The 280380-nt window shown below is 34.3% G+C and overlaps 3 protein-coding genes, 1 non-coding gene and 1 pseudogene across 4 annotated transcripts; 4 read left to right on the top strand and 1 right to left on the bottom strand.

Moving 5' to 3' along the window:
* Positions 1-51384: 51384 nt before the first annotated feature.
* PTPRQ (protein tyrosine phosphatase receptor type Q) lies at positions 51385-241349 on the top strand. Its single transcript, XM_045553305.1, has 45 exons — positions 51385-51549; positions 51904-52015; positions 52663-52889; positions 55003-55072; positions 56706-56905; positions 58044-58293; positions 60021-60149; positions 63079-63225; positions 69976-70148; positions 79444-79624; positions 81034-81195; positions 81286-81465; positions 82097-82204; positions 82344-82625; positions 91566-91748; positions 92108-92209; positions 95758-95878; positions 112444-112604; positions 113311-113456; positions 117610-117778; positions 119433-119723; positions 119981-120256; positions 120649-120800; positions 124393-124534; positions 127147-127416; positions 152290-152613; positions 167728-167849; positions 173025-173211; positions 176190-176434; positions 178966-179032; positions 182197-182355; positions 182921-183143; positions 185218-185291; positions 195030-195129; positions 197769-197897; positions 209998-210024; positions 210682-210763; positions 213811-213901; positions 217305-217381; positions 229917-230051; positions 230244-230369; positions 231189-231337; positions 234347-234482; positions 239705-239828; positions 240079-241349. The coding sequence occupies exons 1-45, from the start codon at positions 51493-51495 to the stop codon at positions 240114-240116; spliced, it is 6906 nt and encodes a 2301-aa protein (XP_045409261.1). The 5' UTR covers positions 51385-51492; the 3' UTR covers positions 240117-241349.
* Positions 176840-176958, top strand: LOC123640785. The gene has a single exon (XR_006736050.1). It is a non-coding gene; the product is annotated as a 5S ribosomal RNA (ribosomal RNA).
* Positions 241350-246023: 4674 nt separating the features above from the next.
* LOC123640853 lies at positions 246024-246137 on the bottom strand (annotated as a pseudogene).
* Positions 246138-261391: 15254 nt separating this feature from the next.
* On the top strand, positions 261392-263228 carry MYF6 (myogenic factor 6). Its single transcript, XM_045555222.1, has 3 exons — positions 261392-261996; positions 262280-262370; positions 262603-263228. The coding sequence occupies exons 1-3, from the start codon at positions 261478-261480 to the stop codon at positions 262719-262721; spliced, it is 729 nt and encodes a 242-aa protein (XP_045411178.1). The 5' UTR covers positions 261392-261477; the 3' UTR covers positions 262722-263228.
* A 7539-nt stretch (positions 263229-270767) lies between these two features.
* Positions 270768-273477, top strand: MYF5 (myogenic factor 5). Its single transcript, XM_045555221.1, has 3 exons — positions 270768-271423; positions 272219-272294; positions 272707-273477. Exons 1-3 carry the CDS (start codon positions 270923-270925, stop codon positions 272895-272897), a joined length of 768 nt encoding a protein of 255 aa, XP_045411177.1. The 5' UTR covers positions 270768-270922; the 3' UTR covers positions 272898-273477.
* The last annotated feature ends 6903 nt before the right edge of the window (positions 273478-280380 follow it).

Here is a 280380-nt window from a genome sequence, read left to right as displayed (position 1 = left end):
GCCTGCAGGCGCCGACCCGCTTCCACCCTCGTGGGCGCGTCACCGGGGGCGGACGCAGCTGGGCGGGAGCAGCGCGGCACATGCGCAGCAGGCCCAGGCCCAGCCATTGGCCGGCCCGCCTGTCTCTGGCCGCGTCTCGCCGTTCTGGGGGGCAGGACTCCTTCCCTCCCCAGTGCCTGCCACGGAAGCTCTGGCTTCCCCCGGCACTTCTGGACCTGAAAGAAACACGTGCTCCCATGAATGAGGGAAAGGAGGAATTAATGCCCTGTGAGGTGAACTCTGACCGAGGAGTTATAGGCCCCGGATCCAGCAGGTACGTTGCTCCCTGTCGCTCCTCTCGCCCAGCGACCTTCCACCATGCGGTGGGTCAGCTGGTCTTTCCAGATACGTGTGTGTGAGCTGTGGCCGGCTAACACCCTGACCTGCGTTTGCTTTTTAACTCCCCTGCCTCACCTCACTTCCCTTAAAGCAGTCAACGTGTGTGTGTGGTGCATACATATCCATTTCCTCAGAGGCTCAGAAATACACACCTGTAATCCTCGCGCTCTGGGAGACCGAGGCGGCAGGATCGCTTGAGGTTAGGAGTGCGAGACCAGCCTGAGCAAGAGGGAGACGCCCATTTCCACAAAACATAGAAAAACTAGCTGGTCATGGTGGCTCGACTGTGGTCCCAGCTACTCGGGAGGCTGAGGCAGGAGGATCGCTTGAGCCCAGGAGTTTGAGGTTGCTGTGAGCTATGATGCTGCCACTGCACTCTAGCCAGGGTGACAGAGTGAGACTCTGCCCTCACCCCAAAAAACCCGTACAAGATGCGATCTTATTAAATCAATAAAGTCTTTTAACTGTTTAGTATGTCATGTTGGAAGGGAGAAGAGCAAAAAACAAACTCATATTGTTTGCTGGAGAAAAAAATAATACAAAATGTCCACATAAATAACTTTTGTATTTCTGGTTATTTATTTTGGCTTTTCTCTCTGCCTCCCTGATCTTGAACATATAATTTTATGATTTTTAAATTCTTAAAAATTTTTAATTTTTATAAGTGTTTCTGCAGCAGAGAAAATTGGACTGAGAGAAACTTTAGCTACTTTGGAGAGTTATAGTTGTATAATAATATGGTCACTGACCAGTTTCTGGTAGGTATAGATCTCCAAACTCTGGGCTTAAGAATGAGAAATGTGAGATATGTAAGCTATCTCCTTTTACTATTTCTGGTAGACTTTTCACTATTTTACAGATTTTCTTCTGAATTCAGTTTTATTCTGTTAAACAATTTTACTTTGTGATTTTGTTTTATTTTTCAAGCTTTCTATTTCTTCAATGTTTAGAGAAACATTAGTCAAGTATACCTTAAGGAGTGTTGGTGATGTACAATTTTAAATTTGAAGACCCATTTAAACATTTTTATGGTATCAAAAATTTGGAAACAAATATTCTATAATTCTATTGCGTGGTTATTATATAAACTGGGAAATTTATAACTTGGATTATTATGCATAATTCAAAACTGTATTTTCAAAGATTCTCTACTGACACAAAATGTGTGAAAAAACAAGATATAAAACTATATTATTCCAATCTTGTTTTAAAAAGGTATATGTACATTGCACAGAAAATATCGTGGTAAGAAATACATAAATCTGTTCAACACTGGCTGTCTTGGGCTGATGGGATTATGGGTGAATTTCTCTTGTATATATTTTCCAAATTCTCTTCAATAAGGAAATGTTTGTTTTGGAATCTGAAAAAAACGGATTTTGTTTTGTTTTATTTTTAAATAGATAGTGAGGTCCTTAGAATTTTAGGAGATTAAAACTAAAATCACACCAAAGCATAAATTTTACTACTTGCACAATGCATAAACAATTCTACTCATTTAAAAATATTTTTTCTTTAGTATTAGCTATTTTGAATGTTATCAATCTCAAACAAATATTATTAACACTTTATAGAAAACAAGAAACTGATTAGCTTTAGAAAAGGAGGCTGCATTGTAATTTATGTGGAATTTGTGGCCCATATTTGAAGATAATAATGCTTGTTTGTATGTAAAAGAAAAACTCCCACTTGCCTTTTAAAATTTGCCAACTTCGTAATTGTTTCACTTCACTTAAGATTATTAGAAAATATTGAAAAAGATCACTGCTTATATCTGTCATTGTCAAAACTGACCATATTCAGCAGCTTGATTTTGGTTAAAATAACATGCATGTGCTGCTTATCTATGTGGCATACATAGCTGAAATGGAGCACAGTGCTTTCTTCTTACCTGTGATGAACATTGATTTTTTGGCTCTTTATTTGCACGAGAAGAACTTTATAATTAGTAATCTGTATAGTATACTTTTTTGCTCCCTAAGTCTTATTACTTATTTTATGTTGGAAAAGTACAAACTCTGAGATTCAAATATCAACATTGTACAAAAGAACCATAAAATTTTACAACGGAGTTTTCAGGAAATAAGCTGACTATAATATTAGGATAATAAATGCATAATAAAATGTATGAGGATTATTTTATGTTAAGAACAGTACATTAAGTCCACATTTAGAAAAGCATTTCTTAATTTTAGAATAAGTACATGGGCTATAAATATAATAGACTGTATTGTAAAAGTAGTACCTGGATATCTTTAGTTGTATTCATTTCCTTGCTCTAGCAGCAGCTGGTCTAAATTATATCAAAGAAGAGGAAATTAATTATTTAAGTAATTGGTAAGGAGATTTTATAGCTCTTTATGTAATTAATGGTAGGGAGCCCAGAGTCTGACTAGACTGAGTTCAAATCCCAATGATGTTACTTACCCAGGGGAGGTGTTGGCTGCAGCATGAGTGTCACTCCAAGAGATGTCCTTCAAAGAATTTGAGATAAACATTTTCCTCTAATAATAACTGAACTTTGAGATAGGCAGGAGAGAATGAAATTCTGGGACTTGAATGCATTGATCTCTGCTTCATATTAATCTCTGCTTCACTTGCTCTGCCAGCTTTGTTTTCTCTCACATATTGCTGGTTCCTCCATGTGCAACTTTGGCCACTGGAACTTTGCACATGGCCACTGAGGCTTTGAGGCAACAACTTTTAGTACGTTTGTCAACAAAAAAGAAAAGGCATCTATCTCTGGGTGCTGGTTCAAAAATCCTGTACAATGATTGGCCAATCACAGTGACTGTGGGTGTGTATTAGTTTTCTATTGGTTTGAAACCAATTACTACAAATTTGGTCGCTTAAAACAAAGCACATTTATCATATCACAGTTTCACTGGGTCAGGAGTTTGGATACAAGTTAGTGGGTTTTTGCTCAGGGTATCCCAGGCTGAAGTTAGATTGTTAGCTGGGACTGCAGTCTCATCTGAGGTTTCAAGTCCTTGTTCTGGGGGCTCCTTCATGTTGTTGGAAGAATTAAGTTCTTTGTGATTGTAGGACTGAAATCCTCATTTTCTTGCTGGCTGTTGGCTGGGGCACACTCTTAGCTACTAGAGGCCATGTTCATGTCCTAACCACTTGGTCCTCTGACATCATAGCAGCTGACTTCTCCAAAGCCAGGAGAATCCCTCTCTTGTTCTGCTACAGTGAAGTCTTACATAACATAACATAATCATGGAAATGACTATCCTATTATATTCACAGGTCCCACCCACTTTCAAGGGAAGAGAATTATACAGAGTGTGACTACTAGGGGTGGGAATCTTAGGTGTCTTCATTTTAGAATTTTACCTACTATAGGAGTTAGGGTATTATGCTTAGACCAGCCAGGGTCATTTCCCATTCTAGTGAACTCACAGAGCTCAGTTGTCTTCTACTCTCCTCTTCTTTTTCTCTGACATTTCAAAGTCTAAGGATAATGAATCTTCCCCTCTGGATATAAAGCCTTTGCAGTCACACAGGGATTTGCTCTGTCTATTCTTTCCTGTTCTGCATCCAAGATACTTTCATCAGAATTTCTCAGTAAATGTTTACTAAACTGAATTCATTAATTAAGTGTGTTAAATGTGCTGATAATCTCTTAAATAAATAAATTCCTGCCTGTTCTGGCATACTCCTTAACAAATCTATCAAGAAAGCTATAAACTTAATGGACTAGAACTAAATTATTTCATAGCTACCCCCACCCCATACATGAAAATCCTTTTTGTTTAGTCCCAATTCTTAACATGAAATTTGCATTTTAACCCACACCAAGGGATACAGATAAATCCAAGTTTTAATCTTAGATTTTGAAGTGAGGCCAGTAACACTTTACTAAACATACCATATTTACTCAAAGTAAATTAATTTGGATTAATTTGGTTGATTGAATATATTTTCATAAAAGATCTGTTGTAATAACTATTTTATACTGTATAAATGAACATGGTAGAATGATAATAGTATAAATTTTTAGGGAATTTTACATTGTAGAAAGGGCAAGTCTAATTACAGAACAACAACAATAAAACTTTTGGCATCACATTTAGGAACCGAATACTGATAAAAAAATGCTGCTAATCCATCTTTTATTTTCTTTCTCTTATAATTCATGCCAACAAAATAAAGCTTATGAATTTTATAGTAACAACAGTTTTCCCTTAAAAAGTAATAGAAACCTGGCTAACTTTGATTATATATCAGCTTATGAAAATGTTATTTTTATGAGAAAATTTTGAGTAAAATATCTTCTTTGAAAGAGGACATTAATAAATATTTGCAAGAACAGGAAACACAATGAGAAAAGCAAAGACAAAAATCAGTACCATTAATTTTTTCAGGTTTAAGGAAAGATATTCTAATGTTGGTCTTTAATTCATAAGTACAGTTTCATTTTAACCTTAGAACAGTACAGTTTTCCACACTCTGGAATGTGACGGATCTTGGCTTCTTTAAAGGGTAAAACATTAAGAAAGATCCTTATGTATATCAAAAAAGACTCTGAAAAAGACTCTGAGTTCAAAGCAAAACCACTCTTGATAATGGCAGACTACAGGTTACAGTAATCTTATAAATCGTGCTTGAGTTTTTTCAGTGATATGACTCATGTTAAAATTTATATTTGCTCTTTCCAAAAATATTTTTCATAATTTACAATGTTAAGTCACAATTGTCACCTAAAAAAAGGGAGACAGTTGAAAATGTATTCAAGTGGGGGAAAAGCTAGAGATAGGGATACCTGTTTATGGGTCAATTTAATAAGAAGGGATGCCAGGCATCCAGATTAAAGGGAAAGCGGGCCTGGATTTAGGCAGTAACGACAGGAGCAAAGAGGAGTTCAGGTTGTGTACAGTATTAGAGTATATAGCACTCAGTGACCCTCACCAGAATATAAGCTCCATGAAGGCATGGACCCATCACAATTGTTGCTAGATCCTCATGCTTAGCATTGTGCTTGGCACATACTGTGCCCTCAATTAATTTAAACTTATTTGTTTATTTTTTATTATTTCATTTTATTTTTAAATTTTTGAATTAATATCGTTTTTAATTGACAAATCATAATTGTATACATTTATGTGGTACAATGTGATGTTTTCATATATACTTACAATGTGGAGTGATTAAATCAATCTAATTAATTTATGTTTTTGAATGAATAAATGAATGGAAGTTGAAGGTAAGGAAGGAGGTAAATATTGTGCTTACTTGTATATTTGTCTCATTTCTTCTGGGGATGTGGTCTCAAAGATATGTCCACCCAGTATCTGGTGAATATACAGGCTCCATGTCATAACAGATGTATAAATAAGACCCAAAACAACATATTTCATAATAGGGACTTTATGTTACAGGATATTATTTACCTCCATTATTGCCTAAATGGCTTTTCATTTATGTTTCTTCATCTGAAAAGTAAATTATTTTCCTTAAGTATAAACATATTGAAATAATATTAAAGCTATACTTTTCCTTCTCTCATGAGCAAAAGTCCAAAATTTCTTGAATATTTCACTTAATTTCTCTATGCCTACATTATTCAGGCCTAATAAAAGGGTAAGGCAGGAACAAAGCCACATTATTTCAAAGGACATCTTTTTAGGAAGGAGAACATTTTGCTTGTTGGTTAGAGAAGCCTTATCAATTAACTTGCAACCAAGCTTATTGGCCTAGTAGAGAAATTGAGGTAAATCACAGATGATGATTGTGTTATGATGGATGCTTAATTCAAATGACATTGTTTGCCCAAAAAATAGGAGATAAAAAGACTATATTGAAAATATATACCTGATATTCAATTCACTTGGTGGATTTTTAACTTGATCATATTTCTCAAAGCCTACAAGCTAATTCAGTGGTGATAATCATTTTGTGATTGACACCTTCCATTTTTAAAGGCTAAAAAGATATGCCAGACCTCCAGGAATTAAAACAACATAAATATAGTTCACATCTATAACTGTGCTTGAATTAAGACATAGCCCTTGCCACCATGGAGTTCCTAATCTAGCTGAGGACATAAATACATAAAAAGTAAATTTTTATGCTGCAATATAAACAAAGGTCTACAGGAAAACATAGGTGCAAATGTTTATGGCCTGTTCCTTCATTGAGGGTGCAAGTTAGGGTGCCAAGAGGGAGAGGAGAGAGATGAAGTTTGAAATGAATTTGGTGAGAGGTCCATTAGAAACAATAAGAGTCAGCACAGGCTTTTAAGTAATACTGATTGTATTGTATCATGTGTTTATTTCAGAAAGATCACATTGGCTAACTATGTAGGAGAGACTGGGAGTGTCAAACAAGGAGACATAGTCCAAGCATTAGTTTATTGGCAGTAACTGCAGTGAACCAATAATAGTTGTCTCTCTATTAAGTATTTATACTTTACTAAGCACTCTACAAGCTTACTCTTCACCACAACCAACTTTTCAAAGAGATGCTTAGCTAGCAATGGAACTATAGTATCTGAAGTGAGGCACAAGCTCTTAAACATGGCACGTGCTTTCCAGAGAGAGAGAGAAAATTAAGGTTTTCAATTAAGTCTGTGACAATGGTAATAGAGGAGAAGTAATCATTTTAAAAGCTGTTTTGGAAGTAGAATTGAAGGGATTTTGAGGATAAATTGGCATGGGTGGTGAGGAAGAGAATCTGGAGATGATGAGCTGGCGGTGTTTTGGTTGGTTGGCTGGATAAATGAGTCTCTGTTTAGGAAGGGCTCGAAGAAGGCTGATCAGCGATTCAGTTTTGAAAAGATGGTTTTGCATTGCCTGTGGTGGGCATCCAGATGGAGATGCTCATTTCAGAGGTGCATATATTGCTCTGAAGCTCTGGGAAAAAAAATCCAAGATGGAGTGATTGAGAATCTTGATATGGTTGAAATCACAAAGTGAATGAAATAGCCCAGACTCAAGGAAGGCACCATGGGTTAAGTCAATTTTTAAGCTGGAAATGTTCGCAGCAGTCCCCAACCTTTTTGGCACCAGGAACCGGTTTCACGGAAGACAATTTTTCCACAGATGGGGGGCAGAGCTCAGGCAGTGATGCATAGCCCGGTTCCTAACAGGCCACAGACCGGGACCGGTGCGGCCCAGGGTTCGGGACGGCAGTGGTAGAGGACACACTGATGTGGACTAAGAAGATGGAAGAACCAGGAAATAGTAACGTCAGGGAAGCTAACTTAGAGATGTAGGGGTTCAATCAGTACTGTCAAATGCTGCAGAAAATGCACACACAATCTCAAACACGTTAACAATTAAAGAATATGGCTTCAAAGCCACATGGATGAACTTAAGCCCAAACTCTGTTCACAGCCACGTAGTCCACTTTTTTCGTATGCGATGCAAATGTTTCCTGCTCGCGTTCTCCTTCATCGCTCTCCCCTTTCCTCCCTTCCAAATAGAGAGTAATTCGCCTTCACATATCAATGCTGTGGGACTCACCTCCCACTCCTCTGTTTCCTGCCGCTTCCCGTGTCCATGGAGACCTTCATTTAATTAACCCAGGGAAAGGGCATCGCTGACCCGAGCGAAAACCGCCAGAGCAGTAGTGGCAAGAGCTGGAGCACAGCAAGAGGAAGAGGAAGAAGGGAGGCTGGCCGCGAGGTGGGTCACGCGGGAGACTTGGGCAGCCTCGGCCACCCCACCCGGCGCCGTCACTGCACCGCCCCTGTGCCCCCTGCGCCCGCCCCCCGCCCCCCGCCCCGGCCCGGGCGAAGTTGCAAAGCGCAGGGGTCTGGGTCCGGTCCGGTGGGGTGCGGGTGCGTCGCAGCACCTGCACGCTGCTCAGCTGTGCATCCTGCAAGCTCTGTCTTCCGAGTCTCTGCTCTTCTTTCCCCACCAGTCCTCAATCCTTTCCATTATACTATGTTCTTCTCTCTACAGGTCAAAAGTGGGTTTTGGGCTATTTCTAAAACAATGCGACTCTCTATTCTCTATTTCTTCACTCCGGGCGCAAACACTGTGACTGATGGAACCGAATTTGAGCGGGAGTTTGGACTTGAGCAGACAGCCGGGAGGTTTCCACCTTCCCATTCTTATTATAGCACCCGAGCCTTCAGAATTCTAATTTACTCTTAGATTTCAGGGGGCAATTAATGCCATAACCCAGAGGATAGAACACTTACATCAGATTGCTTGGAAAAATGATCAAGGTTAAAGCTTTGCACTTTTGTGCAAGAGTTTGTGGAGTTAATGATTAGGTATTTCTTTTTAAGTGGATTGCATTTTATCTGAAGTAAACACCTGCTTAATAAGAACTAAAGAGGATTTTGTAGGAAGAGACTTGCTTCGGAGTGAGCTTTAAAGAGCTTTAAGATGATCCAGGGTACCTTTTTATTGATAAAATGGTATTTTCAGTTTTACAAATATATATAAAATACAGGGATATTCATTTTTTTCTTTATATCTTAAGTTGAATGTAAAAGTTTTTAGGTCCTTCTAGGGACTCCACATTCCTAAGAAATGCTACACAAGCTTTTTAGATGAAAACGTTTTTATAATGAGTTGAAATGACATTTGAACATTTTTTGTATGTAAGTTTAAATTTCATCGACAGTATTTTGAAATATTTTTCATAATGATGGTGTAATTTTAAAATGTGAGGAATTACTTTCAACGAATAGCAGTGTGTAGGTGTTCTAGATTTCCATCAATTGAGGTTAAATAATTTCACACAATGCAATGTAATTTTGTGTAATTGCCTGATAATTCCTTTTATCTCTAACAACTCCTTTATATTTAATTAATGCAGTTTCTAGAAGCAAATTCATATGTTATTTGTTGGAAAGTAGTTTCCAATTTTATTAGGTGGAGAATACTATGCAGCACCTACTTATTAATGCCTTAATAATTAATTCAGTTGGATGAGCAGTCTAAATTGAAAAGATATGACATTAAAGTGATACACATGCACACATCACCTAAAGAATTTACAATAGTTTAATTTTGAAGCTAAAAATATACATGTTTAACTGAACTGAATAAACTTTACTTTCCAGATGGAGAAATTAATTATTCTGCTCTGGTTACAATATGTTGTTAAGGTAAGACATTTTTGAGTGTGCCCCTTTGAAATAATTTGCTACTGGGCAGGATGAGATTGCATTGAGTCTATCATTCTGGAAAATGAAGGGTATATTAAAGGGAAATAATACTAAATATAAGGTTTGGTACCTAAGAAAATTTTTCTTTGCTAGGTATTGCACACATATGTACATACAGATGGTATCTGCTTTCATTGCCTACAAATTTTATTGGGGATAATCATGGAGAGAGAGATCAGAATTTGGTAAAAGATGTGGTATAGTAAGGCATTTCAAGTTTGGTTTTTGATACTAATTTTGATATGCATATCATTCTCCTGAGAATCGAAGCCTTCTTTGTCATTTAGGGAACATAAGAGGTCTCTGATCTTGTGGTCTGTCTATTTTACCTTGTTTGCTATTTTACTTTCATTTATAAATGAAAAAAGGATCTAAAATGACTCAGAGTCAAACATTTTGTACCCGAATATATTTTGTTTGCAAATGTGTTGTCAAGAATGTCTGTGAATTAATTCAGTTTTGTAGACGTTATCACCAACGTACACAATTGACCCTTCTTTGTTTTTCTTAGCACTTTGAGTCTCGTCCTCCTTTGTGACCCCAGGAACACCATGTTTCCTAGTTAGAGAAACATGGATCTTAAATTTTCTTGCTCTTGTTTTACTTGCCTTTCTTAAGTCGTTTTCAAAATTATATTTATAAATAGAGTAACCGATAAAGTAATTCCTATATAAAACTGATACTGCTGAACTGTTTTAAAATTATAATTTGACATATTTTAGGTGTCATTTTTATAAATTTGCTCATGAAATAAAAACCAAGAATACATTTTTGCTCGTTTTACAGTTGCTTGTCTTTCCTATTTCAGATCTCAAAAAGTTTCCATTATATACCAGTGAATAAACACACAACAGAAATTTTTATTGAATGGGATGAATTTCCTAAGGGAGGAAACCCTGAGTTTTATTTTTTGAATTATCAACTTGTTAATGATCTTGCTCAAAAAGTAAGGAATCTTTTTTTGGTTCTGATAAAAAGTAAACATAGCGTAAATTTGTTTTTACTGAATGCCATGTCATAAATAGGAATTTAATAGTTTTTAGTCTTTCTTATTTTATTAATATATAAAATGTTAACATTTTGGAAATATTTTCCACAAATAGTTGATCAAATTAATATTTAACTTTTTTATAGCAATGACTATGTATTTGCCTTTTAAAAATTTATATACTAAAAGAGATTATTTTAAAAGTGATATCATTTTATGTAAAAATAAATATTTCATCTATATGTTTATATTCTATATTGAAAAACTGCTTCTTATGAAAGAGATATACAAAAGTCAAACTTTTAATTAATGTCCTGACAGAGAGATTAATGTTCAGTAAACATTTCTTAAGCACATAAATCTGATTATTTACAGAATGCAAAAAGTATTCTCACAGACCCACAAAAGCTTCAGAAATCAATAATAACAATAGAGGAAAATAAAGACTATCACATCATTATACAGTCCATAAAATGTGGAAAAATTTTAAGTGAAAAGTCATTTCAAACTCGTAAGTAATATGTATATGTTAATCAACTATATCAATTATATTAGCTAATAATAAAAGGTAAATTTTTATTACTAGATAATTTGAATTTCACAGTGATTAACAGGTATATAACAATACTCCAAAATTACACCATGATAGTAATATTTTTTAATATAATGTAGCTTTCACTATAAACTAAGGTAAGAATATAATTTTCAGTGGAATTTGATATGTACTGATATGAATGGATAGGTATGGTGGAGATTTTAAGGGTAATGAAGATTATGTAAAAAATACAATGTGGATTTGTAATCGAATTCATTCATTCTAGAGTAGAAGAAACTCCTATATAGTCTAGAAAATATTTTATGGGTACATATTAATAATATGTTTTCCCATCATGGTGAATCTTTTATAATTCAGTATCTTTTGTGTTTCATTCAGTTGTGTTTGAATCAGTACTAATTATTCTCCCTGATTTTTTAGGTGGAATCTCAACTAGCAATATTAAAATAATAGCAACAAGTACAAGTGTTTCTTTTAACTGGAGTGTGCTGTCTTCCAAAGATATAGATGTGTCAATATCTCTTAATAATTCTTCACAAATAATGCAAAATAATGTTACAGTTTATGAGTGGGGTAATTTGAAACCTGCAACCTTGTATGCTTTTACGTTTGAATTTAAACAGTTGAATTTGGATTTCATAAATATATTTCAGAGACTGGATGTTCAAGTTGAAACAGGTATATAGATCTTTGGTTTATTCACTAATATATTATATACTTCGTAGATAATTTGGCAGTTGTATTGTTCTTTTTGAAAGTGGTCTAGCCAACTGTTAATCACTGCAAACTGATAATAAATGAATTAGCATAGTCTTCTTTTTCTAGCTATATCATTTGGGTATTTGACTGATTTCAAGCTAGACTTAGCAGGGTAAAGGTAAGAACCAACTTACCAACTTTATTTTCTTCCCAACATTTCATTTAAATTGTATCAAGTAGTAGATTATTTTTTTGCTGTGCTGTTGAATTCAGTTTGCTGGTATTTCATTGAGGCTTTTTACATCTATATTTGTAAGAGATAGTGGTCTGTAGTTTTCTTTTTTTGTTATGTCCTTTCCAGGCTTTGATATCAAGGTGATACTGGCTTTGTTGCATGAGTTGGGGAGGATTCCCTCCTTCTCAATGTTACGAAGTAATTTCTGTAGTATGGGTACAAACTCTTCTTTGTAGGTTTGATAAAATTTGGCTGTGAATCCATCTGGTCTGGGCTTTTTTATTGTTGGAAGATTTTTTTATTGCTGTTTTAATATTGTTGCTCATTATTGATCTGTTCAGGAGTTCTATTTCTTCCTGATTGAATCTTGGGAGGTTGTGTGTTTCCAGAAATTTGTCCATTTCCTCTACATTTTTGAGTTTATCTACATAGAGATTTTCATACTATTCGCAGAAGATATTTTGTATTTCTGTGGTATCAGATGTAATATCACCTTTTTCATTTCTGATTGAGCTTATTTGGATCCTTTCTCTTCTATTCCTAGTTAATCTAGCAAGGGGTCTGTCGATTTTGTTTATCTTTTCAAAGATCCAACTATTTATTTCATTGATCTTTTGTATTATTTTCTTGTTTTTAATTTCATTTACTCATTATTAAATTGGAACTAACTGATGAGCACACATGTTCACAGAGGGAAGTGAAACTCAATGGAAATCAAACAGCAAAGAGGGAGGATGAGGGGATGGATGAAAACCTACCTAATGGGTACAATGAACACTATCTGGGTGATGGGCACACTTTTAACCCTGACTTAAGCATTACAAATGCAATCCATGTAACCAAAACATTTGTACCCCGTAATATTTTGAAAAAATATTGTATCAAGTGGATTGATTCTCTTTTCCTTAACTCTGGCAATGGCTCAGATAGATTGCATAGCTCTTTAGGTGACTAAAGTACCAATGGGGCCAGGTGCAGTGGCTTACACCTATAATCCCAGCACTTTGGGAGGCCAGAGCGAAAGGATCCCTTGAAGCCATGAATTTGAGAGCAGCCTGGGCAACAAAGCAAGACCCCATCTCTAAAAAATAATAATAATAAAGTATCATTGAACAGTCTCATTTTCAGATATTATTCGGTCATTAAATATGAAATGTCTGATTCCAAATCAGAAGTGTAGTTTATTATATTTCAAACAAGAAGACGTATAATTAAAAGTATGTGCCTAAACTGTTTGCCATCTTAACAGTAGCTTGTTTATGCCAGCAGCAAAGAAGCTTGGAGAGCAAGTGGCAATGAAATCGCCAGAGGTGTTTTCCACAGCTTGTTGAGAATTGAATATTTTTTCTTGCAAGAAGTGGTTCAAAGCGTGGAAGAAGTGGTAGTCAGTTGGTGCAGAGTCTGGTGAATGCAGTGGATGACAGAGAGTTTCCAAGCCCAGTTTCTGTAGTTTGAGCAGCATTGTTTGTGTGACACGTGGTCCATCGTAGTCTTGCAACAGGATTGGCCTGTCTCTGCTGACCAATCTGAGCTGCTTAATTGCAAGCATCTTCATCATTTCATCCAATTGGTTGCAAGAGACATCTGCTGTAATGGATTGACCAGGTTTCATGAAGCTGTAGATAATACCAGTGCTGGACCACCAGATACCATTAGCTGTTTTTGATGAATATTCAGTTTTGGACTGTGTTTCAGCACTTCATCTTCATTCAAGCATTGTTTCAAATGCTTGTGATTGTCAAAAAGAATCCATTTTTCATCACATGTAATAATGTGGTGTAGAAGTGGTTCACCTTTATGTAATGACAGCAAAGAAAGGCAAGGTTCGAGAGGATTTCTCTGCCAATGCTCGTTTAATTTATGAGGAACCCATCTGTCCAGCTTCTGTTTTAAATGATCCAATATTGTTGGAATAGTAACGTCAAACCTTGCTGCTAATTCACGCCTACGTGGAGATGGATTCACGTCCACTACAGCTTTCAGCTCATCATTATCCACTTTTGTTTCCCATCTCCCATGTGGCTCATTTTCAAAATTAACATCACCAGAATGGAACTTCTCAAACCATCAGTGTACTGTGTGTTCATTAGCCACATCCTTCCCAAACACTTCGTTGATATTTTGAGCTGTCTGTGCTGCATTGGTTCCATGACAGAACTCATATTCAAAAATAATATGAATTTTTGACTTATCCATGGTTTCACAAAAATTGCTTTACAAAAAAATTTGAAAGATAATCACAAGCCACAATGTGCATTTACAAGACTGAAGATGTATGTACCTTCATGATAAAAATAAAACAAAGTGCCAAAGTGAAATGTCAGAGATAGCAACTGTCAAACTTAGTACTTAAGGAAATCAGACAATTCATACTTAATTACCTAAGGTCCCTTATTGGGGGGGTATATCTCAGTGGTAGAACATTTGACTGCAAAAGGTCCATTATCATCTATTATAAGCATAAATCTTTCATACTATTTAAAGCTTCTCCATTTTTTATCTCTGATCAGACCTGATGAAAGTTTAGAAAATTGGAGGGGGAAAGGAGAATGTTTTCAATTTTTTGGTCTGGTCTTTCTCATTTCATGTCCTTCCCCCACATGATGGAAACAGGTATTAGAGAAGAGAACAGAATCATAGAGGGCTGATGAGGACAGTATACTCTGTGTGATGGCCTAAGCATCCCATTTTAATACCCCCTACAGGGTTTAAATAATCAGTAAACCACAATACATGTATTGTACAAGTGAAGCATAGAAATAAGTAGTAAGAAAAAGACGGTAAGGTAATTAAAGTATTCCTTCCCCCCCCTCTTCCTTCCCCTGTGAAAAAACAAGACCACAATTTCTTCAAAAGATCCTTCTCACATGTTCCTCATATGCTAGGTTGAGGCACTGGTATCAACATAGGTTAATGTGCAATATCTTCTCTGAATCAGCTGATATTTTCTCTAGTCTGTCTGTGGTATGCAATCTTGGAGAATAAAACTAAGAAGCCATTCCAGCTTTTTCTGGAAGTTGAACACTTTTGAAGTCAAGTGACTGAGATCAGAATGCTTAGCAAGAGTTGTTTTTAGTACTCTAAAATTTAAAAAAATCACCCAAAATCTATTAAAAAACTCTCTACCAGTACAAAAGTAAGGAAAAGGAAAGGCAACCTAAGATAAGGTTTCCTTTAGAAATAAAAAACATTTGTGGTTTTTATTTTAATGAAGTTATAATTGGACAATAATTCTACATAACCAATTCTTATACCTATTTTAAAAACGTTTTGATTGGTGGTAATTCATTTACTACTTTTTCAATAATAGCTTTAATATTTTTACTGGTTTGGGAGAAGTATAGGGGAAGTGCACATTTAATACTGTGACGTTTTCACAGTTTACTTCCTTATATGTTAAGGGGTGTAATTTTGAAATGTTATATTACTGAATTCATCTTTAACAAAGCACTTTTCTTTTGCTAGGTTCATGTTCACAAGGATGGGTAGCATTAAAAAATAACTGTTATAGAATTAGCAATGAGAGTAAGCCTTGGATTATAGCCAAGCAGCATTGTGAGTTATCCGTAAGTTCTGCGCATCTTGTGGACATCAAAAATGAAGAGGAAAAACATTTTATATATTCACATCTCAGGTCAAATAATCAAATAATAATATGGACTGGTCTTAGTGATATAAAGGTCAGTAAATATAAAGAAATACATATATTGTGACAAATGAAACTTTATTTTACCTCTGTTCATTTATTTATTCTTTATTCATTGATTCCTTTCTTTCTTCATTAATTCAATAAATATTTATTGAGTACTTCTTATAAGCTAGCCACTATTTCTCTTTCTCTTTCTGCACAAATTCCATTTCAATCCTTTTGTAGGCATCTGTTTCTTTACCTAATTTTGCTTTAATTTTCGTCTTCCCCAGGCCTGTCCTAAGTTCATTTGGGTGATCTCATCCTTTTCTTCACTTAATTTACCACCTAAACTGATTATTCTCAAATCTTTACCTAGATCACTTTCTTCTTATGAATTCCAGACATACATTAATTTTCTTCTGATTATTCCTCTGGCTCTTCCTGCAGACGCTTTAACATTGCCAAGACTGAACTTGTCATCTCCCTCACATCAAACCTGTACCACTTTTTATATTTCTCACCTCTGCAAACAATACAATAATGCAAACCCCAAAACATGGAAATCTCCATTTTATTCCTTTCACTCCACACTTCCAAGCCTGTGAAGCTCAATTTTACTAAAGAGACACAGAAAGATCTGAAAATTTTATTTAATACTAATGAAATAAGGAATGTGCAATATTTTTCTTGAACATTTCTTACACTTTAGAATGTCTCATGAAATTTCATTTTGGCCAGCATTTTATAGAAAAACCCAAGATCTAATAAAGTCATCTTTGTCTGTGTTTTCTTCTGGATGATCCATTTACTTTTATTTCCTGTCACTCAAAGATAAATTTGTTCCCCACAAGATATACTTATCTGTAGTGACCGTGACCCAAGGAAAATCCTACCAAATTTTCTGCAAAACTTTACATAAGCTTGGGAAGAACTCTGGGCAATATTTAATTTCATTTTTATCACTTTCTTATTGAGTTTTCTTTATCTTTTAATAGGCAATGAGTGAAATTCTAATAAAGATTTCTTAAACCACAGTTCATCTTGGATTCCTCCTTCCCACCATGCCAGTCTCTAAGTAGGCCAGTTAGACCAGTTAGTGTATATATAGTTGATTCTTATTGTTAGCATGATTGTAATAAACCATTTAAGTTAGAATGTACTCTTCCAACAGTTATGGTTACTGGTTTCTGTTATAAGGTTCAGGTCATATTGTCATAGCCAAAGTGGGGCTCACAAGGCAGCCTTGTGGTTGCTATGAATTAGACAAGATACAGTCTCTGCCTTCAAGATACTTAAAAATAATTTGGGAGGTAAATGAAACGTCAAAGTAGCTATAAAATATTCCTTTATAATAATAGCCGAGTCCTGTAGTGCCTCCTAAATGCTCACCACCATTCTATGTGCTTTACTTGTATGATATATGAGGAAATTGGGGCACAGGGAGATTAAGTTGCCCATATAGATGTTCACTAGAGTCTATTCTAAACCCTAAACTCTTTGACCTCTACATTAAGCTGGTTTTTTGAGTTTGACATCAAAGTTACCTGCTGTGTCATAATCCCCATAGGAAGTTGAGAAAGTAATCACTCCTTTAAGCAAATCTGTGCTGAATAAGTGTGAACTTGTTACTGGGCTTCAAGGATAAAGACGGTGTCTTATTCATCATTGCATTCCTAGCTTCAAACTGGGGCCTGGTACTCCCCAGGAATGTAGTGAATGAAAGATTAATAGTCTTTTTCTTCCATTTGGGGAGGGATATATAGGTAACCTTCATTTGTTTCTCACAACAACCTTATAGTTTTAGCAGGCACTAACAGTATTTCTATTTTATATAAGGAAAATGGATCCCAGAAAGACAAGGCACATATAGCTAATAAATGGCCATGACAGATATTAAACCTGTATCTGTCTGATCAACTCTCATGCCCTAACCACTTGAAATACTGCCTCTGAACCTACACCTGTTTTCAAAACCACAGCACCACATATGCAATAAGGCAAACTTTTTGAGGAAACGATGGTCTTCCATTCTGTTAGGTGGAACTGGAATGTATTAAAATCTCTTTAGAATATCTAGAATGAGCAGTTCTCATTAATCCCCATCCATGCAACTGAGTTGGTGCTGTGCTTGATTTTGGGATGGTAAACATAATATAGACATAGTGTCTGTTTTCATATTATTCTCTCTATAAGAATTATATTTATTTTTTAAGGAGCTGATATATACTTGGTGTTTTACATACATACTCTCTAAGCCTATTGACAGCCATGCAAAGTAGTCGTGGTTTTCTGCTCTGTACAGGTGGGGAAATTTAGTTTCTAAGAGATGAGAAGTTGCCAAGAATAGATAGTAAGTTGCAGAAATTTGATTAGAATCCAGGTGTATTTTGTCAAAGCTTATACTTTCCCTACTACCGTTTTCAAAGAGAGTAGCCACATAACTATCTAGAGAGATATTCATTACTTGAAAGAATTGGCGTTGGTGGCATTCACCAAGGACATCCCTTAGCAGAAAGGTATCAACAACCTCTCCTGATACATGCAAGTTATTTGATGACTTGAAATGAAATAACTAACATTTAATAAATAATTGCTCTATGCCTTACGGTGTTGAGCCCTTTGAATGCACTGCCTCTTAAATCATCACAACAATCATAAGATGTAGGTTCTATTATTAGACTCATTTTATAGATGAGAACATAGAGGCTTAGTATGAGATTCAGCAATTTGCCTGAAGACATATGGCTAATGAGTGAATGACGTTGAACTCTGTCTCCAGCTTCTTCATTATGAAGGATATCTACATAAAAATATGAAATTGATTGATGATTTAAAAATCTTAGAAAATTTTATAATGAAGGTGTGACTGACTAATCAAAATCTTCAAATATGCATATTTGAAATGCAGTGATTGAAGATGTGACATATTTCTTTTTAATTGGCTTAATTTGCCCATCTTATTACAGAAACAAGGTCATCTCAAATGGACAGATGGATCATCTTTTGGCCTTAAGAAAAATGAAATCTTTTCTTTTTCATTGCCACCCAAGAATGAAACAGATTGCTACATTTTACAGCAAAATGCAACTGGATCACACTATTTCTTTAGAAGATTTTTCTGTTATGTTCCATTGCCATATATTTGTGAATATGAATGTAATTATTTTTAGTAGTAATATTTCTTATATTCATGCATCTTATTCTTTGTTATTTACTTTTAGTTTATTATTTTATTTTATTTTTATTCATTTTTTATTTTTATTATGGAATTATAATTTCTAATAAAAAATAATTCTCTTTTATATTTTTTCAGTACCTTCTCTGCAGGAAAACTTTTTGTTTTATACAAAAAATGTTGGAACAACTGAAGTTGTATTTAGTTGGAATGATTTGAACGTTTGGAATAATTTGAATAAGTGGCTGAAACTGGGATATAAGATTATCATTAAATATTATTTCGATTATGCAGAAGAACAACATTTTGAAAGTGTGCCCCCAAATACTAAAGAAAAAGTCATTACCCAACTGTTTCCTGGTCATATTTATACATTTTTATTCTTTGCAACAAATGAATGGGAAGCAAAAACTATTTTAAGTCCAATGTTCATTGTAGAAACACGTAAGTTACAAGACATCTGAAAATATAATTTTTCAAATATTTAATATTGTCATTTGCAGATATTTTCTGCAGGATCTGGAATTTTCTCATAAAACTCTGGGCATACCTAAATCTTTAATTGTTTTAAATTACAACGAATCTGTTTATGTGTTTGGGTTTTCTGTTAAATTGTAAGTACCATGGGGCAGGAACTATGTCTTATTTGTCTTATAGCACCAGCTAGCCTGGTGTCTACCCTGTAGGAGATGATCAATACATTTTTGTGGAACTAAATTTCTGGTATGTGCTAAGAGCAGGAGATGAACAGCTATGCATCCTTGTCTTTAAAAGGTTCACAGTGAAGGAAACTAGTAAGGAATGAAAATAAAAGCAAGCAAAACTATATAGCAAAATATAATAACCTAAATGCCCAACCAGTGGTGCGTTTAATAAATACTAGAATCCACATGCTGGGTGACAGGAAAACTCGTGGAAAGGAGAGGCTTAGACTCAAACTTGAAGGAAGAAAAGCATGTTGTAAGTAAAAGTGTAGAGATAAGAATTTGTAAAAGAAGAATTGTGCAGACTGACTGGAGAAGAGGATTTCCTTGGGCATGTGAGTAAAATCAGTTTGAGAGGTGGGTAGTGCCAGATTTGGGGACTGCCAGGGGTGTGTCTCAGATGGTTGCATTTGACCTTAGGAGCAATGGAACTCTGTTAAGACTAACACTTGTTTTACATTTTACAAAACAGTTTTAACGCATTATCTCATTCAGTCCTTGCCTCAACCTTGGGAGTAGCTATATAGAAATGAGAAAACAGTTTTGGAAAGGTTAAGTAAACTGACTAGAGTAGCATGCTTTGTTAAGTAGCAATGCCACACAGGAAGCCAGATGGTCCTTATTTTAACCCTTGAGCTGTTGCTCCTAAAGAAAGAATCAAGAAGAATGTATGTGCATGTCTATGTGTTGGGGAGGCAGGGGACAGATATGAGTTTGAGGCTGATATGTACAAGATTGTGTTTTAAGAATATTAATCTGGAAGCATTACTTAGGAAAATCACGGACACTGAGTGAAATGGTTTGGAATGGGGAGATAGTTCTGTAAGAGGATGAGTGCCTGAGTGCAAGTGATATAATGGGAATGAAAGGTGAATAATATGGTCTCTGCCCTTGAGGATGACAAGGCAGAAGAGGTAAAAGACATATGATAATGTCATACTTGCCATTTTGATGGTGAGAATAATAAAAATAATTATGGAACAATAGTGTATGTCAAACACTGTGCTGAGTGCTTTACACCCTTTATTTAATCTTCATGAAAGTTTTATGAGGCAACTACTACTATCATTTCCATTTTACAATCAAGAAAACTGGGGCTCAGAGATAGTAAAAAATTTGCTCAGGGAATTTGCACTAGAAAGTGGAAGAGCCAGGACTCAAACCCAGTTTTCCTTTCCTCTCCAAGCTAAAGTATTTGGAAATACTGAGAAGTGAGAGATTATTCTGCCAAATCGTATCACTAATACAATGTATTTTTTTATGTATATATTTTCTTATCTCTCAGGCCCGTTATCACCCTCAAATTTCAGAGTTACACGTGTCACCCCAATGGAGATATTTTTACAGTGGGATCCTCCAGAGTCTATATTTTTCCATCATTATCTTGTAACTATTTTGGATGTTGAAAACAATAAATCAAAAGAAGTGTTTGTTGAAAAACTTAACACAACAACAACAATTGGAGGCCTCGAGTCTTTTCATCATTATCTGATGTATCTATTTAGTGTAGCAGAAAGAGGAACTTTAAGTTGCTTTGAGAAACCTATTTCAGCTGTTACAGGTAAGCATGGCTGCATGTTGCCTTTTAATAAAAAAAAATATAAACTGCATATTTCAAAATATTATTTTGCTGAAATTTAATTGTGTTGATCCTCCATAGGTACAAAAAATCACAGTTGAAAATGTGTTTGAATGTTAATTATAATTCTAAGCATGGATTATAGATACTAAATTTATTTAGATTTACATGAACTCTTTAAACATTATTCCAATCTGCATTTTTTCCTATCAAAGTTCCTGGGAGACATTTTCCTTATAGCCTTAGTTGGAAAATAAAGTTCTTTATTTACCATAATTAATTCACACGTTTCTTTTTAGTAACACTGGATCCAACAAATAAGTCTGCATATTTTAATCAAGTGTACTTAATTCTTTATTTTCTCAGACAGTGTGATTGAGTTGACCGCTAGGGGGCAGTCTCATCCTAGGATTTTTTTGGCAACTGCATTTCTACTCTCCTCTCACTTCCACGTAGTAGTTTTTGAATCCTTGTCTAGAAAATAATCATTAAACTAATCTATTGTTTAATTAGTAATTCTATTTATCACCTTAAGTATAGTGCAGTATTTTTGAAAGATAAAACACTATCTTACAAACAATGCATAACTGAGCACCTTTTGGTGGTATATCCCTGTGAGTATATAGTGTTTTTATGTGTATATATTTAACATGCTGTGTGCAAAGTTCTTTGATTAGAATTTCAACAGCTAAAATTTAAACACACTAGGGCTGAGGCAGGAGGAAGGGAAAGTCTGCACGTGCACAGCTGTAGATTAGTTAACCTTCCCATATTTATTGTGAATACTTGAGATTCTTTGTAAATAATAACAATTGCAAAAGATACCATTTAATGCTTACTAGGAACAAATGCTTAATGTGTAAGTATTCAGTGTTGCAAATCCTAATGAGAATATTTTTGCAATTGGATACTAGATAGCAAATGTTTTCTCTACCCCAAGCTCAGACAAAGCATCCTTCCATTGGCCAATGCTTCGTTGGGTCCCCTAACATTTTAGGAAGGTGCTTTCATTACCTGACAGGTAGAGTAGGAGGATTTATCACAGAATTTTGAAGCCAACTTAAAAATTTTTCATGATATGTACCTATTTGTTTAATAGACAGGGGAAAGGTACAATCTGAGTCTGCACATTTAATTTTTGAGTCATTTGCTCTGTATATTGGCTATAAGCTGACATACTAGTGCATGTCCAGGATTTAGTAATCCAGCCCTCTTTTACTCTTCTAAGATTGAAATAATATTCTTTTTTCATTCATTATTCACTCAGTAAATTATTTTCAGTATCAGGAGCTGGGATAAGAGGTAGAGATACAAAGATAAGTAAGACTTAGTCTCAGTGGGCTTATATACTAAGGGGATGAGAGAAATAAGTTAACAAACAGTGATAGTGCTGCGTTATAACTGGTATTACACGAGTTATGCTCTGGAGACTATGAGAACATAGAAAGGGATCAACTAACCCAGACTCAGGGTGCAAGAATAGTCACGGATGAGTAATGCGGTCAATCATAAAAGGAGAGCGGAGTTAGCCAGCAGGTGGGAGTAGGGAGGTAGAAGGATGCTGTAAGTGGAGCAAATGCATGTGCATAGCCAGATAATAAAAATACATTTTTCTCCAAACTAGAGTCCTTTTCAAGATAAGGATTGTTAAATTTACTTTAAAAATTAATTAATATTGAATTGTTATATTTTTACTCAATAGCGTAAATAATACCAACTAATAAACTAAGATATGTGTATCTATTTATTTGTTTTTCTGAGGTATTAATCCACTTCACAAAGTTTATGCTAAACCCGAAGATGTGGGAGAAGACAGTATAATTCTTCAGTGGGAACCTTCACAAGGTAGCCACGAGATCTACATTCAAATCAAATCCATATCAGATCCAAGTGAAATCATGAAGGTCTTTATAAAGGATGCTAATAGATTTAAGATTGATAATTTAATCTCTGGAGTGACATATGACATTGGAGTGGCAACAGTGATTAATGGGAACTTGAGTGAGCTGGTAACTATAAAACAAACTCTAAGTGAGAATCAAACGCTTTTCATTTTTATGAGATATTTGTTGATTTGAGGATATTATAAAATATTCCGTGATATATACCCCTCCATTCGTGGGTTGCATCTTTTCAAGCAGATTTTGGGTGTGCTTTATTTAATGTTAATCTTGGAACTTGAAGCAGTGTGCATCTCTTTTTTCCTGAAAATGCTCCATTCTTATCTGAAAGCAGTATTGTTTTGTGATTAAGAACTTGATCTTAGAGCCACAGGGCCTAAGTTTGAGTCTGAGTCTCATGATTTGAGTAACTCTGGGCAATGTACCCAACCTGTCTATGCCTCAGCTTCTGTATTCATAAAATGGGGAAAATATTAGCATGTATTTCATGTGATTATTCTGAGAATAGCTGATTAAATAAATGTAAGGACCTACAGTAGTGCCTGACACATAGTTTATATGTTTGTGTGTGTTACATATAAACACATACACAGTTTATATGTGTTACAATTATTATTGTGTTCACAAAGACATGCCCTTATAGCACATTAGAAGAAAATACTAAAAATAAAAGGTCTGGGACCAAACCAAAAAATGTTTACATGTTGTTTCTCAAATATGATTAATTTGCTCAATAAGTAATCATTGAGCATTTATTAGGGAGGGAAAAATAATATAAATATGTATTTTTGTTTAACCTCTTTATTTTCTGTTTTTATTTATATAAATTTAAGGGGTACAAGTGCCATTTTGTTACATGGACATACTGTGTAGTAGTGAAGTCTGGGCTTTTAGTGTAGCTATTCACTTAATAATGCACATTACACCCCTTAAGTAATTTCTCATCCCTCACCCCCCTCCCACACTTCCAAGTATCCATTGTCTGTTATTCCACACTCTATGTCCATGTGTACACATTACCTAGCTCCCAGTTATAAGTAAGAATATACAATATTTGACTTTCTGTTTCTGAGTAGTTTTACTTAAGATAATGGCCTACAATTCTAATAATGTTTCTGCAAAAGATATGATTTCATTCTTTTTTATGGCTGAATAGTATTCCATTGTGTATATTGTGTGTGTGTTCTTTATCCAATCATCAGTTGATGGATACTTAGGTCGATTCCATATCTTTACTGTTGTGAGTAGTGCTGTTATAAACATATGAGTGCAGGTATCTTTCTTATAAAATGACTTCTTTTCCTTTGGGTAGATACCCAGTAGTGGGATTGATTGCTGGATCAAATGGTAACTCTATTTTTAGTTCTTTGAGAAATCTTTTCTATAAAGATTGTACTAATTTACTTCTCACCAACAGTGTATAAGAGTTCCCTTTTCTCTACATTCTCACCAACATCTGTTATTTTTTGCCTTTTTAGTCATTCTGACTATGTAAAATATCTCATCATGGTTTTAACTTGCAATTTTCTGATGATTAGCGATGTTGAGCATTTTTTCATATGCTTGTTGGCCACATGTATGTCTTCTTTTGAAAAACGTCTATTTATGTCCTTTGCTTTTTAATGGGGTTTTTTGTTTTTGTTGCTTATGCTTTGAGGTCTTAAGTCATGAACTCTTTACCTAGATCAATGTCCAAAGAGTTTTCCCTAGGTTTTCCTCTAGTATTTTTCTAGTTCAGGTCTTACATTTAAGTCTTTGATCCATCTTCAGTTGATTTTTATAAATGATGAGTGAGAGGGGTCTAGTTTTATTCTATGACAATCCAATTTTTGCCAGCACCATTTATTGAAAAGACTGTCCTTTCCCCTGTGTATGTTTTTGTCAACTTTGTCAAAGGTCAGTTGGCTGTAGGTATGTGGCTTTATTTCTGGATTCTCTATTCTGTTTGATTGACTTATGTGTTTATTTTTAAACCAGTACCATGGTAGTTTGGTTACTACGGCCTTGTAATATAATTTGAGGTCAGATAATGTGATGCCTCCAGCTTTGTTCTTTTTGCTTAGGATTGCTTTGGCTATTCAAGCTCTTTTTTTTCATTCGATATGAATTTTAGGATTTTTTTCTAGTTCTGTGAAAAATTACATTGGTATTTTGATAGGGATTGCATTGAATCTCTAGATTCCTTTGGGAACTATGGTCATTTTAATGATATTAATTCTTCCAGTCCATGAGCTTGGGATGTTTTTTCATTTTCTTGTGTCATCTACATTTTCTGTCATCAGTATTTTGTAGTTTTCCTTGTAGAGATCTTTCACCTCCTTGGTAAATATATCCCTAGGTATTTTATCTCCTTCTTTTGTAGCTGTTGTAAATGGGATTCCCTTCTTGATTTGGTTCTCAGTTTGGTTGGTATTTGTGCATAGAAATGATACTGATTTTTGTACATTGATTTTTGTACCTTGAAACTTTAATGAGTTCATCAAATCTAAGAGTTATTTGTAGATTGTGATAAATGCTAGGAGGGAAAAAAGGAAAGTGATGTGACAGAGAGTAATTGAAAATGTATGCCAGGATCTACTGTAAATAGTCTAGAATAGAAGGAAGTTCTGTTTGAATGGAGGCCTAAAGGATAAAAAGGACCCAGCCAGTCTGGGACAGGATGGAAGAAGGCATGAGCACAAGCATAAAGGATGCGAAATAGGAAAAAGCTTGGTGCATTTGAGAACAGAAAGAGCAGTGTGTGTGGTGTGTCTAATTAGGAGGGAGAAAGGTAGCAGGATATTATTTTGGAGAGGTACCCAGGGGTCAGATCACATAGATACAATAGACTATGCTTTTGACTTTTTTTCCTGAGGGAAATGGGCAGCCTATTGAGGATCTTATGGAGGAAAGTGACAATCTGACCTATGTTTTAAAAGTTTCCCTCTTGCTATGTGTATAGAATGAGTTGTGAAGGGGCAAGGCTGAAAGCAGAGGAACTGAGTAGGAGGATGTTGTAGAAACCAAGGCAAAAGGTTACGGTAAACAAGGGTAGAAACAGTGCAGAAGGAAAGTAGTAGATACATTTTATAGTGTGGAAGTAGGAGGTCCGCGATAGAGTGCTTGTAAGGAAGGAAGGAAGGGAGAAACCCAAGGTTTTAACTTGAGCAATTTGGGTGTCTGGTGGTGACACTGAAGAAGAGAAATTATTGGACCTCACAGGCATTATAGCTTACAATAAGGGGAGCCTTATTGAAAAGAAAAGTAATTGACCCAAAAAAGTAAGTACCAACAGTATCCACATTCAACCCGTACCGTATCTTCCTATTTTACCATCCAAAGACTAAAACTAAATTCACATATGGCATTTCCATGCTTAAATTTTTAAGAAAACCTACCTAAACATAATTATAATTGGGAGTAGTTATAAAAGGGAAAACAACCAAGAAAGAGATATTACCAAGAAGAATTATTTCATGCCTATAAAATAACACACTGCATACTTACAGGCAAAACAGAACTAAAATGTAAAAATGGGAAATGATTTATCTGCTTAGATAAATTTTTAGCAGTTATGTGGTTATACAATGCCTCCATATTATCCCAGGCCTAAGTTTTCTCCCTAAAAATTTTAAGATATTTGAATAAATTATTTTCACATTTCTTGCCAGATCAAAAGTCTTATAATTCTTTTACTCTAGGGCACGTAGCATATTTCAATCCATCTGCCATCTAAAATACAAACTCTTTTTTAACCTCTGTTTCTAGACTTCTTTTGAAACCTTGTTCAACTCTTCTATCTCCAGCCTAAGTAGACTTCTTAGTTGTATATAATTCAGTTAGTTTGTCAAACTGCTATCCAACATAGATGCGGAAACATGTATTAATATATACAAATCCTAAGAAGAATAATAGAATTTGGGGGTTTGAAGCAAGGACAGAGATTTTGCTAATTAAATATCATCTGGTATATAATTCCAATCAATGTCTCTGAAATAAATCAGAACTTGTCTGATTTATTTCCAAAATTTCCCCCATCGTAGACCCGAGTCTGCTCTCCAGAGCATCGCAGAGCAAGTCTACTCCTTGGTTCACATTAGAGTCCATTAAATGTTTAGAGACATCCATTAGGTATCCGTGGTGCCTGTATTTTCTTTCCTCCTATGTAATTATCTTTAGTTCCTTCAAACACTCCATCATTTCTTATAACCTACTGAGTGTTCCATTCAGTTCGTAGGCTTGATAATCGCTTTTAGCATCACCAGGTTATTTCAGTCATTTTCTTGTTTCAAATCCTAAAGCAATTATTAACCTGTCCCAAGGTGCATAGACACATGCTTTTTGCATGCATTCATTAAACAAATATTTATTGAAAGATGTAACTTACCATGTTGTATTTCTCTCTATCTTCCATACACTTTGAAACAGGTAAGCACAGACATTTGTTTTTTAATAAACTGTTATAGGCATTTAGAAGAAAGTGTAATTTACACATTTCCCTTTCTGCTTTGAAACTTATCTGTCTTTTCTTCACTCTAATTTGGCCTGAAAATAATTAGCAGAACGTGATCTCCAGTTATGATTGTGCACCTGATCCAAAAAATGTGCCCTTGGGAAGAAGCTGGTGCTTAAGAGCACTAACCTTGGAACTGGATTGCATGGGTTAGAACTCCAGCTCCATGACTTGGCAGCTTACATTTTTTGCAAAGTTACTCAAGCTCTTTGGTCCTCAGCTTCTTTCTCTCTAAAATGGAAATGATAATAACCTTATCTACTTTATGAAGTTAATGTAATTTAAGGACTTTATGGTGCTTGACACTAAGTAAGCACTATGAGAGTGTTTGTTGTTGTGATTTTTATTTCTCCCCAGGATTGGAGTGGTAGCATTTGGGCAGCTATGGCCATGCTTAGTAGGAGGTAGAGCCATTTCAGCTGTCTGTGTGATTTCTCTTTGTTGAAGGAATTAACTAAACCCAGGATTTCTTGAGGGAAGAAGAGCTATAGGAGAGCTGGTGTTTGAGTTTCCTTTTTTCCTCTCAGTGTAGCAGAACAAATTTCATGATATACTGAGCATCCCCGAGACTTCATTCTACCTTGCCTATAATAAAAGCCTTTGAATTTGGCCTAGTTCAGTTCATCTTATGTTGAGAAAACCTGATACAGCCCCTGATGCTATCACTTCTTTTGCTACAGCTTTTTCAGGAAAACATAAGAATAGAGATCATAGTCACAGAGGGGGAACCTGTTCAAAGTCCCAGAATGTGGCAATATGTTTCTTTTCTTTATTTTTAATGAACTCTTTTTCCATGTGATTCTTCCAGATTTTCAGGATATAGTTTTAAAGACAAGGCAGAACTTTGTCCTATTCTATACCTTTCCAGCCTTGATGACTCTCTGCTTTAAATTGTCATGCATTAACACAATTAGCTCCATTCCCTAAATGGAATTGGTTAACCCACTTGAGGGGACAGCACTGACTTTATGTACTTTTGGAAGCTACATTAGACCCTGTCTATTTGAAGTATCTTCTCTTAGAAAATGTCATCAGTACCCAAGAACATGGAGGTGAATTGGTTCTGTGATTATACTGTTCACTCATTTCCCATCCCCAGATCTTTTAATTCCTGCTCAAGGCATATTTAGAAGCTTTCACAGATCATTGCCCACTGATTCAGGTGGGTTATATCCTTGTGGGGATGTCACTCTTACCTTGTAAAATCCAGTTACTCTTAGACCTTTGTAACTAAAGATGGCTGTAGAGAATTAAAGAGAAAACTCACAAAATTGTTAGTGATGACATAAAAGTCAAGGTGATCTAACTCAAGAAAGAAAATCATGGTAAAAATGCCAGGAAATCCAGTAGTACACCATATGAAATTGGCTATGGTTGGTTTATTAAACATTTCCTCATCACCACTGAGAATGGAAAAGGTAAGAGGGCTGATAAGTAAAGCTGGATGAATTGTTGGAGTTATTGCACTGATTTTATGTGCTAGAAAGCTCACTATAGGCATGGGTGGGAATTCTTTCCCAGAGTACTGGCTCTGGGTAAAGTAGCAAATTCACATTATCAGATATTTAACAGTAATTTAGAACAAGTTCCATTGCATCAAACCAGATGTCACAAATAAAACTGAAAAGGAAAGAACATCTAATTATTCTCTGAGGAGGAAAAAATTCTTTTTTAGAATGTATATTTTAGAAGATATCTGCTTGGGAGAAAGGCAGACTTAAAGAAATACTGGATGGTATCCCAACAACCCACAAATAGAATTAAAATCGACCTGAAGGAAAAATAATCTGAATAGAAATTGTCTAGAATTTTAAAATATGCTCTAAATAGCACAGCAGAGAATTGAGGTACGATCAAGCTCTTTAATAGAGGTCAGGGAGAGTGTAAAATGTAAACGAATCCTTCCTCCAAACTATTGCCGGAACTGTGTTTCTAAAAATGAAATAAACATGCCTGCTCAAAATCCCTGTTGCCTCCATAGCATGCCACGCGAAATGCCTTACAGTGTCCAGCCTCAGAGGTAGCCCTTGCTTGCCCAGTTCCTGATCCTCACACATAGACCAGGCTTTAACCACCTGCCAGGAGCCTGGCACTGCCCTAGGCACTTTACACATGAATGCAATCTCCTATTTAACCAGCAATGTACATACTAGTTTCCTTCCTCGTGTAGAGATGAGGAAGCCAAGACACAGTGATTAAGTAACTTAACAAAGAATACTCCATTAGGAAAGAGCTGAAAGTATTTGGTATTCCTTGAACACATAACCATACCCTTTTTGGTTTTCATGTCTTGCTCGTGATTGCCTCTTTGCCTGGAATTCCCTCAATAGTACTTCTTCCCCTTCACACATACTCTTTCTGGTAAACTTGTACTGTCTTTTAAGACCAAGATAAAAATATCTTAAGCTCTGCCAAGCCTTCCCCAGTGTTTGCCGCTGCTAACATTGATGATTTCCTCCTCTGTTCTAAATAACTTCTTGTTCATGTCACTAGCTCAACTCTAGCTATTTGGGATTCTAGTTAGTGATCTGTAAATCTCTTTCCTAAGACTGGGAGCCCTTTGAAAGCAGGAACCTGGCCTTATTTGCTTTATTTGAGCACTCATTTTTGTCCATAGGATCTTAAAAACATTTGCTTAATAAATAATGAGGTAAACAATTGAAAAATCTCAGATTCTTATGTTTCTTGAGACATTATGAAGAATCAGAAGATGAAAATTATTTATGTAATTCCAATATATAGGTATGTATAGTTTGTCAGAATATCCACCTTATTATTTCTCTATCTTTTGGTAACATAGTAAATGTAAGTTTAATGCATAGGCATTTAATATTCTCACAAACTCTAGAACATGCTAGATAAAATTTAGAGAAATTTTAAATACTGATTATGAGTCTCTTTTTTTATCTTTCAGAGCCCAAACCAGTCCAGATTATTATCCTTTATGGAAGTCATAGTACCTCTGTAATCTTATGTGCACAAATGCCCAGTGTTGGAATGTTTGATGGCATACATATTGTAATTGAAGGAGGGCCAAATATAAACATTCTTTTAAAACATGGTAATAAAATATCTGTTGATAATTTAACCCCAGGCACAGAATATAAATTCTTTGTTTTCATCATCAGTGGGACTAAATTAAGTAATATGTATTATGTGCTGCTGTAAAAACATGTATTTTAAGACTTTCATAAACTCTTTCTTGATTTCTATTTTGTATGCCATTTCATATTAGTAAACTACATTCACTTTAATGCAGTCTTTTCGAGGATCTTTTAAAATAATTTTAAATGCTTCACTATTAAGCCAGATCTTTCATTGCCCAAATATACAGGTAGACCTAACTCTATGTAAAATTGAAGTCAAGAATTTTTTTTAAAATCTGTCTATTAACAAAAAATACTTGCATTTTAGCCAGAATTTTAAATCACTTAATCCAAGAGTGAGGTATGTGACTAATTTTTGGCCAATTACGAGAACTAGTTTATATTTTTTGAGTCTAGGGGTCCTGATAATGTCTCAAAGCACGTAATATAAGCCTGTGTTTGCTATTCCCACGTTGCCATTCATCTGGAAAAAATTAGTGCACATTTTCCTTAGATTTTTGAGTATTTAAAATTAACATTTGTTACTATCTCTATCCCATATGTTTGTTCATATCAATAATTGCATTTTGAGATTTGTATTGGTTTATCTTCTTTTTAAAGTCACTTAAAAATTCTACAAATATTAATTTGGAACATTTAGAATACACAAAATTTATTTAAATTATCTGTCCAGTAGATGTAGAAATGAATAGCAAAGGGCAATAAATGCCATATAAAAATCACATGGAGTCCTAAAAGCCTTATAATTCTGACTATAACATGTCCAGTTTCTTCATTATTTTTCCTTTCTCTCTATATACATTTACCTGTGTCATGATGCTATCATGCGTCTTCTTCCCCACAAATTGTAACCTTTCCATTTCTGTTTAAACTCATCTTTTCCATAAAATACTTTCAAACTGATGTCAGAAATCACATTATTTCTATAGCATTTTAGCATATTTATGATCATTTCAATACATGTTTGTATTTTATGTTTGCTTGCTTGCAATTTCTATCTACTTTTTATATCTGTGCTCTCTACCTCTCTTCTCTATATTATAAGAGAAGAGCAGCTTTCTTTCTGTTTGACAATTCTTGTCTTTAAAAATAATCTATTTGAATATGTCAATATTGGCATATCAATCAACAAAATAAATCAGTATAAAAGATGATAGTTTAAAGCTGCCATTTTTCCATTTTACTGAAATAATTATTTCCCTTATGCTAGATGTGATCTTGAAAATGGGAAAAATACACATTAAAACTCATCAGATATAATTTATTTTTAGCTTCAGTGAATATTTGATACAAAGGGGATTCTTTTCCTTCTTTGTCTAGACTTTGTACTTCTTTCTCTGTTGTCTTTTCAACTTATGCTAATAGTATCAAAAAGCATTAATATCTTTTCATTCCTTTGTATATTGTGCATTTGCTCCTGTGAATTTGAAACCATGTAGTTTTTGCTGCAACATCAACATTAACTATGTGTAATGGTATTTATGATGGCTCTCAGTATTGTAACTGATTATCATATTTGATAAACTGTAATTGTATGTGTAAGCAGCTATTTTTAATTAGGATAGAGAGATAGGTTGATTGATAAATTTTGTTGTTCTTTTTTCATATTGTCCTTTTAATTTCCATTGAAGGGATAAATTAAAAGAAAAATCCAGTTAGAAAACATTTGAGAAGAATTTAAGTGTGTTATGTGTTTCAGCAGGTCTGGAAGCACCATCGAATATCCATGAGGACAAAGTTAAAGACTCTTCCGTAGGAATTCTCTGGAATCGAGCTAATGGGAATTTTCAGCATTATGAAATCACATGCATTAGCTGTGCTGCCATTTTCATGGTATGTTATAAGGGGCTCTTGGAGGAATTCAACTTGAGTCTTTCATGCTGAAACCAATATTACTGCATTTACATTAGATAATAGTAAAATTAAATGACTCCAAAGGTGTTTTTTTGTTTTTGTTTTTTGCTAGTATTTGATTGAGGAGTTTTCTTAAATGAACACTTGGTAATTTATTCCTTTGGATTGGTAGGTACAGAAGGTAATTCAAGAAACAGCAACATTCTGTAACCTGGATCCTGCCACAGTACATACCTTTTCAATTCGGACTGGAAAAGAAGGTTTTAAAGACAATACGCTTAACATAAGAGAGATACAGACAGGTACAGCCTGTGTAAGCACCTGCAGCCTTTCTTTAATGTTCAAATATTTATTTGGTTATTTTAGGAAAGATTTAGTAAGTAGTTAATTCTTCCCAGTTTTTTTTTTATGGGCAGCATCTCTTGTTTCTTTTTCTGTTTCCCCTAATATGGGTTATCCCAGCATCCCTTGTGTATGTATTGCGAGATGGTGAACTGCTAACCGCCTGGGGTCTGGCCAGATTCTCCATTTACGATTTATTAATAATTGCTCTATTTTTCAGTTAAGCAGACAATGAAGTGCCACTTTCCCAGTGCAAGCAGCTTACTTTCAATGGTAGATGATGATTTATCCCATGGTAGTTATACAAAATAAAAGATGATTGGCAAAGATGAATGCAAAACCTATAAGTTGTCATATCTAGTAAAGTATAACTGTCAAATATTCCACTAAAATAACTATTTTAGTTATTCTTGACAGTGATGCTATGGGAACATTGATTTATGTATTTATAGCCTGGTCATGTCTGGTATTCTTTTACTGTAATAACAAAAAATGAGACTGAGAAAGAATATGTTGGCAATTTTGTTCCTTTTTTACACATGGAAGAATTTTAAAGAGGAAACAAAATATATGTTATGTACTAATTTAACTTTCTTTCCTCAGGAAAGAAGGAAGACTTTTCATATTTAGATTGCAATTAACTTTCCTAATGGTTAACCTTGTCACTCTTTGGTATTTAATTAGGATGAGTCCTAAAAATAATTAAATGTTTCTGAGATTGGTGGTTGCACAACACCAAGATATTATCTACTTACATTTTAGAGACAAGGGAAATTTTGAGTACAATTCTATTAGGGCACATATTGACCTTATTTCAAAGCTTAAAATAATTTTTTCTTTTTTTGCTTTTAACTTCTCATATCTAACAGGTAGAATAAAAGGAATGTCTTGGCTGCTTTCAGAGTTTTCAGAGAGTCAAATCCTAAGAGTGGTTCAGGGCTGTTTTAAATCAGGTAGTTTGTGCTATAGAAAAATGTTATTTTATTGTCTATGTTTTAAATGATACAGGCCCTAGTGCAGTTGCATTTATGAACCATAGTAGAGACTCAGATGCAATAACTATTGGTTGGCCTTCAGCTAGAAGTCTTCTGGATGGATACATTATTTCAATATCCAGTGAAAGTTTAATGAAAGAAGACATCCTGCCTTCCACTAAAAGGTATGAAAATATTGAAAAGAAATTATGTCAGGTTACATGGAACATAAAATTAGCATTTTATATATTTTTTAGAAGGCTATGTTAGTTGATAAATATAAACAGAAATTAGAAAATTTTGCAAGACAACTTTTTGGGTTATAGTGTGATCAGAATAACTAAATCTTAGATACTGTAATGAATTATTTCTGCAAATGAATAATAATGACTTAATTCGGGATATTTTCATGGTTATATTTATTATATTCATTTTCTGACTTAAAATTTCTCTGTGTAAGAAGCTATGATTTCTAATTAGCCATTTGTGTTTAAGCATAGCAAAGTATTTCCATGTTAGACAATAAAAAAATGAAATGTACATAAAATTTTTTCTGCAGATGGTGTGAGAAAATGGAGTTTTCCAAATGTTTCTGAGCTAAATGTTTTAATATGTGACTTAACTTTAATGTGTAGGACATTCGCATTTAATAGCCTTTCTCCAGGAACTGACTTTTTAATTGGTGTTATGACTGCCGAGGGACTAAAAAGAAGACATCCTACTGTCCTCATGGTTAGCACTTGTAAGTTCATTTTATATTTAGTTAACTTTTCATGGGAAAAAAGAAGAGAAATAGTTTTGTTTAAAGCCAACATCTAATTAAAAATGAGTGATTCTGAAGTGGTTTACGATATGCTTGAAGAGAAGGAGCACTACATTTACATGGAGAATGTCTGAGTTATATTCCTGCCTCTATCACTTACTATGTGACCTTAGGCAAAACAATCAAGTTCTCACTTAGAAAATGGGAATAATTATTCCTGCCAAGATAAAAGAAAGATCTTGTTACTAAAATCAAATGTGAAACTCTTTTTGAAAGTGCAAAGTATTCTAAAACCGTAATATGTTATTGTCATAAAATACTCAATATTTTCTAATACTTTGACTATATCTATTAACATTTTATGAAAATAAAAAAAACCTTGGGGTATGAAAAAAATAGATATCACTCTTTTCTATTGCATTATTTTGGTTCAATTTGCCTCTTCTATCCTTTTAGTGCCTCTTTACCTATATGCTTCCCCTAAACATATGTGGCCATTCCAAAGAGCCCTACATTTACGGGCCCAGTCCCATGAAAGTGTGCTACATTACCAAGTTCCTATTAGTTACGAGAGGAGGCCTAGTTTCAGAAGTTGCAGTGTGAAGGAAGGGAAAACACTTAAAAATGCAACAATAGTCAAATCAATGCCTGGAAAATAAACTAAAAAAATTGAGCAATTATTATATACCACCATCGTATTATATGCTTAAGTCACTGCAATGAATCTCTGTAGGCTACCAAAAATGTGAGTTAAGGCCCAGAGGTATTCATTACTCGGTGTTAAAGATGACATTTTAACCCAGGTGTCTAACTTTAAAGTTCATATGACACTCTGCTGCCTCTCTCATAAAGACCATCCTGAAAAATATCAGAAATAGATGAGTAAAAGGTTGATTTTTTAACATGATAGTTGATTATTTTCTGTCAGTGAAAGCTTAGTTGATGCTTAGATTTGGGCTGTGTCATTCTTAGTGTCACCAGCATCATCATCATCATTGTCATCATTACATTAAAGGTATCACATCAAGTGTCTTTGTCAAACACTCTCCAAAGCATTTTCTGTGCTTTGTATCACTTAACTCCCACTGACAACCTTTATTCTAGCAGTCATAATGAGATGCATATTTTTACATGTTTTACAAATGAGGATCTGAGGCCTAGAGAATTTCAATAGCTTATACACAGTGATACAGATTTGAACTCACATTTCCCTGACATCAGATTCTGACCTTGTAACCGTTGTGCTTCAGTGGAAAGGCCACTGTAATAGGAATGACTAACTGTACCCATTCTGGCTCTGTGACTTTGTAAAAATGATTTTCTATTTGCATCTCAGGCTGCTCATTTCTAACATGGGATTAATAATACTTGCATATTTCATGATGTTGTTGCTTTTTTGACTGTGTTTTCTCAAACAAGGCTGGTAACTTACTTTATTTTTCACCCTTCCCATTTTACAATGTCTTTTGTCTCTATCATAGATTAATGATATTTTGCCTTTTTGTACCTTCCTTTCTTTGCAAGCTACCTCAGATTCATTTGGAAGTAGATGGAATATTAATAAACGTACAAAGTAGAGCTAAAATATGTTATGGAAATAATAAATTAATTCCATTTGGAAAGGAATGTGCATCACAGAAAAATAGAATAAAAAAGTGTATGAATCAGTGAGTCAGGTTTAAATCTACCATTGAACTTAATTCTAATAAACTTAAATCCATATGTAAGCAGGGGCAAAAAACATGCAAAATTTGAATTTTAGAATTGGAATTATATTAATAAATTCTTAATATTATGTTTATTTGTTAAGGAAAACAATATAATATTTTAATTTAAAATATGAATTCAAAATAAAGACATAATACTGATTTGAAAAATAATTTTCTGGAACCTTCTCAGATAAAATGGTTAAAAAGAAAAGGAGTTTGTGAACTTAAGGATGAGGCATATATCTCTTACTTTATGCAATGCATAGAATTGTAAGTAAACGATCCCAATTATAAGAACTTCATATTGAATTCCACTGTGAGAAAAATAAATGTGAAAATCCATAGTTCATAAAATTTTATTGTTGGAAGAGGTTTTCCAGAAAATTATTTTTTTCCCTTTCGTTGCAGAGATGGAGAGGCTAGACTTACGGTAAACTATGCACAAGGTCACATAGTGCTATTAATAAAATTGACTAGAAAAACATAGGTATTCTGCTCCTATCTAGTGTTCTTCAAAGTCAAGATTATCTGTTAAGTATACATAACATGATGGTAGATGTGTCTTTATTTAAGATATTATTCCAGTGTCTTATTGCATTGCTCTAGATCCAGACCCACCTTCAGATTTGCTAATTTTGGAGCAAGAAAAAAACATGATATATTTGTCTTGGAAACTACCACAAGGAGTCTTTGAAAAATTTCAGGTAAAGGAAAGTACTGCTCTCATGAAATCTTGATGTTTGTAGAGGTATTTATTTCACTCCTTTTTGTCCTTCCCATTACATTAATGGTTTTAAAATTATTGTATGACTCCTTTAATGTAAGATTTCTCCCCAAGTAACTTTTTAATTTACTTCTTTAAAAGCACAAAGTTGTCATGGGAGGTGTTCAAATATGTGTAAGAGCTGACAGCTGACTTTCAAGGAGTTTAGTTTTTCAGTGGTCATTAAAGTCTATGTCATAGAGAACAAAAGGACAGACATATCTTAAATTTTCACCAGATTAATATATATTAACTTCAACCAATTTTGTTATCTTTTTCAGAAGAATTAATCTCTTAGTGATATATTTACACACAAAGTTATGGTAATAAATTTTACAAAACAAATTCTTGTTTTGTTTTGCTCGGCTTTCTGGCAGTTCAAAAGATAAGGGACATTTATTAGTATGGACAAACTGTGAAATTCATTTAAACACCAAATATTTGTTCTAGTTAGTAATTCTCTGAAACTATTAGATTGCTGGCTTTCTTTTCATGAACACTGGGCATACAAAGAGATTTATAGCTTTTAAAAGAATCTCAGAACTGTAATGGAACTGAAGGTATTATCTATTCCAAGCATGAAAATAAACACAGGCGTGCATATTTAAGACCTAAAAGAATTCAGTATGAATTTAGAAAAAACTCAAGTGGTTGACATAGAATATTTGTGGATGTTTGCCATTCTCTTTCTTATGCCTTTCAGCTGGTTTTTATGAGCTCCAAGTATATATTTTCATTATAGATAGATCAGCACTGTCCACTAGAAATACAGAATAAAGTGAACCACAAATGAGAGGCATATGTGTAATTTTATTATCTAACAGAAACATTAAAAAAAGTAAAAAACATTAATTTTAGTAATATATTTTATTTACCCCAATATATTCAAAATATTAACATGTAACCAATAAAAAATTATTAATGAGATATTTTATATTATTTTTTCATACTAACTTTGAAAAGTCTGGTATCCATTTTATACTTAGAACACATCTCAATTCAGACTAAACACATTTGAAATACATAATAGACACATGTGGTAAATAGCCATCATATTAGAGAGCATAGAGAGTGACTTTTGTCACCTGGATTTAATGACAAACTAGAAGAATGACAAAAATTGGCCCATCAATGTCCAGCTCAAATCCCACTTCTTCCTTGAAGCCTCTGTGATTGCATCAGTAGGGAATGACATTTTCTTTTACAGAGCTTTTATGAAACTTCCCTTTAACTTTTTCTGTGTTACTTTTAACATGATATCTTGTATTGTTATTATTGATGTACAAGTGCTAACATCCTTATGCAATTTCCTTGAAGAACCTTTTATTTCTCCTTAGGGGTAGAGTTCCAAAGTTACTATGTACTGAATAAAGCAGTACTTTCTTTTAATTGTCCACAGTTTCTTCTTTCCATACCTCATGTGCTAGCCTTCTAATTCCATGCAACTTTGATATATATGTGTACGTTCAGTTTATCTGTAATTTTACAAGGTGTAGTAGGCAGTACGGTGTAATGGAAGGATCATGGCCCTGGAATTCCTTGCTTTAAATTCTGACTTCACTCCCTACTGTGAGCCTTGGGCAAGTTTTTATTCTCTTTTGTTCTATTTCTTCATCTATCAAATGAAGATTATTATTATTATTCTATAGAATTGTTGCAAGAATTCAGTAAGATAATGTGTCTGGCAAATGCTCTGACATGTGAATTCCGTGAGAACATTTTCTCTGCTTTGATCACTGTTTTGTGCTATTACTCAAATCAGTATCTGATGCATAGCAGAAGTCAGTAAATATTTTGGTGAATGAATGATTGAATTATCAGTTTTCCTTTTTTTTTAGTTTTCATGTTTTCCATTTCATAATTAAGAAAGCTTAATTTTATAATGAATTCTTTCTTACCTTCCCCTTTGCCACACAGCAGTCAGAGGGCTCTTTCTTAAAAGTAAAATGAAATATGTCATTCTTGTTCTTAAAAGATTCCTTATCATAGTTTACAAGGTCTTACCTTTCCTTTGGGACCTCACCTCTGCTCCTCTCAAGTCTCTCCCATCTCAGAAAAGGACACTGTTCTGCAATCAGTTGCTCAGCTATCTTTAACTCCTCCTATTCCCTCCTTCCTCAACCCATCAGCTATTTTGGCCATTTCTATCTCTAAAACAGATCCTGAATGTGTTCACTTTTCTCCATCTCCTCTGTACCCCTCAGATCCTAGTCACTATCCTTTCTTACCAAGACCAGCAGCCTGGATGATGGATGATACTATGTCTCCTCCTATTTTCCGTTTCCATTCTTGATTTCCTTACAATTCACATAACATTACTTTAACATCCTCCAGTGAATTTTGATTGCTCTTCAAATAAAATCTATACTTGCTATGTTCTCCAGGATGTCATCTGACTGGATCTTTAAATTTCCTGTCCACTCACTTACTATGTTGCAACCATAGATGTCACTCTTTCTGTTCCTCAAACATGCTAAGCTCATCCCCACTACAGGGTTTTTATGCCTGACGTTCCCTTTGCATAGGCATCCTTCCTCCAGTTTTGGTTGACTTTTATTTTTAATCATTGAGTTCTCAGCTCAAATATCATCTCCTCATATCCTTCCTTGATTACTAAATCTAAGTAAAACTGCTTCTAGTAATCACTCTAATTTAGCTGAGTTATCTCATTCATTTATTTAGTTGCTTTGTGCCACCACTGGAATGTAACTTCCTTATAATGAGAAGCCTTTTCTGTCTTGTTTACCATACTATCCCTAGTATGTAAAATAATACTTGCCCTTTAATAGACATTCAATAAATAATTGATGAATAAGTAAAACTTTACATACCCAGTGTTCCCATATATGCTTGGGGTGATTATGGAGAGAAGATACCAATACTAAATATAGTTATCAGGAAGGGGTAGAACTTAAGATGAGCTTTTAATAACAAGTAGGATTCAAACTCATGGAAAAGAGGAGAGGATATTCTACACTAGCAAGGTCACAAAGTCAGGAATGAGTATTCTATTTGTCATTTGTAAATGTCATTCAATCATAGGGCATCCTGAATAATAAATCATTCATGAAAAACCTATCCGTTCTAGAATGATTGAATTCATTCCTATATTCAGTATAGGTATTCTCTAGTGAAAAGTCTAAGCATTTGTAATATTCATTGTAAAATGTCCACATTCCTTACTCTTGTCTGTCTGTCCTCTTTGAAGGCAAATGACAAATAGAATGATCTTCCATGGGGTTAACTGAGGCCATAAAATTATTTGCTGTCAGATACATCTGTAACCAATGACTTTTTACTATATTTATAAGAACACATTTTTTTCAGAACTATAAATTGTACAGCTATTATTAAGTGACACTGATATTAAGGGAGCATTTTAATGTTTAGGATTCAGATTATTATTATTGACCACATTATATCACTAATGGTTATCTGAGTCTTTCTCAACCATTGAGATTATTTGTTAAATTTTAATGAATTAGGCAACAGTATCCTGGTCACTTAGCAAAGTGCACTTGCATAATTGGGATCATTTCCCTAATCATTTAAAATTAATCATCCCAGGTCTCCAAACTATGCTTTAAAAGTGGCAATAAAGCACAAATTATGTTTCTGTTAGGCATGTGTACTCTGCACATGTTTTGGAACGCATAACCCTGTATATTTTGAGTTGCATCTAAAAAATTAGTTACATAATATTGTTATTGGATCACTACAGCCAAATTTTTTTCCTTCTACCCTTCATTAATGCCTTAATATGATTATGTCTGGGCTTAGCACTCCATTAAGATTATATTCTTCTACTGTTGCATGGCATTTTCTCCTGCCATCCTTTTTCACACCTGAAATTCTCAGCATTTTACTCATTCCTCTTGTCTTTTCATATGACACATGAGCAAGGTTATTGTCAGTGGCACCTTATCAATCAATATTCCTTCAGTAACAAAGCACTTTTCTCACAAGACGGCAATAAATATGTGTGCGTAGGAAATTTGTTTGACTTCTGCCACCTAACAGTTGTTTTTCAAAGCATAATAAAGTTTAAATAATTTATAAAATTGATGTAATTATTTTTATTTATACATACCTTTCTTTTCTACAAACATGAAGTATGGAGTGAAGAAGAATAAAAATTTTTATAGGTAGCCTTAAATGGATTAAAAAAATCTCTAGGGTATTGGAACGATCAGATTACTCCACTGAAAATTTCTAAAGGCAATGCCCCTTCTCAACGCCTTAATGAATAATTGATTAACGTAGCCCAGGTTAGGATGAAAGATGGACTAGCATGAAGTATGAATTTATTATTCATTCATTCATTTATCGAACAAAAAAATTGAAGTGCCTTTTCTATTCCAGGTGTCTATTTTTTGCAGTTCTCTCTATTGTTGGTTTTTACTACTCCACTGACTAATACTGACTGGCTTTCAGTGACATCTTTTAACAGTTCTCCAAATACTGGCTCTCTCCTGAGGCACATACGTGAGTTCTCTGGAGGGCCCTGGGGGTTATTTCTACTGCCCACTTCCTTGATATGACAGAACCAGCTTTGGCTCAGCCTTTTCAATTCCTACCAGCTCTTTTTTTTTTTTTTTTTCTTTCTGGCATTTTATCTCTCTGTTTTTTTGCTGCTGGAGTGTCCTTCCACAGAGGCCGGCCTTCTTGGGTAAAGTGCTGGTAAAATGATTTAAGCCTGACCACTCTCTGTGGTTATACTTGACCCATGGGAGACTCTGGCATCTTTGTCAGGGCAAAGGTGGGTGTGCACATTACTCCACAGCTACCCTTTCTTTGCTCTGTTTTTGCTTTTTCTTTTCTTTTCTTTCTTTTTCTTTCTTTCTTTTTTTTTTTTTTTTTTGAGACAGGGTTTCACTCTGTTACTCAGGCTGGAGTGCAATGGTGCAATCATAGCTTACTACAATCTTGAATTCCTGAGCTCAAGTGATCCTTCCACCTCAACATCCCATATAGCTAGGACTTCAGGTGTGTGCCACCACCCTTGGCTAATTTTTAAAATTTTTTTGTAGAGGTAGGGTCTTGCTATATTGCCCAGGCTGGTCTTGAATTCCTGGCCTCAAGTGATTCACCTGCCTTGGCCTCCCAAAGTGCTGGGTGTGAGCCACTGCACCCAGCTTGCTTTCTAATTTTCTTTTTCAGTGCTCAACAAGGCATTAGGGGCAGAGCAGGAAATCTGCCTAAGTACATGCTCTCTAGTATTTACCCACAAGTCATGGTAATGATACATATGGGACCCTCCCCATTTAGCTGGAGTCAGAGTGTGGGAGGAAGCACCCTATTTTCCATCCCTTGGACAGCCAAGAAAAAGTCATGACATTCTCCACTAGGCCAGAACTTGGAACTTGAATGTAAGGCAGGAAACCATAAGAATTCTAGGAGAAAATGTTGGAAAAACTCTTTTAGATATCAGCCTAGCCAAAGAATTTATGAAGAAGACCCCGACAGTGATCACAGCACCAACAAAAATAAATAAATGGGACTTGATTAAATGAAAAAGCTTTTGCACAGCTAACGAAGTAACCAACAGAAAAAACAGACAACCTACAGAACCAGAGAGAATATCCACAAGCTATACATCCAATAAAGGCCTAATAATCAGAATCTACAAAGAACTCAAGCAGATCAGCAAGGAAAAAAAACAAAACAAAAAAACAACCTCTTTAAAAAGTGGGCAAAAAACATGAACAGAAGCTTTTCAAAAGAAGATAGATAAATACTAATAGATAAATGGGACTGTGTTGCTTCTTGCTTTTTCCTCCTTTAGTCTTCTACTTACGTAGAGTTGGGAGAGTAGATAATAGGTACTGTCCCTAATGGTTAACTGTCTCTAAAATGCATTTTCATGTAATATTTTTTTGTTTTCAGGTGAGCAGCAGAGTAAGTCCTACTCATTATATAGGATGTCTATTATATACATATACACATAAAAATCAGTGTGTGTGTACATATATGAAATTTAAAAACAGTTCAAGACTATTGGTCTTTTAGTATGTAAACTTCTGTGTCAGTCCACAATGCTTATTACTGTGTAAACATCACTATGTTATTCAGCCTCAACTAGAGGTAATTTACCCCTCAGTGAAGATAGGAGGAATCACAACCCCTACCTTGAGGTAGTAATTTATGTAAATATGACTAATACAGTGTTGGTGCTAAGTATTAATAAATCCTTTTTAAATTGTGAAAAACATAAATTTATTTTTGTCTTTCTCTAGATATCCTATTGTATGACATCTAGAAAGGAAAAGCTATTTAAAGTAATTGTTGATGGCAACAAAGTCAAAATAAAAAATTTGACTCCAGGGGTGGACTGTATGTTTCAAGTGGAGACAGTTACAGGCAAAGATTGCAATGTATCTGTAATGAAAAAAGTGACTACAGGTAAGGAATTATCATAAATGAAGTCTTCTTTTATGGCTTTACAACACTTGAAAGTATTTTGCTCAGCATAATTATAGCTATTATAAAACATAAAGGCCTGATAATTAATGAATAATGATGATGATAAGAATATTATCAAGAGAACTAAACAAAGTGAAATTTTAAAAAAGTATTTGTATATCTAAATATATTGGGGATTACATAGAGTTTTTAAAATAATCTGAAATCCAAAGTGTACATATATGTGTGTATGTACATATTGTATATCTCACATACATGGAATATATTAATATATGTGTATGTATGCTATATATTATGCCAAAATAACATAAACATAGTTCATCTATAGTTAGTGATTGGCAAGCAGAGCTTCTATCTTCTTTTTCCTGAAGTTTGTAAATTCATTGTAAATAGGTTTCATAATGTTTTGGGGTGCAGTGGAGTAACAGCATTAGTTATCAATAGTTCTTGTGAAAGTTTGTGAGATCCCCTCTCAGTGGAGACTAAATGATAATGCAAATAGCACTATTAGTTCCATTGATGAGTGAATTAGCCATATAGGAATGCTAAAAACTTTGATCTAACCAGAGAACCACATTTGAAAGTGCCCTTTCTCCTGGCCCTCGCTCCCTCCCTTGCTTATTCCCTTTCATCTTCATTCAGTATCTAGCTATCCACGAGGTGGTAGCTAACAAAACTATGATTATATCATTTAAAGATATTTATGGCTACAAGCACTCAGGAAGCACAAATCTAAAGAAATGACTTTGTTAGGAGTCATTTATGATTGATTAAGGATGTTGTGCCACTTAAATTAAAACCCATAAGTAATGCCCTATGTCTCTATTTGCAGAGCTGAATATGTAGGATGTTATACATGAGTAAAATCAAGGATTATTACATAGATGTTTAAATTATATTATTCATGTTCACTTCATTTTATATATATGTATGTGATTTCTACTTATGTATAATTTACCTTTTTAATAGAACCATCTAGGATTTGTGCCTTAAACTTAAAAGCTGTGAATACTTCTGCAAATTTAATGTGGAATCCGACAGAGACCAACTTCACTCATTACAAGATTTATATAGCAAACAGAACATTTGCAAAAGAATATCTTATTTGGGGAATGATGACTGAGCACACAGTTACAAATATTTCTCCTGGTGAAATATTTAACATCACAGTACTTAGAATAAGAAGCAATGTTCAAGGATCTGACACATTTATCAGGGTTGTTGCAGGTATGCAAATTCTTTTGATCTTTTAAAAATTCACATTTATATTGTATATTGTATTATTCAAGATAAAATATCAATGTTTTTTGAAATTTGAAAACTTACAGTCTGTAGAATATTTCAGAGGGTAAAAATGCTCATTTTACTGGAATATTCTGAGGATTTTTTTGAGATAACATGTGAAATATAAATTGGAGAAAATGTTAATCTGATACATAGTGCTCAATAAATATAGTTTTAGTTTCTTAATTTCCTATTGCTGCTGTAACAAATCATCATAAGATAGTGGCTTAACCCAACTCAAATTTATTATCATGTAGTTCTGTAGGTCATAAGTCCACCATAGTTCTTTCTGATCGAATCCAGATATTGGCAAGGCTGTGTTCCTTTCTGTAGGTTCTAGGATAGAGTGCATTTCCTTGCTCATTCAGGTTGTTTTCAGAATTTAGTTTCTTGTGGTTGTAGAAACCAAGGTCATCGTTTCCATTTTGGCTGTCAGCAGTCGTTCCCAGCTTCTAGATGGTGCCTCATTCCTGGACCTGTGATACTCTTCCTACATCTTCAAAGCCAAAAAAGGAGGGTTGAGTGCCACTCATGCTTCAAATCTCCCCTACTTTTCCCCCATCATATCTGACTCTTCTGCCTTCCTTTTCTACTTTTAAGAGCCTGTATGATTAGATCATGTCTATCTGGATAACTCAGGTTGATCTCTCTGTTTTATGGTTCATGTTCTTAATTCTAACTGCAAAGTCCCTTTTACCAGGTAATGTAACAGTCACAGGTTCCAGGGTCTAGCATGTGAGCATCTTTGGAGGTCCATTATTCTGCCTACCCTATACACGGTTATTCTCCGAAATGTGATATGTATTTGATAATGCAAAACAAACAATTAGTTTAGATTTCTGAATTTGATGCTTATTAGCTGAGTACTATTAGGCAAGTTACCTAATTTCTTTGGGCATCAAGTTTCTGAGAAATTTAAATTAGATGACCTCTGATATTCCTTTTGGCTCTTTTTTTTTTTTTTTTTTTTTTTTTTTTTTTTTTTTGAGACAGAGTGTCACTTTGTTGCCCGGGCTAGAGTGAGTGCCGTGGCATCAGCCTAGCTCACAGCAACCTCAGACTCCTGGGCTTAAGCGATCCTACTGCCTCAGCCTCCCTAGTAGCTGGGACTACAGGCATGAGCCACCATGCCCGGCTAATTTTTTTGTATATATATTTTTAGTTGGCCAGATAATTTCTTTCTGTTTTTAGTAGAGACGGGGTCTCACTCTTGCTCAGGCTGGTCTCGAACTCCTGACCTCGAGCGATCCACCCGCCTCGGCCTCCCAGAGCTAGGATTACAGGCGTGAGCCACCGCGCCCGGCCCCTTTTGGCTCTTAAACATTTTATTAACACCTTGCACATGTTTATGCTGTTTATACAGACAGCCCCTGACTTAGGATGGTTTAACTAATATTTTTATACTTTACAAAAGCAATAAGCATTTAGTATGCTCCTCGACTTATGATGGGTTTATCAGGACATAACTCCATCATAAGTTGAGGAACAACTGTATGTAGGTAGTATACGTTTTTACAATTTCTAAAAAAGCAAATACATTAAATCATGTGTTGATTGTCTTTTTCTCCAGGATGTTGTGATAGGTAAAATATACAATCAAACACATTTAAATGAGACCCATTCTAGAAGTTTTAGTCTGTGGCAGGTTTTCTCAACCTAGTACTACATTTTGGGCTGGGTGATTCTCTGTTGTGGGGATATGTCCTGTGCATTGTAAGATGTTTGGCAGCACCCCTAGCCTCTACCCAGTATCTACCAGTAGGACCATCCCAATTGTGCCAGTTAAAATTTTTGTTACAAAATGATCAGAAGCCCCCTAGGTGGCAAACCACAACTAACGGTAAGCACCAATATATGTGGTTGGATACAAAGATCAAATATACCATTGAACAAAAATTGAGGGAAAAATATAATAAATTGCTTATGCACAGGCAAAGGAGAGGGTTTAATTAGTGTAAGTGACAGGATTTTCTCACTTAGAATTTTGTCAGAGGGAAAAGTGACCAAAGTAATAGCATCAATATCAGGAAAGTTTCATAGAAGATAGAGAATAGTAGTTGTCATTTTAGTTAAAGAAAAGAGCACTTTATGAAACAGTAGGAATTTGATGTTCTAGTTGTGTAGTGTGCCTTAGGTGATGGTCTTGAGAGATTGCAGGTGGGTAATGGAATTCCCTGCTAGAGCAGCATGATCACTTGGGAGGTGAGTGTGATAAGAGGGACCGGGAAGAGACGGTAATCTGGGTTCCCTGATGGAGGTCTCTGGAGCAGAAAGAGAGCCTGCTGCCCTCCTTGTTATAAAGAGAAGAGTGGAGATGATGGAGGAATGCTTGGGGACCCATTCTGAGCAGAGCACTAAGTGAATATGAGGAGGGGGCTAAAGCTCAGAATTGAAGAAGAGATAACATGACGGTTTTATTAAGAGATGACCAGGATTTATAGAGTAATATAGTAGAAACAGCAATAGACATTAATCATAGCTTACGTTTAGGACTAAGCTCCCACAAAGTTCAAGACACTCCTCTAAGCACTTTACATATATAAACTTACTCTCACAGCAATGTGTGGGGAAGGAGTATTATTATCCCCTTATAGATGAGGTCAATGAGGTACAGACAGGTTAAGTATTTTGCATATAGTCTTATTTATAAGGCAGAGTCAGGATTTGAACTTAGTAGTCCAGCTGTAGGGTCTATGTCCAGTTCCTGTATTAAAATTGATTTTTTAGACCCTTGTGGCACCCAATATAATGGTGACTTTTTAGGGGATGTTATTTATTTGTAAATTATACCTAGTCCATTTCTAAAATATGAGGAAGCTATAGGTACTTGATAAATATAGGTTGCCCTGGTTGGAGATCACTTCAAATAATAATCTTAGCTTTGAAAGGAAAATTATTAAAAATCCTATTTTGTACTTGAATCCTCTCCAAAATGTTAATTCATTCAGGATTTTTTTTATTTGCTGTTATTTTAAGCCACTTTGTGAAAGTTAGAGAGGCACACAGTTATCATAGTGATTGCAACTTGAAGACTTTGCTGCTGGGTCTAAGTCCTGGCTCCACCATTCACCTGTCAGCTCTGAGACTTCATGAAGTTACCCAAGTTTTTTTTCTTCAATTTTCTCAATTTTAAATGGCAATAATAGTACTTACTTTATAGTATTGTTAAAAGCGTTACATAAAACAATCTGTGAAAGTGCTTAGCACAGTGCATAGTGTTTCATAAACTTGGTGAAAGTTCTTTTTAATTTGCATGTCTTATGCTTGAGTATCTCATTATCAATCATGGCATATATTATGTCCAACCTATGATTTGATCATAGAAGAATTTAAGTGTGATATTCGAGGCTTATCAGATACAGTGTTGGTGCAGTGAAAATATAGCTAAAATTAATGATAATGAAACTTCTTAAGTCTTAGCATTTTATTTTGAAATATCTGTCATTATAGTCTTTTACTTAATACTGTTTGATAGGTCTGTGTGACTCTTTTGTGGATATTCTGAGGTATGTAACATTTTGGTCTCACTTTGTACATATCTTTTTAAGAGTCAGAATTTACCGAGGAGCTCCTTAGGTAGCCATGTTGTTTGAATTTCTCTTTCTCAAAGGCTAAGGTACCGTAGTGTATAACAGAATTTTGTTGGTCCTTCCAACTCTTTTGACTTGTTTTCCTTCATAGGCACTGACTATGGGATCATATTTCTGTTATTTCTCAGCTTCTCAAAATGCAGTTTAGGTGAATTCACTGAAAAGGGAAGGGGAAAAGTTAAGAGATGCTGCCCTGTGCAATATGTAGTGATTAAAAGTATGTGACTATTGAACCTTGAAATTTGGCTAGTCCAAATTCAGATGTGCTGGAAATGTAAAATACAGGTAGGATTGCAGAGACTTAGTATGAAAAAATTAATGTAACTGTCTCAATAATTTTATAATGATTATATGTAATGTTTTTGATACATTAAATAAAATATAATATTAAAATTAATTTTACATATTTTTTAAATGTGGCTACTAGAAAATTTAAAATTACATTCATGACTCATGTTGTAGATTTATTGGGTAGTGGTACTTTAGAGAATCACAAGATATAGTAGCATATTTAAGGCTCTAAAATATCCTGCAACAAAGAAAACTACTTAACTTAAAAAGGACTTATTTGACAAAGTAGTTTGATCACAGAACATCTATGAAACTCTAGTGATATAGGGTTCTGAGGGTTAATTTTTAGGAAATTATAGTCAAAAATAAACATCTACTAGGGCTAGAATTCCTTTTGCTAGCCCTAATTAAATTGAATATGTGATTTTTTTCTCTTAAAACTCCAAACATCTCTATTTCACTATGTGATTTTTATTGGTTAATGTTAAATTCAGAGTAGTATTTTTGCTTTATATTTTCCTACCTTTTTAGAGTTAAATTCCATGAAGAGCAAATCATATATTTATTATAGTCTATTTTCAGTTAATCGAATCTTCCAGCTCATAACCAGAAAGCTGCACTCTCCCACAATGATTTAAGCATTGCTCCCTCTCCTCTACCTTTTTCTGAGGGCAAGCCTTCCCCTTGTCTGCCCAGACTACCACTATTTCCTATTAATTAACTTCCCACTGCTATTTTTAACTCTCTGCTATTCATACACCATATTCCAGAGTGATATTTTTATACAAAAAAAAAGTCAGATTGCTTTCTTGCTTAAAATTCTTCAATGGCTTCCTATTGCATTTAGGGAAAAAAAAATCTAAAATCTCTGATATGGCCTACATGATCATCAGACTATTCCTCTTTCTTACTTGGTCCCAGAAACCCAGGCTGGCTTTCCTCAGTTCCTCCAAATTCTTTCCATTTTCAGGAATCCCATCCATCCTGCTATTTGGAAAAGTCTTTACCAAACTCTCATGAGGATTCCAGGCCTTCCCTCTTGATCAGACTGGCAAATTTCCAGACCAATATATTCTTCCTCTTCTTGGTGAGACACATTTCACTCCCAGGCAAGCGTCGCTCAAGGTGCAATCTTAATTCACAGCCTAGGAAACCTCATCCCATATTACCACCATCCGTCCAATCAGCCCTTCACTTCTCACATCTTCTTTTTCCTTCCAAAGTCTCATCTCAGGTCTTCTAGGAGTTTCTTGCCTAAGACTTCACAGATACTAGTTACTTTCTGGGGTCCCTGAAGAAATAGTATTACCCCTCACATAAAATCAATAAATATGAGTAGTAGTTGGTTGAACTTTCAAAGGAGATAAAGAAAAAATATTTTAAAAAATTCTCTCCCTAATATTGACAAATTGACTTATTATATTAAGATTTCTATTTTATGCAATGTGCCCTGTCAGTTTTGTTAGAAAATATACATTGTATTTTTTATTATATCCATTGTCAAATCATCTCTGGTAGTGAGGTTTTAACACGATAAATAGAGTTCAATGATTAATTCCGGACTCCTTTTTTTTGGAAATGGTGTTAGACTGGGTCTGTATCAGGTATGTTTTTTACATGCTTGGCTTCATAATCTCTCTTCCTCCCCTATATTGTTTGTCTGGAATTTGCTCTAAAGATAAGGCAGAGTGCAAACCTGACTCATTGGCAACCAATCAGAAGAACTTTATGTGGAAAACTCCCTTCAAGGAAGTACAGTCAGCATAAACAAAATTTTGGAAAAAATGGAAGCAAAGGTAGAAAAATACAGTTGAAAGGGCCAGGAACAGTTGCTGCTTATTTTAATACTATCTTATTTCATTTCCAATATAAAAACTTACCTTTTTCTTTTAGAGAAACACCTAACCAAATATTTATCATGAATGCTTATCCTTTAAAAATTTGTTGATTTTGGTTATACTTTCTTCCAATATCTTCTCTTTGGTAAATATCTAGGTAATTAGATACATATTTTATACTTACTTTGTTTTAACATGATTCAATTTTTTAAATTAGAGCATAAGTTTCAAAAACAATCTCACCAACATACAGATTTTAGTAAATGAGGAATATCCCAGAAATAGATACTTAAATTGATATATGATTTTTGATAATTATACTTAAAAACTAGGTATTGTTAAAGATCTACATGCCTAACACCCAAGTATAGTTAGAGGTCATTTAAAGGACTCAGTGCTTTCTGGCAATATGATTATTTTGAAACTTGGCCCTTAGACTATTGATTTTCATTTTTTTATTTGAAACTTTGTGAGAATAACTGTTTTAAACCTCTATTTTTCAATATCAGAACCAGAAAAACCTGGGAAACTTAAAGCCTTCAATATTTCTGCACATTCCTTCTCTCTGCACTGGAGCCTGTCCTCTGGGCATGTGGAAAGGTATCATGTGGATCTTGTTCCTGACAGTGGCTTTGTTACTATCAAAGATCTTGGAGGTGGAGAATATCAGGTATAGTTTTCATTATCGTACTTGCTGAGCCTGCTTGTATTTATATTTGGTCTTAATAAGAAATTTCTTTATTAAACTCAAACATCATGGAAACTTATTCCTTGGAGGGTTTTTAAGAGCATAAGATGAAGACAAAAAACGTTAATGTCAAATTGATGAGTTTAAGTTTCAGCATCAGTGGACTGTGTTACCTTAGCAACATCTGTGCTTTTTTTTTTTTTTTTAAGTTTACCCTGAACCTACAGCCAGCCACCCAAGGGTTCATGAATAGTTTAACAAAGAAAGGGCAGAGCTATTGAGTAATCCAGGCTCATTAATTGTGTACTTGCCAGGAGGATCTGTCTTTAAATCATTAATGCAGGCAACATTTCTCTCTAGAGCCATCAATGTGATTCTACTGCCTGAAAAATGTAATAATGATGGATTTTCTTATCATTTTTCTTTTACTTTTTATTGGGACTTCAGAGACACAGGTATTTCATATATATTCTTTAAAAACAAGGACTAAGCAATGGGCTGTGGATTTCTTAAGATTCAAATAGTTATTACTTGTGACAGTGAACTAGGATAAATAGAAATACTGATTTAGGCTTTGATAGTGCAGTATGTTTTGTAAATTATTATTTATTTCATAAGTTATTTGGTAGATAGCTATATGATATAACAAAGTTATGTTTTACAATAATAAGGAAACATCATGATATTTTAAACAGTGCAGAGTTATATAGCAAAGTGTTAATTTTTTTTGTTAGTTATAGATTTATGATTTTAGTTTTCTTACTTTCCAGGAAGAAGTTAAATACAATTATTTGTTTTTGGCGTTCTAGGTTGAGGTTTCCAAAGCTGTTCCTGGTACTAGGTACGACGTAACCATCTCTTCAATTTCTGCTGAAACATACAGCTCACCTGTTAGTAGAACAGTGACAACGAATGTAACCAGTAAGTATATATTTTAAATTACTTTTTAAATAAGGTATTTGGAGTCATTATGATTCTGTTGGATGGAAATAGTTATACTGGCAATATGTACATTATATGCATGAGAACAGTGTAGAATAATTAAAACAAAATGGAAACTTGAGAAAGTGATCTGTTTAGAACTTGAGTTTTACTGGTTCTTTAGCTTCTTTTACTTTCAAAGTGCAAAGATAATTATATTTGTTTTTAAAATGGATCAGAGAGACTGTTAATGGTAATATTTAATACAGAACCATGAAAATAAATTCACTACATTTGCTCAGGAAGGATTATTCAGCTTGTAAGACTGTTTCTTGTTTTCTTAGTTTTTGTAAGTCTTGCATTAAGTAAGTTTCTCTTAAAAATGACTTGGCGTCAAAAGTATATTTGGCATGTAGTATGTAGTAGCATTTCATATTTTACATTCTTATAAAAGAATGTTTTTGGTATTCCCTAAAGTATTTAATCTTTTTTTGTGTGTGTGGTAGCAGAGCTCTAGGGAGTATAAACTCATTAGTCTTTGAGAACTTGAAAAGTTTATATTTGTAAATACTTTTGTTACATGTTTTTGTGAAAATACAATAACTGACCTTTTAAAAAAATGATTTTTTTTTTTTTTTTTTAAATAGACCCAGGACCTCCAGTCTTCCTAGCAGGGGAAAGAGTTGGATCTGCTGGGATTCTTCTCTCTTGGAATACACCACCTAATCCAAATGGAAGAATTATATCCTACATTGTTAAATATAAGGAAGTTTGCCCATGGATGCAAACAATATATACACAAGTTAGAACAAAGCCAGACAGTCTGGAAGTTCTTCTTACTAATCTTAATCCTGGAACAACATATGAAATTAAGGTAATTATTTTTTAAATAACTACTTAGTATTAAAATATTTCATTCATTTTGAAAGTGAAAATGGTTTTTGTCTATTTTAAAAAGCTTTAGCATCATGACTTTTTGGAAAATACATCAGGTTTAAATTAAAGAATAAGGCTTTCCAAGTGAAAATACTCTACTTTTTGGTTAAAGTTAGCTTTGTTATTTTTCTCCCAACCCTGCTGTATTTGCATGTCTGCTACTAAAATTTTGGATAATGGTTTGAACATTTTTAAAGAGCCAGTTTTGCTAAGAATAATGAACTCAATTTAGTTTTATTCAACAAATATTGCTTGAGCATTTACTATGTCTTTTGTGTTTCTAAAAATTTCTAGTCCTTTGCAATGTTAAATATGCAAAATTTAACATTTTCTTTGAATACTAAACAAATAAGATCTTATAAAATACAGTCCTAAATTAGCTAAGCCATAGGAAAATGTTTATAAATATTAAGTGATATCTATGACATTTCCAAGGGCTAATAAAGAATGCAGATACCTTGTGGCTCTTCCCAGTTTTCAAAATTATATCAATAAGTTCTTTGAGCCTTGAAGATAATTTAATATAGAGAAGATAATTTAATATAGATCCATAAAATCTGTGTGTGTGTATATATATATATATACATACACATATATATATGTATATATATATGATTATATACAGCTGAGATGCCCTTCCTAGATGAAAAGAAATATTGGAAAAGAGATTTTTGCCAGGAAGTTTTTTGGACTGGAGGTATGCCTATTAGTAGAATTAAAGAGCACCATCAGAGCATATACCAATAATAGGGTTCCCACAGTAGGAAAAGGAAAAAAAAAACAAACAAACTTATGTGTAAGTCAAAATAAAAGATTTATGATGGCTATTTCATGAAGAAACATAGGTTAAAGAGTAGGCAACCTTCTTCTGACATTTGAAAATTTACATAATATAGATATTTTCTATCAACATGCATATATTCAAGTTAATTTATATGTTAAAGCATGCTATTAGGGATAATAAGTACAGATTAAGTTTTAATATGATATAAGAAACTATTGCTGGTAGGAAGGTGATTTAGTCAACCTAGTTCTGCTTAGATCTATTTTTGCAGAGTTTGAATTTTTTTTCCTTTGAAATCTCTTACTTCAGGCCTATTGGGAAGCCCTGTTCTACGTTTCATCTCACACTTTGTAAATAATTGTTGTGACCTTTGTAAATAATTGTTGTGTACTCTGTTCAAATAAATGTTAGCCATTGCAGAATTCTAAAGGGTATTTGGTATAGTAGATTTGATATCTTCAGAATAAGTAACACCATGGGGGAAATCCTGTTAAGTATTTTACATGTGTTATTTCATTTAGTCCTCAGAACAATCCTATAACATAGATGCATTATTATTATTCCCATTTTAAAGACAAGAAAAATGTGACTTATACCAATTAAATACATTGCTCAAAAATATTCACTGGGAACTGGTAAAGCTACAATTAAACCAAGGTTGTCTGATTTCAGTTATGGCATTTGCCAAAGTTTGAGAGTTTTATTCTCATTATGACCTATTCTCTTTCTATTATACTCTGTTTGACTAGATTATTGAAGTCAAAAATAATTTTATATCTTTTAAATTCTAAAATTCTTAGTCTACATTATTAATTAAACCTACCTTTAAAAAATAGTTTTACTGAGTATTTATTTACCTGATTAGATTGCAAACTCTAAAGTTAGATACCATGTATATGGTCTCTTGCATTTGTTATGGAAATAATCCTAGTGTTTGCATATAGTGTATACGGTGGATTGCTGGAGCTTTGGAAATAAATACATTTCAACTGAATTCTTGTTCTACCATTTATTCCTGTGTGACCTTGGGTAAGATATTTGACCTCTCTCAACCAGTTTTGTCATCTATAAAATGCTGACAATAATACCTTATATTTTGATTAGATAAATAGCTCTATATTTGCCTTCTTCCTTGGAAACATTGTAAGAATTAAAGGAAAAAGTGTCTTTGGCATTTACCTTATGGACAAGTCAATGTTTTATTATTTCAGATTATGTTTAATTAGGGAGTAAAATGTTTGAGCATAATCCTTTTGGTCTATTCTAGGTTGCTGCTGAAAACAGTGCTGGCATTGGAGTGTTTAGTGACCCATTTCTTTTCCAAACTGCAGAAAGTGGTAATTTTCCTAAGTCATTTATTCTATATTAATTTACTCATGAGTTTTTGTCATTAAAATAAATAAGGATATAAACAAAATCTGATACTAAAATATAATGCATAAAATTCTCAGCCGAATGGCCACTCAATTATTTTTAGAGTCCTTTGGGGTAGTTATTCATTAAAATATATATTGTCCTTTCTGATTATAAAAGTAGTAAGTGAATAAGAAATACATAATGAAAATTATCCATGGCTCTGTCATGTAAAAATCTTTGTTACCATTTTGTTGCATTTCTGGCTGGTCTGTTTCCCCTCTATGAATGTATGCCTATGTAACTATATATTAAATATTAATGAAAATAAGCTTGTACTATGTGTGGAGGTTTATATCCTGAATTTTCCTTTTAACGTCAAGTCATAAGCATTTTATGACATTAGAGTCTTGGAAATATGAATTTTAATGATTATTGTACTGTTCCATAACATGGAATCATTACCAAAAACTAATACCTCCCTTCTCCCTTTCTTCAGAGGAAAAATTTTGATGTCATCTTTGACTCTTTTCTTTCATAGTACACATCTAATCTATCAGCAAATCCTGCCAGAATTATCATCAAAATATATTCTGAATCTCATCCCCATTGCTAATTACCCTATCTATCATCATTACCAATAATTGTTGTATTTATTTTTTTCCATTACAATGTAGCTATCCTGAAGTTTCTTAATTCCTACCTCATATCATTCATACATAGCTCTCCTTCCCAGGAGCTAACTTTCTTATAGAATTTATAAAACTTTCATGTACAATTTGTATTTTGGTGTTCTCCTGTACAATGTAAGCCCAAACTCTAGTTATTTGACATTTTAATACCTGTAATCACTTATTTTGTTTTATCTCAAACATTTTATTTTGTCTTGGGTTCTTTCAAAAGTGGCTTGTCATGTTTGTTTTATATTCTGGAGGATATTGATTATTTACCTGTCAGTTTTCCATATCTTACTGTGAAATTAATGGGTATAATTTTTCTTCATTCTGGATTAATATTAATCTCATATCAACTAAAATAACACTCAGATGATTATTATTATAGATGATTAATGATTGATAGCAAAGTATAGTGAAATTCTGAAGAAAGTTGATTTTGAGGGTGTATAAAACTCAAAATACAATAATTGCAACCTATCGGGTGGGTATCCACTTGATATTAGGCACTAGAATACTTATATACATTCCAGAAATGTGCTTTTTGGTGCAAGTGGTTAGATAATTGTTTTAATTTGCTACTTTGTTCATATCTCATGAAACCACGTAATTCTAAAATATTTAAGGAAGAAATTTATCCCAATTTGTTTTTATATTCACAAACAACTATTGATTATCTTTTCATACTTATATGAAGTGTTTGATCAATACATATATTGGCCCAGTTATCCTAAAGTAAAGCTGATTCATCTTAACCCCAGTTTTTTATTTTTAAGTGAAGGTCAATTAAATATACTTTTAAAGTTTCACACAAATAGACTTTATGCAACGTATTGTACATTTAATTTCATGTATCATGGAAAATTTAACATCTCAAAATTATATAAATGTCATTCTAAATTTGATAATAGCATGTTTTCCTCTCCAATCCTTTTTTCCCCAGCTCCAGGAAAAGTGGTGAATCTCACAGTCGAGGCCTTCAACTATTCCGCAGTAAACCTGATTTGGTACTTACCTCAGCAACCAAATGGCAAAATTACCAGCTTCAAGATTAGTGTCAAGCATGCCAGAAGTGGACTAGTAGTGAAAGATGTCTCAATCAAAGTGGAGGACATTTTGACTGGAAAATTGCCAGAATGTAATGTAAGTATCATGGAAGACTTTCTACGTCTCAAAAATTTTATGTAAACTAATATTTTTAAGTTTCTAGCATCTAGATAGTGTATATTTTATCAAAGTGATTATTAGTTATTTGATTACTTGTAGTATTGGGTTATAGTATCATGTTATACACAATTGGCTTTATTGAGGTAGAATACGGGAGGATTTTGGGATTTCAAGAGTGAGAGTGAGCTTCAATTAGGGAGCTCTGGAAAGACTCCATAAAAGGAATAGTGTTTGCGATAGAGCAGAGGAAGGATGGCTGGAGATCGAGTGAGGGCAGCATTTGGGGTGGAGGATACTTTATAAAGCCCTGAGGTAGAAAAGTGTAAGGTGTAACTGGAGAAAAAATAGTAATTCCAAGTGATAGGAAGGGAGAGTAAATGCAAGTTGAATAGTCAAAGTTAAATTTGCAGAGATAGATTTTTTTTGCGTACATATCTTTGGTAAAGAACTTGTTGTTACTCTAGTCATTGATGAGAAACTCTGGAAGTACTATAAATACTTTTCCTAAAATAATTTTGGCAATCTATGTGTTATTATTGATGGAAAAACAGTCAAACAATTATTTTTGTTTTAAATGCTTTAATTTATAGTGGTCTCAAAATATTCTTTTTCAAATTAGGATTTCTAATACATTCATACACGTGCACATACACTCACACCTATCACATGTGCTAGTGGCCTTATCCTTTGAGTACTGATAGAGAAAAAAAATGATGGTAATAGTAAGAAAGTGGCCTATGCTTGAAATTTCATAAAAGTAAAATTATTTTAGTTCTTTGGCTCTTGCACCGTTAACATGAATTTTAAAAATTCTAACTAATGATTTTTCTGTAGTCATGCCTTTATTTTAAGCCTCTTGAAATCCTACTCATAAAGATATCAAGAATACAATAAATATATTCTGTTCTAAAACTATAGCGTCTATGGGTATAATTAAAATCTAGGAACTTTGTCCATAATTTATTCTGTTATAATATTATAGTGCTAACACACACACGCACATACACAATTGAAGAATAATATTTATAGCATAAAGGAAAAAGAAATGAACCACACTTCTCATGTTCACCAAGACATACATTATTTTTCCATTTATATTTATTTTATTTACTAGGAGAATAATGAATCTTTTTTATGGAGTACAACCAGCCCTTCTCCAACTCTTGGTAGAGTTACACCTCCATCGCGTACCACATATTCGTCCAGCACGTTGGCACGGAGTAAGATCAGCTCTGTGTGGAAAGAGCCTATCAGTTTTGTAGTGACACATTTGAGACCTTATACGACATATCTTTTCGAAGTTTCAGCTGTTACAACTGAAGCAGGTTATATTGATAGTACCATTGTCAGAACACCAGAATCAGGTATGGGTTCATTTTTGGTAGATAAAAAGATTTAAATTATTTATAGAATAATCTTTCATTATATTCATATACATCGTTTTATTATCTTCCTTATCTTTCAATAACTTCCCTCCCCCTTGTAATACAAAACAGGCATCCCATCTGGGGTATCTTCAGAGTGCTATACTTTTCTTATATTATAGTGCTAAAATAAGCATCTAAAAGGAGAAAGAAGATTTGGAAAAAAGGATTCTTAAGCTATAAACCATGATCCTAAAATCAGCTTTTTTTTAATTTTATAATCTCAGCAATTTTTTAATAATTATCTTTGCCCTTTTAAATCATCTATAACCCGTACACCCTTCTCTCACTGCTATTGCTATTACCAAATGTGCAGGTAACCTCTGCAATAGCAGAACTAGCATGTGATTAACATTTTAGTATTGGATAAAAACAGTAGCTAAAATATACACCTACTTATATCCTCTTTGCACTGCAGTTTTCCTCATATGTAAATTAAAAATAATAATAGTACCTTCCTTATAGTGGTGAGTTAAATTAAATGAGTGTAATTAGATCTTGTTATTACTATCCAATTATAAGAATATATATTTTTAGGTATGGGCATTTTTATATTTATTTCTAGTACTATATAGGTATTCATGCAAATATATATTTATCTATATTTAAATAGATATAAAATTATGTGGGTATTGATATAGTACCATAATATATCAAGCAACTGAATGCTTGATACTATATTATGATATACATAATATATCAGGTACATATTTTATCATAATATAGTATCAAGCATTCAGTTGTGATTGCTAATTTTTTAGGATAATGAAAATTATTGGTATGGTAATTTCACTAAAGCATAGCATTTTTTCCTAGTGACATAGTTGTCAGTTCCTATTGTTTTTATCACATGTAAGTTTGAAGGTTTTTCTCTTGATTTAAATAAGCATTTTTGAATCGTATCATTTCCTTCTTCCAAACTCCTTAACTTCTTATACAATAAAAAAAGAAATAATCTCATGGAGGTCATATAAAGTGAAATTTGGTAGACAGTAATTTTGTTTTGAAAAAATATTTAATTACTAAATATTTAAATACTAAATTAAATTAGTAAATTTAATTAAAATTGCTTCATTTTAATTAAAAGAAAGTAAAATGTAGAAACACATCTATGAAAAACAGGCTACTTTTAAATGTCATTATTATTTTTATATGTTACCAACATCATATTTGAATCTTCTAATTATAGATTATAAATTTCCCCTTAGAGCAAAATGCAAATATTGATACAAAAAGTAAAAGATTTTTGCCAATAAATTATGAGGGTTACTTCCTTGACCCTTCTACCTGTGTTTACAAGAGAGAAGGTGTTTATCAAGCCACATACCCAGACCTTGTTGAATGCAATCTATATACAGGTATAAATGTTTCAGGACCATGTAACATTTACAGTGAATATATTACAGTGAAAATAGGAATAAAACTTGAGCTATGTAATCATATATACCATTAAATAAAATTAGTAATTGTGATGATCCAGTATGTGTTATTCAAATCCTGCAATTATATTCCATTTTTCCTTTTTTTAAATTAAAAAACCCGTTGCTACTAGTATGACATTTTATTTTCTTTCTCTGACTTTGTGTTTTGTTTTGTGTATTTAATAAGATGTTCTTTTTTTTTTAAATATGTATTATGTATTCATTTTTTTTCTATAACCATTTTAGTGCCTGAAGGACCACCACAAAACTGTGTAACAGGCAACATCACAGGAAAATCCTTTTCAATTTCATGGGATCCACCAACTATAATAACAGGGAAATTTAGTTATAGAGTTGAATTATATGGACCATTAGGTAAGTCTTAACTGGTTTTGTGTTTGCTTTTTGGAGAAGAATTATAAAATATGTTAGTAATATCAAACTCTTTAAAAATATCAGACTCTTTTTAAAAAAGACTCTAAGACTGGAAGCAAATAAAATAAAAGTAATAAGGAAGGTGAATTTTTTTTTAATTTTTTTGTTTAAAAGCATAAATGAGTAAAAGGATGACAAAACATTATCCATGTTCCATATTCCATGTGGAGCACATGAAAGAATCAGAGATAACCCCTCAAGAAAAGAAGTGTTAGGGAAGATACAATTCTTCAAATATTTGAACAAGAGGACTTTGACTTATAATCATGAAGAACAATGGCTTAGATTATTAAATCAGATTTCCATTTAGAATAAGGAACTTATTTCTAATAATTTGAGAGGACTCTCTAAAAATAAGATGGAAAAATCTCTGTATCTTCTGCTCTATTTTTCTGTGAAACTGAAACTGCTCTAAAAAAATAAGGTCTATTAAAGAAGGTAATATGGGCGGCTTTAGAAAGTGAAAAGTCCTCCATCCTTGAAAATAGGCAGGACCTGAGCATCCACTTGTCAGAGAAATTTTGAAGGGTTCAAATAGTATATTGTTTGAAGTGAATTAAGTAAACTCTACAATGTTTTCCTGAGCTGAGTTCCTGTTATTTCAATGAAAGAAGTTGAATTCAAATAATTATCAAATAACATAAATCCACATACTGTCATTTTGGGGGAAGATTTGAAAAAGATACAAAGTTCTAATTCATTTCATTTTGAAATTTCTATGGTATGAATCACATCAGTAACTTTTATCTCTCAGCCCTAAGTGATTTATGCTCCTAAAATTCTGAAATATTTTCACTGCCCCCCCAAAAATGATAGTTTTCTCAACTCAGGCATCCAATACACAGAAACAGACATGGATACACAGATACATCATCTTTCCTGTCTGTTTTTTTTTTCAATATTTGGTTGAAGTACTCTTTTATCTGTGAAGCTGGCTGATAAATCAAGTAAGACATTTAGCAACAATTGCACTTAGCAGCGTGAAAGTGATTAGTGATCTTGAGAAGGACAGTATAGTAGCATATGCAGGGTAAATGTCTGATTGAAATACTTTAAGAGGGAATGGAATAAAAGCATTGGAACAGTGGGTACAGAAAAGTGATGCAGTGAATGGAAGTGGGGAGTAGAGGTGGAGTAAACAGAAGTCACGGGTTTCTTTTCAGAAGGAACATGTAATGCATGTTTATTTGCTGATGAAATGAGGGGGAAAAAGGAACAGTTAATGATATAAAAAAGGTGAGAATCACTGGAAGAGTGTCTAGGTAGGCAGAAGGTAAGATCTTTTGCTCAAATGTAGGGATTGGTTTGAAATAAGAATACAGATAGTAACAAGTTGTAAGGCAGAGTATATGGGTACAGATGCTGGCAAATATCTATTAAATATGTAGTTATGCTAGTAGGAGTCTGTGGTAGATATTTATGATTGATTTAATTTTTCAATGTAATGAGAAGCAAGACCATAAGCTGGGAGTGAAGAAGGGGCAGAAGGTGTTAGATGTCTCAGCAGGGAATAGAAAGTATATAATAATCATCTGGAAGAGTAGAGGATGATTGGACCATTGGACTATGGAAGTTAAGTAAGATGCCAGGCATCATTTAGGGCTCATTTGAGGTGTGATCATGAATAAAGTGATACCAGTCATGGGTTCTATGCTTTTCTGTAGCTCTCTTCCACAAAAGAAGGCAAGACAATTGAAGCCTTATGTAAGGCAGTGATTATAATTGACAATGACATTGAGGTTGGTAAAGAGTGGAAATTAAGTGGTAAGGGACCAAATAAAAGAAAACAAAAGTAAAATAGGTGGTAAAATTAATGGATTGGAGATCCCAGTGGACTTAAAGAATTGTTTGTTTAGGGTTATAGAGTAAGTGAACAGGAGATAGGAAACAGTGGTCAGAGAGAGTTGCATGAAATTGAGATTATGAATGATATGCAGTTATTGGTATTAGTGATGTCTAAGTTATGATTGTGAGGGGGTGGCTGAGACAGGCTGGAGAACTCTAATAGATTATTTAAGAAGAGGTCAGAGTGATTTAAGGATTATCTCTCAGGAGATTAAAATCAGCACAAATTAAGATGGCAGCATTGAATCAAGAGCTAAACCATCCAGAATGAGAGGAAGTGACCCCAGGGCTAGTAGAAGATTCCTGCAACAATGAGAGCTAGTGGATGTCATTGGTGACGTGGAATTTAAAGGTGTGGACTTTTATAAGGAGGCAAGGAGAGTGGTCTAAAGTGGGGCAATGAGGGGCAAGGAGAACACCTACCACACCTGAAGGCCTAGTCACCTGAGAGTGGTGGGAAACAAAAAGACTGCCACCATTTGAGGTGGCTGCAGGGAACAGAAGCAATATTCTTAGGAGAGAGCCAGTTTTCAGTTAGAGCAAGAAGGTGAAAGAAATATTCAAGGCAAAGTAGAAGATTTAAGGAATTTTTCTTATAGACTAAGGAATTTTGTTCAGAAGCTAAACTAGAAATACTTTCTCAATATATCCTCTTATAGGAGAGAATGAGACTAGCATTTTAATTGAATTGAGTGTAAAATACTGTCACTATTTTTATATTGATAAAATCTAATGTTTCCCTTTTAAATATGCCAAAAATAAAATGGTAATTCAGTAGTGCTTTATGATTTAATAAAAATAATTTTAAACACTATATTTTCATGTTCTTTCCATTGTTTTAATTAAATTGATATCAATGTACTATTAAGTCAAATGTTTAAAATATATTCACTTTTGATATTATAATAGATCTTACAGCATAGATTAACCCTTGAATCATTGTCCTTGGCTCTATGCTTAAATATGAAAATAATTACATACTTGATTAAAAAAATAATCCATGGGTGTCTTCTACTTTTTGCAGGACGGATTTTGGATAATAGCACAAAAGACCTTAAGTTTACATTCACTAACCTAACACCATTTACACTGTATAATGTCTTTGTTGCGGCTGAAACTAGTGCAGGGATTGGACCCAAGTCAAATCTTTCAATATTCACTCCACCAGATGGTAAGAACTTCTCCTTTAGAGAGTTAACGAGGTGTTTTTTGATATACTTGTGAATTGTATTGAATTGGTAAAACACAGTATTAGCAGTAATTTGGTTTATATTTACTTAATTCGCTGATACTTCCTTATCAAATTACTACCTAATTCATTATGAACATGTGTTTGTCATGTCATTAAACCTATAGCATGCTTCATAATAAAAGGGACCCAAGATCAAGCAAGATCAGGAAATACCACATGCAGTATCACCCTGATAGAGATTCAAAATAAATTTTAGCAAAACCTCAGGAAGTCATGAGATAAATACATTTAACATTGTTCAACCACATTAACATGAAGTATTTTTTTCTCACAGAACTAGTGTTCAGAGGAAGTCCTATATTCCCAATGCTTATAACAAAATATGTTTATAATCAAAAGGGTATTCTAAGCAAGTGAGAATTCCTGGTGGGCACATGATACAAATTTACCAGCATTTAGTAAATGCTTAGAATTTAGTAATATGAGAACAATATTTCTCCTCAAGAAAATTTCCTATATGTATTTATTAAACATTATTGTTTTAGGTGAACTATACTTTTAAAAAAAAATGTGTCCGTACCATTTCATCACATACTTCCCTGGTCCACACTGAACTTGCTAAATGTCTCAATTTCTATTTAGGGATTATAATTATTGGAAAAAATACAATAATTTCTTACAACACATTAACACTTGAAAAAGTTTTCAGATTTTTCAGATCATACAGTATTTATAAGTTAAATATACACACTTGTGCAGGCACACACACACCCATACACAACTAAAGACTGGGCATATATTTATCAGATAAGTCATTCAAATGTTTGACCATTAGAGGGCAGCAACTATTAGGAAATTTTGTACTTCTACCCCTTCAAAGAAATAACCCTTGATACTATTTTGTTGTAGAAAGAACAAAAAAATTATGTTCTATCTATTTCAAATGAGAATCCTAATGTGTATATAGTTTTAATATATGGGTTAAGAAAGAGATGTATGCTCATAAGGAAAATGTTCTCATTTTTGTATTAAAATTTTACCATTGTGTTTCTATCAGAAGAGTCTTGGCTTTGTGTGGTTTCTCCATTAGACCTTAAGTTTCTCCCTATTTCCACCTACAAAGTACTCTTAGGCATTTATCAGAAAACTAGATAGATTTAGGAATAGCTATCAAATACAGCAAGCCCTGGACTTTGTATTTTCTCAGCCAACCCAATTTACCCACTAATTTCTATTCTTTTTATAGCATTAAATAAATCCTGAACTTTTGTCTTCTTTCATATCCAGCTGATTTTGGTGCTTCTAAACTGAACCCACAATTCAAGGTTATTGTTTATTGTTACCTATATCTTTTGACAAAAATAGGGAAATGATAATACACATGACACATACAATGCCATGTTGTTTGTTTTGAATACCATTTAAGCACTCATTTCCCATTTTTTCTACATTTTTTATTCACAAAATAAGTAGAATTTTAAGGCTTTTGTTAAATACATTTAATATTGTCTATTTCTCACACCCAGTCATTTTGAATAAATGACTCTATTTGCCCTGTATAAAAGGCAATTTGTTCTGAGTTCGTCCTACCATCTTCCTGAGCCCCTCACCATGAAGACCACACCCTGGTGGCTCTTAGAGAAGCCTACTGGCAACAGGTAAGATCCATTAAAGGCAAGAGTGGCATGTTCCTTACATCCTCATGTCAGTCCTCCTCCATGGAGTTCTCTGGGGATGGCTCAGCCTCAGGAGCTGCTTCAATGGAATGCTCTGGCAAATGCAATAAATGTATCTTTCTGCTTCTGATAATGCTAATTAGTCCTGGTCCCACTAATTAAAACTTTGAAATAAAGGAGTCTTTAAAGTATATGAGTACAATCTAATAATTCATTAGAACATTACTTTCAATTAAAAATTGGTATCATAATTTTAGATTATCTTTTTTCATTTATTAATATAACAGGGTTCTTGTACTCTAAGGTTACTCGATTCATTTTCTTCTCCATATTTAAAAGTAGTCTATAGTCTATTCAAAAATAATTAGGACTAGCTTGCTTCTTTTAAATTAATACCATTTAAAACAACTGGGGTTCTAATAAATCTCCAGATATTCATAGAAAAATGTTGTACTGACCTCTTTTATAGAGCATGATATGTGCTATCACATTACAGTAGATTTGATTTCGTTAACATTGAGGATGTCATGGTCAATAGTCTACTTTGATTACCAGAGAAAATGAACACCCTATTGTTACAACAGTTCTCCTATATATTTATTTCCTAAGGTTTCTATATGCCTTAATATTTAACTGAACGGATTTCTACACAGGTATGTAGAAGAGATGATTTTGGAAAAAAATGATAATAATTTCCCAGATTGCAAAATATCATAGAGTTGCCTATTCTAAAATCAAATAGAGCTGAAACAATATTTTATTTGTATGAGAATAAAAAAATAAATAAATTTTATTGCTTCACTATTCCTTAATAACTTTTCTGTCACAGTGTCAAATATCTTATAAGAATTTCTTAAAATTCACAATTTCTTAATAGCAAACAAACTATTAAAATTCTTATTTTCACCCCTCCCCCATAAATAGACTATGGAAATGAAGACTTTTGTCCTTAGTGATTTCAACTTGTTATTTTCTGCAAATGGTAGCAAAATCTTTGCAGGAAAATCACTGAAAACCTGTCAACTTTGTGGTTTTTAAGATTTCAATGGCTTTAGTTTTTAATACATTTAAAAAATGCACTTCTGGTGGGCATTTAATTTGCTAGATAATGGCAAACATGATTTTAATGTATTTTCTTTTACACCAATGCCATTTGTCTCCATTTCATTTCTTCTAATAGCTTTTCATTTGAAAATTTCAAACCGTTTGGAATATTTTTTACCAGTTATGTGTCTACTCAGTTTCTCATTTATTAGTAAAATTTATAAATTTATTAGTAAAATTTATAAAATTTATAAATGTTTCTCATTTATTAGTAGAATTAGTAAAATTCTCAAGTATTGAGTTGAGAATGACTCTTAGGTACTCCCTGTGGACAAACACCTTCAAAAAAAATCATTTTTGTCATTTTCTAGCAAATTTATCATTCAGCATCAATTTTGATGGTAGAGACAAATAGCATTGGGGTAAAGGAAATATGGAATACTTTTTATCAGTCATATGTCTACTCCCTTTACCATTTATTAGAAAAATTTATAAATGTATTGACTTCAGAATGACTTTTAGGTAGTCTGTGTGGATAACACCTTCAAAATTGATGCTGAACCATGAATAATTGCCTTGTGTATTTGATGTTCTTTAGTTAATTTTGTATCAATATTAAAGGAGTTTTATCTAATCCATACTTCTCTGGTTTCCTCATAAGAATTTGTGGTCTAACAGATCAAGTATCTTTCTAAAGACAAGATACAATGCTGTCTACTCCATTTCCTTTATCCCCTAAGCGTTTTATTTTTTTTTAATAGGAAAAAGAGATAGGTTTACAGTCATTATTCTTATGTAAGTTTGCAGTAGATTTTTAGGGTAATGGAGAACCACTTAATCTTTACTTGGTTCATAATTTTAGGCATTAGTGTTATGGGCCAACACTTATTAAGTTATATTAAGAAATATTACAAATTAAAAGATAAACAGTGTCTATTATAACTCTTAGGTTTGGTTAGCAAAATAAGGGACAGTAAAATAATTTTTTTCCTGCTATACTGGGTAATATTTGATATTCTACCACATTAATGTGTTGCATAAAATGGAATTGACCATTTCATTTCATTTTCAACAGGCAGGGTTCAGTTGCCTGATTAATATGATCAAATACAGTGATTAAGCTGGTTTTTCCAGTTGAGATTCTATGTCAGTTCAAATTAAATAGAAAAAAATATCAGATCTTTTCTGTGATTTATGTTATGCAGTACTGGTTAAAGTTTTGTCTACATAGAGACTGCAAACTAAAATTTTAAAGAAAGATGGAATAGGAGCTCTTCTATTTAAATAGTCATGTTAATTTTATATTATACAGTTAATTAGAAAGTTCCACCACCTTTAAAAAATGTACATTGGTAAATATAATGACAGAAACATAAGTGCTAGGTGCAGTATGTTTTAAGGAAATAAAACTTTGTACAAGAGAGGTGACCTTGTGTAAAGGGCTTTGTGTATCTCATTCCTCCTTCTATTCTCAAATGTCTAAAACAGTGATTGTATGATGAGTGCTCAGTGTGTGGAACAATGAATCAATGACTCATGATTGTCACAATATTTAGAGGGTCTTTACTAGTTACTTGATGGAGACAAAGAAAAAGCTCTCAATTTATTGGCTGAAAACTCCATATAGTAATAGTTTATTTTGTGGCTAACTGAAATCATAATTATGTTCACTAGTTATAAATAATACTTATGGGAGTTGTAAAATTATTTTTCAGTTCTTTTCTGTTGTCTTTAAAAGGAATGGGGTCACTCTTCTCTGTTCTGTTTTTTTTAAATTTATTTTTCATTTCAGAATATTACAGGATTCAAACACTTTGGTTATATATATTGCCCTTGCACCACCCAAGTTAGAGCTACAAGTGTGCCCAACTCTCAGACATCACGTATTGTACCCATTAGGTGTGAATTTACCCATCCTCCCCCTCCTCCCCACCCCCACCTGCCTGATGCCCTGTGAATGTTACTTCCATATGTGCACCTAAGTGTTGACCAATTAGTACCAATTTAATGGTGAATACATTGGTGCTTGTTTTTCCATTCTTGTGATACTTCACTTGGAAGAATGGGCTCCACCTCCATCCAGGATAGTACAAGGGGTATTAGGTCATCATTTTTTATGGCTGAGTAGTACTCTCTGTTATACATATATCACATTTTATTAATCCACTCATGTATTGATGGACACTTGGATTGTTTCCACATCTTTGCAATTGTGAATTGTGCTGCTATGAACTTCCAAGTGCAGAATGTCTTTTTTATAGAATGTCTTTTTTTCCTTTGGGTAAATACCCAGTAGTGGAATTGCTAGATCAAATGGTGGTTCTACTTTGAGCTCTTTGAGATATCTCCATATTAATTTCCATAGAGGTTGTACTAGTTTGCAGCCCCACCAGCAGTGTAAGAGTGTTCCCATCTCTCTGCATCCATGCAGACATTTGTTGTTTTGGGACTTTGTGATAAAAGCCATTCTCACTGGAGGTAAAGCAACATGTGTCTCTTCTAACTGGTATTCATTAAACCCATACCCCTGCCAAATATCTAGCTTAGGGAAGGAAATGAATTTAATGTGTGACCAAATCTGGATCATAAGCGATCATATTTTTATGTCATACTTTCTGTTTCTTGAAGATTTTAGAAATTTAAAAAATTCTCTTGAACCATTTGTTTCTTACAGTAACCTTGTATACTAATAGGAAAGCAGTAATTATACCCATTTTCTAAATGAGAAAAGTGAGGGTTTCAAGGAGGAATGGACTATTCATAATTACAAATTGAGCTATAAACAAAAATGTTCAAAAGCCCAGGGCATGTTTATCTGTGTGTTCCATTACTCTTATGAAACTGGGAAGTTTCCTACGTGTCACTCTTGGTGACTTTATTACTAGAACTTGCTTTAAGTACTTTGTGCTTTGTCTTAATCCATTTATTAGTTTGTTCCTATTTTTCTTTACTACTGCCAAGAATGAGGTCACCTGAAATTTGAAACCCACATGACTAATTTAAAAATCATCAGACAAAAATCAATCAACTCTTCAAACAATTTCATGTACTAAATTAAAAGACAGCCTAATTGAATTTACCAACTAAATTTCATTGTATTGAAAGTTTTCTGGATATTATATTTTGGTCTGTTAATATAATTTTTATGAAGCCTTCAAGATTAACTGGGCATTAATCATCCCCAAATAGACTGCTTCTCAGAGAAATTATTTTTATTATTTAATTTGTTCTGAATAAATGTTACGATATTTGGATTTTGGAAAATTATTCTATGTTATTGTTGGGGAGAAGGAACCCTCAGAAGGTTTGCTGAAAGATTGACTCACAAGGCAGCAGATTAATAAGAGAAATTACAAATTTATTTACCGTGCTCATGGGGAGAATCACAGAGTGATTACTCAATATCCCAGTAGGGTCCAGAAGTTTCTATACCCTCATTCAGAGGGGAGGGGAAGGTGAGGAATATAGGTGATTCTGTTTAGGGGCAATAAATGGTTACTAGGGAGGATGAATAGATACTTGGGGGAATGAATGGATGGGGAGAAACAGACTGGCTTGAAAATGTTTCTCTTTGGAAATTAACTTAAACTGAGAGACAGATATCTTTAAAATGCACTGGGCCAGGCCTGGTTCCATTCTTGATCTTCTTTCCTGCAATATATTGCGATACCAGGGAGGGGAAGGAAAAGCAATTGTTCCTTTGGATAGGTCCATCTGGTTTTATGCAGATAGAGGGAAAGTCCTTTCCAAGGCCTGTTGATCTCTAAGGTCCTTTAATTCAAAATACTCTATACCACGGAGTCATATTTTGGGCTGAAATTCACTGAGCTCCTTCATTCTCCTGTTCCTTATTTACATTTTGAGAACAATGTTTAGAAATTTAGACTCTTATATCATATTTAATTTTTAATAGATTAGTAAATTGTTTTAGTCTATTTTTAAATAGAATTTTGAAATGTATTTTAAAATTTCCTCTTTATTCTTTTTTTTCTTTCTTTTCTTTTTTTAGTTCCAGGTGCAATATCTGATTTACAGCTTGCAGAGGTAGAAGCCACACAAGTAAGAATTACTTGGAAGAAACCACGACAACCAAATGGAATTATTAACCAATACCGAGTGAAAGTGCTAGTTTCAGAGACAGGAAAAATTTTGGAAGATACTTTGCTCACAGGGAATAATGAGGTATTGCATTTTCACTTCACTTTTTGGTGAGCTCTTTCTGCTTGGCACTGGCCCTGATAACTTGGAAGACTTACCAGTACTCAAACATAAAATATTTGACAACTTCCTAGTACAAAGTGAAGTAAATCTGGGACATGTTGATAATCCAACTAGATCATATTTTATTTTAGGCCATATATTATTAGTGAGGTGCCATTATTCTTTTAAAATTCATTTTTAGCATATGAAAAATGTTAATTGAGCAATTAAGCATGACTAAAGGTACTTCCATAAATGAATATTATTATGCTAATTTAGTTAATGAATTATTTGGAAACTACTGTTATGATTTAAAACTTCTTCAAAGGCTGTGTTTGCCATTTGGAACAGTTGCCAGTGAAAGGCACAGTAATTTTAGTTGCTGTTGTTAACAAATGTTTATGTCCAATTTGGTCTTGGCAAGCTAAATTTCTCAGAGCTGCCACATGTTTTTTTTAAAAAAACTCATTTGATTAAAGAAATCACATAACTAAATAAAAGAGATTTAAGTCATTTTATAGTGGATTTAAAATAAAAGGACCAGGATCTTTTGACAATGTGTTTGCTTCTATCCACACTGGAAGTTTTCTTTTTTTCCCTGTGTTTCTGTTAGGAAGTACAGACAGCACTGATTTTCCTTCACTGTCTTCATTCACCTCAGCAAGGCAGCTGTTTACCTGTGTGTGAGGACCCTGTAAGCCTCCAGACTAGTCACACGCAGATATTGCCTCCTGGGGCACTCAAAGAGTAAACATACTTAGGATGACTGCAGCAATCACTGAGCCTTAGAGACATACATGACAGTTATTCAGCACCTGGCTTCTGCTGTTTTGCTTCAGAATTACTGCTTCTTCTACCTGTGCTGTTATTTTCCCCTACACATACTGTCACTCTATTTCTAGGCCCAGCTTTCCTCTACTTCTGGCACTTACCTGGACATGAAAATTGACCTTACCATATGCTCAATGCACTCTGGCCACCTTGGACTTACCACTCCAAGGTGTTCACCATTTCCAGCCCAGGGTTAAATTTTTATCCTGTGTTGACACCTTTCCTCTGTGCAAAAGATGTTGAGTTATGCCTCTGATACTCTAGTTGACTGCTCAGGCAAAGAGCAAAAGCTTAATTAACCCTTTGTTCTTGCTGAGAAGGTTTTAAATTAGATAGATTTCTTAGGACTAGGTGACAGGTATCCCACTTCTGCTAATGATATTTATTGAAGGGGCAACTACACCTGTCTATCTCTTGTGCTAAGAGGTTCTAGAATCTTCTTTGCGATTCTGCCTCTATCTGGTCTGCAATTCTTGTGACATAGTAGAAAGAACATGAGCTTTGAAGCCATACAAATCTGGATTCAAATCCCAATTTGGTCCCTTATTGGGCTATACAGGAAATAAGTTAAGAGTACAGAGCCAGGCCGGGCGCGGTGGCTCACGCCTGTAATCCTAGCCCTCTGGGAGGCCGAGGCGGGTGGATGGCTCGAGGTCAGGAGTTCGAGACCAGCCTGAGCAAGAGCGAGACCCTGTCTGTACTAAAAATAGAAAGAAATTATCTGGCCAACTAAAAATATATGTAGAAAAAATTAGCCGGGCATAGTGGCACATGTCTGTAGTCCCAGCTATTCGGGAGGCTGAGGCAGAAGGATCGCTTAAGCCGAGGAGTCTGAGGTTGCTGTGAGCTAGGCTGACGCCACGGCACTCACTCTAGCCTGGGCAACAAAGCGAGACTCTGTCTCAAAAAGCAAAAAAAGAGTACAGAGCCAGAGAACACAATACTTGGGTTTAAACCCTGGTTCTGCCATTACTAAAGAACTAGCCCTGGAGAAGTTGGCCTGATCTGTATGAACTCCAGTTTCTTCTTCTTTGAGATAAGGATTATAACCCTATAACAAAGGGTTAATAATGAAGATTTAATGGGTTAATTTGTGTAAAGAGCTTAGAACTGTACTAACATATAGTAAGTGCTGTACCAAATAATTGTGACTTCTTGTGATTATTAATCTTGGCATTGGACCATTTACCCTAGTTGGTACTCAACATTAGTTCCCCTATCCTCTCTCAATAAAAGGAGACATTATACTTCTCCTTATCTCCTGTGATGGTATCTTTCTTCATAAATTCAGGCCCATTTCTGGTATTTCTGATTCTCCATGTGACTGGTGTTTGGGTTCACCTTTCAGGATGACGTGTGGAGACAGATATGGTAGAAGCTCTAAATCCAAATGGCCCTGGGTTCTTGGGCTGGCTCTGCTATGTTCTAGGTCTATGACCTTGGATAAGTCAACTTTTGGAGGCTTAGTGCCTTCATTTTTTTTTTTTTTTTTTTTGAGACAGAGTCTCACTCTGTTGCCTGGGCTAGAGTGCCATGGCGTCAGCCTAGCTCACAGCAACCTCAAACTCCTGGGCTCGAGCAATCCTCCTGTCTCAGCCTCCCGAGTAGCTGGGACTACAGGCATGTGCCACCATGCCCAGCTAATTTTTTCTATATATATATTTTTAGCTGTCCATATAATTTCTTTCTATTTTTAGTAGAGATGAGGTCTTGCTCTTGCTCAGGCTGGTCTCGAACTCCTGAACTCAAACAATCTGCCTGCCTCGGCCTCCCAGAGTGCTAGGATTACAGGCGTGAGCCACCACGCCCGGCCCCTTCATTTTTATAATAGGGGCTTATATACCCACCTTACATGGTTGGGAGTAAATGACATAACAGAGAGAACCACTAGCTTAGTGTTTTCATTTATCATCCCTTTCCTTGACCTTGCTACCTCTCTCAGGATGAGGACTCTCTCCTTCCATTCACTATTAATTTTCTCAAAGGGTAACCTCCATTCCCTGTCTCAGGAACTCTTTAAACCCTTGAAATCTTTTTAGCAGTCACCAGTGACCTCCTCAGTGTCAAATACAATGACTAAATATTTTTAACCATCCTTGTTTTCCTTATCTCCTCCAAAGTCTATCCCTCTGCCTGCCTCCTTCTCACCCAACTTTCTGGCTTTTGACACTATCTGCTCCTTAATACTTCCTCCACTTTTATATACTGTGACTTCACCACACGTGGCCTTGCACAAGTAAAAATGAAGAAAATAAAGCTAGCTCTTGCAACTATTTTCTATCTTCTTTATAAAGGTATTCCAGAGAGCTTTGTTTCCAGCCATATCATAACATTTCACTTTGAGGACCTCACAGTTTCAGTCGCTGCTTCCTCCTTGTACGTCTCTTTTGCACTGCTTCTGCCCTGAGCTTTCTCTCTTACGCTCTGGATTCCTAACTGCAACCATTTGTTGGAAGGTTCTGCCAGGTGCATTATCTCTAAATTCATTTCCCTCCATGAAACAAAACAAAAATCTTCCCTGAGATAATGGGGCCTGGTTCATGATGGGAAGGAGAAGGTGAAGTTGGGACGAGGAGCAGAGACTAGACAGAGATCTTGGGACAGCGATGGTGACCTGTGAAGGTTCCCACAGTACACACAAGAAGAATATCTTCCTGGGCAATGAATAGTTTCAGTGGCCAAAGAGAGACTGACTTGAAGCCTCAGCACCAAGTGCCAGGGGTAGAATTCCCTAAACCCTTGGACTGGGCATACCACTGATCTCTGACCTGAAGGCATTGAGGGGGAGCATTTATGACACTGCTGTACGTCTGATGTTTCTCTTTTTGTATAATGACATCATTATCCTCTCCATCATGGAGGCTTGAAACCTTGAAATTACCTCTGACTTAGGTTCTGCTTAGCATTTAATAGCCACTTAATATTAAGGCCGATTATTTCTACCTCCAGAGTGTGATTTTCATGTCTCTATTTTATCCTGTGTCCCTACCCCAGCTCAGCGTTACATAGTCTTCTTGGCTGGACTACTGCTTTTAATCTCACTATATTAGTTTTCCATCATCATGTAACAATTCTCAACAAATTTAGCAGCTTAAAGCAATTCACAGTTATTATCTCACAGTTTCTGTGGGTTGGAGTCCAGGCACAGCTTACATGGGTTCTCTGCCTAGGTTCTCATAAGGCTGCAATCAAGGGGCTGGCTGAGCTGTGTTCTCATCGGGAGGCTTAACTGTAGAAGAATCCACTTCCAGGCTCACTCAGGTTTTTGGTAGATTTTATTTCCTTTTGGCTGTAGAACTAATGGCCCTGGCTTCTTGCTGGTTTTTGAGCAGAGACTACCCTCAATTCCTAGAGGACCCCCACAGTTTTTTGCCACATAGGCTTTCCCACAGTGGCCATTTCCTTCATTAAACCAGCAAGCAGGGTCTAACTAATATAATCATGGGCGTGACATGCCAACCCCTTTGCATTATTCTATTGGTTAGATGCAAGTCACAGGTGCTACTCAACTCAAGAGAAGGAGATTATACAAAGGCATGAACAATAGGGATAATGGGTATCTATCTGGGAGACTAATCACCACACTCTCCCAGCCTACTATTTTTTATACTTCACACACCTATTAGAATAATCCTTCCAGATGTAAGTGTATGATTTGCATTATAAAAATATCCTAATAAGAACTGAAAACAGATGGGGAAGGTGTGTATATATCTCCTTAAGTAAGCTAGCTCCTCATTATCATAACAGAAAGTCAATAGGTCCTAAAGTAAATGAGTATTAACAGAGCAGTATTAGCATATTATTTAGTGATTTTAGAAGTAAATACCATAAGAACTGAACACAGGAGTTAACTAAAGTATTATTTCTAGGGTGTGAGGCTTGGAGCAGGAAGAGTATGAACAAGGAATTATTTTCATTATAAATCCATCATCTTTCCCTTGTTTTTTGTAGCCATGTACATATACCATGGTGATGAAACTTTAAAAAATCCTTCTGTGCTAGGCTTGATCTGACCTCATCACCCTTATTGGAATTTTTTTTCTGTGAACCTCTCAGAATTTATTTGTTCCTTAATAAATTGGGATTATTTAAATGAGTTGAAATATATATTAGATTTTACCTTCAGTATTTAGACAGATATTTAAAAAATACATTAGCAAATTGAATCTCAAAGTTTGAGTATTTTTATTTCAACTTCCAAACTTACATATGAATGTCATCTATAGCATTCCTAATAAATGATTGCAAATCTAGGCTCTGCTAAAATATTGATCAATTCTGATTATAGGGTATCTACCACCACAAAAGCAGCTCCTGTTCTATGAGCTTAAAATCATTCTTCTTTATGGTTCCAGAAGCATCTATTTATTAAGTAACTATGAAGTTTTAGGTACTCTCATAGGCTCAGAAATACATAGATAAGGAAGAGCCCACTCTGTTCTTGAACTATTTTGAACAGAAATATTTGCCCTTTAATGTTTAGCAGGTGGTCCCAACTCTCCTCCCTAGACCAATACGGTAGACTATAGTGACTATGAGCCTGGGATTTGAAACCAGGAAAATTTGTTCTACCTCTACTATCACTAGTTTTATGAACTCAAACAGATGACTGTAAAATGGAGATAATAATATCTATCTCTTTGGGGTATAATGAAGTGAGATCACATGGCTAAAAGTGTTTAGCACTCTGTTTGACACATAGTAGCTTAAAAAGTTAGTCTTTGCAGTAATAACAATAATACACAACAATTTAACTTTTTCTCACTGAAGACAATGGTTATAATTTTCCTAAAGCTTAATATCCTCAGTTTTTCATTAGTAATGGTTTCTAGGTCCTTCATATCATGGATTACTCTCAACTGAACACAATTTCTGTATGAAGGCACCATCAAATTGATATTAAATGATCAACACTTATTTGCACATATAGTAGTAACATTCATTAGGTGTCGGGCAGGTGGGAGGCAGGAGGAGGGGATGGATATATTCACATCTAATGGGTGCGGTGTGTACCATCTGGGGGATGGACATGCTTGAAGCCTTGACTCAGGTGGGGCAAAGGCAATATATGTAACCTAAACATTGGTACCCCCATAATACACTGACATAAAAAAATTAAAAAAAAACCCTAAAGCCATCTCTCTATGGACTGCTCTTTAGTTGAATTTCACACTGAGATCTCATCTGCTACTTGTTCTTCTATTAGGAAAATGCCTTTTCTCCAGCAGACATCTTGCTGTCTAGTGTTACAGAATTCTGAGATTCATGCAGATACATCTTTCATCCAACATATTCCTTGAGTATATCAAAATTTCTCACTGGTGAATGTGAGAAAAAAGTCAGCTAAGTACTTGGCCAGTTGATAGGAATGAAGCTGAGGACAGAACCTGATAGTAGTTTAGGAATGCCTTGGGATAAGTTTACTTTATTGAGCATTAGGAATATAAATGGAATCAAGCCTTAAAGATTTCTTCACCCAAATAATGTGTTAAATGATAATGTCCTTTAGGAAGCTTCCAGGCATGTGCTAATTACAAACTTTTCTTTTTACTACTTCTTAATAACAGCATAAATCATGTTATAGCCTATATTAAAATATAGAAGCATTTCTTAGGAATAAGTTAAACATTTCATTAATTCAATTCAGCAGGCCTCCACCTAGTCTAAATTGATAGATATAATTTTTTTTTTAATAAAACCACATATGCTATAATGCTATTATTACATGTAAAATCAAGTTGGTTTATTCAGGTGGATTAGGAATTTAACTCTGAAGACTTCTTATTCTTTCATGTAAATTCCAAGAATTCCCGGGTAGCATATGCAAGGCCTTTCATGTTGATGAATTGTGACATTCCCTAACTCAGTGGTTCTCAGCCAGGGGCTATTTTGTTTTCCAGGAGACATTTGGTAATCTCTGGAGACATTTTCATTGTCACAGGTGGGAGGATACTTCTAGTGGGTAGGACCAGGGTTGCTGCTAAACATCCTACAATGCATGGAACAGCTCCCCAAAACAGAAAATTATGTAACATAGAATGTCAATAGTGCTGAGATTGAGAACTCTGGACTAGCTCAATGAGTCCAAAACAATTAGGCATTATAATGGGCTTTTCCCCCTTCTATTTCCCTCATTTGCATTCCTGCTTCTCTCTGCCCCTTCCCATTACTCTCTTAAATTCTAATTCTTTCCTGTCACTTTTGCTCTTATAATTATTACATTTTTCTCCTTTGAAAACCCTAACATCTAATCTAATGTCTTTTTAAAGAGGCGAAGTGTGAGAAATGTTCATGATATGGAACACTTAGTGACCATTTAGTAACATTCTGGGTTGTTGCAAAACCAATGATTTTCAAATCATTGAGCTAGTTATGGAGGGTTTTTCCAATACCAGAATTTGAGAGAAATTCATAGTCGAAAGTATTCAGGTTGACTCTTATGCTGAAATGACAGTTTGTCAACAGAAATGCTTAACTGAGGTAATTGATGGGATACTATGGTTTAACTCAATAATTTATTTGACACGGGGTAGAATATATTGAGAGATTTAATGCAAAATTTTAGTTCAGGAGGAAATTCTTTGTATTACTTCACTATTCCTTCTACAGCACTTTGTACACTGTAGATTCTCCAAGGGCGACTGATTGATAGTGGAAACAGCTGTGTGGTTTGGGCATAAACTATTGACTGGAATACCAGAGCATTTCTGAATTATGGGTTTGTGATCCATGCCCTCCCTGATTTCCCTGTGGGGGCAGAGCTGAAGTGAGTTGTTGGAAGACAGAAGACCTATACCTTGTTCCACATAGGGTTCCCTACCCAGAGTTCTTTGTCACAGTGTTTGTGAAGTATATCTTATGGGTGTTCTCTTGCTGTTCACCACAACACTTTTCTGACTAAAGTTGTAAGAAGATTTCGATAATTTTATTTTATAAATATTATTTTTGGGGGACTGGAGATTTTTTAAATCATTTATTCTTTTATCTCTCAGAAAAGTTAATATTTAAATAACTTACTTGGAAGATAGTTAAATTAACAGAACTACTCTGAAATTTCTGAGCATCTATGATTGTTTTGTTTGTTTGTTTGTTTGTTTGTTTGTTTTGAGACAGAGTCTCACTTTGTTGCCCAGGCTAGAGTGCCGTGGCATCAGCCTAGCTCACAGCAACCTCAAACTCCTGGGCTCAAGCAATCCTCCTGCCTCAGCCTCCCGAGTAGCTGGGACTACAGGCATGTGGCACCACTTGGATCCAGTAATTATCAGTAGTCGGCCATTCTGGCCCCAGTTGGTTCCTATTGTTGTTGCTGCTGCTGCAGATGTACTTTAAAATAAATTTCACACTTCACCTCATTTTGCTGCTATGTGCCTAAGCATGAGTATCTAAAAAACATGGACATTTCAATACAAACAATAATTCCATGATCACAATTAACAAAATTTCTAATATTGTCTTAGTATCATCTAATACCTAGACCGTATTCAAATTTCCCTGATTATCTCCAAAGCCTATGTTGACAGGTATGTCCTAATTAGAATCCAAAGTCCACATATTGCACTTGGTTGTTAAATCTCTTAAGGCAATATTTTCTTTGATTAATATTTAGCCTTTTTTCCAAAGTTGACATTCTACACAAATATCTAATTATTTGGTAAAAACACCTTTTTCCCATTTTGTTTCAATCAATTATGCTGGGTGGGAATGAGAAGAAGGGAGAGAGTCGTCTTGTTACCTCAATGAAAAGCTCCACTGTATACATCCATAATCTGTTCCTGATGTTCTTACTTCAATATCTGCCACTTTGGTGAACTTGACATGTGTGAATTACATTATGAGATCTAGGAACAATTGCAGTTGCTTAAAATATTCCTTAGTTCCAGAGCCTTGGATAGGTGTACCATGAACCTTCCTTGAATACTATTACTATGCAGTTTTATTCTTGTCTGTAACTTCTCTCTATTGTAGATAAACTACTGTCATTGATATCAATATATATCAAGCAGGCATGGAGGCCTCTCACACCTCATATATAAGTGAGGACACATAAATAGGGAAGCAAAACATGTTTTAATACATCAGTATGCCCAGAATATTTACCTTTTGAGGGTTGAGCAGTTAAAATTTCAGTCATGAAATCTTTGTATTAGAATATCTAATCTTACCATAAAGAGACAAACCAAGTCCAGAAACAAGTAAGTATCTGCTTCTTCCCAAAATATAGTATTGATCTGTTAAGAAACAGAGTGATCACAATGTGTTAAAATGACACAAGGTTTTGGTAGCTTGAAATGAAATCTTGGAATATAAAGAAAACAGGGAAATAATGTATTTTTAAAAAGCATGATTCCAAAGTTGCAAGTTTGTTTTTAAACTAATAGTTGATTTAAGTCATCAAGCATAACTATCACAAGCAGTATTTGTAAATATCTACTTTTAATTACAGTATATAAATGACCCCATGGCTCCAGAAATTGTGAACATACAAGAGCCAATGGCAGGATTATACGAAGGTTCAGCAGAGATGTCTTCTGACCTGTACTCACTTGCTTCATTTATGTACAGTAGCCATCCATATAATATTTTTCCTGCCAGGAATGGAGCTGAAGACCAGAATTCACCAGTTGGTAGGCAAAACTTTAATTTTCTATAAAGTGCATTTGAACAGCCATGCTAGATACCAAAGATATGAACCTTAGCTTAGAGTTCAACCATATTATTAATGGTCCATGAGCTGGAGTCAGATTCTTTAACTGTCGGATAACCTCATGCAGCAAATGGAAATGCCACACAGGCAGAAGCTGGCCCCTCCTAACCCATTTGACCTTCTTCCTAAAGAAAGTAGCACCCTAGAGTCTCTGGCCAAGCTGCATAGACAATCAGTTATTACAGTTGCCAAAGCAGGTGTGATGGGAAGGGATTAACATATCTTCAAATCATTTACAGGCCTCACACTTTCTACAGCTTTTGACTAATAGGTTTTCAAATGTCACTAAAGGTAAATAGGTCAGAAAGTTACAACTCTAGTGCATGGTGTGATAAACAGGTGTAGGTGACCCCAATGACGTGGTGATGTCATTAGTGTATACACTTGCTCTTCAGTGTCAATGGCTCTTATTGTTTCTAAAAGGAGAAAGTCATATATGGCAAATTAAAAATATTTGGCTAGGTGACACAGATCTATATTATCTCTCTGGTTTTTCTAAAATGTTAAGTGAGAAGAATATTGTATTTCACTGCCTTTTTTCTGATTTTGTATTTGTCCCATTCTAAATTAGAAGTGTTATTCTATTTATGGCAGAATTAGTAAAAAATATCACATGACATACAATGTACGTTTATTTCATTTAGTGATTTGTTTTTATTATGCAAGGAAGAGTAGGGGCAACACTAAAAATTAAGAAGCCTATGATTTCTGGTGCAGATGTTTCCCTAAATACTTCAAGTTTGGCCTAATTGCTAATTAACAGTTTTGCAAGCACAAGTTCTAAATAAAGTAAAAATCTAACATTTAAAATGTTCAGGCATATTTATGTGCCAGTTATCCAAGGATGCTTGCTTTCAAAAATTATTGGGTTAGTGAATGCATGGTGAATTTTAAGTCCAAATAAAACTCTCACTTTTTAACTCTTCTGTTAAAAGCTAGTATTGATTCATAATATTTCAATTTTATATTATTATCTAGTCTTTCTTCTCAGAAAAATTCCTAGCCAGTCTCTTTTAGTTATATTTCTTAAAACACTAATCTCATGTTCCAGAATACTGAATAGTATATAGAAACTAGCAGAACTATATTATGAGCACAAAATGTTTATAGATATTATTGGGGGTATTAAGAACTCCTAATAATATTCAATATGATCTTTAAAATTAATGTTTTATATTTACTATTAATTATATACCTACCTTTAGTATAGAGGAGCACATGGAGAGATTAATGAATCATATGAAATGAAGTTTAAGATTTCACTGTGTAAACAAAAATATTTCTATTATGAATCCAAACACTTTTTTTTTTTTTACTTATTTCAAATAGTAGCTACAAGGAATCAGTATATCACTGACATTGATGCTGAACAGCTGTCTTACGTTATCAGGCGACTTACACCTTTCACTGAGCACATGATTAGTGTATCTGCTTTCACCATCATGGGAGAAGGACCACCAACGGTTCTCAATGTTAGAACACATGAGCAAGGTAAGAATGTATTTCCTTTGAAAGAATCACCTGCAAATATTGCTCTTGCATTCTTTTCACTCATATTAATTGTTTACTCTTCTTTTCAAGTTCCAAGCTCCATTCAAATTATAAATTATAAAAATATTAGTTCTTCATCTATTTTGTTATACTGGGATCCTCCAGAATATCCCAATGGAAAAATAACTCATTATACAATTTATGCAATGGAACTGGATACAAACAGAGCATTCCAGATGACTACTATAGATAACAGCTTTCTTATAACAGGTAGAACAAAAAGTTCATTTTTTTACATTCCTATTCTGATGGCAAATATGCATCTCTCTATGTCTTAAACATTTCAGGACAAATACTGTATCATTCCAGATTTTGTTGTTTTATGGTTCCAAAAATATCTTTTAAAATACTTGCAGAAAAACTTGATTAAATGTGTTTTTCTTTAACTATATTTACCTACAAAGAAATAAAAGGCATCCGATCACAGGTTTCATAGAAATTTATTTAACCCAGGCAATATTATATCAAGTAATTATTTCAAGTAATCAAGTAATTTCAAATAATTCATTATTAAAGATTTGAATGAATAAATGTGAAAATAAGGTGAAATAATTCAGCAGACAAGGTATTTGTGCCAAGTCAACTATACCCTTTACAGTGTGCCAAAAATTATTTTTTTCAGATTTAGATTATTGCCTTAATATTTTAGGAAAGAATCCAGAGATCACCAACATGGAAAGGCCCTCAATCCCAAGGAATTTGGGGAGAATGAGATTATATGGAAGTTGACTTAAGTAGTCAGTCCCCCAAATAAATTATTTTCATTAGCCCTATGATAAACGGCACTAATCCAAAAATATTATTTTTAAGAACCTTAAAAATTTGCCTGTTGTCCTTACAGGGTTAAAGAAATACACAAAATACAAAATGCGAGTGGCTGCCTCAACCCATGTTGGAGAAAGTTCTTTGTCTGAAGAAAATGACATCTTTGTGAGAACTCCAGAAGATGGTAAGAATATCAGTTGTGGTTGCAATTTAAAAAAAAGTGCTGTTACATGCTTACTGCCTTTATCTCATGCCACTTGTAGTGTCTGAAGCAACAAACATGAAAAAAATACACGTACTTAAAATTTTGTTTTCTTCCCCAGAACCAGAGTCATCGCCTCAAGATCTTGAAGTAATAGACATTACTGCAAATGAAATAAGGTTGAAGTGGTCACCACCTGAAATACCCAATGGGATCATTATTGCTTATGAAGTGCTATATAAAGACATAGATACTTTATTTATGAAGAACACCTCAACAACAAACATAATTTTAAAGGATTTAAAACCTTACACCCTCTATAACATTTCTGTAAGGTCATATACTAGATTTGGTCATGGCAATCAGTTATCATCTTTACTGTCTGTGAGGACTTCTGAGACTGGTAAGTTGTATTTGTTTGTTTAGTGAGACATAGTGATGTAGTAAACATAGCTGACAATTGCCATATTGTTTATAGTTTACATAACCTAAAACCCTTCATTATGTGGCTTTGTATAATCCAGAAATTCATTTGCTTTTTTTGTCAGAAGTGTGGGAAAATGCTTGCTGTACAAATTTTTAAATTCTGTTTTACATATAAGGGAACTCGTAATAAAATTCAGTGAAATTTTCAAATGAAAGATCTTGAGAAACTAAAGATTCTTTCAATGTACTTGTAAATTCTGGATTGAATAGCTACTTGCTTTCAAATTCGGTAAAAGCAGAGACTACTCATAGGAATAGATTCTTATAGTGTAATGAAGCAAGCATATAGATCATGGTGCAGGGTAGGAGCACAAAAGTGGCATGCCTGGGGAAGCTTTATGGAGGGGGTAGTATTTGGTGTGGATCTTAATGAGGAGGATGGAATGGGCAGGATGATATTATAAACGTTGCTGGGTGGGTGGGGAGGGATATCTCATCTAAAGAAAATAATGCAAGCCAGGAATTACTTGTGTTTCAGTTTTAGTGATGCTAGAGCAAATAGTATAATGCAAGACATTTTGATTGATAATCTTAGTTTATTGTTTGTATTATGTTTACAATCATATATTGCAGGCATAACTGTTAGGCCAATTTTACAATGTATGCTGAGTTTTCATAAATAAATGTAAAGTTACTGTTTTGTACATACATTTAAAGGAATAAATATTAAACTACATGAAATTGCCATTTTTATAGGTCATAGATGGCCAAATATCAGCAATTTCATATAGTTTAGCCAGATATTATATGTGAAGTTCTCTCCCTGACCTTGAGGACCTAGAAATCTAGTAAAGCAGCTTACCTTTCAATGATAGTATCTTGTTGAGACTATTCACAGAAAGGAATAAAATGAGGTGACACAAAATTGCCCATAGAAAATGGCAGTAGTTGAAATTGCAGGATTAAGAGAGTTATAAAAGAAGCATTTTATATTATCGAGACCTTAAAGTGAAACTTAATTGATATTAAACTATATATTGGCATGTTTCATTGCTTTTATAGATATTGTACCTAAAATAAGTATTTTTGAGAAAACTGTACACTCTGTAGTGACTAAGTTTTATTTTACAGTGGGTCAAGGAAAAGAATAAGTATATTTTGGGCACCTGCTAAGTGTCATGGGCTCTGCTAATGGCTTTCACACAACTTGTCTTTTTAAAATTCTTGAGTAAAGCACTAAGTTATTATTATCCTGTTTAATGAAAAACTGGGCCTATGAGAGGTTCATCCATTCAACAACTATTCACAATATGCCAGGTGCTACTGGGGCAAAGCAGTATAGAAGAAAACGATTTCCTGCCCTCTTAAAGTCTGTATTAATTGGTGGGTGTTTAATTGCTTAAGGTCATTCAGCTGGTAAGTGACAAAGCTGGAATTGGAACCTAAACCCATCTGATTATAAAGCCCATTTCCCTATTGATAGGAAATCAATAAAGCTCGTAAATTATAAAATATATCTAGGATCTTTCTGTTCATTGTTGTAGTAATATTTTACCATTTGGGCTCTGCACAGCATGGAGAAGGAAAGTATTAACTTTCAAAGATCCTGTTGTGATATTAAAAAATCACCAAATTTATGAATGCTTATCAAGCACTTTGCTACTCATGTGGTCACAACATCAAGAACACTTTATTTTAATGATAAATTATAAAGCAATTATAATATTTTGTTTGCTGATTATTACAATGTATATAATCTTTTATCTCTTTCACTGTTTGTATAATCTTAGTTCTAAGGCAGGCATAGTAAACAGTAAGTGAATATAAGAATTTAATTTGAGAATTAATTTAAAATGAGAATTTTAGTTTGGAAAATATCTGAGAAGACATATAGAACCCTTTATTTTATAGGCAAGGAGACCTAGAACTATTTAGGTAAAATGACTCAAAAGTCATAGTAGATGAGAAGTAAAGTTGGGGCTTGATGGTAGCCCTCCTGACCTCAATTTCAGGGCTCATTTAATAGGCCCCTGAACTAGCTAGAAAAATTAAGAGAAGGAGGAAACAACTTATCCCATTGCTCAATAGCCCACCAGTTGGGTATGTATGATAGGGTTGTCTTGACACTTAGACTCCTCAGAAAAGAAAGAGGCCTCAAAATAGAGTATAGGGTTCAATGCCCATCCTCTTAATTTCTGGCTTCTGTCCTGAATTAGAATAGTCTCAAAGTCTGTGCATTCTCCACATGGATAGAAATGGTAGACAATGGAATCGACATTAGTAACTTTTCCTAGGTCATGTATGCTACTATTGAGCCATTGACTTTAGCTCCCTGGACAAAGGAAGAAGCTAGAGTTTTAAGTAAAGCCTCGAGGTGTCATTTGAAGCAGGGTGTACTCAAGAGCAATGATCTGTCTGTAACCATCTGTCCGTGCTCATGGCTCAATAATCCTATTAAATATAATAAATATACCTTCTACTCTTAAAAAAAACAAGGGCCCACCCTTTAATATTGTTTCATGGGAAATTGAGTGGTGTGTTAAGTCAGTGATGTATTAATGTTACTAATTATACATAGGAGTAAATTATCTGTTCAAACGTCATATCTTGTTAAGAGAACAAGAGTTTAATAATGCTTGTAAATAAAATACTTGTGTTCAGACAGAAAGATCAATACAAGATTAACTCTCTCTCTCTGTGTGTATGTGTGTATGTATATCTGTTAGTGTGTTTGTCTGTATTTTAATCATAGAATGTACAATTTGCAAACTCGACATTAATTTTTATTTTCTCATTCTTAGGAAGCAAAAATCACAAAAATAACTTTAAGAAGTTCCCATACAAATTACGCTTTCAATGATCTATACATGTTCTCTTTTCTTCTTAAGCCATAACTTTCTTCACAGCAAACCTTTAACCAAACACCTTGAACATGTTTGATTTGGGGCAAAAACCACTAGTGGATAGTAACTTAGATGTTAACCAAAATTCTGTATAGAACTCTACACATTGATTTGTATTAATGAATAGCATTTTAAAGTTTGCCTGCATACATTAAAGCTATGTATGCCAAACAATAGTATTTTGGTATACACAAAGTAACTTCTCTTTTTACTATTATCAGGAACTAAATTATTTTTTTTATCTTTAGATTTTTAATATATTCAGCTTATTTCAACTGATTATAATCATTGGTTTTTATTCATAAGTTATCAACTATACAAAATACTCCTATAATTGGAAACACTGTTTATGCTATTTCAGAAAATTCTGAGTGCATCATCACTCTCCAAAATCAGTAAGTCATCAAGTCTGTTTTGGTTTATCTACCTGAATATCCAGTACTGCTTATTCCCTAAGGATAAATGAATATAAATGTAAAGGATATCAGCCTGGAGTCAGTAATGCATATTTATATACTGACCACTGGTGGTAGGTAGGCAGACAATTCCAGAGGAACAACTTAAATTCCAGTGAGAATTTTTCAAAATCAGAAGTTATATTGAGCTATGAAATTCAAAAATAGCATCACTAATTCCTTTTTTCTTGTGATTGAAGAGTTTTTCAATCTAGTCTTGTATCTTTTCCTTACTTGTGAGTCTCTCTCTCTTTTTTAATGTATTATATATCATATTGAACATATTTATTCATTCACTGAGCAGATTTTTTATGGATTCTATATCATGTGCTACCATTTTACTAGGTAGTATAGATATAGCAGTAGACAAAACAAAATCCCTACCTTCATGGAACTTAACATTCTAGAAGAGTCACAGAAAATTAACCAGTAAACAAATTTGTGATTGTGGGTAGTGGTAACTTCTAGGAAGGAAAAAATATCCGGGAAAGAAAAGAGAAAGTTATAGAGTAATAAGTGGGCTATTTGAGATGGAGGACTGAGAAAAGGCCTCACTGGGAAGGTTATATTTGGTGTGTAAGATTAAATTGTATGAGTACAAGGAAGAAAAGTGTCCCAGAAGGAGGAATAGAAATTGCCTGCCAAGTTCTTGACGAGGAAAGAAACTCTGTGGCGCTGAGAAAGAGCAGGACATTTCTGTCACTCGAGCAGGGTGAGCTGTGGATAGAGAATTAGCAGTTGAGGAGAGAGATATGCATAGGGGGATTGTGCAGATTTCTGGGTGCTATTCTAAGAAGTTTAGAGTTTAGTTTTAATGAGAAGCTATTGGAGAATTAGAAAACAGCAGGATATGATTTGCAATTTTAGAGAACTGCTGAATATGTTGGATATGGGAGTAAAGAAAAAATTCAAGGTGAACTACCAGAGTTTTGGTCTGAGTATCTGGATGAATGGTGGTGCCATTTACTGGGAAGGGGAAGTCCAGGGAAGAGATCAATATGGAGAAAATTCAGAACTTCTGTTTTGAACATGTATCAGATATCCAAGTACCTGCTATGAAGGCAGTTAGATAAATAAATTTGAAACTCAAGGAGAAGATGCAGGGTTAAATATATAATTTGGAAGCCTCACCATGTCTTTGATATTCAAAGTCAAAGGATGAGATAAAGTCACATCAGGATGAGTGTAGCAAGAGATGTCAAGAAGCTTTACAACTATGTCTTGTGTGATATGACGCATAAGACTTGGGGAAGTCAAGGAAGAGTTAATTAAGGAAAAAGCAGAGGTCAACCCTGATGTAGGAAGAAAATGCCAGTTGAATAAAGATGTTCAAGTAGAAAGAATTCATTTCTGAGGTCAAATGATGCTGACAAGTGAAGTAAGATGAGAACATGCAATCAATTAGTGGTTTGGCAAGATGGAGGTCATTGGTGACTTCACAGGAGTAGGTTTCATGAAAAAAAATGGGGGAAAATGCCTAACTGAAGTGGGATTAGAGTGAGTTTTAGGTACGAAAGTGTAGAGAATGAGTAAAGGCAAATTTTGAGGATATAAAGTAAAGGATAGAATTGAGCAATAGCTGAAGATGCAAGTGAAATCAAGAGACTTTTTTTTTACTGTGATATATATTACAACGTGTGTATGATTGTGTGTATATTTGAATAACTTCAAATGTAAAGTTCTTTGAATAGACTGGAGGAATGGAATCTAATGAAGAAATGGAGGGGTAGGCCTTAAAAAGGAGGAAGAAGGAAAGGCAATTAAAGAAAAATTTGTGGTAGGAAGATAATGTAGTTCTCTTCTGAATGTTTTTATTAAATATTTTTTCAATGAAATGAGAAGCAAGAATAGGCTTAGAATAAGGAAGAAAATACATTGGCTGCCAGGCATTGAAAAAGATCCATCTGAGATTGAGGTTATACGTTTAAGTGGGGTTAGTCAGCATGAAGTGGTGTTTTATTCAGCCATTTTCAGCTGTTACATTAAGGTTGTGGAATGAGCACAGACTTTGGTTTAACTCAAGTTGTCATTTTGCCAGGAAACAGAGGAGTTGATGGCGATTGCTAGGAAGTGATTATAATGATTATAGTGACTATGGAGTCTAGCCTGAGTAAGGAAATGAAAACATAAGGGAAGTGACAGTGAAAATTTGTTGAAGGACAAAGAATTGTTGGATTGGGAATATAAGAGTTAATCTGGAAAGATAGGAGGTGTTTGTCAAGGAGAAGAATACTAGAAGTTACCAGTAATGACAAGGTCTTCAGTGTTGCCATGAAAGCCTGCGGTTAAGGCAAGGTGGAGGAAAAGATTATTGGAATTATAGAGATCAAGAAATACAGAGTCCAAGGAATTGGACAGATCATTTGCATGGATGTTGACATCTCTAAGAGTGGTAGAGAGGAAGTTAGTTATTGTTGTGATAAAATCTTTAAAATGTTTGGAGAAGTGGCAGAGCATCTCCAGATGACTGTCTTAAGGAGTGGTAGCACATGGTGGTATGGGTTTCAAAGGCTCTGTGGTTCTTCAGGAAGAAGAAAGGAGAAAAGATACGTATATGGAAAAGTGGAGTGATAAATAAAACTCACAACGAGCAGGCCCTGTGATTATAGGGATTAAAGAAGGAAAACAAACCTGGTACCAAAGAGGCCTAAGCTATAGCAATGTTCTCAACGGGTCCAAGATTTCATTTAGAGCCAGAAGGTTAAGAAAGCATTCAAGGTATTTGTTAAGGATTTTTCTCAATAGGTTAGCTTGGGAAGACACTAGAGAAGATTTAGGGTATTTAGGGTAGAGAAGATAGTAGGATTATATTGCTACATCAAACTACGTAATGCATTATAATCCTTTCCAAGGTTTTAGGAGCATTGACATTCTTAAGTTAGTTTTTTCCTATTATATCTGCCTTAGACACAAAATACCCCATAACTGATAACAATTGGGGAGGGTACTGTATCTCCATTTTCCAGGCTTCTGAATTTTATTTCTCTACTATGTTTATTAGTAGTAATTTTTATATCCATGGTATTTAGAATGCTAACAAAAATGTTTCAATTTCTTTCATTTGAAAGGAAAGAATCTTATAACAGGACTCTTTAATGGCTATGATATTTACATATTTATAGATTATAGTTTATATTAAATAGTTTATATTATTTAACTCTCCAAATTAGTATGTTATTATTCTATGCAGACAATCTTAAACCATTGTCTTACAACTGTGGTCTTTGATCTCTGGTAAATTTTTAATTTTTATTTATTTATTTTACCTAACGTATGTTGTCTACAATTTCATGTATTGAAGGTGTGTTGATGGTATTCTTTTTCAGTTTTTGATTGTCTAAACATATTTTTAGTTTGCTTTGTTTTTTCTAATTTTTCTAGATATAGAATTGTTTTTAATTGTTTTAATTGTTTTTAATTTTTCTAGGTATAGAATTCCAGTTGTTTTTTAATTGATGTCAATTGTCATTTCTGTGTAGATGGTTTCTCTTCTTTCTGGTGCCATTAAGATCTTCTCTTCTTTGGTATTCTACATTTTCATAATGATGTGTCTAGATGTAATTTTTTTTTCAAAGTCCTGTTTGAGATTTATTGAGATTCCTTGATTTGAAGTTTGATATCTTTCAATAATTTTGATAATTCTCAGCCATTATCCCTTTAACTATTTCTTTTTCTTTATTCTTTCTATTATTTTAGCCACTCTTAGTATATTGTCTATGTTTCTTAACTGTCATTTTATATTTTGTATAACTTTTATCTTTGATCCACATTCTTGATAATTTCTTCAATATTATCATCCTTTTCTCTAAAATTCTCTCCATCTCTATCTAATCTGCTCTTTCAGACATCAAGAAAATTTTAATTACATTTTATTTTTGTGTTCTAAAAGGTCTATCTGGTTCTCATTCAAACTTGCATGATTATTTAACATTATTTAAATAATTCATTGTTCATATTTTAAAATGTTTGATTTCCTGAAACAGTAAACATTTATGTTTTTGTTCTCTGATAATTTCAATATCTGAAGTCTCAGAGTCTGAATGCTCTGTGTATGTGTGTGTGTTATATTTTTCTTTTTCTTTGCTGTCTTTCACTGTTGGTATCTGATTTGCTTGTGTGTTTAGTGATTTTATCAGTGAGTTCATATTCCTTGAAACTTTATCTGTGGGAAATTTATGTAGTTTGAGTCAAAGTTGAGTTCCTTCAGAGAGGATTTTTATCATATTTACTTTTTATAGTTGCTTAGGAGTAATAGCAACTCAGGACTACAGTTTCATTTTAATTTGAATTCTAAAGTAAAGATTTTTTTAGGCTACATGTAAGTATGGATTTAGGCCACATATGCTCATGGGGATAGACTTGTAATTCTAAAACAGCATAATTTTTATTTCTTTTCCACCTCTCCACCCAGAGGATTGGCAAAAGAAAACAGTTTCTTTTCTGTGCTCTCTGCAAGCTGGGTTTATTTCTCACTCCCCATTCTCTGATAATGAATGCAACACCTTGCACAAGTCCAGGAGGTAGCACTCACATGGAATTCTATGGCACCTACAGAAGAATTTAAGTTGTCCCCTAGAACATATTTATTCAATATAATGGTCCTGGGTAAAGCTGCATTCTTTTGAGGTTTCAGCTCTTTATTTGGGGGTATCCTTCATCCTTCAGTTGGCCTAAGGCTTTATATTCTTTCTCTGGCACTCTACACAAATGTTAACACAGAAATGCAAAATCACCAGGTTTAACCAGTATGCTCCACGTCAAAGCAGGTTTCTCAGGATTCCTGTTTTTAGGGGTTTTTTTTATTTGTTTTCTGTGGGCTTTTTATGGCTAGTCCCCACTGATTTCTAAATTTCTTGTCAGCCCCAGACAATTTCTTAAAGAAAATTTGTTTTAATATTATACAGAGTTTTAATTATTGTAAGTAAGATTTTCATTCAGTTTAGGGTATCTGTTTCAATATTTTGCCAGAATTGGAATCCCACATTTTTGTGCTTGAATATATATAACCATTTTATGAACATTACGTTCTATGCAAGAATGTTATTAGATACAGAAAATTAGTGTTTTATTTAATGATATCCTGTATCCTTGGGAGATAATTTTGCTGCCAGGTCATACTATGCAGCCTCATATCTGGGAGGGGCTCTTTGCCTTGTCATAGACCTTGTTGACGACCAAAACTAACCTATTGAACTTTTTTTATATTATTATTAATGAAGCAAAGAGTTGATTTTTATGTGTTTTTAATTCTCTTTCTTGCATCTGTGTATTCTACAATGCAAGATAGCTTTTTATGGTATTAAGTCTTTTAATAAATATATCATCCTGTAAGTCTTATTCAGTAGAATTCTAATATGCATTTTCTTTTGAAGGAAATATTTTCTTATATGTTTGTAAGTGGTATAATTTATCTATACCTTACTCCATTAAGGATGTTTATTATAATCACACTCTAGGAAATGTTCACATATAAATAACTTAGCATACTTGTGTGAAATTTTAGCAGAATAGATTTCAGGATGGAATTGTTTTATGCATTTATATTTTTGTTTCTTCCAGTGCCTGATAGTGCACCAGAAAATATTACTTACAAAAATATTTCTTCTGGAGAGATTGAACTATCATTCCTTCCCCCAAGTAGTCCCAATGGAATCATACAAAAATATACAATTTATCTTAAGAGAAGTAATGGAAATGAGGAAAGAACTATAAATACAACTTCTTTAACCCAAAACATTAAAGGTAAAAGAATGAATCTAATGTTGGGCATATACATTTATATTGACAGTGTGGCTACAAAATATTAGCTTAATATTATGTTATAAATGGTTTAAGTGCAATTATTTTCATAGATAGTATGACAATTCTGTCTTTTTGGCTAAATAAGCTAGAAGATGATTGCAGGTCCCATGAAAGAATACTTTCCACATTATCCTATATCATTTTGTCTTCATAATAGGAGTTACAATTGCCAATGAACTACATTTTCATTTAGCTTTTATTTTTGGAAGACTTGAGTTGAGGGCCGTTTTATAGTTTATCTTTTGAATGCTATTAAATGATTTTTTAATTGTCAACTTACTTATTTTATTTCTATTTAGGACTAAAGAAATATACCCAATATCTGATTGAAGTGTCTGCTAGTACACTCAAAGGTGAAGGAGTCCGGAGTGCACCCATCAGTGTACTGACTGAGGAAGATGGTAAACACAGTAGTGGATATTGACATACTTTGATTCCATAACATTTCAAGATACATGTATATAGAATACAACGTAATGTAAAAATTCCCCTGGCCTTGAGTGTCACTTGTGTTTCCTGCCAACATTAGACAGTGATTTCGTTGTCATGGTATAAAAAAAACTAGCAGCATCATATTTACATTCAATAAATTCAAGTATAAAAATGCTTTTCATGTTCTGAAGTCATCAGTACTCTGTAAACAAAAAATCAGTAATATTTTTCCACGGGAATTTTTAAGGCTAAAATTTGGTTTGAATGGTTAGAACATTAACTGATGTATGTCAGTCATGACTGGGTTTTTCAACTTTTACCTTCATAAGAACAGAAATTTATATGAATTTGGAGTATATTCTGTTTATGTCAACTTTCAATTTTTTTATAGTATCAGGATTAGTTTATTAATGAATTTAGGCTATCATCCAGGTTTCTCTACATAGTTGGCCAAGATGCTATTCCCCAATGTTAATAGTTTTTATATTGAATAAATATACCTTTTCCTAATCAACTCTACTAATGAGACCACTTTATATTGGTACCTTACTGGGTTTTAGGCACATATTATGCTACAAAAATGACTTTTGAGGAATATATTTGGGATTAGGATTTGTATTTTATGTTTTCTACATTGTATATTTTGAGACTTTTTTTTTCTGTAAAAGGAATTCCTACTGTCATGAGGAGTGGGCCTGGAAGTATCATAAATGTTTGTGAAGTATCTTTTTTCTTCTTCTCTTTCAAGTTTCCCCATCTTCAAGGTAGGCCGTGTACTGTGGATGTTCAGAGTCTAGAATCATTGACCAGGGCAGAATGTACATTAGAAATGACGAGGAAGGAAGGGTTTTCTCTGCACTGCTCTCCTTAAATTCAAAATAGTAAAGTCTTTGAAGCCTTCTTCTTCCTCTGTGGATCTTTCCATTTTCACTTCCACCAAAGAATTTCACCAAAACAACCTGGTAGGGTGCTCTGAGTTGCCCCAGGTTTTAAGTGTGATGCCTCCATGAGTTAGTCTTACCTAGATATTGCCTCTACTTAATATGCCTGCTTCTCCATTAAACTTACCTGTCTGAAGTTTCATTTTTTCAGATAGATTCTTCTTGCTCTCAAAGTGAGAATTAATAAATGTTTTTCCCAGTGGGTCAATGGTTAAAGGCTAGAGAAGAGAGTTAGCTTTCCTTTTTATCTTAATTTCTAAGACAAGAGGTGTTAAATCATTTTAGAAATGTCTTTCTGGAAATAGTGCCTACTTCTTTATTTATAATCTAATCAAATAGTTCTCATGTTGAGAATCTGAGATCTTATATAAAGGAGTCAGACCAGTAGTGAACATACATTTTGAGCAAGCAGAGCTTTTACCACTCAGGTCAAGAGTTCCAAAGTGTGTTATGCATCTGAATTGCCTGGGCTGTTAAAAATGCAGCATTTCAAGGTAAACGTCTATTTTAAGTTCTTGCCCAAACTATATAATTACTAAGGAACAAGGTAAAGAACAAGATCCTGTTTTGAAAAACTTTTGAAAAATTATGGCAAATTAAGAATGGATAAAGGCCTGAGAGAGTTTGCTTTATTGAGATTGGGAGCTCCTTGCCTTCATGGAGCTTGCAGTTTTGTAGATGAGATCTCAATTTGGCAAATGTATAGACAAAGAATTTTTTTCATTTTACTGACTGATGCAGATGTTCCCCCAAATTATTCACCAGGACAAAAGGGAAACCTAAGCTACTCTAGGGCATCAGGGAACGTGTAGCTGTGGAAGTTATGTCTAAGCTGTGACCTGAAGGAAGATGGGTAAAGAGGGAGAGTGAGAGATAGGAAAGATGGTGCCAGGCAGAGGGAATAGGAGCTTTATGAAGTATTCTCATCTAACCTCAGATCCTCTGACATGAGTTAAAGGGATTGCAAAAGATTCTATGTTTTCTGGTTTCATTTTGTTAGACTGTATTTCAGAATACAAATGCTAAAATGATTAGAACTTAGTCTTCTATGTATGGTAGATATGCAATATTTTGTTTAGGTAGACATGTTAGTTACATTTACTTAGCAATAAAACCTTTTACATTAAAAAGAAAGTACTCAAAAATATACTGAAAATTACAACAATACCAAGAATTATCTGATATTCTGCCAAGCATCTTAAAACATATTATAGAATAAAGTAGAAATGCTTAGTTGCAACATGTCAGTTTCTAAATCAGTGCTATTTTTGATTGAAATCTGTTTTTTAATAATAAAGTTAGATTTTACAAAGATATTAAGAAAAATATTTATAGGTTTTGCTTTGAAAAATGAAAGAGTTTTCAGAGGTAATTCATATCTTGGGAAACAGGCATCTCTAAATGATACATGGATTCTTGTGGTAATCAATATTTGATAGCATTTTTATTGTAGTGCCAATGAAAATACCAACTACAACTGTTACCATTATTCCTTAGAACTTGTCTCATAAACCTTTCTCTGCTCAATAAATTTTTTGGGGAAAACTATTGTTACTAAAATAATGAAAACATACATACATGGGTACACATACAGCCATGGCTGAGATTATTCAGAGAATCAAAAAGAAAGTGAAATAATTCAGGTACCATTTTCTCCACATTATTGGAAATATTGACTTATACATGAGCTATATATAAATTAACATTCTTTAAAGATCTAAACAAATGCCCAGAATTTCTGTTAGCTCCTTATGAGTCCACTTTCCATGCATAACTATAACAATGAACCAAATTTTACTGTTATACTTTTTTATATGCAAAAAGTTGTATTTCAGTATTCTAAGACATTGCTGTACTATTATACAGCAGCTGAGAATGCCATTCTAAATGTTTTATCTAAATGGAAATATAAACATGGCTAACTAGTTTTCAGTAGTTTTTTAAACTTACATTATTATAGCAGAATTACAAGTTGATCCTAAACTATTTTCTTGTCTATGTGTTACATTGGTGTTTCCTTTGTAAACCATTCAATTTTGAAGACTTGGTGAGCAGATTTTGATATTACTTTACAGTTTAATGACACAACTGAAACTGAGGAATGTAGTTTTCATTTGTGAGGTCAGTCATTTTAACTGCTCTCCTAATGTTATGCTTATCACTTTCCCACTTCTTGGATGTGTGATTTTTTTCCCACGTCTTTTTATTGTCTGGGGAGCTCTTTTATTGTCTAGTTATTCACCCCAATAAGTTCTTATTTTTATTACAGGATAACAATTTACCAATATGTACTTGAACAGTAGGTGAGTCACTGTGACATACCCCTTGTTCTATTTTCTCATGAAATATTTTTTTCCATTGAATCACAGAAACAGATGTTCTAACACCACCATGCAAAATCTTCCTTTATCATCTCATTTTGAAAGTAAACAATCAGTCTCTTGTGCCCATGGAGAAAAGCACTGGACCTGATTCCTTTACCAGAAAGTTTATAATAAAAAATTTGCGCATTTTCATTTTAACCTTTTCTTATATGTATTTAATAAAATGTATTATTCTATACCCTAACATTTCAGCTCCTGATTCTCCTCCTCAAGATTTCTCTGTAAAACAGTTGTCTGGTGTCACTGTGAAGTTGTCATGGCAACCACCCCTGGAGCCAAATGGAATTATCCTCTATTACACAGTTTATGTCTGGTAAGAATTTTTTTTTTTTTTTTGGAAATAGTTCTGAGAACAAATATTAATCTGTAACATCATAGGAATGTAGTTTTATTTCAGAATGTTATGCTACATTAAGAACATGATTATTAATAGGCTAGTTAATATGTTTTTATTAAGAAACAAGTTTTTCCCATATTATGTAGTGGTTCAAGCATAGTCAAATAATATAATTTTGCAATTAGAATAAAAACAATTATGTGTTATGCATAATTATACTAAATTTCTACTCAAAAATCATTGATTGATCAATTTTATATGAATTCAAACACATAATTTTAAACTCTTCTAAAGTTTTACACCAATATTCTCATGCACACTATCTTTTTGTTTCCTCGAGCAGAATAATTTTAAGTAAAATTTAACTAAAAGAAACTTTTTTTTTGGAAATCTGTTATTTAAGCTCAATTTTCCATTGAAATGTAAGCAGTGTATTTATCCATTTTTTCTGATCACCTTTACCCTGATTACCTGTTTATCCTTCAATTGTGAAAAAGATGAAATCCTATAGTACATCACATGTCATTAACAATGTGGCCATACAGCTTCATAAAAACATCGAAATCCTTACTTTGATTTAATGTAAGTCCTCTCAAGAGGATTCACCAGTTATGTAATACATTTCCTAGTGGATTTTAAGTATTTCAATTCAGAAAATACAATTTACACTTTATAAAACATAGGCATTTCCTTACTCTTGTATTTCTGACTTGGAAGGGCCAGCATTGAGTGAGAGGCCATGATATTTTAAAGAAGTCTACTCTTATTCTATTTCCTAAATAAGATTTTTCTTTCCCCAATTCCTCCTTAAACCCTTCGCATGCTGCTCTTTAGGACTACAATTTCTCGTGTTCTTCATTGCTTGATTCCTAGTCATTTTGTATAGGCATGATGAAATTAGGAGTGTCATGAGAGATGTTAGTGAAAAAGCAGCAGCAGGAGGAAGGTAACCATTTGCCTCCATTACCCTATCCATTCGTTCATTTATTTATTCATTCATTCAACAGTACTGTTAGAGAACCTATATGCCTGTGAACAAGATACACATAAGACCCTTGCCCTCAAGAAGCTCACATTCTTCAGGGAAGAACTTTCCAGAAGGAAGGAATATCAACTGCACAATGTCTGTGGGGAAACACAAATTGCCATTTTAATGACCAGAGAAGTGGTCAGTGTTGCTAGAGATTATAGAACCAAAGAAGAGTAATATTGGGGGCAGGAGATAGATAAAATTCAGGAGTCAAGCCAAGATCAGGATTTGGTTTTCATTTGAACTCTAATGGACATTAACAGAGAATGTCAAGCACTTTGAATTCTTTACAGAGAATGAATTGTAGGGGACAAAAGTGTTAGCAGGGATACCAGGTAGGAGTCTATTTCAGCAGTCTGGTCAAGAGATGATAGTGCAATGGAGGAGAGAAATAGGCAGCTTTGAACCACGTTTGGGAAGAAGCACTACCAGGACATGGTGATAAATTGGCTATGGGTGTAAGAGAAAGAGATGAATCAAGGGTGACTTGAATTTTGAATTGAGGGTGATTACTCCTAGATTTTTGATGCCATTTGCTAAGTTAGAAAAAAATGTAAGTGAAAAAGGTTAATAAAGTGAGAATCAAGATTTTTCTGGCTGAGGTTTTCAGCCCCACACTGAGAGAACAATTTTGTTCCTCTGTAGAGCGATCATGCTTCCCTTCCTAGGGGCTCGTGGTATTTTCAGCATAATGTGTAGCACACCTAGACAGAAAAACACACAGTTAGGTAGCATTTTAAACAATGCTGTTTACCTGTTTTTTTCTCTTTCTGGGTATGAACCGTTATGGACAATAGGAGCCACCTACTCTAGGAAATTAGCTGCAATTCTAGCTGTCTACTTTTAATTCTGAAATATATAAAAGTAGCAGGATTCATTGGGAATAAGTAAAGGAACCTATGTATATTACACTAAATCTTAAGAGTATAGCAAGGCTGGATTTTTATATGCTACAATTCAGATGTCGTGTAAAACATGACCCTTTATTTTCTGTAACTGGGTCTTTGTGCTTTTTGCAATGATGGTAGATGTTGTGAGGGCACTGATTTGAGGTCACTCATTCATTCCTCATTCCCTCTGGGTTTAATTCGATCTCTTTTGGGTAAATATTCAATCAATTCAAAGTTCAACTCCTCAGTTGTGCTTTTTATGTCATATTTCAAAAGGTATTTCTTATTTATCCCACTTCCCAAGATAGAGTATAGGTATAAGGGAATCCCAGTGAAAGTGGGGTGAGGAAATCTCAACTCTGTGATATTATGACTCATCTCACCTGTATTTTCTTGGAATCATTCTGGCACCAAACTTGTGGTTATAGCATCTGGTTTCAAAGTTCTTATTTTCTGTTTTAGCCTTTGTCCATTCTCAAAGTTTAATCTAGCACCCTGGTTCTCTTAGCATTTCTGTCTCGAACCTCAGGTAACTAGATACCCTCAGTTAATTTCTCTGCACCAGTTTGCCTTGTGTAGGATTTGGGAAGTTTACTTCCACACCCTTTTCTAGCTCTGGATGGTCTGCTAGAGAAGTCCTTGGATCTTTCTGAACATGGTACCATACTGAACACATACTGATTTTATGAAAGCTTGTCATTTTTCTCTTCATCCTGAGAAGAAAGAGCAAGTCCTCTTTATACTGGGATTTCCCTCTCAAATCTAGCTGGGTGTTTTCACCACTCCACCTTCACCCTAACATCTTCAGACACTCCAGTCTGACTGTTTTGTCTGTTTCTTTTTCTCACTTTTTCTTAGTAATGTAAAGTTGTTTCTTATTTTTGACTGATAGAAATTTCCTTGATCCATCTACTCCTTACTTTCTACACCATGACTTAATTATAAAACTCTGTGGTCTCAAATCATCCAGGATTGACTCTTGATGTGTAAATAGAATGTAGAAAACACTTTTCCCTCAATACAACTTGGCTTTGTTTTACACAGACACACATACACAAACAAACATGCACACAGATGCATCCTATCTCCTTCAAGATCTACTTTGTTCATTGCTGTATTTAGAATAGAATATTACCTGGCACATAATTAAACTTAATTAATATTTGCTGAATGGGTGAATAAAAAGTATATTTTAAGTGTTAAAAACTTAATACTGATTTTTTCTGTTTCCATTTCTGTGATAAGAATAGTGATGCTTTTGCAGATAATGGATGTTTCAGTGGAATAGAGTAAGATCACATGAAGAAAGAAACAAAAAATGGAAAAGCACCTTAAACTGTTCAAGAATACTCTGAAATATATATATTATATACATATGTATAAATGATAATGAAATATACACAGAGATATTTTAAAATTTTTATCATCTTCTAACTATGATACTTATTAGAAGGTTTAAGCTTTAGTAACTTACTAAAACTTACTAAGATACTTGGTTGGAATTGCTGTATAAGGTATAGCAAATGTAGCTAAGGGAATGGTCATAACTGTGGGTCCTTTTGTTAGTGATTACTAATCATTTTGGGGGCTTTTGCCATAATCAGTTTTTTTATGGGGATAGGAAGGAGGTATCATACCGAAATGCACATGGGTTTTGAGTCAGTGAAACATGAGTTTAAATCTTGGCTCTGTCATTGAATTATCTGTGGTTTTCCTAAAACATTGAATAAATGGTAGCTAGCATTATTAGCAGGATTCCTGTTTTAGGGGCTCATATTTCTCTCATAATTCTCATTTGCCATTATTTCAGTTGTTCCAATAATTACCAAATTCTTATAAAAACTTTCTTTTTTTGGATATTTTGCTTTTTTCAGTGTGTCTTCAAAATGCATGTTACCTATTATATTTGTTATACTGGGTCCCTTCTCTCTTTGTCATGAATATTTCTTCACAAAATAGTTCATGAAGGTTAGTGTGTAATCATTTCATATCCATTACTGTGTGAGTCACATTTGGTTTGTAGATGCTGTGTTCAGAAATCTGTTTTAATCCATCATATTTTAAAATAATTTTTCCTTCTGAAATTCGCTTTGTGAAATAACTTTTATCATCTATCAAGATAACAAAGTAGCATTTTTCCCCTTGGTTATATTGATAAAGTTTATATATATATATATATGTGTTTTAAAATGATATACAATTCTTGCATTCCTAGGGCAAGAATTTATTTTTATTCTTCATTTATTTTTCATTTATTTTTATTCTTTTAACACATTTTGAATTGAGGCCTAGCATTCTAGTTGACTGATAAAAAGCTTATGTATTTACTATATTCTTGAATTCAACTTGAATTTGTTTAGCAATTTTGCCTCCATATGTGTTAGTAAAATTTAACAATATTTTTCTTCTTTATTTATAAAGAAGTTGCTTATATTCCCTATAATGTGTAGCTAAAAGACATGGACTAAAGGTGATGCTGAAAATTCTAGCTTATATAGGAATCTTGACTTTTAAATGTTTCTCAGTTTTCTTAGCAGTAATTATGAGAAGTAATTCTGAAACAGTCTGACAAATGTTTAAACTCTGTAGGGAGATACAAAATATACAGAACTTTAAAATGATTGGAGACTTATTGGAGATATAATATATCCATGTGAAATAATTAAAAATACTTGCTGAGCAATATATTAGAAAGTCAAAACAATTTGTAGCTCTTTATTAAATGTCACCGGTCAAATAATTTCCTCAGTAACATAAAAGCTTGCCTTTGTAAATGCCCTTCTGTGTGCCAAAAATTGTATGCCTAGTCCTGTTTTTTCCAGGTTTCTAAAAGTTTTTCACCCCGTTAAAAATGACCTAATAGAGCATACAATATACATCGATAATCAGAATGGAAGGGGGCCATTTCAGATTTCCTGAATTTATGACTCCTTTTGGGAGTGAAGATGGTAAAGATAGATTAATGAGCCAGGAGAGCATCTCAGGGGAGGTGGCATATGAAGGATTTGAGGCAACATGAATGGCTGTCAGGAGGTTGACAAGTAGCATAATAGAAATGGAGTCTTGAGGCTAGGTTGGGAAGATGAGAGAAACAAATATAGAAAGATAGAATAGATGAGTACAAGGGTGCTCTTTAGAGTTTAACCTGAGGTTTCTCATGGGATGATCAAATTTCTGTCTCAGCTCTTTCCTGCTAGTCATTTTTATGAATCATTATGAAACTTGGGTGCCAAGGTTACAAACAGGCTACCCGTGAGCCATACATGCTTTGCTGGACCTACAAACGGCTCAGAAACTCTGAATTGATTGTTAGCATTAAAAAATGAGTAGATATCTAGTAAAACTGCAGGTTCCTTTGTTTTTTACAAAAATCAGAAGACTATTACCCTTGGCAAAATTCAGGGGAGTTGAATAGTGGCTGTCTTATTTGTAGCATTTGCTCTGTGGTTTATCACAGTTCCCACCACATCCTCTTTTAAACCAAATGTTTTATCATTTATTTTACCTGTCTAGATCTTGAGTTATTATCCCTTGATTCAGGGGATCTGCTCATCATGTTTTTTTTTTTTTAATGCACAAAACTGGAAGAGATTGTGATTTCTTTGCATTATAGACTTGGGAACAAAATGTCTCAGAAAGCTGAAGAAAAGGGCTAGAGAGGATTAGTATAGTAGTTACCATTTGGGGACAAATGTTTCTTACATACATTTTCTAATTTATCCTTATTTATTTGTTTGCAAAAAATACTACAAAGAAAAGAACATTATCCCCATTTTATAGTTGTGAAAACAGTCTTCATACAGTTAAAAACTTGCTGAAGGTTACAGAGCTAAAGATGACAGAGTCAGAAATCATACCCAGATCTGCCTTACTTCCAAATTATGCTTTTCCTGCACCAGTAAAAATAAGTGTTATAATTGGCCTTTGTTCTAAAAACTAAACAGTGCATCTGTAGGATAGGGAAGTCCTAATTTGATGATAGCATATGTGAAAAAGAGGGAATTATAACAAAATTAAGCTTATTGCATTAACTCATAAGGGATATTTCTACTAAAAACACTCAGGGGCTTGATATTGGTCTGCATTCATTGATGGAGTGTATGTATTATGAGAGAAAATTATAGTGTTTCATGTGTCAAACCAGCTGGATTATTGGTTAATATGGTTTAAGTAGTATATGTACAGAGTAGAGCTTGTTCAGGGAGAAGTGATGAGGATGGTGGAAATACTCAGGATCAAGGCATATGAAGGACTATGGAAAAAATGGGAATAGGTCAAGATTAATAATAGTCAAGATTCTTTTAATTTCAAGTACTGGACCCAACCTAAATTGCTTCAAGCAAAAATGGGATTTATTGGCACATGTAGCTGAAATGTACAAGGAGTATACTAGCTGGATGTGGGAGCTCAAATAATTTTACCAGTTGTGGTTAGCAGCAAGAAGCTTGGTGTGGTCAACAGTGAGATGGTCCTTGTGTCTTGAGTATAATGACACAGGAGACAAGTAGGAGAAGATAAAGTGGAGATAAAGCAGGGAAGATACATAGAGAACAAGGAGTTTGAATTTTATTGCAAGTGTAATGGGTAATGGAAAGTGTTTTCTCCAAGAGTATGATCATGCATCTTTGGGTGCATGGTTTAAATAAAGTTACAAAATACCATATAATATTAAGACTAATTCTCTCTCTCTCTCTCTTTCTCTGTGTGTGTCTGTGTGTGTGTATGCATGCGTTTGTGGCTCTATATTTAAGAAGTTAATTTGTAACTGAATTGGCTGGCTCAGTTGCTCCCTCCCTAAATAATTTGGATACTACAAAAACAATGGGAGTGTACTGCTGGTATTACTATAACAAAGACCTCACCCCCTGAAAAAGCATAGTTCCCTTTCTGTAAATCTCATCATATTTGTATTTTCTTGTTTTATAAGGGTTTTCCTGCTAGATGTAAGCTCTAGGAGTGTAGGGACTGTACCTTACCATTTCTATGCCCCATCCTATTCTGTGCTTTCTCTGATATATGGATCCCTATATAAGAATCAAAATCTATGGAGAGAGGGTATGAAATGGAACCCAGAACTGTGCCATCTCTGGGAAGTAGGTGTTTACAGAAAGGATTGATTATGGAGAGGCCATAATTTGGGTGTTAGAGCTCTGATCGGAGGAAACTAGGTTGGAGAACTAGTTCCATACTTTGGAATTCCAGAAACTTTCATAAGATTCAAATGGACATATTAGTCCAAAGACTAATAGTATAGTTGGTTTGTGGTATTATAAGAATAAAATTGGAAAGTAATAAAAATTTCCCTCCAAAATGTATAGATTTTTTTTCTTGCAACTAAAAGTAGACCTACCATTTGATCCAGCAATCCTGCTAATAGGTATTTACCCAAAGGAAAAAAAGATATTTTATAAAAAAGATACTTGCAGTTGAATGTTTACAGCAGCACAATTTATGATCACAAAGATGTGGAAACAACTCAACTGTCCACCGATACGTGAGTGGATTAATAAAATGTGGTATATGTATACCATGGAGTACTACTCAGCCATTTAAAAAATGGTGATCTAGTATCTTTTGTAACAACTTGGATGGAACTGGAGATCATTCAGTGAAGTATCTCAAGAATGGAAAAACAAACACCATATGTACTCAATACTAAATTGGAACTAATCTATCAACACTTACGTGCACACATGGAAGCAAAACTCAATGGAAATCAAGTAGGTGGGGGAGAGGAGGAGGAAGATGGGTAAATTCACACCTAATGGGTACAACGGGCATTAGCTGGGTGAAGGGCATACTTTTAACTTTGACTCAAACTGTACAAAAGCAAATTACATAACCAAAACACGTGTACCCCCATAATAGTCTGAAATAAAAAAAAAATATATATATATATATAGTTAGGTGAAGGTGACTTCACAGAAAGTAAATATCAAATGTATAATATATATAACTTTCTATAGCTTTTGCTTGCTTAAAGGCCAGGAGAGTAAATTAATTTAGAGGTTTGCCCATCCTTCAGCTCATTTATAACAACACTTTCCACAGCTTTTTATAATAACTGGAGAACAGACAGTTTGAAATTGTGTTCTTTAGTTGAGCACTATGAGTAACAATATTCTAAATTTCAGGTTAAGACGAGATCCAGGTGTTTTAAATTTTTTTTTGAGTAGGGGCTAAGGTTGACATCATTTGGTTAAATTTAAGAGTCCTAATCAGAATTCTCTCCAAGAAACGAAAAGTGATTGGACATTTACATTTTTTGAAGCCCTGTTATGAAAAATGAAGGTGGTTAAAAAAATTGGAACTATTGAAAAAAGAATGAAAGGAAATGGCTTTAATAAAGTGAAGGACGCTAAATTACCTGAAAAAAGTTTTGATTTTAGGTAATTTGTTTTCAGCTTTTCCATCTTTATGATTATAATTTAAAAGTCTTTACAGACAATCCACCACTGATTATATTTTAACACTTGCTACCCCTTAAGCATTTTTGCATCACATTAGCTTTTTAAATAACATTTGTATAACTTCTGCACTTGGCAAATTTAGAGAAGAAAGGCTATATTTCTCATTTCTTAATTAAATATTTAAAATGATACTTTCATTTATAAAATTAATTTTATGATTATATTTATAGACCCTATAACCTTAATTTCCCAGTAGAAAAATGTTTTTGTTTTTTCTCCCTCTTCTTTTACTTTTTTATTTTTTTATTATTTTTTAATTTCAGCTTATTATGGGGGTACAAAAGTTCAGGTTATATATATTGCCCATGCCCCCCCACCCCCCACCCCCGAGTCTGAGCTTCAAGCATATCCAATTCCCAGACAGTGCTCATCGCACTCATCACATAGGTATAATATTTATTCTGTCTAAACTCTGTCAACTAATTGCCAACATTGTATTCATTTGAGCACAATTTAATTTAGGCCAAAGTTTTCAATTCATTATTATACTTTACTGTTATTGTTCACTAAAATTAACTCTTTCCAAGTAAAAATTATGTTCCAGTATTTAGTGCATGATGCTTGAAAGTATCAAATCCTATGTTTTGTTCTCCCTTTGCACAGGGTGGATACATTCTCAAGCAGATGGGGAGGAAAAGACTAATAATGATCCACTTATTATCATGAAATACATATATATATATATATATATATATATATACACACACACACATATATATATATAAAACTTGTAAGCCCCATACTTACAAAAACTGAATTAAAAATTTACAAAAGAGAATAGTAAAACTAACAAATAATTTTAAAAGTGAAGTTAGAAAGGAATTGGGGGAGATTGATTTAGAAAAAAAGAGGAAAAAACAGAGCTTAATGTCAGGACTGAAAAAGAAGACATAACTATAGATACTTAAAAATGAAAAGATAATAGGATATTTTAAACAACTTAATGACAATAAATTTTAAAATGTTTTTGAAATCACAAATTCCTAGTTAGAATTAGCTTATAAACTTTGTAATAGAAAACAGAAAATCTGGGTATCCTATAAGCTTTAAAGGAGAGAAGTGAGTAATTAGTAACTCTGTATTAATCCAATAACCCATTTTCTGAAGTATTTTGCTCAGATTTTTGAGCCCTAATGGGATCATAGCCTTTAACTATATGGCTGTAAACTCCTTAAAGCCAGAGGGCTATGTCTTTTTCATCTTACATCCCCCTCACCACGTACACTAGTTGATATACTGTAGGCTCTCAAAAAAATATTTGCTGGAGTAATAAAGAAAGAATACATTTAAAAGTCTTGCTTTTTCTAACCTCACTGAGCTTGGAGCACCATGAGGCAGTCGCTTTACTTATTTTGGTAAGCTTCCTCTCCTGTTGTCCTCAGAAATTATCCCAAACCATCTTCTCTCACCTCAAGTCCTCTACTAAATCTCACTCAGCTCATTCATAGCAGATAAACTCAGCTCCCAATCTACACTAAAAATTGAGATGACAATCTCAAAAATTTGTCTTATAATAACTTCCTGCTTCCAGAAACTATCAACTGATTTATATCTTTAACCATTGCAACCATTCTCAGGAGATGAAATGTCTCTCTCCCAGCGCAAGTGCAATCCCGCCAACTGTTTTCTTGATTCTAATTCCTTGTGACTGCTCCAAAACTATGGTTTATAAATGTATGCTTCTGCAACTTCAACCTCCTTCTCTTTAAGTGTCTTTTTCCTCTAATCTTATAAAAGTATCTTTCCAGCTAATGACAAACAAACAAAATAAAGCCAAACCAAATCAAACGGAATTAATCAGCCAATCAAATGATGACAATAAGAACTATGACAACAAATGAATACCCTACTGTGATTCAGACTGTCTATGAGATTCTAGAAAAGCTTTATGAATGTGCAAGTATTTATGCCTTTCTAGTCTGGGGTTGTTTAATACACAATTACTAACCTATTGATAGCTGTGTAGATAATTATTCTAGAGTACGGTACAACATGGAAGAGCAGTTTCCTTATACAGTGGAAAAATTAGTGAACATCACTGGTTCATCTAAGGAAGAAACTCATTTGATAAAGAGTCAAATAAATGTTGACATTCTCTATTTTAGGGAATGGTATTTAGTGAGTGAAAGGATTAATCTAGAATGCTTAGATGATAGCAGATTAAAGTTTTAAAACTAAATGTTTAGAAACAAACAGGGATGGATGTATCATCAGGGTAGATTACCCACATGAAACAAAACATCAAATGATGAAGGTCTCAAACCTTATCTAGAAAACCATGCATACTCATATTTAGGGATATGGAGAAATTTAAGTCTTCCCATGTGGTTTTGGTATTCAAGATTCCTTCATAGGCAATTGTTGCTTAGCATATACTTGATGCTATAAGAGATAAACAAAGAAATTAAAAATGCACATTAAAACCACAATGAGATATCATCTTACCCCAGCCAGAATGGCTATTGTTAAAAAGTCAAAAAACAACAGATGTTGACGAGGATGCAGAGAAAAGGGAGCCCATATCCTTTTGTTGTGAATACAAATTAGTATAACCTTTATGGAAAACAGTGTGGAGAGTGATCAAAGAACTAAAAATAGAACTACTATTCGATCTAACAATGCCATTACTGGGTATCTATCCAAAAGAAAATCATTATATCAAAACATACCTGCACTATATGTTTATCATAGCTATGTTGGCAACTGCAAAGATATGGAATCAACCTAAGTATCCATCAACAGATGATTGGACAAAAAAAAATGTAGCATACATATACAATGGAATATTATTCAGCCATCTGGAGGCCATAATTTTAAGTGAAACAAGTCAGACAAGAACAACAAATATCACATTTATATAAGTGGGAGCTCAATAATGTGTACACATGGAAATAAAGTGTGGAGTAATAGACAATGGAGACTCAGAATGGTGAGGGTGTAGAGAGGGGGTAGATGATGAGAAATTACTTAATGGGTACATACATGTACGTTGTTCAAGTAATGGATACCCTAAAATCCCTGACTTCATGAATATGCAGTCTATACATGTAAGAAAATTATACTTGTACCCCATAAATTTATACAAGTAATAAAAATAAAAAGAAATTGGCAAAGCAAAGAAACTGCTCTTAGGCTCTAGAATTTCCTTTATATCCTAGATATCAAAATGTGGTCTGTGTTTTGAAAAAAATATCAATTAATTAGGAAATAACTTCATCTTAACGACTATATTCATGCCAACCCAAGACTTTTTCTTGGTATGAGGCATGAGTGAAGACACAAAAACTGCATCTTTTATTTTTCAGAATAATTCCAATGTAATTTGAATTCTTTTGATTTCCCAAATTAAAAAAAAATATAACCTTTAAAAATGTTCTAATAGGTTTGGGATTAAATCAGTAAAATTATTTCACCAAGGACTTCCCTCAAGTTTTTTCTCAATTTGAAAATATTCACTGATTCATCAGGTTTGGCTGATGTTGAAAAGTTATATATTTTAGATAATAATTATTGTGTAACATTTCTATTCCTTCCGTTTCCACACAGTTTATGACTTTTGATATGTATGTAAGAGTTAGGCTGGCTGTGTCAGGTAGGACTCCTCTCTTGCTCACCCCACCTTAGTCGAGTCCCTATTCTAGAAAGTTTTAACTTTCTAGTGAACAAAATGTCCTGCATCTTGGGGGACTATGCCTTTATCTCCTTTTCTATACTTTGGTCACAACTAATTTCTTTGTTCATCGTTTTCTTGTTTTTCTTTGCTTTTAGCTACTGTGGAAAAAAGGTTATTGTCATTGTCCTTAAGGAAATTACATTGTTATTTAATAAAATGTTTTATGATTAATTACTGCTTTATCTCTCTATTTTAAGGGTTGTGTCCTACTCGTATTTATGCCTAACATAGTACCTGACACAAAGTAGATACTAAGTAAATTTTCTTGGATTTTGTTGAATAAAAACACATAAGAACATATAAGCATAGGTTCTCCTGTATCTTGATTTTTTTCTCTTATCATGTTAATAACAATGATTTATTTATTTTTGTAGCTAAATAATTTGGATGTACCATAGTTATTCAGTCTTCTTATATGTTTATTAGTCATTTGTGGTCCATTTTTTGAATAATTTATTCATGAATTTTCTTTTCTATCTTTTACTTTAGTTTTTTTTTTTTTTTTTTGAGACAGATTCTCACTCTGTTGCCCAGGCTAGAGTGAGTGCCGTGGCCTCAGCCTAGCTCACAGCAACCTCAAACTCCTGGGCTCAAGCAATCCTCCTGCCTCAGCCTCCCGAGTAGCTGGGACTACAGGCATGTACCACCATGCCCGGCTAATTTTTTCTATATATATATGTTTTCAGCTGTCCGTATAATTTCTTTTCTATTTTTAGTAAAGATGGGGTCTCGCTCTTGCTCAGGCTGGTCTCGAACTCCTGAGCTCAAACAATCCGCCCGCCTCGGCCTCCCAGAGTGCTAGGATTACAGGCGTGAGCCACCGCGCCCGGCCTACTTTAGTTTTTTAAATGGAGAATATTATGTCTGAGTTAGGGAGACAGAGTTCTTTAGATAGTGCTCCAAACAAAGATAGATACCTTCCCCATCCCCTTTGAATTTAGAGATGGTCTATATGAAATCAGTATTCAACAAAATCCAAGAAAATTTACTTAGCATCTACTTTGTGTCAGGTACTATGTTAGGCATAAATATGAGTAAGACATATGGTTTTGTTTTGTTTTGTTTTGTTTTGTTTTTTTGAGACAGAGTCTCGCTCTGTTGCCCAGGCTAGAGTGAGTGCTGTGGTGTCAGCCTAGCTCACAGCAACCTCAAACTCCTGGGCTTAAGCGATCCTCCTGCCTCAGCCTCCCGAGTAACTGGGACTACAGGCATGCACCACCATGCCCGGCTAATTTTTTTTCTATATATATATATTTTAGTTGGCCAGCTAATTTCTTTCTATTTTTAGTAGAGACGGGGTCTCGCTCTTGCTGATCTCGAACTCCTGACCTCAAGCGATCCACCCGCCTCAGCCTCCCAGAGTGCTAGGATTACAGGCGTGAGCCACCACGCTCGGCCTAGACATATGCTTTTATAAATGAAAATAAAGCATGGTAATGGGATACATAATAATTCTATTATAATATTTTTAAGCTAATAAGAATACAACAGAAATTTAAAAACTAAATCAGCTAAAACCCAGAGTTACAACTAGAGATTTATGTGTGTTCTCTCCAATGTGACAACAGCTACTAAGAGCAAGAAAGATGAAGGTAGATCCTCAGTGACAGTTTACTTCTCTCTCCTTTCCCTTCCTCTCGATTCTCAGTTTTATAGCAAATCATCTCTTACATACATAAGATACATTTTGAATTGTTTCAATTGAAGTTTATGCTCAGACATTTTTCTACTTTATTCATGAAAACATTAGCTACAATCCTAAATTCCAAAGGAAAAACAAACCAACCCCAACAGACAAAACTTTAGTATCTGAAAGTTTTTGTTAGCACTTTTTTGTCTCTGGAAGTAAACCAGTGTATCTACCAGATGTAGAAACCATATCTGTATATGCTAATTGAAGTGTATTATTAACTTTCTTATTAAGATAATTTATAAAGACTATCTTATTCTTACTGAATTATCTAAACACTTGACAAGAATTTATTTTTGATCTGCATTTTCCAAGTAATTGCCTTGATTTTGTATTATCTATGGAATATAATCTGGAATTTTCTTAGAGTAGGCAGATACTTATCTGTAAGATTTTGCTATAAATATGAGGGCAAGAAGGTAGTGATACAAAGGTGGCAGATCGCATTGAAAAATATGCGTGGATGCGGAGAGACAGGAACACTCATACACTGCTGGTGGGACTGCAAACTAGTGCAACCCCTGTGGAAAGCATTATGGAGATACCTTAAACAGATTCAAGTAGACCTACCATTCGATCCAGCAATCCCATTATTGGGCATCTACCCAGAAGAACAAAAGTCATTCTATAACAAAGACACCTGTACCCGAATGTTTATAGCAGCACTATTCACAATTGCAAAGATGTGGAAACAACCCAAATGCCCATCAATCCACGAATGGATTAGTAAACTGTGGTATATATATACCATGGAGTATTACTCAGCTATAAGAAATAATGGTGATACGACTTCTGTTTGGTTCTCCTGGAGAGAGCTGGAACCCATTATATTAAGTGAAGTATCCAAAGAATGGAAAAACAAGCATCACGTGTACTCACCAGAAAATTGGTTTCCCTGATCATCACCTAAATGCACATCGGGGAAGGATACCAATTGGATATCAGACTGAGATGGGGGGAGGGGGGAGGGGATGGGTGTATGCCTACATGATGAGTACATTGCGCACCGTCTGGGGAATGGTCATGCTTGAAGGTGCTGACTCGGGAAGGTGGGGAGTGGGGGGAGGGGATGGAGGTATGACTACATGGTGAGTGCCAGGCGCACTGTCTGGAGAATGGACACGCTTGAGGCTCTGACTCAGGGGGATGGGCGGGACATGGACAATGTATATAACCTGAGCTTTTGTACCCCCATGATGAGCTGAAATTTAAAAAAAAAAAGTATATTTAAAAACAGATACAATGCAATATGGTTAGCTATTTTCATAACTTTAGAGAGCTGTGTCGGATTGGCTGTTCTGTAGTGTTCTTGTTCTGATGACCTGTGACCAGGAATATGGTATTGGGTAAAGTTTCTATGACAGGCATCTTTTCTGAGACTAATAGCCACAGCATTAAGAGTTTTAAAAGCCCCTCTCCTGTGGTTTCAATGAAGTCAAAGAAAGCTCTCCTGACTGCTTCTGAAAGAGGATGTGTAATGAAACTGTTTCAAATTGCTCAACAGCCTGGCTAATCCCACCTGTCTCCAGTCCCATACTCTGAATCCATATTTTTCTCACTGTGGTAAGCTTTCTACTTTTCAGATAGCAGTACTTACGTTTGGAGTGAATTGGTGCTTCTATAATAGTACAACCATGGCTGAAATGTGTCTCATTATGGATACCCTTAATTCACTTAAAGTCTATTATTCCTTTTAGTGATTCAAAGCTTCAAATATTTCAGTGGCAAAGAAAGAGCATTTCACATTCAGAGGGGATATCCATTTACTTCTTGGGTGCCTTGTGTGTCTAAAGAAGAAAAATATGAGATTACATAAGATGTATACTTTTTCTGTGATATTAATCATATTCCCATATCTAAATTCTTTAATAATTAATTTTATTGTTCTTAAAAATCTGAATTTTTTTTAAAACATGCATATTTTTCAGCACCACATATTCATTATTTGGTTTTAGATACTAGTCTATCCCAAATTCAAAACTGTGGAAACTGAACTAACATGACCAAAATAAAATAGTCCTGTATTTTATATAGTAGTGCTATATTGCTTAGCAACATTTTGTTCTTTAGCCTTTTTTTTTCCCCTCCTGGGAGTTTGGTGCTTATGTGGAGAGTTTACAGTCAATGTTTACTTGACTTGTTGTCTTTTCTAGAGTGACATTGTAAATAATTTTAAGACTTTGATTGAGTGAGAGATGTGAGCTCTGTTTTCTTTTTTCCTGTATGATATACACACGTTATTTTCAATCTCATTTCTATTAAATAAGTACAGGGTAGCCCACAGTCCCCTTATTTTAGATACTACTATTTAGATATTATTTATTTATTTATTTTCTATTTGTCTGGAGTAAATGTTACTTTTGATATATGAAAGATGAGTTTGTTTTATAAATTAATAATGTAAATAAGATTTTTGCCAACAGTTAAAAAGAAAAAATATTTGAATGTCTAAAACACTGGTAAGAAAGGGAATACTGTAATTACTTTAGTACACAGTTTTCCTGGAAATCTATTAAAATTGGTCTAAGCAAACTCTAATTATGAACTTCCGATTAACACTTGATTGAGTTACTGAATATAGTTGAAAGCAAAATAAGTTAATTTAGTAAAGTGTTCTGAAATTTACTATTAACAATATTTCAGGATAAGTTACATCTTTATCCTATAAATATAGATTAATATATTTCTGTACATTAATGTTTATTTTAATGTAAGTGTGCTGAAAAAGTATGTGTTAACTTTTAGTTTAAAAGTTAATTATACAGATAATATTCTTTTGTTCTCTCAGGGATAAATCATCATTAAAAACTATTAATGTAACTGAAACATCATTGGAGTTATCAGATTTGGATTATAATGTTGAATATAATGGCTACGTAACAGCTAGCACCAGATTTGGTGATGGGAAGACAAGAAGCAGTATCATTAATTTTCAAACACCGGAGGGGGGTGAGTTATTAAGGATGTAAGCATTTTAAAAGAATATTCTGCTTATAAAATATATTAATATCAAAATGTATATTAAGCCTAATATCCATAATAAGTTTGATGCAAAATCTCATTTTGATCACTTTCTAGCTTTGTGATGTTGGGAAAATTAATCTTGCTGTGCCTCAATTTCCCATTGGTATGTGGACATAATATTGTATCTACTTCACAGGGTCTTTATGAGGATTAAATAAGTTTATATTTGCAAATACACTCAACACAGAACTTACCTGACACATAGTAAGCATTTAATGCCTTTGTGAATTGAAACAACATAAAATGCATGAAATCAGTTCTCTGCCTATGAGCCTTATTATTTAATATTAAAATTCAAAGTTAAATTAGAATTTCATGTTACATATTCTATATTAGAAATTTTTTATAATGTTGTTTTCAAATCCAGGGCAATGGGTTTGTTTTAGAGCTGGAATAGTATGTTGTGAGTAAGAAATCCATCTGTCCTCTGCTTAAATATTACTATGGCAAAGTGGTAAAGACCCAATGAGTCTCATGGATTTTATTTTTGACATCTAAATTGATGTAATTTCTAGTTTAAAACAATTATCATAACTTTCACTTATAAATGTAGGTAAAATTCAGGACATTTCAAACATCCCTGAAACCACAAGTACAGTTTTTTTGTTCAATTGTTTTGTTCGTTTTATAGCACCAAGTGATCCTCCCAAAGATGTTCATTATGTAAACCTCAGTTCTTCATCAATAATTCTTTTTTGGACACCTCCTTCAAAACCTAATGGGATTATACAATATTATTCTGTTTATTACAGAAATACTTCAGGTACTTTTATGCAGGTAAGAGCTGAGTTTTCTTTCAGTTCTTTATTTACATCCTTTAGTTTTGTTGTTAATACAGAGTTGCCATGGTAGAAGAAATCATTTACCTTACATTGATAATTATGCACAGATATATTTTATAAAACTCATATTGACATAGAAATATGTGATGTAGAAATGTCAGATATATTTTAATCTTTCTCTTTCTCTGTCTCTCTTTCTCTTTCTCTCTCTCCCCACCTACCCTCCCTACACACATATATTTCTATTTCAGCTTCATTTGTATTAATAACAATGAAGCTGCCATCTACTTTAAATTCCGTATATAAAGGTGGTCCTCAATTCTACTTCCTCCAAGAAGTGTTCTCTAAAGTGTTGATCATTCCTCATGGTTATTTATTAGCTTAAAAAAGGCTCATTTTGTTTGAATACATTATAAATAGTTTTAGTGTTTTGATGAGTTTATGTGTTTTTCTTCAATTTTAAAAATGTTTTCGTTAGCAGGAAAGGTTATTGTTATAATAATGATAATAGCTTTTATTATTAGTATCAGATATAATGAAGACCACTATGAAGGTGGTTGTTCAATTTGTGGTATATAAGGTTCAAGGCTTGCACAGTTTGCAGATGGGCATTTTCTGGGATGTGAGTGATGATGGCTATGAAAATAGCTAAAATGCTTTTAATTTAGAGAAATATCTACAATTTTTCAGCAGAATTATATTTCTCCAAATTAAATGTGTTACAGAACTCTAATATATGAAAAGGATAAAATTGGAGTGATTGTGATTGAATCAAATATGGGGAGAGTTGGAACATAATTTGAAAACCAGTAATTTATAAGAAATACTGCAATTTACAGAATACATACCTTCCTGGTAGAAATTATTGACTGCATGTGGATTGTGACTTAGGCAATTCTTATTTCTTTGTATCCTTTTTAGTAAAAGGTAAATAGAGATAAGTCTTAGAAATTTTAAGTTACCTAATCCAATTTGTGACTGAACCCAAGTTTAGTCAGTCACTGGAGTTAGTTCTTGTGAGTGACAGCTTCTGAATAAGTCTTTAGTACAGCTCTAGTGCAATGTAGGCTAATGAATAGGGTAAGAGCAGAACTTTGCAAGCTGTCTCGGGACTAACCCAGCAGAGAGTAAAACAAAGTCCAGAGGTCAATTTAGTGTTTACATTCTGCCCTCTAAATGTTGTATAAGTGCAACAGTTTAAAACTTCATGCCAAAAAGAGAACAACTTTAAAAAAGGCATGTAGATATAGAAATATAAATGTAATTATCAATAAAGATTTTTTTAACAAATGCCTTAAGAGCAGAAGGTAAAAGAAGGATTTAGTTTTCTTTTACTCTGTACATCAAACAGTTTTTTGCCGTTTCTTTTTGTCCTGTTTTGTTCAGGGAAGAGAAATGGGAACTAGTGAGGCAATTTATTTTTTACCAAAATGTTGTTTATAAACTTAACAATATGTTATTATATTAATAGAAGACGTTCAAATTGGAGATTTTTCTTCTTTAATACATTTAACGGAAACATTGCAAAATTATTTCAGTAGTTCAAAATCTTAGCAATAGTTTTACCTCTGTACAATTTAGGTATGGCTTTTACATGATTATATTTTGGTTCTCGTCCACATTCAAATAATAAAATATAAGCATCTAAGTATGATTTCAACATGATCTTCTAAGCCTACTTATTCAAACTTTGGTGTGTAATATGATTCCGTTTGCAATTCATCTGTCTTAGAACATGTTATCTTTTATTAAATAATCTTAAGAATGCTTTTAAGTGTGACAGCTGCAAGAGGGCACGGGCTAATGATGTTAAAACATTTCAAAAGTATAGTCTCATATTGCTTGAAGTTCATCCATCCTTTAATTTATTCCTATAGTTAATGTTAAAAATAGCATCAGTGTCTTCACTACTTAATTTTCTATTTTGGATTGGTAGAATAGAAAAAAATCCTCAAAATGAAAATTATATAGCAGAATAGGTGTGTAGTATTTTTATTATTCCTTCTCTTCCTTCCTCTTCCTTCAGAACTTTGTAGAATAGCTCATTCATGGTATATCATATTGTCTCTTTTCCAGATATCTGCTGCTTGTCTTAGTTTCCTTATGCCATTGCAAACACTTTGAAAAATAGGGTTGTGTGACGTATGTCTCTCTCTCCCCTGTAGTCCCATGGAACTGTATCATACATAGATTTAATGCTCAATAAATATTTTATTTGCAAGAAATTATTGCAATAGACCAACATTGTTTTCAGTATATAGTTATAATTTTGGAGCACTTTAGTATGTAGTAAAGTGATCTTTCTTTCTTCTTATCTTGGGACATTTAATTTTTTTGCTACTACTTGAAAATCCACATTGTTCTTCCTTCAGTTGTTGCATATTGCATTTTGTACAGCATATTAACTTTTCTACAATTTTATTTCTACCCACTCATGTCATATCTCCTCAGTGTGCCTGGCATAATGTCTTATATAAAAACAGTACTAAATGAATACTGGTTCATTAGTCAGATTTGAAAACCTTTTATTAAATACCTTCTGACTGTATTTATATAAACTGAGGAGTAAGCCTTAATTGGCTAATTTTGGCCAAAAGATATTTTGTGCAAAGACAAATAGAGGGATAAAATAATCATCTGGATAACTGATCTAATTTTGTAAATTTGTTACATGTCTATACATGCTAATTCAAACACCCAGCAGGAATTTCTGGTGTGATTCAAATAATGTGTTACTTATTAGTCATCAAGGTCATAGGTAATCACAATAAATTGTATAACAAAAATCAAAATTTACATCGAAAAGCTACACTAATACTTGTAAGTAGTGCTTTATATAAGCCAGTTGTTCCACATGTGAAGTAGATTGGAAGGTATTAAAGTTGATGGATCATATTTTCTGTGAGATTGTTATATTGCTTTAACTTGTCTGTTCTCAGTAAGTCACCACAAAATTGAAGTAAATCTTTTATTGTGCTCACTCTTTGTTTTTCCCAAATACTAGCAAAAGAACCACAAAAATTTCCTGAATTTAATTTGTTGATAAACTTCAGAAGCATGCTAAATATAAATTTAAACAAATTGCTTATCCTGTCTTATTCATTTAAATGAAACAAATTACCATTTATTGTTTTTTATTGTGTGCTGGACATGGTATTAATTGCTTTATGTTCTTCATGTTATCTAATCCTCAAAAGTTGCTTGTGAAGTGGAGATCATTATTTCCATTTTACAGTTGAGGAAAGAGAAGCTTTGAGATTAGATGATTTATCCAGGATCACACTGTCAGAATTTGAATGCAGGGCTATACAACTCAAAAGGCTTCATTTATTTGGTTTGGAATAAGTCAGATTATTCTGTGTAGATTGATATTTTTATAAAATTATACATACTAATTGCCTGCACTTTTTTAAAATCTATTTTTCTTTTATTTTAGTATTCATTTTGTTTGATTTGTGTTTTATTTTTAAAATTTGATGAGAAAGAAAAGGAATTATGATTGCATAAATTCCCTCATAATTCAGAAAATGTCTTGGGATAAATATAATTAGGAAACAGGCAAGAGGATTTAAAACTTTCTCTTACTCTCACCATCAGAGAGTGCATATAACAGCCTTCCCCTTGCTCCCCATAATTGTAGAAAAAAGAGGACCCACAAAAGGGTAAATAATAGCAACTATTTAAGTTCATTGAAAGAGGTAAACATTTTCATAATTCCTTCATCATTAATGGGAAGAAAGAAAATTTTTCTAATACTCCCAAACTTGTTTAAAATTAGCCAATGCTTTGAAAACTGCTTGCATACTTCATTAGGAAAATTGACACTAGTTAGCACAGTTGTAGCATTTCAGTTGGCCACTTGACCTTAATTGTTAGCTTGGAGTTTTTACTCTTGGAGTTTTACTCTTTGCTGTTTTGTGTATTGGCTTTGTAATAAAAACCACTACCATCTATTCCTCTTTTAGTACCAACATATTTCCAGTTTAATTATTGCAATAAAATAATTATGTTCTATGTTGATTTTCCTAAAAAGTGAACATATTAAAATAATGAGACAATCAATTCATGGATAATATTTTTATTAAAAATGTTCATGCATACTAAAAAAATACATTCTGAACAGTTAAAACAATATGTTTATTTTGCAGAATTTTACACTCCATGAAGTAACCAATGACTTTGACAATATGACCATATCTGCAATAATAGATAAACTGGCAATATTCAGCTACTATACATTTTGGTTAACAGCAAGTACTTCAGTTGGAAATGGGAATAAAAGCAGTGACATAGTTCAAGTATACACAGATCAAGACAGTATGTAAACAAAAAGCATTTACTAATCTTTAGTAGGATTAATTTAAAATTTTATAATTATTTAAGAAACTTTTTCTATTTGTATGTATTCTTAGTAAAATATACATTTTATTTAGACACACTTAACTATTCATTACAGGAGTTTGAAAATGCATTTAATATAGTTATAAAACTTGCAATAATAGCAGCCTCTTCTCTTCACGAAAACTGCTACTATCTGTTCATAAAAATTCTGTTGCTTTTATTGCTTTCAAAGATATCACAGCCAGCCAGCTAGTTATGGGCATGAAAAATACTTCTGTATATACGGATGAATTTTTTAATAGTTAATATACTTATCTATTTGCTTTAAGAACTTTTAAAAATTTTCTAGCAACTTGTTTCCTTTTCAGACTTTGAATCCACATAGGACTCTATGCAGCACTTTTATTCTTACTGTGTTTGTGACTAATATATTCAAATTATCTTTTTTTAACTCCAGAATTTTCTTGTACACAGCTTCTGAAGCATCCTGTTTGTGCTGAGTATTCAGAAAACTAATGACTGAAGCTCTTGATGATTTTTAGGTTTCAGCTTTCAGAATACAATAAGTGGATCATTGCCCATTTCTCTTGAAGTTGTTTCTATTGTCTGTTTGTTTATTTTGAAAAAGATTAGTCTCTTATTGAGAAATGGTAGTGACCTAAACTTCTGCTGAGAGTAAAATTTCATGTTTATTATCTGAAGATCATAAACTGACAGACACTCTACGCATGAGAACGAATGTTTTCCTTATTGTTGGAACAATCTTTTGAATCATTGACAAGTTGATCAAAAGAATATGATATGATAAATATGTGGAAATATGTATTTGGAGAGTCTTTAACAAAAAATGTTTTAGTGCAATCTATGGTCAGTATCATTTTGGGCATTCCTAAAATGCAGATCTCTCCCAAGATTTTTGCCAACCTATAACATTGTTATCAGATATATTTAATTATAGCACCATGCATAGTAAGTGCTTACTGTGCACTGCTCCAGGTGGATGTCAAATTTACATTAATAGAGTCTAGTGTTACAATACAACTAATATCTTAGAATTAGAACTTTTATAAGTGATTTCTCTACTTATAAAAATTTGGGTTGGTAGTCTGGTGACTAGAGAGATTTTGAGGTAGATATTGGAAATGCTGTTCCTATTGTCTTCTTCTGACTACCAGCATGACCGTGGGGAAGTCACTTAATGGTTCTGAGCCTCAGTTTCCTCATATGTATAATAAAGATAATCTTTAGAAGAAAGAAACTAGAACTAAAATGAGTGTTTATATAATGTAAATTATCAAAATATTTTAATATCTGAGTATACATACACACATTCGTACATACATACACACACACACACACACAATCTCTATGTAGTGGGAAAGAAAAGCCTAGAGAATATTATTTAAAATAATTCTCACATATATTAAAGATGACAGGGTTTATTCTGATATATTTTAAAAATCATTATTTAGAAGATATTTTATAATAGGTGTTTACCACATCTGCATTTAAATGATATTAAGAGCTGATGATGTAATAGATGTCATTTCAATAATTATACTCAACTTGTGAATTTAAATTTTATTTAGGGTAACTGATAATTTTTTATTTTGCCCATTACCTATCATAGTACCTGAAGGGCTTGTTGGAAACCTGACTTACGAGTCTATTTCATCAACTGCAATAAATGTAAGCTGGGTCCCACCTGCTCAGCCAAACGGTGTGGTCTTCTACTATGTTTCACTGAGCTTACAGCAGACTCCTCGCTACGTGAGACCACCTCTAGTTACATATGAGAGAAGCATATATTTTGATAATCTGGAAAAATACACTGATTATATATTAAAAATCACTCCATCAACAGAAAAGGGATTCTCTGATACCTACACTGCCCAACTACGCATCAAAACTGAAGAAGATGGTAGGCTAGACCCTTTTATTGCCTATTAAGCAGATTGTTGTTCTTTTCTTTTATATTACTTTCTCACTGGAAACATTACTTTCATAATTACATAGATTCTGTGTGTTCTAAAGTAATTATTCTTTCAATAAACACAATAAACTCACTTAAAATTAGAATAATCTACTGATAAAATTAATTCCCACTATGATTGAAGCCTCTTCTTTTTAATGCTAATTCGCTTTTGTTTCATTTAATATTCTTTTTTTCTTTTATAGTCCCAGAAACTTCGCCAATAATCAACACTTTTAAAAACCTTTCCTCTACCTCAGTTCTCTTATCATGGGATCCCCCAGTAAAGCCAAATGGTGCGATAATAAGTTATGATTTAACTTTACAAGGACCAAATGAAAATTATTCTTTCATTACCTCTGATAACTATATAATATTGGAAGAGCTTTCACCATTTACATTATATAGTTTTTTTGCTGCTGCAAGAACTATAAAAGGACTCGGTCCTTCCAGTATTCTTTTCTTTTACACAGATGAGTCAGGTAAGCGGAAATCCACATTTCTTCAAATAATTTCACTGTTGCAGCACTTGCTCTCTCTTTTTAAGGAACAGCATGGAAAATGAAAAGATGTTTGCTTATCTGTTTGTAACAGCAAATGATTATTCATCTACTTTTCTGAACCTTTTCTTTTTGTTTAAAAGAACTTCAGAATTGATATTTCGAGTTTCAGAATTACATGTCCTGTTTAAAGATTCTTTAGAATTACTCTGTTCCAAGTACAAAAACATAATTACTTATTATATTTGTTTCTGAAATTAAAATATGATTTTATAAATCTTTCTTAATGAGTGACTTCAAGAAACTAGAATCACGGTGCTATTTTTATGCTGAAAGTTTTATGAATGTAAGTTTTATAATGTGTTTTCCTGCAGTGCCTTTAGCACCTCCTCAAAATTTGACTTTAATCAACTACACTTCAGACTTTGTATGGTTGAAATGGAGCCCAAGTCCTCTTCCAGGCGGTATTGTTAAAGTGTATAGTTTTAAAATTCATGAACATGAAACTGATACTATATTTTATAAGGTAGGTTGATATGACAGTATGTTTATTTCAAAAACTCAGAAATCAGATTAAAATCTTTTGACACGTAGGGAGAAAATGGACTGCTTTAAATTAAACAAGGACAATCTTTTAAAAATTGTTTTATTTCCTACAATTTAAGGATGCTTATAGAGAACACGAGCAAACAATGGCCAGATAGGTAAGCTGAATACTTCATAGAATAATTTACTGAAATTCGTAACTTCTAGATAACTACAATTTAAGAAAAAATTGCATCATTTTGTTAATGCTGAAAAGTATACAGTATTTTTCTGGCTTATTTAAAACCTGTTGTAAAATGTAATATATTTTTCTATCTATTGCTAATGGAAGTACTAAGCAGATCTTTTTAACCTTTTCAGAAAAGTATTTATACTGGACTTCTGGTAATTGTTCCTGATAGCATGTGATCCTATACTAATTGGTCTTTTAAGATAGATCCTTATTCTTTTACTTTCAATACTAATTTGCTTGCAATACTAAACACCCTTTCCTTCCTTTGTTTTTAGAATCCAGAATCAGTGAAAAATACCCAAAGAACTGATGTAACAAAGAGTCTCAAATGTACATCTATGATTTCCGGCCTTTAATTGCCAAAATATGTTATAATTAACTAGTATTTGTGAAAATTTTCTTATTTTTTTTCCAAAAGCAAATGAAGTCCTGGAATATTCTTATTTAGTTACAGCAAGAAGAGTGCAAAAAATCTGCAGTAAACATTTTACCCCAATGTTCTATATATTATAATTTATGACTACAGCATATCATTTTTATAGCAAATGTGGCTTACAAATTGAATAGGAGAAATCAAAAGCAGTGATTAACGTTATGTCATTAGGAGCAATGACTGTCTTTCTGGAAACCAAGATATTACTTTAAAATCTGATAGGCTGACTAGAATTTGAATTATATTACTCCATAAATGTGGAATCTCTTTCCCAGAAGTGTGAAATTATATCAATGACACAAAGCTTCTAACCCTCTAATATCTATCCCTGGTTCAATCCTAACATTTTTCCATTTTTTATTAGTTTTGTCTGTATGAGTCATTGGGAAATAGACATCAAAAGGAAAAAAGAATCCTTTTATTAAAGTAGTCACATTCTTAGGATAATTGTGTATGTGTATTCAAGTGTGGATGTCTATATATAGTTGTAACTCCTCAAAACGGCAATCTCTAACACCCTTATCATACTGGTAAAACAAGGGCTCTGACATCAGATTACCTGGTTCACATCTTGCCTTTGAGACTTACTGTGCATATGAGAAGTGTGTTAGCTGTTTTTGCTGTTATTGTACATAGTTTAAAAAAGAAAAAAACTATTCAGCACCGAATAGCACTAAGCATGAAATAACAGTATACCATTATGTGAATATAAGAGTAAGCTATATTCTAAGATTTGTAAACAGTTTTCTCAAGAGAAATGTACCATTAGTATCTCAGTAGTAGCAAAAATGCAATCTATACCATAAAATATTAAGTATATCATTTTGGGGGCTATAGCTTTATTTTTTAAAAATCTATTTTTTGTGACTCCTTTCTACATCTGTTTTCTCTTTCATCAGTTTTCATAATCTCATTTTCTTTCAAATTCCTTTAAATATACTCTTATGCCACCTTTTTTCCTGTCTTAACATATGATTTACAGTATCTACCTTCCTCCCTCTGTTTAGCTTTCTCTCCTAGTGTATTCTATTTCCCTTACTCTTTCATCTAACACTATGTCCCGACAGTATCAGTTTCTATTATTTTCTCTGTTTTTGTATTCTTTTTCATCTTTCAAATTATATGTGGGTTTGTGAGGCAGAATAATTCCAGAACCACTCCTGACGTTACTGCCGTTCCCATCAATCCACTGTGGCCCACAAGACAGTGAGATCCATAGGTAACTCAAATGTGCTGAAAGAAATTATTTATTTAGTACAAATTAAGTATTCATGACTCATGTCCCTCTTTTACACCATACTCTGGTGCAAATCTGTTCACGAGCCAATGAGCTACTCTTGTGCTTATCAGGATCTCTTGCATTCAGTCATTTCTCTGGGGACTATCCCTTCGTAACCAAAATCAAAATTCACTTGTTTTGTGTTTAATTTCTCCTCATTTAGTGATTATTTATAGATTCCTCTAGTTAATATAAAAATTCCTTGATGGCAGATACTATGTCCATGTGTCTTTATAATCTCCAGGTCACCTAGCAGTAAACCTTGTAAATAGTTAAGTAGGAAACAATGAAAAAAAAAAATAGGGAGATTTTGTAAGTCCCTAAAGTATGTCAGTGACTTCCTAGAGATTATTTAAAAATAGGATTATAATTGTAAGTACCCCAAGAGTTAATATTCTTGCTAAATTTCTGCTACTGAAATGTTTAATAAATAATCAATGTGGTTTGTATTTTGTCAGATATAATATTTTTAAACTTATACCACATAGGAGATAGATATTCCTCTTTTTCCATAAGGATAATTAACTGATCTTAACTGCTCTTTTGATTAGGATAATTATATATGAATGAAAATTTTATACTTAATGGTAAATTTTTCTATGAGAAAGCATATTCTTCCTTGGGCAACTGTGATACTCTTTTGTTCTTTTCTCATTTTCCTAAGAAAGTGTGTCAAATTAGAAAGTTAGGAGTTGTCTGAGAAAACTCCCAATTTAAGCTTCATGGAAACAGAGGTTTTTTTTTTGTTTTTTTTTTTTTTTTATTAACTCTGTATTCCCAATGCCTATACACAATAGCTGAAGAATAAATTAATTTACACAGGAATGTGGTGGGTTTAAAAAAAATCAAAATTTAGATGAATTCAAGAAAAATCACGTATCTCTGACCACCCATAAGTTGGATTTAAATTGGAGATTTTGGCCGGGTGCGGTGGCTCACGCCTGTAATCCTAGCCATCTGGGAGGCCGAGGCGGGTGGATCGCTTGAGGTCAGGAGTTCGAGACCAGCCTGAGCAAGAGCGAGACCCCTTCTCTACTAAAAATAGAAAGAAATTATATGGCCAACTAAAAATATATATAGAAAAAATTAGCCGGGCATGGTGGCGCATGCCTGTAGTCCCAGCTACTGGGGAGGCTGAGGCAGTAGGATCGCTTAAGCCCAGGAGTCTGAGGTTGCTGTGAGCTAGGCTGACGCCATGGCACTCATTCTAGCCTGGGCAACAAAGCGAGACTCTGTCTCAAAAAAAAAGTAAAATAAAATAAAAAATAAAAAATAAATTGGGGATTTTAATTTTAGCAAAATTAAAGGAAATTACAAGTTATAAATCCAAGTAAAAATCAGGGAAACAAAATGAAAACAAAATACTCTAATTTTTTAAAAAATAGCAATTATGAGATTTTTCAGGGCAAAGACAGTACCTTGTTCATCCTTGTGTCATATGCTGAGCACACCCTGTGGTACAAAACAAATGTTAATATTTGTTATATTTTAATTAAAACTATCCATGCTTACTAAATAATAGGTTAAATATGAGAAGGAATAACTTGTATGTATTAAGATATTTCTTCCAATGTCAAACAAATTATTTATAATGCATTGTGACTAAGATTTTTTTTTCTGCTTTTCAGAATATTTCAGGATTTCAAACTCAAGCCAAACTTTTTGGACTGAATCCAGTCAGCACCTACTCTATCAGTGTATCTGCCTTTACCAGAGTTGGAAATGGCAATCAATTTAGTAACGTAGTAAAATTCACAACCCAAGAATCAGGTTAGACACAGTTTTTGAGTCTAAAATGTTTCATTTATACTTAACACATTTCCCTTAACAGATTTCTCAGTTTATGTGATAAAATATCATTATTATTAAGTAATGGACTATTAAGTCCACTCAAAGGAGAGTTGAATTTCAGTGTTTTAAGTTTAGGTCAGGTCTTGTCTGAAATCATATACTGTATGTATGCTTCTACATATATATTTACATGTGGTTTTTCTTTTTGAACTGAGGAAGTTGAAATAAAAGACTAGTTTCAGAACAAAGTAGCCTCCTAGATATCTGTGAAAATTACTTAATTCTTAGGACTATTTGAGATATCTGAGGGAAAAATGGGAAATAAACTAGCTGTCACTTTTAACTGGTTAATTTATATATGAAGCAATATCTGTCATTTTCTTTAGGAAGATGAGTTGTGACATTTGAAAAGCATGAGTCATTGCATAAGCCCTCTCCTTGCCCATCGTCCCACTGTGAAATGTCATTGGCCTAATTCACCAGCTGCTTACCTACGGTGGCACCAACGTTCACGTACCATGGCTTGCCTTTGTGTGCATACCGAATAGTTTTTTTAATGACATATTTCATAGTTGCTTAGAAATGTACTTTTCCTTCTCTTAACGGGGCCAATCATTTTAAGACACTTCTTCCTTATTTATTTTTTCTTTTTGTCAATGTTTATTGAATGGGCACAAGATCCTGTTCTAGTCATTTCTTCTTAGCCCCTCTGGATGCACTTCCTATTGTTTCAGTGAATTTCTAAATTGAGATTAGAGACTGCTCATTGCTAAATTAGTCATTTTTGCATATCTGTAGCTTTCTTTTTTCATAGTGTGGCTATAAGACAGGCTAAATAAATAGAGTTTATAATAGATGTAAGTGCATACCGGGAAGTCAGTATCTAGAGTTGAATCTGAGCTCCATGACTTACTATTAATAGTTGTATACCTTGGCAAAGGCCCATGACTCCTCTAAGCCTCTATATCCTTAACTGAAAAAAAGCACACAACAGTAGCAATCTCATAAGGCTGTTGTAAAACATATTTGAAAAGGCCCATATGAAGCACTTAGTAGAGTGTTGGATGCACAGTAAGTGCTCCATAAATATTTCTGTTGTCACCAGTCCCATGTTACAGATGAAGAAGCCATGACTCAGGCAAATTAGATGAAAAGGACCTTGAGGAAATTAGTGAAGAACTTGACTAGAACATCAGTCTTCTGACTTCTAGTGAGGAGTGGACATGGCTGTAGAAAAGACATGTTGCAAATGAGTGATAGTATGTAAAAATTTTTAACCTATAAAGAAAAAACATTTTAAAGGTATTTATATATGAAGGTAATAAAAATTAAGGCTAATCTTGTAGAAAGTGCTCTGTAAACAAATAAATATTTTTATCAGTAAGACAAAGTTATACTATAAAATTTTATGCTCTGATTGTTTAAATAAAGAATATTTTCATCTTTAAGGGTTATAATATCCCTGGCTAATTATCTGTTTGGAGGTTCACAGAGTTAGGGAAATAGATGTCCATAAAATCCAGGTTTATAAACTAAACTTAAGCAAATTATCAACTGTCTTGTGTTAACTTATTTTATGAAAATATTGTTATATGTTTTTGAAAATAAGGAAGTGAATAGTGATATTTAATTGTCAAAGCCCTTGATCAGCCCATAAATTATTTTTTCTTTAATTTTATATGTTTCTTAAGTGTTCTTCATTAGTCGATGCCTTTATTTTAAGAAGAAGAAAGGTTTGCAAGAGATCCAGGGAGAGAGAGTATTACAGGCAAGTTAGAGATTACCTGAGTATATTTTGAGTCACTCTGTTTTGTGTAATAGTAGCAAATTACTTTCTTTCAATGCTCATTGTTTGTAATCCATGAATTGACTACGTGCCAATCTTCTTCTACCATTATCTTTTTACTGGGTCAAGAAAAGTTATCCTATTAATACTAACATTAGAGGATACTGGATAATTGGACATTTGTGTGGGAAGTAACCAATCTCTCTAATGTGCAGTCACATTGGTGGGCTAGGATATTGCTTTTCAACCAGGTCTACAAGATATAGTGGACCTCTGAAAAATTCTATTACTTTCAAGTAAATTCAGAGAAATTCTAGGAAAAAAAAAAAGTAGGACCCTTTCCTCCAATGACTTCTAAAAAGGTACTGAAGGAGGAGGTCTTCTAAATTCTTCCAAAGCAGACATCCAAGTATAAAAGTAGGACCTCTAAATTGGTTATGGGTTTCCCAATACTGTGAAGCTTGGGTATACCACATTAGGGAGGCACCTACAACTGTGTTTTGCATAAAATGGTTCCATAGTTGCTTCTGAGGGGTGTTGAGGATATGTTTGCTGCTTGGACCTAGGAAAATATTTAGTGACTGGTTCAATATTGTAAGGATGAATGAGATAGCATAAAAAATGGGTCCACAGCCATTTGATTCAGTGTCTGTTAAGAACTTTTTAAGCATACATTGAAAAGCTGACATATTAAATTTTTATTCTGTCTCTACTCTTAAACATGATTTTATTTACCACATAATTCAATCACTTATCTGCTACATGTGTATAGATTTTAACTTTGGGCATATGTTTATCTCTTAAGTTCCAGATGTTGTACAGAATATGCAATGTATGGCAACTAGCTGGCAGTCAGTTTTAGTGAAATGGAATCCACCCAAAAAGGCAAATGGAATAATTACGCATTATATGATAACAGTTGAAAGGAATTCTACAAAAGTCTCTCCTCAAGATCATATGTATACTTTCGTAAAACTTCTTGCCAATACCTCATATATCTTTAAAGTAAGAGCTTCAACCTCAGCTGGTGAGGGTGATGAAAGCACATGCCATGTCAGCACACTACCTGAAACAGGTAACTAATGTGAAACAGGTAATTACCAGGAAACATTGAACTAATTGTGGATTGTGTCATACATTTGTCAAAACAAGTAGTAATCTTTATAGCCCATTTATCTAAAGATATAAAACACACATTAAAAAATACAGCACATGCTTTTTTAATCCCCTGTGTTACCTGAGTACCAGCTGTGATTTCTTTCCACAATATTGGGAGATTGAAAGGAGAGGGACAAAGGAGGGGGAGGGGAATCTGCTTTACTGTGTTTCTCCAAATATAAAACCCAATTTATTGAATTTTGCTTTATCATAATTTAAAAGAAGGAATGAAAGTGTAAACTTTTCAGTATGTATTTTGTTCTTAATCATTTTTATTAAATCCTAGATGCTTTCCTGAACTCTAATGGTTGCAGTATCAGACTCATTGTCATCTATTTTCTTCCCTGTATCATAGCCTTTATTTTTTATGTTGTTTGAGTAAAAATATCCAGATCACTAAGCTCTAGTCAACAAGAAGAATTTCTTACTCTCCATAATAGTGCTCTATGCTGCGTCATAATATGCTTCATCCTTGTACTTTCTGCCTTATTCTACCTGCCTATATAAATAAAAATGTAAATCTTTCCTGAGACCATGACTTCCCAGGTTGTGTGTGCCTTAATGGGGACTGTGGATATTGGTATAATTGTTAAAGTCTCGCACATCCAGATCCTTTATCTTGGAATCATCTTTCAACCCTTCTCCCCTTTTGAAATCCACATCACCTAATGTTACTGCATGTTTCTATCCTTGAGGCTGTAAACCTAGAACTTCAAGACAAAGTCTGCCTTCTCTCCAATTTCAGCATCTAATTTAGCATTCTTTCCATCTCATCCTTCCAAGACAACCTTCCTTTAGACTACAGTGTTTCCCCTTTCCAGGCTGGAATGGTTGTATTTCAACACCACCATCTCTTGCTCCCTAGATTCCATACCATGTCATTGTTATTCATTTTCCAGGAATATTCCTAACTTTGAGAAGACCTCACTGTTGTTTTTTCCAAGATGCTGGCTGCTGAATGTTGCTAGGAAAAAACAGAAACGGTTCTACTTTGTTCACCTATAAATTAGTTTTCCACAACTGCCTAGCTGCTCTGTAATCTTCTATGTATCCTTTGTTTATAGAAAATATATTTATACTCCCTGTACCATGGAAAATTTTGCTTTCTTGCTGAATCTAGCCTCACCCCTCTATCATATATATTTGATATTATTTATCTATTTTTAATTTTTTATTATTATAGGTACATAATAGTTGTATATCTTTATAGGGTACATGTGATGTTTTGATATAGGCATACAATGTGAATTAATCAAATCAAGGTAATTGGGTTGTCCATCACCTCAGGCATTTATCATTTCTTTGTGTTATGCATATTCCTATTCCACTCCTTTAGTTTATTTTAAAGTATACCCTAACTTATTGTGGATTATAGTCACTTTGTCATACTATCAAATCTTGTTCATTTTATCTATCTATATTTTTGCACTCATTAACCATCCCTGCTTTATCCCTCCTTCCCCACTGCCCTTCCCAGCCTCTAGTAACCATGATTCTACTCTCTGTCTCCATGAGATCAATTGTTTTTAATATTTAGCTCCCACATATGAGTGAGAACATGTGAGATTTATCTTTCTGTGCTTGGCTTATTCATTTAACATAATGTTCTTTAGTTTCATCAATATTGTTGCAAATGGCAGGATCTCATTCGTTTTGTGGCTATATAATATTCCATTGTGTATATGTACCACAATTTCTTTACCCATTCATCTAATGATGGATACTTAGGTTGATTACAAATAGTGCTGCAATAAACATGGCAGTACAGATATCTTTTCAATATACAGAATTCCTCATCTTTGGATATATACCCAATAGTGGGATTGCTGGGTCATATGGTAGTCTATTTTTAGTTTTTTGAGGAACCTCCATACTGTTTTCCATAGTAGTTGCACTAATTTGCATTCCCACCAACAGAGTAAAAGGGTTCCCCTTTCTCCACATCCTTGCCAGCATTCATTGTTGCCTGTCTTTTTGATAACAGCCATTTTAATTGGGGAGAGATGATATCTCACTGGAGTTTGGATTTGCATTTCTCTGGTGACTGATGATGTCAAGAATTTTTCATGTACCCGTTGGCCATTTGTATGTCTTCCTTTGAGAAATGTCTATTCAGATCCTTTGCCCATTTTTAAATCAGATTATTTGATTTTTTCCCATTGGAGCTCCATATTTGATCTTATTACTTATTTTACTGATAACATCAAAGACATTGATTTGCCCTCCTTCACCTCAAAGTTTGTCCATACCTTTATTTATGCTCTCCAGATAACCTCTCTCAGGGCGTCCTTGCCTTCCTTTTTCAGGGATCTAGCTGTTTGTTTTTATTTCAATCTCATGGATTCCCTAGAACATTACTCCATCACTTTATTCTGCCCTCTCTTGCATTTTATATGGTCTCTCTCTCTCTCTTTCACATTCAAATTGTTGAAAAATTTTGACTGAGGACGTGGGTGGAATATCAACTCCAAACATATTTAAAATGGAACATACGTTACATGAAATCTCCTTTTCCTCACTTTTCTGTGCCTGTTCTTAACAATAAATTGGACCTCAAGCCTCATAGTTTTATGTAATTCCTTCCTCTATTTCTCCTACATATCTTATCAATTCAGTGATCTTATCAATGGTCTTATCAATTCAGTTCTTTCATGGCTCTATAATTTGCCCCTTCTTGAATTTCCACTTGACTGCCGCCATTGTATTATATCAGGCGCTTTTTGCTTCTTGCAATTATGTTCTAACTAGCCTTATCGCCAACACTACTTTAGCCTGCCCACAAGTCTCATCTTGCCACCTACTCACTTTAAGTGAATTGGTTCTAACATAGAATTTAGTCCTTGTATGCATTGGCAGTTGAAGTTTATTATCTGAAAAATAAAGGTTAGACATGTAGATGTGGGGATCTGAAGCATAGTGGTGATAAGGAAAGGAACAATGTGCAGAAGTTGGCTCAGAATACTCCAGATGTTTTACTTATTCTCATTGCCTATAAAATATATACTAGAATTCATCACTAGTTAGAATTTTCTTTCTCTCTAGCTTTTCATTCTTGTATCCCTCCATTGCATCTCATATATGTGATGCCTCCAGCCAAACTTCACTTATTTAGCATCATAGAATTAGTTTATTCAACTCAGAAAACATTTATTAAGCATCTACTATGGACTAATAATTGACAGATTCTTTTCTTTAAACTTACCCAATACTTCATCTCAACTTGCTTTGCTCCTTTTAGCTATATTCTTCTTCTCCCTTTCTGTGTCATACAAAATTGTATTCATTCCTAAAATCCCAGTGTAAATGTGACTTCTTTATTAAAGCCTCAATGACGTGTTGAGCTTTAAAACTACAGACTCCTGGACTTCACTCCGGACTTGCTGAATCATAGCCCCAAGGGGTAAAGCCTTAGAATCCACACATTTAAGCATCTCTCCATGTTCTTATGATACTCTGTAAGTTTTGGGAAGTAGTGGAATAGGTTACCCGGAGCTTTTAAGGACAGGCAAACAGTGTCAGAAAGGTCCATCAAGGGGTGACAGGTGTTTTCCCAGTGGGTGGGCAGCATATCATTGCTATGTGGAGTCAGAGAGAAGAAAATATGTTCAAATCTAGGCAGGTGGTCTGCATCAGGGTGGTCTGGCACCAGGTGAAATGGTCTTCATTGTTGGACAGGAGCTGAGTCTTAGAGAACTGGCAAGTAAAAGGCAGGACGATAATTCTAAAGTAAATGAGAGAAGTTCAGGAACAAGGCAGAGGACTCATTATTACTGAGTACACTGGTACTCAATGTGATGGCTTAGTCACAAGAATGAAGCAGGAATTTAGTTAGTAGAACCGAGATACATAATCAAAGTGGCAATGTGCACTTGATATGCAGCCACCTGAATTTAAGGTCCAGGTCCTTGTAATTGGGAATTTGAATTAGATCTTAACTCGGGTTTAAAAGGGCTACATATGTGGAGATTGAAGGGATTCTAAATCAAAGAATTAGGTAGTTACTAGATATACTACCTACTCCCTTACTTTTAAAGACCATTGCTTCTCAGAGTTTGGACTTTTGACTCCGCATCAGAATGTACATCCCTGAGGCCCTGCTCCAGACTTATGGAATCAGAATTTGGGAAGTAGGACTCAGAGATCTTCATTTAAACAAAATATGTGGATAACACAGTGCTTAATTTGGGAACCAGTCAATTCTTCTGTAATTTGCTTATAGGAACCATGTCTTGTCTTTTTTTGTGTGTGTCTATAAACTGAAATTGCTTTATTTCCATTGTGTTCTTAGCATATTGCAAGCCTTATAGAATATCTTACCAAATCAAAAAGGAAAGATGCATATTATTAGATTAGAGCTATAGGCACAATGTCTTTATTTTACTCAGAGTTCTTAGCAGAAAGCCTTGGGCATTGCAGGCACTCAAATGTTTGTAGAAAAAAAGAAATGTATTGGTTTTTTTTTAAATTCATTATTTTTCATAGAGCTTTTTACTCCCTTGCAATATATTATTTTCACATTTCCATCAGGCAAAATTATAAGTATTCTCTCCAAGGCAAATATAAAAATTCTTTCAATTAAGGAAAGTCATGCATATAAAGCATGAGTATTAATAGCTGCTTCAAAGATATTTAAATAATTTTTTCATCGTTAAGTTTTGAGTCTAGTATGTGATTATATTTATGATGATGGTGTTTATTAGGTAATTAATTTGATTTTATCTGGATTCACATGGATTGTTTGTTGATGAGAGGTTAGTAAGAACTGGGAATTCATTGTTCAGAATGGAAACAGTTTTATAGCTGTTTGCAAACTTCGAATTTATGGTGGGCTAAGATTAGTCACAGTGTATAGCCAGCTCTGAGTCACTGACTCCATACTCATTTTTGACATAAAGTGAAATCCAATTTGGCTCACTCTCCCAATGCCTGGTGTCTGACCTTAACATTCCTTTCAGGGATTATTGGGTATTTTTTTCAGTGTAAACTTGGTCATATCTGGACACAGCTACCCATGTATCATGATGATTGAATTTACAAGGAGATTAGTGTTTGGTGTTTAAGCTGGTTCCATTGTTCCAGTCAAACATGTTGGAATAGGACAGAATAGATGAAAGCCCTCAAACTTGGTAATTTTAATAGCATTTTATATCAAAATATATCAAATGTACCAATAAAAATAATATAGCAAGTCCATGTGCATGGAAGACTTAACTTTTAGAACCTCTAATTGGCTCAAAATACATACACTTATCTATATTAATATCAAAACTTAGTAAATGTCTTCAGTTACTATTTAGTTTCAAAAACTTGATCTTTTTTGTAAAAGATAATTTTGCAGTTTGGGTTCATTCAAAACTCTTCTAAACTCCATAATTTAGAATCAAAAGAGAAACATAAGCTACCTCCCTCAGATGCTGAAAAAATTGAGGGAAAATAAAATATGTAGTTGTGGTTTTTAGGAGTGTTCTTTTCAGCAGTGATTTCTTTATTAGCTTTTTGTCCAATGGGAGGTGTCAGACATACGCAGGGACCCAATGAAAATCCACTGAGCTTGCACATATATTAATGGCACAGTATGATTAACTGGGAATGTGTTCAATTTCCCTGTTTTTTTTTTCCTGCTCTTGTTTCATTTAAATATCCCTATACTATTTAACAGCATGTACGTAAACTCTCAATCCTCTTCTGCAAAGCCTTGACCATCATTCCCTTAAAAACTATTTAAGAAATGTATTTGTTATGCACTTTATTGGGAACACTGTTTTGTGGACTTCCCCAAGCAGTGCACATATCACTCAGCAAACTAAGATTATGGTTAAAACTGATCTCTGCTTACCAGTTTAATTTTTAAATAAAATATTTATATCATTTATAAGAATTTATACCATTCTTTTATACCATTTAGTAGATTGAATGTGGGTGGTAAAAGCGTTTCTCACAGTTGCAGATTAATTCAAAAGTTCACTTTTCTTTGTCTGCATCACACTTACATTGCTCTCCTCACACATCTCCTGAGCTGAGATGAGAAGTCAAAGATGCAGGAAAGTTGCATGATACCATTTGTTCTTAAACAAGTGAATTAACACATTCTTCTTACCAGTGAGCAATTGCTTAAAGCACAAAAGACATTATAGTTGCCTGTCACAAATCAGAAAGAAAGAACTATTAGTATTGCTAATCTAATAGAAATTCAGGTGTTATAAAGTATCTTTCAAATAGACTTACTAGAACCAATGACCTAAATGGAAGAGGATAAGATGGTATATATTTGTCTTGAACCTTGAATTTCATAGGCAGGTATACTATTTGCTTAGTTTGTCTGATATAGAGTAATAAAAGTTAAGATTTATAAATATTCCTTTTTTGTTTTTCCTCAATATGGTATGAGAAAATGCCAATTGTACATATCAAAGAACATTCTTCTTTCTATTTGAAATATCTTGGATAATGGGGTTAAACAGATCAGAGAAGATTATGGGTGGGCTAAAGCATTCATGGTAAGCTACCCTGTGGCACCCTCACCATTCATGAAAATAGTGAGACTGATAGATAAAGGAGAATCAACAGGAATTTCAAGATATAGCAAGAGAAATTAATTACATAGTTGAGAAAGAAAGGTAGTATGAGGGATCAGGCTGAGACAGAAGCCTGACTAGAGTGGAGAGTATTAGAAAGAGTATAGGAGGGAGGGTTGGATAACTTTACTTGCTCTGCTCAGATGTAGATACTCCAAAATATCTCTAAACCATCTAATGACAACAGCTATTTATGAGTATTACCTTATTAGAAGGTATTGACATCCATTTAGATTAAACTCAGAATTTTTTTAAATAAGCCCTAATTTTTTTATATTAAAACCAAAACAATTTAATAGAACTTCTATGCTCTCTTTTCCCTCCCCTCCCCTCTCTTCCCCTCCCCTCCCCTTCCCTTCCCACTGGCATTTTGTAAAATGTGGTCCTGAACAAGTTGCAGTGTAAAAAGAAATGTATACTTAACTTCCACCTCCTCAAAACAGAGGCTACTTTCTGTTCCTTAACCTTGGGAATAAAGTGAAAAATAATCTGTGAGCAACCTTGGGCAGGGGGTTGCCAAAGCAAAGCTCAAGCAGCCACACACAGATACCTCTTCAAAGAATTTGAGGGAACCAGGCCAAAGAAACCAAATTCGATTTTTAGTGACCAAAACAAAGGTCAAGTGGCTCTTTCCAAGGAACAGTGCCATTGAGGTCTCACCTGTACTATGCTTCCCAGCAAACCCTAAGGCTCCAGCTGCAGGAGAGACTTTTTACCTTTAGAGGTTCAATATCCTGGGAGCTCTTTGATTGTGTGAATGAGATGAGCAAAGATTCCATGTGGGTGTTTTCAAGGCTTGGAGTCAAGGTATTTTTCTGACGCTGCTAGACAGAGTCCACGTACCAAATGACCTGTCATGGTTTGTTTTAAATCCTCATTAATCATTTGTAGACCTGAGAGTGCAAAAGTGTCATCTTAATCACATCTGCTGTCAATTCTAACTTATGATTCATTTTTGATGCCTGGAAAGAAACCCTGTGTCTAAAAATAATACCGGTACATAAAATAATCCACTGTTACAACATATATGGCCACAAAATATTAATGATCTTTTGTAGACCAAGAATTGTTGTGTAGAAATTCACAACCACAATCCCCCAAATTAAAATCTTAGCACAGTACAAATAATAATTTAAGACACACATACATCCATATACCTACGCTCATATATACACTTTTTATAGAACTATGCTTGGTGAAACTCTTCATGTTGAGAGCCACTGAAGTTATATTTTGCTAAACTGCTGCTCCAGGTATTTTTGTTTGGAAAATCTATCACCGTAAGGAACTGCTGTTTATTGGATGAGAAAAAAAATAATATGCTGTGACAACCAAAAAGTTTCAAGGTCTTTCAAATTGTATAAAAATGAACCTGCAGACATGCTTAATTGTTCTCACAATGCAAAGTTGGAGCTGAAATGTGATGTCAAACCAGTTGCAAAAAGTGTATGGCAGCTATCTCTCGAGGGCAAACCTGATACTCAGATATGCAGAAAAGCTTCAGGGCACATAGCTGATTCTCTTTGTCCCATATGATTGTATGATCTGATGATGTGTAAATTTCAGAAAAGATTCAGATTGTTCTGCCAGTTTGATATTGAGGATTTGCTCATAATTCTCTCAAATTTTATCTTCATAGTCTTTTAAGAGATACACATTATTCCAACTTGTCAAAGGGGAAAGATGGGCTGGTCCTTCTTTATTCAGGAGAGACCTGGAAAATTAAGAGGTGTGAGTGCTGCAGAGTGAGGCTGATTTTCCAGAGTACAAACTTCACTCTGATTAAGAACAATTTATAACTGTCTCTACCTCTGTAATAACTATCTTCTTATTTTATGTTCTGAGAAATCTGCTCTGTCTGGAAGGTGCAGCTCACTGCCGGGTAGAATGGGCTTCAGTAGAGAAGGCAATGTCTGTGTCTGAAGCAGGAGTGGTGGAGTTGCCAAGAGTAGGGCCAGGCAGGGGGCACAGCACTGCAGCTTTGGGATGCCACCTTAGCAGCACCACTTCCATCTCTAAGGTTTACCCCAGTGTCTCTCACTGGTCGTGCCATGCCACTGAGGGGCCAGACACCAAGGGAGGAGAGTGATGAGGTAACTGCTGCCCAGCTGCTGGCTTCTCAGTGGGCCTTGCAAGCATTTTCTCGTAGTTCATTCAGTTAAGGAACTTCTTGGTGATTCCTTGGGTTTCTCTACATAGACAGTCATGTCATTTGTAAATAAGGACAGTTTTAATTCTTTTCTGATATGCATGCCTTTTATTTGCTTTTCTTTTCTTACTGTACTGACTAGAAATTCAGCTCCATGTTGAATAATAGCAGTGAGAGGGGACCCATTGTTTTGTTCCTGATCTTAGGAGGAAAGCATTCAATAATTTAAGCATGAATATGATGTTAGCTGTAGGTTTTTTGTAGATGCTCTTTATCAGATTGAGGAACTTCCCCTCTATTTGTGCTTTTCTGGGAATTTTTAATCATGAGTGTGTGTTGAATTTTGTCAAATGCTTTTTTGCATTAGTTGATGATATTCATGTGATTTTTTTTCTTTAGCTTGTTAATATGGTAAGTTACATTGATTGATTTTCAGTATTGAACCAGCTTTGGGTTCCTGGAATCAACCCCACTTGGTCATGGTGTATAGTTTTTTGTCTAGTTATTGTGTAAGGGTAATACTAGCTTCATAAAAATGAATCTCTTCTAATTTTGGAATAGATTGTGTAGAATTGGTGTTAGTTATTCCTTAAACATTTGGAAGAATTCTCCAGTGAAACTACTTGAGCCTAGAGATCTCTTTTTAGAGAGTTTTAGAATTACGTTTATGTGCTCTCAGGATGTAAACTTGGAGCTGAAATATAATATCAAACCAGTTACAAAAAGTGGCACTTCTAAATAATCCATGGGTCAAAAAGGGAGTCATAGAAAATTTAAAAATGAGAGATCATAGGTTTTTCTATGGTTTTTGGGTAGAGTATAGCAGTTATTGTCTAAAAATTTTCTGTCTTGCTGTACTGTACTGGTTTTCTCTTTTTTTTTTTTCTTTGAGACAGAATCTCACTCTGTTGCCCCGAGTAGAGTGCTGTGGCGTCAGCCTAGCTCACAGCAACCTCAAACTCCTGGGCTCAAGTGATCCTTCTGCCTCAGTCTCAAACAGCTGGGACTACAGGCATGCACCACCATGCCTGGCTCATTATTATTTTTTTAGTAGAGACGGGGTCTTGCTCTTGCTCCACCTGATCTCGAACTCCCGAGCTCAAGCAGTCCTCCTGCCTTGGCCTCCCAGCATGCTAGGATTACAGGCATGAACCACTGCGCCCTGCCTGCACTGCTTTTCATGGGTTTATTTATTTATTTATTGACTGGAGAGAGCAGATTTTTTTTTAAAAAAAAATTATTTTTAATTATTAAGAGTACATTAATAGTTATAGAGAGCAGATTTTTATTGGGGCTTTTTTGGTCAGTTAGCTAGCATTTCCAAATGGCTGGCTTCTGGGATATATGAGGCAGAAAGAAAACTCAAGGAATTCACCAGCACCACCATGTTGTTACTTGGGTCCTGACTTCCCTAGCTGGTCTGCCTTCTTAATTCTACCTTTTAGAATCTTCTTTTGTCTATTTTATATTTAATGTTTACAGTTTTTATTTGTTCATACTGGGAGGAATAGGGAAAAGTGCATCTACTCCATCTTCCTCAAAGCAGAAGTCCATCTATGGCTATATTTTTAATAACATGCATGATACTCTTTTTATCCATCTATTCAAGATCAAGTTATTTAATACATATAAAGTACTGTGCTAGGGACTATTGGGATGACTATGATGAAGCAAATATATTTCCTACACTGTTGAAATATAGAATTATATAATTTTAGGCCTTCATTGAATCTCATAGGTAACCTCATTTAGTCATTTTACTTTGCAGGCATGGGAAATGAAGCACAGAGGTTAATGTCAACTCAGTTTGCTGCAACTAGTTGTTAGCAAAGTTACTACTGGTCTAGAATTCTTTTTAATATATTATGATGTTTCCTCTACCTTAGAAATTTAACAAATCACATGTGTTTGTGGGAATTAGAATAGTTTTCTTCCATTATTTCACAATGTCTAAATAGAGTCATTATAGAATAGAGACATTTACTTCCGTTGTAAGAATTTCCTCATAGCTACAGACATATTTATGATGCGAGTGTATACATACTTTTGTTCAAAAATGGATTTAAAATTCAGGAAAACTGAATTTATAAAATCCGTGATTAACCTATAAAACTAAAAATAATATGAGTTAATATTATAAGATCTGTAAGATACTGAAGCAATTCTGGGAAATGTTTAAAGTGCCTAGACTCGTATCACATTTTTTTATCTGGATCAGTTCCAAAAGTGTAATGTTTGCTATTTTGAAATTGTCTTAGGTAAACTCTAAATTATAAATTTTAAAGTACTTTAAATGGAATTCCTTTTATAAGAAATGAATTTCAGTTACTCTGCATAATTTTCCTTGACCTCATTGATGCTCTAATACTTTTCATTAATTGGACTCCAGGCAGCTACTCTTTGCTTCACCCAAGTTCCAGCTAACGCCAGCTGTTCTTTGAGCAGCATTTTTATTAACTTATTTAGGAACTAGGGCATATCTTATTACTCTATTTTCCATTCCTGTCCTATGCAGCTGTAGCTGATACTTTTCATAACAGCCTGTACATATCAATCTCCTCCCCCATTTTTTTCTTGTTCTCTTTTTAAGTAAATTAAGCGTGTGTGTATGTGCACATGCAAAAGTTCTCTTTCTTTCTTTCTGGTAACCACAGTACTTGAAAGCTTCAAAAATGTGCCTGTTGTTTGTATGAGATTATAAACTTCATGGAAAAACATTTACTAATGGTGTAAACATTCTGAAATGTATAATAGAATAAATGAATTTTAATGACAGCACAATTTCTTAAAAGTTACTCTAATTTATACTTAATTTAAAATCAATGCAGTATAAATACAAAGAAAAGGACTTGAACAGATAGAAGGCTGTGTGAATTATTGTTAAGCTTAACTTAGTGAATTTCAAATATTATAAGTTCCATGGCACATACAAATGAAAGTTTGGATAGACAACTGTTTTATAAATATAAGATTTGCGTAAGTAATAGCCACTTTGACATAAAACACTTCCAAATTTTAAATAAAGTAAAAGTAACATTTTTTAGCATATTAATAAGCTATTGCAATTTGAATTTTTACCACCTATTCACTGCAACATTGAAATCACCCACTGGTTCTGTGCCTTGATACCTTGTTAGGAAGAATTACTTCTTTAAAAAGAATTTACAATATTAGAAGGATAAAAAAAATATTATTTCATATGGATTAAAATGATGAAATCTAGGATATATTAAAAATTCATAGCCCAATTTTTAAAGTTTCTTACTAATTAAATTAACCCACTTTAGATAGTATTTTTAAAAAACCAAGATCCCATTTTGTAACTTTTTAAACACAACCACATTAATGATATTTGTTGTGTTTGAGAGGTCTAACATTTTTAGACTTGAAATTTAAAACTAATTTTGTATTTAGGATGATGCTATTACAGAGAAATGTTTAACTGTGCAAGACTCAGCTAGGATGGAATTCTAAGAACTACTATTCTGAACTTTGCCTGTAGATTAAACAGGTAACAAATGATGGTTGAAAGTAATTGTTGACATACGTGGGCTCATCTCTAAGGCTTCCTTTCTAGTACAGATACATGAGAAATATAGCAAAGTTAATGATTTTATTTTCTATTAAAAGTATAGATTTATTAACTGTTACCTAGAAAGTATTAGCATCTAGTAGTTTTAATTTCTATATACATGCATAACTTGTGACTTATTTTGAATATTACTGCTACATTTTTATTGGAAATCTTTTCATTTTTTGTGTTTTCTACTTATGAGAAATTTATATACAGTGAAATGCACAGAACTTTATGTCTGTAATTCAGTGAGTTTTGACAAATGCATGCACCCACATAACCACCATTCAGTCAGCATACAGAACCTTCCCATCTTTCATAGAAAAATCCCCTTGTGCACTTACTCCTCAAGGCAACCACTGTTCTGATTTCAGTCAACATAGATTAATTTCACTTGTTCTTAGCGCTATGTACTCTCTTATGTCTGGCCTATTTCTTTCAACATAATTGTGAAATTCATGTTGCTATGGTTTCAGTAATTTGTTCTTTTATTATTGACTCATTTTCCATCATATGAATATACCATTATTTGTGTGCCTGTTTTCTTTTGGTGGACATGTGGATTGTTTCAAACTGACTATTATGAATAAAACATCTGTAGATACTTTTGTATATATTTTTTTGTGGAATTGCTGGGTCATAGCTATTTGTTCTAAAACACCATTTATGTTTGATTCAAATTTTGCTTCCAGCATCATCACTTTTGTTCTTTGCTACTTGTTTGTTGGCCAGTATGTTACATGAGTTCATCACTGGGAGACAACGAGGCAACACAACTCCACAATTTGCTGCCTGTGTGTGAACTGAATAATAATTGCACAAGGACCAATCAGTGACAGGCTTTGAAATAAATGATGTGATTGGTCACTGATTCTGATGTGCATCTGTTATTTATGTAATAATTTTGTGGATGAAAGAGCTAGAAGCAAAGTTTTAATTTTAATAAAATTACTTATAGTTAATATACCATGATAATGAATTTAAACCCTGTTTTGGAGAGACAGGTGTTATTTAACTAAACCATAGACACAAGCATATTCAAGCATATGGGGATATGCAAAATGAGGAATGTCTTATCTCCTTTAGGTAAGTTTCTGTTGAATTCTTCAGTGTATTTTTTTCTTGAATTGTTTGTCTTTTTGTATTGAGTTGTAGGAGTTCTTTATATATTTTGGATACAAGTTCTTCATTAGATGTATGTATAACAAACATTATTTCCCAATCAGTAGCTTGACTTTCCATTTCATTAATGGTATTTGTGGATAAACATATGATTTTAATTTTTATGAAATCCAAATTAGCAATTTTACCACATTCGGACATTTTGTGTCCATCTAAGAAACCATTGCCTACTTCACAATCATGAAGATATTATCCTGTGTTTTATTCTACAAATTTTACAGTTTTATCTTGTATATCTGTGCTTATGATTCATCTTGAATTGTGTGTATAATATAATTCAAGGTTAATTTTTTTCACATATTTATCAATACTTTTCAGAACTATTTGTTGAAATACTTTCATTTCTTCTTTTGAATTGCCTTGGAAGTTTTTTCAAAAATTGCTTGATCCTATGTGTTTGAATCTATTTCTGAAATATATTTTCTTCCATTGATTTATTTCTCTATCTTTATAATAATACCACACTGTATTGATTACTATAACTTTTTAAAGAAGTCTTGATATAAGTTAGTGCAAGTTCTAGGAATGTGTTCTTTTTTCAGAATGGTTTTAGTTATTTTTGGTCTTTGCCTTTCCATATAAATTTTATAATTAAAAATCGTCTTGTTAAAAAAAAAAAACCTATGGCATTTTCATTGTAATTGCATCAGATCTATACATGAGTTTCAGGAGAATTGATATGTTAACAATATTGAATTATCCATGAACATGTTATATTTCTCCATCTTTAATTGCTTTCAATAATGCTTTGTAGTTTTCAGTAAAATGATTTTGCATATCTTTTGTTAAAATTATTCCTAGGTATTTAGTATATTTTACGTTTTTCTAATAACATAAAACATAAAAACATGTTATTTTAATCTTAGTTGTCAATTTGATGTAAAACACAGAAATATAATTGAGTTTTATATTGACGTTATATCCTATATAACTTTGCTAAATTCGCTTCTTAGTTCTAGAAAGTTTTTAAAAATTTTTAGAACTTTTTATATTAAAAATGTCATGTCTTCTACAATTAAAAGCATTTTTACCTCTTTGTTTCTTAAATCTGTGACTTTTTTTCTTGTCTTATAGCACTGGCTAGATTCTTTGGTATTAATACAATGGTAAATAGAAGTTGTAAAAGCCAACATCCTTGCTTTGTTCCCAACTTCAGTGGGAAGGATTAATCCTTCACCATTTTGTCTGATGTTGGCTGTAGACTTTCTGTAGATGTACTTTATCAAATTTGGAGGAAGATTCTTCCATTTATTGTTTGCTGTATTTATTGTGAATGAATGTTAAATTTTGTTATTTGGTTTTCTGAATTTATTGAGGTGATCATATCCTTTGTTCTCTTTTATTTATTTTTGAATATTAGATGAAATTTACATTCCTGAGATAGACCACATTTGGTCAGATGTGTTATTCTATCATATATGGTTGGATTTGATTTGCTAATATTTTGCTTAGGATTATTGTATGTTTGTTTGAGGTTTCTATTTATGCAAATTTATGGGGTACAAGTGCAATTTTAGCAGCTATAATTTCTACACAGTTTTTCAGCTGTTGCTTTCTACTGTGATCCTTGGATTCTCCATTATGTACGTATAATCTCTTAATTACATATACATACATCTTAATTACACATACATACAATAATATACAGGTATAATGACTATTTCAGGAGAGTTTAGACCCCAAATTTGAGTCTAACCCCTCGTGGCTTCCTTCTTTTACAACCACTTTAGCAGCCTCATACTTTATTCTGTGACACCTCAAGCCAATAGCTATTTCCCCCCTCTTTCCAAGTCCATAATTATTATCTGCAGGAGGGCTAGTCTGATAAAAGCTATCACCAGATCGTAGTTCCCCAAATTTATTATGTTTTGTAACTGGAATACTTTGGTATATATTTTTAAGTTTCTTTTGCAAAATTATATTTTTTTAACAAAGTATGAATCTGAGATCTCTTCATGATTTTGACAAAAATTCTAATCATACTGAGCACTTTTGTGTATAATAGCCTTAATGAATATTTGGTGATGAGTGCATAGAAGAGGGGTTTACATTTCAATAATATACCTTACTTTAAATTGATCATTAGACTTTTTTGTTCTTAAAAATCTTTTGGTTACCAGGGAATTTTCTGTTGATTGCTTTATGCCATAGAGTCCCCACCTCACACCATCCTTTGATCCTTTCTCTTCTATTGATTCTCCTTCTTGTTTCTCCTCTCTCTCTCTCTCTCTCTCTCTCTCTCTCTTTCTCTCTCATGGAGTCCCTGAAAAATCCAAATTTTCTAGTCTCTTATGGATATTTTTCCAAAATGTAGATCCAGGACTCCTTTTGTATATTTTAATCAATAAATTTTTTCTGTATAGTCACAGTCCTTAGGAAATTGAAATTATTTTAAGTAGCATTCAATTACAATCAGCATTTGGTGGCACTTCATGAGATCTACCAGTCCCTTCATCCATTAATTTGTTCACTTATTCATTTATTTTCTATACAAACGTTTATTAAGTTTCAATGTATGCCAGACAGTATATATACTTACCTGAGTTTCTTCTGATCATTTTTTTCCTATTCTATTCTGCCCATTCACTGTTGACTTGAGACTCAGTTCTACATTATCTGCTTTTCTGATACTATGAGTGCTCCATTCAAATGTTCATTCACTCTCATGATTACAATTACTTATATACACAGATATTGTCCAAAATTGGTTACCTGAGCTCTTATGCTAATATAAACTTCACCTTTCAATATAACTCTATTTATCCTGTTAACAAGATTTGAAACTAACATTTATTTACTCATACCCATCCTTAAGTGAATCCCCACGAAACAGTATGTCTTTCTAATTTCTGCATCACTGTCCAAGGTTCAATTTAGTCTCCAGGTGTTATATGAGTAGTATTACCGGACAATTATGTCTGCTATCTAATTACTCCCCTAAGAACTGTTTCAGATAGACTATTTAAAATCAAACTTGTCATTTTTGATAGCTATTCTCATGAGATAACTTGCTACATAGAGCTGTCAAAACTAATGACTCTATAAATCAAGTCAACTTATTTTGATTTCAAACAGAATATGTATAAACAGTTTCCCTTGTAGTCTTCTCCAAAAAATGACTTTTTTTCCAGAAGTTTTACTGAGATATTTTTATAAAGTTATATGTTCAATAGTACTAGGTTTAAATACTAAAATTTTTATAGCTATGGTCCATAGAATTTTGGGCCCCAATTGTCCAACTATACATGTGTTGGAACAGACACTTAAAACTTTTTTAGGAAATCTTAGTCTTGTTTATTGGTATTTTCTCAGTTCTCTTTCATGCAAGTGAAATTAATTTCTATTACAAGATTATTTAATTTGGCATACTAGTATGAATGTACCAATCCATATTCTCATATTTGTAGACCACCTTCAATAATGTTTGTGTAGCATACCTTGATAAATGCTGTTCCAGCTACTCTAAAATCTCCTAGATTAAGTTAGACTACCAGAGTGAGGTACACTTGAACTGCATAATTACAATCTCTGAAGAAACAGTTTTACTAAAATGTGTTTGAGATTTATTCCACCCACCTATGCTGAGAGACATTTAAGAAAGGCTAAAATTAAATGCACTTAGTATTTACTGTGTATTAATATTGTTGAGGACATTGTTCATTAAATTACATGGTAACCTGTTTATGGGATTTTTCAGGAGAAATATATCTTTGCTTTCAATACCAGAGATTATTATATTATTGTTCATTTAATACATTTTTATTTATCGTCACAGAAATTTAGTCTTGGTTTTTTTTCCCTTTGTATTATTTGTCATAACACTCAGAGCCAAATATGTAACCTACTTCTAGGAAGTCTACAGCATACATTTTGTCTATTAACCTAATTCCTGTGTTCATTCAATTTGTTTTACTCCTATTTTCTCTATGTCCAATAAATCATCACATTCTACCAATCCTCCTTTGCATTTTCTCTTAGTTCTCATCCTAATTATTCTTAACCTACTAGATCATTATAATTTATATTGTATTTTATATATACAACATCTAACCAATTTCTATGAAATTTACCATTTCCTAATAATAAGCTATATGAAGGATCAGGGTTTTGTTTACATTTATACTTCACCAGTTAATCTCTGTCAGTTCTTCTTTATTGTCTGCAGTAGTCATCTAAACTCCTCTCTTAGACTTTCAATAGCACCATGCTTGATACCCCCCTTTTTTTCTTATTACTTCCTTAGTTAGACTATTCTTTTCTAGTCTAAGATACCTTCCAGCTCTTGACATTTTGTTGCTATTAATAATTACAACTCTCTCCTTTTTATTCAACCTCCTTGAACATCTTTTCTTCCACATCTATACTAATCCTCAATCGTTCCTTCAAATTACAGCTCCCAGATCTTTTGCTTCTCTTTTCTGTTGTCTTCACCTTTTTGTGGTTGTTTCTATTAACTAAACTGTTTGTTTATGTGTGTGTGTGTGTGTGTGTGTGTGTGTGTGTGTGTGTGTGTGTATGAAAAGGAGCTTATGCCTTAAGACTTGAAACCTGTCTACACCACTCAATGTGAATGTCCAATAAATGCTATCAATTAAATTCAAGTTAGTTCAAAATTTATGTCTAGGATACTGAAATTTGCTTTGCACTCAACTTTGCACTTAACTCTGCAGGAATTTCAATTTTTATGTTGATCCATACTATGTTAGTGTTAGCAAAGTGCACTTTTATTTGTGTATTCTTAGATTATATATCTGTACCTTGTGCTTCTAAAAGGATAGCAGATTATTTAAAATTTCTAGAAACAAAAATATTCTTAATAAACTGGGAAAGATTGGTTGATACTTTTTTATGTTTTATAAATATAATTCATAAATATAAATTCTCAAACATCCATATTACTTAAAAGAGAGTACATCTGTGCCCGAAGATAAAAATATAGTCATAAATAAAGAATTGAAACAACTTCTTCCATGTTAGCGTACTTAACCAGGTCAGTGAGAAGTCAATTCAAACCAACCATCATCAGAATCCTATCATGGGAGGTTAGCAGCTTCTAATAATTGATATTCAGAAGTTTACAGAATAATTGCGTTTTACACACCTTATCATGTTCTAAGTAGCATCTACTAAATAGTCACTGAAAACCGTCATGAATTTAAACCTGTAGCAAATTCTTACTTATATATATCTCAAGACTCTCATTTCAACCATGATGAGAGTATTTCACCAATAAGAATAATTTATGAATAAAAATGTAATTTACTGAATACCTTGGCAGTTAATGTTGATCACTTCATCACAGTTCAGTCATGTTTAGAAAATCTAAGCAAGCTGTGTGATTACTCCAGGAAGCATGGGATGATGTGTTCAAATTAGTACCATCTGTGTATAGAAAAAGTTTTGAGGTTTTTAGTCATTCTTAAAGAATGGAAATCTGATTCTCCATGCTGAAATGAGTGTAATCCTTTTTGTATCTGTAATTCAATAGGGCAGTTGCCTTGAAATAGTCTAGTTCAGCACACAGTTCATCAAAAGAGAAGATGCTGGATATAAATGAGGGTTACTGCTGGTCACTTAGGAATACTTCTGAGGTAGCTTTGTTTAAAAAAGTCTATAAGTTATACTATATATTTGGCTTCAGATCAGATTTATTTCTGGTTTATCTTTCTAAACACATTTGACTGAAAAATGTGGGCTAGATTTTGTACCACATGAAAACCAGAGGACTGTTTCAATGAATCATAATTTAGTCACATACTCAACAACCACATATTGAGTGTCTGTATGTCCCAGTGTCCCTTCACTATGCCTGTCACATAACAGGGGACTGAAATTATTGTTTTGCTTCCCATAGCCAGGTTAAAAATAGCTCTTGCCTGGACCTTGTTGCTTTGTCAAGTTAAAGTACTACTCTATGTAGACTTTTTCTTTTCTGAAAAACTCGTTTAGAGAATACTAGAGTTTGTGAACCAATATTAATCTGCTAAAAATTTTTACTCTGCAGCAAAAATTTGTCATTACAGTCTTCTTTCCTAAAACCTGAACATTGCAGGAAAAAATAGTTACTCATAGAGCCATGGGCATCTAGTCATCCCTCCTGATGACCCCTTTCCTGGGGTCAGGAAAGGGCAGTCTCCTTTGCCTTCTCCAGTTAATTGGCTAGTGAAGATGTCCCTTTTTCCTTCCACCTATAGTGGTTTAGCAAACCATAGGGAAAGGAAATTGAAACATGGTAAAGGTGGTTTGTGGTAGATCCAAAATAAAGGGAAGTGTCTGGACCATACTCTCTGGTTTCCATAGGGAAAGAACAGAGTGTAAAGTTATAATGAAAACAAAAAGCCATTATAAAACTTCTCAAGTATTCCACTGCACTTAGAATAAAACTAAAAATCTTGAATTCAGTCTAGAAGGCTCAACATGGTGTGATTCTGGCCTACATCTTTAGCTTTCTTCCCGTCCATCTCCCTGTGGGCCCAGAAGATTTCTTGAAGTGTTTTCGTTGTGTAATGCTCTCTTCCTTCAGGGCCTTAAAAAAATCCTGATGATTTTCACCTGGGAAGTTTCTTCTTATCCTTCAGGTCTCTGATTAAGTTATCCTTCATCAATAAAGCCTTTTCTGATCATCTGTCTAAATCAAATCCCCTGTTATGCTTTCTATTCATTTGCTAATATATTCAGAAAACATTTATTAAAGAACCATTTTGTTGCAACCATTAGTCTAGACTCCAAGAGACACAATTTTAATATGTAGATTGACATTATTATGTGCATATTACCTACAAATAAATATACATATTTTGGAGTGATTGCTCAATATTTTTTATTGATATGGATGCAGAAGCAAAAGCAAAATCTTCCTAGATTGTTTGTGTAGAATGTTGGAGTGAAGTGGAGATGAAAGTAGATTAGGCCTCTTTGGGGTGGGTTTTCAGTGCAGAACTAAGTAAGATTTACAGGAACAAAATAATGAAAGCGATACAAATTGATAGAGGTATCTGAAAATAAATTTTAAAATAAAATCCCTCAAGATTTTTAGTTTTCCTTTGTTCTATATATTTAAGACTAGGTAAGTAGTGATTGGTTATTTTGTAGAGGAAAGTTGTACTGGTTTTCTATTGCTGTGTAACAAGTTATCACAAACTTGGTAGCTTAAAACAACAGCCATTTCTTAGCTTATAGTTCTATACGTCAGAAGTCCACGTATGATGTACCTAGGTTCCCTATTCTTCTCACAAGCTAAGTCAAGTTGTCAGGGTCCTCTTCCAAACTCACATGGTTGTGGCAGAATTTAGTTCCATGCATTTGTAGGACTGACCCATTTCCTGGCTGGCTTTTACCCAACTGCTTCTCTCAGCTACTAGAGATGGCCTCCATGCTTTATCATGTGGCCTCTTCTTCAAAGCCAGCAGTGGAGAAATTTTTGTACACTGAATCCATCTCATGCTTCAAATCTTTTACATCCTTGTCTGCAACCAGCCAAAGATAATGTTCTGTTTTTAGAGGACTCAAATTGTAAGGTCAAGTCCACTGGGTATCTGTCTATTTTAAATTGAACTGATTTGGATTCTTAATTACTGCAGCAAACTTCCTTCCCATCTATTCCTAGATAGGTTTTTGGTTGTATAAGTGAAAGAAGCTTTTTGTACAGGGGCTGGGAATCTTTGAGAACATCCACAGACACAATGGTCAGACATAAAGAGACAAATTGACCAAGACAATCTTTAAACTTATTTTGCATTCTGAGATTTTGTGATTTCCCATTTATTTGCCTATTCTTGTGGAATCAACCACCCACATAAATTTTAAAAACTGACTTCTTTCCTGTTGCTACCATCTTACTTCTTCTTTCCTAGACAAATGAAATGGTCTTTGAAATTTTCTCTTTTCCTATTGTGAAATTACCAGACTGGACTTGATAAAATGTACCTCTGAACATCTCATTCCAACACCTTTGATAGCTTTCCATTGCCTGACAAGCTGTCTATAATTCCCTCTGCCACAGTAAGTCCCCAAGCTATTGTGCAGCCTTTCTGTTTGTTGCCAACATGAATTATAGGCTACAATCACACTTGACTTGGCCTCCATCACCCCCTCTTCTAAGATTGCCTCTTTACAATCAGTGAAATCTCATCTCACATGCCATCTCTTCTCTGAAAACATTTCCTGAACACTCAAGTCAATAACACTTCTATGATTTATGTTGAAATATTTTGAAAATGTTATCTTATATTCAGGTGATGTGAGTTCACATTTAGTGACTGAGGGATTTCAATGAATTATAGAAATTCTACTTTTTAGCCAATTCTAAAACTTCTTTTTCTGTACACATACATTTTCCCTAAAAATAATATTCTCTATAATTGCTTTTCTTCATGATAAATAAAGATAAAAGAGTGTGTTGTAAGTAGTGTATCAAGTGTTCTGTTTATAATGCTACCTTTAAGTTAATGGTCAACTAAATGCAGTAAGATTTGATGATAAATATTAGTATTTGAAAACAGAGTAATTGAATCTGATCATAGGATTTTAAGTGATTTAATCATTGTTATTCATTGCTTTATAACTTCTTTTCCAGTTTTGGGCAAATATATATATGTGTGCATTATATATTTTTATATATATGAAATACATCTGTAGATAATTTAATAAAAAATTAAGAGAAAATCCAAATTTTTAGTACAAGTCCAGACCTCTCTCTACAGAACTCCTGATTCAAGCATCTGTCTACTATTTGATTTGTCCTTCTGGGTGTCTTAGAGGAATTTCAAAGTTAACATACTCAAAATAAATTCTTACTCTTTCTCACCAAAGCTTACTCATTACACAGTCATCACCTTGTTGGTTAATAACAGCTTCATCTTTGTGTTTGGGCAATCCAAAGACCTTAGAGTTTTCCTTTACCCCTCTCTTTCTCTCCTAGTCCACACACCACACATCAGCAAAGCCTGTCAGCTCTCCTTCAAATTATGTTTGGGATCTGAATGTTTCTCTTCACTTTTACTGCTACCGTCTTGATCCAGGCCACCATGATCTCTTGCATTGACATTGTAGTAACCTACTAATTAGTCTCCTCGTTTCTATCCTTGTCTCCCTTCATCTATTCTCAACACAGTAGCTAGAGTGATTCTGTGAAAACGTGTTAGAACCTGTCGCTCCTCTGCTCAAAAGAAAACCATAACAATATCCTATAATGTCGTATACAGTCTAGCTTTCAATGTCTCTCATTAGCCCTCAGCTCCTACTAAGTTACTCGGGCCTCGTTACTCTCCAAGTATACTGGCATTCTTCCAACTTAGGGCGTTTAATAATGCAGTTTCCTCTGCTCCAAATTTTTCTTCCTGAAATATTCACATGGTTAGCTCTCCCACTTTTATAAGGAACTTAATGTCTTCTAATCCATTCTCTTACTACCGAATTTAAAATTTCATTATCCCTGGAACTCTCTCTCCTTCTTCCCTTCCTTATTTTTCTTCATACCTCTGGTCATCATCCCAAATACTATATGTTAGCCCTCCATTTCCATGGGTTCTCCATCTGTGGATTCAACCAACCAACCCATTTCCATGGGTTCTCCATCTGTGGATTCAAGAAAAAAAAATATTTGCAAAAAAATGCATCCGTACTGAACATGTACATACATTTTTTTCTTGCGTTAATCCCTAAACAATACAGGATAACAACTATTTACATAGCATTTACATTGTATTAGGTATTATAAGTAATCTAGAGATTATTTAAATTATATGAGATAATATACATAAGTTATATGCAAATACTACACTATTTTATATAGGAGACTTGTGTATCCTCTGATTTTGGTATCCATGGAAGCTTCTAGAACTAAGCCCCCATAGATAGTGAGGGATGGCTGTGTACAATACTTTTATTGTATATAGCTCTCCAGAATGTAAATTTCACGAGGTCAGGAATTTTTGTCTGTTTTGTTTATTGTATTTCCAACACTTACAATAGTACCTACATATATTAGGTGCTCATTAGATATTTATTGAATATTGATTTAATATGATATATTTAAGAATGAATGATTTTTCTAAATATTTATTTTCTTATTTTTAAGTGTGAGTATTAACATATAGTTTTCATAAATCATGAAATTTTCATATAAGTCATTTTTATCATTCTCTTTATCTCAGTCTTCTCAGCAAAGGCCCTTGAAGATAGGAAAGGCATGGTTGAGAAAAGTTTCAATACCACTTAGTTCATTGCTCTTTCATATTTCTAACTGTAATATGCTCATTTTATGTGCCCAATAAACTGTTTCTTGTAAACTTTATTGTATCTTGAATCCCTAACACCGGACTCAGAGCCTGACACATGGTAAGTGTGTAGCAGAATGAAATCTAAAAAGTAACTCCAGGTAGGACCATGTGATTGTAGGTGATGTACAGATACCTCAGTCTGTGTATTAATATCAGAAAAGTTTTGTTAATTTTAAATGTACCGAAGATAAAATAAAAATCAACTAATCTAATTTATTCAGTAATACTGTTTGTTACATTATTTAGTTAAAAATGTTTAATAACCAACAATTATATATATAATATGTGCTTATATTTATCTAGACATTTAAATATAAAATATATATTTTGGGGGAACTGAATATTAAAAACTTAGATATGCCTAGGGAAGTACTTAGGATGATATGAGCATACAGTTTGCTTTTGTACCAGTGAAATTTTTGCTTCTATATGAAGCTAAAATACAATTATATAAACCATTTATGATTATATTTGGGAGCAAAATTAGGTATAAAAAAATCTCAATTGTTTTGTCCTCTACTCTTTTGAAATGGTGGTCCATGAAGCATCACCTTAAGGTTTTGCTCATTAAGAGTGGGGATAATTAATGTAAGTACTGTACTACTTTGACAGATCTCTACTAGATGCACCATAATAGAATTTTTTTTAAATTTTTTTAGAGACAGAGTCTCGTTCTGTCACCCAGGCTAGAGTGCAGTGGTACACTCATAGCTCACTGCAGCTTCAAACTTCTGAGTTAAAGCAATTTTTCTGCTTCAGCATCCCAAGTAGCTGGAACTAAGGTGCACACTACCACGCCTGGCTTTTTTAAAAAAAAATTTATAGAGACAGGGTCACACTATGTTGTCCAGAATGGTCTTGAACTCCTGGTGTCAAGCAACCCTCCTGCCTTGACTTCCAAAAATGCTGAGATTTCAGACATTAGCCACGGCTCCCGGCCATAATATGTTAAAATTCCATTTCTTTCTTCTGTTTACAAAATGTTTGGTAATTCCAATTATTTTTAATTTTTTTCCCCTTTAATTTTTAGTTCCCAGTGTTCCCACAAATATTACTTTTTCTGATGTTCAGTCAACTAGTGCAACATTGACATGGATAAGACCTGACACTATCCTTGGCTACTTTCAAAATTACAAGATTACCACTCAACTTCGTGCTCAAAAATGCAGAGAATGGGAATCCGAGGAATGTGTTGAATATCAAAAAATTCAATATCTCTATGAAGCTGACCTAACTGAAGAGACAGTGTATGGACTGAAAAAATTTAGATGGTATAGATTCCAGGTGGCTGCCAGCACCAATGCTGGCTATGGCAATGCTTCCAGCTGGATTTCTACACAAACCCTGCCTGGCCGTAAGTATTGTCCTGATATGTACATACTCATTTATGTTATATTCTATACCTATATATTAATGATTTCTACTTAATCCAATTGTGTATGAAATCACCGAATATAGAAATAACTAAATATACTAACTGGCTTACATAATAACATGCTTATTTTTAATTTAATTGAAACATAATGGAAAATTCAATTTCAGTCATCATTAGGGCTTTTCTTAAACTCCCGGAGTTGTGCCAGGATCCTAGAGTCTGACGTTGTGACAAAGCATGAGGGAAGCCTCTCTTGTGATCTACCATTAGACCACACTGATTGTCATCTAGTGCCCTTAGCCATGCCTACATTTTCTCTCATATGTGGAGGCTCTGCGGCCTTTAAGCCAGACTTTACAACCTTCTCAGTGACTGCAGGCTTACACAGGTGTGAGCACTATACCCCGATTGATCTGTCAGCAAGCAGTTTTTCAGATTGTGCTTTTCATCTATACAAAACTCTGACGCAAAGAAATACTAAGGCTCAACTCCCAGTTTGAGATAAGGAGAAGAAAAAAATACGGAGAAGAAACACAAATAATCTCTCAAAATTACTCTGCCATCTACACATCTCTCAGGACTTTTGCATTCAGGAAAAAAGTTCTTGAGTGCTTTTCCAGAGAAATCACTCAAAGTGTAGGTAAAGATTGCTTAGGCAACTTGAGTTTTATAGTTATAACTAACAGGTCACTCTGCTTTCTTAGACAATATTATTATCCATAATTAAGTAAATAAAATTTCTATTACTTATCCTGAACCCTGCCTACATAGAATTGTAGTGGTTTCCATGCAGTATAAATAAATTGCAAATCAAATCCTACAAGCAAGAGCTCTGAGGAATGGCTGTATTCTCTAAAATGCCATTTCTACCCAAGTGCCAGTCCTCCAGAGCAAATTTCAGGTCTGCCAGGTCACCCATCCCAACACCACACCATAGAAGCCCTTCAAATATGGACCTTATGTTACCATTCTCCTATCTTGACTTAAACTCTTACTAGGTGATTCCTTTCAAATCCAAATCACACTTTTCTTAAAAATTTGTGGTACCTATTAGTAGAGCATTAAATAATATACACACATACACACACTCACAAATAGATTTTCAGTGACAAATGGATACTGTTAGGCCCTTATAGATAGTGAAATAAACTTTGATCTGGAAGCTTTTTTTTCTGGGCCAAATGTGTCTCTTATTATAATTTGCCAGAGTACCTGCCATAATGTTTGTAATAGTAAATGTCCAATAGATGTTTGTTAATATAATTCAACATTTGAGGTAGAATCGTGACAACTCAGCCTTTCCAACCCTTCCTCTTTTTACCACGTTGATTCTTGGTGTCTGTAAGATCTGCTCTTCTGGTTTTTCTCATATCTCTCTGGTGGCTCTTTCTCAGTCTCCTTTGCTGAATTCTCCTTATCTTCCTTTTTTTTTTTTTTTTTTAATAAACCCTAAGTGTTAGAATGCACAGAGATCTGTACTTGGCCCTTTTGTCTGCTTTATCAATACACAATCCCTAGGAGATTTTACCTTAAGTGACTTATTCTGTCCTATGGCTTTAAAGTCTATTTATATATTGATTATTCTCAAATCTCTATTTCTAGTCCCAAATGCTGCCCAGAACTCCAGATCAGTATATTTGTCTGATCAACTGACATCGTTGGGCATGTGTATTGAATATATTTGTCTAAATTAATATAGGGTGTAACATCAAACCTCTTATCCTCCCATCTTTGTTATCTTAGTAAGGGATATCCTCATTCATCAGTTTGTAGAAAATAAAAATCCAGCAATTTTCCTTTCCTCCTCAATTCTGCCAAAGATTCATTTCAACCACACCATCTGAACACATCCCTCCATTTGCATTGCTACCATATTTGTCTAACCCTTCCATTACTGCTACAACCACATTAGCCTAACTGGCCTCCTGGGCTGCCAGGCTGATCTTTTCAAACCTAATGTATATGGTGTCGCTTTCTTGCTTAAAGCTATCCACTGAATTCCCGTGGCTCTTAGAATAAAATTCACATTTTTTAACTTGATTAACAAAGCCCTACATGACTTGGCTCTTACCTAAAATTTTAACCTTGTTCATAGCCACTTTCCCCTATACCATTACTTTCTACTCACTCTAGACTTTTCTTTGTTGCTTAAACAAACTAAACTCCTAGAATTTGGACTTTGCATTCCCTTTTCCTTTTGACTATAGAATATTTTTCCACTACCTTCTTCACGTGAGCAGTTTCTTATAGTATCAGTCTATATTTAAATAATCCCTGCTTAGAATGAATTTCCCTTACCACTTAATCTAAAATGGACATGCAGTAATCTTCTATAACATCCTCTTCTTTTAATAAACATTTATTATTTTCAGATCATTTGTAATTTTTATTTGCTTATTCGTTTTTAGAGTCTATCTTGCTCATTGCTGTTTCCTTATTGCCTAGAAGAGTGCCTGGTACCAGTGGATACTCTATAAATATTTCCTGAATGAGTGAAATTTGATGAATAAGCTATAGAAGGAAAGGGAGAAGAAATCATTTTCCAGTGTAGGTGATGATGAGGATAGCTGTGCCAAAACAGAGAAAAGAGAAAAAAATGGAAAAAAATCAGATTCTGTTTGAGATTAGCCAATAAGTATAGTTATTTTCAGCCTGCTGATTTTGAAAAGAAATAGATGTTTTAATCTAATTAACTAGGCAACAGAAAGAAGTAAGTGCTGAGAGATTAGAACGTGGCTAAAGCTAGGATTTGAGTTGCTCCCACTGATAGGAATGAATAAAATCACAAGTGTAGATTTGATGGAAAAAAGAACACTCAACTGAATGATTAAACCGTAAAGTTTCAGAGGTAACGGGAAATTACCCGAAAGAGTCAGACAGATACCATAATGAATGAAGCTGGCTGGTGTACGGCAATTGGGAGTGGTATAAGCCAGGGCAAATTTACAGAGAATGCACTGTCTAAAGGGGCAGCCACTACTTACCTCTGATGAGTATTATCCTATAGACAGGCCGTGCTACTAGGTCTTCTGACATTTTCAAAGAAACAGGAAAGTTAGATATTTTGTGTGAAAATACTCAATATTTTACTTGCAACTAAATTTTTAAAATTAAAAAAAGAACTGAATTGTTCAAACCACACATGTTACTAGCCCAGAGGTGGCTGGTGGACAGCTGATTTTTAACCTTTGGTTAAAATATACCTGTGCCTATGTGTCTGCTGCCAGTAAAGGTTCCCATTCTGATTTTTATGAACATCTCACTTGGGAAGTACCTACTTCTACTTACTACACTGAGCCAGAAAGTAGATTTTCTAATGCACCATCTTTTGCAAGCACAGTTCACACTATTACAGGAGATGTTTAATTGGCATAAAACAACATATAACATGATCGGTTCACAAGCTGGTAAATCAAAGTTGGATTTTTAAATAATCCCATATTCTCAGCTGGGGGTGGTGGTGCACAGCTATAGTCCTAGCTACTTGGTAGGCTAAGGCGGGAGGATCACTTGAGGCCAGGAGTTTGAGGCTAGAGTGAGCTGTGATCATGCCACTGCACTCCAGCCTGGGCAATAGAGTGAGACTCTGCCTCTTAAAAATAAAAAAAAATAAAAGAAAATACTCAAATACTCTACAATGGAGGTAGAAAAAAACATAATCCCACATCTCAAGTCTTTCTACTTGAATATCATTTCTTCTACTTCCTACCTCCTTTTAAGGTCTATGACCATATTGTATTTCCAAAGGACACAGGGAAAATTTACTTTCTACCACTGTCATTAGGAGAGAAAGGTGAAACAATTTATATATTTCAGCATTGTGATAACAGACATGATTTTCTTGGCATTCTCAAAATTCATAGATTTGCAACTGAGTAATTACGTGTGGGTGAGGATAATAATATACTTTAATTGTTTAGGTTTTGAAAATGAATTAATTACTCTTCTTTTAGTTTCCAGAATGGAGGAATTTCTGGCCTCCAATGGAGGAGGGGACTTTTTAAAAAATAAATATTGTACATTTGAATTTCTAAATTTTATAATTATACAGTAAAAGTTTCATTTGATATATTAAACCAAGAAGAGATAATATACTATTTGATATGAAAGATAAAAAGACACTACATATATTATTGTGACATAATATATATGGTGAAATAACATATGGTATAAGAGTAAAAGAAATAGGAATAGTTAAGCAGCCAAAATCGTGAAGAGCAGTAATGTTTTTCATGTTAAAAATAAGTCATACTTACATGTTGCTTCTGCATAACAAAGATGAAAATACTATGGGCATTTTGCAAACACAGAAAGTAATCTGGATGGAGAAAATTAATATGTTTTGTATTATCTATCATTGACTAAAAAAGTGATATATTGTTTCATGATATAAAATAAGATAATGACAATTCTTTGTCTGAATTAGAGAAAAGACTAAACAATAATGTGAAATAGTATAAAATCACTGTTTCAGATAAGTGTGCATTTTGTTCTAATGGCATCAGGTTGTATCCAAGCACTTACTAATATAACGTCTTGTCAAACCCAGAGCTCCTTGATAAAGAGTTAGCAATTGATAGCTATTTTCAGATCAAGTTATTCAAAGTTTGAATACTTCAAATAAAAGGCCACTCACTTTGAATAATAAATATTATAAAAGGACCTAAAATGGCTTGTATAATAAGAAAATATGTTATTGTAAACTTGATCTGAACTCAAACAGAGGAGCATCAAAATTGAACATCCCGCCAGCAAAGACAGAATACAAACTGTGAATTAAATTGGGTTACTCTCTGAATCTGAATGTATACCTGTAAAACAGAATGATAAAGGAAACAATATTTAGCCAACTTAAGCTAACCTTTGTTTCTCTCACATGCTCTGATCTAGATAATTGAAGCCACATTGTTTTTCTTCTTAAATAGTCTGTATAATAGCCATAATTCTACTTTATGCTGATATGTGTAGATACAAACGTAAGCACAAAAATCACAAATGCTAGAAATATTTAACTTGCAGACTTGCAGCTGTTTTACTCTTCTCTTATTTTTCTGATTATCCTTATACTCAAAAGCAATTTGAGTTGTGTATGTATGTGTGTGGGAGTGGTGTAAAATAGAAAACTCTTAAATACCTCTGTGGTGCACAGTAGATATTGATAATACTGAGGAAATGCACAACTTTAAGGAAGTGTGGGTGTGAAATTAGTATGGAATGAAATGGGACTCTTGTAATGTGCATCTCCTATAGACCACCAGGACTGGAAGACAGCAAGAAAAGAAAATTCCTGGGGTAACACTTAGGTTGTGAAAACCACAGGATACCATACTCATGAGGAATTTTAACTACCCAAACATCTGTTAGGTTAAAAAAAAATTCAACAAAACATGCCTCATCAAAGAAGTTTCTAAGGAATGCAACTTTATGATCTTAAAAAAAAAAAGTAAAACCAAATAGAGGGCAAAAGTATACCTTAACATTATTTAAAATAAGAAATTGTTAATACATCACTATATGTATAATTAGTTTCCTTAATTTGTCCTAAGCTGTGTAATGCACTTATGTGATCGTTGTTATAGTAATAGAGATAGAAATTATCCTTTCTATAAAGAAGCAATTATATACTGATAAGAAGTGATGTTACCCATGAATAAATAGGAAAATATAATCCAAGACATACAGAAGCCTATTTGGTGGCAATGCATTTTTAGAATGTGTTCTATCTTGCTGCCACTAGAGAAAGTATATATAATTTATTCTAGACATGATGGTTGTAGTCTGCAAAATTATTAACATTTAGATGCTGTTGAAAGTCTTTTAAATTTGTTGCCCAAGGCTCCCAAATGTGTAATTCGAGACATGTCAGTCCTCTAGACCTGTATATTGAAGTTATTGGAATGACCACTTAGATTTCCACAGACATCTCAAACTCCATAATACCACTGCCCCAAAGCAAACCTTTTCCTCTCTGTGTGTTCCCTGTTTCAGTGTATTGCACCACTGTTCATATTCACACCAGCAATCTAGGAATCATTTTTAATTCTTTTTAGCTGCTCCCATCCCCCACCAGTTAATACCTGAGTTCTATTGAATTAATCTTCTAAATATATCTTGTATTTGTATATTTTTCTTTGGAGAGTATCTCTAAATCCAGACTCTTAATATTCATCTCGTATGTTATTACGAAAGATATCTAATGGTCTTTTTGTCCTCATTTTCTTCCCTTCACCAGACCTCAGATAATACATTTATCTGATCATGTCATTCTTCTGCTGAAAATCTTTGATCATTTTCTATTTACTTCCTGTGAAAACCATACCTGTTAGTAAGCTCTACAAGGTCATTTATGATTTGGCTTATATTCCCAACCCATGCATTGTTCCTTCATCTTTATGCTCCAGAATCTTTGCTATTCTTTCTTACTGTCCTTTCTGTCCTCTTCTGGTTGACCAGCTACATTTCTTCATGTTTTACTTTGCGTATCTCCTTTGAGGAGACTTCCAGAAATCCTTTCCACTCTTACTTCCCAAAACTTTCTATTCTGAAGTATTGAACATATTGCATCATAATTATTTCTCTCTCTCTTCTGTGGGATTCTGAGTTCTTTAATCATAGAAATGACCAGGTGACCATATCTTGTGTACGTTTCTACCCTATATAACATTATATATTCAATGTTAAGAAAGCTTCTGCCAGGTTATTAAGCAAATTTTCCGGAATATAAATAAAAATATCTTGAAATCCCATTTGCGTAAGCAAATAGTATGTCTTTTTCAGTAAAAGCATTAAAATAGTTAAAGGAAATTATAAGGATTATCACTATCTGGTATTATTAGCTTTGACAACTGGGATTAAGAAAGATCTGAAGATGTTATACAAGCTTCTAGTACATATTCCAACCACCTCCAATTCCAAACAAATTGACTAGAATTTTTGACACATGTAACCTCAAACTATATTTTTGAGGTTTCTGATATCTTTGGTTTTTATTTTTCTTTAATAATACCCTTGGTATTTATTTTACCCCAATTATGCTTGTATGCAAATAAATTAGAGGACAAAATAGCAACATTTATCCCGGCTCTAATACTACATTATGGTGATGGCCTTACCTGAATTATTCCAGGTTGTTCCTATGCAGAGGTTCATGGTAGCATGAAACTGGTGATATTTTATGTTCTTAGGAAACATGGTGACCTGTTACTATGGTAGGAACTTTAGGAGTGGAAGGAAGAGATGGTAGGAAGACCCTCTTCATGGTTTATCCAGGATTAAAACAGAATGAAAGGTAGAGGAGACAAGTCTGTGCAACATCTGTTGGCTTGTTGCATGTCTCTGTGTTGATTACCAGCTCCCAAACTTCCTCCACAGCCACTTCCTTAGTCTTCAAAGAACCAGTAATTTCATTCCCTTTTCCACCCTTGTGACTAAGGGTTGTAATCATTGGTCACCTAATCTGAAGAGCAATGTCACTACTTTTTCAAATGGCATGTAGATATTATGGACCAGTGACTCTTAAACTTGAACTACAGGCATTACAATCACCTGGAGGGCTTGAAAATTGCTGGACTCCACACCTAGGGTTTCTGATTCAGTAAGTCTAGGTATGGACTCAGAAATTGATTTTCTTTGACTTCCCCAGTGATGTTGATGCTGCTGGTCTGTAGAACACATTTTGAGAACCACTGTTGTTGTATAAAGTTGTTTTATAAACATGATGTGATTCTAGGAAAAGATATATTATCTGATCCTAAGGTAATAGTGCTAATGCTGGAATATTTTCATTCCTACATGGCATGGCTAGTATTGAAAGTGAGAGGGCTTTTTTGTATTTTGTATTTTTTTTAAGTCAGTTTGAAATGAGTGAGAAAATAACTCATTTAAGAATCACATAAGATGACCATACATTAAGTCTAATGCTATGAACATCCATGAATCATCCTCAGTATTCATCAAATAATCTAATTTGACAAGTTCTTAGGCTTGCAGTATTTGTAATATCTTTGTACTATACCCTTTGAAGTACCATCTTGTTATTGGGAAATATAACTATAAAACAAAATTAAAGTCTTGTAAAATGGTAGGAAATATTTCATACACCAACATGTTCCATATTGGTCAGTGAAATCACTGGGCTCTAGGGAAACATCCAGCACTAGGGAAGGATAGCCAATTATCGCAGTGTTATAACTAGTGCACAGGGATGTGTCCTGAGATACTCTTGGTGTGCAGAAATATGGTGAATCAAATTGTGAAACTTCTTTAGCGGCCTTGACGCCCTGAATTAAGACACAAGGAATCTACTAGCCAGTTAGGTTTCCTCTAGTCCCAAGAGACATTTAAAACTCAAAGCTAATTCTTCCAGGTGTGCTGAATCAAAGTTAATTCACAGACCTACAAGTTGTCTATTCCTGTATAGCTGAGAAAAAACAGAGCCCTTCATTTAGTGATGACAGTCATTAGAAATCTAGTGGTCCAGGATACCGAATCTTGAAATTAAAATACCCTGAATGGTAGGCCCTTTAAATTAACTTTATACTGAATTTAAATTCAAATAGATGTATAGGCCACTTAAATCATCACTTGTCAAACTAGACAGGTGTACAGAGCTCAAGATTTTCTGTTTTTTGAGTATCTGTCAAATCATTTATTTATTTATAAGGAAAGTCACCATTGCATGGCACACTAAAAACCATAGAGTATTTTCTATGACGTTTTCACGAGATTTATAGGGATCTGCACATGGCAAAGTTGCTAATAAGTCTTTGAATGTGCTTATTCTAACAGTGTAGTATTAGGCACACCAAAACTTGTTGGTTCTTAATCAAAGTGGCATAGACTTGTGGCATTCAAACTTTTATATAGACTAGGCAAAATGATGGTCTATCCAGACTCACCTTTGAGCTAACACACTTAGCATGGAGACACAGATGGATGGGAAAGATGACCCTGACCCACATAAGACCCACATTCCTGTGCAAGGATAGAAGCATGATAATCAGGAAATGATGGTTGTTAGTTACAGAAAATGCATTATGGTGAAAACCAGGGGGAAAGTGCTTATGAGAGGAAGTGATTGGATTATGGGGAATGAGAGAAAAAGGATAGATCATTCCTACAGAGTAAATTTCTGTGATTTATAAGAGAAAGGGTATAGTGATATCTTGGCTCATTACTGACTAGATTCATTTCACAAACAATCCTAAATCAGAATGTGACAGTTTATGGGAAGACAAACAAAGTCTCTTAAGGATGCCTACAGGTTACTAGGCTTTTAAACTGGCGTATTTCCCACTCCCCATACATTTACTGCCTGTATTTTGGTAGTTGACATTTGTAATTGTAATTTTGTAGCCTCCCTTATGGGACTGACTCTACTAATAGTTGACTATATACTGTGATAAGAGGGAAAATAATACTTGATACATTTTATTATGCATTTTTGGAATTTTGATGAATTCCATAAGAAAGTTACCTAAAAGAACTTGACAATTGTATATGCTTGTAAGTGCATCATAATTTGGACAATACTGAAAAATTAGATGCTGTTTTACAATGGATGAATATTTTGGTGTTCTCAATCTTTCTTTTAAGTTACCTAGGAATTAATTAATTATCTTTCAGTGCTCTAGACAGATGAAATATATATTTTTTATATATTATATACATAAAATATATTCATATATATTCAGTTATATATGTTTACTTTTATTTTTTAGTTTGGATTTAGGAGTTCTAGTCCTTCAAGAATACAGGGTGATAAAATACAGTCTAAGAAATTTTTCACAAATGATTCAACACAGAGAACTTATGCAAGAAAACAGGCATTTCATCAACAAACTGTTGAAAATACAAACATTGTTTAGAATAATTGTTTCTTAAATAAAGAAAGGAAGCAGGAAAAATGGTTTGGGAAAAGTTCAAGAAATGACATTAAAGCACAGCTCAGCGAGGGTCTAAATACTTTGCTTTTTTATAATGGCTGATTAGTGTAAGGACCTTAAAATATTTAATAGTACAAATAATTAGATGTGTTGCAAATGATCTTTGAATGTCCCTTTTCCCTCATCTCTGCTAGGGGTAGCAGACACTCCCCGATGAGGGCTTTGATTACTAGTGTTAAGAGAATGAGTGCAGGGTTGACATTTTACTGTGAAGATGAGAGGTTGAAGCATTATACTGCTTATGCTGCATTACACTACTTTCTGAGCTGGTGCACAGACATGCTTACAAGCCAAGGTTTTCCTTGGGAAATCATTTTGGATCTGTCCTCAGCTGAGATCCTAACTAAGGAGCCACACTATGGAGCAGAGATGTGGAAATATTTTCCTGGAAATATTTCCAAACATAAGCTACCATCACTATAGTCACAGAAAATCTCACCAACTTTCTTAGTCACAGGAAATTCTCAACACACTGTTCATAATGTCTGAGCAACAATAATGTGCCACTCTGCTTGCCTGCTAGAATGAGTTAAGTTTAAAAGTGTAGTCCCAACAGCACTGAGTTGGTGCACTTTATAGAGGTACATGAATCAAATATATCCTGGAGATAATCTTTCCTTTTCTGATCTAATTAATTTTGGCCCATCTTTCTGATATGAGTTAGATACCAAAGACCAGAATCTATTGTGGTCCCCTCTAGTTCATGATAATAAACTATGGCATGTGACTTTTTGTCTATGGTAGCCATTCTTATAAAGACTTCGACTGTGGTCTTAAAGGCCCCACACAATCTGGCCCTGTTTTCTTTCAGATTGTCATTCCAAATTGCATAAGTTCAGCCTCACCGGACTCCTTGTTAGTCACAGAACACATCAGGCATAATCCTGCCTCAGGGCCTTTGCACTGGCCATTCTCCTCCCTGTGACACTCTTCCTCCAAACATCCTGTGCTCCCTCACCTCCTTCACATCTTTGTTTAAATGTTATCTGCTTGGTGAGGCATATCCTGACCATAATATTTAAAATAGTAACCCCCACAAGCACCCCCCTTCCATTACCCTGCTTCATTTTTTGCCATGGTGCATAATACTTCTTAATATGGTATATAATTTATTTGTATATTATATATTAATTTATCTAATTTTTTCTAATATACTCTTATGTATTATTTGTCTCCCACCATTAAAGTAGCAGTTCCATGGTCTTTGTCTCTTTAGTTCTCTTATCTATTCCCAGCATGTGAACACCTGAAATGACATAGGTGTTCAATAAACAATTGTTAAATGAAAAAGAGAGTTAAATACTAGAAGCTTTATTGGATAGGTCCAAGCCTACCTAGATCACTTGTATGAGCTTTTTGTCTTTCCAGTGCCTGGCACATAGTAGGTGCTTAATAAATATTTATTGGTTCAATAAAGTCATAAATTTCATCTAAAAGCCAACTAAACACTTGGGTATAAATAAAGACAAGAGTACTCTAAAATATTTTCTTATTTTATACCACTTGAAATATGTGGCCTATTATTAGAAAGTTGTTCTTCTCCATGTTGGTTCTTACCTAGCTGGAAGTCAGGTTTTGGAAAAGCATTAGTAATCAAGGGGCCTTAATAAATTTGTACATAGCTCCTATCCCATCCCTTTTTCGAGAGTCAGAGGCAGAAGATAGGCCATTGAAACCCACAAAACATCTTACATTTTTCAAAGCAGATTTCTCCATGAGGTGAGTAAGTAATAATGATCAGTAATAGTGTACCTGGTCCTGAAGCCCATCTCCTCCTCTTTTAACATTGTGAATAAAGAGATTCAGAGCTGCAGTTTATTTAGAAAAAGGTAGGCATAATGTCTCGAAGGAATATCCAGTTTGAAGAGGAAAGAGGGTTGCCACTCTTGAAAACGAAGTGCATTACGCTGTGAGGTCATCCAAAGTAATTATGCTGGTGGCAGGAGACCTCTCATCGCTCTCTTCTGTTATGTGTAATTACCTAAATGAATTAGATTACAGTTTTCCTGGGATCATAAAGCTAGAAGTAATAAGGCCGAAAATGTCAGGTTATGCAGGGTGTGTGTGTATAGATCTAAAGTAGATCTCTACATTAGTTGTTGGCTAAACTATGTACCCAGTTCTGTCATCATTATTAGCACCTCTCAGCTCATCAAATATCTGAATCCTGGAGTATCCCTTCTTCACACTTTCCCCTGGAAGCTTTCCTGGGCAATATGGACTGGATCTTTGTGCCAGGAATGTCAGTGTTCAGATGATTGCATAATTTTCAGAAGAAGCACAAGTAGGAAGGATATGTTTGTCACCCCAAAGGCATTTTCCCACAGAAACTTCCTTATACATATTTGCTAGATTCCTCTACATTTATATTCAAGTACTATTATTAAAATGCCAATGCTGTTATTAAAATGTATTTTATGTGTTGAGTTATGCACCTAAATTTTACTCCTAACATTATATTCCTAAAATATTATCCTATACTCTAGCAATCACTCATTCATAATTTGGAGACTATCACTACTATTCACCTCTGCCTTAATCTGTTTTGTCCTGCCATAGCAAAATATCAGAGACTGGGTGATTTGTAAGAACAGAAATGTATTTTCTCACAGTCCTGGAGGCTGGAAAGTCCAAGATGAAAGTTCAGTTATCTTTTGAGGGTTGCATCCTCTGCAGGGGAAGAATGCCATGTCCTTTCATGGCAGAAGGCAGAAGGGCAGGTGAAGTCCCTTCTATAAGGATCCTATTCCTATTCGTGAGGAGAGACGTCCTCATGACCTAATCACCTCTTAAAGACCCCACCTCTTTATATTAATACTATCAGATTGACCTTTAAATTTAAACACCTGAATTTTGGAGGGGGCCCATTCAAACCATAGCAACATCTTAAGTACCATAGTATTGAAATAAACTTTTTGGCTCTCTGCAGAGTATGGGATTAACTTAAACCAGATATACAAGCCATTTTTATAGTATTCTAATTTGTAAGGAATTATCTGAAATTTTTTTTTTAAACCTTTTTCCATCCTGATCTAGTCTTCCTTGTTTCTAGATTTATCTTTCCAACTGCCAGGTAGGCATCTCAGTCTTCAAGAGTTTCTCAAACTCAGTGAGTACAAATCCATATGTATCATCTCCTCGCATAGTCTTACTCCACCAAAATCAGTACATATTCCTGAATGTGCTGTTGCGAACTGTCAGCATTCTTCTGGTATTAATACATGAATTAGCTTTTATTTCCCTCTATCTTAAGTTGCACCCACATCTAATACTCTCCTGGGTTATTTTTATTGAATTTTCTAAGTGCTTCTAGGTTTCCTCCTCTCCTCTCCATTCCTACTGTCACTATTCTAATTCAGGGTCTCATATCTTACCTGTTTTTTTTGGAAATAGCCTACCTAGACTCAGTGTTCTTCAGAGCACTTACCTTTCATAGCTCTCTGAGTTGTCTTCCTAAATCATTGGAAAAATACTTTCTCAAGCACCTGAATGGCATCCCATTAAAGAATGAACCCCAAATTCTTTAACGTAACAATTGAGTGCTTTCTAGCTTAGGTCCCAAATTACTATTTGAGGCTTGTTCCTACTATATCTCTTCTTGAACACTGGTCTATGATATCTCTATTCAGAGTTTAAGGATTCTGAAACTTATTTGTACCATAGATCCCTTTTGCAATCTGGTGAAATTTATGGACCCTTTTCCAGAGTACTGTTTTTGACTATGTAAAATAATAAACATGAGATTACCAAGGAAAGCAATTCTACAGTAAAACAATTCTGTCTGTCTGTGCGCCCTGTTGTTTATGTCTTCGTGGCTTTGCCATGATTGATTCCCTTAGCACAGAAATGCCCCTAACGCTGCTCATCTGATTGTTGAAATCCTTCTCATCTTGCAAAGCCTAATGCAAGTCCCACCTTCTCTGTGCAACTTTACCTTGCCTCCTCATCTGTATTCATCACTTTGCCTTCTCATAGCAGATTATTACTTATTTATAGTTAATCCTTATCTTTACTCAGCCCTGTATGTATCTTATTAATTGACAATGTGCCAAACACTGAACTAACCACTTTCACATATTTTGTCTTCATAATTCTTTTCTGAAGCACTATAAAATATTCACATGATAGGGGAACTGAGGTCCAGACATTTTGTGTTTGACCAAGATCACATGATTTGTTGCAATCACTGGATTATAAATTGAGAAAGGAAATATTTTATGTTCCTCTTTACATCTTCTCAGGAGCTATGGGATTTATGTGTTCAGTAATGTTTGCTCATATGGATTTAAAAATCAGAAATTCAGGGAATTTCTCACCTTCCCACATTTAATATCACCTGATGTGGCTAGAGGGCCTGGGAGGGCAGAGATGTGTAATACAGCATGCCTAGATTAATGTCTATGTCAGATTTAATGTGACTAAATCCTCTTCAACATACTATTGACCCTTCTAATTCTTAGTGGTTTCACAAATTGAAAACTTACACATCAGCGTTTTCAACAGAAAATTTCTTAAGATAGTCTCTCATTTTGCACTCTTGAAAAGGCAAATTACAAAAGTGGACAAAGAATTTGTTTGGAATCATAATGAATTCAGAAAATAATTGAAGGTTACACTTGTAATAATAGATCGGAGGAATTAGATGACCTAGTTCCCATTCTTCCCCATCAGTGAAAACAATAAAACCAATCCAATTTACATTCATATGACAATATATTTTAACTATAATTCCCTTATACCAGTTTTAATTTTTAACTGTGCTCTTTTGTCTCTCTTTCTGCAGTCAAAAACATTTCTGCAAGATTTTTCTTAAAACAGCATTGTCAGGTTATCTATTTTAAAATAAAAAAATATTTATTTTAAAAGATTAATTTTAGTAGTGGTAATGCTTTCTTTTAAAAATATTATTTCAAGTTTTAAAATCATGCATTATTTTAATTAATCAGTCATGTAAAAGTCCTTTATATATGGTAACTAGTTTTAAAGAATTAAATCTTTTGATTTGCAATGCCTTAAGTGTGCTGTGAAGTATAAATTAATGGAAAATTAATTTATTATCACTATCCATTTTTCATAGTCTTTTCTACTATTGTACTGTAGCCAATACTAACTTTAATGTAGCAGAATAATTGGTTTTCTATTGTCATAGCTCCGGATGGTCCTCCTGAAAATGTTCATGTAGTAGCAACATCACCTTTTAGCATCAACATCAGTTGGAGTGAACCTGCTGTCATTACTGGACCAACATTTTATCTGATTGATGTCAAATCGGTAAGGTATATCTCACCTTTTATAAAATTCAGTGTAGAACATGGTTAAGAAGTAGGTTTTAGAACCAGATTATTTGAATTTAAATCTTGGCTCTGTTAGACCTTAGGCAACTTACTTCGCATGTTTGTGTTTGAGTGTCTACATATGTAAAATAAAGATTAACAGTAGCATATAGAGTACATAGATTCTATGAGTACTAAATCAGTTAATATGCATAAAGAACATAGAACATTGCCTGACACATAATAAGTGCTGAATAAATATAAAGTATTAGTAATATGATCATAATTATATTTATTCTCAGGGTATAGATTTTATATGTGTATATATATACACACAAATGGTTAAATTGTTAGTAACAAAAATACATGGTATAGATGTTCTGACTCGAGGGGATGGGGGTGGGGGGAGGGGATGGGTGTATACCTACATGATGAGTGCGATGTGCACTGTCTGGGGAATGGACACGCTTGAAGCTCAGACTTGGGGGAATGGGGGGCCATGGGCAATATATATAACCTAAACTTTTGTACCCCCATAATAAGCTGAAATAAAAAAAAAGAATACAGTAGAAAGGGACTCATAATACAAAGTGAAAAGAGAGAAGGCATTAGGGGCAATATCTCTCCACTAAGAAAACATCAGAGCTAAATCTTAAAAAATAATTGAAGCAAAACATGATAGGGAAATGGGAATAGAGGTATAAAATAATCAGCTGCATTCAAGAGAAACCAAGTGGCTCAGCAATCCGAGGTCATAGCATTCAGCAAGAAGAGTGCTGAGAGATGAGGCTAGATTGGGAGGCCAACTATAGAACACATTGCAGAGTTTGGGATTTATGTTAAGGGCAGTGGCGTGCTGGTTTGTGATAGAGATTTTCATTGTACAGGATTGGTGTGATTTTATTATGGAGGATAGTTTGAGAGTGGGGGAGGGGCTGGTGCAAAATCTGACAAGGAGACAAACTATGAGTTAATGGGCAAGGAAAGATAAGAACAGAAGAAATGTAGCAAGAGAACAGAATGAAAAATAATTTAAATCTGCAGGATTTGGTGAAAAATCAACCAGCTTACGATGGTGAGTGAGAGGGAGAATCCAGGATAATTATAAAATATATGATTTGGAAAATTATGAGGAAGAACAGATCTGTAGAGGAAAAGAATGAATTTGGTACTAGACACACTGAGTTTGAGATGCCTGGGAGTCCTCCACACGAAGACACCCCATTTGTAGTGTTAAATATGGGTCTGGAGTGTAGGAGAGAAATTCTGCATTTGTAATTTGGGAAGTATTGTATTTATAGGAGATAGAATTATAGGAATAGATGAGACTCACTCTCAGGATAGCATCCTGGGGTCCTGGGGAATACAAACACTTAAATACGAGACCACCGAAGTAACCAAATTGAAGCAGACAGCCATACAGAAGCAAACCCAGACATGAAAGTCAAACCTTTCACCTAAGATAGGGTGATTATCTACTCAACCGTGTAAATGATGCAGAATTATTAGCTAGGATAAGGACTGGAAATATTTCCTTGGTACCCTGCCTGGCTTGATGGCCACTCTCTTCTAGTGTGATGTAATGCGTTAAATTAGGTAACTTACGGTAAATTCTTCTCTTCCATTCTTTCTGCCTTTATCTGTCTCTTATCTAACTTTTGTGATTGTATTATGTCTTTATAGTATTTCTTAAAAAGAGATACTTACATCTCAAAAGACCTGTCATCAGTAAAATAAATTTTAAGAGATTATTGATGCATTTATTCTCCCGTTTAGTCTTCAGTTTATGTTCCTTTTTTTGAGCATATTTGTGAAGATTTTAGTACATCATTGTCCAGCTATAATTAACGTGAATAACGAATGCCCTGGGAATATGCATTAAAAACAAATTAAAAAATGATAAAAGTGTGCTTTAGCAAATGAAAGGCACTTTATTAACAAAAAGAGTTCTGCCTTAGAATTTGATTATGCTTAAAGGAAGGAAAAATAAAACATTTTAAAAAGTAATTTTGTAATCTCATTCTCATAGCCTTCTTGCTGAGTTTCAAAATGAATAAGGGAAAGTAAAAGAATGAGAAGATAAGCAATATTTTAGTGACTTATTTTATACAAGTTATATGTTTGCCTCTTGATATACATTATCTTATTATATCTTACTTAACAACATTTTAATGTAAGCATTATTGTCTTCACTTTGCATAAAGGGGAACTGAGGTACAGAGAAGAAAACTTTTCCCTGAGCTAAGACTTGACTAAAACCAACAGATAGTGGTATGACAGGAGAAAGGGAAAGCCTTAAAATAACAAATAAAACTTGCCCATTTAAATATAACCTCACCAAAACTCCTATGGATTAACAATAGCAAGAACAGATTTAAATTGATTCTAGTACCTCATGCTTTTTCTAGGATTCTTGGAACTAAATAGAAGCATTTAGTTCCTTCCTTCCTTCATTCATTTAACACACACTTTTAAATACACCCAATGTGCCAGAACTGTGCTAGGTGTTGGATATGTAGAAGTGAATCAGATAGAGCTTATCTGCAGCTTATTTCATAAATATGTAATTATCAACAGTCAAGAATCTCTGGCTCCCAGACCAAGGAAGAACACATATCATTGTACTTAGGACTTACGGTGCAGCCTGTCCTCTGCACAACACTAGCCACATGGCATGATACCCTTCCCTTAAAAAACTTAAACAATAATTGATCATTTTAATAAAGGTACTAATATGCAGCCACAAATACCATCCTGGATAATTATCCATTGGAAATTAATGCATTTTGTGGTCATTTCCATTATTCTTTTTATTCTTTCATTTAACAAATAGTTAATGAGTAGCTTCTGTTTACCAAGACAGAGATGAAAAACATAAAGTTCTGCTTTCAAGTAGCTCACACTCTAGTGGGAGACACTAGAATATAAACAGCCACAAGAGTGTGAGGTATGAAGTTTTGGGGGGAATATAAGCTAACAAAGTAATTAAAGTTCCTACTATGGGACACATAGGATTTAGAGGAGATTGCCCAGAAGAGGTTAAATTTGTTCTGGGACTTGACAAATGAATAGAGGTGCACCAGATGGGAAAGGGTGGAAGTGGGGTAGGAAGAGGATAACTAGAGTCTAATTACTGATACTGTATATAATGTCACACTTCAAAAATGATCAAATGCAATATGAGCAAACAGACTTGGAATTGATTGAAGGAAAATTAGGGGTCAAAAAGGACTGATGTTTCAGTTCTGGTTAAGTAGACAAGTAATAGTTAACAAAAACAAAGGTAGAGTAGGTTTAATAAGGTAAGATAATGAACTTTTATACTTGCTGAGTTTGAGGACCCAGAATTCTTTTTTGATGTTGTTGAATATCTCTAAAGATATAACACATGATGCCATATCATACTTTAGTACTTTATAATTGTTATCTATTGTTTGAATGGAAGGCATGGGAATAGTATAATTTATAAATAGTTTAATATATAAGATCAAGCCCAGTGACCTTGTGGCAATATAGAGTTTTAGACTCTTAAAAGACCTGGACTCGAATCTTTTCTCAGCTACTAAGTAGCTATAGAATCTTGAGGAAATCACCTCAACTCTATAAAATCAGAATTCAAATAGCTATAGTAGTTAGGCAAGTAACACAAAACAGTAGTCAAAGTGGAGCCATTGGGTGAGGCTCTGATGAGTAAGGGACCCATGCTTCATTACAAGAGTCAACTTTTACTCCTCTCTAGATAATATTTGTTCAGCATGACTATTAGCCTAGTCTTAAGGAAAATTCAAAAAGCCATATTTTATGTTATATTTAAATGTTGACAGTTAATTAAACACACACGCACTTTCCATCAATGGTACCTATTCCCGATCAATAGGCTTCCTATGTTGATTTGTTTTTCTGCCATTTTAGAGAAGTGGAACATTTCCCTTCACTGCTCTGTCTTAAGGTTGGAATGATCTATTTGTCTGTTTGCAATGCTGGTATTATTAATCAGCCTTTGCTCTGTTTCTCATAGCAACATCTTCTTTAATTTAAAAAAGCTTTTAGAAAAGAACATTTAAAGAACATATGGAACCAAAAATAAATAAATAGAAACCTTTCAAAGTTACAAGGGAGGGTTAAATTAAAAATGAACTTAATACTGCTGTGTGTAAAACATGGTTTTAAGTATTTCAATGCAGATACCTGAAAGTAATAGGCATGATGGGATTCTGAATTTTCTCATGCTTATCTTAGAAAAGCCCTTCGATTTAGTGCTAGAAACTTTATGCTTGATGTCCAGAGTCAATAGACCAGAGCTTCCATCAAAGACAATGTTCGAACAAATAATACAGCTATATTTAATATATTAATACCTAAGCATACTCATTTGTGCACATTTAATTATGCCATACACAATTGAGGCCTTGTCTAGTGCTATGCCTAGTGCTAAAGCAGAGTTTTTCAAACTGCAGTCACTACCAGAATTTTTATATGAATTGAAATAAAATAACAAAGAACAGAAAATATCAAAGTGCATTTCACAAAGAAGGTATATTTTTGAAAATTGTGTTTCAGTTATAAAGTACATGTTTTATGTATCTATGTCTACATTTATCTATCAATCTTCTGAATTATGTTACAAGGAATGCTTCCTTTTGTGGGTAACAGTTTAAAAAAAATCAAAATCTCTGTGCCAGGTACTTCAGATCTGCTCTTTCTAAATCTGAAGAAAACACTATAAATCTGTGTTGTCATTCTCATTTTACATATACAGAAACTAAGACACAGAAGTATAAGTGGTTTGTCAAATACTACAAAAGCTATAGGTGGCTAATTTGGGATTTGAACCTGGATGGCTGGGGACCAAAACCTGTACACTTTCTTCCATAAAATTTTGGAGTAAAAAGTAGCATTTCATTGACTGCACAGATGATTTGTGCTTATTCATTTGATGGGTTGATTGATCTTGGTTGGCTGATTGTTTTTATTTTTTTTCTTTTACTTTGAATTATTGAAATAATTAATAATTAGTAAACTGTTACAGTGGCACTTTAGATTTCCCAGGGCAATCTTATTATAAAATAAATCAATCATGGCCAGATAAATATACCTCATGTAGCTTTTATTACGTTTGGTGATTTGGATCTCAAGTACTGTTTCCTTAATTGTTAGTTATTTTTTGCTCTAGGTAGATAATGATGAATTTAATATTACTTTCATCAAGTCAAATGAAGAAAATAAAACCATAGAAATTAAAGATTTAAAAATATTCACAAAATATTCTGTGGTCATCACTGCATTTACTGGAAACATGAGTGCTGCATATGTAGAAGGGAAGTCAAGTGCTGAAGTGATTGTTACCACTTTAGAATCAGGTAAGGAGTATTTTTCATCCTGGCTAAAAATTGACGGAGATTTAGCTGGATTTCCTACAGTGGCTCACACTCCACCCAAAAATGATATGTGTTATGGAAAGTTTTAAAAGAGTATGAATAAAAAATTCAATGGCTTACTGAAAGTGACAAAAATGAAGCTTTCCATTTACATTTTTGAGATAAAGTGAAATGATGTATAGTATTCAATCCTTATAAATACAGAAAAAAAGGTACCCAATTATACTTCTTTGCACTTATTTAATCTCCTAAATGTTTCAGAAATTGAGTTAGCTTGCCTAAGAGATGAGTTTTCCAACTGTCTGTAGCCGATAATGCTTCATCTAAAATCCCATTTTAATTATTTCTGTCCCATTTTTGAATGAAAATTAAAGTAATACTCTCTTACTAAGTAATCTGGAATGCAAAATTAGAATCCAGGTCACATTTATCATAGCTGTTTTCTTCAATTAGTCAAATGATATGTTTTATTATATAACTATTTGGTAAACGTCAGATCCATACAGATTTTCTCAAGTTCTATGAACAGGGTTTGAATGAATAATAAGATTGTAACCAATAGGAATTAAATGTGGAAAGTCAACATCCCAGAACTTGCTTGCCCCATCCTCCTTCAGAGTCCTGCTGTACTTTGCCACCAGATATGTCATTGGAAAGAGCAGATGAAGGGATGTGTTGCTATAGTTTATTTGTTGCTATCTCTAAGGTAAGTATAGGAGGTAAAAATATTTTTCAGCTAGTTTTTCCATTATGTTATATTCTCTATTCATTTTGTCTATAAAGTCATGATTCTAAATCACAAGGTAAATTTTATCCTCAGCACACCAAAATTCCATTTATTTCTGTTTGCTGCCAAGTATCCCAGATATCTATTTTCTGATTATGCTTTTTGTACTTCTCCTCATCCTACCTAATCTGTGAGGAAAGATACTGAAGAATGGGCTCACATTTATACCAGAAAGCATTGGTTGTCAAATCATAGTGTAGTATCTCTCAAGAATATCATAATTTAATGAATTTTTACTAAATCTCTAAAACTAAAATTTTACATTTAATACCATAGATATTTGGGGGATAAGAAGTGGTTTTCCTTTGCTTATATAACTTCAAACCTAATCCTAAATTTAGAGTAACATCTCTTATAAAAAGAAAAGATATTTCTTATAGATCATAAAAATGTATAACATCAAATATAAAAATATGTCTCTTGAACCAATTTTATCTTTATTTTAGCTTTGCATTTTTCCACTTAAAATGAGAGAGATATTTAGCACAATAGCATTTTATCTGCTTTTCTCTTTTTTTCTATTTATTTATTTTCTTTTCTTTTCTTTTTTTTTTCATAAGATAACAAAGCCTGAACATCTGAACTATTAATAGCCAAATATTAAGTTTCTTCATGGAACCTTTTTACTTAGGATGGAAGAATATAGCCATTTTAAGTTGATCAACATAGATATATTCATTCAATCATTTATAAAATGGGCACTAATTATGCAGTACAGCAAGAACCTTTGTTAATAAAATAATTTTTATCCTCAAATACCTAATTTTATTTGATAATAATTTATTGATGCTGAGCTTGTCATGTTAAGCTGTTTTTATTTATCTAAAATAAATGAAAATATCTCTCAAAACTCAGCACTTTAAAAACTCCAGTTAGAAAATTGGCAGAAGACATGAACAGACATTTCTCCATAGAGGAGTGTCAAATAAACACATAAGATAGATTCTCAACACCATTAACAATTAGGGAAATGCAAATTAAAAGCACAATGAGATATCACTGTGCATATACTAGAACAGATGAAATAATAATTTTAAAAATAGTGATAATATCAAACGTTGGCAAAGATAAAGACTGGACCTCTTATACGTTCCTAGTGGGAATATAAAATGGTATAGCCACACTGGAAAATAGTCTGACAGTCTCTTATAAAACTAAACAGGTACTTACTATATCACCCAGCAATCACATTTTTCAGCATTGATCATAGAGAATCAAAAACTTATATTCACACAAACATTTGTGCATGAATGTTAAGAGTTTTATTAGTGATAACAAAAACTGGAAACAATCCAAATGTCTTTCCATGATTGAACAAACTCTGGTATATCCATAAACTGGAACACTACTCAGCAATAAAAAAGAATGAACTATTGATGCATACAGCCACCCTGATGAACAAACTCTGGTACATACACAAATTGGAACACTACTCAGCAATAAAAAAGAATGAACTATTGATGCATACAGCAACCCTGAGAGACCTCAAGGTCATTAGGCTATTGTCATTCTGAGAATGACACAACTACAGAGATGGAGAATGATTAGTGCTGTGGGGAAGCATGTAGTGCAAATACAAGGGGATAGTAGGAGGGATTTTCTTTAGGGTGATATAATAGTTTTTTATCTTGTTTGTGCTGGTGGTTATAGGATTCTATGAATGGGATAAAATTGCATGAAACTACAGACACATACATGAAAGCATGAAAACGTGGTGAAATTGGAGTAAGGTGTGTAGTCTAGTTAACAGTATCGTACCAGTGTCAATTTTCTGGTTTGATACTAAACTCCAGTTATGTAAGATGTCATGATGGGGGAGATCTGCACATATGGTACATTCAACCCTATGTTTACCTATTGTTACCACTTCCTGTGAGTCTATATTATTTTAAAATAAAAATTTAAATATCATAGAAACACATTCTACATACAAATAAAGGCATATCAAAGGCAAAATAAATAAGAAAACAAACTATATCACCATTATGGTTTCTGTGAATTGTAGATGTCAATGATCCCATGATGCATCAGTCATTTTTCTCATTTTCATAATTTATATGGTTTAAATAATTTGTGTAATAGTCATTAAAAACAGAAATTTGAAGCAAATAAATTTTGTGTGGAAATCATAAGAACACAATTAAAAATTTAATTGTTAAACATTTCATTTTAGCCCCTAAGGATCCACCTAACAACGTGACATTTCAGAAAATACCAAATGAAGTTACAAAATTTCAGTTAACATTCCTTCCTCCTTCTCAACCTAATGGAAATATCCAAGTATATCAAGCTTTGGTTTATCGAGAAGATGATCCTACTACTGTTCAGATTCGCAACCTCAGTATTATCCGGAAAACGGACACATCTGTCATTGCAATGTTAGAAGGACTAAAAGGTGGACACACATATAATATCAGTGTAAGCATCTGTAGCTTTTAACTATTTATCTAAGTTACAAAGTCAGTTTATATACTCAGTGTTTTAAAATGTTGCAGTTTGTAATGCATATTACGTTTCTCATATCTTTTTGTGAAATTGACATTTTAACATAAAATAGATTTAGAGAAATGAAGTTGCCTATTTCCTTTGTAATACAGCAAGTACTATTAAAATATATAGATAACAAAGAAGTTTGCACAAAAATAGAAGTGCAGAAATAAAGGAGAAAGGAAATACATATTAAAAGTATTAATAAAAGAGCAGTGACAAATAAATAGATAACTCTGTCTAAAAGAAAACTATGTGTGATTATGAAAAATGGAAAAGCAAACTTCCATTTGGCAGACAAAAGGCAGAAATAACTATATACATGTTTGAAATTCAGTCTACGGCCATACCACTCTGAACGCGCCTGATCTCGTCTGATCTCGGAAGCTAAACAGGGTCGGGCCTGGTTAGTACTTGGATGGGAGACCACCTGGGAATACCGGGTGCTGTAGGCCTAAAAAAAAAAAAAAAAAATGAAATTCACATACATTTTGCACAACTATTACTAAAAGCTAATAGTATATTATATCTTAATTCTAAATTATTTTAGGACATGTGTGTGAGTTCATATACATACACACAGACACATACACACACACAATTTGTTTCATTCTTTGCCTATTTTTGTATCATGTCTTGGAATTTTCAAACAGAATTACATGATTCAGAAAAATCATCTTTTAAGCAACATAGAATTCACTCCAAACCTTCAAGTAGCTTAGTAAGTAATCCTCCTACCAACTCTTTGTATCAGTTTAATTATCAGAACACTGTTAATAATTTGTGTATATGAAATGAATATATATATATTTATTCTTTCTGTCACTCAATTTAACTTTATATATTTATATAATCTATCTTTTTGTGATTCTTGTTGCATGTCTCATTAAATGGACCACCATTATGAAGGATCTATTAGAGGGAAGGTGGTGGTTTAGAGAATGAAATGATCTGGCTTCAAATACTGGCTTCTATACTCTGGTTTCTCTTCAGCTTGAATAAATCTTTCGCCTTTTACAAATACTGGCTTCTGTGTCTGGTCACCTTTATCAAACCCATGCCTCAGTTTCAATATGTGAAAAATTGATAATAGGAATAGTAACTTCATTGTAGGATTCTTAGAAGGATTAAATATTTATAGTTACGGTAGGTAGTGAGTGGTATATCGGTTTCAGCTATTGTGGAATAAGAGAGAAAACAGAAAATAAAACAAATTACAACTAACTAATAATTTAAAGAAAAAAATTAAAACCCTGTAACTGTTTGCAAAGTGCATTTTACAGTGTTTTTAACACCTTGAAGTTTGTTAGAATGTATAACTTTTGCACCTGTACTGACCTACTGAATCAAAACCTATGTATTTGCACTTAGTAAGGTTCACAAGTGACTTCTTTGCACACTGCAATTTGAGAAGCACTCTTAACTGTATCACATATTATTTCACGTAAATGTTACACTGTAACATAAAGAAATAAAAACAATTAACCACACAATAACATCACTTTTCATTTTGAATACTTCCTTTTTAAAAGTTATAAACTCCTGTAAATATTTCCTTTAGATATTGTTTAACCACGCTTTATGGTCTTGGTTTATTTACCAAATCCACCACATCATATATAATATTAAAATTTTAATCCAATAGAAACAATTCCAAAGTATAGTGTGGAAGGGCAGACCACTAATGTATAAAACAAAATAATTAATTTCAATAAACATATACTGAACTGTGTTAATCAAGCACAATATAAGTGGCCAAGAACATGGTCTTTGTTTCATATAGCAAGATAAAGTGAATAAAAGAAGATTCTGTGTCTACAACTTCCTAAGCACAAAGTTAATTGAAAGGATTCACATTTGTGTAAATCACCCCCTGTATATACAAACAGAAATGCTTTATGTGTATATGCTGCATTATGCAGGTTACAGCATCAGATACTTTGGGGCAGGGGTGAAGAAGGGCATAAAGGCCAACTTTCAGAGGGATGATTTAATACAGGAAAACTAGGAGGCTGGAGGAATAGGATTTCATCTCAAAGAAGGAAAAAAAGTGATCTTGAATATGGATTTAAAGAAAGTCAGAGTTACCTAGATACAGAGAGAAGGGACAGATGTTAGAGTAGATGAAGAGAGAGTGTAGATATAGTGGCTTTACTGTTCTGTTCCTCCTACGAGTTCAAATTGAAGGCACAGTCCTTCCTGATCGCTGTGATAGGGCTGTTTAGGTCGCTTAGCCTTTGTTCTTAGGGCTTAGTACCAGAATATCAGTATTAAGAAATACTTCATTGTTAATGTTCTTCCTACCTATATTGTATTCATTTAAGTGGATGAAAGAAAATATAATTAATAGACTACATGCAATTGTTTTTAAAAGAGGAATCATTTTAAAACTATATATAATAAATTATAGATACACATAAGCAATAACTTGAAAATAGTAACAAAATGTTTCTTTGTTTTAGGTTTATGCAATCAATAGTGCTGGCGCAGGGCCAAGGGTTCAGATGAGAATAACCATGGATATCAAAGGTATATATATGAGCTACCATCCTAGGAAATGCTATTGTCTTAATCAGAGAGTGATTATAATTTGAATTCCATACTTGAGTTAAGGATGTACAGAAACCTTGAAATGATGCATATGCATATAATAAACATATATTAAGTAATAATGTATGCTTATTGAAGCTATCATTAAAATGTCTAAATAATGATGTAAATTACCATGTTAAATAAGGAGAATGCCCACATTTTATCTTATATTTCTTTTCCTCTAAGTTTAAAGTTTTCAAAGACAAATTTTATAGTTTGTTATTTTATGTTTTTTAATTTTATTGAAAAGAAAACTTGTTTAAATTGCCTATGATTAGACTGAGTAGTTCTAATTAGATTCCTTGACTGAAAGATTATCTTGGAAATCAGATTCTTTTCAGTTAATGAGGTAGTTTGTACTGAACCACTATATATTCAACTTTATGATTCTGACTATAAAGTAGATTTATCAATTCATTATTCTGGAAGGTAATTTTTATAGAGAATATAACTAAAATTTAGGCCTCTTCCCTTTAAAACCTCAAAAAAGATTGATAAGAGGAATTCGGGGCCATTCAGACGTGCCTTCTCTCCCTAAGATTGAAAACAAGCAAGTGATTGCGCCATCGCACAATTTTATTGTATAATAAAATCTTCAGAGAGATTTAAAAAACTGAACCGGATGGACATTTAGTAGAATCCTACCTCATACTTCTCTTTATAAAGCAAAAAGTAACTTTTCTCAGTCTTCGGCAAGGACTGCAGAGGACAGTGATTAAAAGCACCAGCATTAGTCTGGGTTTAGGGTCAAACTATTGAGATTGAATTCTGGATTGGCCACTTGATATCTGTTTGACTTTAGGAAGGTTTCTTAACCTCTATAAGTCTGTACAATGGAGATAATACTAGTTCCTACCTCATGGGTCATTGTGAAAATGAAAAAAGATAATCTTTGGAAAACCCTAAGGACAGTGTCTGGAAACTTGTACTCTTAAGAATAAGAAACATTATTCACTGTTAGATGAAGCTCATAAATTTTATCTTTTCATCAATGAATAATTGATATAATTGTAATACTATTTAAGTATTAATTATTTGATTTTAATTGATAAATTCTATACTTTGGAATACAGATATACAGTCTGTAAAAACATCAGTTATTTCACAAAATGACTTTCCAGAGAAGAGCATAAGTCATACCATCTTAATTTCTCTTTGTTATTCAGTAGCAGACATATAGGTGTGTAGACAGCAATAGATGCATTATTTTTATGCTTTAGTAACACTTTCCATTTCAGATGCTTTGCCCATCCCCATGTTAGGATGGCTAGTTCTGACTTTCATTCCTTACCTAAGGCAGGCAGACTTATGACTAGTCTAGAGAAGATATATGAGCATGTAGCAGTGGTGAGGTCTTAAAGAAATTAATTTTTCTCTACTAATAACACGATTTTATTAGTGACATGGAGTATTGAATTAATAGCAGTCTCATTAAATTTACATTTGACAGATAATATGAGGTGGACAGTAATGCCTGATGTTGGAGTCTTCTAAATGGAAACCTTTGGGGCCTCCCCAGTGGCCTGGCTGGAAGTGTCAGAGCTCCCTGAAACCAGAGCCTTTTCCTACTGAATCCTTCCTTTCTTCTCCCCTTTTACAGGTGTCATACCTGTGATCTGTGTTCTAAGGGCTCTTGCCTCCTGCTCCTGCTCTCTGTCCCTTAATTCTTCAGGTATTTCCCCCAATAAACCTCCTTCACATCTAATCTCAGTTTAGCCTTTACTTCTTAGAGCGCCCAAACTGATGTATCAAGCAAGAAGTCTACATTTGAATCTGCTGCTCAAAACAGAGTGAACTAAAGAAACAAGTCTAAAAAATTTGGTTCAAGTCTTGATATTTGCCTTTGATAACTATGTGACATAGCTAGACATTTTCCTCATCTATAAAATGAAAACAATGTTAACAATTTTATGGCTTTATTGAGAGGCTTTTTATCTATTTTTAACTATTTTTTATTTCTAAAGTTTTCTAAGACTATTGTGAAAAAGCAATGAGAGGCTTTTTAAAAATAATTTAAAAATATGGAAATTGAGGTTTGGTTAAGTAACTTACTGATGTTAAAAGGGTGTGTGTGTATATATATTATATTGTACATAATATATATATATATATAGCTATAAGATGAAATGGAACAAACAGAGCTTCTACAAATATTTACTTTGGAGATATTTTTATCCATTGATGGTAAAATGTGAATTACCTTGGCACTTTTAGAAATTATTCTGGCAGTATCTATTAAAGTTAAAAATACATGTATGTCTTTTGTTCCAGAAATTCTGCTCTTGGGAATCTATTTCTTAGAAATAAAAGGATCAGTAAATAAAGCTAACTGTGCAAGGCTAATTATTGCGCAAATGTTGGAAAGCTGGAGGAAAAGTGAATTCTCATGACTAGATGAATGGTTGAGTGATTCTGATGCTGCTGCACATGATGTATACTATAGTCATTAAGAAAAATGAGTTAACACTGTACCTGGTGACTTAAAAAGACTTACCTAAGTCGTATTTAAGCAAGAAAAGCAATATGTGGAGTAATTGTAATACATAATGGAGCCCCATTAGAAGAATCAAACAGTGAGAGGAGTCTGTTATATATGACTATTTATAAATTTTAATATGATTATGTGAACACTGAGAAAAACGTCGGAGGCTGTCACCCAGATGTTTGGCATGGATTAACTGTGAGAGGGGTACTGGTATGACTAGAACAGAAATTAGTGAGCCATCTCAAGGAAGTAAAAGAAAAGAAAAAAAACTACACTAAAATATTAGTAAGATGTAAACATTTTTGGGCATTTATGACAATTAATGAGTGAGAGCATATATAAATGGAATTTTTTTTAGTATGGAAAGAGGAATGGGATGCCTGAAAATCACACCTGGGCCTCAATATCTCAGGAAAGTCTCACCTACATAATTATACCTTCAGGAGATAATAATTGCTAAATATCTGCTGTATCCAAACACAACTCTCTTTTATGTGTCATTTATGTTTGTAATCACTTTATCTATAAATTACCTTCACAAAATGAGAATTTAAAATTTTGTATTCTCTTCAGAAACAAAAAATTTATTGTAGTGATATTTCTTCTTTGGTTATAGCTCCAGCACGACCAAAAACCAAGCCAATCCCTATTTATGATGCCACAGGAAAGCTTCTTGTTACTTCAACAACAATTACAATCAGAATGCCAATATGTTACTACAGTGATGATCACGGACCAATCAAATATGTACAAGTGCTTGTGGCAGAAACAGGAGGTATCATCAAATATCAATTTATCTTGTTATATTGTGGAATGTGAATTGCTGCACACACGAAAAACATTTTAGTTCAAAATTAATAATATGAGATTGATTCCCAATTATCACAGTACTCTTGAGATTAATAGACTGTCAATATTATCATTAATTATACCAATCAATTGTTGATGCCTAAAATATTTCACCAAGATAAGAAAAGGCATAGTTAAAATATGTGATTTATGTATTTCATATGCTACTAGGATTGTTTTTATTTTGGCAAGGTGGAATCTTGATAGCTTCCTTGTAGATGTGAACAGGAAAGTTACCCTTGGCTAAGGGATGTGCTTTTTCTACCTGGGAAGTTATCCTCCAAATAATGCATATAGATTCAGGTGTGATGGGGAAGGACAGAGTTACCTGCCTATCTAGGTAGATCGGTTGAATCATCTCTGGTGGTTTATAGAGTGACTGATGTTGTGTCCAGATGCCCTTCATGCAATTATAAAAATACTCTTTATAAATGTGAAAATACATTCATCTATTACTTATAATCATTATTCTTTTTTTTTTCTGAAAATAGCCCAGCATGATGGAAATGTAACAAAGTGGTATGATGCATATTTTAATAAAGCAAGACCATATTTTACAAATGAAGGCTTTCCTAACCCTCCATGTACAGAAGGAAAGACAAAGTTTAGTGGCAATGAAGAAATCTATGTCATAGGTGCTGATAATGCATGTATGATTCGTGGCAATGAAGATAAAATTTGCAATGGACCTCTTAAGCCAAAAAAGCAATACTTGTAAGTATAGTTTATATCTGCTATGCATTGTATTAGCAAGCTAGTTAATATCTTTCATACATTCATCTATCCATCCTTCTATCTTTCTGAAAAACACTGGATGTCCACCATTTATAGTGACTTGATCTTTCAGGCTCTAGGAACGGAAAGATAAACAAGAAATTATTGTTACATTTCATAAACATACAGTATTACCGGGGAAACAGGAAAACCTAAAAGTAATTATGATTTGATATGATAAGTTACAAAGGGTAAGATGAAAAATGTACTGCTGGAGCACATAGGTATGCAGGAGCACTTAATTCTTTCTGTAGAGTGACTAATTTGTTTTTCACTCATTATTTTGCCATGCACACTGATGTACAGGTTTTTAGATACACTATCCTATTCTTTTAGTTATGACTTCCCTTTATGTTACTCATAGCAATAACTCTCTGCTTTTTATCCTATCAAACATCTGAATGAGTGATAGAAATCTTTACTATTTCCTTTAATATTTGGCATTTTGTAAGCCTTAATAACCTAACATGTTAAAATCAATGCTGATATTTTGGCTTTATTAAATTCCTTGATAAATTGATTATTTTTCCTATTGAATTGATTATATTAATTTTGTATCATAAGACTGCAGTTAAAAAATCTTCTTAACCTTATTTGATTTTCAAAATATAATTTTTACTACTAATTTTTAAAAGGCCTGCTAGTTAAATCATTATCAAATTCTTTTTTTTTTTTTTTTTTTTTTTTTGAGACAGAGTGTCGCTTTGTTGCCCTGGCTAGAGTGAGTGCCGTGGCGTCAGCCTAGCTCACAGCAACCTCAAACTCCTGGGCTTAAGGGATTCTACTGCCTCAGCCTCCCGAGTAGCTGGGACTACAGGCATGTGCCACCATGCCCGGCTAATTTTTTCTATATATATTTTTAGTTGGCCAGATAATTTCTTTCTATTTTAGTAGAGACAGGGTCTCGCTCAGGCTGGTCTTGAACTCCTGACCTCCAGCGATCCACCGGCCTCGGCCTCCCAGAGTGCTAGGATTATAGACGTGAGCCACCGCGCCCGGCTCAAATTCTTTATAAATGTCCCAGGCCAAGTTATCATTAGACAAGTTAAAGAAATTAGACAATTCAAAAATAATGTTTTGTCATCTGTTATTAAATGCAATTACTTTGGTTTATATTCTAGGTTATTGCCTGAATTTTACTCATCATACATATGACAGTTATGAAAATGATATGCCACAAGTTTTATATTTATTCTTATTTATTGTTTATTTCACATATTTATTTCCAAAACAAATTCTGTGTATAACAAATGGAAGCATAAAGACTGTATTATACAATGGTGGAGATTAAATCATGTATTGCAATTTATTGGTTAAATATTTTTAAATGCCTTGGGTTTTTCACTTTTAAGTGAGGCAAATTTCAGTCGTTTATGAGGATCTTAGAATCACCCAGAATTTTTAAGCTTGATCTTGTTCTCTACCCTTTCCTACTGCAAATGCCATGAAAGCGTAAAAAATGTACAAATACAACTGTGCACACACAGAATTAAGAAACATTGTTATTAACTTGTTTACGAGTAAATAAGACAAGTTATATATAAAATAAGACAATATAATTATATGTAATATAATTATAAATAAGACAAGTTATATAATCATCCTAATCTGATTCACTAGTATTTGCAAAGGTGGTTGAGGTATAATAGTTACCATACCTTAAATTTATAAAGTATATTAGTGCAACACACTTTCACAGATATTAAATCATTTCATCCAAACAAATCTCTGAGGGAGGTGATCTGTTTCATTTGCTTAAACTGCTGACTGCTCATGAATTTGCCAAATTTTTGGTCACTGCCCCATCAAATTCAACAGACTCAAGTACAAGATAATTATTTTCATCTCATATAGATATGGTATATATGTGTTCTTATGGTGATTCAATTTGCATCTTGTAAATTCATTTTCTCTTGAATAAAAATATACAGTTTTCATAATTATTTGTTAAGTTGTTCATTGAAAAAAGTCATATGATATGCAAATTGTTGGTTTTAATTTTTTTATTTTACAGATTTAAATTTAGAGCCACAAATATCATGGGACAATTTACAGACTCTGATTATTCTGACCCTGTTAAGACTTTAGGTAAGACATATTTTGTAATTTAATTTAATGTATAGTATCAACATTTATCATAGTTGGAATACTTATTAGTAAACATATCAATCAATGACTGACCATTCTTAAGTACAAATTCATTTCAGTGTTAATTAGCCTAAGGAAAAAATAGTATTTGTAACATTCCTTTGAAAGATTGATGTTCTCTCCATTCAAATCTGGGCATAGATTTTGTTAGAGTGTTGCTTCTGTGCTAAGATGTACTAACATTATACCAAATATTTATTTGACTCTCTTAATATGCAATCTTATATATAAAACATTTTTACCTAATAAAAGAGAAATAGGCTTATGGAAATTTTCTCTAAATAATTCTAAAAACTAGAAGCTTACAAGTCTTCTTTAATATGGTTTTTTTCCTTCAAACAACTCTTTCATGGGTTTCTTTCAATTATACTTACCTAAATCAGGCCTAAATAAAACATGAATACAGTTTAGTCAGATGCATGCATATCATCATCATTATCATCACCATTACCATAATCCTATCTAACATTACAGATTCTATGCCAGACATACTTCTAGGCCCTTTGCATGTATTAACTGATGAACTCTTTACAACTATCCTTTAATTTAGGTCAGTGCTTCTCAATCATAGCGATTTTATGCCCCAGAAAATATTTGGCAATGCTCCAGTTTTGGTTGCCACAAAAGGGGGGTGGTGGTGGTGGTGTGTGCTCCTGTTCTAGTGGGCAGAGGTCAGGAATGCTGCTGAATTTCCACAATGCACACAACACCCCATAATGTCAATACGGCTGAGGATGAGAAATCTTGAGTAAGTGCTAATGTTTGCTCCATTTTACAGATGAGGAAACCAAAGCCCAGATTGTTTAAGTAATTAAGTGCCTGAGCCAGGATTCCAACATTCCAGCACAGGGTTCTATAACTACTACACTACAAATAAAAGATTTAGACCTGGCTTCAAATCTTGGCTCTCCCACTTAAGCAAATAATTTAATTTCTATAAATCTCAGTTTCCTTATTTGGAAAAAATGATTATGAGAGTATCTTCTGTGAAAGGTTGTTGAAATGTTTAAATGAAACAACTTATGTAAAGATGTTAATATTTTAGAGTTAGTAAATTTTTAATGTTTAATAGCTTCTTTTTAAATTGGTTATAATGAAAGATTTTAGAAATATCCTTATTGAGGGGAAATTATTTCCCTAGAATTTCACTGAGAGTATCATAACTTCCTATTTCTTTTGCACCAAGCCCTCAAAACCCCCAATTCTTCCATCTGTAATACCTTAAGGAACCAGGTGAATAGTGTATCTCTGACACTGGAGAATGTCAGACTTTGTGTGTTGCTCAGATTCTGGTGAGCTGTTGTTCTGCATGAGCTGCAAATAGATTTCAGTGAGAGTTGTGACTGGAAGAAAAGAGATTATTTCACCATTTTCAGCCAGAAATTTTCATCAGATTATAGAAATATTAATTGTATAGAAAGCTAGCCTTCGCAACCTTTGCATAATCAGGGAAACTGCATCTTGAGGAAATAAAGAAGGGGCATTTAGTTTGCTACATAGATGTTTGTAGAGAAATAACATATAAATTTCTTTGGCTAGACTGGTTAATTCCATAAAATTATTAGCCTGATTAATTTTACCCAATAATTTGATCATTTTAAACTAGTTGATTAGTCTTACGGCTTTGAAATTGTGTCGAGTATTTCTTCATTTGATAGGTAAGTCTATCACACCATGATATCACCACGTTTGTTGTCTTATTGTCATCAACATAATTTCCTATAGGTCACAGCATTCAGAAGCCATTACTGCAGGTAAACAGTGATCCTGGTACATTTACTGATAGAAGATACAAGACAGAAAAGTTGGAAAACTCATGTGTCTTAGGGAGATGCTATTTTATAGGAGCAGTGCTGAAAGGAGCTAGCCTTACTGTGTTGTGTATATGTCTCTCATCAGCTTGCTGGTTTGATACAGATTATTGATGGGAGGATAACATGTTCAGTTATCTGAGCAGCAAAGTTGAGATATTCAGGGCAATAGAAATGAGAAAGAAGAGCCATAAAGAGCGAGCACCAAGCATCAGGAATCATGGTGTATAGGGTCATGATTCCTTAGATTCAGCCAAGGATGGCCTCATCCAGCACTGCAGATAGTCTCAAGGTGCTCCTCAGTGATGTCTTCTGTTTCTTCCCTCCACTCACAGCCAGGGTAGTCGGATGCAATGACCAGTTCTGGAATGTAGCAGAAACACACAGTTAGTTCTCTTGTTCCTTCTTTGGAATCATAACCACTGCCAACCCAATCATGTAGGTACTAATGTTTACATGCCATGGTAACATCAGGAGTCCAGAGAGGGTAGAAGATGTGAAATGAAGGACAGAGCACAGGATCCTGCCAAGATTAGAGAAGGAGAGACTGGTGAAACATAGACTGGACACAGTAGGTAAAAGTCATTGGGCTGGTAAGGAATAGTGACAAGGAAGGGTCCCATGTATCTATTATCAAATTGCTCAAAGTTCAGTATATTATTTGTATACCAGTGACATAAGGACATCTTTTGAGGCTACTTCTCAGAGAGTGATCTTCCAAGGACTCTCTCCTGATAGATAGCAGCTTTGTAATTGGCTTTTGCCCTGTAATGCTTACTCTGGTTTGGCCACATGGGGTTCTGCTATTTAGATAGTCATTTATAGCTGGTAAAACAGTGACAGGAATGAAGGAAATCACTAGGGGTGTAATCCTTAGTCATGGTGAAATGAGAGCACAGTCTTGGAGCAGAAGTCCTTGGTGACTAGCAAAGTAGCCGAGCCATTTTTGCTGGTTAATGAATTTAACACTATCAGTTTCTGTCGTCACATTTGCTTTCTACCAAGACTACTGGATATTGTGGTTCTGTGGAGATCAGGTTCATCTTGATGGCTCACGAAACAAAGAGCACCCCGTAGAAATGGCCTTGGTCTACTTGACATTAGTAGAAGGCCATGGAATCAAAAGAATTATTGGCAAAAGAACTTTGCCAAGGAAGATACAGTAAAAGGACTTAAAAAGGAAACAAAGTTGACCATTTCTACAATAGTCAGTGGTCACTGGCAAGAATGTTTTCACGGCTATGAGAATGAGGACAACCAAATAATAAAGTGCATTGATATAATATCCCTAGTGTCATCAGAAGATCGGAAGATGACAAAGGATGACTGAGTCCTTTTTCTCTCAAATATGCCATGTGTTGGAATATTTGATATCATTTAGAGCAGGCTAGTGCCTCCCAATATTCTTACCAAGCCTGCTAAAGACTTATGTGTATATGTAATTCCAGAGTTCTGTGAGAGACATCTAGATCCTGTCTAAGTCATCAAACCACTAGCAAATAAGCATTCATTCGCTGGTATTTTGCACACCACAGTCAGTGAGCTCTAAGCTGAGTTGCCTATGAATTGAAACTTCAGTATTTAAGAGCCTTTTCAATGCTGTGTTTCTACAGATCATTTTGGTGATAGTTGTGCTTCTCAGAGATGTTATTATTTGGAAGTCAAAATTAGTTGTAAAAGACTCAACATAGACTGATGAACTAAAAAAAGGTTTAAGTTTAGTGAAAAGGGCTAACAGAAATACAAGTGAGAGGGGACCAGGTATTTGCTGGATAAGGATGAGTCTATGGACAAGCAGGTTGCACTTAGGGAAATCTTTAAGGCCTGTAGGAATAAACAAGAGAAATGACATATGCATTATTTTAATCCTAAATAAATACTTACAACTTATTTGATATTGTTTTCACTCAAGATTGAACATTAACATTTTTTATTAACAAAATTCACAAGAAAGCCTCTTAAACTTTAAAAAAAATCTTCCTTAGGCACATCAGTTTATGGAAACTGCTTGTAGGCAATGTTTTGATAAGAAGGTTTAATTATAGAGGATTCCTATGGTTTGAAAACCAGACACCCTTTTCTACACCTTACGGGGCTCTCATTAAAGCTGAACAAGATGAAATCTTAAACCCTATGGCAAAGGCACTCTGATTGTTTTCTTTTGTCATAACACTTCTCATTTAATTACCATGCTAACAATGAAAAGTTCCAATATGCTCACTTAGACTGAGAAATAGGGAGTTGCTGTTATCTTTTGCTGCCAAAGGATCACTTTCCCCAAGGCATCCAAGGAGCAGAGGAAAGTTTTGCTTTATTATGGAGGTGGTAGTAATGTATGGTGCATCTCGTAAACTTTGCAGTCAGAGAGGCATAGTTCATGCAGTTTTAACACATATTGAATTTATGTGACCTTAGGTTAGTTATTTAACACATTATTTAAGTTCTGAATTCTTATTTCTAAAATGAAAATACTAATACCTACCTCATAAGCTCACTGAGAGATTAAATCAGATGACTGAATGAATATCAAATGTTTATTAATAAAAATACCGGACATTGTTTATGTACCCAGTCTTTCAGTTGTTTTGCATATAAAGTAATGTATTCTTCACTACAACTCTGTAAGATAACCTCCTATTTATAGATATCCCCAATTTATAGGTAAGAAATCTGAAGCAGTGAGTCTTTAAGCAACTCGACCAAGATTTTTAACCTTGCCAAAGTTTGTGACAGCACGAGCTTTCAGACCCAGGCAGTGTGACTGCAGTCAGTGCTGTGCTTGTAAAACCCCACACTGCCTGAAAATCACTAAGTGCCCAGGTAGCTTTCAGCTTCCTTACTACTGGTGATGTTTCTGATTCCACAGACTTCCTATCCTTGCTGTACTATTTTCTCTTCTGAATATTTAAAATTATTTCTAGCTGTTCTGTTTTCTCACCTTCTTGTCTTGGCTTTTTGAGGTTAACATTCACAAATGAGCATATGTTGTTTTTGCAGACAGAGATACCATAATTCCTCTTTTGTTTTTATCAATAGATGAGTGTGATTTTTTTCCCCACACCTTGGCAAACACTTTGTTATCTACTTTTAAAATTTTGCCAGTCTGAATGAATGAAAATGACATCCATCTAAGGTGTTTTCATTTATATATATTTTTAAATATTTATTGAATATTGACAAATTGTAATTATATGTATTTATGGGGTACGAAGTGATGCTGTGATATATGTAGACAATGTGCAATGATTGAATCGAGCTAATTAACATATTCATCATCTCAAACAGTGGTCCCCAACCTTTTTGGCACCAGGGACCAGTTTCATAGAAGACAGGTGTTTCATGGAAGGGGACAGGGTGGGGCCAGCAGAGTTCTGAGGCCTGGTCCCTAACAGTCCGCGGACTGGGGACCGCAGATCTCAAATACTTATTATTTATTCCTCCTGTCTAACTATATTTCTTGAATTATGAATTTGAGAGACTCTTAGTAATTTTTTGTGCAGTGTTTGAATATCCCAGATGACTAACACTGGGACAAAAGAGAAGATGAACTCCTTATACTTTATTCCTGTTAAAAGAACTTTAAAAAATAAGATCTTCCACTTTATATGCACGTATATCATGAGTCAGACCCTGTACTATGAGATTTATATCTCATTCAACTCAAGCATTCAACTTTTGCTTCTTAAAGGTATAAAAGAGGCTTAAAAAGTTAGATCCATATACTGAGTTTAAATAATGATAATTTCAATCAGAAGGTGATACTTATGAAAAATTAGTGTTTTATAATTATGATTTGCTAAATTGCAGTAGTATAATTTATTATGTAAACAAACAACTTAATTTGATCTGTCACAGGATTTTAATTCTAGTCAGGAAATGACTTGTGCCTATTACTAAAGGAATCATGTTTATATTTTTAAGTAGAAGAATTCCGCTTAATGTGAAAGGATTTGGAGAAGTGACTTCATTCTGTGCTGCTAATGCTCTGTGGATCCATGCATAGCAGTGAATCAGAAAGTGTACTCTACAATCAGGGAACATTTTGTCCTCTCCTAGTGACACTTTTGTAATACATGTGCCCAAAGGATTACATATTGTTTATTAATATATTATATGTCATTTCCTCACTTGGCCAGTGCTTTGAAATGGTAATCTAATCTGAAAAATGTTTTTGTGGTCTCTGAAAACATTTTTTTCCTGCTGAGTTCTAAGGCCCAGTGATTCATTATTACCTGGTAAAGATAATTCTTTATTCATCTTCATGCCTTCTTCCTCAAGCATATCCAATTAGAGTCAGCATGTGAAAATTCATAAAACAAACCATTCATATTTTAATTTAAAAAATGGTGTATCTGAAATCCTTTATGAGATACATGCTGCTTTAGCACTTTTTATATTTAGCTGGAGATTCTAGAGGACCATGTAGTTCTGTTTAAAATTCAGTATTTATTCAAATCTACCATGTAGACTAGCCACAGGAACCCTTTCATATTGGTAACATTTTATAAGTACCAATCCAGGAAAAAAAATGATACATTAATCACTGCATATTTTACAGATATTTTGTTACTTGACTATAATACTTTTATGGTAAAATTATAAATCTTGTAGCTCAAAATTGGTTAAAATTATAATTAGTAGTTGTACCTGAAATAAATGGTTAATAATTTTTATATTCTTATTAAGTTCAATGCCTGATCAACCTGAAAATTTTTAATGTCTATTTCAAAATCAATGTGTTTGTTCTCTAGTAAATTTAGCAAATATTTATTGAACATTTACTATGCGCCCAGTACTATTCTCAGAACTTGGAATAATTTCATATAAAATAAAGACCCCTGTCCTCAGGGAGCTTACATTCTGGAGGAAAGGACAGACAATAAGCAATAAGAATAATAAATAAATGTATTGTAGCGTATGTTAAAAGATGATAAGAACTATGGAGAAAATAAAAAGAGTGAGAGGAGTGTGGAAGGAGGAGGGAAAAAGTGTAGGGAGTTGTATCTTTCAATTTTAAATAGGGTAGTGTATTAGTCTGCTCAGGTTGCCACGACAAAATACCATAGACTGAATATCTCAAACAACACAAGTTTATTTTCTCCCTGTTCTGTGGGATAGAAGTCTGAGATCAAGGTTCCTGCCCATTTGTTATCCTATGAGGGCTATCTTTTCTGGCTTACAGACAGCTGCCTTCTTGCTGTATCCTCACATGGCCTTTTCTTGGTGCATGAGTGGAGATTGGCAGGGGGGAGAGGGGTGCAGGTTAGAGAGAGAAAGAGAGAGAGAGAGAGAGAGAGAGAGAGAGAACAAGTTCTCTTGTGTCCCTTCTTATAAGGACACTACTATCTATCAGATCAGGGCCCCACTCCTATGGCTTCATTTAACCTTAATTACCTTCTTACTCCAAATGTGGCCACACTGGGGGCTAGGGCCTCAACATATGAATTTTGGGAAGACACAGGTATTCAGTCCATAACAGATGGTCCCTGAAAAGGCGTTATTTGGGCAAACCCTTGAAGGAAATAAAATGGCTACCTAGACAGATATACACAGGATATACCTTTCCAGGCAAAGGAAGTAGCTGCTGCAAAAGCCCTGTGTCAAGAGTGACCTCATGTCACTTCTCAGAAGGAGACTAATCTGGCTCCAGAGAAGTAAGCAATGTGGGGATTGGAAGGGAAGCCAAAGAGGTGATAGGAACCTTCTGACCAGAAAGTTAATGATGGACCAGATCACAAAGGACTTTGGCTTTTCTCTAAGAGAGATGAGGAGGATTTGAAGCAGAGGAGTGTTGTTTTAAAAGGATTGCCCTTGCTGCTATCCTGAAAAAAGATGGAAGAAGGACAAGGGTGGCCACAGGGAGACTTGTTAAGTGTCCATACAATAATGCATGCAAGACAAAATGGTGGCCTGGAGCAGGGTGCTGGCATCAGAGGTGGTGCAAAGTGAGTGGAACAGACATATAAGTAGACAGAATACCATCATGAACCCCCAAATACCTACTATTTTTAATAATTATTAACATGTTGCCACATTTGTTTTATTTATGCATTAGTTCACTAATTTCTGACATATTTTTAAGTAAGTCATGGAAAGCATGATATTCTACCCCTAAATACATTAGTATGTTTCTCGAATAAGTACATGTTTGTTTTGTTGCCACAGTTAAACAAAATTAACAATAAATCCTTGATATTTAATACTACCTATATATACATTTGGATATCATCCTCTGATTTTTTCCTTTATAGTTAATTTGCTTGAATCAGGATCCAAGTAAGAGTTCATGCATTGTGTTTGTTATTGTCTCTTCAGTATCTTTTAATCTTTACAAGCCTTCTCTTCTCACTCTTTCCCTCCTATGTCATAGACCCACTGAAGCAACCAGATGAGTTTTCCTTTAGGAGGTCTCATATTCTGGATCTGTCTGGTTGTTTTTGCTTGGTGTCATTTTATTTTTTCTTCTTTCTCCTACTTTCTTATAAATTTGAAATAAGATCTAAGAGTTTGAAAATTCATAATCAACATTTTTGTCAGGGATGCTCCATAGGTGTTACTGCCTAGATAAAATATCTTTCATCAAGGAAGTATATAACATCTGGTTGTCACACTTGGTGATAAAATTGATCAGTAGGCTTAGTGGCAGTAACAATATGATCTTTCATTGGAAAGTTGTTTTTTCCCCACTTGTAATCAGCAGATAATCTATGGGGTGATATTTTGGCATCCTGTTAATATCCAATTCCCTATTAGCCTTTCTCCTAATCATTTTAAAATGCATTTATGATTATTACCTGAATCATTTTCATTAAGAATACAAAATTGTTAATTTTGAATTTTATCATTTCTTCTACAATTATTAAACAGAATTCTCCTTTAATCTTAATTAAGCTTAATTAATCTTAAGCTTTATATTTTTAACTAAGGCTATTTTTTAAAAATTATAAAATACAGTTCATATAAGAAAGCCAGAAAAATATAAATTTTAATTATAAATTAATCACAAATATTTAGAGTAAGGAGATGGTCTAGCTAACCAATGTTTACAAATCAGTATTTTTGTTGTCCCTTTTACTGAATATCAGGACATGTGGATTTATATATATTCAATCAGTTTCAGTTTTTATTCATTATCATACTGAAGTTGTTTCCTCTTTAGCCAGTAAGGGTTCTTCAGGATATTTTTTTTTTCCTTTTCATATCATTAGGCTTTGTTAGCTTCCTAACTTTCTGGCACCATTATATGTCTTAAATTCATTTGTTCCTTATCCCACTTTGGAATTACTATCTCTCCAAGGTTCCCTGGTTCATTTTGGTGAAAAGTGTATATACATTGAAAATAGAGCCAACAGGCTTTCCTCACATCTTTAAGGTGTGTTATATAAAAGAAAAAGTCAAGTCTGACTCCAAGATTTTTTGCCTGAGCATCTGAAACAATGGAGTTTCCATCAACCAAGAGGTGGTAGAAGAATGCAGTTGAAAGGAGGGAAGTGTTGGAATTCAGCTTTTGACATATTGATTTTGATATTTTAAATATACTTTTAAATAAAGACATTTATTAGGCAATTGGATATATAAGTCTAATGTTTGAGAGATAAAAATTTAGTAGTCATCATCATATAGATGAAAATTAAAAATGTGAGGCAGGATGGACTCACAAAGGAAGTAAGTTTAGATAGAAAAAAGAAGAGGACTCCCAGGACTGAGCCCCAAATTTAAAAGGTCTAGGAGGAGAAGAAGAAGAAGTAAGTTTGTACATTTAATTAGCATTCTTCAGTAATATGCCAAGAAAACTTTTTTTGTGGTTTGAAACCCAAGATAGTATTGCATAATAATATTTAATGATAATGATATCCCTCTTCTCCAGGTGAAGGACTTTCAGAAAGAACTGTAGAGATCATTCTTTCAGTCACTTTGTGTATTCTTTCAATAATTCTTCTTGGAACAGCTATTTTTGCATTTGCAAGGTAAGATTTATTTGTGCTTACATTCCCAGGAAGCTTTATGTGCACTTTATCAGTCATAGTCCAATCAGGAAACAGAAGCCATAACAGTTACTTGAATGGGAAACATTAATTTTTTTAATTAACAGATAAAATTGTACCTATTTATCATGTACAATATGATGTTTTAAAGTATGTATACATTGCGGACTGACTAAATCTAGCCATAAAAAAGAAGGAAATCCTGCCTGTCATTTGAATGGGAAACATTTAATGTAAAGAATTGTTAACTCTTAGAAATGGCTAACTACTAAAGCAAGTAGAAGAGAACTGTAAAGGGTTCCAGAAGTAGAAAGTGCAACAAAGCAGCTATGTCTTTAGTCTGATGGAGAGAAGACAGTAAAGAAACTAAGAAATGGAAGAAGTTTCCTCTTAAGGCTGACATGGAATGGCTACTAACAAGCACGGGTAGCCTGTTACCTATCAGTATGCAAAGAAATACGACAGAGGGAATAGGCTGGAGCTGTTCTATAGAAGCTACCCATCATTACTGGATGATAGACAAACTGGAATTGGTCCTAGAAGCATCCCATTTTGCTGATGGTGTAGGTGAGCTGCTTGGAATCATTCACCAATGGGATAGGGAGAGCATATACATCAGAGGCAACAAGAACTCGTCCAGGTGGGCTGCTGGGCCCACAATTAATAATGGAACCCAGAAAGGCAATGCCTTGCAAGGTCACTCTAGTGCCCTCTATTGACAAAGCTTATCATTCTGCCAGCTGGCAAAGGAGAAATGTAGGGTCCAGCTCTAGTATCACAAAGGTGGGCAAAGAAGAGTGGATTTGGAGCTGAGAGACAATGAAGTGATAATGCAAAAGCAGAAGTTTCCAGGCCATCTACATTTTTTGAATAATTTATAACTCTGATAGGTTTAATTTAAAATACTTTAATTAGATTTAAATTTTAAAGTTTATACAGAAAAGCTAATTTTTATAATAAGGACAACACTTGTAAAATGTCCTCCTTCCTTATATTGTGGACCTGCCTTCTCGCACTTACTTTATCAACATGTCTTTGCTGAGTTTTCCAAGTGTCCCTTCCAATTCTTAGTATCATCTTTCTGATCCCCATGTTGTTTACAGGACCTTGATGGAAATGTTACTTCTGAACTCAAAATCTAGTTTCATAAGGTAGATTGCAAATACAGGTTAAAAAGAACCTGTATTTGAAAAATAACCATTCCACTAATTTCCTAAATAGCTCAATAGACTATTTTTATTTTAACTGAAGAATGTTCTGTATTCTGAATGCCATGCATCATCTGTTTCATCTTAAATCTCTGAAATCATCATTTTAATAGATTATTTGAAAGGCCCTGGAAAAAGATATTTTCCCTATACCACATACTATTTGTATATTTAGCCAGAAGATGCTGAGAGAAAGTCATTATATTAATACTAGGCACTTTGAAAGATATTCTGTATAAGATATGGATCTTATTCTTAAGGGGTATGCATTGGACACATTCATATCATTCCACTGCTCCAAAATCTTCTCTGATTCCTTATTTCCTGACAAGATAAGCTTCTTATATAGGCAGGAAGTGGTCGCCCTTTTTCCCTAAAACTATCCCAGACACTTCTCTTTAGCCAAAGGGGTCTGTTCTCACCTGAACATTCCTTAGAATTTTCTATAACTCTGCTTGTGTTCAGTCAACCTAAAATGTGCTTCCTCCTCATCCTGGAACATCCAAGAAAAATGCTACTTCTTTATTCCTTCTAAATAATAATAGTTATAATAACTTATATAATATCTTACAACTAATTAGGCACTGTCTTATAAATTGTCATTTGAGTCTTTGTTTATTTTTATGCTTTTTCTACATTTGGATCCTGTCTTCAACTAAATTGTAACATCCTTGAGGACAGGAACATGTCTATATGATCCTCAATACCTAACTCAAAACTAATAAATCTTTGAAATATAAAAGATAGATAGACTAGCTAAATATCACTTTGTAACATACCATACTATGTCATGGAGAAATAAGCATGAAAAGGGCTTAAAATAAAGACTTTGTTTTGATTTTCAGATTCATGTGACTTTTATTTTTGAACCTGAGTTTTTTATTATGAAGATAATATTATATACTTCATATTTTTATAAAAATTCAATGAGACAATTTAAAAAAACATTTTTATGTATTTCATGCATGTGAAAATATTTCATGTATGTAAAAACAATGGAGCTTTATCTTTTAGCACTAGTATTGAAAGCACTGAGTTATTTCGACTTTGGCATATTTCCTTTTTATGACAAATCAGTGTGACAGTCAAAGGGAAGAGAAACAAGCTCACAACATAAGTCTCCTTGGCTCTATATTTTAACTATGCCAATGGCTGAGGCCTTAATAAACTAATTCTCATTACATTTGGAATTTCAACCCAACAACTTGCTAAAAAAAAAAAAATAATAGGATAGGTTCTATAGAATTAAAACAGGAAAAGAAGTTGAGTAACTATACATTTGCAGCATGTTCCAAGAAGTGATTTTAGCAAAGAAATTATTTGACTAGATGTCTTTATTTAAAAAGAAAACTAAACCTCATTTTGTATGCTTTCTATGATATTCCCTTCTTGGATCTACTGCATTTGTTTTAGAATTCGACAGAAGCAGAAAGAAGGTGGCACATACTCTCCTCGGGATGCAGAAATTATCGACACTAAATTCAAGCTGGATCAGCTCATCACAGTGGCGGACCTGGAATTGAAGGATGAGAGATTAACGCGGTGAGCACACTCCTCTGGGTGAGCAGTGGTCCAGAAGGCCTGGAGCCATGACCCTATTCTGACCTATGCTTGTTGGAAGTGTTTGTGGGGCTCCAATTTACGCAGGTCACAGAGATCTTCTTTCAAAGGGTGACCTCCGTCTTCTACACACTTCTCACTGGTGTTCGGAGAATCACTTAATCTTCCTAATATTTTGAGTTCAATATGAACCTTGGACTGTAATGTTCAACCAAGAGTTTTTTCCTGAGACAAATATTTTTACACATTAAACCTTTGACATTTTGTTTAATAATTCACTTCATATGATAGACTTTTTTACATCAGATTTTTCAGTAACTGTCCACATTTTTTATCACACATTTAAATTAGTTAAATTTATAACTACTTGATATTACTTATATCATTTTTATACAAGCCTTTCTTATAGCTTATTTTAGTATAAAATTATACAAAAATCTAAATTGTATATGACATCATTTTAAAAATTGCTTGGTATTTTAAAATTAAATACAAGGTGAAAAATTGCCTTCAGAAGGAAAAGTAAGAACATGTGTACTAAATATGTGTCATTGGTATGTGCTGAAAATAGTAAAATGAATAATTTTGAAGAAAAAATAATTTTAAATCCTTTTAAAAGCATTATAAATTATTCAAAATGTTGGCACATTTAACAAAACTTGTCTATTCAGATAATTTATCCAATTCTTAATAAAAGCTATTTTCAGGTTATTTTCGTAAGTTTAAATTTTTATAAGATCCAATATATGTGATGTGTATAAACACAAAATAATTGTTACCAAGTACTTGCACTGCTTTGTTAAAATTTTAAAAATTATTATCAATTTTGAAAATATGGCATCAATGATCTTGAACTTCAAGAATTAATCACTTGTAGTTGTCACTTATCAAAGTTGGTCTTTAACTTAATAGATTGACTTTGCAAGTATATTTCTAGCATATCTAAAAATATCTAATATGTGCTATAGAGGGAAGTGTCATCTGATAAGCATGGTTATTCCATACACTATAAAATGAAAGTTATTCAATGTTGTCTACTAAATTGCAAGGAAATTTGGTTTGTTGGAGATGAAAACTTATTTTTTTAACATTTAGATGTTGATCTTTGCTTATATTCTAATATAGGGTGTTTCCATCCAAAATGGGTAGGGTTCCAAACACTTATGTGTAAAATGGTTGTATATTACCTAGTGTATAGTTTTCTATATAAGAAACATGTGCAAAATATCAAATATTATGTATTTTATTGGAATCAATAAAAGATTCCCAGGGTAACCCACCTATGTTAAACCATATCATAGAGACATTAGAGCATTACTAGTACTAGACTATGTCTCAGTCCTTGCGGGTTCATTCTATATAGTAAAAAAACATTTCTTCTCCTTTCCCCACGTGGGCAAACTAAAGTTCAGTCGTATTCTCCCAACTCCTTTTCTGCACTCTTCTCAATTCCGTGTCTCTTCTCAGGCTTTGGAGTCCCAGTCCCTTTTTTCTACACCTGAAATTGTACAAAAAATAAAATTCAAATCTCTCTGTGAAATTAATTTCAGCTATTTGAATAATTTAGTTGAATCTGCTCCTACTAATATGTGAAACTTGTAAAACCCCATAACATTTGTACAGCATTTTCACTTTTAAAAAAGGAGTATTTATGAACCCCCCTCCAAAAGTCCTTAATAAGTAGATCTTTGTTATATTATATGTTTTTAAACAGTTTTGGAGTAAGGATTCCTTATCAAAGAGGTTACATTCTAGGCGGGCTATGCTGAGATTAGATCCCCTAAGCTCTGCGTGTTTTCACAGCTTGCCCCTTTCTCCACTTCTGAACACTGAATACAGCCATTATCAAAAAATTATAAGGTTTTTGTTTTTGTTTTTTCACAATGACTGCCATGGCAGCTACAGAGAATTTTCAGATAATGGAAAAGGCGGACAAGTACTATATAGATTGTTCATTATTGGATGTTTATAATTTAGGGACTGCCTTATTTGACCTTGACTCCTCATTATTTATTTTTCTACCTCTATGTTTATTTAGTTATAGGTCATATTATTTGTAAAAGGATTTAGAAGTGAAATAATATTATATTTTAAATAACTTTTATTTAGCACATAGAAAATTAGTATGTATTACCCCTAATAGCAAAATTAGAAATGTTAGTTTTCATGCTTTTTACTTTCTTATTTGTTTGTTATGATTCTGGTATTCATAACTGTATAACATACTTGCTTGTAATTCCGATGGCACATAATAATATGCTTTGCTGGATTTATTGCTGAAATGCATTAAAATAGCAATTAAGTTGTTTGGATATTAACTCTTCATTACAGAGACCTATGTCTAGCTTTACTATTTATTCAAGATTTTTTATATTGATAAAATCACTAATACATTAGACAATAAGACTAGAAAAAAACAATAACTCGTGGTTTCATAATTAGCTGTATGCACACATGCCTGGGGCCTGTCCTTCAGTGAAACTCTAAAGCTCTTTACCTGATTTTGAGGTGCTTGAAGATCTAAATCCATTCAGAGTCAAACAGAGACTGATGGTAGATTCTGAGAGTGAATAACCAAGGAGTTTGAGTTAGTGTTCTAAATTGTTGGGTAACTCATGCCTTATCTTTGTTGTCTGCAGGAAAGAACTTTGATAATTTCCTTTAAATCTACTCAGCTAACAAATGCCCTTTCTACATGAGTAGGCATGGTCTTTTTCTTCCAACCTACCAAAATTTATGCTAAATTAGCTTATAATTTTCCTCAGTGTTATGTGTCTTCCCAAATCCAAATGAGAAATGATAAAAGAAGAATCTCTAATCAAGAATTAAATTACTAATTTTAGGGAGTTAGCTAGTTGTCAAAAAAATCATGGTGCTTGGTACTAAATCCTTTCAAGAATTGGAGGTTTTATATTTAAGAAATTAACTATTTTGTGCTCTCTGCCTGTATACTTAACATTTTAAAACCCATCCTGCATTTTTTTGTTGCATGTAAACTCTCATTATTTAATTATATTCCATTTGGTTTCACAAGGAGTTTGAAGATACATTCTCTCACTTTCCACACTTAATTAAGTTATGGAATTTTTGTTTCCTATGGTGACTAAATCAGGAAAAAATAATAAAACAACATTAATCAATGTTACTAATATCCTTACTTAAAAGAAAGTCAGTTTATTTTAGGCCTCAATTTTTTTCTGAAAATTTTGTGCACCACTTCATACTAACTATCCTGCCTATTTTAGTTAAGTAAATGTAATGACACATTATTTTAAGCCTCAAGGCCTAATCCAGTAATCATGAATAGAATTAAAATTCTCAACAAAATAAAGCAAACAATTGAATGGTATTATAAATTGCTATTTTAAGAGAACCTTTCCTTCTTTAATAATTTTCTTTCTTCAGTAATTTAAAAATGTACATGTTGAATTATTGTTAAATATATTTTTATGTCTTCAGGAAGCTTAGTATTTAAAAGAATCCCATGAATGTGCTTTGTAAACTATAAGTCAGAATATATTTGGTATTTATATTTGTAAAATTGAAAACTACCCCAATCTATTTTAACATACAGAGTTTGCTAACATACTCATTGCTATTATTTGTGAGCAACAACTATGTGTTAAATTCTGCATGTAATGATTTCACTTAACTCTTTCAACCTTTTGTGGTAAGTATTCCTATCTCCATTTTAAAGATGGAAAAAAAAGTCATGCTTAGAGAGTTTACGTAACTGAGGTCATACAGCTAATAAGTAGCAGAGCTGCAAGTTAGTCCAGGTCTCCTGTCTCTGAGGTCTCAAGATATGTGTGTGTGTGTGTGTGTGTGTGTATGTGTGTCTATGTGTCTGTGTGTGTAACTCTGAAGCTTACTAGAGGAGATAAATGTAAACTCTGTTAAACAGACATGGACTCATGTTATTCTTTTCCATCAGCATTTTCTTTTTTTAATGTATAAATATGAAGGTTATTTAGCATAGTGTTTAGAAAAATAAGTTCATATCATTTCAAAAAACAAATAAAACATTTAATTGACCAGGCATAAACCCCCATTACAGTGCAACATATAGACTTTAGATCTCTTTGGTTGGGTAATTAAGCATAGAAATGTTCTGGAACATGCTCTGTATGCAGAGAATGAATCTAAGAGTGAAATCTTTTGATGTTTTTATTGTCTTATGATACAAGGCAAAGAAGTGATGGTGTTTTAGTGTTGGATCAAATTTGCAGAAACTGGAACACTTTTATCAGGGCAATTCTTATTTTGGCTTCAACAAAACCATGTAATTTTTGACTGGTATATGAAATCCTATGTAAAATAATTTGCATTTTGTCATCATTCTTTGACAAATTCTGGTCATTAATTTTACTTCTGTTCTAAACTTAAGCTATCTTTGCAAACAATGGCAAAAATATGTGAATATAGAATACAATGAATGTCCTGCAAGTAGAATGAAGTTTGAGATACTTGATGCTTTTGTTCTTGTAGTAGCAAATCAAAAATAATGCAGTGTGTTTGTATACTAAATAAATAATGAATCTTTACTTCCAGATACTCTTCATTTTTCTTTAGACGCAAGGAGATTTTTGTCATCCAGTAAGTTACTGTGGTAATGCAGAGCTCTGCTGTGATTATTTTAATCTTGTTAGGTGGTGTGCTCTATATTTTAAAATACACAATATTGAATATCTTGTTGTTTAATGTGCTATAGTTTTCAAAGCCAAAAAAAAAAACAATAATCTATTCTTTCTACTTACCATGTGTCCTCTATAATATTGCATGCTATTTATATGGTAAAGTTAATCTTATCAAAATGCACATTGACTCATAATGTGCATGTCCTGAGAATTTGCTGTGTTCTCATGTTGTGTTAGCTTTGATAGTAAATTAAGTTTTCACCTAGATTTCTTTACAGGCTTCTCGTTCTATTATTACCATGACACAAGAGCTGAGTTCTCCATCTGATGGGTGGAGATTGAGTTCACACTTTATGCAAGCTCATTTCTGCAACTGTAGGTGGTAACCTGTAAGGATCAGGACAATGAGATTTCCCATTCCCTGACTCTCTGGTGCATGCACAGAGTGGCATATTTCATGGAAACTTTGCTTCTGTTCTGACCAATGGGTAGCCAGCCATGGATGCTTCCAGGCACTGCCTTGATGGTCAGAAATGCCATTTGTACCCTCAGCAAAAATTTCTTGATTCATTCTGAGAATAGCATAACAGAATGTCAGCATTAGCAGGGATCCCAGCAATTGATTGAGTGCCCCAGAGATACTATAATAAATTTCTTCACACAAAGAATATGAATGGAGGTAGAGAATAAGAATGCATTTGATTTCAAAATCACAAATCTACTACAGAGGAGTCATTCTTCATGAGCCATAAGGCTGGTTGACCATGAATAGTAATCAGCATTATGAAACCAGAGGAAGCTGAGTCTATTTCTACTCTCAACACATTTAGCATTTTGGAATCATGAGTAACCTGGTTTTATTTTAAATCAGTTACGAAGTTCCCATTGACTGAATTAAAATAGTTTTATGAAAACATTTTCTTCAAAGGACTTTCTTGATAGAATTCAAACATTTGTCAAAGTAAGATTCTGTTGAACTAAAGATTTAATTATCACACCACACATAATATATTCATTTTTATCCAGCATTCAAAGCTGACCTCTGGGCATTCCAGACTCACAGGTGGTTTAGTAAAGCAACTCTGCTGAATGTCTTTCTTTGTCATCATAAAATAAGATGCTTTTACCTTTTTTTTTTTTTTTTTTTTTGCTTTATGCCATTAGTATCTCAGAGATAAATACCTCCATTTTTACAGTACCCTCACTGTCTCTATCATCAAATTTTCTTTCCTAGAAGCAGTGAATAGTGTCCTGCTCAGTCATAAGCCTTATCTTGACAAAGATAAACTTAATAGTTTGGGCAAATCAGAACCTTTTTATAACACCTTTACATATATCATACTAGTTAAAGTAGATTTATCTTGTTCCAAATCTATTTTTCTGAGATTTCCTTCTAACCTCTAACAGAGAAACTTCATTGCTTACTTACCACCCTAGCTAACAGTTCAGGCTATGAGGACTTCTTAGCTGTTGTTGTGCCGTCTGTTGCCTGTGCAGAAAACCCCTGTCCACCTCTTCACACAGCTTTCAACAGTCTCTTCCTCCTCTCTATCTACCACTTCTGACCTATTGCCAGTGAGGTAGCTAATTGATACCTGTGGTTTAAATTTAGAATACATGGTTGACAAAATAAAACATCTGGCAAGAATTCAATTTCAAATTGCTAATGTGAGAGAGGCTTAGTAATACGGAAAATGCAACGTCTGCCACACTGGAGCTCATACCTCAGCTCCTTGACGTCAGCAAGAATGTTGCGTTCTCTTCTCAATCTATGAGACCATTTCATCTTCTTTGAATAAAAGAAATGCTAACTGGGCACCTCTCAAGCGCCAGTCACTGTTCTAGGCACTGGAAGTACTTTGATGAAAAAAGCGAGACATTGCCTCCAAAGAGCTGTTCTTCACATGCTCCTTTTAAACCTGTTTGTCCTTACAGATATGAGGAGACATGTTGAAAAAGTAATATATAGCACTTACTAATTGATTGTTTTTCTAATTAAGTGAGAAAAGTGTTGTATTACTCACTTATTCAGATGGTATGTTTCCCTTATAAAGTGAAGTTTTGGAGTCAGATGCATAGTACTAACCATTGGTTAGGATATTTTAAATTTGTATTAAAGACCACAGAAAAATTGGTAATTTGGTAAAAGAATGAAGAAGGATCTGAAAGGACATTATTTTAAAGCCTAGAACAAAGAAAAACAATCGGAAAGAACAAAATTTAAGACAATTTTGAAAGCATTACAGTAGACACTTTGGATAAAGTGATAGAATATTATAGAAATAGATGTAAATTTATGAATAATTAGTGACTTGATGAAATAGCAAACTCAAAACTTACACTCAGTATTCTGCAAAACTTAGGAATATTAATTAATAAATTTTAGCAGAGATAGGTCCTTAACAAATTTGTTATTTAAATAACAAGTACACATGAAAGTGTACAAATACATCTTTTTACATCAAGGCTATAAATTTGAAATTTTCTTTATTTTAACCTAATGTAGCTGGATAAGTAGAAAAAATAAAGTTTCTCAATTTGTCCTATGCCACTGGTAATGCTGATTTAAGCTGCTAATCTATAGGCTATCATCTGTGGCTCTCTATTAGGACTATATTTTAATTCCCCATAGATTTCAACTAATTGACCTTGAGGGAAAGCTGAGTCTCTGTGACAATATGGTCTTCAATCACCACTGCCAACATAAATAAATGGTTCCTCTCTAGATCCATCAAGAGTAATCTGAGTGGAATTTAAGTTTTTGATAGACTTTAAAGAAATGAGCCCAGACGTGAAATAATACCCTCTTCAACCAAAAGGCATAAGATTTAAGACAGCTAAGATTCATGTAATAAAAAATGTTTAGCCCTTTATATTGGAAAGTGGTCAGTTATCTTATTGAAATCTGGACTGTTCCCAGATTGATTTATTCACTAATGAACTGAATATAATTTGGCAGTAACCTTCACTACAGTAAGTGAATACAAATACCCTACCATTCTAAAAATGTTTTCCATTTAATAATTTTTTTAGAAGTTTTTAAAAATATTAATAACAATTTTCTGTTTGAATTTATTTGCATATCTCCTCAGTCACTTGATTTGAAAATAGCACTCCTGAAATAACATTGTTGATTTTCATGCACATCAATTTCTGTGAGTTTTTTAATGCTTATCTAACCAAACAATTTTTTCCTACAAGGAATGTAATTACCTCATCAGTGACAAATTGATGCATTTTCCTTATAGTATGTCCCACCTTCTTTTCTAATTCTCTCTATAATTTCTTCAAATTAATACTTTTTCTATATAAAGATAAAAGTTTAAAACCTCACAGAAAAACACAATTTAGAATGTAACCAATACCTAAGAGATAAATACACCCATACAACATGAGGCTAAGAAACAAAGCAATGATATGGATACCACAGACAACAGAGAAGGGAAAAAAAATCTGTTTTTTATTTGAAATAGTCAGGTAATTTATGCCAATATATCTTCTCAATTTGAGCTTTCATGATAAGTATTTCAATATTTCATTTCACATGTGACTCTGACATAAACATAGACTGGAAATTATGTAAAAACTAGATTATTAGAACCTTGTTTCTTACAAGATTCTTATGTAAACACAAATGTGAAGAACAGACTATGTAAAGCAATTGGGTTTAGAGAATATAGAAAAGAAAATACAGCCAAATCAGACTCTACTTATTTTTTATACACTTGGTACCTGTTTTTCGTTTAACACTTGGGTAGGTAAGAGTGATTTTATTGTTCATATGTCTAACTTCCTAACAAAGTCTCTAGGACTTGTTAACTTATAATGTTAGATGCTCTAATATTGGCCTTTGTTTAGATTCATATATTGTTTATTGATGAATCTATTGATCATACTTATTTGAAGCTTTGAGTTAGGACCTCCTGAGAATTCTCAGTTTCTTAATATTTTAGTTAAAAAATACATTCCATTCAGATGTTCTCTCAAGATAAATAGAGCACTTATATTTTGCTGTGTATCTTATGAATTCATCCACAATTTTACTTTTAACAATAATTCAGTATTTACTGTAAATAAAATTATGAGGGATATAGAGTAAGCCAAATGTTAATCCTTGTCTAGCTCTCAAGTATATATGAACCTAAACATTTGTATTTTTTTTTTAATTTCAGGATACTATGAGGGTACAAACATTTTGGTTACATTTCATGACATTGCCCCACCCAAGTGGGGATTAGAGGCATACCCTTTCCCTCTACAACGCTTATCGCATCTATTAGTTGTGAGTTTACCCCCCCCAATCTACTAATCCCTGGAGAATATTACTACCATGTGAGCACCATAGTATTGATCAGTCAGTGCAATTTGATGGCGGGTACATGTGGAGCCTATTCTTCTGTTCTTGTGATACCTCACTGCGGAGGATGGGCAAACATTTGTATTTTTAATGCAGGGATTTAAATAGCCATAGTACAAGATAGAAGGTGATTTGGCCTTAGAAATTTGATTTCATGGAAGAAAGAAATACTCTTCTCTTTTTTTAGTAGAACATAGTAAGGTCCATCGAGAGGTTAACATTTGAATCAGATGTTAAGGAATAAGTAGAACTTGGTTGTGAGGGAAACACCTGGAATGTTAAAAAATTGAGCAGAAAGGATGCCAAGAGAATACCTGGAGTATAAATAGGATGTGTGAGGGGAAGTGGCAAAGAATAATGTCAGAAATGTGGGTGTGGTTAGAAATGTTTTCACATGATTATATAAAAACTGAATTATGCTCAGTATATTAGAGATTTGTTTGGATTCTTGAATTGAGAACTAGAATTCCAGACTTGGATTTGAAGTCTAGATATTTGTGATCACTCTTTAAGCTGATTAGAGCAAGTACAATAGGAACTCTTGCTGTTTAATTTAACACAATCTAGTCCACCCATTTTTTGAGTAAAATTAAGAAAATATTCTTTTGGAAAAAAATCCCTTTTTATATCAATATCGATTGTAGAAGAGTATAGGTAGGACCAGCTTAAGTTATACAAAATAAACTAGAAATAGTAAATATAATACTAATGATAGTAACTAACACGTATTGCTTACTAAAGCCAGGAACTTTTCTAAGCCCTTTATATATATGAACTTGATTTACATGTATTTCCCCTATTTTCCAAATTAGGAAACTGAGGCACAGAAAGATTAAGTAACTTGCTCAAGATTAACATAGCTGGTAATTGTTGGAGCAGGTATTTGAAGCCAATAAGGGAATCAGGTTTTATAATAAATCCTGAATTCACAAATGTCCACCCAAACCCAATAGCTAGTCAGTTAAGGTTTAAAATTAGTATCTTTAGGGAAAGCTTTCAATTTCAAAGTAAAAAGGAATACTAAAATAAAAGCAACTTTCTATGGAGTTTTTCACTGAAAAGAAATGGACTTAAAGGAAAATATATGTGTTTATTCAATTAATTATAGTTTCTGAAATGAAGAATAGACATCATTAAAGAAGAACAAGGTTAACAGTAATATTATGCTTTAGCTATTTCTTGTTCATTTATACTTTAATATAATTATTCATGTTTGATGTCTCTTGGAGTTTAACAAATGTGTACTGATTCCCTAAATGACTTATTAATGTTTTCCCAGAAACTAGTATCTATCAGATAGATTTAAGTTATCCCAGTAAAACTATTCTTCCAGTACAACCTCAAATAATCCTAGATCCTTTGGGAAAAGAGAGAATCTCTCCACTATAGGATGGTAGTCTAACTGTCCTTTTAATGGGTGGACCATGAGCCTGTCACTAAATCAGATACAGTGCATTTGAATTTTATCAATCACAAATGGAATAATGTTCCCTTGTATAATAAAAGTGATCTTCACACAGCTCAATAATTTCCTTTCCACGTGTAGCAGAGAAGTGGATCTTGCTAACTTACGCATCTCAGTCATTTATATTAATATCTTAAGTTCAGTTAATCAGGGTTTGTCCAACCCAACCCTCATTTCTTTCATATTTCTGAAAAATATGATGATGGGAACATTGGTACACCAGTTATGTGTAAGGGGCTAGGTAGTGTGGGTCTAGCCTGTGGTTATGTTTTTTTCTTGCTGGTGTTTGCTGAGGGGTAATTATTTCCAACAGGGATTGATTGTTGCCTCCGTCCCCACTGCATGTGTCATCCGTTACCATGTCAGAGGTATTTCCAGGGCCTCCAATTTTCAGACACTCTATCTTCCCTTCCCCAAAGCAAAGATTCTTCTGATTCAATAGCCCATTCAGCCATCTCCATATTCATCTAGATAGAGTCAGGAATTCTCTGTTGCCTTCTTGGAATCACTCTAGGGTGTTATGAGAAGCTCTTAAGCATATCCACCAAGACTCTCTGCTCAGCTATTGATTGCAACTCTATCACTTTGATGCCATGTTTGCTAATGGGATGCTCTACCAGCTTATACCCAGAGAATCTGGGAGATACCTTCTTCTGCTTGGGGACACCCATCATTAACTGAGAATTCTGTTATTCTTCTTGGTAATACCTGCTCCAGAACCCCCATATTTTTCACCAATTCCTTGATTTTAATGAAATATACTTCCTTTTGACTCAATTTTCCTTCACTGAACTCATCTCTGTACCATTTTTGTAATATTTTTATGCCAATTATTTTCCCTTATTCATCCTTTACTTCAAAAACACATCTTACAAACAGTCTTCACTTAAGGAATACAGTAAAATTATCCCTAATATTATTTAAATTTGAAAGTTTTGAAAAGTTATATGTTCTTCACTTTACTGCATTATAGTTTGTGTCTTTTGTGGAGTTTTTGCAGTGTAACTTGTTATGCATGACAAATAATGTTATTAATGATGCACCCATCCCTAAGTTTGTGTGTGTTTCATAATCTATTTAGCTGCTAAAAATTATTTTAACTTTTTTCAGGGTATAAATAACTTGGCCATTGATCTAATACAAGAGACATTCTAAAATCACTTAAATGACCGTAATTTCATTCATAGCTGTATATTCATCCAAACTTACTCATGAAACAAGACATGGGCAATATTATAACATTTTTCATAGATCCATTCTCCCTCGTTCAGCACTTTCTATAGATAGAGGAAATTTTTTTATAATTCACATTAACTCTTTTAGTCTACTAAATACTATGCAATACATAGTATTTTTATACTGTTTTTAATGTAGTGTCCTAAATGTTTAACAATATAACCTTTTTAGCTGAAGATATAAATTATTATTTGGCCATATGTGAGTCCAAATAATATAATTTCAAAAAAATGAAATATAACTTGAAATAATGATCACATATTTGTTAAAGGCATAGTACCTCATGTATTATTGATTTATCATAATTTTCTGATTTTAATCTAGAACTCTTTCAGAATGAGCTGTCCCCTTCAACTCACAATGCATTTAACACAATCTCTGTTGCAGGTTACTTAGTTATAGAAAATCCATCAAGTAAGTTTAAGTATTTTTTTCTTCTTTTTGAATATCAATTTTAGATTTACTGACTCAGTGAATCTTAATGTGTGGTTCCCTTTTTGTATGTTTGTTGGAAAAACCTCCAAGCTGGATATAAATCATAAAAGCATGACTAATTGCATGGTAACTGGAGAAATGCTTTCTCTCTCTCTGGGGTGAAGCTTGCATGTCTGTATTTTAGCTTGGGAAGTAATACAGGGATATTTAAACTCCTTGGGGTTTAAAAACCATGTCATTATGAGAATGAGGTCACTGCAATATTTTATATCTTCTAAAACCTTGTAATGTATAAAATGTTTTCTGTATGACAAAGAGGTATTATATGATTTAGGATTCAGTGATAACTTTATGCCCTTACATTTACTTGAAAAACTTTTCATCATGAAAATGTTAAATCCTTCATTTCAAGTCACTGAAAAATTGAAGGAATTTTGTACCATGAGTACAAAGAAAGTGAACTTAAAGAGGAAAAATTAATTTTGTAAATATGACAGAGTGACTTTAAAGGGCTGTGTTGTTTGTGGGTTTTGAGATGTCCCTTGTTGTTTAACTTAACAGTGCAGCCAGTGCCCATGTTAAAGCAAACGAATACAATCTAACATGACTCCATTTTATACCTTTCTTTACTTGGAGACCAATAAGCAAGAAATCCTTCCTGCAACATGTTGAAGACCTTTGCACAAACAACAACCTAAAGTTTCAAGAAGAATTTTCGGTATGTTACTAGCAGTTGTCACAACATTGCAAGACCTCCAGTCGTTTCATGTGACACATTTCATGTCCATTTTAAGCATGCAAGGCCATGAAGGACTCTGGCCTTGATAATCAATACCCAATTACCAGGTTGATTGTTTGGATAGTAATGTTACACTGGTCAGCCTCTGGTGCAACCTGATCAGAATTATTCACCTACTGTGTCAGGAAAAGGTGCTCTTCCTCAGACCTCCCCTGCAATAGCAGCCTGTCATTGTTTCTTTTCTGTTCTTTCATTCAGATGTAGATTCAAACCTAAAATGCTGTGTTCATTAGTTTTTCCTTGTATTCAAGGTTTAGGTCATACTATAAATGTCATCTTATATTTAAATGGTTATTTTACGTTTAGACAATAAATGATTTCATTTTATATTTGTCTGCTTAGTATACATTAGCAGTATCGTTGAATGTGAAAACAGAACTTGATGTTTCCAGAAACTGTAAAAATAATGTTATTTCTAAAACTGTCCAAAAATTAAAAAAAAATAAACACAGGTACTGCCATGTTTTATGAAGCTTATTTTTAAGTTACTATGGAATAAAAGCTATATCACATTATAGAAATATGTAAAGTTAAGAACTTATCACTTTAAAACTATTTTAAAAGTTGGTAATAATTTATTTTTTAATATTTTATATATCCATAAAATTGAAATTATCTTAAAACATATGGCAGAGATCAGATTTGTAAGCTAATTTAAGACTTATAAACATCTTTCCTAACTTAGATGATTATTTTATATTATAAAAATAAAATAGATTTCTAAATGCCACCAAAAACTTTCTTTTTTTTCCATGAATTTCTTAGTATGTGAACATATGAAACAAAGAAGCAAACAATTGCCTTAAATAATTCAGGATTATAATATTTCAGTCTCTCAGGGAATAATAACAAAAATGTGAGAAGATTAATGATATTTCCTGCAGCTTTTTGGCTATGCTTCTTAAGTAATACTGGTCTGGACTTAACAAAATCAATGGTACCATAAAATTCTTCTTAGCATTTATACAGCAAGAACTCTCAATTTTTCGGGAGCAAAAGTGTAATTTCAGTAGAATAGGAGCGAATATAATTACATTATGCATGACTGAGTAGATAAAAAGTTTTATTAGCAATAATATTTTCACATATATTGAGAAAGTTTCTAGTTCAAAGTTTTTGAAAACCATGCTTTTAAAAATTTGTTTTTTAAATTTTTTCTAATGCTTCTTAAAGTATTTTTAAAGAAAAATTATTATGCTATAATTAACAAATGTATATTTGATGCATATATTTAATAAATCTTTTAGCTCATGTCATATTCACTTATACTGCAAATACTTGTAAGCTCCTATTAGGTGATAGACATTGTATTTGGCACATTGATAAATATCAATTCAGCACTTACCAGCCAAGTGACCTTGGGCAAATTACTTAAACTCTCTGTGCTTCAATGTTCTCATATGTAAATGAGAATATCTACTTCACTGAATTGTGAATACTGAAATGATTGAATTCATGAGCAATACTAAGAAGCTTGCACAAATATAGCTATTAAGATGATAATTCCTACCATAAAGAAGCTCATATTATAGTAAGAACCACAGACATATATAAAAAATTACAAATACACTACATCATGATGGAGATATGCATAAAGAAGTGAGGATCGATTCCATTTAGATATTAGTCAGAAAAGACTTCATAAAAAAGATGACCTTTGAGGTGAACTTTAGGATGAGCCGAAGTCCAATGAAAAGATAAAGGCAGAAAAGTACTCCAGAGAGGAGGAATGAGTACAAAAGTATAACGATGCAGAGCAGACTAGCTCATCTGTAATCCCACTGAAAAGAGAGGAAATGATAGGAGAAACAGCTAAATAGGGAGGATTGTTGAAGTCCTGTGTGCCCTGATAAGAATAAGGCCACCCAATGTAACATTTCTATCCAAACAATCAACCAGGTAATTGGGTATAAGCCAGAGTTGTTTAAATCTATAAATGGAAATTTTATGTGAAATAATTAGAAAATGCAAGAACCATTTTCAGTCCATTTCAAACTCACCCTTTCCCCCTCTTCTTTACGTACTCTGAAAACCTTGTCACAAGGAAGCTGTTCTAGGACTCCTCATTTGGTTAAAAACATCATTTTATAAGCCTTTGATACCAACACGTCAGAATTCAGATGCTTACACCATCCTTCTCCCTTAACACATAACTACAGGTAAACAACTGTCCAGATTTTCTTTTTGAGGAGAAGAAGAAAAGGAGAATTATCCAATTAAAAGAAGTAATTTATAATGATGTCTAAAAAGTTGTAAGAAAAATATTTTAACACTTTTTAAGGAAGTTGGCAAGTAGAGATTTCTCAAATGGAAAATGATGAATTTCATAAATGCAAATCATCAGCTCAACAAAATATAAACCTATTTTCTTGTACCAGCCTTTTTAATGATGCTTGTTTTACAAAGAGCAAGGTAGATAGATAATATGATTTTTCACCAAAATGTCAATAATAGATTTTCTTGACCCTTAATCTGTACCTGATCATTCTTAATCACACCTTTGCATTCCACTATCGATTTGACAATGCCTACTGAGAACAGGAATTGACCTCTGGCATCTTTTCAAACTGACCAATGATGTACTGATTAATAGGCATGAAATCACACTGCCCAAGGAGAAAAAACAAAAAATAAATCATTGAACTCCCTTCTTTCTATTAAGTGGACATTAAAATAATAAATAATAGTCAGTGTGTTCCTGACAAAACCATTAGTAACACATGGAAAATAGTCACATCTTAAGGCTTCCCAAAATGCAAAGATACTGTCTTAGAAAGAGCGATAGACAATGGACCAACTTTGTTCAGGATATTTCTATAATGCAAGTTTAGGTAAACTCATTACTGTTATTTTGAACTTGTTTCCACAGTTATGATAGGTGTTTTAATTTAAAAATAAAAAATGTTTAGAACAAATAATTATTTTTGACAATAAATGTAAACTTTGCTATAACTTTATTTCCACAGGAATTACCAAAATTTCTTCAGGATCTTTCTTCAACTGATGCTGACCTGCCTTGGAATAGAGCGAAAAATCGCTTTCCAAACATAAAACCATGTATGTGCACTTATTGTTTCTGGTTTAGCTATGGAGTGTTTTAAAATGACCACCATCTTAACCTTTTTTTGTTATTTTTAAAATATATTTTATTACGTATTAATTGAATTGTGGTACTGTATTTTATTAGCAATTACTATCAAATTATATCTCTTATGCTTTTTTCATATTTATTAAAGTTAGTCCTGTTTTTATATTTATATGCACCTAGATTTCTTCCAGATTATCTGCTTCATGCCTTTTCAGTGGTATTCTGTGAAAATAAATACTATAATCTGATTGAAGGACAGTTACTATGGAATAATTAGTATTCATTTCTAATTATGTATACTAATATCATTGTATTAATTACTAATATATCAGTATTCATAAAATAAGTAATTTAAATATGTCTAACTTATTTCCAAGGAGGTTCTACCTTAACAGATGTAAAATTAGAGATCTTAGAAATCTATATTTCAAATATTACTTTTCAATCTTTTATTAAGATCTCAGAACATTATCTAGATTCCCATTATGGCTGTAAGAAAAATCAGACAATTCTAGCCTCTTATTTATAGGATAGGAAGAGAATAAGAGTGGCTGATGGGACTAAATAAACCACCTTAAAACAATAAAATGAACTGAGAAGTATGACTACCCCAACTCTCCATAACTGAGGCTAAGACCAAAAATTAATTAATCACACTTCCTAAGTTGCAATCCTCTTTACCCACTAACTACCTTAGTGACTCTGGACATATTATATTATACAGTGGTCTCTACCTCATAAGGCTATTGTGAGGATTAGATGAAATGATCATGTAAATCACTTTGCCCAGTAGTGGAACATAGGAAGCACTCAAAATGTTAGTTCTTATGATGGTTAGTAATCAATAGATGGCTTATTTTTAAAAGTTGCTAACTTTCTAGGTGAATAAGATTAAGTCATAGGCCTTTAGGGTCTACAGTGTGGAGGTAACAAGCCCAATTCCCTAGCTTGGGTTAAAAACCAAGCTGTAAAATATCTGTAAAGTAACAGCCACCTCTATGGGCAAGTACACCCTAATCTCCCTTCTCTCCCTCTCTCTCTCTCTCTCTCTCTCTCTCTCTCTCATACACACACTCACACACAAGAAATAAGCAAAAAAGATGTTTAAACTAAGTATATTCTCCCATTGTGCTTGCAGAGAACCCATAAAGCTGAAGAGACATATTTTTTCCCTGTAGAGAATGAATTCATTTTAATAGAATTTGAATTTTAGCTGGAGCCAGCTAAGTGTAGTGCACTGTTTCTTTCCCCTGAGTAATGTAAGAAGTAAAATTTCAAATACCACAGTACATTTTAGAAGATATTAGCTTACGGGGCTTTAAGATACTAGAATTAGCAACAAATGCTTTCAGAAGAGATTTCCACATCTCTGACCGGACAACTATGACCTTCAGAATATTCCAACACCATGAATACAGTTTAGCTAGTTGTTGATTCAGATATAAGTAGGCATATCTAGTAAACAGAAACCTGATGGCTTCCCTTCCTTAATTACAGAACTAGTTACAATGTCACTAAAATAGTTAGATCATACAAAATTATATATCTTTGGGACATAAATTATTTGCAGAAATTTGTTGAAACATTCTCATCTCTAAATTTAAACACATTGGACAGATAATTGTAATTATTAACAAAACAGCTAAATCATTTTAACATATAATATGCACTTAAGTTTTAAGAACATGAGAACATATATTGAGTGTTTACTATAAGCTTTCATACACTTTTTCCTGAAGAGGATTATACAAAATCTGTATTATAACTACATCTTATAGCTGAGGTAACTGAGGAACAGGGAGGCTAAGCAATTCGCCCAAGGCCATATGTATGGTAGGTAGATCATCTGGAATTCAAACCTAATCCTATTTATCCATTTTTCCTCCATGAAAATAACAACAAAAATCCGCTTTAAAACAATTAAGTAGTAATAGCTATTTCACATGTTCCATGTTGAGCTAAAATTATCACTGGAAATTCTAATTATAATATCAACTTGGTAAAAATTCTCAGGAAAAAAATAATTTCTGACACTTTTCTTTGAAGAAAAGTAATGAATACAGAGTATCTAATTTGACCAGATCTTAAAATATTCTAAAGAGTAATAATTAGAAATGTTACACTGAAGAAAGAATAGGCAGATAAATTAATGGAAAAGAACAAATTGTCCAGAAATAGATCTAAATACCTAGAGAAATCTAGTGTATGATAAAAGTATTGTTTTGAATCAGGGAGAAGAAAGGATGAAGAGATTAAAAAATGTGACTGTTTGTTGTTTCAAATGACAACAATAAAAGATATATCTATACATAATTTAAGAAAAAAAATAAATACCAATGGATCAAAGAATGAAATACTTAAAGCAAAACTAGAAAATTTCATGAAAGTTCAAGAAGAAATTATAAATAAGTCTGTGAAAATAATAATATTCAGTATGACAAACAACTTTGATGAATGATACATAATCCAGAACCCATAATGAAAAATTTGATTATGTAATGATATTAATTTTATGTATGGCAGCGTTGATCAACAGAGTCAAAGACAAATGACAAACTAAGAAGAAAGTTTTAATACATATGACAAGACTATATGTAGCCTTTTGGTTTTAGCATAAAATATTTTTTAAAAATAGAAAAATGGTAAAATATGAATAGGCAATTAATAGAAAAGGCATTTTAAATGGCTTATAAACATAAGCAAAGAAGTTCAATTTCACTCATATTTGAAGAAATCAAAATAAATACCATGAGATATCAATTTATATCTATCAAAAGAACATAAATTGTTTAATAATAACTTGTGACATGCAGGAAAAACAGAGTTGTTCAAACTCTTTTATCCAGAGTATGAACTGATACAATTAGAGAACAATTTACAAATATCTTTCAAAATTTTAAATGTGTATACATGATTTAGGAATTTTACTGCTGGTAATGTATTCTACAAATATACTACTACATATATGCAAAACATTCAATTACGTTATTCATCATTTTATTATAAAAAAGTAAGTATGCTATATTCAAACAACGAAATACCTTATAAAAATAATGAACTAGGTATTTTTATGCTGGTATGGAAAGACATAGTTAAATGAAAAAAGTAATTTGCAAAACACAGTGTATATCATACCGTTTGTAAGTAATTTTCTAAGAATGTCCATATAAAATTCTGGAAATATATACAAGAACATATTAATAGTCATTGTCTCTGAGTAGTAGAAATATGGGATAAAAGGAACTTCTTTAAATTCACACCCATCTGTTAAGTTGGAGTGTTTTATCATGAACTCCTTTGTATTACTTTTATAATAAAAAAGTCGTGATAATTTTAAAAGCCAATTACCATTGACTCTGTATTTTCTTCTAGATAATAATAACAGAGTGAAGCTGATAGCTGATGCTAGTATTCCAGGATCGGATTATATTAATGCCAGCTATGTTTCTGTAAGTTACTATTTTTATATAATTTATATTTTTATAAAATATAACTGACACAGGAAAGTGACTCCCAACGCTGGGAGCCACTTGAAGTCCAAGTGGGTCCTTGGTTTCACTCAAGAAAGAATTCAGGAGTGAGCTGACAGTATAAAGTAAAAGCAAGATTTATTCAGAAACCATAGAAAGTCTACTCCATAGACAGAGCAGAGGCAAGTTTTCTCTGCAGAAGAGAACTGATCCTATGGTTCCTGTTGCCTTTCTATTTAAGCAACAGCTTAATTATAGGCTAAACAAGGGAAGGAATATTCATGAAAGGGATTGTGATTTGCTGGAATCAGAGTGACACCCTCTATTTCTCCACCATCTTGGTTATAATCAGTTAGAACTTGGCCTGCCTCCATCATGTTTTGATCAGGGTAATTTGAAACTTTGTTTTGAGACTTCCTGACTCAGTCAGGTAATGCTGTAGCAATGCCCAAAGCAATGCCTAAGGCAATGCCTGCAGCAATGCCCAAAGCAATACTTAAAGCAGTACCTGCCAGTTCCCTGTCTCATAACTACTGAAATTGTACTACCTTTCCAACTATTTAAAACAACAAATTCGTCACAACCTCTATGGATCTTAATAGTTAATTATTTATAACAACACTATAAATAACCTCAACTTTATAGGTGGGAATACGGAGGCTTCTAATAGAGATATTGGTTTATGAACAATTGTTTCACTAGTACGTGGCAGATGTTCAACTTCAGGTTACAGTACCTGATCGTTCCACTATTTTATATGTTTTTTTAATATATTCTCTGTAAATAATGAAATATCCCCATCTTTTTCAATTAAAAATTAAATGGGCAGTCATGTTCATACAATGCAAAACCTGCTATTCACATCTTCCGTTCCAGATTTGCAGTCCTTCAAAGGGGATGATGATGCCTTCTATCCTCAGCTATGTGTAGAATGTATACTCAATTGTAGCTACTCAATAAACATATCTTAAATAAATCAACTGGGAGAGAATTGTGATATGCTTAATGGACTATCTTGTACATCATAGATAATAGACACTTGCTGAATTGGATTGAAAATTAAATGGGACTAAATTATTTCTCTCTCCCTCTCCTTCTCCATGGCTCTTTTGTTCCATCAATATTCATCACCATACATTGAAACCTTTATGCGCCCAAGACCCCAACTTGGTTGACACATTTATGGACTCTTAAAGTAGGAAGTGCCCTTATAGTCATCTAATTTGGTTTCTTTTTTTTTATTTCAAAATATTATGGGAGTACCAATGTTTTTGGTTACATGGCTCACTTTTGTAATTCTTGAGTCAGGGGTGTAAGTGTACCCATCACCAAGATAGTGTTCATTGCTCCTGTTAGGTAGGTTTTTGCCCATTTTCTCCTCCCCACTCCCCGCTGCTTGGTTTCCACTGAGTTTTACTTCCCTCTGTGCGCATGTGTTCTCATTGGTTAGTTCCAGTTTAATAGTGACTACATGTGGTGTTTGTTTTTCCATTCTTTAGATACTTCACTTAGGCTAATAGTCTCCGGTTCCATCCAAATTGTTTTAAATGACATTAATTCATCCTTTTTTATGGCTGACTAGGATTCCATGGTATATATATACCACATTTTGTTAATCTACTCATGAATTGATGGGCAGTTGGATTGATTCCACGTCTGTCCAATTGTGAGTTATGCTGCAATAAACATTCAAGTGCAGGTGTCTTTTTGATACAATGACTTCTTTTCCTTTGGATAAATACCCAGTAATAGGATTGCCAGATTGAATGGTAGGTCTAATTTTAGTTCTCTGAGGAATCTCTATACTGTTTTACATAGAGGTTGTACTAATTTGCAGTCCCACCAAAAGTGTATAAGCATTCCATGCCAGCATCTATTGTTTTTGGACTTTTAAAAAATAAGCCTGTCTATTGTTTTCACTTTCAAAAATAAGCCATCTATTGATTACTAACTGGGGTAAGGTGATATTTCATTGTGGTTTTAATTTACATTTCCCTGATGATTAGTGACGTTGAGCATTTTTTCATATGTTTATTGGCTATATGTCTATCTTCTTTTGAGAAGCTTCTGTTCATGTCTTTTGCCCACTTTTTAATGGGATTGTTTTTTTCCTTGCTGATTTGCTTGAGTTCTTTGTAGATTGTTATTACTAGCGCTTTATCATATATAGCTTGCAAATATTGTCTCCCATTCCGTAGGTTGTCTGTTTGCTCTGTTGATTGTTTCCTTAGCTGTGCAGAAGCTTTTTAATTTAATCAAGTCCCATTCATTTATTTTTGTTGTGGCTGTGATTGCCATTGGAGTCTTCTTCATAAATTCTTTGCCTAGGCCAATAGCTAGAAGCGTTTTTCCAACATTTTCTTCTAGAATTCTTAGGGTTTCATCCCTTACATTTAAGTCCTTTCTCCATCTTGAATTAATTTTTATAAGTGGTGAGAGATAAGAATCCTGTTTCATTCTTCTGCATGTGGCTATCCAATTTTCCCAGCACCATTTATTGAATAGAGCTTCTTTTCCCCAGTGTATGTTGTTGTCTTCTTTGTCAAAGATCAGTTGGCTGTATGTGGATGGTTTAATACCTGACTTCTCTGTTCTGTTTCATTGGTCTATGTCTCTAGTTTTGTGCCAATACCATGCTGTCTTGGCTACTATAGCCTTTTAGTATAGTTTGATATCCTCATAGATCTAGAAAAAATCATTCTATACTTCATTTGGAACCAGAAAAGAGCCAGAATAGCCAAAGAAACCTTAAGCAAAAAGAACAAAAGTGGAGGCATCACATTTCCAGAGGTTTCTTATTCTTTTCTTATTCATAGGACTTCTCACCCAGGCCTGCCATTCCCTTCAGTTCTATTAAGGCTCTCTAATATGATGTTCCATCCTTTTGCCAACATTGAACATATCTGTCCTGTGTCCCATTCCCTGAAAGCCTCTATGAAGCAGTGAAAAAAAAGAATTCATTCTAAATCATATATTGGTTTATAATTACTCCAAAATTACAATCACATATTGAGTCAAAGGAGTGAATAATGGGAGAATTTAAGACTTCTTAACAGGGAAGTGAGGGAGGGTGTGGAGAAGTTAATGTATCCTTTAAATTTTATCCTATTTCTATGTTAGAACTTTAAATTTGTACTTAAAGAACCCCAAGAATGTACTATTGTGATAAGATATTTTATTCATTTATCAAATGGTCTTTTCCCTTGAAAATGTAATTCTTTTCTAAACATTTTGTTGAAACTTTATGCTTGCTAATTTCCATTGTAGGCTAAGCTCTGCAGCATGGTAAAGTTTTACTTTGATTTATGTAATGATGTAGATATGCATTTAGATACTCAAATTTAATCACTATTCTAATAATCAGATGCCCTGTGATGCCATAGAGTAGGACAGGGGCAACCGGTTGTAACAGTGAACTATTGATTTAAACCATTTTTAATTAACCAATAAGTAGATATGAATCAACAGCTCATATCCTCTGATGTTCCACCAGCAGTGACAGCACAGGATATGAATATGATTAAGAAGGAAATCAGACAATTTCAGTAGGGGTAGCCGAACCACACAGACTACATAAGCAAAGTAATTTTCATGAACGCCCAGTGTTCCCTTTAAATATTATAGGTTGTCAGCAGACACTAGTGAGCAAATAATAATGCAGTATGAGCAACAAATTAGGAAGCCTGAAGATATAATATATATTCTGCTATAATAAGTAATGCTATAATATAGTAAATCTTACCCCAAAAGTCACCATGACTCATATGTAATGATATGCATAACCATTGCTGAGCTGCATGGTAAGGAGACTTAGATAGAAAGCACCTTATATGAAGGCAGATTTCCATATTAAGGTGGACAGTGTCCTGTGTTGCTCTTAGTTTTCAAGGAAATCTCCTTTGCCTGGGATGCTGGGACAGATGGGAATAGACATAACGATGATACTGTGGTGGTCCTCATTTCTCCACCTCCAAATTCAGGTAGGCTTTACCTCAGAAAGAATGTCTGACATCTCAATTTCTCTCTACTCCCCAGTATTGTTCCATGGCACTTCCATCTGAAAGTTCGTGAAACTTGTGGCAGGAGTAAAAGACAGAGGTTATCTATGAATGGATTCTGGGTTCCTATTTCTTTCAAAGCTAGGGACCAAGGGAAGAGAACTATAAAGGGAGGTAGAGAAGAAAGAGAAATAACTGAGGATCAAGTGGAAAACTGGGGAAGGAAAAGAGGAGGACCAGTAGGTGGTCTCAGGGATGTTCTCTAAGATTGAGAAACTCCAGGACAGGGTCCATAATAAGGTTACTATGCCAATATTCTTCTGTTCTTGGTCACTCTTGGGAATTGTGCGCCTGGAGCTAGGACTCAGGACGAGCCTGGAAAATTTTGATGAAGGATGGACTATAAGAGAGAGGTAAGAAGGAGAAGAGATATTGCAGCCTTGTAAGCAGTCACTAACTGTACCTATGACTTTAGAAATATTTTCAAGAGTCAACAGTGAAAATATTTTGATTTTAGGGACAAGAGAAAAACCCTGAACCCTCAAAATGATCTCTTCTGTAAACCTGTGGTGCCTGAAATTAGTTTAACTTGAGACACCTTTAACACAATTAGGGATTAAAGGCTATGATGCAAATGAGCTGTAGTAACATCAGAAACATCAGATTTGTTCCCATTTTGATAAAGGATTATGATACTAAAGGGTATTGAGTCTCTGAAAAAGTGAAATGCAAATGACTGGGAGAAACATTTTATAAATCAATCAATTAAAATTAATTGTTCTCTCCTCTTTGGTCCCTCCATACTGTGTATATTTAGCATACTTACCATATTCTAAATTACACTGTATCTCGTTTATCGGTTGCCTTCTCTGTGTGAGGAAGAGCATAAGGTTCTGGGTACTATATGAGGATGAACAAGTATATTTCCTCTTCTCTAAGTGCCACCTAAGGATAGGGATTTGGTCTTCATGATCTGAATATCAGTCATTCAATATGCATTGAGGACCCACAAAACACACACATATAGAAACATATAAACACATACATACTTATGCATATTATTTACAAGGATAGACAATTTGGGACATATTAAGATGAAGAATCTCTGCCTTCATGGCATTGTAATCATGTAAGGGGAGGAAAAAATATATATACACATATATGTATATGTGTATATATCTATATTTGTATATATTTGTGTACATTTATATATTCTTGTATATACATATATCTATACATGTATAAATATTAATTTTTGTATGTCTGTATGTATATGTTTGTATATGCATATATAAATACATATATGCATATTTATATGTATACGGATTCTCTCACTTTCACTCCTTTGACAATAAGACCAAATATATGATTGTACTTTGGAATAATTATCAATAAACATGACCAGTACCTTGGGGTGCCCAAATCTTAGGTCCTCCCTGGACAGCCTCAACCAGCATCAGGGCTCCCAGGAGACCCTCATTCCTCTTAGGCTTTGAAGCCCCCATGGCATCAGCATGGGCTTAGCGCTAACATGACCAGCGGGGTGGGGGTGCTGGCATGGAGAAGGGCTAGCCCACCGCGGCAGCCTCTTCCTGCCAGCAGCTAGATGCACAGGCAGAGTAGAGGTGGTCAGGAACCCCCTCAAAAAACCAAGAGGAAGTAAATGGACAGGCCCCTCCTCACCAGCAAGAGGCACAATTGGACGGAGCTGCTAATGTCATTCAGAAAGGCCTGGTTGGTGCCAGTGTCTGTCTGGCCTAGGGCCACTCCCACCAACAGGACATTAAAGCCTCCAAGCCTGTGACACTGGCAAAAAAAAAAAAAAATCATATATTTTTATATCTTTTTACATAAACACATACATATGCATACACAAACCTGTACATATAGACATATATAAATATATCACCATCAATGCCCAGCACATTTTCTTTAGGATAATAAAGTAATTGACAGTGTTTATTGAATTGAATATAACTTCACATTCCATATTTTTTTTCCCCTAGAGCTAAGTCCACTTGCTTTCTTATTTGGGTAAATAAAGAGAAGTTGTTCAAGGACATAGATAGGCCCTAAAATGTTATTATTGCCTGCATAATATGGATAAACTTTAATGTAAAAATTGTCTGCATGTTTATTTTTTTTTAAATCTTTTTATTTAGCATTTTAAAATTTTCAAAGCAATTTCATATGTCTTATTTTACAAATAGTCTTCAAAATGACTCATGAAAATAATTATTATCTCTAATTTACATTTAGGAAAGTGAGGATTAGCTAATTTAAGTGGTCTGGTCTTTACTATGTACACTATTAGAAAGGAATAAAACCAAAACCAGAGTTCTAGTCTCTAGACCTATACATTGTTTTCATTAACCATACATACTACCTTTTTCTATACAAATTTAATGAAATCTCTTTTCTTCACTCAACTTAATGCTAAAATTATTGAGATAGTATGTAGATAATTTAGGCGTGCCCATTCCAACATTCAGAATAGTTAAATCTCAAAGCAACAAGAAAAGAACTTATTGGTGTTGCCTTCTCCATGTACCTGTGCTATTCTAAAACTAATTCCATCTGCATATACAAATTCACTCGATATAATTGAATAACTGGTGGATGATATTAGAATAAAGCAAAAGAAAATATATTGATTTTCAAGCAGTGTTTAAATTACGTTTTTAGCATGCAGTTCTGTAATACCTGGGATATAGCAGACACTTGATAATTGTTGATTAAGTGAGTTCATTAAAAGGAGCGTTATATTTAAGTGGATAAGTATACATGCTTCAGAGTTCAAATGGACCTGGGTTTGAATTCTTTCTCTGCCTATTTGTAGCTGTATGACCTTAAACTTTCTGAGTTAAGTTTAATAATAATAATACCTTCCTTGGAGGCAGACATGGAGATTAAAGAAGGTATTGCATATAAGCCGCTGATTACATTGTATGACACATTGGAAGCACTTTCATAAATGCACGTTATTTTCATTTTGTTGATATTTAGTATTAATAGTAATAGATTCTACACTTTCCTGGATGGTAATCCAATGGAAAATCTTTGAGCTAATTTAACAGCTGGAATGAAAAGTGCCATCTCTGGTTAAAGATCATAATGAAAGTTGAAATGTAGAATGAAATACCTACTTTGTTCCAATTATCACAGAGCTTTAAAAACTGGTAACTATATATTCCAATTAAAATACAAGAAGTTTCTTCTCAGAAAAAGTCAAAAGTTCGCAACACAGATATTCAAAGGTAGAGGCAGATATAGTAAATAGAACTGACATCTTCACAAAATACCATGGACATGCTTCCTAAGCATGCTATCGTTAGGCGAACATTTTACCTGATGATTTTCCTTTCCCTAAAATAAATTTGCCTTTACAGGAGGGAAATTTAAATGTATCTTAACTTCCTTACATGGGAATCAAGGAAAAAAATGTGACCATATGAAGATATATTTAAATGACAGATGGTACATTGATATATGGTGTAGTAAAAAAGAAATTAAAAATAAGATTTATAAAGAATGTTTATTGTCCTGGAAAACTGAGATCATATAATGTTATTTTTGTAAATAAATGATAAGATTTAATATAAAGAATAATCCCAATTATTTATATATGTGTATATATTATACAATATAATGTTTAGTATATAGTATGTAATACAGAGTCTATGTTACTCTACATGGAATCTGGTGTCCCCTGAGGATTACTGCCTTTCTGGCATTGCTTACCAGTGGGCCTGTATTCTCTCCCATATGCACTCAGTATAAGGGCTAAGCTGCCTCGGTCCTCATTGCCATTTTCAGATCATTCTCTCTCCCTCCTCCCTAAAATCACCAGCTTAGATTCATGCCATCAGGTTTAGGACCCACTATTTCTCTTTTTGGAAGTTAACTACCATCTCCTAAGTCACTCTCTCATTTCTTAAAGACTTGACTCCAAAATTCCTACTGCGCTTTCAACACTACTTCTGTCATAATTGTTGGTGATTCAAACTCCATATAGAATAATGATCCATTGCCCTGCCCATCACTTTCTTGACCTCTTCTCTTCCAACTACTTGTCCTCCACTCAACCCCATCACTTTCTCCCATGTTCACAACCTAGACCTTGTCACCACCAACAGTTGTAGCCTCTCCATAATCTTAACTGCAGGCACCTCACTATCTCTCCAAAATGTTTCTTTCTAGAGATCACTGGACTCTGATCATTCTTCAACCCTCCTCTGAGCTACAGTCCTTTGATTCCATCATATTTTCAACTTTTTCTACCCCATTCAAGACTTCAATATTTTTCTTGCTCAGTTTGAATTCCATGCTTCTTTGTTTTGTTTCCACTGTTGCATATATCCTCAATTCTAGAATTTCTCTCTTTTAGTCTCAATCTCTTGATAAATGCCCAATCTTGGTTAAAAAAACAAAACAAAACTATGGACTTTTTTCTGTGTTATTGGATGTGAGAAGACACTAAATGACATCTCCCCTTGCCTCTCAAGAACATGGTTTGAGGAATTCTCTCTTCCGTACCATCAATTTTACTCATCTAGCAGCCAAACAAACATATTGTAATTTTTCTATCTTAAAAAAGTCTTGATATTACAGCTCTCTCTAGCTACTTCCCTATTGTTCTGTGTCCCATTTATACCAGAGCCCTGTGAAGAGTTATCTGTACTTACTACCTTCAATTCTTTTATCTCTTCAGGCCCCTCCAATAAGGTTTTAACCTATCAGCAGCTTTAACTCTTTCATCTTAGTCTTCCTGGTCTCTCTCAGTGCCTAGACCTTTGAGCATTGAAATGATCTAGAGTTCAATCCTTGAATTTACCATCTCTTTCCAAACTCATTTCCTTGATGATCTCATCCATTCTCATGACTTAAAGTAAGAGATATGTGGTGATTACTTTCAAATCTATGTCTCTAGTGTGGATTTCTTCCTGAACTCTAAACTCATATACATAATGGCCTTCTTGGCATTCCCACTTGAATATCTAATAGCGATTTCAAGTTTAGTATGTCCAATGTGAATTCCTGTTTTTCCCAACAAATCTATTCATCCTAAGACCTCAAAAACATAGGCAACAAAAGCAAAATAGACAAATGAGGTCATATCAAGCTAAAAAGTGTATGCACAGCAAAGGAAACAACCAACAAAATGAAGAGACAACATGCATAATGGGAGAAAATAATTTGCAAATTAGTCACCCAAAAAGAGATTAATATCCAGAATATACAAGGTACTCAACAGCAAAAAGCCAAATAACTAAATTTAAAAATGGGAAAATGAGCCAAATAGACATATATCAAAATAAGACACACAAACAACCAAGAGATAAATGAAAAAATGATCAACATCACTAATCAGCAGGGAAATGCAGATCAAAACCACAATGAGATATCATCTCACCACAATTAAAATGGTTATTATCAAAAAGAGAAAAAATAAATGCTGGCAAGGATGCAGAGAAAGGGGAATTATTATATACTGTTGATGTTAATGTAAACTGGTACAGCCACTATGAAGAACAGTATGGAAGTTCCTGAAACCTAAAAGTAAAACTGGCATATGATCCAGCAATCCCTCTACTGAGTATATATCCAAATGAAAGGAAATCAGTATGTTGAAGAGATATCTGCACTACCATGTTTATTACAGCACTATTTATAATAACCAAGATATGGAATCAACCTAAGTGTTCATCAACAGATGAATAGATAAAAAAAAATATGGCATATATCACAAACATGAAATACTATTCAGCCATAAAAAAGAATGAAATCTTGTCATTTGCATCAACATCAATGAGCTTGGAGGACATTATGTTAAGTGAAATAGGCCAGGAACAGAAAGATACATATAGCATATTCTCATTCTTATGTGGAAGTTGAAAAAGTTTATCTCACAGAAGTAGAGAGTAGAATAGTGGTCACCAGAGGCTGGGAAAGCTAGGGAGATGGAGAGATAGAGGTTGGATATCAAATCCAAAATTACAGCTAGACAGGAGGAATAAATTCTAGTGTCCTAAAGCACTGTAGTAGGGTGACTTATAATTAACAATTTATTATATATTTTCAAATAGCTATAAGAGCAGATTTCGACTGCATTACACATTATATACATGTATCAAAACATCATACTGTACCCCATAAAAATGTACAACTATCATCTGTCCATTGAAAATAATAAGGAAAGCAAAAAACAATTGTTCTTATTCTGAAGTTTTCCCTACCTTCCTCTGGAGTCATTATTGATTCCTCTTTTTCTCTCACACCCAATATCCAATCTATCAGCAAATTCTGTCTGCTCTGCCTTCAAAATATATCCAGATCTAATCTCTTCTTACCATACCCATTGCTACCACCCAAGCTACCAATATTTCTTGGCTGGATTGTTGCAATAACCTTCTAACTATTCTCCCTCCTTTCACCTTTAAACCCCTGTAGGCTGGTCTCCTTATAGAAACCCACATGAAAGTCTTAAACCATATGCTATGTTCAAAACCTTTCTTCCAATGGCTTTCTTTATCATTCAGAGTGAAAACCAAGGTCTTATAATTACCAATTAAGACCTAAAGCACCACTTATTTTCCGTACCCTGCTCTTTCTGACCATCTTCTAGTACTCTTCCCTCACTTATTCTACACAAGGCACCCGCTATTCTTAGAACATTCTTGACACCTGTCTCCTTTAAGGCTATTACACTTGACTTTCCTTCTACCCAGAACGCTTTTCTCCCAAAGTCCTGCAGGGTTCACTCCCTCCCTTCTTCAAGACTTTCTTCACATGTCACCAGTGAATCTTTTCTGAACACTCTATTTTCTAAAAACCCTTGCTCATAGAACTTATCCCTTTTAAAAATTCTATGTAATTTGCTTATTTAATAGACTTAGTAATAGAGACTGTCTATCCCCCCTAACTGGAACATAAGATAAATGAGGTTAGGAATTTTAATGTCTTTTGTCAGCGATGAATGCCCCAGTTTCTGAAACAATGCCTGGAACACAACAATCACTCACAAATGTTAATTGAATGGAGAAATGTGCATACTTTTTAAATTTGTTAAGAAAGCAACCAAAATATTAATGGTGCCTCACTATGGATAGGGAGATTATAGGCGAATTCTACTATCTATTATATATTTTCCTGAATTTTCCAAACATTCTACATTGAACACATATTACTTTTTAACAACAAAAAAATTCTTATACTTTTATTACATATTCAGATGTTTAAGCTGAGACTAGAAAACAAAAATGCATATAGTGTATTTAAGAGACTCAAGATTTTATCCCAGCAACTCATTTGCTAACACTGTAATTTATGAAAATCACCAGAAGTACCTCATTATTCTTTAAAGTAAAATAAACTTGTTAGATTGATTTTATGGTCCTTGAAATTTAAAATGTATATTAATTTTATATTACTATATTTTCTGACTACTGAGACAGTTTCAATGTAAAAAACTAAATTTTACCTTTAATTACTCAATCATTAGAGTATCTTCCTATTTGAAATAGATGTCATTCCACTAATACTTTTTTTATTCATACAGTACCTTTCTTTAAGAAAAATCTAAAAGCTGGGCACAGTGGCTCATGCCTGTAATCCTAACACTTTTGGAGGCTGAGGTGGGAGGATCACTTGAGGCCAGGAGTTTGAGGCTGCAATGTGCTGTGATGATGCCACTGCACTCTATCCTAGGCAACAGAGGGAGACCCCACCTCTAAAAAAATAAAGAAAAATCTACAAATACTGTTATCAATTATATAAACTCGGGTGGTATGCTGATGTTCCAGGTGAATGGACCAAGTTTCAGAACAATTTGATAGTATGCACAAAGATGTCATAATAAGAGTAGAGACAGATCTCAGGTCCTATGAGTATATTGCATTAGCAAAACTAACTTTCATATTACTGCCACATTTTTCTTGGTTCAGAGCTCTAGAGAGTAAAATACTAATGCCATAGTATAAGTAGATAAGTAATTTCTTGGTGGAAGAGTATGAAAATATCTGCACAACCCATAACAGAAACATAGTGGTGTGGGTAAGAGAGCTGGCTCTGGGCTCAGACTGCCAATGGTGAACTTTGGCAAATTACTACTTTCTTTCTAGTCTTCAATATCTTCATCTACGAAACAAAGATACTATTTGTATTCATTCACAAGGTTTTTATAAGAAATAATTAGCTGAAATATTAAATATAAGATGCTTAGCATGTTGCCTGCCAAAAGACTCAGACTTTGTGAGACCTTGATTAAGGTTCAATATTATTGTTACTATTATGTAGTTTTAATGTTTTATTCAATAATTAGAGATAAATTCTAAGAACAATTAGTTGTATACTATATCAAATTGTGAGATTAAAATTAGACATTGGAAAATTTTTATTGTAATATTTTAAAATATTATGTCATTTTGTAACTAGTTTATTTTTCAGGTAGTGATCAAAAAATAAAGCACTCTGTCTATGTAGCTAGTGATGAAGTGTATGTAATTTTATCCTTCTAGGGCTATTTATGTCCAAATGAATTTATTGCTACACAAGGTCCGCTACCAGGAACAGTTGGAGATTTTTGGAGAATGGTGTGGGAAACCAGAGCAAAAACATTAGTAATGCTAACCCAGTGTTTTGAAAAAGGGCGGGTAAGTTTTTAAAAATCTTTTCACGAAATGTTATTTTACAGTTGTGTTAACATATGTGGGAATATTTCAGGCAGTACTGTAAGTCATCAATAACTTGGACATCTATAAAGCTATTTTAACTTAGTAGCAATAACTGTGATATGAATCAATATACCAATGACTCTTATGACTGGTGATTTTCTCTGAATGCAGATCAGATGCCATCAATATTGGCCAGAGGACAACAAGCCAGTTACTGTCTTTGGAGATATAGTGATTACAAAGCTAATGGAGGACGTTCAAATAGATTGGACCATCAGGGATCTAAAAATTGAAAGGGTAAAAAAAATGGGGTGAGGGAACATGACGTAAAATATGAATGATCTAGATGTATAAAGTAAAATTAACTTCTAGAACTACCCCTCTCAAGGACACCTATATATTCAATAATGCTTTTTCTATTGTTTTCTAAACAGAATTTTCATTGGATATCTGCCATTGTGTTTAATTCCAATATCACATGGTTAAAGTGTATATCAACAAATTAGCATTAAACATGAGCAGAAAAAGGAGGAAAAACAATTAGATCACTAGGTTCATTTATTTAATGAAGAAACTGTAATGTTTGACTTGAGACAGCAATTTTTTAAAACATTCATCTCTATTTGAGTGTTAACAATTTGATTTGCTTTTTAATCCAGAATGAATACAGAAGAGATAGTGCAGGATCCTACTTTATTGGTCTATAAGTGGCTATATACACAGAAAATGATATAAAGGTCTTTATACTTTCTGACATATAGGACCGTCAATACCTATGTTTTGAATAATTTGTGAATGTGTTCAACTTTTGGGTCAAAATTATTTCAGAATCTATTAATCTGAGTGCTACAAAATGTTATACTACATTTGGATATTAATACTCTATATCAACATCTATTTCCAAGCTTTCTTATTGCTTCCATTCATACTGAAAGGTAGTTTTCTTTATTGTAACAATAAAAGATCTCTCTTATAGGAAATAATGAAAATAGACTTTGTTCAGTTTGGTAAATAGCTGTTTTTAAAAGATCACCTTTAAAAAGTGTGTTATCAATTGTCTTCAACCTTCATTGTGGTACTTAATGTTATCGTTCATTAATCTGTCACTTTTTCTAGCATGGGGATTGCATGACTGTTCGACAGTGTAACTTTACAGCTTGGCCTGAGCACGGGGTTCCTGAAAACAGTGCTCCTTTAATTCACTTTGTGAAGTTAGTTCGAGCAAGCAGAGCACATGACACCACACCTATGATTGTTCACTGCAGGTAAGAAAGCGATATTTTTAGAACCTTCTATTAAACACTAGAAATGGTCTTTAAACCCATTAGACTTTTTATTATTATGATACCATTGATTTTTTTATAGAATCTTAATATAGAATTGTTCCAGCTTGCAGTTTTCAAATATTTAGCATTTAGCATTTCTAGACACATCTACGATTTGCTTTTTAATATGATACCTCTAAATCAATCTTGACCTGGATCTCTTTCACAATTGGAGTTTGGAGATTAGAGGAAAATACAGAACATGACATGTCTACAACAGGTAAATTCATAGATACAGAAAGTAGCATTGTGGTTACTAACAAAGGGGGAGATGGAGAGTTACTTAATTGGTACAGAGATTCTATTTGGGATGATGAAAATGTTCTGCAAATGGATAGTGGTGATGTTTGCACAACATTGAGAATGTGCTTAATGCCACTGAATTGTATACTTAAAAATGGTAAAAAATGGCAAATTCTATGTTATTTATCTTTTACCATAATAAAAACATTTTTAAAAAATAACAATATCTTTTAATAATTTTTTCTAACAGTAGTATACTATAATTAATATGGTTAAATACTGTATGTAAGAAAAGACAAATTTATTCAATTTTAAACTTTTATTTAGAGGGAAAATCTCAACATATAGGTTAAATGATTACACATTTTCTGTATAATTTCTGGATTTTTAAATCATAAGAGTAATATATAAATGCTCATTATAAAATATCTGAACAATGTTTAGATTTATAAATCATGTAGAACAAAAAGTAAAAGTTTCACTTTTACCCTTCCAACTTAAAATGTTTCCATATACATAAAAATTTTAACATAATAGTATATAGTAAATAGTATAACAGTCTGCTTCTAAAGTCAGGGATTGCTTTTGTGTTGGCGTCATTGATAACTAAAACCTTTAACGGACAGTAGCTGCCTTCAGCTTCCCCATATCTTGCATATACACGACCACTGGCATTAAAGCCATTAAAAAAGAAAAGTATTTTCTCCTTTTTAAGCCTCAAAAAGAGTACAAAGAAATCACAAAAAATTGTGATTTAATAGATAAGAGAGATAAGAAAAAAGTATGCTCACATCAATGATCATCTTTATATATTACTTTAAAACTGTCTACTAAATATTTATCTGCAACCCTAACTTGTCACCTTGACCTTAAACTTCTACATTTAGCTTCCCATTCAACGTGACAAGTCCGAATGACTAAAGAATTCTGAAAATTTAATGTGTCCCAAACAGAACACTTGATGCAATCTCCAAACAATCACCCTCCTCCTTATTTTTTCCTATCTTGTTAAACCATAAGTCCCTTCTGCTTGGGCCAGAAGCCCTGGAGTCATCCTTGACTCCCTGTGTCCTCTCTCATTCCAGCCAATACCATGATCCCTGGCCACCTCTCACCTCCCCACTGCACTCCCACCTCCCTGGTTTCCTCGATCTTCTTTGAACACGCAGAACATGCTCTCACTTAGATTTGTTCTCATTTTACTTCCTCTGGCCCCCATGGTGCCCTCCCAGATATCCATATGGTATGCTGGCTAACCTTATGCAGGATTCTTTTAAAATATTACATTATCAGACACGCTTTTTGTTGACCCTGTCCTACCCTATCACCCTCTAACTCCTTAACTTGAGTCATCTCTTTTCATGGCACTTATTACCACTGGGCACATTCTTTGCCTGCTTATTCACGTACCATTGTCCTTTAAAATATAAGCTCCATAAGTGCAGGGACTTTGTTTTGTTCACCGCTGTACCCCAGATGCCTAGAACAGTGTTTGGCACTCAAAATATGTTAAATGAGGCCAGGCGCGGTGGCTCACGCCTGTAATCCCAGCACTCTGGGAGGCCGAGGCAGGTGGATCGTTGGAGCTCAGGAGTTCGAGACCAGCCTGAGCAAGAGCGAGACCCCGTCTCTACTAAAAATACAAAGAAATTATATGGACAGCTAAAAATATATATAGAAAAAATTAGCCGGGCATAGTGGCACATGCCTGTAGTCCCAGCTACCCGGGAGGCTGAGGCAGGAGGATCGCTTAAGCCCAGGAGTTTGAGGTTGCTGTGAGCTAGGCTGACGCCACGGCACTCACTGTAGCCTGGGCAACAGAGTGAGACTCTGTCTCAAAAAAAAAAAAAATGTTAAATGATTAAATGACTAATAACTCTGGACTTAGGTGTGTACATGTTGCCATAATCAGTTTTATGTTGTAAGGCCCATAATTTCTAAGGTCAAAGCATAGGAAATTGTTGATATTTGACTGTTTCTTACCTATACAAATAGCAGTTTCATGTGGATGAAAGTAATATTTATAAGACTAGATGGCCTTTCAAATATTTTTTTCAAATTGACTTCCTATTTAACCACATAAATACCTAGGGATCTTATCTTTCTCATAGGAATTTCTGAATTAATCTTGTGAGTTTTATCAGTTAACAGTTTCTATAGAGCACATGCCTAACCTTGAGTTTTAAAGTAATTACTTAAAAGAAAATAGTTTGTCAGTTTTATTATCTACAGGAGGTAAAAACAATTCTAGAGAAAAAAGTGAAAAGGTCACTTGGGAGACCAGTTTTCATCATGATGCAGAGGAAATGCTACATGGGCTAAATATTTGAGATTTTTAATATTTAGCATTTCTACTAAATCAAAGTTTCATTCAAAGTTTCTGATGTTAAGAATTTTTAATGAGTTTTCAAAATCTTCTCTATACTTCAACAACAACCCCTAAAATATCATGAAATAAGAGAGTAAGTTCGACTGGTTAAAAAAAAAAAAACTCACAATATTTGATAGAGTATTAATGATAATCATCTTGCCCTGTTAAACATTATTGATAACAATAAAAATCCAAAGAGGCTCCAGAGAAAATCTACCTCCAAATAAGAAAAGAAACTGTAAGATAATGAGCTATCATAGCTCATTATCTTTATCGCCATCAACATGAATAACCCTTTGCTGAATCATTTTCATGTAATTTCACTCTTTCTGCAGTGCTGGAGTCGGAAGAACTGGAGTCTTTATTGCTCTGGACCACTTAACACAACATATAAATGACCATGATTTTGTCGATATATATGGACTAATAGCTGAACTGAGAAGTGAAAGAATGTGCATGGTACAGAATCTGGTAAGATACTTAAACCTGTACTCACCGATGTCAGCTCTAGAATTTCTACATGGGCAATTTTGGTGGTAGCAGTCTGGTTGGACATGGGCTTGAAGATAGAGGGCCCTGTCTCTTCCTATATTATAATATTTGGGGAAGGCAACTGGTAGATGTCATGAAAGAACTAAAGCCCACATGCCATAGTCGCCCTTCAGCACTGTTACTGACTGCCCATCTTAACTTGTTTATACCGATAGGCATGTCGAAAATAATTCATAACATTTATTTATCTTTATCATTTAGCAACTCGGGAGCTTGAAAATGAATTCAAATCAATTCCTTTTGTAAACATGTTAAAAGTTATAATTGAGAAAACAGTTTAAAATATTGACTCTAATGAGGTTCTATGAATTTTACTTGTCCATATTTATTCCTATTGCATATGAGTACTAATAATGATTATGTAGCATGTTATTAACTAAATAACTGAGAGTTTTCCATTTGTTGTTTTGGTTTGTAGGCAAAAAATATGTATAAAATATGTTTTTTAATTTTAAAAAAATCACACAGTATAATGACAGTGAGATGAAAAACTCTCTATTGAGTGTCTAGTGGTTTCCAAGTGCTATACTAGATCCTTTACATGTATTATCTTATTTAATCCCGATTTAATCCTTTACTTGTAAAGCAAGGCTAATAAATCAATCAATAGACTAGGTATTATTGGCTCTGCTTTACAAATAGGGAAGCAGATGTTTCAAGAAGTTGAGTGATACTTCGAGGTAATATTACTAAAAAATGTCAGAGCCAAAACTCAAACCCTTGTCTAATTATGATATACAAGATGTTCCTATCTGTAGCTTTGGATTGGAGTTTGTGTGCTACACAAATAGAGATTTTCTTGCGGTAAATACACAGATCTGCTGTTAACAGTATTTTCCAAGTTATGGCCAAGAAAATACAAGCAACATCAAAGTTGTTAAAGGTATGAGAAAATGGAGTTCTCTGCTAAAATAAGAAAGAAATTAAACTGATCTTTAAAGACAAAATTTCTTAGAGCCTTTATCATAATGTGCATTGGCAATTACAAAGACAGAGCCCTTGTGGGCAGCTTTTCCCAAACTTAAATGACTGGGACTCTCTCAAACCTTTTTGACTATAAGCTTATCATACCATGTTATGGAACATTAAAGTTCTTAGGAAGATATTGCTCTAGACCAGAGAAATCCAAACTTTTTGGACTGAACATCCCTTTCAGGAAAAATTTTGAATATTCAACTCCAATACAGATATATATTTATTTTTAAAATGCAGTTTGTATAATTATGTAAATTATGAAACACAAGCAAAATAAAAAATTGAAACATGAGATAAAGATCAAGTAAACAATATTTTGAAAACCTTGCTAATTGCTATGGCTTCAAATTACCATTAGGGATTTTGAAAAGAGAAAATATACACACAGGACAAAGTACTTCCATTTTGATAGTGGTTTTAAATACATATTTTGAATTAATTATAATTTTTTAAAAAGTGATCTAGTTTTTTGTCAGATCTGATTACACTGTTGTTATTTTTACCTCCTGGTATGGCTACAAGTTTATTCTAGGAGTATGAAAACTGTCAGCCCTGCCAATTTCTTGTCATTCATTTTGGCTGGCATACCTCTTTGTAGGAATCTTTTTTAGCCACTTTAATTCTGAAGATTGGGTAGGTAAAACTAAGTAATATAATGTAATCCATATGCATTTCTTTACATGCTAAAAGGGAATAAATGAGTTATCAATCTTCTCTCAGGATACTTCAGAAATGGAATGTGACATGTGACCAGGGCCAACTTCATAGGTAGGCAACCTGTGTAGTTTCACAGATCCTCGTGGTCAAAAGGGCCCTGCACTTGGTTTAATGTTTGCTGTCACTGTCTTGGAAATCTTCATAAATAAATTTTGAGGAAGGAACTTGACATTTTGTAGTGGGCCCTACAAATTACATAGCTGGTCCTTAGCTAAGGGTCTTATGAGGGTTCCAGTATCGATCCAACTATTAACCACTATTAAAATTTATTTTCCTTCTTGTTTTTAGTTAAGGATAACTAGAAAGCTAACATTTTCCTCCCATGCTCCTAGGTGTGCACATATACACAGGGAGCAGTGCTCTCTAGCTGGCTCTCTTGGATAAGATACAGAGTGCAACTGATTGTTTCCTTCTAGAGTCTAGAGTCGATTTTAAAATAATAAAAGTTGACAAAAAATTGCCATGTTCTACAACGTTGTAGAATACCACTTTGTAAAGAATGTGTTCAAGAATTTCTATTAATAATTTTACCCAATTTATTACTCAATGTATGTTATAAACTTCATACATTATGCCTGTTTAACCAGCCAGAGCAAAATGTCGCAGCTTGGGTAGAGGAATGGAAAGCACAAGGTTTTTGAAGTCAGAGAACTGAGTTCAGAATCCAGCCCTGGTAATTGTTGGCTCTGTGGCTTTGTATAATTAGCCTTTCTGAGTTATTGCTCTTTTGTATGGTAGCTGTGTGACACTTCACTAGCTTGGTTGTTTTTTTTTTTTTTGGTATTAAGAAAAAATATCTAGCTGTATCCAGGATTATACAAGAGGTGCTAGCTATATCACCATTGTTTTTTGTGGCTGAGTAGAACTGCATGGTATACATATACCAGTCATCAACATAGTGTCCAGCATGCACTAAGTGTCCTACAAGATTTCACTGGATTCCCTCCTTGCTGAAGAGCAGGCACTTTGAAGTTGTCTTTCATTTGTCTTAGGTCCCACACATTAAGCCCTGTTACTGTCTTTTCCTTGTGGGGAAAAATGGGAAAATGATCACCCCTTGGCTCCAGTTCTTATAAACCAGCACAGCCTTGCATAAGAGTGGTTTCTTATTTTCTTCTGTTGCACTGAGGAGTGATTCCAGCTTCTATGAAGAATGCTCATGTCTCAGCACATACTACAGCAGCCAAGGGCAGGGGTGGGGAGGCAGGAACCTCAGCAACATACTGCTACTAAAAGGCATCAGAGGGCATGGCCCATACCCAGGAAAGAGCTTTGATCCCTTTCATTCAAAAAACAGTGCCTTGTAGCCCCAGGAGATTTGAAAGTCCTTTCTAAGAGAATGCTCTGCAGTAAGATAATATCCTAACATACTTTTGGTGCCTCAAATAAGGGTTAATCTGTGTTAGTCCCTTTCCTGATCTGGATTCTCCTGAAAACATGCTAGTGTGAACTCATTGTGAAAGGAAAAAAAACTAACATATTTTGGCTGCCTAGTTTTTTGCCAGGCATTTTGTGTTTAGTCCTTTAATCTCGCAATATAGAGGTCCCCCATATGAGGAAATTGAGCATCAGAAAAAGCTTAATCCTTTTGTTTTTTATGTGCACGTATGGAAGTAACACTTGGGTGTCAGGCAGATGGGAGGGTGAAGGAGGTATGGGTAAATTCACACCTAATGGGTGTGGTGCACACCGTCTGGGGGATGGACACACTTGGAGCTCTGACGTGGGCGGCACAAAGGCAATATATGTAACCAAAGCATTTGTACCCCAGTAATATGAAATTTAAAAAAAAAACTTAATTCTTAAGGTAACATGGCTAACTAGGGTAGAAACTGGGATTGAACTTTTTTCACAACACTACACTACCTCCTTGGCAATAACACACAATGGCAGAGGGACCTTGGAACCTGTAGGACCATCTGATGGATCTCAGCCTTCTCTGCTGGCAAAGTTGACACTCATCATTCTTTCCAGTGGAGAAGATGAGATCAGGACAGTCAGAAGCTTCACTTATCAAATGTGACTTCAAATTCAAATGCATTAAAAAAAAATAGAACTCATATATTTAAATTATTTTCAAAGAAATTATATTGTGTCAACATATTTCTGCCAATTAATGTTACTCATTTTGTCACATATGCTTGAAAATATTCTTTTGGGGATTACCTTGAGAAGTAACTTACTAGCAATTTCAATAGGATTTTTACTACTTTATAACAACACTTCATTTCTTACCAAAATTGAATTTTGTCAACTGGATCATCTGCCTCACTTACATAACTTGACCTCTCACGACTTTTGGATATTCTCCGAATTACATCTGACCTTAAATGATAAAGATTGGCTAGCTGTGAGAATTAAATGAGACTAAGTCAACAAACATTTATTACGCAACTACTATGTGGCAAGCACTATTACAGGCAATGGGAATATAGCAGTGAATATGACAGTGTTCTGCCCTCATAGAACTGACATTCCAGTAATGAAATGTTAGTGGAAACATTTTGTAATCCACAAAGAAATAGATAGTCCTAATAATGACCAACAATTCCTGAAGATAATTTCAATAGAGGAGTTCTGAAAAGGTTTTAAGGTATAATAGCAATAGATATGAATATAATCTCTAAAGATGATCACTTGTGAGGATGTTCTATTTAAATTAATTGTCAATTTGTATATATGTCTTAAACATTTGGTGATTTTCCTTTAAAGCCAGATGTGTTTCTTTGTACAAATAGGATGATTTAAAATATACATGTTTTTAGCCTTAACTACTTTTGGGAAAGTACAGTCAGAAATGCTAATAGGTTACTGAATTATATTGAATAAATTTAAAGAATCCAGATGGTATGGAATTTAACCCAAACATTCAGATGAAATGTTAGTAGTCCTTGTCCAGCACCTGATGCTTGGATATTTCAGTGGCCGACTACTTTGTATTTATGAATCAGAACCAGATACTTGACATTAAGTAAGCCAAATGACCAGGTGATTAGCAGAATTGTGAAGCATATTTTAAATGTGCTGATGGTGTACAGATATGCCCACTCACCAATTTTAAAAGTAAATTTAGCATCTGCATTCCAACAGTCATTTGAACAAGAAAACTGTAAGAGAAATTATTCAGTTTGATCTAACAGGAAAAAAGGAAGCTCATAAACAAATTTAAGTAATATAATTTTCTACTTTTCATAATCATTGCCAAGAAAGAATATATTAACGCTTGGTGTTTAATGACAAGTACTAGAAGAAAACTTGACGCTACAAGAAACCACAGGAATTTAGAAAGCCTTATGTTGTAGACAATCATTTATACACTACTGTAAATTTTGTGCCTCTAACTTAGCTATTTAACATTTGTTGAATTCAATATTGCTTTAACAATATAACTTCTCTTATGAGAAAAATCTCCACCCCATTTGTTTAACCACTTTCTCTTTGGTGTCTAGGCACAGTATATCTTTTTACACCAGTGCATTCTGGATCTCTTATCAAATAAGGGAAGTAATCAGCCCATCTGTTTTGTTAACTATTCAGCACTTCAAAAGATGGACTCTTTGGATGCCATGGAAGGTAAACAGAAACAATGTATTCCCAATTTACTAGTTTACCACCTATAGCAGGAACATTCATTTCATAATAACCACATGTTAAAAATGTTTTAGAAACTGAGTTAGTGCACAGATCAATTATTTTCATTTCTCTCTAATCCAAGTCAGTATAATAGCCTTTCAGTCTGCCTTGTATATTTGCCATGAAACATTTAAACCTTTTGAACTGTCATCTTCAATACTTTCTTGTAATGTGTTACTTTATGTTATAGGTGATGTTGAGCTTGAATGGGAAGAAACCACCATGTAAATATTTAGACTGAAGAATACAGCTGGAAGATATTTTCAAATCCCAGGGGCCAAAATTACCCCCTCATTCTTCTGAATTGAAATGTACAACCTTAAAGAAATCTTTATGCTTCCCTTACTGTGCCTTACCAAATGGATTGACCATTTTATGAATAGTTTTAGAAAATAGCTAATTCAGCATAGTTATTTGTTTTGTACAGAATAAATATTATACGTTTAAAATGTTTAAGAAAAGACATCCCATAGGTTTTTGAAGTCCTCCATACTTATGGAATAAGCCAAATATAAAATTACTATACTAGCATTAATGTTTTAATGTGAATTTTCCATATGTATTGGATTTAATTTTGAACAAAAGTTGTAAATGTTGATTCAGTGGTGGTTATTTTGGCCTCCAGGGTGTTGACGTATCTTGTGGATAACTTCCAGGACTGTCATAATGATCTGTACTTCCACGTACACCCCTGTGTTTTGAATCTTCTGTTTTATGAGTGCTGAGATATCATCTCATGATCCTGAACAGCTGAACAGTAACCCTCTGACACCGCAGGGATTACTTAGCCTTTATACAACGCACAGTAGCTCTTTGGGGACACTTAGGGCTATTTAAACTGCATTGTGATCAGGTTGAAAAAATAAATGGAAAAATTAAAAGTGCAATTGCACATATGAAGTTATAGAGTACCTTTCTAGCCTGCCTACATTTGTACACTTTCAGGGGCAAGTTGTACCACTGTATTGTAGGTTCAAATACATAGTTACATGTATTGTAGTATTTGCCTATTAGATATATATTCAACTTGATATTAACAATTTTGAAGGATTTCTCAGAAATCTATAAAAACAATAATAATAACATGTAGTGTGTTGCAAGCTTGTAAACTAATGATGTGCTGGTGTGGTGCCAACAGAGAATTCTGAAGAGATTATGGTCGTTATTTCATTTATTGAGGTTGAGTATTGAGTGTATTTGGTGGAACCAAAAACAAAGAAATTAACCAGGTTGTAGCAAATTAGAGATTTTTTTTAAAGAAAATCTTTTAGGCCCTATCTTATTAAATAGTGAGAATGTACTGAGTAAGTTTTGAATTATATGAAATTATTTTGTCAGCTTTCAATTAATGGTCATAAAAATAAATAGTATGAATTATTGTATTTCTTCTATGATATGTGCTCATTTCTGCTGCAATATACATAAAGAATGTGATGACCAATAAAATTGAATTTTAATGAATTACTTTGTAGCATGATTTCAGAAGTACCTATATAAATAAAAATTGGATTTTGTATCCATATTAACATATAATTGTTATATATTTTAATATAAAATAAAAACCATACACATAAATATTATATAATGATATGATATAATTTATATATTAATAATATAAATAATTAAGATATAATCATTTCCCAAAACATCCATAGATAGTAAATAATTTTATTATGGAATTTACCACCAAGAAATGAAATCTTTTAGTCTCATAAGCAGTCTTTTGAAAAGTGTTACATTTGCTTCCTGTTTTTTCAAGGCAAGGAAGTATAAATAAATACAATCTAATACTGTTCCAACCAACAGGTTTACACTATAGAGAGTTACAGAAAACAATAAAAAATGATGAGAACTCTAAAATATTCAAGTTGGAGTTATAAGTTCTTCAGTTTCCTTCATGTCAGTCACTGAAAATATATGGCAAGCCAGCATGGGCTTTTGTATTCATGAAAGACAGATAACATAGCTTTCAGAAAGTATTGGTAAGTTACTTTTTAATATATTAAATGATTTAAAGAAATTGTTCCATCTACAGGCCAGTACATTTTCTATCATATCTGTATAAACCAGCTGTATAGAACATAGAGTTTTAGGTTTGACTCACGTACATGTGTGTACTTAAAGCAGAGGTGTAACGTTAGGTCTGCTCTAAAACAGCGCTTTATTGAAGTTTATACAAATCACCTGGGGATTGTGTTAAAATGCAGATTTTGCTTCAGTAAGAGTAGAATAGTACTTTCTAGCAAGTATTCAAGTTATAATATTACTGCCTGATCTCAAGCTATACATTGAATAATACATGAATTTCTAAAAGACATTAGTCAGGATCAGAATAATTTTAGATCTACCTGAAATTATTTAATATATGTTTTTAAAAAAAATTTGGCTTTATTACAAAAAATTGTAACAGAGCACTTATTAAATATGTATAGCTCACAAGCTGTATCAAGAAACTGTAACTGAAATTAAATTGAAACTCACACATTAATGATAACTAGGTTTTCTTTTCATTATAATGTGAAATGGCCAATTTATAGCCAACTTCTCTAGGTGGCTACTAAGTGCTAATTAAAATAATGAGGAACATCTGTAACATGTTTAGATCAGATTTGTCAAAATAAGTTGACGCACATGTACAATAAATGAGCAACATGTGTTTCATATGAACCAAATGAAACTGGAGCCTCTTAGAATGGTTTGCCAGAGACGAGAGCAGCTGTGGGTATCACCTCTACTTTTAACCTGCTTTAAAACGCATAATTTTCTTCTTTCAGTTTATAGGTGAAATGTATAATAAGTCTTTTGCAGAAAAACTAATTAAACCTTGACCTCTTCATAAAGGAATGGTGATTTGCTCCACATATTGTACCAAAAATTAGTTTTCAAAAATGAAATTTAAGTTCAGCAAAGTATTCTATAAGTCCACACCATTATTATGATAATCAAGTCCATTTTCATTGACCAACTTTTAGAAAGCTCCTAGTGAAATTTTTAAAAGAGGCCTAGGACACAAAATGATATGAAATTCTCAAATGAATAATATTAAAAAGTGAAAATATGAAAAAAACTTTATAAAGCATAGTCTTGGCAAAACAGCTTACCTTCTTAGGACAAGTACTATTTCATGGTAAATGACTTTATGAGTACAGTTTCCACATGAATTGGTACACCCACCAGCTTATGGAGGTGTTCTGATGAACAGATTTGATCACACATATGAAAATGTTTTGAAAAGTACAACAAAGTTTACAAAGTTAAGATAATGTTGGCCAGGCATGGTGGCTCACGCCTACAATCCCAGCACTTTGGAAGGCCGAGATGGGAGGATTGCTTGAGGCCAACAGATGAAGACCAGTGAGACCCCTATCCCTACAAAAACAAACAAAAAATAAACAAATAAAATAGCCGGGCATGGTGTTGCACACCTGTAGTCCTAGCTACTCAGGAGGCTGAGGCAGGAGGATCACTTCACTTAAGCCTAGGAGTTCCAGGCTGCAGTGAACTGTGATCATCATGCCACTGCACTCCAGCCTGGGTGACAGAATGAGACCCTGTCTCTAAAAAAGAAAAAAAAGATAATCTCTCTTACCAAGGCTGGTCAATGTGTAATGTTTATTAGTAAGATAATGAGATAATGCATCCCATTTTAAGACTGTATGCTTTGTGACATTAGTGCTATATTTGTATGTCTGTTTCACATGGACAAACCCAAGAGAAAATTATGGCAGATATATTAGTTCGCTAAATAAGATGACTGATACTTTTTTAAATGAATGATTAAGTGCATTCTTAAGGAATTTTCTGATTAAAATGAATATATAGACATGTACACAAATAACATAAAATATGATTTGACAAACAAATCAAGAAATATTTTTATTCTAGATGATTCAACTGGACATTCAGAATTAGTGTCTGCAATATTGTCCTTTGAAAATAAAACTCATTTAATAGAAGATAATGAAAAGCATTATTCTCCTCTGTTAATAAGATTGTATTTCTAAAGTCACAACTGTAGGCTTTTAAAATATTCATTAAAAGTATTATTGGATTGGGAAGTCATTTTAGTAAATTATAAACCTTTTAGCATACTTAAACATCCATGATCCCTATTAATCCTTACAAAATTCTTTAAGATCAGCAAGGTCCTATATTATAAGAAAGATAGTGAAATCTTAATTGCTGTACCCCAAACTACGTTTATTAATAAGGGTGGAAGCTGAAGTTAAAACTGTGTTTCTGTGGCTCCCACAAAGTACTCTTTCCATAACCCTATGCAGGTCTTTCCATAAGCCATGCAAATGACATGCCTTGTATAATGTAAAGTGTTTATTATAAATAAAGATTATAATCATCATATGTCTCAGTTCCCAAGTAGAGATTCTCTGCTAATCACATGAAAATAAGCAACAGAATCCACAAATATTTTAAGAGATAAATAAGCTCTTTTATTTTCTTTTTTTAGAGGCATAGCCTCCCTCTGTCACCTAGGCTGCAGTGTAGTGGTGTAATCACAGTTCACTGCAACATCAAACTCCTTGGCTCAAGAGATCTTCCTGCCTCAGCCTCACAAGTAGCTGGGACTACAGGCACACACCACTATGCCCAGCTAATTTTAACTTTTTATTTTTTTTAGAGATGGTGGTCTTGCTTTGTTGCCCAGGCTGATCTTGAACTCCTGGTCTCAAGCGATCCTCCTGCCTCGGTCTCCCAAAGTGCTGGGATTATGGACATGAGCCACTGCACTGGCCCTTTAAGTAAGCTCAGCTCTTAGAATGAATTTAAGGGAGTAAAAAGGAAATTCTTTGATGAATACAATAACATTAAAGAAGGAAAGTGAAAGAACTAAAACAAAGATTAAAATATTAAAAATGAAGGGAAAAAACTGGAATTTAGGAATTTATAGAATTATGAAAATAAAGCTGAAAGAAAAAAAGAGGTTTTTAAAGTTGGAAAGCTCCGTAGCATTTCTATATACATATCCTATGTGCATATGTATATATAATCAAATACTATCAACCACTTTACTGTAGTAATAATGAAACAAGGAAGAAGAGTAAGAAAAGGAGAGAAGAAAGAGGAGGAAAAGGACAACTAGAAGACGATATAGAAGGAAGAAAAATATAATAAAATAGAATAAAAATTGAATAAAAGAAGAATTGGAAATTGTAATTAAAAATAGCATCCACAAACATGAAAATGCCTTCTCTACAGTGTTCCTCTTTTTTCTAGACCTAAACCAAATTACACTATTTTACTGCTTTTTAAAACACATCCTAAGCATTCCCAGTATCATGCTTTGGCTCCTACATTTCCCCCAATAACTATTAAATAAAACATTTCTTAGTATATTTCTGAAGGCATTTTTGCAGATTTTTGTCCACTGCTTTTTTCCATTTACTAGATTGTCAGCTGCTTGTGAATGAGGACATTTTCCTCATAATTTTATCCATGTAGCATTTAGCATAACCTATCTTACACATGAGAGAAACAAATGTGTTTAATTGAACTTTGCCTTAGCAGAATTAAAATAATGTTGCCTGTGTGACAGTGTATTTTCCTACCAATTTACACATGCTAAAATGTCTTTTCAGTCAGGGAGCAAACAAACACATCTGGATCAAAGATAAATGCAGCTGGAAGAGCAAGGAAAACTGGCATATAGTAATATATCATTTGTTCTGGATTATTAGTTATCCAGAATGAAACAAGAACTTGATAGTGTTCAAAAAGCCTTAAAACAACTGAAGATGACAAAAAGGAATTCTGTACAATTGGGCAACTTATTAAAACTTATTAAAAAGTAATTCATCAATGGTCTTTTTTTTTTTTTTTACATTATAGATATTCTGACAAACTTGGTTTTCCAGTTCACAACAATCTGGACGCAGCGAAACTGATGGCTTAATCCTTATATTGAGTGTACACACACACACACACACACACACACACACATACTCCCTATTAAAAGCACATATACCTTCAAAACAAAAAAATTGGGGGCTATTTACTGAAATCCAACTATTTCAATAGCCACTAGAAAGAACAAAAATAAATATTACAATCAAAGTCCCTGAATCTTTAAGAAAACATTTTTTCTCTTTCACTTTCATTATGTTTACTTTTTACAGAGACAGAAATGGGTTTAGCGTATTTTTTCATGAATTTGCAAGTCATCCTTGTGCAGAGGCCATGCTAATCTTCTTTGTATCATTCCAATTTTAGTATATGTGCTGCTGAAGTGAGCACTAGCATATTTTTTTTAAACATCTCATCAAAATTAAATAGACGAAAAAGATAGGGCAAGGCAATTTTGGAAGAAACCTGGAACAAGATATCCCACAGGGGTGAAGCAGGTGTTGGAGATGCAGAGGCAGAGCCGGATTCAGCTGCCAGCGTGCACATGCACGGAGGCAGACACCGGGTCCAGAGAGTACAGTAACGAGCAACAGGTGGTAAACCAGGCTACCAGGACACATGAGAGCAAACTAGTAAGAGGTAGCGTATCATAACAGGCAGGTGAAGCAAGGCTAAAGAGAATCCAGGAACAGGCGCTGTGCAGGTCCAAGTAAAGCCAGTGGCAGGAAAGCAGGTTGGCAGGGGGCAGGGGGCAGGGTTCTGCTGACCAGCTAGACTCAGTGGTGGCTCACTTCCTCAGGGTCATACACAAAGTAGAGACCCAGACAGGGTTCAATGACCTTCATCTCCTGCATCTGTATCTATATCTATATGTATATCTATATCTATATGTATATCTCCTTCATAGTGCCTAAGAGTACTAGATAAATGGTAGCTGAATGAGTGAATGAATTAATTAAAAATATTTTTAAGTAGCTTAAAGTACTAGAGAGATTTTAGAGGTAAAAATTCATCAAAATCAGGTACCAAAAATATAATATCACTAACCAAAGCAGTAAGAAAGAAAAGATAAATAACAGAAGTTAAAATTGCCATTGTTTGGTGCAAACATATTGCATACCTAGAAGATACAGATAAATAGACTGAAAAAAATTATAATAAATTCTCTAAGCCAAGTGATTTCAAAATAAATATACAAAATCCATAAATAACCAATTAATGTGAGTAAAAGATATAATGGGAAAAATTAGTTCACTTACAATGTTCAAAATATTATAAAATATTAGAGGTTAAACTTATGTCACATTTTTGAAGAAAACTATAAAACTATAAATTATAAAATTTAAATATTTTTTTTAGTAAGGGAAGCCTACTATTAAAAACAGCGTTCTCCAATTACTTCATAAGTTAAATATGCCAATTAAAAAATCCTAAGTGCACATATAGTAATAACATTCACTGGGTGTCGGGCAGGTGGGAGGGAGGAGGAGCAGATGGGTATATTCACACCTAACGGGTGAGGTGCACACCGTCTCCGGAATGGACACGCTTGAAGCCCTGACTCGGGTGGGGCAAAGGCAATATATGTAACCTAAACATTTGTACCCCCATAATATGCTGAAATTAAAAAAAAGAAAAAAAAATCGTATTAGTGTTTTGATTGTTTCAAATTTGAAAAAATAATTTCTTACGTTCATCTGGAAAAATAAATACCTGAGAAATAGTTTTCAAAATTTTGAGTAATAAAAGTGATGAGAGGAGGGCTGCTCTTTCATATGTTAAAATGTTTTCCTATCTAGAGTCAAAAGTGTATTATTGAGATGAAAAGCAAGCAATACCTTGATGAAACGGACAAGTTTTTCTAACACAGACTATGTTATAAGATTTTAATAGCCAGTAATGACATATCATTCAATAATGGAAAAAAGACAAATTGTTAAGTAAATGATGGTAGGGAACTTGGCTGCTCGGAACAAAAATGAAATCTTGTAAGATTTAACCCCCTCACCAGAAACCAAAATAGATTATGGATAAAATAAATCTTAATATGTCCCAATTCCTTGTTTCCCTTAAAAGTCCATAAATAATTTCACTCTCCTCAGGATAATAGCTCACTCAACTTTTAATGCTCAATGGATCCTACCACCCCAATGTTAGACGTTTACATATTCTCCACAATTTATAAGAATTGGAGTTTAGACCATTAAGCTACTTTGAGTAACCTTACTTCACGGTCCAATAAATTTAACAAAAGCAGCCTATGATATAACGTTGTAATTAGGAAGGACCTGTTAAAATTAAATAAAATAGAGACCAGGCTTGAAAAATCTCTGAAAAATTCCCAGAGCAGACAAAGCCAGTTAGGCCTTGAAAGTAACCTTAACCATACTTGCATTGCAAATATAAGCAGAACTTAACTTGGGCCATTTCTTGTAAATGCCAGTATCAGAAGAAAAAAGAAAAAAAAAACAAAACTTAAGCTCAACAAATCAAAAGCCACCAACTAACTTAAAATTCTATAACTAGGGACTTTCCAGTGGAACAGACCAAATAAGGTAACTGAATAACTGTAACCAGTCAAATATTCTCTTTGTCTTGTTTCCACATTCACTCTATAAAAGCCTTCTACTTGCATTTCTTCAACGGAGCTTAAAACTTCTTTAAATTTGGTCCTTCCCCATTCATGAATCACTGTTTGGTCACATAAACTCTTTAAAATTTTCAGTGTGTCAGTTTATCTTTTTTTTTCTTTCTTTTTTTTGTTTTTTTGCTCAAGTTCTTTTTTTAAAATTTATTTATTATTTATTTTTTATTGATACATAATAATTGTACATATTCAAGGAGTACATGTTACATCTTAATACAAGCACACAACATACAATGATCAAATCAGGGTAACTGGGACACGATTCACCTGAAACATTCATCATTGTTTTATGTTGGGAGCATTTGAAAACTTCTAGCTACTCTGAAATACAATAAACTATCGTCAGCTATAGTTGCCCCATTGTACCACTGAGCATCAGAACTTCTTCCTTCTATTTAACAGAATTACCCCTTCACCAACATCTCTTCATTACCCCATCCCACCACCCTTACCAATCTCTAGTAGCCACCATTCTATTCACTTACCTTTTAATAGAACTTATTCATATAACTGAATTTCCTAAATAACGAAGCTTATAATTTGGAGCAAGCTACCTTGTTCCTTGCTCCTCCAAACCTCATCTCTACACATCAGAAACAATTCAATGTAACCAGAAAGCTCAGCCTCAATCCAAACTCTGGGAAGCAATTAGTCCTTACCCAGAGAAATAAGGTATATTCCTTCAATATTTTAAAGAAAAAAAAATGACAATTCGAGAGAGGTTTATGCAAATTTAATTCCAACAAAGAATTGTTTACAAAACAAACAAAATATGAGGACAAACGATTTAACCTAGCATTTCTTTTCTGTGTGTTTATTTTTAGTTTAAATGTACAATGTAAAGATTTTGGGCTAATAATAAGATTCTTAGGGTTATTGTGAAAAAAGTTAATATTAAATATATCAAAATAGCTCTAAAGGATAACTGGCTCACAGTAAGTATTCAATACTTATTGGTGTTTTTCATTATCTTTATCATCATATGAGAATTTGGATTTTATGGTAATCGAATTATGGTTTTATTTCTTCTTGACATTGTATTCTAGAATCTATATTTTAAAGTAGAACTTTACTGATAAAAAGCATTTATATTACCTACAGTGACCAATGCTATTTATAACTGAAATGACACTTATTTTTACTAATGTAAAATCAGTTAACCATGTATTTGGGGGAAATCTATGTGCCCTTAAAGCCAAGATTTAGTTTTACTTGAAGTAAAAATAAATCATATTGGAATTTTAATTAATCTTCCTTTCACTTAACATATTAGAATTAAAGATGGGTTTTTAATCAGTTGCTAGCTTTTCTTTTATCTAACTTTAGTGTGTCTGTCTATCCATAATGAACATCTAATAGGTGTTGGGCATTGTGCTGGGCCAGAGGTTCTCAACCTTAGCTGCACATTATAATCATTTTCCATGTTTCCCAGGGGCTTCTAATGTGCAGCCAAGTTGGTGAACCCCTGGGCTAGACATCTTTAATTCCATCAACAGCCCCGTTAGCACTGACAGAAATATTCTGGTTCAGTTGGGCTACAGTGGATCTTGGGAGTGCAAATTTTAACAAGTTGTCCGAGGGATTCTGAGGCAATCGATCCCAGGATCACTGCTTAATAAACCTTGAGGCCTGATTATTTCAACAGCACATAGGTTAATGTGATCATTTTAAAGGCCTCCTATAAATGGGCTGTCTAGTATGTAACATCTAAGGTATCATTTTTTTAACGAGGCTAAACTGGACTAAAGAGTTTTACAAAGTAAGTCAATTTAAGCTAAATTAAAATAGTTTTATTACTATAAATCTAAGACTTTGTGGAAAAGCTGAAGGATACAAAAAGAAGAGATAAGGATTGGTTTGTCTTGCTGGGTTCCAGAGTGTTCTGACTACCCTCAGGTACCCAGGAAACCGTGAACCAGCAGGGTTCAGTGACACAGACCAGCATCTGGAGAGTGTTTTGGAGAGCGGGCAAGGGTAAACTAAGCACATGTCCTGAGGTCCTCACTCCTACAGACTAGTTCTCTCTCATTGATTCTCATTGACACAGAGGCTAGGGGACATCAATACTGGCCAGGTATTTGGGAACTGAGTGACCAGGAACAAGTAACTCACCAGTGCTTTTAAAATGAGCTTCCAATAAATAATCATACTCTCCTATTATAAATACAGCATGAGTGTATAAACTCGAAAGGTATACTGTGATTCAGTTGTGACAGCCACACCTGTGTCTAAAGCTTAGCAATTTCAGCTACAGAAAGAAAAGTCTTGTTACAAAGTGTTTTCTGAGTGGAGAGCGTCTGGTCACATAAGAGTTTCAAGAACTTCTACCAAAACAAAAGTTGCATAATGACTTTCAAAGAGAGTAAATGAGCATTATCGCTTGCACAGATTTAAATATGCATCTTTTGGGCAAAGCAACCAATGAAATTTAAACAAATACCAAATAGAAATATAGATAGAACTACATATCTAATAAAGAAAAATGCCTCTTTAAAACGAAGTCAAAGAAGACAGATGAAGGATTTGACAATTAATACTTTTGTTCATTCATTCACAAAGATTACATAGTATCTACTTTAGACCAAATAGGCTTCTGTAATCTAAATTGATTATTACACAGTTCCTGCCCCTATATAGTGGATAATATGAATAAATAAGCATTATACCACAATGTGATAAATGCTAGGATATTGATAATCATAGAACTAGGTATCGTAATCACTATGAGTTTGAAAGAAGAGACAGTTGTGAAAAACAAGTATAGTTTGATGATACACACTCCAAAAATAGTCTCCTTGTATTTCCTTACAGACTGAACTTTGAAGTAGGAGCAACTAGAAGACAATATCAAGTGGTTCCAAGCTTCCTGTGACTCATGTGCTAACTTTTCCACCAAGTTTTATTCCCAAGAAAGCAAACCATTAAAAAGAGGATGTATTTTACCCTAAGACCTTTTGTGTCAATCCAGTATCAGTATTTTACGCATTTTAAATAATTGCAGATTATACATTGATTTTCAAAGCCTTGTGATATTTTTAAAAGAGTTAATTTGAATAGAAGTCTAATGGTCAATTCTGAGCTCAGAATGACTTCTCAACCCCCCCTTTTCCTTTCTAGGCTTTCTCGCTCTCCCTCTCTCCTACACTCTCTGTCCCCTTCCTCCTCCTTCCTCCCCTCTACTTCTCTAGCTATTTTTTTTTCTCTGTCTCTGTCTCTTCCTCTCCATTCTTTATCTTTACTCTAACAGACTATTAAAAGCCCCAGAGCCACAGAAAGTTCTTGCTGCCCACTTTTGAAGGTCGATCTAAAATACTGCACCCTCAGAAAATTTCACACTAATCTTATGAGATCTTGTAAGATCGTACTTCATTTTTCTTTTCTGTGGCTGAGGTTATTGCTAAGATAATGTATTTATAAAACTCTTTAAGTAACTCACCACTGCCAAATATAGTATTATAGTATTATCATATATCCAAAAGCTGATTTTAATCATCACTTTAATCTTCAAAAGATAACTTATTCCATTGAGAAGTCTGGGATTTTCTTCAAAGTCGGGGAAAAAAATAAGCTTTTTTGTGAATTGACATGGATAAGATTAAAGAAAAATTTCTGCTATTGGAGTTTAGAAAACTATTTAAAATACCAAATCCTCAAAGTAGTAAAAATACAGTTTGGAAACATAAGACGTCTAGGTATTTTAGAATCATATATGTAAGATTAAAGAATTAATATCTGGAAAGGACATAGTTCTTTTAAAAAAAATGTAGCATACATTCTCAGTGCTATTACATCATAACATAACACAAAATCTAAGAGACTAAACCGAATTAATTAATGCGATCAAAATGATAAAATAAGATCAAAACAATCCAACATCATTTCTTATATCATTTTTAAGCATAGCAACCACAAAATAATTGCTGCCTTTTGGCAAATCTCAGATATAAATGTTTCTGGGAAAAGCACAACGGATTGGTAAAGTGCAAAGCAACCCTTGATTCTTGCATTCTTTCTTTGTGATGTGATGTTTCTCACTAACCCAAAACAAGAATTGAACTGACACGCAAGAAATGAGCTTGTTGTGCCATGGAAAAATCATACCACTGTACGGTCCAGATTTATTTTATTACAAAACAAATACTATACGCATCTGCAGCCACTCCTTATGTTATTCATTTTTATGCCCTTTAATCCTCAAAATGAGGGGGTTTCCTGATCATGAATATAAATTAGCAAGGTCGACCATATTTCACAAAGGGGTACAATAGTCACTCTCCGTTGCCTGTGATCTGTTAGTGCTTTCGGTCATGGCTGTGAAATGAACTCGCTCACACAGCGCGTGCACACACACCTCCCAGATGAGAGGGAAAAAAGATTCTCTGTAACAGTTTATGACTAGGGATCTATTGGATTTACTCAGGTCAGGTGTGTGGAAAGATGCAGGTTAGGAAAAGAAGCATTGACACGGATTTATTGCTGTCATGACCATTAAGTCTTGATAGAGAGAACTAATTGATTTTGCTCTTTTCACTTTTTAAGAGGTCAAGCTAAAGTTTTCCTTGATGGGAGTGGGTCTTGGAACAAGTGGCAAACTGCACTAAGGACTCTGTGACATGCTTTAGGGCTCTGGTGTTATATGGGCCTCTGAACACAAAAAGAATGTCCAACAAAGAGCCGTATCAGAAGAGTTTGTAAAACCTTAAATTGCTACAACAGCTGAGTGAAGAGAATAGTTCTATTGAAAGGAAATTAATGAACAAGTGTCAAATGGACAGTTGGTGTCAATTCCTAGAGGATTTGGAAGTGAGAAGTGGAGTTGAGGAAACCATGTTTGTACGAAAAGAACGTCATAGCTTTCTAAATATCCATCCTAGGAGTCATGCTTGTCAGAGTTCACATTAAAGTGTTTAGCAGAAAAGAATGCTTTATTACGGGCCATGTAAGCACCTTATTTTGTTGATCTCCAACAGCATATGATCATCTGTTTTCTTGGAAACAAATTTAGAAAGGAATTCTTCCTTTAGCCTATGCGGTAATTCTTGGACCAAACTAGGCTCACCATTTTGAGAAAGAAAAGACCCTTCCGAGCCCAAACTAACATATTTTCTAAATGAGTTAAAAATATTTGGAACTAAGATGTTTTGTTTTAGCCTTTTTCTGTAGTAATCCCATTTAAAACAATTTTTTTATATTCTGTCAACTAATAAATAAATAGAAATTAAAGTTTAAAAATCCTTTTTTCCTGATTATTAAACCTAACTAAAAGTATAATTAACACAGATTGGAAATGTGAAGTGTATTCCATTCCTATCTTAGGAAGACATTATATGAAAGAGATTTCTTCATAAAGACTTTCTTTAAAAATGGTTTACATAAAATAATTTGTTAAACTTCAGTATTATTTATACTAATAAATCAAATATACCAAAACAATTATATTGAAATATAACTTGTTTCAATATATCTAATGATGGGAGACTTTAAAAAAAAAGGCTGCTCTTCCAAAAGATCCTAGTATGCCTTTTTCCATGTATTCCTTTATAGAAATAAATATATAATAAAATAATAATGAAATAGACCATGTGTTTCAAGTATCTTAATTTGAACATCTGTTTTGTGATCTGTGGGACAGGCTGTTTGTACATGATTGTGAGCATGGAAATATACCATTGTATCATTATTTACTAATGGACAGAAGTTCATATTTCAGCCATAGGCTACTAACTGCCTTTTTTAGCCACATGACTAGAAAAAACCAAAGTTATCAAGAAGTTTCCCGAATGAAACTCAAAACTCCTCTAAGTTAGGTTGCTGTCTGACTATTCTTTTAGTCATTGTAAGGAGGTTCAGAATAAGAACTTCTTTTTGCTTGTATGAATCATTGCTATATGAGCCAGGCTTTCAGGCATAGCATGTAATCTTGGGCAAATAGATAAGATTCGATTCTCTTTGTTTTGCTTTCTCCCTCTTTAAAATGTACACAATTATGTAACATACTTGGTAAAATATTGTGAGGATATAATGAGATCATTTATTTAAAGCACTTCCACACAGGGCCTGTAACATTTTTTTTTCCAGATCAAATAGTGACTATGACTTTACAAAATAAAAAACACATATATTACTACTTTGTATTCTCTTCTCTTTAAAAGCCAACTTTTGAACATTATATCACTAGAATTGAAGAAGCTTAAGTCTCATGATAGTTTATACTTAAATACAAGAAAGTGAAAAAAATCTATTTAAATGGTTTAATAAAAAGATTATACTTATACTGTGAAATTACACAGCAAGTCTTTTCTACCTAGCCCAGATCATAAAATCAGGGACATGTTGAACATGTAATGCCTGTACTTAAAAAACTCCAGATTATATGCAATTTAAACACATTATAACTTTTGGCATCTTTCTATTACTAACCTAACAACTATTTAATAGCATGTATTATCCCTAGACAAAAATGTCTGGGCTTCTGAAAAAGTGTGAGACGTGTGTGCATATCTGATTAAACAACTTTTTTTCCCAAACTGGTAGAGAAACTTTATGGAATAAATGTGTTTGTACAGTGGTGACTATTTGTCACGGTAGACCCTGACATAGGCATTAAAGCACCAAACATTTTAAGCAATATGTCATAACCAGCCAGTTGGAGGGCAGTAACAAAATACTTGGCTAACCATTCTATACTGGAGACATCTGTTTAGCTTAGCAAGTTAGTTAACACCAGGCACTACTATAATTTGGATCATCTGAATATCATAATTCATTTCATCTCTTAAAGATTTAAACATAGAAAAATAATTCCATATATATTCAACATTTTAAATATTAGTTGTATGTAGCACCATAAAAAAATGCTTACATAATATTTTCAGTGAAAAAGGCAGTAAATGTAATATCATATTGTAGTTATATTTAAATAAAATTATGTAATATAAAATTTACACTATATAACATGTAAAATTCTGTTCATATAGAAAATAAGAAAAGTAAAGAGCTTGATTTATTGGGGTAGCAAGTAGATGGATGATTTTTTTTTCTTTACTTCGATCATAGTGTAAATAATATACTAATTTGTATTGAATGCTTATGTGTCCAACACTGTATATTGTGTTTCATTGACATTGTTTAAATCTTTAAAACAAACTCATAAAGTAATCTTATCACTTTACTTATTTATTTAGAGACAGGGCCTCCCTCTGTCACCCAGGTTTGAGTGCAGTGGTGTCATCATAGCTCACTGCAACCTCCACCTCCTAGGCTCCAGGGATCCTCCCACCTCAGCCTCCTGAAGGGCTAGGATTACAACTATGAGCCACTGTGCCTGGCCATTTTACAGACTACTTAATTGAAACTTAGAGAAGTTATAAAACTTGCTCATGGTCAAATGATTAGCAAGTGGTAGAGCTGGGCCTACAACTTCATCTGTCTAATATTAAACCCCATATTTGTAATCACAGTAATTTTTTTATAGGAAAAAGCGTACTTTTATATATCCTCCACTCTGTACATTGTTCTTATTTATGAATAGACATATAGAAGCTCCTATGGTGTTTTCCTGGGAAATAGGGTGACCAGCTCATTCTGATTTGCCAGGAATTTTCCCAGTTTTAGCACTGAAAGTCAGGCCTCCTGGCTCACCACTCAGTCCTAAGCAAACCCATACCAAACGGTCATTTAACAACTGGAAGGAATACTTAACCTGGGAAAATTCTAATGTTCACAAAATTTTACTCTCAAATTCAGAACTCTGGATGAAAAGGGAGAGGGAGGTGCAGAATTATGAAGAGGACTTCATTCTTTGCACCAAACAATGAGCATTTCTAGGGTAGAAGAGCATTCATTGTCGCCTTCCCTGGAAATTATGCCTATGACATGAGACATGAGCAGCAGCCTCCTTAAGTGTCACTTTGCAGCTAGTACATGAACTGAACATAGATTTTTCAGATTGAATGGGAGTCAAGGGTGAGAGCAAAGAGCAAAAAATATATCTCTTGAAAGATACGAAGAGCAGCCTCTCTGGTTCCTCCTTAGCTTGCCCTCGACTTATATCTTTGGTGCTGTTTTTAAAAGGCCGCTCCACAGCAAGCCTCCCAGCCAAAGCCCTCCCTAATCGAGGTCCAGCCCCATTTCTATGCATAACTTCTCACTGCCACCATCTGGAGATTGCAGGGGATTGGTCCTTAATATGGTTCCTTTTCCTCTGCCTGGTTTGTGCCCCTCCCCCATGTCCTCTGAAGTGACTCAAATGTTCTGTCAGTCTAAGTGCAAAACTATTTTTACCACAGTGTTCAGGGATCTCTGGGCACAAACTGTCTGCAGATTAGGTAAATTACAGGTGCACGAGTTCATGTTACTCATTTCGCAGCCACAAATTTAAAGTACTAATCTGTCCCTTCTGAATTTTGCCTGTCAGTTAGGGGGCCCGTCCTTCACCTTCTATTCTTTAGGGACTCTCTCTGCCATTGCTGGGTGGCCCTTCTCCCCGAGGGCTAGACTGAGTTCTCTTCATTCTCTTTCTCTCCTCTCCCTTCTCTCTCTCCTTTCTTCTCCCCCCTTTTCTTTCTTCTCTCTCTTTTCATGGCTGGAACAAATAGAATCATCTGGCCCTCAGTTCTACTTTCTCAGCTATGACTGAAGCTACTTCCTTTGAACCCAACTATGTAACAGTGTAGACAAATCCCCTAGATACTAATATAATCCACAAAAATCTCTGCCCCAGTTTCTGACACTCTGTGTCTCTGTGTTTATTTCTTCCTTGAGCTTCCTCTGACTGTTACCACCATCTTGATACATAGGTTTTCCAAAGAGCTTGAACTTGGCTCCTTGGAAATACCAACAGAACATCTCAGGAACTTCAGTTCCCCAAACCATCTATTGTCAAGCTTCCCGTTCAGGAGAAACTGTTCATTGTACCACACTCTAATAGAACTATATTCCTTTCCTTCCAAGTTCCTAACTTAGTTATGTATTTTTGTGACTTTTATTCAGTGTCCTTGTCCCCCAGTAAACTGGAAGTTTAATGAGGGTATAAATACATGAAATACTATTATTAGAGTCACTAGTTTCAACATTTTCACTTTGATTATACCATTAACATAAATAAATCCCCAAATTTCTCTTAAACAGCTTTCTCACCAAATCTAGGTTTCACAATGAATTCACTACGGCTATTTCCATCAGAGACCTTATGAATTGAGTAGGAGAAGAAGGAGAATTAATATTTGTTGAGTGCACATTCCATATCATGAGCTTAACATACATTATTCCATTTCATGCTAACAACGAGCCTGTGATAGGTATATTTATGTGTATTACATATGTCATCTTATGTCTTATAAAATGGGGGATTGGAACACATAATTAAGAATGGTTAAAACTTAGATTCTGTCTTGCTCCAAAGCTTTGATCTGTTTCCACCACACACAATACCTTCTCAAAAGGCTCATAGCTAAAATCCACTGTTGGTTGAACTAGCCATAATCCTCTCTCCCACTCCTTTTCACGGAGAAAAATTGGACACAAACAAGCTTTTTTGGAGATATGGAAAACTTATTTACAAATAATTAAACATGGAGTAAGAAAAATAGGATGGTAAATTACTTGGAAACTTTCAATTTTATCACTAACCTAGTTTCACGTTTTGGTGTGAATGAACTCTAGGCCGTTGGAGTGATTTATTAATTATAATTATTCCCTTATTAATTACTTTTCCATAATTTTTAAAAATGTCTCTGAACTATTTAAAGCTTGGAGGATTTCAGTTTACGTAAGTCTGTTTTGATCACTTGTCAGGATCTGTGTCTCTCCCAAGTTCTACCGAGAAATAATGTAATTGCAATTACAGGCATCTCATATTTTGTAAACAGTTTGAGTTCCAAGAGTTCACTACTTAGTAGTTTGGAATCAGTGCGTATTTTCCCATTGATCTAATCTAATAAAGGGCGGTTATTTCCCAAGCTGGCACTTCTTTGTTCTCTTCTCCCATCTCTTGCCCTCAACCCCCAAAACAACAAAAAGTGGGGTGGGGGTGGATATGTTTGAACCAAGGTGAACACTAACACTGGTTTTATTGGCCTGAGTTCTAGAGCATGTTGGGAAAGGGTTTTGCAATTTAAAAAGAACAATTCGATAGGTGGCGGCTGACGTTACACCAAAAAAAGCCACTTCTGTGTAGGAAGTTGCTTTTGATCAGCACCCCAAAGATTTTCTACTTCTTTTTTTTTTTTTTTTTTTTATAAAATCTTCTCTTTCTCTATTTCTAAACTGGCTGTTTCTCCAGGGGTGACACCTGAATGAAGGAAGCAGGGGAAAGGGTGAACTTTCACACTCTTCAGCAGGTTCATGATGTGCAGACTCTCTAACATCTGATACTTCTCAAATCAGTGGTGAGTCCAGGAATGGTCTTGCCTTAAATGTTACTTCAATTACCCAACCTTCAAAATTCCTTGGTAATGCTATTTTTCTTATCTCATTTTTCTCTGTACCAAATAATTCCAGTAATAAAAGTCCTTTTATAGAGAGTATGCTACATTTTCAAAGTAATTTCACATTTTTAAAAATTTTATCGTCATAACAACCCTTGAGAGTATGAATGTCCTTTGTCATCATACCAATATTATAGATGAAACATGAAGATTTGAGATAGTAGGGTTGAATCAATCCTCACAGGCCCCAAACCACTGTATTCTAGGCCTTCCACATCCCAATTCCAAGGCTACTTTTCCCATTTTTGGTCTCTCTGTCAATTTAACTTACCCCTCTAGAGTCAAACTCCATGAGAAGGGGGATCTTTTTTTTTTCTGATTTATTTTTACCACCCAGGACTCTATCCAGCACTTAGTAGGTACCCAATAAAAGATGAATAAATAAATTTCAGTCATTGTTACCTTAATGACTTGAGCAAGAATGCTATATATAATTCTACTGGTTAAAAAATAACTTTTTAAATTGTCTCCATATTTATAAGAGATGGCATAAAATGTGGTTAACAGCACAAGCTAATTTTCCATAATGGATGTCAGATTAGACACTGAATTATTGAAGCCTTCAATCTGCCGTCTTAATTGCTGACTTTAGCAACCAAGAAACTGGTGGAAATAGAAGAAAAATCACAAAAGAAGTATTGGTTTCTTATACCCTGTGCTCCCTGCCATTTTCAAACCTAAGAATGATTCTCAGACTTGATAAGGGATTATGCAGCCACACAGTAAGAAAAACAGCAAAACTGTCAAAACTTAATATCCCAAGTCTGTGGCTCAATAGAGACTGTGAAAAATTATCTTCTGGAATAAGACAATTGAATCAAAATTTTAGCTAGTTCCTAAATTATCTGACAGATGATACCCTTCCTGCATTATCTTCAATCTCTTCGTTAAAAAAAAAGTCATAAAGAATATAGTCTGTAATCATCACTGCTTGAGGTAGAGTAATAAGACCTTACTCTTTCCATCTAGTTTTTCAGGCACTGACTATAAAGGCCAAAACCAAAGTTGACTGTCATTCCAAGACCATTTATAGCTAGGGGAGTCCTTCCAAAGCTCTAGGAGGGAAAAACAAAGAAAAGAAGAGGAGAAAGCAATTCAAAGGAAAAGAAAGGAAAGGAAGGGAAAGCATCAAATAAGGATAAACAAAAAATCCTTTCCAATAGCTATGTTTTATTTCCTTCATAAGAATTGGTCTTAGCTCTAACACAGTTTTATTCTATCAATGATTACTAATGTTCATCATGCAGCTATATGCTATATGCTTCCCATGCATGGTATCATTTGAATCTTCACCAAAACTATCTAAGGCAACGACTATTGTCTTGAAAAAATTGAGACCTAGTACTTACCTATGGACATAAAAATAGAAATTAACCTAGCTAGACTTGAAAAGAGTACTTTGGAATCTAGGGCCCCTGCACTTCATCTTTGTATTTTACTGTCTCCCAAAGAACCATACACGTGTGCTTTGGACGACAGGAAAGCTGCGATAAAAAATTCTATGTCCTTGCTTGTACCTTGGTGACTACCTTTCTCATCTAAATCCTATCAGAAAACTTACTTGGAGTCAATGGTTAGTGAGAATGCAAATGAAAAACGTGGTGAGCACACAGTCTGTAGAACAGGAGTCATAACAGAGGCACCTCAGAGGGGGCCACAAGAGAATCCTCAAATATCAAGTAGCTGTGATGTGGGTCTTGTTTGCACTAAAACTACTTTAAAGGAGGAGTTATGTATTACATGTATTGCAACCGTATTCTCTATCCCACCCCTAGTACTACTGCTCCACAGTGGAAGAGAACAGAATTCATATCTTGGTTGCCCCCTCCCCCCAAAAAAGAGATCGCCAAGGAAAGTCTCTACGGAAGGATCCATGGAGTCATTGCACACAGTACCATGGGATGTGAGTACCCTTGAGCCACCCCCTCCAGCTCCCAAATCATCTCACAGCCTTAGTAAAAGAGAGGAAAGAGATTTACCTGCTTCTATTGAGGCTGAAGCCTGAAAGCCATGTATAACCTTTGAAGGACTGTAATGGTTTTAATCACAGGAATAGCATCTTTTTGAGAGACAGGAGAGAGAAAGGAGCTGAACCACTCTGCAAATATTAACCAGGCTATTTTGGAGCAATGGCTATTGCCTTTGAAATCTTTCATCATGGGTCTATACTTAGAATTCAGATGCGTGCAGGGGGAGGGGAATGGAACAGCATTAATCCCCAGTTGTTTTGAAGTTGTCCAGTAAGCAGGTTAGCATCTAAACTGTCCAAAATGGAAGTGTTCGACGCTTTGTTTAAATTACGTGATTCTCTCTTTGTGTTTTGTTTTAACCTGTTCTGCATATAGTCACATCGCTCTGGGAGGTGACACTTCTCAGTTTTCTTTCAAAGTAGATGTTATAGAGAGCACTAGCTGTAATCACATTGGGAGACTGATGCTCCATGACAGCTAAAAGTTGGATTGAGTTTCAGGAGCTACTATATATAAAGCTGGGTCGACTTATGTCACCGCACTAATTAAATGCCATCTGGGTGGTTCCTCTGGGTTTTTGAGTCCATCACCCAGTTCAGATAGAGTCAGAGGCCAAGGAGGAGAACATGATGATGGACCTTTTTGAAACTGGCTCCTATTTCTTCTACTTGGATGGGGAAAACGTTACTCTGCAGCCCTTAGAAGTGGCAGAGGGCTCTCCTTTGTATCCAGGGAGTGATGGCACACTGTCCCCCTGCCAGGACCAAATGCCCCCGGAAGCCGGGAGCGACAGCAGCGGAGAGGAACATGTCCTGGCGCCCCCAGGCCTGCAGCCTCCCCACTGCCCCGGCCAATGTCTGATCTGGGCTTGCAAGACTTGCAAGAGAAAATCTGCCCCCACTGACCGGCGCAAAGCAGCCACCCTGCGCGAGAGGAGGCGGCTAAAGAAAATCAACGAGGCCTTCGAGGCACTGAAACGGCGGACTGTGGCCAACCCCAACCAGAGGCTGCCCAAGGTGGAGATTCTGCGGAGCGCCATCAGCTACATCGAGCGGCTGCAGGACCTGCTGCACCGCCTGGATCAGCAGGAGAAAATGCAGGAGCTAGGGCTGGACCCCTTCAGCTACAGACCCAAGCAAGAAAATGTAAGCCTAGATGCCGCAGGGGCAGGGAAATGCAAAGGCCGATTCAATGCCTTCCTTAGGGGCCTTAACCTCCAGCTGCTTGGTCGATTCTCCCTTCCCCCCTTTTCGCCTGCCCCTCCCGCTCCCTCTCCAATGAACCCCCAGTGACCCTAGAAGACCGGGTGCCTGCAATAGGCAGGAAATGCGCACCCGGCCGAGGAAACAGAAAAGCCCCCCACCGCCCCCCAAGCACTCCCGGAACCGGTGTCTCTTTCCTAATCTGTGGCCTTGCTTTTCCCTCCAGCTCGAGGGCGCGGATTTCCTGCGCACCTGCAGCTCCCAGTGGCCAAGTGTTTCGGATCATTCCAGGGGGCTCGTGATAGCCGCTAAGGAAGGTAAAGTAAAAGAAAGGGCACTGAGATACAGCAGAGCAGATCCGGGAGGGAGCTAGGGTGCTCGTCCCGGGCCAGAAAGGCCGGAGGCGAGCGCAGGGGCGCCCTGGCAGAAGGGGGCTCTGTGCGCGCGGGGCCGGTCCCCTCGGCGCCGTCAGACGCCTCGCGCGGGCGCGGAGCCGTGTCCTCCTTGCTGGGGTGCTATGTGTGTGTTTGATTTTTCGTGTGTGTTCAGGAGGAGCAAGTATTGATTCGTCTGCCTCAAGCAGCCTTCGATGCCTTTCTTCTATCGTGGACAGTATTTCCTCTGAGGAACGCAAACTCCCCTGCGTGGAGGAGGTGGTGGAGAAGTAACTCCCGCCGACGCTTGAGACATTGTCCACGCAGCAGGAGGATCCCCCCCCTCCCCCGCCTAATCCCTTAGGTCATATTACATTAATATGTAGGAACCCAGGCCCAGGAGTTTAAGAAAGGGAAGGAGACATATTCACAAAGAAAGTTTTCAAAAACTTGTGCACGCTCAAATGAAAAAGCCTTTTTGGCTTTTTGGCTTTTATTTTTTGGAACCGCGAGTGGCTTGGGTCTAGCACCCTTATTTTGTTTTTGTTTGTTTGGTTCTGTAATATATTAACTTTTATTATGATCCTTTTGTGCCATATTCAAAAGAAGTTCATTCCTGTCTAAAAGCAAAGTGAGAATGTTGCATTTAATGTTAGTAACATTTAATGTATTTTTGTAAATAGTCTTAGTACTTTCATATTTTATGTAAACCTAAGGAATATATTTTAAATGTGGAATGACGTATTGTATATAAAATGTGCAAACATACTGGTATTGTAATATTAAAAATAAGTTTCTATATGAACAGAGTTGGTCCTAATTTGAAATGGAAAAATATTTTGAGGGCATGTGTACAAAAGTAAAGAGGAACGATATTTTAACGTTAGACACTACAGAGGCCCATTTATTTAGGTGTTCCTTTAAGGCTGAATTTAAGGGGAGGAAAATCAGTTGTTTTCCTTTGTCTGAATTAAACTGGGTACTTTTCTGTCTCATGAAGACCTCACACCTGTGATTGGAAGTAAAGAGTATCCAAAAGAAATCTGTCCTTTTTCCTTTCATCAGCATTCCGCACCCCCCCCCCCGCCCCACCCAGTTTTTATTGTCCTATGCCTGGAGATCTGGGTGAGATTTACTTATCTGAAGTTTACAATCAAATTTTCAATCAGTAAAATCTTGTGGCAAATAGTTACCAATCCCAGCCTGAACAACAGGAGACCATACCTAAATAAATAAAAAAGGCAGGTGTGGTGGTTCCTGCCTGTAGTCTCAGCTACTCCAGAGGCTGAGGCAGGAGGATCACTTGAGACCAGGAGTTTGAGGTTGCAGTGAGCTATGATCAGGCCACTGCACCTCAGGGTGAGTGACAGTGCAAGACCCTGTCTCAAAAAAAAAAAAAAAAGAAAAAAGAAAGAAAGAAATTACCATGCAAAAACTTTTTGCTTATTGCCCTAAAAGACCTTCATTCAGCTAATTTAGTCCAATTGCCTTTCCTCCTTGACTTGGCAGGCCACTCCCTTCCTGAAGAAGCGTTGATCTGGAGTACTCAGGGGCTGCTCTGCCGTTTGAGCCAGATCTCTTGTCCCCTCCCCAGTTTTCTTGAACTAGACTGGTCCCTAGCTGACTGGAATATCCTCAAGGCCTCCTTCGGCTTGGGTTTGTTTTCCAAATAGAAAGATAAAAGAAGGGAGCAATCTGTCTCTTGAGATGGGTGGGGGGCAGTATTCTTTGAAGGGAGGGTTGCTTTAAGAGAGGGAAGGGTTAAATGGTTGAGAGCAAAAGACAACAACAACACACATGAAACCTCTTAGCTGGGCCAAACAGCAAAGCCCCAGAGAGGCTAGAGGCCCCAGGAGCTCCTCGCCATGAGGATTTTACAACGTGTGCCAGGTTTGTTTATCCTGTAACCTCAGGAAGAAACGACCACGAAGAAATGACCACCAAGAAACGCATTGGGAAATGGAGCAGAGGAAAGAAGCCAGCCAACTGCTTTCAAATTGCCACTTCTCTCTTACGTTCTGTAAATGGCAACTTGACTCCCTTCCCCTTAACTTCTACTTTTCCCCCACAGCTAGTCTTGAGTTCACAGATGTGAAGATCAAATCAAATTCAGCATTTCCTACCCCAACCTTGCCTCCTAATCCTGCAAAGGCTGGACCTTCCTATTGTGCACCACGGAAGGTGCAGGTATCCACAGACGATGTCCCCTGCAGGCGTGGAGCTGTATCTTGCCCCTTTTTCATCTCAGAAAAGAAGACCTCTTCCTAGGGGGATTTACTTTGTTTTCTGAGTATATAGATAATTCAGTACTTTTCCGAGGATACAGATAATTCTAAAATACTTTTAAAATGTAGAAAAGTGCTTCGAAGAAACTGACATTGACATGCAACCCCTTTTAAAGGTTTGAGAGAAGCAGGTGGGATATTTAGTGGATACAAACTGCTGAGCCTCTGTGGGGTTTGACTGCCTAGATTGAATCCAGGCTGCTACCTTCTGCTTAGTGCTGTTTTCTCATTTATTGAATAATGGGGGCAATAATGGTGCCTAACTCCTGAGGTTGTGAAGATTCACTGTGATAACATGCAAAGTGCCTAGCCAAAACAGGGGACAAAATAAAACACGAGCTGTCAACTCTCTTTTGCCTTAGTAAATCTAAATTGACCATCAAGAGCCTTTTCTTCCACCAAAAGCCATAGTTTCTTCAGCTTTTGCTGGCTCTGGCTGGGGAAAATATTGATACCAATGAAAACAAAAGCAACATACATGAGAGATGCTTAGCATTTTATATAGTAACACATCCTACAACAACCTGTGAGAGAGGTACTGTTATTACTTCTACTTTTAGAGAAGATCTTTTGAAACAGAGAGGTTCCTGCATCTGGTAAGTACCATACAGAGCCAGGACGCAGAGCCAGGCAATTATCAATGCCTTCAAGCCTGTGCTCTCAACCACCACGCACTCTGAAAGAGAAGCCTTGGGAAATTAATAAGGAACATTTTATGGTTGTAGAATAATATGGCTGTCTTTGACATTAATTCTCCAAAAGCTCTTTCTCAAGACTGGCTAGCTAGTGAACTCCAAATTAGAGCAGCAACTAAGAATAATTGGTAAAGCATTTCAAATTATCCAACCAGAAATGTGTGAGTATGTCTGGGTTAATCATGCTTATTATAAATCTCTAATTTTTTTCCTGAGAGTCAATAGAAATTTGCCCTAAAATGTATATATACACAACTATACTTTTAAAAATCAGATTCGTTACTCAACTGAAATAAAATACTGTAATTGACCAGATGTACTCATTTACTATATGATTGCACATATATTTATAATAAGATTTGTGTATTAGACTGCTCAGCGGCAGAATGGTCTTATCAATTCATGGACTTGTTGATGGATTTTATTCAGTCTTTGCAAACCAGATCCTCTATATCTCTCTTAGTTGGGTAACCTGAGAAATTGTTTGGAATAAGTTTGCCTATAGAAGTCTCTTCATTAAATAGAGCAAATATTTCCCAAAGACTTTATGTGACCTCCACTGCTGTGGCTGACATGTTAGGCTTCCCAGTGAAATCCTTGGTGTGTTTGCAATTAAAATGTTTTTGTTTGATATTGATGATGATAATCTTTACCAAGGCCAAAGCCAAAACAAACAGGGCTGTGGAAGCAGAAAATCGAGACATAATAACTTGGTAAAGATAAGCAATTTGGGATTGAATTCAAGCCTCTTTCCAGAGGCAGGTATAAGGTTATCAAGTATAAAATAATGAGTGATTTTCTTTGTTATATTATTATAGAAATAATCTGTGGAATATTAAATGTCAGCTTTTTAAACTAACTTTAATTATCATTCCAAGCCTGAACATTGTGGAAATCCACTTATGTCTAATGGTCTCATTTTTTTCCCCCAACTCTTTCATATGTTTTGGGGGTGAAGGGAGTGCTAAAGTTTAGTATTCACAACTACTCTTTAAACTGTCAGATAAATCTGGAGATGCTAACAGTGACCTCTATCCTTATTAAGACATTTTTGACTAAAGTTAGAAGAATTTACCCATTTGCATTTTTCTTCTAGTAACATTTCCTTTCAAAACCCCCCTTCCTACAACATCATACCTGGACTTTTTTTTTTAAAGTGTTAGTTTAAATATGAATATCTCTCATTGCCTAATCCAATACATTGATAAATTAGCAATAACATGGTATTTTCTCAAAGATCCAAGCCATCAAGATATTTCTCCCACAGGCCCCCTCTAGTCACTCCCTTAAACTAATTAAACTTATGAAAGATGATGCTCTTTCCTGGAGTTTTCACTCCAGAGAAAGCAATTTTTTTGCAAGCCTAGCTCAGAGTCAGTCTGTATGATGGAATGGCTATGCCATGTGCTGGAACAAAGATAGCGCTGTAAGAACTGGCTACTTTCTCTACTCTCAAGGCTGCTAAATGTCCTTACTTAGGCCTTTGATCTCTCCTGGAAGTCTTCTAATTCAAGCAGAGGCCAATGTCTTCCTCAGCTGTCTTCTCCACAAATTCTTCCAGCAGCTCTGGCAGGTACTAATGTGTTTACTTAGGTGTGCCTGATTCCCAGAGCTAATAGCAGTTTGAAATTGTTTAACACATTGTGAAGTCATCTATAATAAGCAAAAATATCAAGAGCAACTCCCTCTGTCCAGGAGTTGATCAGGATCTGCAGGTAGGGGCAGAAGCGGATTGAGATGGATTTATCTTTCTATATGTATTGGGTTTCTCCCTCTAAGAGAAGCATGGAGAATTTTCAATAATGCAGAATTCCCAGGATGGGCAAAATATACTAGGAACTATGAGCATCATTTTGCTCGTGTGGTCTGTCCCACCAATACTAGTTTGTTGCCATAATGCTTAAACTAAACAAAGTTATGCAAAAAAAATTCAATGTTATTTAAAAGTTATTGCAATTTAAACTTGTTTATAAATCTAAACTGTAAGAAAAAATCAAACATTTATTTATTTTGTTCAGAATGTAAGAAAAAATATAAACAAATAAATTATTTATCAATTTGACCAGAACCTTGGTAAATATCCATTTCAGCACCAGGTGCGGCTGAGTTTTGTTTCCTTCATCCGCCTACTGTGAGGCTTTCCTAGCAGACAGTCAGTGCTGGAGTATCTTTTCTAACATCCTGTTTACATAGTATATAAATGTCAGTATACTCTGCATGTTAAAAATTCACTTCTCTGGAGTAATAGTGGAAAACAGATTATATTTTCATTCTTTCTGTGAGGAGCAAAAGCCAATCTAGTCTGATTTTAAATTAAAAGGGTACACTGATAGCTACATCTTTTGAAAAGCAATTTTTAACCTTTTCCCCTGTTTCCCTGTTCAATTTCCTTACTCAAAAAAACAATTATTTTTCTCTATGGCGCTTACTCAACCAGTTCCTCATTGTTCTCCTGCAAGTTCTCTCTGGGGAATGAGCAGGAGAACCTCTCCTGAATGGGGCAGGCAGTCATCTTTGCAGCACTGGCTGTCTACCGTTTTTTGAATAATGCCTCCTTTTTTTTTTTTTTTTGGAACCCCTTCTTCTATCGCCCCTAACAGCGTTTTAAAAGTTTTGTCTCCTTTTTAACTTTGGTGCTCCGGGATCCTATTTGCAGCACTTGAGTCCCAGGGACCCTCAACCCCGGTCCCCGTCGCCCCCCTTGGCAAGTACCATTAAGCCATGCGCCGCTTGGGTGTTTTCTTGCCTTTTTTAGTTCCACCCGCCCGCGGCACTCCGGTCAGTTTGTTTGGAGATCACCTTCCCAAAGAGGGCCCTAACCTCCGAGCACCGCGGCTGCCGACAGGGGCTCCCGAGTGACAGCGTCTGCCCGGCGCGACAGCCGAAGCCGAGCTGTGGGGCCCGCGAGTTTCTGCTCCGGCCAAGGCGGCGCGCCGAGCCCGAACGGGTGGCAGGAGAAAACAAACACCATCACCTCCAGCAGCGGGGGCAGCTGGGGGCCTAATGACCGGGCGACTAGTTTCCAATCCTGTGTGACCTTGGGGCAAATTAACCTAACCCCTCGAGCTTGAGTTTACTTTCTTTTTAAAATGGGACTAATAATAGCTCCCACAGGATCTCTGGGAGTATTGAGTTAATATTGCGAACGGGGTTCAGCAAATAGAAAATTCTCAGTAATTGTTAGCTACAAATACCTCACGTTGAGAGGATTGGGTAAAAAGCCCCTTAAGTGTTTTCAGAAATCAGCTGAAAGGCCCGCAGAAGTGTAACCTCTATCTTTCACTGAAACTTTAAAGACAAAGTTTGCGTCCTAATCACAGCTCTGTTTTCGCGGCACCAAATGCGTTAATATGTGGTCTCCACAAGCCAATAAAAGCGGCCTTGGGGCTGCTGACAGAACCTGTGGGATCTGGCTGAGAATTTCTGGGGGAGAATATCAACCCACTATTGTATTTCAGAGGTAGCAATATGCTCTGCACTTGAATGTTTCCACCAGCACCGATCGTCTTAGATTCCACCTGCGCCCTTCAGGAACTTGACTCTTTTTATCTGGTGTAACCCTGGGTACCGGATTCATTTCAAAGGCATAGACTTGTTAATAGCCCTAAGAAAGGTGCAGATGGATTTCCCGCTGGTCAGGTGATTAAGCAGCCCATTGGTGTGAGAGGGGGCCTGATTTTCAGGAGGGACCTTTGCCTTAGGGATGATGGGACAGGGGCCAGGGGACAGTGACAGGCATGGGCTAGCAAACCTTAGTGACTGACACTGTCACTCTTGTATCCCTGGTTTTTAGGGCCTTCACTTCAGAGGGAAGATCTCACCCTGAAAAAGTTAGTACTTCCCTGACCCCTGCAGATACTGGATCAGTGAACTGGGGATGCTTTAGAAAGATAATTCTGTAAAAAAAAAAAAACCACCAAGAACCCCCCCACCCAACCCCCCCGCCTGGCCTCCCCCAGTAACTTTGGAGCAGCAACACTTAGTGGACTGGATGACCCTAGGTTGAGTTGAGAACACTTCCTCTTCTAATGGAGCCACAAACCCAGGTCCAAAACTCCAGACTATTTGTGTAGACCTTAAGTAATTGCTTTTCCTAAATACAAACAGCACCTCCCCATCCCAAGTGATCTGAAAGTGGGTTAAGTGTGGAGGGAGATTGGTAAAAGCTGATTAATAGATTCATTCTCACTTCAATGGCAACCTTCCCCTCTCGCCTTCTACCGTCAAAGTTCCAAAGACCCTGCTGCGACTGGTTTTTTGGAAGGCTTTTGTCACCGGAGTGTGTGAAGTTACTCATGGTTTGAGGAGTTGGAAATTTTACACGAGCTGAGGATTGCTGTGCCAGCAGCTGGGACGCATCTGTAACGGTGTTAGTTTGCCTGAAAGCAGAAAATTAGCAACCCCAAAGCCCAGCTTGGCTGTTTAGTCTGTAAAAATGACAGGGTGGAGCAGAAAGAGAGAAAGGAAACTCGCCCCTGGAAAGGGAATTTGACTTCTACAACCGGGCTTCTTCGATTGCAAATCTTAGAGATGCTTTCAGTGCAGGTCTTTGGCCTCCTCAGGGTCTAGCAAAGGCCTGGTACAAAGGAGGTGGCGCTCAGCAAATATGTGTAGAAGGGAGAAAGGAAGGAAGCTGGGAGGGGAGGAATGCTCCCAGTCACCTGTGCCCACTTGCATCTAGACTCCCCCACATATAGGGAGAACTCAGAGCCAGCCCTGTCTAGGGAAGAGGAACCGCCCATCCATCCTCAATAACATAGAGCCTATAATGTATGACAATCTGATCAAAATTTTACCCACCTCAATCTATACAAAATAGATTTTAAAAAGCCAACTCTAGATTCACTCCACGATTGAAAACATCACATCAAGTTTTCAGTAACCATTATTCATCCTGGCTGGAAAAAAAATCCTTAAATAATTAAAGTTCATGAAAAAGAGAAATACCTAAAAATAAGGTGTTTCCTCAGGTCCAGGACTGGGAGGGCAGGTCGGCTATTGGTGTCTGCTCAAAGGGAGTTCTATTTATTATTGCTATTTTTAAATGTGCAAGAAATTGCAAAAAGTTGGACTTCCTCTGTTTCTTTTGTTTGTAACCCCCTTTACGTATCCCTTGGTTCAGGTTATGCAGAGAGTGCCAGTGAGCAGGTGGGGGAGCCGTTCCCACCCCAGCAGAAATGCAGTGAAACCATTATCATCAACAGGGGCACTAAACAGCAAATTGTCTCTGGAGGAAAGGCGGAGGTTTGCCCAGACAGCCCCCGCGGGGGTTGCGGTGGGATATGCTAATAATGCCCGGCCGCTGGGGCCGGGCCTCCCTCCCCCAAGAATATATAAATAGCCCCAACCCCAGCTTGTCGACCCAGGCCACCAGGCGTCTGCCCTTGTTAATTGCCAGAGAAACCGACCAGGGAGCTCCGTCTGGGATTTGCCGGTCTGCAGCAAGGCACTAGGCTCCGGTTTCTCCTTTATCCCTCTCGCTGCCGTCCAGGTGCACCCCCTGCCTCTCGGTAGGATGGACGTGATGGACGGCTGCCAGTTTTCACCTGCCGAGTACTTCTATGACGGCTCCTGCATCCCATCCCCGGAGGGTGAGTTTGGGGACGAGTTTGAGCCCCGAGCGGCTGCCTTCGGGGCGCACAAAGCGGAGCTGCAGGGCTCCGACGAAGACGAGCACGTGCGAGCGCCCACCGGCCACCACCAGGCTGGTCACTGCCTCATGTGGGCCTGCAAAGCGTGCAAGAGGAAGTCCACCACCATGGACCGGCGGAAGGCAGCCACTATGCGCGAGCGGAGGCGCCTGAAGAAGGTCAACCAGGCTTTCGAGACGCTCAAAAGGTGCACCACGACCAACCCCAACCAGAGGCTGCCCAAGGTGGAGATCCTCAGGAATGCCATCCGCTACATCGAGAGCCTGCAGGAGTTGCTGAGGGAGCAGGTGGAGAACTACTACAGCCTGGCGGGACAGAGCTGTTCCGAGCCCACCAGCCCCACCTCCAACTGCTCCGATGGCATGGTAAGCGGGGGCTCTGGTACCTACCGGGCTGCCCTGATCTTTTCTAAAAATCCTTACACCTCATTTAAACCAGGTGTAGTGGGGGGAGTGGGGTAGAGACAATTGCTGAGTTACTTTAAGAAAAGAGAGGTGTCCACATTTAGAAAGATACCAGGAAACAGGTGCTGAACAAGATTTTAGTTTGACTCTGCACCGGGTTCTAGGTGTACACTGCAATAGAGGGTTAGCATGTAAGAGAGATGGCTGTGAATGATCAATCAGATGTTTTCTCCATTACTCAGTTTATTTCCAAAATATACCACCTGGGGATGCTGCCATACACTAACATCTGAAGGCACTGCTTATAACTTAATGAAGAAATGTAAAAAGATACCCACATGTCCCCAGTTCCTGCTCTGCTAAGGCCTGGCTGGAAGGAGATGTTGATGCATTCTTTTCAGAGGGCGTTTGCTCCAACGCTGCCAGGTTTTAATGTGTTTTTGCCTGGGAAAGTGTTCTTTCCCTGAATTAGTGTGGCTTCCTTCTACTCCAATCCATTTTGCATGGTTAACCCAGTGCACATTGCTGCTGAGTTCCACCCCCTCTCCCCTTTGCTGCTGCTCTCCTCTTCTTGAAGCACAGAGATTGACCTCTGTGCCCTGGGGATTTGGAGAGGGCTAACCCTTCCTAAATCAAGGCAATGACCACGTAGAGCAGTTAGTTTACAGAGCTGGTGGGCAAGCGCTGCCTCAGCCTAGGTCAGAGCATCTTTTGCCAAGACCTGAAAACAAATTTCTTTTGTGTCTTGTGTTATAGCCTGAATGTAATAGTCCTGTCTGGTCCAGAAAGAGCAGCAGTTTTGACAGCGTCTACTGTCCTGATGTACCAAATGGTAAGAATTGATAACTTGAGAGGAGTTTAAAGACCAGTTCAACCTCACAATTCACCCTATCAAAGCAGAATAGGTGCATCCAGGTAGTATTGGGAGGAGAATGGAAGTGATGGTTCTTACAGGAAGGCTTTGGCAGAGCAAAATAAACACATATCTTCTGTTCCAGATCCCCCCTGCCACACACACACACACACACACACACACACACACACACACACATTTTTGCTTGAAATATTCCCACTACCCACCTCCACCCCCAGGAATTGCCAGATATTTGCTATAAATTTCTACATTAGGCTTTCTGTAACCCCTGGGTGTCAAAGGAACTGACCTACAGTTTAAGGGGCAACATAAGCAAGTCTGTCTATCTGGGGATAATTTCTTTTTAATGTTTTTCTCCTTGTATCCTTAGTATATGCCACAGATAAAAGCTCCTTATCCAGCCTGGATTGCTTATCCAGCATAGTGGACCGGATCACCTCCTCAGAGCAACCAGGGTTGCCTCTCCAGGACCCGGCCTCTCTCTCCCCAGCTGACAGCACGGATTCACAGCCTGCAACTCCAGGGGCCTCTAGTTCCAGGCTTATCTATCATGTGCTATGAACTAATTACCTAATCTAGATCAGTTCTGCCAGGAGGGCCTATTACACAGAGGAGGAAGGAGGCCCCAAAAGTCCTAAACCAGGACGACCTGTATATAAAAATATGTTTTCAGTTGTACATTTGTAAATATTTTATTGCCACTTTATAAGAATGTGTATTTAACTAAAAAGTCACCATTGCAATTAATACTTTCTTCATTTTTCTTCTTTGCTTTAGACACATAGTGCTATGTAATATTGGTTTTGAAGGTAGTTGCAATGCTTAACTTATATACATATTTTTATAAATAATGCTCATCAAAATATTATCTCTGGTGTTTGGATCATTATTTTTTTTAAACATTAGAGCAGCTGGGAATCAGTTAAAAGGAATTTTAAATATATTTAACTTTTGCTTTTCTCTTTAATCCTTTAGCTATATTGTATTACATAAAAATATAACGATACTGCCTAATGGTATATATTTTGATCTTCTCTTATAATGCATCTTTTAAACGTAAGCACAAAATAGTACTTTGTGGATAATTTCAAGATATAAGAAATTTTGGAAATTCCACCATAAATAAAATTGTTTACTACAAGAAATATTTTGGTTCATGACTTTTAAGAGACCACCCCTAATAAAATTACTAGTTGACATTAGATCTTTAAGGCTGGGCTGAAAATACTTAAACAGTTGGCTTTGTAGATAAATCTGAATACTTACCATCTTGTGGACCCAGTTTAGTTTCTGTTGCTGTCACAAATGAAAATATTGTATTTCCATTTTAAACATTTCAAGGAAGTCTGCTAAATGAAATTTTTCTTTTATCTTAGTTCTTAACCATATAATTTCAAATAGTGTGTGAGAAGGGAAGGTAGAAGTTATTCAAGACAATAACACATGTTTAAATTTAAAAAAATGTAAAGTATTATCTAATTTTAATACCTATGGTAGATTAGATATCATAAGTTGTCATATTTGCTTTTTCTACCTGCCTGAAAATATCTTCATACTATATCCTAATATTGTCAATAAAATATTTAAAGATATGGAGCTGATTTTTTTATATTGTTAAGAGTACCAGAATAAGAAAACTTATACAAATACAGTAAAGTGAAGCAGATTGCAGTTGTCTTCCTCCTTTTTACAGCTTTTTAAATTTTATTTTATTAATCATATTGTGTATATGTTTGTGAACGTGTGTGTGGGAAATAGACGTGTGTCTCTCATTGTTTTCACCTTAAATCTCCTCCAGAAAGACTTAACATGAAAAAATTGAACAATTAAGGGGGAAATTAAGTTGAGGCAATCATTGGGATAATTGTCATAACTTTACCATTGAGACAGTAAAAAGGAAATATCCCTGAAGCATCTAAAGTAGCTATTCACAGAGAACAAAAATAGATTACTTGCTTCATCCTCTAATTTTTACATTATTTTAAAATGCTAAGAGTTTGTGTTTACATACATTAATCAAACAAAGCATACAGACCCTTTGCTAGAGCTGGGTAATGCTACCGATCTCAGGAAGGTTTCCCCTTTTCTCTGATATGATTTTCTTGTGCTTGTGCAGTCATGAGACTTAAAGGAATGGGAATCAGGGAATCATTCCATAACAGAGGGAAAAGGGCTGAGTTAAAAAAAAAAACAACTGTTGTGGCTGCTGTCATTCTGTTAGCATCATGGCCTGACAGGGGATGCTAACTTTTTAGAACACAGATAAATCTTCATTCATGATTTGGGAGTACGAGGATTTTAGGTGAGGAGAATTGAAGAGGACATGGTAGAGATTCATGTATATTTCCAACTGAAGTTGAGTTATTCACTTTTGTTACACACTGTGCTAAGTACATTTTCTCCTTTTGATACTTCTATGAAGAGGTTGGAGATTTGTTTTTAGTAGAATCAGAAAGGAAAAAAAAAAAAACTATTCAAATACTGGTTTGTTTTTTTAAGTTCAATTTTTATACATATTACCATATTTGGTTTCATTTTATAAAATTAAGCAGAAAACAATGAAATTTTTAGTTCAAGTGAATGAAAGTTTTTTCTTACTAAATACCAATCATTTCTATTACTTTAAAGTGTATTTAATATTACAATAATTCAGAGTAGCTAGAGCTTTTCCAGTGGTCTAGATTTAATACAGGTGGTGATCACTGCATCATTGAAAACACTACCCTCCCTGCCAGGTTGCTCCGTTCATCCCATTTCCAACGTGCTGACATCGAAGGCTGATGTCTACTCAGTAACTCAGCACAACACATCATTTGCAGGCATGTATACTTCTTTTTGGATAAGGGGCCTTTGGAAATTGGTTCTCCAAAAGAAGACTCAGAAAGGTGTTCTTTTCTCCATAAAAGTAGAGGAGAATAAGAGTGGAACTGACAAAGGATTCAAGTAAGGATAGGATTTTGTCATCTATAAATCTCCTGCAGTGAACAGTTGGGCTGCCTCCGAGTTTGTATAAGACCACTAAACTTCATCTGGTGGAAAGTATGCAACCAACCAACAGTCAAATTTCTGGGAGCAACTGTCCAGTATTTCCTGCCCCATCTGCAAATCTGATGGAGAGGAGGTTCCTAGGATATGAGGGTCAAAAGAGCCTCCTTTACCTCCTGCCTGGGAGATGCAAGCTCACTGAGTTACATATGAAAACTGAGTCCAGTGAAGTTATGGAAATTGGTAAATGCCATGTGGATGCAAGTTGCTGTATAACTCAGAGTGTCTCCATTGCCCCTATTTTCTGCTCCTTTGAAAGATGCAAGTCAGATAAAATTAGTGGCTATATTTTACCCATAAATTCTTCTTTAAGGTGGCATTCTAACAAATACTTAATCTCAGAGTGGTATTTCCTGAAATTCTCGGTGGGGTTATAACAGTTACTAGATTAAAGTGGTAATTTAATTCTATGATTTACGGAAGTGATATTTCTGGGAATGGTATTGGAGTACAGCTATTTGTAACTTCAGAAAAGCCCTGCTTGAATGGCAAAGTACGCCTGAAAATACCACTGCATGTTCCCACAATCATCACAAAAAGCAAAAGACCATCAAATTTATTTCCTTTAAGAATTTTGATTATCCATATTTTAGCTGACTAGTGATTTAGCTTATTGTAATATTATAAGTAGTGACAACTAATATTATTAAAGGGTTAAAATCTTATAAAAATAATCCTTTGTAAGGGGGGAAATTAGCTAAATCGTATCTACAATTATGTCACTAATTCACTTCATTCCAGATTGATCAGGAAATAATGCTAAAGCAGTAACTAGCAAATATTGAGTGCTTACCATTATGCACATAAGACAACTGAGGCTTAAGTTAATAAGTTGCCCAACACTCAGCTGGCTGTTTGGGCTTCTTCACAGCACATGTTCCCGGAGGCTCCAGCAGAAGTTACAAGGTTTCTTATGACAGCACTGAAAGTCCCAGAACGTTACTTCTGCTACATTCTTCTGGTCAAGCAAGTTGCTAATACCAGCCCAGAATCAAACAGAGGCAAATTAAACTTCACTTTTCAGGGCAGGAAGTAGTACTGAATTTGTGTACATATTTAACCCACCACAATCACTAATATAGACTTGCTGTATCTATTTCACACATTCCACTAATTGTAATCTGGCTTCTGCCTCTATCACTGTCACTGGTCACTGATAAACTTCAAATCAGAGGACTGTTCCAGTCTTGGGCAAGCTTTTACCTCTAGGCCAGATGTCTTCCCTGATCTTTAGGCCTATATATTCAACTGTCTTCTTAAAATCTCTTAGAAGTCTCAATGGTACCTCCAACTCAATGTATTCCAAATTAAACGCATCATCTCTCCACTCTCTCCCTTCCTCTAAACCGGTTCACTTCCAGTGTTGACTCAGCAAACGACACCACCAGTCATGTCAATATGAAATTCAGGACATATTCCTAATATCTCAATCTCCCTTACTCTCTTGTATAATTAATTACAAAATCCTATGAATTTACCCTCTTCAATACCTCTCAAATCTTTACCCGTAATCCAAACTATGGCTGTTTCTTTCCAGGAATATGATAAGGTCCTCTTAACCTGTCCCTCCATAATTATTTTCCATCTTCCACTTCTGGTGACAGCATCCAAGTTTTTCTGTGAGGGCTGTCATTTTTCTCTTCTCAGGTCATATAGTTCAGGTGGGATTGACAGTACCATCTGGATCCAGAAGTGGGAAAGTCATTCTGCCCTGACCGTTAGTACATCCTCTTGCTTGGTCATAATGATTGTTTCATGGATGGACATGTGACTTAACTTGTTCAATAAATGTCAGACCTAGGATATTTACTGGAACTACAGAGAAAAGTAGGCTCTCTTTCTGTTGGGGTGATAATATATGAGAGTTTTGATTTTAGGTTGCCAACTGTCATTTCACCCCTAGGAGAGGATATCATGCCTAAAAATAAAGTCAACACAGTAGAAAGCAGAGCTGTGATGCAGAGAGATATATTCCTGAAAACATCATTAAGCCTCCAGATCCTAAAATGCCTGAATATCTGCTCTTGGCCATGCTTTACAATCTTCAAGCCAACAAATTATCTTTTTTCTTAAACCAGTATGAGTGGGAATTTTGTTAATTGAAACAGGAATAATCTTGCATGATGCCACTCTTTGATCTCTTCTGCTTTAACACAGCTAGAGCAATTGTCTCAGAATATTCATCTGATCATGCCAACCATTCCACTTTCCCTCCCAGCTTATTGCTTGTAGGGTAACCAACTGAGCAACCCTTTAACATGACCCTCAAGGTTTTGTATGGCAGTCTCCTATCTATCTCTCTAGCATTATCTCTTTCTGGTCCAATTCCTGCTCTCTCCACTCCAGCCACAGAAGGGACTTTTATCAGTCATTGTGTTCCCTCTTGCCAAAGGGGCTTTACACGTTCCATTCTTTCTGTCTGCCATGCTCTTCTCTCCTCTACTTCACCTAATCAATTCCCACTCTTCTTTTATATCTCAGCTTAGGCATCAATTCTAAAGCAGGTTTTCCCTAAACTCTCTCACAATGTCAAGTTCTCTTATTCTATGGTCTCAAAGTACCATTATATCTTCTCTCTGTAGTATAGCTCATAATTGAAATTATGTATTAACTTTTGTTATTGTTAACATTTGTTTACTCCACTATGAGAGCAACAAGACCTCTTGCACAACTCTGTGTCCCCTGGAAAATATATACATACTCATATATAATATATATATATACACACACATATGTATTATTCTACTATAGTAGGATAGATGTATATGTGTAAAATAAATGAATTGACATTGCTGAAGCATTTGTTGCTATGGAATGTATCCTCATTTTTCTTTTTTTAAAATTTCAATAGATTTAGGGGGTACAAATTTTTTTTTGTTACACTGATGAGATTGTATAGTGGTAAAGTCTGAACTTTTAGTGTACCTGTCACCCAAATAGTGTATATTGTACCCAATAGGTAATTTTTCATCCCTTACCCCGTCCCAACTGAGATCCCCCTTCTGAGCCTCCAATATCCATTATGTGACCCTGTATGACCATGCATACCCATAGTTTAGCTCCCACTTATTAAAAGTGAGAACATGAGTATTTGGTTTCCTGTTCCTGAGTTACTTCACTTAGGACAATGGTTTCCAGTTCCATCCAGGTTGCTGCAAATGACATTATTTCACTCTTTTTATGGCTGAGTAGTATTCCACGGTGTGTGTGTGTGTGTGTGTGTGTGTGTGTGTGTGTATGTGTATACATCCCCCCCACGCACATTTTTTTTATCCATTCATCAGCTGATGGGCACTTAGGTTGATTCTATATTTTTGCAATTGTGAATTGTGCTGTGATAAACATACAAGTGCAGATATCTTCCCTCATTTTTCAAGCTCTTCTTTTTATAATTCCTTGACATCATTTTCTGTTTTTCTACTGGTTCTCCTAATTTTCTGTTTTCTATTAATTTCTTCCTCTGTCTTCTCATATTCTGACTAATTGTTATATATTTGTTTCTTAGGGTTCTGTTGTGTGGAAGCTTTTCTTTTTGGTGTACTGTAGACCTTTTCAACTCCCATAGCTTCACCTCCTATCTATGTCCTAGGGTAGAGATGTTTCTACTACTGACTCATTCATGCTCTCTTTAAGGGAAGCTGCTCTATGTGCAGCTTCTGATTGGCCTGACTGGTCTTTTGGTTAATAGTTAATCAATCAGTCAGGAATGGGCACTTGACTTGAGGGTAATTAATACATAGACTGACCAATATTTATGAACTGTATAGTTTGATTCAATATATGCTTTGAGATAAACAGATATTTCTTTTTCTCAGAAACAGAGAGATAAATCACCAGTTAGTAATGGGAATTAAATTGAAATGCTATTCTATGGATGGGGCTAGAGAGATTGGAACGGGTTATACACAGGCTGAAATTATAGTGGAATAGAAGAAGCCACTGGAGTGTAGTATAGAGTATGTTCAGAGACAGAATAGGGCACAGTACCCACTATGTGCCTACTATTGTTCTACTGAGGCCCTGAGGTTAAATCCCAGCTTTACCACTAATGAGCTGAGGGAACTTAGGTAAATTACTGAAATTCTTAAAAGCTGTTTTCTCAGTTTTAGATGTGGATAATGGAATGTGTCACATGGGTTGTGAATATTGCATGAAGTGAGACACAAAAATGTTTAGCCTAGTGCCCAATACATAAAGATGCTCATCAAATGATAATTCAAAAAAGGGAATATAATGGTTGAGGCTTAGAATGAAGACTTGCAAATTCCTGATGTGGGGATCTTTGCAACTATTTTGAGTTCTGAAATATCCTCCAGCTTTAGTAGCCTTGGGCCCAAATGATTCCTTTTGTGATTATTACTCCTCGTAAATCCTACATATGGCAAGCTTGAGTGGATCTGCAACTAAAGGAATCATATTAAAACATCTTCAAATGCTAATCTTCAGGTTATTCTTTAGAGAATCATTCATATTTTTCAATGGCCAACCAACATTTTCCCCCTTGATGGCAATCTCAGCATAGATAGAATTGAATACATCTGCTTCTCCTACATATCTTATTTCATTTTGTGGTATCATTTGCCAAAAATTTTAGAATTATTTTTGATTTATCTTTTTCCTCAAAGCAATTAATTTCATTTGCCTAGAACACAAGGCAAAAGGGAATTATAGAAATAATAGTAGTAGTAGCAATAGAAACAAGCGAACAAGTGTATTTCCTCAGTAAGCATCACTTTCCATACCGCAACATTTATAAAATCAGATTGAGTTTTATAATGTTTGCCTATATTTAATGGAATAAGATTCCTTTTTCTGCTCAAAAAGTTCTTTCAAATTGAACCTCTTATAATAAATGGGATTTTAGAGTCAGGGATGTGTGGTATTAAGGTTAAGAAAAGACATTTTTAAAGGACATTTATCAAACATTTCCTTTTTTACTAGAAACTATGGTTTCCAGTAAAGCTATGGTTTTATGTATATTATTAATGTTGATCATTAG

Source organism: Lemur catta, chromosome 6 (assembly GCF_020740605.2).
Source record: "Lemur catta isolate mLemCat1 chromosome 6, mLemCat1.pri, whole genome shotgun sequence".
Classification (NCBI taxonomy): Eukaryota; Metazoa; Chordata; class Mammalia; order Primates; family Lemuridae; genus Lemur; species Lemur catta.
This window is presented reverse-complemented; position numbering and strand designations above follow the sequence as displayed.

What these genes read in the sequence shown, in the direction of transcription:
- PTPRQ (XM_045553305.1), top strand. Translation starts at nt 51,493, where the DNA reads ATGATGGATTTTCTTATCATTTTTCTTTTACTTTTTATTGGGACTTCA. An exon ending in AAGCCAAAAAAGCAATACTT is followed by an intron (nt 183,144 to 185,217) that starts GTAAGTATAGTT and finishes TTTATTTTACAG; the next exon opens with ATTTAAATTTAGAGCCACAA. An exon ending in AAGGATGAGAGATTAACGCG is followed by an intron (nt 197,898 to 209,997) that starts GTGAGCACACTC and finishes TCTCTGTTGCAG; the next exon opens with GTTACTTAGTTATAGAAAAT.
- MYF5 (XM_045555221.1), top strand. Translation starts at nt 270,923, where the DNA reads ATGGACGTGATGGACGGCTGCCAGTTTTCACCTGCCGAGTACTTCTAT. An exon ending in CCAACTGCTCCGATGGCATG is followed by an intron (nt 271,424 to 272,218) that starts GTAAGCGGGGGC and finishes CTTGTGTTATAG; the next exon opens with CCTGAATGTAATAGTCCTGT. An exon ending in CTGTCCTGATGTACCAAATG is followed by an intron (nt 272,295 to 272,706) that starts GTAAGAATTGAT and finishes TTGTATCCTTAG; the next exon opens with TATATGCCACAGATAAAAGC.
- MYF6 (XM_045555222.1), top strand. Translation starts at nt 261,478, where the DNA reads ATGATGATGGACCTTTTTGAAACTGGCTCCTATTTCTTCTACTTGGAT. An exon ending in ACAGACCCAAGCAAGAAAAT is followed by an intron (nt 261,997 to 262,279) that starts GTAAGCCTAGAT and finishes TTTTCCCTCCAG; the next exon opens with CTCGAGGGCGCGGATTTCCT. An exon ending in CGTGATAGCCGCTAAGGAAG is followed by an intron (nt 262,371 to 262,602) that starts GTAAAGTAAAAG and finishes GTGTGTGTTCAG; the next exon opens with GAGGAGCAAGTATTGATTCG.